The sequence below is a fragment of the Anabrus simplex genome, chromosome 1, assembly GCF_040414725.1.
Source record: "Anabrus simplex isolate iqAnaSimp1 chromosome 1, ASM4041472v1, whole genome shotgun sequence".
In the NCBI taxonomy this organism is placed as follows: domain Eukaryota; kingdom Metazoa; phylum Arthropoda; class Insecta; order Orthoptera; family Tettigoniidae; genus Anabrus; species Anabrus simplex.
Genome location: NC_090265.1, coordinates 1,252,944,226 through 1,253,232,583, shown reverse-complemented (window position 1 = coordinate 1,253,232,583; position 288,358 = coordinate 1,252,944,226). Strand labels below are relative to the sequence as shown.

The window sequence follows — 288,358 nt, the reverse complement described above, 5'->3', positions numbered from 1 at the left end:
ACCACAAAGGCTATTTATAGACATTAGAAAAACCTTCTTGAAAAGGAAAGAGTTTGTTTTTGCCAATTATTCTTATGGTGAAAATTAATTCGAATAATTTGTCAAGAACATGATTTTGTTGCTCCATACAATTCCCATAGGCACATTTTAAGCTGTTTGTACCACACACGTGGACAAGGGAGTTTAGGACGTCAAATCCATTATTAATCGTGATCACAGTCTCTCCTACATAGCTGAGCTCTGGGAAGTAATGGCATATTGCTTTACCCACAGTCAGTGATAACAGTTCAGCGGCTTTCCGTACATTTTTCCTCTCCGTTCCAGTCACAAGCATATGCTTCATTGAAAGCTTGTGCGCATATTGCAGGTCTTCGCCCTCACTTTGCATTTCAATTAATTTTTTAAATGCTTCTTTTGTAACAAATTGCCCACTTTCCAGTTGATATCCTTCATCAAGAAGATGATTCCGCAGTGCATGAGGCGCATCACAAAAGATAACATGTTTATGTTACGTTCTTTACTTGATGGGTTTTCCAGCGACGGTTTTTTCCACGAAATATTCAGATCAGTCATATATTTCCTATTTGAAGGTCCCATGTTACATGCAACTGCTCTAACTATAAATCTGGTGCTTTCTACTACATGAATTACTTCTACTAACAGTTCTCTTGACATCGCTGTATCAAAGTTGTAGTGGACAGGTTGCATCCACTTTTGAACTAAACTCCTTATTACAATGACTTGGACATTATCGTGGGGTTCTCTAATCATTTCTTCATTTTGATCAAAGAACAAGTCCTTGTTAACCTTCATTTCATCAAAACTGAGAACATCATCTCTTTCAAAAATTTGTAAAAAGACTTGATTGTGTTTTTAAGATATTAATGCTCAACATAATGGATCCAGGATAAATAGAAAACTGTCTTAGCCGTCGTTTGATTGTAACTTCACTAGGAAGAGGAAAATTAATCACGTCTCTAACAAAACACAATGCTTTATATGATACAGATCGTAAGGTTACCGCCTTAGCAATGTCCTCAGATGACCAGCTTGAGCATCTGCCTTTTACTAAAGCTATTGACTTTTAGTAAACGTACCCTCAAAAACGTGAACATTATTTTTTAATTTTATTATCTCGGTATTAGCTGCACTAAGACGGTCCTGAAGATCCTTATTTTTCTGTTTTAAGTCACAATTTTCTAGTCTAATTAACTCCAATTATACAGTCACGTCAGTATTTTTCTCATTACAGAAACACTGATGTTTACTTTTGTCATCTAATTCTTTCCTCAAGATTGCATTATTAATATTTTCTGCTCCAATTGGCGCCTGCGATTGTAAAATTTGCCGTATATCTTACGATGATTTCGCTTTTGTGCCCTTATTTCACGATCTTTACAAGACTGAATCGCTAAATCATTACTACTCAGTGGCAAATTTAAATGTGGTACTGCGTCAGGCCTTAAATCACGTCTAATTGGAAGGTTTAACAACTCACCCTTCAAGTCCCTATGTAGTCCGAGTTGTCGAAGTGTACATAGCACACGCGAGCATTCTCAACAGTAAACGAGTCAGCCCGTTTACAGGCATTATTCCACTTTAATTTAATGTCACTGTTCTTTGAAAAAAGTTTGAAATTTAATGTCTAAATCCTTCTGGTGTCTATCGTGGTTAGAACAACCAGCGACAGCACAACACACCATGGCACAGCACAGCACAGGACAGGACAGCACAGCACAGCACAGCACAGAAAAAATAAACTCTTACACTATTGACAAGGTAAACACCATCACTAGACTAATGGCGCTCTGCTTCGTTTAGCGAACATGGGGACCGATGGGGACCGTGCGACGTCAGGAGGCGTGGCTTGCTACTGCGCATCCAACTGATGACCCCTACCGTCTAGTCTGGTAACCGTGCCGCTGGCTGCGCAGAAGCGCGTGACTGGGGAAGGTATGTCTATGCGCGGATCGCCATGTTGTGGGCGCTCCTCAGCTTGGCGAGGAGATCGTACTATGGAATTCATGCATTAACTTACACTTCGCACATACGAAAATACCCGTCCTAGTAAATTAATAACAACCTACACCGACTACTGTGTACACACGCAATAAATATACATACTATCAAGACTGTGGTAATATCAAAAGATAATTTTGTATAAAAACTGAATACATTTTGCATTGTACTGAACAATCTACACAAATCCTTTGGATAATCATGAAAAAAGGACTTAAGCAGACTGAATAAGAAGACTGAACAATATACTACTATAAAAAATGTATATAAACACATATTTGAAATTCAGTCCCCGAAAACGGAAAAAAGCTGTATATAGGCCTTGCGGTACCTCAAAAATGATCATGTAGCTCACTTTTATATAAGAGTCATGTTTGTAACTGATATGTTTGAGCATTCGGAACAGATACATGTAATTGAAACCTAGGATCTACACTTTAGCTTTATTGAAAATACGGAGACACGTTCAAATGACAGCAGTCTACAACTTAAGTATGATTACAGATCGTGAAATAAAAGTACCTATCAGCGAACTGGAGAACACAATAATTAATTAAATATTTATGAACTCCTGTACCGATAGAAAGAATTTTCAATATCAATAAAGAGAAAAACTGTTAAATAAAATCTTTCTATGACTTATCACTCCTCTCTGATAAGTTATTAGAACAAATTTTACTCAATTCTGTTTAAAAATTGCATGACTGCAGAAATATTTCTAAAACATCTGATATATTTTTTATAACTTTATGGATATGAAATTCCGGCCCCGCAGTGTATGGGTAGCGTGTCTGCCTCTTATCCGGAGGCTCCGGGTTCAATCCCCGGCTAAGTCAGATATTTTTACCTGGATCTGAGGGCTGTTTCGAGGTCCACTCAGCGTACGTGATTACAATATTGCGGAGCAATCTGTCGGCGAGATAACTCCCGAGAGGATTCGTCATACTGACCACATGACACCTCGTAATCTGCAGGCCTTCAGGCTGAGCAGCGGTCGCTTGATAGGCCATGGCCTTTCGGACCTGTTGTGCCATGTGGTTTGGTTTCGTTTGGTTTGGATATGAAATAACGTAATTGGATGAGTAGAACTTAAACGATCATTTCTCTGTGATTTGGACTTAGGTAAATGCTACCTGACATTCATTACACTGGTGTAGTCTGCCTCTATTGTGTATTTCGTAAAATGAAATGAATATGTAGGGTTAGTTTGATTTTCTCTGAGTGGTTTAGGCTTTTTAGGCTTAAGTAATAAGTAATAATGTTATAATTTAAGGTGTAAAATCCTGCTTATAATATTGTCTTCTTAAATATTACTGATTTTACAAACTCAAACTGAATTAACATTATCTGAGCACACATAAAAATTGAAAGTGCGTTCTATTTTTTTCTCTAATACGAGCACCATGATTTAGACCAGAAAGAAAATAAATGAAGTTGAATGTAAAGCACTTGCAAAAAGATTAATATTATAGTTAAACAGTTATTTTGATTAGCATTTTCTAGGATTTACAAGGTTGTAGTGAGTTTTATTCGTACTTTATATTGTCAGATTTTTCTGGAATAGAGTATTAACAATTGCATTCTTTTTTATAAAGCAAGTGGGAACAAAATCGAGAACATAAGACGTACGATACAAATAAATCATTTTTCCAGATACCAGTAATTGATAATAATTTGATGATGATGTTATTTGCTTCAAGTTCCACTAACAACTTTTACGGCTTTCGGAGCTGATAATAATTCTAAGCAATAACTTATCCTAAGATTAAAAGGGTTTTATCAAGCTTTATCATTAATATCTAACGGATTCTAGGCCCAGGTTTATCAAATTTGTAATACCGGCACACAGTCTGCGTGAAAAATATTTTACGGATTCTAGGCCCAGGTTTATCCAATTTGTAATACCGGCACACAGTCTGCGTGAAAAATATGTATGCTTATTCAGCACAGCTGTTTATTTCTAAACAACTATCTGCAATTAATTGAAAAATGGCAAAGAAGAAGAAGAAAAGGAGGAAGAAGAAATTTAAACATTCTAAATTTCGTATCCATACGTTCTTTGAATCAACCACCCTACAACCTATCTAGTTCTCGATTAAGGAAATTAAGTCATTTTATAACAGTTAAATTTCTACTCACATTGAAAAGAAATACCAGATCCCTTCTGATAGAAATCTGTACAAGTAAAGGCTGCACACGAATTCACCCTCATGAATATCTTTCCGTTCCGAACGTAAGGCCTAAACTTACTTCCCTTTAATATTGCCGATCAATGTATCTACTGTAATGTACAAACTCCCACATTCCTTGAAAATATTTCACAATATATTATCACTCCGTCGCATATAATAAATACTACATCATATTCATTAAAATATATTATTTAATTCAAAAACAAGCACGGAACTGTAAACATTACCACGTGCTAGCCATGCATTCGAAGCTGAAGCTCCCACAACATGGCGATGCGCGATCCGCATAGCATCAGCGCGCTCTGTGTTTCTAGATAAGTAATATTAAAGCAAGACCGACTACAATATATCAGACCTTAATGCTACTATCGATTGGGGGTAAAATTGCGCCTCCGTGGGTGAACGTTTGAGAAATGTGGCTGGTTCATATCTATGTTTACGTTGTGTTAAAAAGTGTTATTTTGATCGAGTCATTGAAGCATAAAGTACGGTATATATTCAGTGAAATAGTAATCTATAACGGTTTATTAGTTTGGTGTGTTGTTAGGAGTGTACATGATGGTATTTTTAGTGTATAATAGTGTTTATATTGCCGTGCCGTAACATTTCACAAACTGGGTCGTTCCTGCTGCGTTCGTGGTTGTAGATCGAATTATACCGTTGCGGATACTTCAGCTTAAAAATTCTATAAAGATGGATCTTTACGGGAGAAATGGATAAGGGATATTCATCGGGAAAATTTGTAAGTCAAAGACCAAACTGTTAGATGTGTAAAACCAAAATTTGTCGTTAAGGAAGATCTCTTTCCGACTGCTAATTGTGAGCCTATTCGTTTGTTTTTTTATTCAGTCGGTGTAATTTCATTAAAGTTGACGATAAATACCTTAGTTTCTTTGTAGAATATAAGTGTGCGAGAGTATTTGTATGATTCAGTGGACACTTAGGATCCCTAATTATACGCAGTAATGTGAGAATGTGTTTTGATCGTGTTGTGAACCGGATTTAAGTCGAACTACGGCAATGCCTCTCATACAACTATGCGTAAGTTTTCTAAGGAACAAAACATTAAGAGAGAAGTGGATTAGGAATATACATCGTGAATATTTCGACAAAACAGTAGTGTGCATATATCATCTGAGAATAAGTCTGAGTTAGGGAATACTTTTTTTTTTCGAATTCTAAATGGTGAACCTATTCGTATACTTCAAGATAACAATTCGTTTTGATAGATGATAATTGTTATGGTGATGTTCCGTCAGAGTCTCTGTGCTTCTAAGTGGCACATGATTTAGATGTAATTGTATTTTGCAAAAAATCTATGCTTGCCTGCGGAAAAGTTTGGCTTGATCTTTGAGTATAACAAAACTTTTAGTGTGACAGATGGAGAAATCTGTACACTGTTACACAGAAGAAATAGTGACTTGCAGGGATTAGTTTCGTTTGTAATTGAAGCTCGTCCATGCAGGTTAAAGACATCAATGTTTAGAATCAATAGAGTTTTTATACTCATATGTCAACATATGCTTTAAGAGTTTCCTGTAAGGAAGGCTTAATATCACCAGAGCGGTTTATTGGGCTGGCACAATCATTTCGGGTGTACTTCCCTTTCAGTGAATGCTGAACATTAGAAATTGTCCACCACTTTGAAACTAAGGCAAGACGTTATGTTTCATAGTTCTCATGAGTGTGAATACATTATTGAGGAATTTCGAACCTTAAATTCTTTTTAACCATTCAAAATGATGTTATAAATATTATTTTAACAGTTTTATCATGTGTTTACATCTATCCAGCGAAGTGAAATCTAAGAGAAAAATAAGTTTGACTAAGTGAAATTTCTAAATAATCAGATTGTTGTTCTCTTTTGTTGTGAGGCTGTCCATCCACTGTAGCAGAATATATGTGATTCTAGTTGATTATATGTGATGAGTAGTGGTTCGCGAACGGTTTACATAGTTGCAACAGTGATTTATCATGTTAAATTACCGCCGTTTGCAAAATATGTACGTGATATTTTCGTAATTTCTGGTGGATTGAACTAGATATTGTGTAGCGCTTTCATTGTTATCAACGAAAGTAATTTAATGTGACGCCAGGCTGAGCTGCTCAGGCGATTGAAGCTCTGGCCTTCTGACCCCAACTTGGCGGGTTTGATCCCGGCTCAGGCCAGTGGTATTTGAAGATGCTCAAATACGTCAGCGCCATGTCGGTAGACTTACTGACAGGTAAAAGAACTCCTGCGGGACTAAATTTCGGAATTTCCGAAAACCGTGAACAGTAGTTAGTGAGTGGGACGTAAAAACACTATTATTATTATTCGACGGTTTATAGTCGAAATGAAGTTATTACGTGCTACCCTAACCTTCATCAGTCGCCTGCTACTGAGCCCACCACGTCCACTATTTTGGTTTCGATATTATGGCCTGATATATAAATTGTAGTTGGACTTGATTAAAGCCTTAGGGAATAGCTGCTAACTTAACGAACTGTTAACTATTGGCTCGTTGATCAAGTTTTGTCAATACACACTAGATGCCACCCCTTACACTGGTTTGTTTTGGCGCATTAGATGTGTTCCCTATACTGGCAGACGTACCGGTATGCGCACAAGTAATGCATCGCATTTGAGCTTACCATGCATCTCTTATTATTTCCTCTTTGTCATACAGCGAGAAATTAGCATTCGACTAGTTCTTGCAGACGTGGGTGTCAGTTTCGTAGTGTTTAAGGACAGTCAGAAGAATTGACATTGTTTGAGGATTTCTAATTGAATATGCGCACCAGCAACACATGTCGCGCGCGATCCAGTTTGCTCTGAGCCTTATAAATATACCGTATCTATTCCCTGTTATTCCGAAACATAAACATTATTTGACCACAATATAACGATACATATCGGGTAATTAACATAATTACATAACCTGTTAGTTCCTTGTGCCAACGGCCGTAGCCGTGTTGAAACACCGGATCCCGTGAGATCTCCGGAGTTAAGCAACATTGGGCGTGGTCAGGAGTTGGATGGGTTGCCACGCGCTGTTGATGCGGGGTAGGGGAATGGAGGAGCGGAAAGGAACTGGCCACCCTGCCGCACGTAAACTCCGGCTCAGGAACACCTCTGCGGAGGTTCGGACCTGCCTTCGGGCAGAATAACCCTTACCTTACCTTAGTTCCTTGTAATGTAATATCGTTAATTAAAAACAATCCCACGACAGGAGTATATGCTCACTGCCAATGCAAGTAGGCCTGCAGTAAGCCTGCTACGATAATTGTGTAATTATCTCTTATAGTCAGTTACTGGTACGGGTGCTTTTATGGACACGAATGCAGTCACAGATACAATTATGATAAGACTCAGTAGTATTAGGGTATCGTACTTAATTATCATCACAGGACAATGGAAAATGATTTGTCACAGGACGCAAATTATCGCCTATAATCTCAACCAAACGTATGGCAGTGTATTTGTTTAGCCTGAATCTGTCTTTGAATTCACTTTCACTATACTTCATTAGAACATTTGGCCGACGATGACAAAATCGTTTTCGTTCTAGGATGTTGACAATTTCTACAATTTCTTCGTCAGAAGAAGATTAGAAAGTCATAGAAAATTTTGATAAACACAAATAGTAGCCGATACTGAAGTACTGCGCACGCGCCCACCAAGTTAACAAATAGATATCTCCTGCTCAGGGCTCTCTAATAAAGTTTGCAGGTGATTTATCGAACCGATACTTGTATCTTACGTTCATGCAACGCCAACACACAAGTTAATCATTCGATACCGCTATAGGTTCGATATCTCACGTTCCAGAAACCAGGCATGAATGTAACATAATCTTAGAACAATGGCGTTACTGCATTTTGCGGGAGCTCCGTAAGGAAACACCTAAGAGACTCTCTCACATTTTTTTCGCTAGGCAACATAATATTATAAATACATTTTGCTACATCTTCCAATTGCATGCAAACACAAATACTGTACATAAATAGACAAGTTGGTTACATAATTATTTACACAGTAAAATATAATTTGGACCACGGTATAGGTCCCGCAAGAAGAGCTTGCCGAGACTCAAACGTACGTAGACTAATATCTGTTGGCGAAGTTAAAGCTCGTTGTGGGGCTCCTGTGTGTCGCCGGAATGCTGATTACCGGGCTCATTGTTACTTCAACCGCTCACTGAGAGGCACAATGTACAGCTCTTTATCAAGCGTGTGTTGAAAAGAAATAAGAAGCGTGTGCGCGAATTATATATATTTTATTTATATTTCTTAGCTGAAAGTGATTTGTTGTTGTATGATATTCAGTGTACGTAGCGATGCCCCCGTTTCGTTCTAAATTAGTAAGTGCTAAAACTTTACACATTCAAACTAGAGAAGTTATTTATAATGTGTATAAATTCATGAAAAACGAAACACACTCCACTGGAAACTTATGTGCTATTCAAAAGAAAGTGGCCAAAGCAACGGGTGTGTCAGAAAGGTCCGTGCGGAATGTAATACGAGACGCAAAGAAGATCGGAAGGGGTGGAGTGGATTCATTTTCAACGCCTGGAAAGAGAAGACTGAAGTCTGTCAAGAAGTGTGAATTAGAAGATTTTGAGAAAGTCAGGCGTACGATTCACAATTTTCACAATACCGAAGGCGAGAGACCAACGCTTGAAAATATCCGTAAGAAAATAGTTGAGAATATACAGTTAAAAGGTTGCGTAAGAACACTAAGCAAGATAGTTCGAGGCCTAGGTTTTCGATGGAGGAAGACAGAAGACATGCGTAGAATACTTATGGAGAAGCTTGACATAAGGCTCCTACGTGTGCAGTACATACAAAGCATAAAGTGGTACCGACAAGAGGGTAGGCCTACTGTTTACACTGATGAGACATATTTGCATAGTTCGCACACCAAGTCAAGTGCTTGGAGTGACAGTACTCTTCATGGACTGAAGTCACCTATCTCGAAAAGGCAACGATTAATAGTGGTACATGCCGGTTCAGATACAGGTTTCGTTCAAAATGCTTTCTTGGTTTTCAAATCCAACCAAACAACAGGGGATTATCACGATGAGATGAACTATAGAAACTACGAGAAATATCTGACAGAGAAAATTCCCAATTTGCCACCCAACTCTATAGTCGTGATTGATAATGCCTCGTACCATAATGTCCAATGTGAGCGTGCACCCACATCATCATCCCGAAAAACAGTTATGCAGGATGGTTGACTAATAACAGAGATGATAAAACCCCGACTGTACGCTTTGATGAAATCCCATAAATCACGCCATAAGGCATGTCAAATCGACTGACTACTTGCTACATATGGGCATACGATTTTGCGTCTACCGCCATACCATCCAGACTTGAACCCAATCGAAATCATTTGGGCTCAAGTTAAAAATTATGTAGCACAAAAGAATGTTACTTTCAGACTTGATGATGCAAGAACATTGCTGATGGAAGGGATTGCGTCAATTGGGGCAGAAGAATGGTCGAGTCGATGTAGGCACGTAATCGACACTGAGAATTACATTGCGAGCGATCACAAGCGAGTATCAGACAACATAATCATCAATATGGAGGACGATAGAGACAGTGACGGAGAGAACGTTACTGATAGCGCGGATGAGAAGATGCGGACTAGATCAAGCCATTAGATAAGTTAATTGCTATTTTACGATCACATAACTTTTAATCTCTTTGTTTGTTATTGCTATTATTGTTATTTAATTCAATGTTTTTGATTCTGCATGTCCAACAATATCATTTTGCTATGGGTTAATGTGTCCTGTCTTTGATTATAACTACAATAAGGCATTAATACAAGCGCTGAGATTTCACTCGAACGCCGGTCGCAGTTCAGGAGGCCAGACCGCCAGCGGAGACGGTTCATTTAAGAACTGCTGGCAGTAAGGCGATTTAGCGAACTGAGCGGGGCGTGCAGTGCCACTATTGAGCCCACCCGAACACTGCCGATGTTCTGCACAGCTTTATTTGGCAAGCTCTTCTTGCGGGACCTATAGCTAGAGTAGAGACGATAGGTGTCACGAGACGGATGCGCAGTAGACTGCCGTGGCAGCTTGTAGGTACGGCACGAGTAACAGATACACTAAGCTACAAACATTAGTCGTGATAAACAGTGCGAGCTCTCTGAAAGAGATGCATGTTCAGCTGTTCATTATGCAGTACCCCCTGTGGGTGGGGGACGCAGACGAAGAACACACCCACAGTATCCCCTACCTGCCGTAAGAGGCTACTAAAAGGAGCGACGAAGGGATGATTGTATTAGAACCATGAAACTCCTTGTGATTAGTACCACCACGCGGGGAACACCATGGGTCGCTTTTACTTGCGCACAGTACCACTATGTTAGGTACCAAGTAGGTTTGTGATTAGTAGTCAAAGAGTGCGTTGCCGGCTTAGTACCACTATAGGAGCGACATCATGGGATGAGCGACACCATGGGATGAGCGACACCATGGTTCTGGCTTGCCTATGATTAGTACAAACTATACGAGGAACACCACGGCATAGAGCGAGTGCCTGTGGTTAGTACACTTATATGATGAACACCATAGGTTTGCGTTGCCTGTAATTGGCGCCGCAATGTGCGAAACACCATAGGTCTGTATTCCATGGGCGAATTTCATTACCTGTGAGTAGTACCATACTGTGTGGAATACCGCGAGTCTACGCTACTTTTGATTAATACCGCAACATGACAAATACCATTGTTCTACTTCCTAGTGATAAGTACCATCATGAGAGGCCGATGATTTGGATTTTGGACCCTTTAGACTGCAAGCATCATCGATTCAGTATCGTGCTATAAAAGCAGTCCCTTGGTCAGTAATACTATTGTTTTACGCCAGCTTCTGTGCATGTGAGGCACTGTGGGTCGGTTCCACTGATTGTTTTAAATTCATATCCATCCATCGATTCATTCTTCGTGCTCACGTTCTAAATTCTGGTCAGTGGAGAATTTGTCATTTCATTTCGACTGATTTCGTACCATTATGGGCTGATGACCCAGCTGTTAGGCCCCTTTATAAACAAATATCATCATCATCATCATCATCATTATGCAGTACTTACAGTAAATGTGTAACTAAAGCGCAATTGATCTACTAGTTTCAAACTTCACAGCAGCACCTTAGTTCACAAAAATCACCGCGGACGGAACCGATGTTTATTGTCAGGCCTTGAGACTTGAGATTGCCGCATGCGCAGCGGCCATGCTTACCCTCCGCACCTCTTACCGCGCATGCCCACGACTTCTTGTCAGACGACCAGAGTGCAAACCATCCCATAACGCAAAGAATCGTAAGTTGTCATTTTTATAGATTCCCAAAAGACCCAACTCTGCACAAACATTGGGTACATTTTTGTAAAAGAACTCTAAAATCGCACGTATATGTTCTGAACACTTTCTGTCCTCTGATTTTGAAAGAGATTTACAATCTGAACTGTTGAAAAGCGCTTGTTGAAAAAAGAACAGTTCCTTCCCAAAATATTCCCAAGTTTTCTGCATCAACAGATAATTCAGAGAGAAATACACGCACCGGAAGGCGGGATTGTACAAAATTTCTAGAATCGCTAATAAGCAAATCTGTAGAGAAATCAAGTGACTTCGATTACTTTTCTCAGGAAGGACAAATTAACGAACAGTTACGCCAAAATAAAGACAACTTCCCCTTGAAGTGTGAAATAGTTGTTGTGTAGGTCGAAAATGATGAATTAAAATAAAGAATCAAACAACTTACTGTTGCGACGTAAAGCAAATAGCAAAAAAAGATTACAAGTTGTAGGTTAGGATTGCGTGAAAAAAGAAATATCATTGTTATAAAATATTATTCAAATATCAGTAGATTTGTTGATAGAATACTTACAAAGACGGGATATTAAAAAGAGTTGTAACTTCCGCAGTGGTTATATTAGTGCAGGGAATAGACAGGCAATTTCAAATAGCAGTTCAACTGTTCCACCCATCACGAAGGTAATAATTTCTTTAAATAAGGCGATACTGTTGTAAATGATGTTTACAGAAAATAGTTCAACATAATATACAGTATTTTTACTGGCGAAATAGTTAACAGTCGGTGTATTGTTATCGATTATTGTAGCTCTTCATACTCAAATACTGTACTGCATTGTTGGATACAGTCGTGAACAAAGGGTATAGTGTAGTCAAGAAAATGTAAATCAGCTGATTCCTGTATCCCGATCATTTGTAGTTCTGAGTAGCTAGTTCAAGTGTCCGTAATTTATACTTCGCACCCTTGACTTTTCAGTAATCAAGAGCGGTTAGCTAATGATGATCAAATTCCTATATCCCAATAACTGCAATTCAAGTCCCCATCGTAGTTATGACAGAAGGTTTTTTTTTTTTTTTTTGAGAAATTCGTGTAGACAACCTCTTATGTTTCAGATTTTAAGGACACTTTTATTCTCCGTCCAGCCGAATAGCAATCCACCAACTGTTATAATCACATAACCACATTTCAGTTGAGAATTGTAGTTTAGATACGGTATATTAGATAGAATCTTGCCTGTTGTATTCGTGTGTATCTTTGTGTACGGTAACTCTTTCGATACTTCAGCATTTAACCAAACGACAATTTTCATTTCCATTAGAGCATAGTAGAATAAAATAATAATAATAATAATAATAATAATAATAATAATAATAATAATAATAATAATCTATCTACGCATTTTCCTTTGTTGGCATGCCTTGAGTAGTTGTTGCGAATTTCAATCTTTAATTGCAATTTTCATTTCTGTTTGTGCTTAGTAATAACCTCTTGTAATTAAGATACGTCAAAACGTAGTTTAAAATTATTGTAGTGTATTGTAGTATCTTATTAGAAATTAACTTGCTTATTCTATTATTGTGAAATATTTGTGTAATAGAAGTATGCCCTAACTGTAGAAACTCTCGTACTAGAATTATGTTGTTGTAATTAGAATAGTCTTAACTGCAGTTTAGAATTGTGTAATTCTCGTGCATTCCGTTTAGTATTCAGAAATTAACGTCAGTTGTCATCCTGTTAGGGTGTTGTGGGATAAATATATAATACAACTAAGTATTATTGCAGTGTTGTAGTATATTAATTACCTTATTGTCGTGCGATGTTTGTGTACTTACATACACAATATTCCTTTCCTTTCCTTTTTTGTGCACAGAATAAGTTATTAAATTTTTATTTTATTTTCATTATTCCGTAAAGAAGGGCTAAGGTGTGTAAGTGTAGGCAATTTGGGTGTGGCCAGGCATTAAGGAGCATGGGGGAGGAGTTGGAGAGTTTGAGGGAGATAATTGGGTTTCTCTCAGAGGTCAGGAAGAAAAGTAGGCCTCCTTCAAACAATGTACGGGATACAGTAGGTGTAAAATGGGGATGGTGGTCTGATGTTATAAGGAGAAGGACATTGCAAGATTAGAATTTAGGTCAGGTGTCTGTGAGAAATTGGTACTGCACGTAGAACAACAGAGGGAAGATGAGGAACAGAGAACTGTTGCTGAGAAGTGTGGAGGTAGGGGGAAAGTAAAAGATAGGGAAGGGAAATATAGATTAGAAGATAAGAAAAGACAGGTGGAGCAGAGTCACGGGAGGAGGAAGCAGCTTCTGCAGCTGTCAGGAAAGATAGGGATGATCAGAAGGGGAGGGACACAAATGAGGTAGGTAGGGTTGATGCTCTGGTCATGAGGGTTTCCATTGTTATACATGTTGGCAAAATGTGTGGAGGAAAGGGAACCAGGGTAGTGTGTTATCCAGGAATTAAGTTAAGGCAGATATTCAGGAAAATGGAAGAGGAGGAGGTGGGAAAGGAGAAGGTGTTTCACGTTGGTATAAGTACCAACATAGTTGGGGATGTGTGGGATCTGGTAAATGCAGCCCGGGTGAAGTTTAAGGAAGCGGAGATTGTTATCAGCGGAATAATGTGTAGGAGGGATACTGACTGGAAGGTGATAGGGGATTTAAATGATACTGTGGAGTGGTTATGTGGGAAACTGGGATTGATATATCTAGATCCTAATGGGTGGGTAGGAGAAAGGGATCTGCACTCAGATGGCCTAATTACATACAGTGATTCCCATAAGGTACATTCACACCATCAACACAGCCGTCAAAATTGAGAAGATGTTTCCTCTTGGTGAAACTTACAACCTGAGTTTTAATCCCGTTTACCACCATACCATGTTTTGATGTCAATCTCACTCTGTCGAGGTATTTTTGTAGTCGCTCACAATCCTGTAATTTATTTACTAATATGTGCAGTATAATATCAACTGCAAAAAGCCTTATATGTGATTCCAGTTCTTTATATCGTATCATTTATATTCATAAGAAAACATAAGGTCAAGTAATACTACTACCCTGTGGAAATCCCTTTTAATTGTTAAAGGATCAGATAATGCTTCACCTACTGTAATTCTCTATTTTATAGAAATTTAGCCACCCATTCAGTAACTCTGTTGTCTAGTCCAATAACCCTCAATCACGTGAGAAGTCTAGAATGATCTACCCAATCAAAAGACTTCGATAGGTCAATAGTGATAAAATCCATTTAACCTCCTGAATCCAAGTCATCTGTTAACTTACTGGAATACTATAAGTTGAGCTACACTGGAATTACCTTTCCGAAACCCGAACTGCCCTATAAAAAACTTTTAGGAATTTCTAAAACGTATCTAATATAATCATAAATAATGCTTTCCCAAAGCTTAGAAGCAACACATGTCAAGCCGAATGGTCTCTATTTAGCGGATTTATATTAATCAATCTTCACTTTGTACTCAGGGGCTAATATAGCAACTCTACCTTGATTTGGTGTATAACTCCTTAATGAAATGTACTTCAGAAATGGTGGTATATCCTAACCAATTGGCTTTAATATCTCCAGAAATGTCATCAATTCCAACAGCTTTTCTAGTTTTCAAATGTTGTATCTTATTGTAAATATTTTTGTTATCATAGATAAAGTTTATTTCGATTGTACCGGTAACCTCCTTTATCTGGACATTATTCTTGTAACCAACAATCTTTGCAATACCCCTGACTGAATACTTCTGCCTTCTGTAAATCCTCACATATACACTCCGCTTGTTCATTAGTGATTCCTGGAATGTTCTTCTTGGAACCTGTTTCTATCTTAAAGTACCTATACATACCCTTCTATTTATCAATAAAATTCGTAGAACTGCCAGTTATGCTTGTCATCATGTTATCCTCAGCTGACTTGTTCACTAGATTCAATTTCTTAGTAAATTCCTTCAATTTCTCCTTACTCCTCTACAACCATTCCTATCTTCTTCCAACATGCACCTTCTTCTTGGTCTCTTTACTTCTTTGTTATAATATAACGGGTATTTACAATTCCTTAACACCTTTAAAGGTACATACCTATTTTCACATTCCTCAACAATTCCTTTAAAACCAACCCCCCGACTATATACATTTACTATTTTCTATCGATCATAAATGCTTTTTTAAAAACTCCCTTATGCTTGTCTCATCAATCATGTGGTACTAACCACTAATCCCACATTAAAACTTCTACCGCATTCATTTTTAATTATGACGAAAGCAGATTTATGTTCACTTATACTACCCGTCAGTTTAGGTTCAGTATACAGCTCACCTGGTTTTACAAGCACCAATTCCAGAACATTATTATTCCCTCAAGTTGATTCCATCACTTTCTGATGGAAATATCCTACCCAGATTAACTTATTTACCACTTATTGGACGTGCTTCCTGTTATTCGCATTTCCTTCTTATTCATATTTGGTAAAGTGAGATCACCCGCTACAATCACGTACCTTTCTCTGTCGTTCCCCACATAGCTTACTTTTTAACAAATAATTCTGCACCACCCTTTTCACGTCTCTATACCCCACCCAAAACATCAAGTTAACTATTATCTTGATAATAATGTTATTGGCTTTACGTTCCACTAACTACTTTTTACGGTTTTAGGAAACGCGGAGGTGCCGGAATTCAGTCTCGCAGGAGTTTTCTCTTACGTGTTAGTAATCTACCGACACGAGGGTGACGTATCTGAGCACCTTCAAATACACCCGCACTGAGCCAGGATCAAACCTGTCAAGTTGGGGTCAAGAGGCTAGCGCCTCAACAATCTGAGCCACACAGCCCGTAGCTATTATCTTCACAATGAGCCTTACGCTTAGAATGTCATGTTTATGACCTTTAGCTTTCTTCGTAGCTTAAATTTTTTTCTTTTACCAGTATGAATACTGCCCTTTTCTCCCTCCATGACTCTGTTCCACTTACCTTATCCTATCATCTACTCCATATTTCCGTTTCCTACCTTTTGCTTTCCTTTCACCTCTCCCCTCTGTTACTTTCTTAAGTCGCTGACTAATTTTACAAACATACTGTATATAAAACTGCATTTAACTTGAAAAATATGAAATATCTGCATTTAAAATGGAAAATCTGAAAATTAATATTCATTAAATAAAATTCACACTCGTCGGACCTTATACTCACACTTACTTGTTACCTGCTTACTTACACATACGTTATTTGAAGGGCGCCAGCTGCCACTCAGTGCAGCAATAATAGAATGAGACTCTTGACTATCTCTAGGGTGTAGGGTAATAAGCTTACTTTTGACAACATACCATACAAGTTCTGGGAAAAGGAGATTGGCGTTCGGTTTCCCCATTAATTTTGAGGTTACGATATTTTACTGTCATTGAAATAAAACTATGAATTCGTTTGATAGAACAAAATATATTCTTTAAATAATATATAAAAAATAGTGAGTCTTGTTGCGATAAAACAGATGAGAATATGAAATTATGACATTGCAACTGAAAGAAACTAGGCATGAATTTGAATTCTTCTTGACCGGACATTTAATAATATATACGAAATATTTCCCTCACTGATTCACTTGACTGTACCTTCAACACTTTTAGTGTAATTACGACGTATTCCTTTGATCTGGTGTTTACTGTAGATGTGTCACGCCTAACTTGGTGATACATCCTTGTGACTGCTTCTTCTCCATATCATCTGACTTCTTTGTAAGTCAATATGGTATTACCTCATGGCAGGTCCAGGGTTGCCCTCTCTGACTCCATGGTAAGCCCTTGTGTCCGTGTCTTCAACTAAGTGACCGACCAACCTTTGGCCTCACTCTCTCAATGACCAATAATTAATGACTCACTGAGTCTTCTCCATCTCTCGTTCACACTCGTTGACTGACCGACTGGGGCCTCTTCATCTATTAGACTTCTTCACTGTTCAGCTTCCGTTTAAATAATGACTGTTCACTTATCCATTTTGGCTTCTTCACTGTACTGCTTCCGTTTAAATAATGACTGACGCTACAATATGCATCCACCTTTTATAGACGTTGGTTGACACAGCTACGTAATCTCCAGAAATAACAATGACATACTCCCACAACGCCTCAAACCGTTGCATGTAATGGTGAAATCCCCCGGGGCGGCTGAGTCTCTGAGCGAATTGCTAAAAGCTCACGATGACGTAGCCATGACGTGGCGATGACTTGGCAGAATCGCCAGCATTATTGCACAATGTAACGATGCCATATCCAACATCTGACATATCGAAACTCTCACTGTACAGGTATTTAATGTTAATCTACATATACGTATATATGCATACACTCAATTACAAATACGCAAGCGACAAGCATTGTATAATGGAATTGAATAATAATTATAACAAAATAATAGTAATCTCACAGATAAAATAATAATAATACGGACATAATAATAATAATAATAATAATAATAATAATAATAATAATAATAATAATAATAATAATAATAATAATATCACAGATGCAATAATAATAATAATAAAATACAGATATTATCTTGTAACGGGATTTGAACCGTTACACCTCGTCAGCAAGAGTTTCCTGTTCCCTGTCTTTGCGATAAACATTCCAGTATCGCGAGAACATTTCCGCATCAATATTGTCGCGTCTCAGCCATAATTCAACACCGATTACAATATCTGGTATGTATATACTGTATATATATAACTTGATTCCTTTATTTACGATACTTCAACAGTTTAACATTAACATATTATACCCTACAGGACATAAACAACAATGCATAATCGAACTTACCTGCTTACCTGTTACTAACTAAATGCACCAGCCTAGCTGCAGTCGGCAGTCGGTCGATTAGTGGGTTCTCGTGACGAGAGTATGGGGTTAGGAAAATATACTATATTTCTTTTTAATTACGAAATGAGGAACTCAGTTGCATTTTAAATATATAATTTTACAAAGCATAAGTTTCTGTGTTCATAATCAGTTTTTCTTTACAATAGATAGCACTCGTAGTGCAAGAAAAAAATGCCATAAAGGCTTACATCTATAATTTCCAAAAACAACATAAAATAGCGTGATGATTCTGCGCGGAGGCGTAGATCAGTGAACCCAAAGAAAAAAAGGAACGTGTCCCCTACATGGAACAGCACCAATAGACCTATAAAATGAAAAGACATGATGGTAAGATCAGGACTGTCTCGCAGAAATAAAGCCATTGGAAAAGGGTCCCCGCACATATTGGGGAGTACACACACAAATAGCAAGTTCGCATCTACTACTACTGGCATATCTCTCCCTATCCCGCATAGAAATATATATATGGATGCCAACTCAGGTCCAATAAGCGATCATTATATTTACAAGATATACAAATACAACTAATTCCTTATAGTCAAGATGTCCTATGTATAATTCATGACAATATTAACACGTAACCGGAGAGAGAAAAGAAAAAAGACAAATCAAAGAAACATCACTGTCAAATGCTTCTCTGCCTGAACGGGAATGCCTTACCATACAAATAAACATACACACGGATGCCAACAATAGACATCAAATTAATCTTCTGGAATAAAAAAACACAAGAGAAGCAGAACAAAATTAACAATTCGCATGCAGACATACAAGACGAAAACTCCCCTTTAAACGGGTGCGGGTCGTGTCTTTGATCTGCTGAGTGGGGTAAGGATCTCTCCCTGGCTAGCAGCAAAAAAAAAAACAGTACACAAACACACCTCCTCGACCCAGTTCCTCTCAGCTGATGCGAACTTGACGTGACAAGGACTCTCATTCTTCCACTCTTACAAGCGGGCATATCGGCTTCTTGGGCCATTCCCAACACATGGGATCATTTACTTTCACAAATACAAAAAAAGGCTCAATCGCCTGGCTGCATCTAGGGCCTATCTCATTAAATCAGGGTACTCTAACATACCAGCTCATATTGAACGCTAGGGCGCATCGTTCATACCGCACAACATCTCTTCCTTGAGTCTCAGGTTCAAGTCAAGTGCACAGTGAAAAACTCTGTCGGAAATTCAGATAATCTTACTGTTACGACGTTGCTACAGGTCATATGCCGCCTCACCCAAATCACTGGAAACCATGCAATAACCACATGCAAATCCCGACACAAATTTAACTAACATTTTATTCCTACCTAGACTCCGTATTAAATTATCAGAACTTTCCTTTGACGACACTTACGTTGCGCAGATCCCTCTATCCTACCCAATAGAGAGAAACGATAAACTACACTGAGTAACTCTCATTTACAAGAAAATTTTATACAGATCCTAAGGAATGTACTAATCGAATGTACGCAAACAAACTCCCGTAATACTAGGCACTCTTCTTCCTATCATGTAACCTAATTTCAACCATTGTTGCTGCATAAAAATATATATATGCTTTACACATTAATATTATAAAATCATCTTAACGAATGGCCTGATAGGCGATAATCACATCATCTACCAATTATTTATAAATTTAACTACTGTATTTCTGCGCAACAACCACCGATCTTAACACATGCTTACTGTAAGTATGGTTCACTTATCTATCATTCTGGAGACCGCTTCCTCTCCTTTCGGGTTGAATCGCCTGCTTAAGCCATCATGGTAGTAGTATGGTCCTGGGTCGATCCTCTAGGTCCAGTCTCCATGTGTAGCTCGTTCATGACGTCTTCTTCTGTAAGGACGGCTCGTCGGTCGTCTTCTTGGGGTTGTGGCCGGAAGGTCGTAACACTCGTCTCTGGCACACGGCGCAGGTCTTTACTAGAATGAAATATCTACTTTATTCACAGCACGCCATCTCCCGATATATTTTATTCCCTTTTGACATGGGAATCAGTACCGGCTATCTGTAACCTCAAAAGTGAAACCAACACTGAGTCATTCGTGGCAATTTCCTATTTCCTGCTCCTCTGGTCTAGTCTTCTAAGTCTAACAGGAATAATACCGATTCCTCTAGCTTATTATTATTGGTACTTCCTTTGCACTTCGCCAACTTCACCCTCACCGCTTCATAATGAAGTCTATAAATATGGCATTCTTTAGCGTCAATTAATTAGGCACTCGTGATATCACTGCAAAGCGTCTAAATGTTATCGTACACTTGAATTACTACTGGAAATTTTATAAATCTCCGATCCACTGAATCTAAGTTATCGCCACTACACTTAGTATGCACAGTCTTTGTCCTAAACAAAGGTTTCTGGCGTAAATACAAGCAGACGCGCGACACGCACGGACAGCAGTCTTATCGTCGAATGAATCCCCTCCTTCCACATCTTTCAGCTCTTATAGGAGACAGGAACCCACGCGACGCCCTGGAAAGCCCCTGGAAACAACTTGAGGTTGGTATGCAGCCACTAAACAGTTTCCCACGGTCGGCGGCTGGCCACGTAGTTATTAATCTGATTATTTATTAACAGCATTACACGTATCGTTGGCTTCGTAAAATTCTAGAGATAGTTTCTATCCTTTTATTATCCTGGAAAACCTTCAGATAGAGGAGATGTCGCTCAATTCCCGTGATGTGGTGAACCTGACTGCTCCCGCTTAAGATTGTTGTTAGGTTGGCATGGTACTTCCCCAAACAAATCCTTATCTCTCTTTCTCCCTTCCACATATTCTGTCACACTCATGCATCGCCTAGGAAAATCACCTTCTGAGTTCCCGCGTTCTATATGGCATCACGCCCTTCCAGTTGGCGTCATGTTGTGCAATATTATGTTTGCGTTAAATATCGTTTGTTAATGACTGAACAGAATGGTACAATATGTATGTCATCATTACATGACTACAGCTGCCTGTACTGTTTCACCGCACCCTAGACCAGCCCGTCTCCCTCAGTGTACCTCTCTATAACCCTTGTAAAGAAACTACTGATATACACACCGCTACAGTTCAAGTGAAGTTCATCTGAGCGTAGATCTGTGCCTCCCATTCACCCATTAGGATATACAAATCTTAATCCCCTGTTCCTACATACCCATTCCATATTCTCATTTAAACACCTAATCACATTTCTGTCAGTATCTCTCCTACACAATATTCTACTGATAACAATCTCCACTCCCTTAAACTTCTCGTGTGCTGCATTAACCTGATCCCACACAACCCTTGCTATATCTGCTTCTCTTACATTGTCGGTATCGACGTGAAAAGCTGTCACCTTCTCCTTATCCTCCTCCTTCCCTTCTACTTTCCTCAATATATGCCTTAACCTAAGTGGTGGATAACAGTCTACCCAGGTTTTATTTCCTCCACACACTTTCCCCGCATGCCTAATAATCGAGTCCCCCATGACAAGAACTTCAGACTCGCCTCATTTTATCCCTTCCCCTATCTTTCCTGACGGCTGCAGAACCTACTTCCTCTTCCCTTTTCTCCCTCCCATGACCCTGTTCCAATTCCCTTGTCCTACCCTCTACACCATATTTCCCTTACCTACCTTTTGTTTTCCTCCCACCTCTCCCAGGTCTGCAAGAGTTCCCTGTTCCTCATCAACCGTCTGTTGTTCTTTCTATAGTGACTCATATCGATTTCTCACCAATATCTGTCCTGAATTCTGTCGTTCAACAGAGTCATTTGTCTGCAATTTCCTTCCACTTAAAACATTAGCCCGCCTGTCTTATTATTTACTCTTTTTTTGGAAAAATGAAAATCAGCATAAACAATATAAAATGTCCTGTGAATTACAAACAATCAAAGAAAAGAAATACTGTCTAGTCTATTACACAAGGATCTCACGACAATAAAGTAAGCAATATACTAGCTAATAAAATAAATGCATTACAATACTCCTTATGCGTATAAAAGAATAATAATAATAATAATACATGATAACAGACATACATGTATACATACATCATCATTATAGACAGTTATGCCTTTCAGCGTTCAGTCTGCAAACCTCTGTGAATTTACAGTACTAAAGTCACCACAATCCTCTATTTGCAACTAGTGCTGTGGCCTCATTTTGGTCGACACTTCTTATCTTTAAATCGTCAGAAACTGAGTCTAACCATCCTCGTCTTGGTCTCCCTCTACTTCTCTTACCCTCCATAACAGAGTCAATTATTCTCCTAGGTAATCTATCCTCCTCCATTCGCCTCACATGACCCCACCACCAAAGCCGGTTTATGCCTACAGCTTCATCCATCGAGTTCATTCCTAAATTAGCCTTTATATCCTCATTCCGAGTACCCTCCTGCCATTGTTCCCACATGTTTATACCAGCAATCGTTTTCGCTACTTTCATGTCTGTTACTTCTAACTTATGAATAAGATATCCTGAGTCAACCCAGCTTTCGCTTCCGTAAAGCATAATGGTCTGAAAACAGACCGATGTAAAGATAGTTTCGTCCGGGAGCTGACTTCCATCGTACACAATACTGTTGATAGCGAGTGCGAGCTCACTGCATTAGCTTTACTGCACCTTGATTCAATCTCACTTACTATATTACCATCCTGGGAGAACACACATCCTAAATACTTGAATTTATCTACTTGTTCCAACTTTGTATTACCAATCTGACAGTCAGTTCTGTTGGATTTCTTACCTACTGACATCAATTTAGTCTTCGAAGGGCTAATTTTCATACCATATTCATTGCACCCATTTTCATGTTCCAAGATATTAGACTGCATGATGTCGGCACAATATGCCATTAAGACCAAGTCGTCAGCATAGGCCAGACTGGTTACTACATTTCCACCTAACTGAATCCCACCCTGCCACTTTATGCCTTTCAACAGATGATCCATGTAAACTATGAACTTCAAATGTGAAATATTACAGGCTTGTCTAACCGCTATAGGTACCCTGAACCAAGAACTCATTTTGCCATCAATTCTCACTGCAGCCAAATTGTCAACATAAATGCCTTTGGTTGATTTTAATAATCTACCCTGATCTCGTAGTCTCCCAGTAGGGCGAACATATTTTCCCTTGGTACCCTGTCATATGCTTTCTCTAGATTTACGAAACATAAACACAAGTAATAGGGCAAGGCCGGTTCTAAAAAACCGTGTCAGCATTTTTTGTGCTGAGTCAGCACCTGAGGTCATTGACTTCTGGTAGAAGGTCATTGTACGTTTTCAGCTGAGGTCATTGACACCGAGTTGAGTAGTAGAGCAATGTACGTTCGCGGATTATGCGTATGAGAGCAAGCCTAACCTCACAGTCGCCATCTTGGAGGGGCCTCATCTCACTTTTACGGCGAGATGCCCTTCTCAACGTCATATTTTGCGTATGAGAGCAAGCCTAACATCACAGTCGCCATCTTGGAAGGGCCTAACCTCACTTTTACGGCTAGATGCCCTTCCCGACGCTATGTTGAGTAGTAGGGCAATGGGGATTCTCGCGACGCCATCTTGAGTAGTTGGGCAATGTGGATTCGCGTAGGAGAGAAAGCCTAACCTCATGGAGGGGCCTTACCTCACTTTTACGGCCAGATGACCTTCCCGACACCATCTTGTGTAGTAGGCCAATGGGGATTCGCAGATTTTGCTGACGCCATCTTGAGTAGTAGGGCAATGGGGATTCGTATAAGAGAGTATGCCTAATCTCATGGAGGGGCCTAACTACACAGGGCCTACTTTTCCGGTCAGAGACCCTTCCCGGCGACATTTTGGAGAGGTCTAACTACACAGAGCTCAGTTTTACGGTCAGATGACTTTCCTGTCGCCATTTTGATTCTCCCACCGGAGAGGGCACATATGGTCTAACCTAGTTTTACGGCCAGATGCCCTTCCCGACGTCATCTTGGCGAGGCCTACCTACACAGGGCCAAGTTTTACGGTTAGATAGCCTTCCCTTCGCCATTTTGGAAGCGCCTAACTGCAAAGGGCTCAGTTTTACGGTCATATGACATTCCCGTCGCCATTTTGATTCTCCTACCAGAGGGGCACATACGGCCTAACCTAGTTTTACGGCCACATGCCCTTCCCGACGTCATTTTGGAGGACCTAACTACACAGGGGCCCCAGTTTTACGGTCAGATGCCCTTCTCGTCGCCATTTTGGAGGGGCCTAACTACACAGTCGCCATCTTGGGCCCAGTTTTACGGTCAGATAGCCTTCCCGTCATCATTTTGGAGATGCCTAACCACACAGTCGCCATCTTGGGGTCTAGTTTTACGGTCAGATGTCCTTCCGCAGGCCTTCTCCTGACAGAGATGTGACGACAGAGCTTGAGTGATTTGAAATGCGGACTGATGGCTAAGGGTGCATGACGTGTGTCTAATCCTTGTCTCGTTTCTCTACAGTGTCTGTTTTTTTTTTTTTTTTTTTTTTTTTTTTTTTTTTTGAATGAGGTGAATCTGTTAAGATCGATTGCCGGATGCCCTTCTTGACTTCAGAGAAGATAAGTTGTCCGTTTCAGGTGTAATAATACATCTGCATATTTTTTAGCTTTGGTGTCTGTTTGTTTTCCAGTTTGTTTGTATATTGTCCTGTTTGTTTGTCTGAGGTGAGTTCTTATAATTTGCAAACTAATGTATATATTTCTAGCAAACTTGATATTTAAAATGCATCTGCCCTTGTGTAGGTTTTAGGGACAATATTCTTTCTAAATCCCTGAATTGACTGGGGGTTTAACGAAACCGGAACCGTGATTTTGCACTCCCACAAAATATAGGCCTACACATCCCAACTTAATGGAAATCGACCTGCCTTAATGGAAATCAATTTCTAAAACTTTTTCTCATGTGCATCAATTAGATACTAGGATTAATAAAGGAAATATAATTTACGGACCTTTTTTCAGTCTACGTTCAAGCGGTCTTAGCCTAAAAACGGATGTGTGTAAAGCATATTTCTTATAACTGCAAAACTACTGGATATATTTTAACCAAATTTCATATTTCATATCCCCGTGTCCAAAGGTAGGTTTTAAAGGCTATATAATTTCAAAATCACGGAGTGGTCTAGGGGTTTATAAGAAACCGAAACAATGATTTTACTCTCCCACAAAATATGCCAGACCAACCTGGATGGAAAATCCATTTCTAAAACGTTTTTCACAAGTACACATTTTCGTTAGGATTATTAATAAGGGAAATATCATTAACGGACGGTTTTACAGGCTAAGTCCAGTGGACATAACCCAGAAGGTGTTGTACGTGGAGCAGTTTCGTTATCTCTATAAATAAAGTCGTAGGTAACGATTGTGTGTCTGCACATTGAATATTTTGGAGAAATTTTCGTTCAGTTATCCGTTTCAGGTTTAATAATGACCATCTGTATATTTTTTGTCGTTCGTGTCTGTTCGTTGATTTGCCTGTTTGTCCGTTTGTTGAGTTCTTATAACTGGAAAACCACTGGATATATTTCCACCAAACTTTATATTTAGAATTCACCTGTCGTTGGGTACGTTTTAGGGCCAATATTATTTCTAAATCCAGGATTGGTTTAGGGGCTTATAGGAAGTCGAAACAGTGATTTCACCCTCGCACAAAATATATATGACCAACTTTAATGGAGAACCACCGGCCTTAATGGAAGTAGATTTCTAAAAACCTTTTCTCATGTGCACCTTTTCTATAGGAGGAAAACAAAGGAGATATCATTAACGGACTGTTTTACAGGCTGTCATGTCATTTCAAGGTTGGTTAAAGTGTTTAACTAAAGAGCCATTTTACTCTTTTCGATAGAACAGATTGGTTTCATGAGTCTTCAGCCTCACTTTCTGTTTCAGATGAACAACAATAAACAAGAATATGTAACCCAGAAGTATGGAGAATTACGCACAACTTCATTTTTTTTTTTTTTGCTAGTTGTTTTACGTAGCACCGACACAGGTCTTATGGTGACGATGGGACAGGGAAGGGCTAGGAGTGGGAAAGAAGCGGCCGTGGCCTTAATTAAGGCACAGTCCCAGCATTTACCTGGTGTGAAAATGGGAAACTACGGAAAACTATTTTCAGGGCTGCCGACAGTGGGGTTCGAACCTACTATCTCCCGAATACTGGATACTGGCCGCACTTAAGCGACTGCAGCTATCGAGCTCGGTACGCACAACTTCAGACCAGGAACTGTACCGTTCAATAGACTCTGTGATCGTCCCCATTCTGTCTCCACTTTGTTCAGCTTTATCGTACTTCACGTTAGACTACTTCCACGTGCTTTCGTAGAAGAATATCAGTTTAACATACCGGTACCATATTAAACGTTTGAATACAGGCATGTAACTTCGCATAAATCCATGTAGGAATCGTGAAATCGGTTACCAATACCCGTGCGTTAGTAATAATTGTTACGGAGTTTTCCGTGGTAGGTAGAGGTGAAAGAAGGTGCGGGTGTGAATAGGTCTCCAGCTACGAAAGCAAAATTAATTTAAAATTTAACAAGGTTATATTTTCTTTTCAAAAACAAAGAAATAACAAGCATGGCAGGTACAAAGTAGCAAATCAAAAAGGGTAGTTACAATATTTACAGGAATTGGGCTTCGCGCCCTGATTTTACACTGCTTAGGCAATCAGCTCAGTTTTACCCCAAACACGAGTTTTAACAGAGGGGCAGAAAACCCCATTCATACCTAGGAGCCCTTGCTCCAAATTACACAGAAAAGCCTCCACGAGGCATACAACACTCAATTTTCAAAAGAGCCACTCGCTCTCAAAATTTAAGCCTCTCCCAGGCCACACCAAACTCCACCTTCAAGTTGTCCTCACTGGACATAGACACAGGGGTAAAATACCCAACCTACTGAGGTCTATTAAATAAAAATGGGCAATTACATGACCTCTAAAATAACAATTTGAGAGGAGGCGATCTTGCACTCCTAATACACTTGTTTTTTAAAAACCTAATCTGGCTCTAGGCCACTAATGCAAGGGCTAATCCCATACTACCGAGGTGACTTTAGAAAAGAGCAATTTGTTTTACATTAACGAAGAATAGGTTGAGAAAATAAGTTCACCTCAAGACAATGTGAGTGGGAGCTCGAGAGGGATAGCACTCTCTATCCCAATAAGCAGCTTAAAAGAGAATAGAAGAAAAGATCGTTACATTTTAGGAAAAGGTTACATGGAGGAACGCTTCGCACCCGCCCCGAGAGTTAAACTGCTGAGCTAGCAAAGAAAGAATTTATTAATCGGCCATTACCTTATTGATGACCGCTGCCGAGGAAAGAGGCGCTTCCCGCCTCCTGCTATGTACTTTATACACTGAAAGATGGAACAGAAGTGGCCCGGAGACCCTAAAATCAGCAGTTTAAATACTCTCGCAGAAGGTTCTAGGCGTTAGGGGAATGAAAACACCCTCCCGCGATGATTTTATTGGTAGATCAATAAACCCCCTACACAATACTAAGAAGAAACACATAATTGGTGGAAAATTAATTCAAGAAATTCGGGATAGGCTAGATTTAAACAAGGGGAAAGAAGGGGTTAATATTGCCAACTTAACCAAAGACTGAAAAAAATTTAGCAAGGAACAAACATTTGAAATAAAAATTTCTCCAACAAAATAGTTCTTTGACTCCGCACTAGGTTGCACTATTGTTGATCTTCAGTAGTGTCCTCTAGAAGAGAAAGTTCACACTTCTTACTTCAAGCGAAACAAAACCACATCAAAAATGACACAGTTCAAAAACTCAAAATTTTCCACGTGGTGACATCTTCTGAGAAAGTAGAGAATTAATAGCGTAGATAAAGTTCAGACTTCCTCCAGCAGAGGAGTTTCAACTGGCGCACATTTTAAATTAGCGGAGTGGAGGTGTACCGCCCGGTACAGACCTCCCCCCCCCCCAAAGTTCCTCCCGGGGTGACACATGAAATTGTTTGAAAACAAGGTCCAAGTTTTGATGTAGATATGGAGATTAATTGCCAAAAAAAAATTATAAGATTTTCTTAATTTGGTTTGATTTAGTTTCAAAATTTGTTGTTGCCGATGAAGAATAGTTTTTAAGTTTGTAGAAGTAGAATTCTGAGGATAAACTTTTAATACTTAAAAGTGATGAAAAATTTTGCAATGTCCACCAAATATTGCTGTTGAATTCCCGAGTGTAGTCATTGCTTATCGTAACTGTCCATGTAGTTGAGGTTGATGAAGTTGGATGGCCAGACCGGCCGTTGCAGCTTGCGTCCAAAGGAGGCCGCTCGGACCCCTCAAGTACCCTGAGATACCGCTCGCCCGCACTATGAGGGGAGCAGAGGTGTTGAAACACGCCGCGCCCGCGGTGAACATATACAGGCTGCGGGCAAGTAGCAGGTCGTGCGCCGCACATCAGCCTTGGCCGGGAGGAGAGCTCCGGCTCGCCGTGCACATGTCGTCCTCGCTGGGGCCGAGGGGGCCCTTCCTCAAACCCAGTTGCGGCGCGGCGCGGCGCGGCTGCGGGGGCACTGAAACATTAAAGCTAGGCGGCAGAATTGTGTTGGACCATCATGTTTCTTTTGAGGGCACAGGCATGTAGAGAGATTGAGGGGCCAGCGGCGTGCAGATATCCATGGCATTTCATCTAAGCCAGCCACTGTGTGTAGTGGAGCAGGAGACGGGAGCGTGGTAATGGCCGTGGCAAGGACAGGATGGCAGTTTAACAAATCGGGGGAGGTTTCACAGAAATGCTTACATATAAAATAAAATAGAAGGAGCAGAATGCCTTAAGAGTGGAACTCAAAAAAAATATAACCTTCATATTCCTATCAAATTATATGAAGCAAGTTGACACAAAATTTACACCGGTTTCACCTGGGACAGGTGAACCCTAAATATCCTCTCGGTGGCTGGATTGCTTACTAACAATGTAACCGGAGTAAGAAAATCGAGAATGATGCATGGCCCATGAAATCTGGGGGCAAGCTTGCCCGCGGGAACAAAATTCTTGACCATCACCTGGTCACCTACCTTCAAAGTGGTGGGTCTCCGTCCACGATCATACTTTTCCCTAACCTTTTCATGAGATACCTTAAGATTGGCTTTAGCCTTCTTCCAAAGATCTTTAATATTATCCGGATCTATTGTCTCGGGTAGAATGTCACTCAGAGACCAAAGGTTAGAGAGCGGCGTGTTGGGGACAAACTTGAACATCAAGGAAGCTGGAGTGAACTTATGAGATTCATGAACCGCCGAATTCAAAGCAAAAGCTAACCAATGCAGGGACATGTCCCACCTGGAATGATCTTCATGATGATAGGCAATAAGTGCGGACCTGAGATTACGATTAACCCGTTCAGCCAGAGATGGTTGAGGGTAATAAGCAGAAGTAGTTACATGAGAGATGGATAAGTCAAAACAGAATTTACGAAATAAGTTAGATGTAAAAGCCTTAGCATTATCAGATACAATATATTGGCACGGACCAAAAGAAGCAAAAATAGAATTTAAGCAAGTAATGGTAGACTGAGCGGTAGCCAGCTTAGTCGGAAATAACCAAGAAAATCTGGTAAAACCATCTACACACACAAGGATGAACTTGTTGGCATTACCCTTTGACTGGGGGAATGGTCCTACATAATCAATATACAGGCGTTCCATGGGGCGCGACGCTTGCTGAGAAGACAAGAGGCCTACCTTGGTGGACATGGTCGGTTTACTAAGCAAACAGGATTTACAAGCCTTTACTAGTTCACGGATTTCACCGTCCATACCTTTCCAGATGAACATTTCACGAATCTTTTCACGAGTTTTAAAGATACCAAGATGCCCTCCTAATGGGGTCTCATGATAATACTTGAAGATCATAGGTACAAGAACCGCTGGAACAACAACTTTCATCATCTTATCATGCCTCGAAGGGCAACATAGAACACCATTCCTCAGAACATAAGGGACAACATGTTCCCCAGAAGAAAGGGTTTCCATTATCGGAGCCAGCGTCGGATCTTCACGTTGGTATTTCTCGATATCCCTAAAGAGCATGGGAGCATCTGTTAGGATGGCATTAACCTTAGATAGTATGGACTCGGAAGGTGATGAACTGTCGACCGGTTCGTGGGTCTCGACGTCGTTAGAAAACATACGGCTGAGTCCATCAGCAACAACATTTTCGGTACCTCTGATATGTCTAACATCAAACTGGAAGGCAGAAATACGGATGGCCCAGCGGGCTATACGACCAGTACGACGCGGCCTACCTAAGACCCAGCTTAAGGCTTGATTATCTGTCTCCAGGTCGAATTTGACATGTTCCAGATAGAGACGGAACTTCTCTAAGGCGAATAAGACTGCCAAACCTTCGAGCTCATAGATGGAATACTTGGCTTCTTGAGCCGACAATATCCTAGACGCATAGACGATGGGGCGCCTCCCTAGTTCAGTCTCTTGAAGAAGGACTGCAGCTACCGCTGACGACGATGCGTCGGTTTGGACAATGAATTTCTTCGAGAAATCAGGCATAGCAAGTACAGGGGCATTACAAAGAGCTAATTTAAGGTCTTCAAAAGCGGCTTGTTGAGAAGGTCCCCACTCGAATTTGATGCCTTTCCTACGAAGAAGGTTTAAGGGCGCCGCTCTATTAGCGAAGTTAGGAATAAACTTCCTGAAGAAATTCACCATACCAATGAACCTGGCGATACCTTTAATGTCCTTGGGAGGTTTAAAATCACGGATGGCCTGTGTTCTAGAATCATCGACTGCTACACCATCCGGTGACACAATATGCCCTAGGAAAGACATAGAGGGCTTAGCAAAGGCAACCTTGGACAACTTAACAGTTAACCCAGCCTTACGAAGGCGATCGAGAACTTCTCGCAGATGATCTAGATGTTCTTCAAAAGTCTCTGAAAATACGACGACATCGTCCAAGTAGTGATATAAGTACTCAAATTTGATGTCGGAGAAGACCCTATCTAGTAGCCTAGTGAGTACAGCTGCTCCCGTGGGGAGCCCGAAAGGCACGCGGTTGTATTCGTATAAATTCCAGTCCGTGGCAAACGCTGTAAGATGTTTAGACTCTTCGGCCAGGGGAATTTGATTATAGGCCTGATTCAAGTCCAAGATAGTAAAGAACTTGGCCTTACGAAACCATGAAAAACAAGAATGAAGGTCGGGAAGGGGCACAGATTGTAACACCACCTTCCGATTGAGAGCCCTGTAATCAATGACAGGCCTGAAGCCTCCTTGGAGTTTCGGGACTAAAAAAATAGGCGAAGAATACGCTGACTTAGAGGGCCTAATAATACCGTCCTTCAACATCTGATCGATGATTTCTTTTAGAGCCTTCATTTTAGGTGGAGATAGCCTATAAGGTGGAAAACGGACAGGAATCGAATCCGTGACCTCAATTTTGTATTCAATAAGGTCAGTAACACCAAGAGTATCAGAGAACACCTCGGGAAACGACTGACACAATTTGCGAATACTATCAGCCTGCTCCTCAGGTAGATGTCTAAGGTCTAACAACATCTCATCCTGGGTAGGCGAAATAGAAGAACATGATGCAGAATTACACTTTAATAGAGGGATATTACAATTAGAGGCAAATTTGAAAGTGCAAGACCTACTCTGAAGATCGAGCACAAGACCAGTGTGAGAAATAAAGTCCGCTCCCAATATAATGGGGCAAGACAAATGCTTGGCCACAAACAATTTAACTTTCCATGTGAATTGAAAAATACGAATTTTGACATATAAGGAACCGAGAATTTCTAATGGAGAGGAATTAGCCGAAACGTATTGGATCGCCGACCAACAATAGTTAGGAAGCTTACAAACAGATTTCAATTTTGAATACCAATCAGCCGAAATAATAGAACAAACACTACCTGAATCTAAGAGAGCTGTTATAGGCTCGTTATTTAACTCAATTTTGAGAAAGGGGACCGGTGCGGGGGAATCCGCCGCAATCCTAAGACACTCTTTGGGACCTTCAAAAGATGAATTTGAAAATTGCTCGTTCCCTGAATTTACAACCTGTTTACCCGGGGCTGAGTCTCGGGAAGATGGATTAGTCGACTCAGCCGAAGCCACTAGTCACTTTTTATTATTGGCATAGGTGGAATTTGCACCAGAAGTTGAGCAGGAGGGGGTGCTATTCGAATTGGGACAATTCTTGGCGATATGTGAGAAAGCCCCACATTTAAAACAGCCTTGTGATGACCCGGCTCCATTCCTTGTCCCACTTGTCTTGATCAGTGGACACTTGTTGCGCAGATGGTCAGGCGACCCGCAAGCATAACATTTACGGGGATTGACTGGTCGGCGAGGTGGAGGCCGAGTATTACTAAAGGAAGGCGGGGGTTCTTTCGCGACACGCAAAGAATCGGCGTATCTAACTCCTTCCGCTGAGACGGCCAATGCTTCAAGTTCAGAGAAAGTTTGCGGGCACGCCGCGAAACACAAATATGACCTGTAGGGTGGTGAAATCCCTTCCACAATAACTTGTACAATCTGATCCTCAGGGAAATGAAGAGCAAACACCCTAGTATAAAACTTAATGTCCTGTATGAAATCAGCCAAGTTTTCATCCAAGCGTTGTACACGGTAATAGTACTTCTGAATAAGGGAGGACCTGGCCCTAGCCGGGATGAAGTTAGCTAGCAAATGGGCATGGAAATCCTCAATAGATGATTGCTCGGCAATGGCTCTTACGATTTTATCTGAGAGAATACCAATAGCATACGGATAGATAATTTGCAAAATTTGACATGGAGAAAGAGAAAACACAAGGGCATGATCCTGAAATTCAACTAGAAATCTTAAAAAAGAAATTACATCACTGGTGGTATTAACGGAAAACTTAGAGATACCTCTGAGCAACATTGCCAATGGATGAGGCAAGCTGCTAAACCCGGGTGACATAGTAGGTAAAGGTTTCAATGGCAAGGAAGTTAATTCAGAACGGATGTTACTCAATGATGCACGACGTTCAGATTCGTTGTCCAATGGGGCAGGGATAGTTTGAGCAGCAACGGTTATCCTATTAACTTCTCCCTTGGGAGGCGCTTCCTCACTACCTGCATTCACTGTGGTGGGTAGATCGCTTTTGGGAGGAACCTCCCCTGTTAACAATTGAGTGACCTTGCTAGATAATTCAGACATATTTTCAAGCAGCGTACTAGCTTCCTTCTTCTGAACGTCATTCAACTTTAGAGACAACAGATCGTTAACCCTATTCGAAAAATGATATAGCCTAGCTTGCACACGCTTAATTTGATTAGGAGAAGGATCATTTTCATCAAAAAAACTAACTACAGAAGCTAGCCCAGTAATATTCTCCGTGATCGTGGAAAGAGAGTCGTCAATTTCTTTCTCTCCCAAATTGGGGATGGAAATGGGCAAATCTAGGGACTCTCTAAGCTTGTTTGTGTCTACTGCAACCGTGCCTCCAGATTGTACATTTCTAATAGTCAATTCATAGATCAACTCCTCCTTGCGCAAATAGTTAAAATGGAGAACATCGCGAGGGCCGGGCATGGTTACAGAACAATTTTGAAAAACTCAAAAAATTCCAGCAACTGGGAAAATAGTTAGAGTTCGGAACAAACAATGTTTAGCCGTCAAAAGGGGCTAAATTGAGACCCATTCAACCACGCTCTGCTACCACTTGTTACGGAGTTTTCCGTGGTAGGTAGAGGTGAAAGAAGGTGCGGGTGTGAATAGGTCTCCAGCTACGAAAGCAAAATTAATTTAAAATTTAACAAGGTTATATTTTCTTTTCAAAAACAAAGAAATAACAAGCATGGCAGGTACAAAGTAGCAAATCAAGAAGGGTAGTTACAATATTTACAGGAATTGGGCTTCGCGCCCTGATTTTACACTGCTTAGGCAATCAGCTCAGTTTTACCCCAAACACGAGTTTTAACAGAGGGGCAGAAAACCCCATTCATACCTAGGAGCCCTTGCTCCAAATTACACAGAAAAGCCTCCACGAGGCATACAACACTCAATTTTCAAAAGAGCCACTCGCTCTCAAAATTTAAGCCTCTCCCAGGCCACACCAAACTCCACCTTCAAGTTGTCCTCACTGGACATAGACACAGGGGTAAAATACCCAACCTACTGAGGTCTATTAAATAAAAATGGGCAATTACATGACCTCTAAAATAACAATTTGAGAGGAGGCGATCTTGCACTCCTAATACACTTGTTTTTAAAAAACCTAATCTGGCTCTAGGCCACTAATGCAAGGGCTAATCCCATACTACCGAGGTGACTTTAGAAAAGAGCAATTTGTTTTACATTAACGAAGAATAGGTTGAGAAAATAAGTTCACCTCAAGACAATGTGAGTGGGAGCTCGAGAGGGATAGCACTCTCTATCCCAATAAGCAGCTTAAAAGAGAATAGAAGAAAAGATCGTTACATTTTAGGAAAAGGTTACATGGAGGAACGCTTCGCACCCGCCCCGAGAGTTAAACTGCTGAGCTAGCAAAGAAAGAATTTATTAATCGGCCATTACCTTATTGATGACCGCTGCCGAGGAAAGAGGCGCTTCCCGCCTCCTGCTATGTACTTTATACACTGAAAGATGGAACAGAAGTGGCCCGGAGACCCTAAAATCAGCAGTTTAAATACTCTCGCAGAAGGTTCTAGGCGTTAGGGGAATGAAAACACCCTCCCGCGATGATTTTATTGGTAGATCAATAAACCCCCTACACAATACTAAGAAGAAACACATAATTGGTGGAAAATTAATTCAAGAAATTCGGGATAGGCTAGATTTAAACAAGGGGAAAGAAGGGGTTAATATTGCCAACTTAACCAAAGACTGAAAAAAATTTAGCAAGGAACAAACATTTGAAATAAAAATTTCTCCAACAAAATAGTTCTTTGACTCCGCACTAGGTTGCACTATTGTTGATCTTCAGTAGTGTCCTCTAGAAGAGAAAGTTCACACTTCTTACTTCAAGCGAAACAAAACCACATCAAAAATGACACAGTTCAAAAACTCAAAATTTTCCACGTGGTGACATCTTCTGAGAAAGTAGAGAATTAATAGCGTAGATAAAGTTCAGACTTCCTCCAGCAGAGGAGTTTCAACTGGCGCACATTTTAAATTAGCGGAGTGGAGGTGTACCGCCCGGTACAATAATAATAATAATAATAATAATAATAATAATAATAATAATAATAATAATAATAATAATAATAATAAGCGAATTGGCCATGCGGTTACGGTCGCGCACCTGTGAGCTTGCATGCGGGAGATATTGGGTTCGAAACCCTCTGTTATGAGCCCTGAAGATGGTTTCCCGTGGTGTCCCGTTTTCACACCTGGCTAACGCTGGGGCTGTACCTTAATTAAGGCCACGGCCGCTTCCTTCCCACTCATATTCCTTTCCTTATTCTATCGTCGCCAAAAAAACCTATCTGTGTCGGTGCGACGTAAAGCAAAATTGTAATATAATAATAATAATAATAATAATAATAATAATAATAATAATAATAATAATAATAATAATAATAATAATAACAGAACTGAAAACTGCCGTTAATTAGTGAACATCATGCACAACAATTACACAATCGTTAAGCAAGCAAGAACTATCTAAAATTCTAAACTGCACTTAAGAGTACCCTAATTTAATCAAGTTAACGGGAATATGAAAATGTGGTTAATACTAAATTCGTAGAGGGATTATCTCAGCTGGTAGATTATTGTTATATTTCCTACTGCGTGTGACGGAAATTAAAACTGTTCTTAACCCTTTCAGTACCAAATTATTTATAATTATCAAAAAAAATGGATTAAAACTTGTCATTTGGACATAAAATTGTGAGAAAATGTCAGATTTTGAAAAAGTTCATGTACAGGGTTATTCACTTAAGATGTTCCACGGACATAACGTCTAAGCCGTTAAAGATATCGGTATTCTGTTTTCACATTCGTAAATACCCAGGGCTAGTTAAATAATGTGCTACTTATTCTCATGGGGTGATTAATAACCGAGATATTGATACTAACTCCATATTTTTAAATGGAACGGCACGAATACACACAGCTGACCTAAAATTTCAACTGTAAGTATTTTCAAAATCGGGCAGTTACTTCTTGAGATATCAATAAAAACCGCATTTGGGCTTTTGCGTTCCGCATCAGCGTGCGGTAGCCCAAGGATATGCTGGCACGCAAGATGTTTCTTGGCATTGATTCCAGCCACAGAACGGATATCAGGCATGTACTGTAAACTATCGTACACATAATGTAATGTACCGTAACATACCCTGGGTTTGGAATGTTATTTAATGACTGGCGAACACACAACGGGGAAGGGAGATTAAAGTTTTTTGTTTTGTTTTGTTTTGTTTTGTTTTGTTTTGTTTTGTTTTGTTTTGTTTTGTTTTGTTTTGTTTTGTTTTGTTTTGTTTTGTTTTGTTTTGTTTTGTTTTGAAATCCATGTGTAACAGGTTGCATTCAGTTTGGCGTCTTTCCCCAAGGATGAGAGTGGGAAAGATTTGGAAAGGACGTCGGCCGTGGCCTATCTCATAGGTACCAATCCGGCATTTGCCTCGTGCTGAACATGGGACACCATGAAAAGCACTTTCAGTTCGCACCGAGTCAGGACTGGAACCTGCGCTCTCCCAAATGCACGCTACTACAGTCGCTCTTGAGCTCCGCGGAGATGAATGCGTGTAAAATAAATAAATAAATAAATAAATAAATAAATAAATAAATAAATAATAGTGTTGCTGCCATCTCACCACTATCAGCTCTGAACATCCCACATTATAAGTCGAGCTGTTTATCTCCTAATGTCTAACCTATCCAAACACACACCCTTAGGATCATTTCCAATGAAGTCTACCTCGGATATTATTCATTTGCATTTCTAGAGGAAACTCTTGAGATGTCCTATGTTTATTTCTCAATTCGTACAGTAGCATGTACTGTACGCTCAAATCTATGACAATTATAGCTTTCGTTATGTTCCTTTGAAATCAATGTAATTATTTTATTCCTTTTAAAAATATCAACCCTCCATATCCTGTCATGAGTTCGCCTGTCTTACACACTTTGCAAAGCCATCACATGTGTACGATATGCTTACATGCCTCGTATCCAGTGGCGGTTCGTGACATTTTACTCTGGCAGGGCTGTGCCCCCCCCCCCCCCCCCAACGGCTCAGTTTTCACTGATCAGCACCACGATAATTGTGGATGAAATGTAATAATAATAATAATAATAATAATAATAATAATAATAATAATAATAATAATAATAATAATAATAATAGTCGCCTCTGTGGTGTAGTGGTTAGCGTGATTAGCTGCCACCCCCGGAGGTCCGGGTTCGATTCCCGGCTCTGCCACGAAATTTGAAAAGTGGTACGAGGGCTGGAACGGGGTCCACTCAGCCTCGGGAGGTCAACTGAGTAGAGGTGGGTTCGATTCCTACCTCAGCCATCCTGGAAGTGGTTTTCCGTGGTTTCCCACTTCTCCTCCAGGCAAATGCCGGGATGGTACCTCACTTAAGGCCACGGCCGCTTCCTTTCCTCTTCCTTGCCTGTCCCATCCAATCTCCCCATCCCTCTACAAGGCCCTGTTCAGCATAGCAGGTGAGGCCGCCTGGGCGAGGTACTGGTAGTTCTCCCCAGTTGTATCCCCCGACCCATCTGAAGCTCCTGGACACTGCCCTTGAGGCGGTAGAGGTGGGATCCCTCACTGAGTCCGAGGTAAAAGCCAACCCTGGAGGGTAAACAGATTAAGATAAGATAAGAGATAATAATAATAATAATAATAATAATAATAATAATAATAATAATAATAATAATAATAATAATAATAATAATAATAATAATAATAATAATAATAATAATCTGATGACACTGGCTAAATAGTATCTTCTTCCGAGCTAGAACGATCACGTAGCGAAAATCAGATAATGTTGCGAAGCGGAAAAACAAGTAGAAAGTTAAAGCATTGCAAATCCAGAAGCATTACAATCTACATACCCTTAAAACATCGACAGAAAACATATGTTCACAAAACCATCAAATTCATGACTCGATATACTTTTCAGATAAAGGTTAAAAAAACATTACATGTAGGGAAGTGAAGTGAAGTGAAGTGTGAAGACAGCAGAACGAACACCACTAACAAGAAAACTCAACAACTGAATCCGGAAAACAATTCTAGTAAATTACGAAATGTCAGTCAATTGTTATTATGAGTATAAAGTTCGTACTTTGATTATGATGATGATGACGATAATGATGATAATGACGGGATGAAGATACACATGAAAATAATACGAAAAAGTAGGTAACGATACCTTAGCTGACTTGCTTGTATACAAAATCCATTCTCCTCTCCTTCTGCTCCGCGAAGTGGTTGAAGACACGTTCGTTGAAGTTAGGGACTGCCAACAGCTGTTTCTCGATGGAGCATTTAAGTCGGTCTTCCTCCGTGGTATTCCTAGTGAACGACTTAATCCTTTTCAGCGTAGAGAAGCACCTTTAATTTTCAGACGTTGTCATCGGAATTGTACAAATAATTCGTAATAACTTAATTGACTCGGGAAGAAGTACTTCCAAGTTGTTATCACAAATACATGTCAGAAGAGTTAGGGCACCTGAAGCGTTAGCAAAATTACTTCTACCGTATAAAACTGACAGTTCATGCCTTAGTTCAATTTGGTTAACAGGCAATAATCTAGTAGCAGTTTCAAATTCAGTATGCGGGAACAGTATCCTATACCTCGGAAATAAACTAGGCTGGAAGAGTTTGGCAACAGACAGATGGTCACTGAACAAAAAAAGGTCCTCTATCCCGGATAAAATAACATCGCACACCTCTCTCGCAACAATCTTTCTATTATCTTCAAACCGTGCGCGCTTCTGACTTGAGCCTGTTGGATTTCCATGGGTGGGGTCTGTGCCATTAAGCCAGTGATGGTCGTAATCGAGAGAGTTTCTGACTCATTGCACCGATAACTTGAAATCAGATATGCTTTTTTGAGCTTTTATACTATCAATTTCGCGGTGCTGAAGCTCGCTGAATAGAAAGTCACAGTGAGGCATAACTTTAAAGAATAGCTCATTTTTTTTTTTTTTTTGCTAGGGGCTTTACGTCGCACCGACACAGATAGGTCTTATGGCGACGATGGGATAGGAAAGGCCTAGGAGTTGGAAGGAAGCGGCCGTGGCCTTAATTAAGGTACAGTCCCAGCATTTGCCTGGTGTGAAAATGGGAAACCACGGAAAACCATCTTCAGGGCTGCCGATAGTGGGATTCGAACAAGAATAGCTCTAGCCAGAATAGAAAATCGGGATCCTTCAGAAGATTCCCTAGGCCTACGGCTTTTCTCACTGTCGAGTAGTCATTCTTGTCATCGGTGAGCTTCTCGAGACACTCCGATATTTCATTTCTGTACATAAAAACTGTACTTACATATCGTGCTTTGAAGTTCCACCTTGTGGCAGCATTTCTTGGGATGCGCTTTTTACCACTTCGTCCAAAACAGCAGTTCGTTTCACAGATTTTGAAAAAAATTATGAAAAACCCTTCTAAATTACTAAAAAAGATCCTGACCTGCTTATTCTGAGTAGCACATCGCTCAACAATTAAATTTAATTGATGCACGTAGCAGTGCACAAAATGAGCGTTTTTGTAAACGACCTTGACCCTTGCTTCTGCCTTCCTCTCATTACTGAATGGCCGTCGTACGTCTGCGCAATGACTTTGTCCGGAGTTTTTGGTCCAACTTAAGTTTTTCCAAATCCTGGAATACTGCAGAGGTGATTATCAGGCAACACAAAACTTATGAATCATTCATTTATTTTGCTACCCACCTCGTACCGTACAACAAAAACGAGTTGAGATAAGGTGGAATAATCGGTGGTTTCATCAACCTGAATTGCCACAAAATTTGTTTGAGAGATTTCTTCCGAAACCATTTGATGGCACACGGCATAGATTGAATTCAGAAGCTCGTTCTGTATGGTATTAGATAACCCCCAAAATACTCTGTTATTTGCCCTTTCGATATGTTCTTTCTGTGTGCTGTCTAGCTCTGACATTAAATCGACTAAACCTCGAAAAACACTTCGGTTATCAGAAGTGTATGTCTCATCGTGGCCCGTGAACGCTAGTTCAAACTCCCATAGAACTTAATAGCATCAATTAATTTACTAAGAATGTATCGATTCTTCGAAACCTGTTCATTTGATTGTTTAATTTTAAGTCTGTATGCACTGTCTAATTGGCATCGAATATCTAGTCTACCAAGCATAGCATATTCAATACCAGCGTTTGTATGTTTCTCGCTCATTTTATACTTTTAACTTTTTCACCTAGGTGTTTTATGTCTGATAACCCGACCGATGCCCATGGAGCGTCAACGACATTCATTGCTAAACAAGAGTAACAGAAGAACGCATTCTTTATCTCACATCCGCACAGCCAGTCAGCCTGCTTATAAAGAGACGGACTGAATTTCCTAGTGTATGCATTTCTTTCTTGTAACTCTTCTGTTCTTGTGCAATATTTAAATCGGTCGAGAAGGCCCTAATTTCTGTAATTCTATCCTATGTTCAAAACTTAAAATTCCCACCACTACTTAAAATACTATTTACAGAATTCATCTTCCTTGTCTTCCTAAATTGACTGTAACATTTAGTTTTCAAATGGGCAGATAAGTACTAAACACAGGAATGAAGATATTTTTTTTTTTTTGCTAGGGGCTTTACGTCGCACCGACACAGATAGGTCTTATGGCGACGATGGGATAGGAAATGCCTAGGAGTTGGAAGGAAGCGGCCGTGGCCTTAATTAAGGTACAGCCCCAGCATTTGCCTGGTGTGAAAATGGGAAACCACGGAAAACCATTTTCAGGGCTGCCGATAGTGGGATTCGAACCTACTATCTCCCGGATGCAAGCTCACAGCCGCGCGCCTCTATGCGCACGGCCAACTCGCCCGGTAATGAAGATATTAACACGACACTTAAAACGGAAGGTAGAATTTACAATGTTATTTAAACTATTATGGTACCGTAGTTTTATCTACTGAATACTTGCACAACAACACTACACTACAATGGCATTTACACACACACACACACACACACATTAGCCGGCTAACAGCTACTGCAATCACGGCTACTATGGCACTCAACTGTTTCACTGATCGCAAACGACAACGACATTCACGAGAACAAATAAACAGTGTACGCCCGAATTCCTTTCGCCTTCCTCAAATCTCAAACCAATGTGACCGACGTACAAATAGTGCCGTCACCTTATGATTAGATTTTAAATATTTATTTTAGCTTATTTTTAGAAATGAATTGTTTAAATAGTCGGTCTAATGGAATCCATTATTTTGTAAACAGTTTTGGAATTAACCTCTAACAACAGTTAATGTAAGACGTGGGGGAAAGGGCCTAGGTACAGTGTAAATTGGTTGGCGACGTTGCTACGGTCTCTGCCAGACAGACCATATATCCTTCAAGTATTAAATGCTCTAAGCATACACCCCGCCTGCACTCTTCCTTCCCCTGAGAAGCCCATATCGACTTCCAAGACTCCTCCCGTATCCCTCACACTTGTTAAACTCGGGAACTTGCCAGCGACCGACCGCCTAATGACTAAAGAGAAAAACATTGTGCTAGACTAAAGAGAAAACATCGTGCTTGCTGAACGGATGCCACGCTCAGACAGCATTTGCCATGTCTTTGAAAATAGTTTTGCTATTTGCTTTACGTCGCACCGACACAGATATGTCTTATGGCGACGATGGGATAGGAAAGGCCTAGGAATTGGAAGGAATCGGCCGTGGCCTTAATTAAGGTACAGCCCCGGCATTTGCCTGGTGTGAAAATGAGAAACCACGGAAAACCATCTTCAGGGCTGCCGACAGTGGGGCTCGAACCCACTATCTCCCGATTATTGGATACTGGCCGCACTTAAGCGACTACATATCGAGCTCGGTTCTTTGAAAATAGAAAAGCGAAACGTTTACAGTCAAAACAATAAAGATAACATTGTATAACTGAATAACACACCACCATAAGTTAGACTTTGCTACATTTGTCCATCTCTTTACATGATTAGCTACAGAATGAAATTATGTTACGTGTTTTAGTAAAGGAGGCGGGGCGGCGCTCAAAAGCCCTTAATGCATGAACCACCACTATTCGTATCCATTCTGTGGCTGGAATCACACCCAGGAAACTGCTTGCGCGTCAATATATCTTTACCCGACTGCACGCTTTCTGATGCGGCATGCAAAACGGGCATGCTGTTCTTATTGATATCCCAAAAATTATCTGTCCGAATTTGAAAATATTCACATATTTGAATTTGCACGCAGTTTAACTTTTAGGCTGGCTGTATGAATTTGTGCCATCCCATTTAAAAATATGGAGTTAGTATCAATATCTCTGTTATTAATCACCCCTTGAGAATAAGTAGCACATTATTTTCCAAGCCCCTGAGTATCATTTACGAATATGAAAACAAAATACCATTATCGTTAATGGTTTAGACGTTATTTCTGTGTAACGTCTGAGGTGAATAACCCTGTGTACAGGGTGGTCGGAAAGAACGTGAAACATATACAGTATATGAGCGTTAGTGGGTTGGTTATGCTGATAAATAATTTGAAAGAAATAATTCGATATCTCGCACCGTTGTCATTTTATCAGCTACTGAAGTTAGCCAATCAAATTGCTTCGCGAGCGAATTCAAATGGGCTTTGCGCAGCACTACACGTGACTTAAGAACGGCTTGAGAGCCACGCTGAGAAATCAGCATCAAGCGAAGCGATCTGATTGACTAATTTCAGCACTAGATAAAATGATAACTGTGCGATATATCGAATTATTTCTTTCAAATTATATACCAGCATGACCAACCCTCTAACGCTGATATACCTGGTTCACGTTCTTTCCAACCACCCTATATTGTTCTTGAAAGATATGATGAATACAAATGTACACTTTCGGACTGGGAGGTGAGGGGGTGGGGTTAAATATTCAGCGTGATTATTATCTAATACCTTTCCACAGACAAGGTATGTTGCCCCACATTAAAATACCATAACTTACGTATTCTGAACCTGGAAACATGCATCTATAATTTCAGATACAAGGCCACCGACGTTTATTTTAATGATAATATGTGCAATTTCTTATCTATACATACCGTACGTCACAATAATTTCTAAATATATTTCAATTTATATTTCATTATGTGAGTGAGAATGTAGCAAACGTATCAATACATTATAGATATTTAAAAAGTGACAAATCATTAGCGACGGATATCGCAAAAACAGTTCCTGTCTTACGTTGCACTTTGAGTACATCCACTTACCTTTTCCTTTGCAGCCACGATTCTAACATCTTCCTGTAAGTTCCTTCGTTGAAGGTCCCGCTCCGAAATCGTGCGTTTCTCCCATATAGATCGCTTTGGAGTAGGTTTTGGCTCTTCCTCCAGAATCTCGTTTGATGGTCGACCTAGGTTCTTCTTCCTTACAGGTTTCTCAGCTTTTATGAGAGATTCTCAGAATGCTGGCCAAAATAAAGCAAGTTCAATATTTGTTTCGAATTCACAATATTCTTCTTGCAATATCTCTTTAATTCTAACCACGAATTCGTGATCGCTAACTCTACACAGTGAAATGTCATGCGTAGGGTCCACTTACGTGAACTAAAAAATTCCTGCACAGAGATAACAGGAAATCTATAAGATTCACTCCTCCCATTGATGTATTATACTCAACTACCATATCTAGCTTCGGTACATCGACGTACGTTTTCGAGGTTCTGTCCCATCTTCGAACTGAGTCAGTGGTACTAGTTCCGCAATGTTGGACGCTAGGACAACCGTGCGGTTATCGAGCCATTTTACGAGAACAATTTCTCCATTATTTGAGCAAATTTCTTCACTTCAGCCTCATGACAACATCATCATGTATTTGTAGGATGTGAATGGAGCATTTACAAACCGGCTAATGCGTGTATTTCCAGTTCCTCCAAACAAGTTCTTCCTCAACACTTACATAATGTGAATAAATTGTCAAAGAAAACTGTATGTTTACAAGTTGTCAATCTTTATGTCAAATGTAATACAATTTGTAGCCCGATGACAAAAACTTTTCAGAAATTTCGGTGGTAATTTAGTACTCTGACCCTAATCAATTATGAAATCGTATGAAAGTCCACTCCTCCCACAGAGCATGAAAAACTTTATGCAGTGGCGAAGCCATCAGTTAATTAATGGGTAGGCAGGAAATCTTACCTTAAAGTTTCTTGTTGAGGAGTTCCTTAAGTCGAGTTTTCTTGGTTGTAAAATGGTCAATCACACGGCCCTTCAGTACTTGATCACTCATCAATTCCTTCACAAGCATTTTCTCGATAGAAATGGTACTAAGACTGCTGAGTCTTTCAATGTTCATTGTATTACGCAAAAATGTTTTTATCCTCTTCAGAGTGATCATACTCCTTACAGAGGAAGCCGTGGTCACAGGAAATGTTTTTCTGCTAGCGGCTTTACGTCGCACTGACACAGATAGGTCTTATGGCGACGATGGGATAGGAAAGGCCTAGGAGTTGGAAGGAAGCGGCCGTAGCCTTAATTAAGGTACAGCCCCAGCATTTGCCTGGTGTGAAAATGGGAAACCACGGAAAACCACCTTCAGGGCTGCCGAGATTGGGATTCGAACCCACTACTCCCGGATGCAAGCGCAAGGCGCGCTCGCCTAACCGCACGGCCAACTCGCCCGGTAGAGGAAATGTTAATATTAAATGAATCATTTTTGACACTTCCTCATACACTGGTTCGAGGTCATTGAGGACAATATAATGTAAATTTTTGAGGAGACAAATGTTTTTCTATATCGGAATAAATGTTAATCAATTCATTTTCCAATAATTCCCTATTAAAAAGGGATAAATGTTCATAAGACTGTTCAGTTTAATAGCAAGGAAGCTCTCTTTGTAAACTATGAACTGATTTGGATCCAACAACTCAACAAACCGGATGCTTTCAACATCGCCAAACCGTATTTCCATTTGCATAATTAAGGTGTCACCACCAAACAAAACACACGTATAACAAAAAAGGTCTTTGCTTTCGGAACAGGCTGTTAACCACGATTATGTGCATACCAAGAAAATTGAAATTTTCTCGCTACTTTACCGTCAAAATACTTAATAACCAAATTAGGCATACATCTTTTGTATTTGACTTCACTCTTCTCTTCGTAAGTCCAAGGTTTACGTTTTAAAGAGTTCAAAAGACTCGTTAAGTTCCCGAAGGGGCCTACATCACATATCATTTCAACGCGATTTTCAACCGGATGATGTCAGTCTCGTTTTACGCAACTAACAATCCATGTCTGAATTGTTACAAATAAAGCCAATCACGCAATGCACGGATTTCCCACAAATTCCAAAGAAAAATACACACTTAACAATAGCGTACAGCTACTTCATTGTCACCTTCGCTCTGGGAGTTACTACGCTCTCAAATACCACAGGAGGCTTGCCTCTCTGGGGTCTAGACCTTTGGAGAGAGGAGTGCGGGCGGTAAACCTATCTTCCCTCCACCGCCCCGCGCCAGTCATCAAGCTGACTGAAGGGAAACAAAACAAAAAGTCCCGGGTGAGACAACTTACAGACTACCTCCCTGTCAGAGCAAGTAGTCTGCTGTCGCCATCTAGCGGGGCGATCAGCGAAGCACATCATCTGCTGTCATCATGTAGCACATATCAAAGAGAGATTATTGTTGATTTAATAACAACAGCAGATACATTTGTTACGATATATATGTTTAATCGTATTTCTTAGGGTAGGCATTGCCTCAAATGACTCCAAGTAGTTTCGCCACTGACTTTATGCCCCATGGGTGGGGCTTGCCCCTAACATATTGTTTTATCGACTCTTGTGCTTTGAAATGTACAATTCCTGACTCCCTCATCCGCTTTAGAACTGAATCATACAGAGGACGTACGTTCACACATCCTATTAATAGTTCCTTCTCTCAGGGCCAGGTTGTCCACACACTGTAAATATATTCGCAGTTTGAAGCCTGTTCGGGGTAATGGTTTCACGAAAAATGTTCACCTTCAAGGAAGTATCCCAGTATATTCGAACTCTCGGCAATTACAGGTCACCAGTTACGGAATGTAGTCCAAAGAATGACTTAATTTCTTTAGCACTGTTGTAGAAAACGCTCATCACCTTTCTGAAGGGCAAACATTGTTGTGGACTCCGCCATTTTATCAAACATTTCGTTAGGAATATATTTAATAAAATATTGTACAGGCTGAAGTACAGTTGGTATTTCAGTATAAGAATCATTTCTCTCGTATAACGGTAGGTTTATGGGCACGAATGTAAAATGCGTCCTTCATGTGATGCTACTTTTCACGATAATTGGGATATTAGCAAGAGAATCTGTTGAATCACTCAAAGGTAAATCGTTCGAAGTATATTCCGTGCCATCTGTATCCAATTCTTCACCTGCAACTATAGGCGAGTCTTCCTCTAGGCCATTCGCCATTATAATGCCTCCCTCGGATATATCATGAAAGGTCATTTCAAGGGGGTTTGGATCAGGACCACCTATACTTCTGCTTTGGTTCTGGTAGTAATCAGACACACTTTCATCTTCCAAATCATTGTATTTATTTATTTATGTATTTATTTATTTAGTTAGTTATTTATTTAATTAATTTATTTATTTATTTATTTAATCAATTTATTTATTTAGCGTATATGCTAATATCAAATTACAACGATCGAACAGAAAAGGGCAATATTAATTAAGGGCAAAAGGAAGTAAAGAAATGAGTTCCTTAACTTGTACTATAGACAACCATGAAATATTCCCAATATTATAGATAACCATCAAAAGGAAAAGAAAACACATTTCTCAGCTAATAGTAGAGATTTACAATGAAGCTCATTTTGTACAGGAAGTGGTCACGGGCTAATGTCTAAATTTTTAATGTAGACAGTTGCTCTCGTAGTTGCCAACAAGAGCGCAGCTGGTCACCAGGAAAAGATCTGAGAAGGCATTCTTCAGCTATGTGCCGATTGTTTGTTTTTCTGTTCCACAACTGCAGCTTGAAGAGGATCTTCTGATCCATTTATATAATGAGTCGGCACAATATCCACAGGTCCAGAGATCAGGTCCTACGATGTAAATCAAATCCTGGGGGTTTGGCCATGTTACAGAGCATTTTAAGCTGCGCGGATGTAGCATCTAAATCTATATACTATATAAATTTGACACATCTTTTTTGCTCAATGGCATCCAAACTGTCATCTGTAAGTTGTAGAGCTGCAGAACCACCAGAATGAAAGGTATACAGCGATGAACGATCCCATCCTTCATACTGTGTGTTGTTATCCAGGCAAACTGGTGATCTGGCAAACTTGCTTGGATCTGCTAACTAACAGCTCATTAGGACAAATGCATGGGAGCACACTTAGTCGTCTATCGGAGAAAGCTGTACATAAAAAGCCTCCCATAAGGTTCTGTACGATCTGCACTCCTTGCTACACGGCAAGCCTGTCCGTGTGTATTGCAGGAGCTGTGTCGCTGGGACATCCCAATTTTCGGAATCGTTGACACTTCCTACCCAAGCGGGGCTCAAACTCACACCCTCTTCTCTCTTGGACTATCACCATCTTTGTCTTTCTTGATGCGAAAGGAAAGAAAAGCCCTTGAACCTGACTTGACGATTTGTGTTGAAATGCCATTGCTCCGGGTTGACATCTTGTTATAATGTATGTGTGTATGTATGTATGTATGTATGTATGTATGTATGTACTGTGCCCTTCAAATTTTGTAATATTTTATTCAGAAGGAATACTTTATTTATCAGTGAGTTGGAACATTATTTCTACAGCCAGGGCGGGGAATTTCATCACTTCCGTGTCGGCGAGAGCGAGCTACCTAGGGCTGGATTTTCCAGTTCGGCAGACAAGCGAGGAGCGAGCTGGGGAATTTTCTTTGGTTGGCTAGATGTCCTTCAGTCAGCTGAGTGCCACGTGACCCACAGAGCAGAGCTAGAGATGAGCCGATCGATGAATTCAAGGCCGATTGACGTTTGACAATATCAGCCAATAAAATGATAATATACGTCTGAATGTAAGAGAGTAACCAATCAAGATGGATTGAGAAGACACACCTCTGTCTCAAGATGATTAAAGTGTGGTATTACCAAAGGGAAATCTTACTTCCTGAATTTTGATTCTGGATGATCACTCTGACTGCGACTACTGCTGCGTTTAGACGTGTTAACTTCGCTGGAGAACTTCACTTTGCAAACTTCATTAAATATTGGATCTTCGGCAGTTCAGATATATAATAAAATCAACCTACAAATATTTGAAGAGTTTATAAAAGTTACGCATTCCAACTAACTCATATATGATCGAGCGTGTGTCTTGAACACATTCTAAGGCTTTTTTGTCAGTTTCAGCTTTTCTTTCACGGAAGAAACAGAAGAGGAAGACCATTGGAGTTCGGAGATATTTCAAGATGCCAGTCTATCTGCCTGCTGAATTCCACTGCTATTTCCTGTCCGTCCTCACGTCTTCAATGAACTTCTAAGATTTAAGGAAACTTTAGACATGGGAGGAGGCGTCGTTCGATGGTGGGTGACTTGACCATGCCATAGGTTATCTGCCAAAATACAGCATTCAACATTCACTTGAGTACCCTTTATAAATATTTTTTGTATCAATCTTTGTACATTTACTGTAAACATTGCTTTTCCTTATTCATTTGAAGTAACTTCTAGTAGTATTTCTATAGTTAGATTTTTCACTCCTTCTTTCCTTGGTGAAAGGTAGCTTGTGATGCTGTATGAAAGTGTACTGGATTCTATTAGTTAGTTAATGGAATGAATGTCTTCGAGACTAATTTCTACTGTCCTAATTCAGCGTAACAGGAATATTAAAAGTAATTTGACCTCTCCGATAATCTTGGTTGAATTTAAAATATAATTTATGTGAGATCAGATGGGACAGTGTGTTAGTGCGTTTCATTACGTCAGATTTCTCTCAATGGTATTGCGATGTTTTTAATGGATTTGAGATACGCTAGGATCATCTATGAAATTTTATCGTACAGTAGCCTACGTGAATGTGACCATGCGCGGTCAATAATAATAATAATAATAATAATAATAATAATAATAATAATAATAATAATAATAATAATAATAATAATAATAATAAAAATAAGTCAAATTCATTACGGGTTAAAAATACAAATAAGGCCATGAGTGTAATATTATTTAATCTTGTATGAGATTAATGTGTGCTCAGTTTACGTAAATGTGGGCCTGGATTATGGCTGTATCTTGACGGATCATTCATAACATTTACTGCGCTGTGATATTGTTTTGGACTTGGGAATGGATTTAATATTTGAGAGTTATTTGTGAATCCATTAATTGAGTCTTATGGGAAGAGAGTATGTTGCCTAACATAATTTCTTCAGATTGAGCACGGATTAATTGAGAACCACAATATTAGGAGAGTAAAAATAGAGCCGCAACTCATGGACCGCAAGCGCGTATATTTAAATTTGACCTGTGTTATAGGCATTTTTGGAAGATAATTTTTCTGATGATTTCTATTTATAACATTCTCTTGAACATCGTTGTAATCTTAATTTCTTCACTGAAGTGATAATCCTGACTCTATCACCTCCCAACTTGTCGTAATAATTTTACCCGATATCGTCATCATGAAATTTTCCCTTGACTTAGACTAAAAAATATAAAATAATAATTAAGGGCTAGTATTCGTGTAAATAATTGCTTAAATATTACCGTGTGTCCTAGTGTGAATGTGTGTGTGAGTTTTATCCATATTTTGTGTGTTGTAATATTTTTCTTGTCGACATTTGTCATGATATCATACCCGCTGCGCGCGTAATTTTTGGTCGATTTTGCGTCGTTTGTTGTGCTCATAATTTATTTAAATATGAACCTTTAGTGAATTTTATTGGTAACTAAGGTAGAATAGGATCTTACTTATTAGAAAAAAATGAATAAGTAAAGGCCATGTCCGTGGATGGGAATCACGAGATGGAATTTGTAGACCTTACACAACCATTAAATCTGAGTCAATGAGTAACATGTAGATTGACGCGACGTCACATTTATATAAATAATCAGGAAAATATTTATTGAATAATTGTAAAAATCTATCAGTTGATAAATTTTAAAGTAAATGGAAGAGGATTTGAAGATAATTTCATGAGCGAAAATTTTATTTTGATTTTTCAATTATTGAGGAAAGAGTCAACTCAATCATTAATAATAGATGAAATCTAGAGGAGATAAATTTTAATTTTTCAAAATAATTTTATTTTAATCAGAGAAAGGTATTCTCAAATATTACTTTGATTATTTTACCTAATAAATGTAGGCTAACACATGTTTATATAATTGCAGATTCTCGCATCTGCCGATTTCAATGAAGAAAATCCCATGTTAATGATAACCCGAGGAGAAGAGAAAACAATTCAAATTCCGAGATTTTGTAAATTATTTATTTATTTATGAAGAGTGTTCGTTATAATAAATGTTAAAACCTATTTTTTGGTGTTCCTTCCATTTGTCGTTAGTCCTTAAGTTATCCCTGCCCTTAAAAATTTTCTGCACAGCCATAAGCGAACGGTCTACCTCTGAGACTCTCGCTCACCGGCTGAGCTGCCCGGCAAAATGGGGGCAGTACGTACGTATGTATGTATGTATGTATGTATGTATGTATGTATGTATGTTACAGGGCATTTTAAGCTGGGCGGGTGTAGCATCTAAATCTATATACTGTATAAATTTGACACATCTTTATGCTCAAATCAAGATATCTTGTTATTAGATCACGATGTGGCGATGTATTATTTTAAGCGTTTAAACTGACATTCTATCGACTAAAGGTTCAGAAGGTAGTGTTTCACTCTTCATAATGCAGCTGGCAAGATGAGAAAAGCCGTAAACGTAATTACGGCAACACCCGAATGAACACTCTGCAAGCAATCATGAAGATGTTTTTTTCCGCAATTTCCTTATTTATTTTATGCCTTTCTATCCGGCAACGTTAGGGCTTATAGCCCTTAACACATAATGGTGCAAATGAACGTGAATTATTCTCCAAAATTTGAGATTCATGAAAATGAAAATAAGTACGTTATTATCACAAGGGAAAATCGCTGTATTGTGCACCAAGAAAGCCGGCTCCGAAAGTTGTATACAGGTCTCAGAACTTCTGTAAATGTGAGTATGTCGATACTAGATCGAGATTATTTTCGAATTTTAGATAAGGAGAAGAAGTGATTTATTGCTTGTATCTTTTTAACAGTTTTCATCTAAAAGTCCGTTGTTGATATAGTCGAAGGATTGACCCAGGCTTAAATGGCATGTTCACGAATGTGACGTTTCTAATATACAAATGGCTTCTTACGGCCTCTATTCCAATGACTTATGTATTTCTGGCAATGTACTAGAGAGGGCAGCACCCTCAGTTTTAAACCCAGAAGGTCGTTCGTTTTACGAGAGGAGTTGTATTATCTCTTTGAAGCGACTCTTTGCCTTGTTTATGTGAGAGGTAATATCAATGGAGGGCGCGCGGATCGAAGTAGCCTTTCTATGTTTTAAATGGGTTTTTAATATATTCAAACTTAGCCCATACTTGCATGTTACCTTTTATTTTGACCATTGATATTACAGGTATGTTGATCTTTGTTTTCGTTTTCTGGTATTGTGATGATTCATAACTTTCCATTCATAGCAGATTGACATGCATCTTTTCTGCTCCGCTGCATGGAAGTGTCGTGTGTGTGTGGTTGTTATTGTGATCATGAAATGTATGTAACTGGGTCTCAGATTGATTCTATTTGTGTGCACTGCGTTCTATGGTACTTCACCATCAGATGTGTTTATGCCCTCCGTCTCGGCTTAAAGTTACATTCTTGTCGTACGCAGCGCGTGACCTGATGGATTTGAGCACGGGTGACTCTCAATCCCGTTGTGAAATTGTTTGCGTGGTGTACGCTGCTGCTTGGTGTGTGCGAGACCTGTTGTGTGTGGCCATGCGAGTCGCACTATATAAATTTATTTTGATATTTGTAACTGGAACGTCCGTTCATATTGCTTCCCGATACCTTCATATGCGTGAATGCTTGGATGTGTGGTGCTGAGCGAGGGGAGAGGAAAGATGGTATGTCAATCGGTCTTATTTGCATTTTTTAGTCTGGTGTCTGTACCTTATGTTTGTTCTTGGTACAGTTTTATTTATTCTTGCCATGTCTCTGACTTGGGCGTTTGCTAGCCCGGGAGACCGCCATGTTTTCTTATATTCAGGCTATACCAATGCCTGTGATACCCTTTGATTTTATTATTGCTCGCTTGGTGCAGAGATGTTTCTCTCTGTCCCATCCCGATTTCTGCTTTGATTTTTACCTGCTCGTTTTTATCCTCTGTGACGCGTGGGTCTTTTGATTGCTATGGGTATTGTTGAGTTGATAATCGAATGAGAAGAGTCGTGTTATGAATGAGACGGATGTCGTAAAAAGGACGACCTAAATTGGGCCGTGATTATGATAATAAAACTGGAATATGATGTAATGAAGGTAATTCTGAGACGGTGAGCTTGTAATTATATCTGTTTGGGTCCTGAAATAATAGTAATGCAACTCACACGCGTCGATGTGATGACATTCATTCGGGAAGGTACGTTTATGTAAATATCCACTTGGAATTTTTTCCTTAATTATTGGCTTCCTTTTTCTTGTTTACTGTTTTTTCTTTATCTTATCAATAAACCCTCATTTAATTTATTCTGCATTTCATTGATTGTAGTATTTGGTTCATATCCTTGTTCAGCAACAATGAGGGTCATTTCCAGCTCAAGGCTGTATTCTCTTGGCTTTTCATAATCGCGGTTCACGCCTCATTTTTCCCTGTATGTGTGTTACGTTTGGTGTTATTTAATACATTATCGGCGAGGGAGTTGGGGTTTGGCACAGGATTGAAGGATGGATGCACACGAGCTCAGTTGGTACTTGCCGTACTCAATATGAATTTAAATTTTTCTATTACACTTACTGCAATCGAATGGGAGTCACAGTACAGGACCAGTAACATAATTCAGTACAAGCCGCCACTGATCTGTTGACATATTTTGAAGACTGCATATTAGTAGGGAAGCAAAGGAAATTCTAAGTCGCCGAGTCAGCACCTTTTCTACAGCGTCAGCACCTGAGGTCATTGACCGTGGATGAGCACGTGCTCTTGTTTGTAAACAAATCCACGTGCTGTTGCTTCTAAACAAAGCCACGTGCTTTCTTGACAGCTGACAGACGCCATCTTTAAACAAGAGAGCATCGCTAACTTCAGTGCTGGCATCTTGACAGGGCTAAAACAACATAGCTGCCACCGTATGCACGTGATGGCGGGCAATTTGAAATCCACGTGCTTTTTTTACAACTGTCAAGTTGACAGCTGCCACCTTTAAACAAGAGAGTTTCGCTAACTTCATTGCTGGCATCTAGACGGGGATAAAACCTCAGAGCTGCCACCTTATGCACGTGGTGGCGGGCAATTTGAAATCCACATGCTTTTTTGACAGCTATCATCCTTTAACCACGTGGGTATGGTAGGCTAACCTGTGTAAATGGTTATGCTTTATTGAATTCGGAGGAGTAGGAGGTGCTTAAAGGGTAGTCCTCTTTTCCCTGTCTCCCCGTCCAAAAACAAGGGATGGAGAGATGTGCTCTCTCCGTATAGGTCTACCGCTTTGGTAGTGTTCTACTAAAAACGTATTGCCCGGCTAAGCAGCTAGGCACGGCCACCTCTCTCTTCCGAGAGAGTGGCAAAGAATTGGCACTGTGCACTGCCGTTGCCTACGAGATATACAAGGCCGGGACATAGCTACGGTTTGGCCGCCAAATGTCAGGTTTCTGTTCTGCTCTTCACGGATTTTAATTGTGACGTACGGAGTAATTGTTATGTTGTGTTGATTTTATGGAATTGATTGCGCGTATTATTTCTGTCGGTGAGTGTCCGTAAGGTTGAAAAGGTGCATTGTTGTGTAGCCTTATGTACTTCGGATATCGCTAAAAAGCAAGAAAATGTGACGTTCTATAATTTTCCATCGGATTGCGGTTTAAGAGAGAAATGCAGGCAAGCTATTTCGAGGCACTAGTATGTAACTTACATTTCAACATATCAGATCTCAGTGTAAGCATATCAATCAAGCGAATTCTCCCCAACTAATTTTCTTCTGTTTTTTGTTTGCTAGTTGCTTTACGTCGCACTGACACAGATAGGTCTTATGGCGACGATAGGACAGGAAAGGCCAAGGAATGGGAAGGAAGCGGTCGTGGCCTTAATTAAGGTACAGCCCCAGCATTTGCCTGGTTTGAAAATGCGAAACCACGGAAACCCATCTTCAGGGCTGCCGACAGTGGGGTTCGAACCCACTATCTTCCGGATGCGATCTCACAGCTGCTCGCTCCTAACCGCATGGCCAACTCGCCCGGTCCTTCTGTTTTTAGTGTATATCCTGTTCATAATAGAAAAGTGTCAAACGCAGGAAGGCTCCAGCCCTAAGAAATGACGCATTGCCATCAAAATTTAGTAAAATTTCTGATTCAGATAACAGTGAACATACCATATCTTCAGCATATAACAGATCTACGTCACCCACAAACAGAAAAGAAGTACCTACAAGTCTCGTTTCTAGGTCAAGGAAAGGCTACGAGTATCTATGTTAAATCTAAATATATATTGATGAGATTTCAAATGCCAGGTTACGGAAAACAGTCTTTACATTGACAAGTAGGACAATAATGAAATCAGAAAAATGATTTAAGGTATCTGAACTTGACCAAAATGTAAACTAAATTCAAAATGATGGTACAAATGCTCATTTAGGAGCTTTATTCCCGATAGAACAACCTGAATCTTAGGGGAAGAAAAAGTGAAATACGGAGAAAGGACGCTAAAAATTTGCGTCCTCTAGCATAGGAAAGCACCTACCGACTACAGATTTGAGATCCTTGCACAGCCTAACTGTACCACATCAGAAGACGCCAAAAATTATATAGGATTTTTTTCTATTGGCTTAACGTCGCACCGACACAGATAGGTCTTATGGCAACGATGGGACAGGAAAGGGCTAGGACTGGGAAGGAAGCGGCCGTGGCCTTAAATAAGGTACAGCCCCAGCATTTACCTGGTGTGAAAATGGGAAACCACGGAAAAACATCTTCAGGGATGCCGACAGTGGGGTTCGAACCCACTATCTCCCGAATACTGGATACTGGCCGCACTTCAGCGACTACAGCTATCGAGATCTGTATATATAGGATTTTATAATTGCGAAACGGGCATAACATGGCTCTCCAAACAGCGGATTCAATACGAATGTCGCAACACCAGATGTGTGGAGGAAAAGGTAGGATAGCTGATAATTTATAAGATGGTGATTAAACCCAAAGTTATTTATGACCGCAGTCTCGATCAGTTTATCGGTTACACTGAGGCAGAATTAGAGAAAACGAGAGGAAGTGACAAATTCGCTAGTAGGGTTCTCTGCTTGTTGTGATTTACTTATTTCGCTTAAGAAAAATGTAAGAAATACGTTGCAGAAAGTAAGTCATACAACTGCTCTTGGTCTATTTTTATCTCACATCTGTTTAGTGTCTTCTGAAATAGCTAGTTTTAAGGAATGTTTATAGGTTTTCGTACAGGAACATGTTGTAATTAGCGGGTGAGACAGCTAAGTACAGAGTACTCTAGCGGCGCTTGTCGGAAGTATATCGAGGCCGAGTCTAGTGTGCTCAAGACCGACTCCAATCCTCAGACCTTATTGCAACTCTCGATCGTTCAAGGATGGCGAATCGAGTAGCCGGAAATGTTGGAAATGTGAGTTTGTTTTGGTTTGTTGTTATCGTATGTAATCGGTGTAATTTCATGAACGTTGACGAAAAATGTTAGTTTCCTTGTAGAATATAAGTGTGTGACTGTATTTATATGAGTCAGTGGACATTTAGGATCTGTAATTATACGCATAAATGTGAGAATATGCTTGTTTTGATCGTGTTGTGGACCAAGTTTTAGTCTAACTATGGCAATGCCCCTCACACAACTATTCTTAAGTTTCCTACGGAATAAAACATTAAGAGAGAAATGGATTAGGAAAATGCATCGTGATTATTTTGAAGTCGATGACAAAACTGTAGTGTGCATACATCATTTTCAAAATAAGTCTGAGGTTGGGGAACACTTTTCTCTAATTCCAAACAGTGAACCTATTCGTTTTCCTCGAAAAATATTAATGTAGATAGAATATAATTGATATTGTGATATTCCATCAGTATCTATGTGCTTCAAAGTGTCGAGTGATTTAGATACCTACAAGTGTATTTTAAAATAATACGGTATATGCTTTGCCTGCAAAAATGTTTCGCTGGATCTTGGAGTATAACAAAAGTGTGACAGATGGAGCAATCTGTATACTGTTACACAGAAGAAATAGTGAGTTGGAGGGATTAGCTGGGTTTGTAACGCAGGGTTTTATACTACCAACACCTTCCGATTCATGCTGTGGTTATCTGTTTTCAGACTTTCTATATTGAACTAAAGCTCGTCTATGTGGTTAAATATTAATGTTTAGAGTCAAGAGAGCTTTTGCACTCATATATAATATGTAAAAACGATGATATCATTAGTGTCTGAACGTTTCATTGCTAAGGTTACCATTATTGTGTGAGGAGCTCTTATGCCGTATGTCAACATTATGTTAGTATTACCAGGGCTGTTCATTGGGTTAACGTAATCATTTTGGGTGTACTTTTACTGAGTGGCTCAGACGTTTAAGGCGCTGGTCTTCTGACCCTAAGTTGGAAGATTCTATCCTGACCCAGTCCGGTGGTATTTGAAGATGCTAAAAGACATCAGCCTCTTGTCGGTACATTTACTGGCACGTAAAAGAACTACTGCAGGAGTAAATTCCGGCATTTCGACGTCTCCAAAACCGTAAAAATTTAGTTAGTGGGACGTAAAGCCAATAACATTATTACTTCGAGTGTACTTCCCTTTCATTGGGTGCTGAATATAATAAATTGTCCACCACTTCAAAACTAAGGCAGCAAATTACGTTCCATAGTTGTCATGAGAGCAATAAATTGAGGAATTTCGCACTTTAATTTATTTTGAAACATTCAAAATGATGTACGTAATAAATATCATTTTAACAGTTTTATCATGTACGGTACTTTCATCTATCCAGCGAAGTGAAATCTAAGATAAAACGTTATTTAACTAATTGAAATTTCGAAATAATCAGCTTTTTGTTCTCTTTTCTCGTAGAATATATGTAATTCTGGTTGATTATAAGTGATGCGTACTTGTTGGCGAAGAGTTTTCATACGTGAAAAAAGTGATTTTCCCAATGATGTTACATTTATTATGTTAAATTACCGCCGTTTATATAATATATGTACGTAATATTTTCATGTGAGCCAATACCAGCAATCCGGCTACTTCAGCCACCATGTTATTTTTATATTACGGTATGAGGATTGGAGTCGGTCTTGGTGTGCTGTATTTCCCGGCCTTATGTATCTCGTAGGCAACGGCACTGCCTTTTTATTGCATCGGTAAGCGAGTGGGGAGATGCGCAGATCGATGAGCAGTGGATAGGGGAGGTGCGCGCGCACTCTCTGGTGGAAGAAGCAAGACCGACTCCAATCCTCAGACCGTAATATTAAAAAAACATGGCGGCCAAAGTAGCCGGATTGCTGGCATTGGCTAACACGAAAATATCACGTACATATTATATAAACGGCGGTAATTTAACATGTTAAATGTAACATGATACGGAAAATCACTTTCTTCACGTACGAAAACGCTTTGCCAACAAGTACGCACCACATATAACCAACTGGAACCGCATATATTCTACTAGAAAAGAGAAAAACAACCTTATTATTTATAAATAACAATTAGGAAAATAACGGTTTCTCTTAGATTTCACTCCACTGGATAGAAGAATATACATGATAAGACTGTTAAAATAATATTTAGCCCGTCATTTTTAATGTCTCAATATAAATTAAGGTGCTAAATCCCTCAATTTATTCGCTCTGATGAGAAGTATGCCTTAGTTTTGAAGTGATGGACAATTTCTTATTTTCAGCACCCAATGAAAGGAAAGTATACCCGAAAGAATAACGCTTTTGGCTTTACGTCCCACTAACTACTTTTTACGGTTCTCGGAGACGTCGAAGTGCAGTAATTTAGTTCTTCAGTAGTTCTTTTACGTGCCAGTAAGTCTACCGACACTAGGCTGACGTATTTGAGTACCTTCAAATTTCACCGGACTGAGCCAGGATCGAACCTGCCAACTTGGGATCAGAAGGCGGGCGCCTTAAACGTTTGAGCCACTCAGCCCAAGTACGCCCGAGATGATTATATTAGCCCAATGAACGGCCTGGTAATGTTAACAATATGTTGGCATATGACATAGCAGCACTTCGCAGAATTATGGTAACCTTAGTAATGCAACGTTCAAGCAATAAAGGTATAATCGGTTTTTACCCATTAAAGAACATGAGTGCAAAAAACTCTATTGACTCTAAACATTGATATTTAACCAGATGGACGAGCTCCAGTTCAGTGTAGTCTGCTTAAACAGATGACCACAAGCAAGAATCGGAAGGTGTTGGTAGTTAAAAACCCCATTACAAACCCATCTAATCCCTCCAAGTCAACTTTTCTTCTGTTAAACAGTATATAGATCGCTCCATCTGTCACACTTAGGCCAATAAGTTTTGTTAAACTTCAAGATCCAGCCAAACATTTTCGCAGGCAAGCACAGATTATTGTAAAATACACATTCAACTAAATCACTCGACACTCTGAAGCACATAGATACTGACAGAATATCACAATATCAATTATATTCTATCTAAATTAATATTTTTCGAGGAACATAAATAGTTTGGAATTGGAAAGAAAGTCTTCCCTAACCTCAGACTTATACTCAAAATGATGTATGCACACTACAGTTTTGTCATCGACTTAAAAAAATCACGATTTATATTCCTAAACCATTTCTCTTTTAATGTGTTATTCCGTAGGAAACTTAAGAATGGTTGAAGGGGCATTGCCACAGTTAGACTAAAAACCTGGTCTGCAACACGATCAAAACAAGCACATTCTCACATTACTGCGTATAATTACAGACCCTATGTGTCCACTGACTCATACAAACACATTCTCATACTTATATTCTACAAAGAAACTAATATGTATTGTCAAATTTCATGAAATTACACCGACTGCATACGATAACAACAAACCAAAACAAACCCACACTTGCAACATTTATGGCTACTCGATTCGATATTTTTGAAAGATCGAGAATAGTATTAAGGTCTAAGGATTGGAGTCGGTCTTGGAAGAAGTTTACTACGATAGTCGATGTGTATGCAAATCGACAGACGATTCATGTGCACTCTAGTAGAAAAAGTTTAGTACGATAGGCGATGCATGCATAATGTGATGTGTGCACACTCTGGCGGTAGAAAATAAAAAACTCTGGTCGAAGAAGTTTAGTACGATAATGGATGTGTATACATAACGAAAGACGATTGATGCGCACTCTAGTGGAAAAACGTTTAGTATAATAGTCGATGCATGCATAATAGATAGACGATGTGTGCACACTCTAGCAGTAGAAAATTAAAGAAAAACTTACTGCTGCTATGTTTGCGTGAATTTTAACGTGGCTTTCCTGCTATATTACGAGGTGTCGTGAAGCGAAGGCCTGCAGATTATGAGGTGCTGTGTAGTTAGCACGACAAATCCTTTCTAGACCGGGGCTGTTAAATACCCCCTGAGTAGACCTATTAACATTAAGATCTACGTAAAAATACCTGACCTGGAAAGGAGTAGACTGCATGTCTACGTAAAAAATGCCTGACTTTGCCCGGCACCAACTTAGCTTACTAAGCGACACGCTGCTCAGCTCGAAGGCCTGTAGATTATGAGGTGTCGTGTAGTTAGCACGACAAACGTTTCTAGACCGGGACCGTTAAATACCTCCTGAATAGACCTTGTACTAACTGTAATGTCTACGTAAAAATCCGTGACGTAAGAATAGACTACAGGTCTACGTAAAAATCCCTGAATTTGCCGGCAATCGAACATGGAGCTTCTGCGAAAGAGCCTGGCATAAACAGAATTTTAATATCGTAGACCTCGAACCAATCTTTTGGTCTACGTAAAAATCTATATCTTGGCTGGGAATCGAACGTAGAGCTTCCGAGAAAGAGGCATGAACAGAATTTTAATATACAGAATATTTCTCTGTACAGAGCGAGCGGCGAGTTACCATACACATGGATAAGGAATAGTTGCGTTATCAGAAATACTATACCACGTTTCCTTTCTTACACAGTGTGACCTTATGTGCAGGCACGTAAGCAGACAGCTCTGTCTAAGCAAGCTAGAAACTTTTGCTGGACAAAGCGGCAGATCTTTCTGAGCAAGCTGGAAATTTTTTTATTGACAAAATACATTTGCAGATATTAAGAATATAAATTACTAGAATAGAACAGTTCTACCGCCCATTTACCGCTAGATACGTCGGTTTAAATCCTGGTTATTTTATCTTAGATTTGTGCTGGACAAAGCAGAGGCAAGGCTGTGCAGTAGTAGTTCATGTGAATATCTATCTTTGAATAGCATTGTGAGGTTAGCACGTCCCTATCCGACAAACCCTAGTATTACTTCTTCTGCGAAAAAATTAATCTGTTGCCTCTTGTATGTTCAGTACACATTGACAGTAAACCGGATATAAGATAAAAAGACAAATAACCGTGTTAGCGTACACTTCCCAGCATTTGCATAGAAAAAACAGGCCTTTTGAACTGTTAACAGTGAGGTAGCGTGCAGCACTCGAATGACCGAGAAAAATCACATACTGCTCTAACCGTACAGCTAACTCGCTGCTCGTTAACAGACGTAAAAATCTCGGACTTCGCCGGGAATTGAACCCGAAATACCTCTTTATTAAGCTAAGTAGACTTTTAAGTGTATGTAAATATCTCTGAACTCAAACAGACTGTTAGGTGTACTTAAAAGAATCCCTGGCCTGGCAAGGATTCAAACTCGGAGCTTTCGGATAAGACGTAAAATTTATTAATCCCTGTCTTGGCGAAGAATCGATAAGCTGGAGCTTATAGATAGCGCATTTTAGATGTTAGGCAAGATACCATGTGTGTTTATATGTTGGCCAGGAATAGGCTGCTAATAGTCTCGTGCGCTGTTGTCTGAGCTACAGGGAGAGTGTACTTTTAAGAGCGCCTTTTAGTCGCCTCTTACATCAGGCAGAGGATACACTAAGTGCAGACCTCATAGATTTTAGTTACCTCTTACGTCGGGCAAGGGATACCGTAGAGCCTAGTGCACTGTCGCCTCAGCTACAGGGAAGGTGTACTTTGAAGTTAAGAGCGCCTTTTAGTCGCCTCTTACAACAGGCAGACGATAGTGTAAGTGCAGAGCTCATATATTGTAGTTACTTCTTACGTCAGGCAAGGGATACCGTCGAGCCTAGTGTGTTGTCGCCTGAGCTACAAGGAAGGTGTACTTTGAAGTTAAGAGCGCCTTTTAGTCGCCTCTTACAACACGCAAAAGATACTGTAAGTGCAGAGCTCGTAGATTTTAGTTACCTCTTACGTCAGGCAAGGGATACCGTGGAGCCTAGTGCGTTGTCGCCTAAGCACTTTTTAATAATACACTACTGTTCTAGGATATAGTGCTTTTAGTACATGTAGAATTCTACACTTAAGTAGAATTAAACGTGCTTGCACGTTATCTGGCTAAACAGCGATATTTTTGTAAGACTCCTTCAAAATATATTTTTTAGTTCGTTGAGAGCACGGCTGCATACTGTGTATCTTCTCACTAGCAAACATAGCATGTGTATTGTCAACGATTCTGGTCAGCGCTTATGCTAACCTTGGAGCGAGAACGAAGGTTGATGCTTGTCGAACTGTACAAAGAATATATATACACGCAGCTGCCGAAGCCTGTCGCACTCCTCTAGAGGGCAATAATAAAATGTTAATAGAGAGTGTTTCCGGAATAAAAATGACAGGGAAAACCGGAGTGCATGGAAAGAAACCTGTCCCGCCTGCGCTTTGTCCACTACAAGTAACCGGGATTTGAACGCGGTATCTAGCGGTAAAAGGCTGGCGCGATGCTGCCTGAGCTACAGTGACCGGGATTTGAACCACAGTATCGAGCGAGGCCGGCGCGCTGCTGCCTGAGCCACGGACGCTGCACTTACTATTTGTGCTGCTACAATAGGACACTAAAACTTCCTTGTCCACGACAAATCTCACATACAGTAACCGGATTTGAACTACGGTATCTAGAGGGGCCGACGCGCTGTTGCCTGAGCCACGTCGCACAAATCTCACATCGAGTAACCGGGATTAGAACAACGGTATCTAGCGGAAATGGGAAGGCGGGCTGCTGCCTGAGCTACAGTGACAGGGATTTGAACCACAGTACCAAGCGAGGCTGGCGTGCTGCTGCCTCAGCCACGGAAGCTGCACAATCAAATGTTAATAGAGAGTGTTGCTGGAATAAAGGATGACAGAGAAAACCGGAGCGCTCGAAGAGAAACCTGTCCTGCCTCCGCTTTGTCCGGCACAAATCTCACTTTAAGTAACCGGGATTTGAACTGTGATATTTAGTGGCAAGTGGCCGGCGCGCTGCTGTTACGAAAATTAACAGCAGAGTGCTTCTATACGCAATACCGTAGGAGTCTGAAAAGAACAAGAGTTGAGCAAGGGAGGTAAGATAGGATAGATAGTGCAATACAGTTTCCTTCTAACCGTGTAGCTAATTCCCCGAATAATAATTAAGACGATAAAGTAGCTAAGATAAATTTACGTATAGTAACTTCTGTTAAGAGGAAGAAAAATTCCAACACACTACTGTTAACAACAATAGAGATTGAATAATTTAGTTTCTATTATGTGGTATTCAAATGAGTAAACATTTTGTTACGACTGTACACATCGAAGTTGTGTGTGCATGTGCTGACGTATACACATACTGCTCTTTCTACACGCTTTTGTTTGCATAGCAACATCGTGACCAAACACTGAGCTCGAAGTAGTCTTTGTCCGGTACAAGTTCTGTTGAGACGTGCATCGTAAATCTTAATATTTGATTTGTGCGTGTAGTAGATCTAAATAGTCATACCAGGCAAACGTTTATCGTAAAACATAACATTGGATTTGTGTCTGTAGTAAAGGCAAGGCAAAAAACCAGAAGACAGTGAACGTAGTGGCAGTTTAGTGAGTGTTAATCATAAAATGTGCTGACGGTTATTAATTGTTGATCGATCCGTGTATATAAACGAATAAGCAATTCTACCTATTCTCTCAATTTCATCGAAGCTGTTTTCAATTAAGGCAGGTATACGTGCATGTGTACTGTTTTAAAGAAACATTCTATAAAAATTAAGCGTATATGTACATATACATTTACGTTTTTTCTTTCTTTTTATAAAATTAACATCAGCGTGAGTAATATCTGGCGTCTACTTTATCCGAGTGCCATCTGCTAAAAAAAAGTAAGTTCGATTTTTATATTATTATTATATTTTAATTTTGGATTTTTTGTTTCTTAACAGAACAGCAACAACTGTTTGCGTAGAAGATTATCATTGATATTTGCCGTCTACTTTATCTTTGTGAGATCTGCTAAACAAGTAAGTTTGATTTGTACGTTGTTAAACAATCTATAAAAATATTTAGCGTACATTACGATTTCTTTTTCTTTCTTTTTAGGAAATTATCATCGTCATTGATATCTGGCTCTACTTTATCTCAGTGCCATCTGCTAAAAAGTAAGTTTAATTTTTGAAAATTATTATTATTATTATTATTATTATTATTATTATTATTATTATTATTATTATATTTTAATTTTTTGTTCTTAACAGAAGAGCAACAACTGTTTGTGACGAGGATTGTCATCGTCATTGAAATTTGCCGTTTATTTCATCCGAGCCGCAGTAATTGATATCTGCTGTCTACGCACACATTAGAGCAGGAAGGTATATCTACATTCAACGCGCACATCTTTTTAAGGATATGTTTCCATCATTTTTATTAAACTAACATATATATTGTTTTTAATTCTAAAAATAGTATTTCGCTTTCTTGTAGAAAAATGGAACGTATTAACCAGCTAGGACACATTTCAGGTCCTACAACCAGGCGGCTTAGCGATCTTCCACTAAATGAGCCATTTAAAGTAATTTCGCTTCGGAAACTTAAAACAAAATTAGGTGAAAGAATTTGGTGCGTCTATCAGGACTTCCAAGTATTTTTACCCAATAGATTTAGTTTATATTTGAATTTTTTATTATTCTTAACAGAAGAGCAACAACTGTTTGTGACGAGCATTGTCATCGTTTACTTCATCCGAGCCGCAGTAATTGATATCTGCTGTCTACGCACGCATTAGAGCAGGAAGGTATATCTACATTCAACGCGCACATCTTTTTAAAGGTATGTTTCCATCATTTTTATTAAACTATAATGTATAAATTGTTTGTAATTCTAAAGATAGTATTTCGCTTTTTTGTAGAAAAATGGAACGTATTAACCAGCTAGGTCACATTTCAGGTCCTACAACCAGGCGGTTCAGCAATCTTCCACTAAATGAGCCATTTAAAGTAATTTCGCTTCGGAAACTAAAAACAAAATTTGGTGAAAGAATGTTTTCTGCGTCTATCAGGACTTTCAAGTATTTTTACCCAATAGATTTAGTGTGTTAACAGATTTAGAATTAGAACAACTAAATCAACGATCTATTAGTATTGTATACAGTGGAATAGAGAACAAATCTTGTATCATTAGTTTCGTTGATATGTAATTATGGCAACGAATTGGGAGACTGTACATATATATCTTTCATCGCGTATACTAAGCTGTATTATACGAAATTCATTAAATGTTTTAGATCCAAATTCTTTTTTACTTTCTTGCTATAATGTATTCGAAGAAAGAGTCACTTCTTTGCTCAGTACGCATACGGCGCTTAAACTAAACGCTAGCCTTGCTTCTCCCTTTATTCTTTTTAAAGATAATCAGGAAATTAATGAAAACATTTTACATTTCATATAAAATGACAAAACTCTTATGTTCGAACAATGTTTCGGAATGGTTTAACGAACACATTGTCGACGAATTGCTCGCTAAATTTCAAAAGTTTGAAGGGGGTGCGAGCAATAAAGCACTCGAAAGTATTTCACATCTTCAGATTAATGTGTGTAAATTCGATCCCTTAAATTCAGGTAGGCAATTTATTAAACTTCCTCAAGCAACTGTAAATAAGCGACCAGTGATCAATATAGAGAATAACGATGACTATTTTTTTAATGGCGTATCGCAATGGCGTTAAAACCAGTAACAACACATAATCCATCAAGAACTAATGAGTATAAGGATATGTTTATTCAGTTGCAACAGTCATTACATTTTGAAGGTGTTTTTTCCTATGGATTTAACAAACATTTCTGTTTGAGAAAACAATCCGAATTTTTCCTTTTCTGTGTGCGGTGTCGAGGGCAACAGTATTGTAGGACCACTTTACACAGCTTCTTCTCCGAAACAACACCATCTTCATCTTTTATATGTTTGCAATGTAAACGCAAGCCACTACTGACTTATAACTAGCTTTTCGCGCTTGTTACGTTCACAACTTTCATTGCACAGAGGCAAAGTTTATATTTGACAGGTGTTTGCAATACTTTTTACAGAGAGCATGTTATCTACACACGTAATTGATTGTGCAACACATCCAGCCGTAAAACTTGTTCTGGCAAACAGAGAAAATGCGGAAATGAAGTTTGAGGATTATTATCAAGAACCTGTCCCTATACTGTTTATGCAGATTTCAAATGTTTTACTGAACCTTTTCGTCGTTGGCAACCAGACTTGAGCGAACCCTACACCGATTACCTGCAAAGACATACACCGTTTTTAGTAGCATATACGTTTGTTTGTTCATACGATGCATCTCTATCCTTTTTTAAGATGTATCGGGGAGAAAACTGTACTGCATGGCTATTAAAGGGATTAGAAGAGTTAGCACATCGCGTTCATAGTCTTATTTCGCAACCAATGCCAATTCAAATGACGTTGGGTCAGATGATTTTGCATGATGAAACCGATGAGTGTCATATCTGTACACAGCCCACTACATTCCCAGTGATTAAGGTTAGAGATCACTGCCACTTTACTGGAAAATATCGTGGACCTGCACATGATTCTTGCAGCCTTTTATAACGTGTTCCTAAACTTATTCCACACTTTTTCTATAACATGCCAGGCTACCGCAGTCACTTCATTGTTCGTGAGTTTACACAATTAAATTGTACAAAGTTCACTGTTATTGCGCACAATCATAAACTCTTTATTTCATTCAGTTATCGTCTAAGCGATATTCACATTCGCTTTCTAGATTCCTATAAATTTATTAACTTTTCACTTGATACACTTGTAAATGGTCTTTCAAGCGATGACTTCAAATAAATTCAAGAGCATTTTTCCACATCCTTAGCAGAGCTTTCAAACTTTGCAAGAAACAAAATTACCTCGTCGGTCTGCATTTACAAATGTGTTAAATACATGTAGTACACCGTCACTAAGCTCATCCTCATACGATACGCATACGGTAACGATTTCAAATAAAGACTATTTGCATGCTTGTTAGGTGTGGTCAACTTTTCATCTACAAACATTAGGTGAATATGCAGACTTGTATTTGAAGGTAGATACACTTTTACTCCGTGATGTGTTTGAAAAGTTCCGTAAAATGTGTTTATCTCTTTATGGATTAGACCCTTGCTATTACTACACTACACCCGGTCTTTCGTTGGATGCTATGCTGAAGTTTACCGGTGTTCACCTTGATCTTCTTACGGATGTCGACATGCTTTTGTTTTTTGAATGCGGCATCCGCTGCGGACTAGTTTCTCTTGTTAACCGGCATGCGATCGCGAATAATCCCTACCTCGAGAATTATAATTCAGAGAAAGAAGATTCTTTTCTGATGTATTTCTATGTCAATAATCTGAATGGGTGGGTCATGTCACAGCCATTACCATGTAAAGATTTTGTATGGCTAACAGATACTGAAATTCAACATTTTGATGTTTTTCATGCTGCAAAAGATCCTAATCGCGGCTACGTGTTAGAGGCTTCTCTTGCATATCCTTCTCATCTGCATGATTCACATCCCGACCTTCCATTTGCGTTGAAAAAATGATTCCACCTAATCACATATCAAAGCATAGTAAACTGGTAGCGACTCTTTTTCCGAAAAAGCCCTATGTTATCCACATACGGCTTACAGTTAGAGTGTATTCATCGTATTCTTGCGTTTAAGCAGGAAGCATGGCTTAAACCATACATGGATTTGAACGCTCAACATCGTCAACGTGCTACAACAACATTTGAGAATACGTTTTTCAAACTGATGAATAATTCTATCTATGGAAAAAGCATGGAAGATGTACGCAAACATCGCGACATTCATTTAATTAATCAATGGGATGGCCGGTATGGGGCACGCAAGTACGTTTCAAAACCAAATTTCAAAGCCTATCATATTATTGATCGTGACCTTATTTATGTTGAAATGAAAAAACCGAGGTCGTCTATGCAAAGCCAATTTATTTGGGAATGGCTTATGAAAGATGAATGTGGCATGAATATTATGACTAAGTTTAGCACCAAAAATGTATGCCTATGACACTCAAAATTCACAATCTGTTAAAAAAGCAAAAGGTGTACGTTCAAGCGTCGTTGACCGTTTACACGTTCAACACTATCGCGATGTACTATCATCTAGAAATGCTGCTTTCTGTACGCAAAAAAATAATCCAATCCCGCAAACATCATGTATATACTATCGACCAAATAAATGCTTATTGCTTCCTTTTGATGATAAACGTGTACGGGATAGTGATTCTCTTACAAGTGTTCCATGGGGGCACAGCAACATGTAGTTGTGTACAATTACAAGATGCATAATGCTATAATTAACTTGTAAGAAAGGGGTGTGCAGCAACATGTAGTTGTGTAAAAATAACATTAGCATTCAAGATGCACGAAAAACTACTAATGCTATAATTAACTTGTACGTATATTATCTGTAATAAGGGGAATTACATTATCATTGAAGATGTACAAATATTATAATTGACTGTAAAAAGGGGATACATTAGCATGTGTGAAGGTAAAATTACATTATCATTCAAGATGCAGAAAATTACTAATGCTATAAATAAGTTGTACATATAAGAAGGGGAAATTATATTATCATTTAAGACACACAAAATCACTAATTCTCTAAGAAGGGGATACAGCAACATGTCGCAAGTTATATTATCATTCAAAATGCAGAAAAAATTACTGATGCTATAATTAACTTGTACATACATTATCATTCAAGATGCATAAAATCAGTAATGTTGTAAATATTATTCATAATAATAAATAATGTACAATTGGCTTATTCTTTTATTTTTAGATTATCTGTTCCTTTGTCTACATGTTTATCAATAGAAGTATTACTTTCTCCATACCACATCCTCCTCCTTTATGTTTATTCAGTAAAAAAGTATTATCGTCGCTTACCGCTCCCTGCTCTTCTTCGCTATGACCTGTCAAATAAGGTCACGATCCTTTGCATAAATTCTACGTCTGCACATCAAGGAAGTAAAAGAAGAGAAAGAGAAGGAAGAGGCAGTTACAGTTATTTAAAAAGTCCATAAACACCGTAGTTAAGATAACTTAAGATAAGTTACGTTAAGTTCTGAGAGTGTTCAGAAGAGAAGCTGCTTTAAATATATGTTCTCTAAGATGTACGTATGTCAAAAACAGAAGCTTAGTTTACGATGGTAAGTATGCCAAGAAAGAAAGTCTTAGAGTGTTCAGAACAGCAGCGTGCTTTAACTCTATGTTCTCTAAGATGTACGTATGTCAAAAACAGCAGCTTGGTTTAAGATGGTAAGTATGTCGAAAAAAGAGGTCTTAAAGTTTTTAAAACAGCAGCTTGCTTTAAATCAATGTTCTCTAAGATGTACGTATGTCAAAAACAGCGACTTGGTTTAAGATAGTAAGTATGCCGAAAAAAGTAGCTTGCTTTTCAAAAACTATGTTCTCTAAGATAATAGTATGTTGAAAAGGGCAGTCCGCTATAAGATGGTAAGTATGTCAAAAATAGCACCTTGCAATAAGATAGTGGTATGTTAAAAAGAGGAGCTTGCTTTGTAACTATTACCTCTAACATGGTATTATGTTGAGAAGGGCAGCTTGCTTGTAGTTAGACCTCCCTACCTATGTCCTCAAAAAATTCTGCGGCGTAGCTAAGTCCCGTCACGATCAATTTAAATTCCGCGCCATAAGGTAGTCGCAATGAGGTTTGTCTCTTTCGAGATAGAAACACTCAAGTAAGTCATATTCAAAACAAGTGCATGTGTTTAAAGATGGTGGCTGTTATCTTGACAGATGTCAAAAAAGCATGTGGTTTTTTTAATTGCCTCCCACACCACATGTATAAAGTATCAGCAGTAAAGGTTTAGGTTTGTTAGCAGCACTGAAGTTAGCTATGTTTACTGGTTTAAAGTCCACGCCCACGTAGTTAAACAATGACAGCTCTCAAAAAACACGTGGATTTTCAAATTACCCGCCACCACGTGCATAAAGTGGCTGCTATGAGGTTTTAGCCCCGTCAAGATGCCAGCACTGAAGTTAGCGATGCTCTTTTGTGTAAAGATGGCAGCCGTCGGCTTGACGGCTGTCAAAAAGCACGTGAATTTCAAATTGCCTGCCATCACGTGCATACGGTGGCAGCTATGATGTTTTAGCCCTGTCAAGATGCCAGCATTGTAGTTAGCGATGCTCTCTTGTTTAAAGATGCTGGATGTCAGCTGTCAAAAAGCACGTAGCTTTGTTTACAAGCAAGAGCACCTGCTCACCCAGCGTTAATGACCTCAGGTGCTTACGCTGCAGAAAAAGTGTTGACTCAGCGATTTAGAACTTTCTTTGCTCCCCTACTCATATTTCATTAAAATCTGTAGCGGTGGTGGTGAATATTGTTTTAAGAGGAAGAACATCAGGGCAAACATCCTCTATGTGGATAGAACAAATCATACGAGGACTATAAATAAAGTATTGGCAATCACTAGTTCAGACACTCGCAGGAGATCGGGCATGAGTAAATAGGACATGGGAGCGGTCAGGTTGCGCTGTTGTTGATATGTAGTGTGTATTTGACGGGCATCCGGTTGGGAGTGTTGTTGCTGTGTGGCTTTGAAGGGAAGAGTGCCGATTTAACCGCTCTAAAGCAAGGTTTCAAAAAGTGATCAGCATTCGTGAATTATAATCGAAGTTGCCCATCGCAAAAATGCATAAGAATGTATTACGTGAAGCCTGTGGCGAGAATGCATTGACCGTGTCGGACGGTTGCATGATGGGTCAAGGTGTTTTGTGCGGGTCAGAATGATGTCTTGGAACACCCTCCGTACTCACATGACATAAGTCCTTGTGACTTCGACCTGTTCCTGAAGTTGAAGGAACACCTCCGGGGCTGCCGAATTTTTGATGTGGCATCTGTACTCCGCGCCGTAGGGCACTCCGTCGCTGTCATCAACAGAGAGCGCCTTACCAACGGCTTCCCGACTTTTAGAAAAAGGTAATATACTTTGCGAGTGACTACATTGAAGGAATAATGCAGTTGTACTTGTCAGTTCATCAAAAATATTAATATTGCCACTCTAGTTTATTGTTTTACAGCCCTCGTATGATCAATGAGACACCGCGAATGTAAACATATAAAATTGTACCACTGTTTTCATCTTCAAAATATTATTATTGTTTTTATAGCTAACATTTACCCCTGCACACACTCGAAAACTGAAAATTGCTAGTCTGTCCGGTTTAACTACTGTAGCTATTACTCTGTGCAAGGTAGTTCTTATTTAGCCTCCCTTCGGTACAATGGCTTCAATGTAATAAGATGACCGCTGAGGAAAAGCATTACAGTAAAAGAGGGCCTCCCACTGCCTTAAGTCGAGTTGCATACTGTCATTTAGAAATAAAGTACCACTTCGTATCTCAGACAACGAATGAATTGCGTTGGAATAAATACACAGTCAAATATATAAAAAATTATAAAAATTGAAGGGTCCAGGGAAGAACTTTATAACCATTTACAAATTTTACAAGAGATGAAAACCAAACTTCGAAACGCTATGGCATTTAGATATAGTGACGTAAATCCTTTTTGAACTACTAATTTAATAGACTGACATGTTGGCTACATGTTTTCAAAGGATTCTTATGATATGTAATAATACGAAATTTGTAATAACTGTAAAAACAACTTGAGTACATAATCTGCAGTGAAGAAACATGTTAACTCCAAGACATAACAAGGTCTTCCATTGAAATCTATATTACCCGTATTTTCGAGGAAGTTTTTTTTACGAATAACTTGCTCCATTTTTTATTCTGAGTCGTTGATGCCATAATTATGGCTGTTGATTACAGGGGAAGGATGATGTTCCACCGGAATTCGAACCCAGAAGCTCTCAATTTCCTGTCGAGTGCTCTGACCACTGAAGTGTGAAATCAGGACACTTTCCCTGCTTGGATCAGGTACTTGTTACAGTGACAACAATGCCTTCGGGGGTTCAAGTCCCAGTGGGGTTGGGTTTTCCCTCTGTGGTAGGCATCTTTAAGGCACCTGCTAGACATGGAATAGGGGGTGGCGTAGGTTATTTTTACAACGTCGTCCACTGTAGATCAAAGTTAATGGTAAGACAAATTTTCTCCCATGCGCACTGACAGGGTATCGGAGAATGTTCGCAGAGGTAAGAATTCACTTAATTATCTCGTCCCAAAAAGTTAATTGTTACCACTGTAGGCACATTATAAAACTCAATAATAGTATTTCTCACATTGTCGTCACATCTTAATGTGGAAGTTTTGTGAAATACTCAGTTGCTTGGAGGTCGCAGTGGTCTTTCAGGCCCGGTTTCATCAACGTTGGTTAAATATACCCTAGCCCTGGGTTTGTTAAATTAGGGTTAATATTTTAACTTACTCTTACAACTCGCGCATTTCACTGAGCTATTTCGGAGAGAGTTAACTAACACCAAATACACTACAGATAATACTGAACACTTCCGTATTCTCATGCAATAAACTGAGAGGTAGGTTTACAATTGCGCACCTGGCGGCTCGACCTTAAACACCAGGTGGAAAGATTGAAACTACAAAAGTTACATCTTAAAATAAAATTGATAGAAAAAATGAAACTAAAGAATTATTTACCCTTTGTTCCACTACGGAAGTTGAATGTTTATACGGATAGAAATAATGAAACCCAATAACGATTTCGTTTTGTCCGAATCCTTCGCTGAATCTTCAGCGTTGAGGCCTTCGGTTCAAAACGTCCCGCATCCGATTCCCGGAGAGATCGGGTTTTTTAAAATGAGTATAATTAATTATTCTGGCTTGAGATCTGGCTGCTTGAGTTTGTTCCAACACTTTTCTCTTCATATTCAGACAACACACTAAACTTCCAACCACCACAGAAACATATAAAAGTGATTACTAGACCTCGGGTTTTAAGGTGTTAAATTGTTTTTTAGCTGATTAAAATAGACTCTCAAATAGATTCTAAATATTTTAAGCAGTTTCAATTCAAGGTATTTTAACAGGCATCAATTAAAGTATGATGTTTAATTTGCTGAACTGATAATAACTCTTTAGGGGTAAAATAAATCATGTTTCACTCACCTCTTTACTACAAACGTCTCAGAATTTTACCATCCGATGTGAAATGGAGATACTCCAGTAACCTCTTTTTAATTAAAGATATCTTGGAACTTGACACTTTCTGCATAATTCACACACTGAACAAACGGGAATACCGAACAGTTCTCACAGAATGAAATAATGGAGGTTTTTCCAGCAGGTCAATGGACCTGGTGACATACTACGGGAGTGTACGTTGCGGGAGGTTCTTAAGGCTTTCTGGGGAGTGTGGTAATTACAGCTTTCCGATGTTAATATTTTGTTTAAGATACTGAAAACGAGTCAGCAAATATTTTATCGGAACATATTAAAATCATTTTAACGGATTTAGGGATAAAAATACGAATTACAGGAATGTAGGCAAATATAGGTTCTAACGTCAATTCAGGCATTGTTATTCACTATCGGACCACAGTTTCTAACCTGATAAGTACCACATGAAATGTGTCAATACGACTTCATTTTAAGTTATCTCTCCAAGAAAAAATAGGTCTTTTCCAAAAATCCAAGGTCTAGTGATTATTTCCCTCCATGTATGGTTGCGTCAGGAAGGGCATCCGCTCGTAAAATAAGGCCAAATCTACATGTGTGACATAACTTGCACACGCGACCCCATAGCTGTCGGAAAGGCGGTAGACATAGTAGAAGAATATTTTTTTTAAATATTTTGTTTATTGTTCTTCATGTAATTAATATGAGAAAAGAATACTTGTAGTTACCTGAATAAATGTTAAATCCAATGTGATGTGTACACTAAAGTTTTACAATATTCGAATTTACTTACACTGTTTCGTCTCGTGGAAAGCGGAAGGAAGGTTTCGATAGCTGAACAAGTTCAAAGTTTTTGCAGCCAAAAACAGCACAAACCTTACGAAAAAAGGTTCAATACTTGTATGGTTGTAATTCCAAAACCTTTTGTCACCGTAAAAATTAAATTTTCACTGGAATCTTCTTCTTAACGCAAATCCAAGAACAAAATTTCACACATCAGCTGATCGGTATTATTCCTACGCACAATTTCAGGACCGTCCCGCTAGGTGCGCTGGCAATCAATGACTTGCGATATCTCGCAAAATGTCACGTATTCTCTATAGTGTATTTGCTAACACCGTATTAAACTCCTTCAAAAGTTACTACCGAAAAAACTGTCCCTATTCATCCCATTTTACGGTATATTAAGGTCCGATATATTGTAGTCGGTCTTGTGCAAACGGAAACAATTGGTTGTAACGGTAGTTGGCGACTATCGCGCAATTCGGTACTTTTTTTTCTGTCACTACGTCGACCTGCTTTGGCGGAGAGAGGCAACTGATCACCCGTTGCAAATTTGACAAGAAAACTAAACGCAATTCCAACCTGCAAAAACTTGCGGAATGTGGACGGTACTTCTGGGCCTCCGAAATACTAACACTATAACAACACAGTTATTAAATCATAATACATATTTGGCCTATATGACATCGTTAAAATGTTACATGTGAAATATTATTTCAGGAATATTTTTGTTTTGGCGATTTGTCCAATCGCACACCCAACACGACTACATTGTAGTAGCTACCATACCAACTTAATACATCTTCTACGTTTCTGTTTCGTATAATGTTCACGTCTGAAAATTTCCGCAATATCAATCTGCGTTCACATTAATCTTCTATTCTATTCGATTTGGGGTTAGGAACAGTGGAACGAGGGTACCAGAAGTTAGGAAGTTATGGCTAAGCTAAGTAGGTTATGAACTCGGCGTGTGGATGTGTACAAATTAAACGGCTCAGGAGTTGCTGTCATGTGAAGCGAATGGATGAGAGAAATTCACTTAGGAGATTATATAACGGGTCCGTGCAAGATAGGAGAAAAAATAGAGATAAATGCAGCGGTGGCTGGACACAGTTTTCGATTGTATAAAATAAGGGGTGTGAAGCTAAATGAGGCAACATGGTTACCTCGAAATATGGGACTGTGGAAACGATTACCGTATTCAGTTAAAGCCGACTTCAATAAGTTTTGATGGATTTGATTGTCATAAACAACTCGTTCTCTCGCGCCTTCCATGTCAACGCCCCGTTTGTACTTCACTGTCATTAAATAATAACAATAAGAAGGTACGCTCAGTTGAGCATCTTAATCCTCACTGTAGTCTGTGATCGACTTCGTTCTTTTCGTGCACTTTAGTGTGTGGTATGTGTCACAATTTTTGCCGCACAGCACACACACACACACACACGCAAACTACGTCTGGTTTATAAAATCGCTTGTTAATGCACAGCTTGTAGTGAAAGCCGTGTACTAAAAGTGTGGCTATCACATGTCTTTGCTTCTGGTTTTCTCTGGTCCAGGATTTCTCCACCACAGCAGGCGAGCAGTAGAATTCCAGCTGTATTTCTTCTCTCTTCTTATTTCGGTTCCTTAGTAGCTCTTGATAGGGTCTTCTTGATGGTAGGTGGTGTTGGATCCTGATGTCCTCTATGAAGTAGGTTTCTTCCACCATCTCGTATAGAAGTCGTGAGGGGACTGTCTTCCCTACTCCCATTGCTCTTTTCATTACATCGCCTTCACCTTTTCAATTTTGGTTAATTCACCTATTTTTAACTTTTCCCAGACGATCTGTATGCCGTAGTTGAGGATCGGTGCTATTGCACTTCTAAATAGTGCCATCGCCGTGCTGATAGACAGGTTCCTGATATTCTTTATGTAGTATATTGCCCAGATTGCTGCCGCTGTCCTTCCTTCTATGTGAAGACCGTATGATGATGCTGTTGTTTGCCGTGTAACCCCTAGGTATTTGAATTTGTTAACTCTCTCTATTGGATTGCTTGAAAACACAATTTTGTGAGTCGCTGCTGCTTTTCCACCCTTTCTAAAAGTCAACTGTACAGTTTACTCTTGGATTATAGTGACATCGTTTTAAGTGGCCCAATTCTCCAGCTTGTTAATTGCTTCTTGTACTTCTGTCCTTATAGGAGACCCGATCACCATGTCATCTGCATATAGAATTATAGTTGCATTCGTGTTCACCTTAATGAGTTTCATTATGTCTGCTGTATGTATATTAAATAGATATTAATACTCCATTTGTTTGAATAATCCGTTTTGATGTTTCCACGTTGTTATTTATACATATGTAGTTATACTTTAAGAGATCTTCTGTCATCCTTGCAATTGGGTGGTCCTTTCCAGTCATTCCTTTTAAGTTTCTCGATAAGCTTCTTCCTGTTTACCAGGTCGAACGCTTTGCTGTAGTCTACAAATACACCATAATACTTCCTCCCGGGTAGGGTTACCAACTGAAAATTTCCAAATGCAGTGCATTGCTTAGCAAAAAGCAGGACATTTAAGAAAAATGCCTGACAATTTCAATCGATAACAAAATTATGCATATTATACACACAACTTTTTACAAAAGGAAATACCTTACTTAATGAGCAGTCCTTGCTGCAGTTCATTTCCTTGAAGCTGTATTTTTCCACAGAACCTACTTTTGAAAGAAGACGCGAGTTATTTTCTTGAAGTACATATTTACAAAATTCTTCACACGAAACATCTTTGAAATTGAACTTCACAAGTAACATTCCTTTCACTGACTCTACCAACAAACGGTTCCTTTCTTTGTCCATTGAGCATTTATGAATGAAAACACACGTTCAATGGAGGCATTGCTGCCTGGTATGGCAAAGAAAAACTGGCAAATGTTCAAAAGTTCAGAAAATACCTCAATGTTCTGGCACTTATTAAGAAAACAGACCATTGTTGGTCTAGTGTTGTATCTTTATCCAAAGTTGAAGTTTTAGAATAAGCCCTTACATCAATCAATACTGATCTGCATTTAGGGCAGTCGCCCAGGTGGCAGATTCCCTATCTGTTGCTTTCCTAGCCTTTTCCGAAAAGATTTCAAAGAAATTGGAAATTTATTGAACATCTCCCTTGGTAAGTTATTCCAATCCCTAACTCCCCTTCCTATAAATGAATATTTTCCCCAGTTTGTCCTCTTGAATTCCAACTGTATCTTCATATCGTGATCTTTCCTACTTTTATAAACGCCATTCAAACCTATTCGTCTACTAATGTCATTCCACGCCATCTCTCCGCTGACAGCTCGGAACATACCACTTAGTCGAGCAGCTCTTCTTCTTTCTCTCAATTCTTCCCAACCCAAACATTGCAACATTTTTGTAACGCTACTCTTTTGTCGGAAATCACCCAGAACAAATCGAGCTGCTTTTCCTTGGATTTTTTCCAGTTCTTGAACCAGGTAATCCTGGTGAGGGTCCCATACACTGGAACCATACTCTAGTTGGGGTCTTACCAGAGACTTATATGCACTCTCCTTTACATCCTTACTACAACCCCTAAACACCCTCATAACCATGTGTAGAGATCGGTACCCTTTATTTACAATCCCATTTATGTGATTACCCCAATGAAGATATTTCCTTATATTAACACCTAGATACTTACAATGATCCCCAAAAGGAACTTTCACCCCATCAACGCAGTAATTAAAACTGAGAGGACTTTTCCTATTTGTGAAACTCACAACCTGACTTTTAGCCCCGTTTATCAACATACCATTGCCTGCTGTCCATCTCACAACATTTTCGAGGTCACGTTGCAGTTCCTCACAATCTTGTAACTTATTTATCACTCTATAGAGAATAACATCATCCGCAAAAAGCCTTACCTCCGATTCCACTCCTTTACTCATATCATTTATATATATAAGAAAACATAAAGGTCCGATAACACTGCCCTGAGGAACTCCCCTCTCAACTATTATAGGGTCAGACAAAGCTTCACCTTCTCTAACTCTCTGAGATCTATTTTCTAGAAATATAGCAACCCATTCAGTCACTCTTTTGTCTAGTCCAATTGCACTCATTTTTGCCAGTAGTCTCCCATGATCCACCCTATCAAATGCTTTAGACATGTCAATCGCGATACAGTCCATTTGACCTCCAGAATCCAAGATATCTGCTATATCTTGCTGGAATCCTACAAGTTGAGCTTCGGTGGAATAACCTTTCCTAAAACCGAATTGCCTTCTATCGAACCAGTTATTAATTTCACAAACATGTCTAATATAATCAGAAAGAATGCCTTCCCAAAGCTTACATACAATGCATGTCAAACTTACTGGCCTGTAATTTTCAGCTTTATGTCTATCACCCTTTCCTTTATACACAGGGGCTTCTATAGCAACTCTCCATTCATCTGGTATAGCTCCTTTGACCAAACAATAATCAAATAAGTACTTCAGATATGGTACTACATCCCAACCCATTGTCTTTAGTATATCCCCAGAAATCTGATCAATTCCAGCCGCTTTACGTTGCAGAACTGGTCGAATAACTTTGAATCATCTATTTCTACACCTTTTGACTGTAAGTACTGAGTACATGGCACAATATCGTCTAAGCTGAGTTCTTTAATGTTTTGAAGTTTCAACCATTTGAAACACTCGAATTCCTCTATAGGAAGCATCCATTTATCCATGTACTTAGTGCAGGTTTCATAGAAACAAGATACATTCTCCATAAACACTTTGCATTCTTTATCCAAACCATCTTCTGAAAATGTATTTAACATCCGTCTGACTTTAAGGGGAATGAATTGACCTTCAAGTCTGCCTTTCAATGAAGATTGGACAGATTCTAATAGTTCAAGCACTTCTACAACTGAAATGTTCTTTCTCAAGTGTGCACCAAACACATCCCTCGCTAAAGATATAGAACGGAATACATAATACACGATGCGAGATTCGAGGGCGTGGATCCCGGTCAGGAATGGCAGATAACGGCCCTGAACTAGAGATGTTCCTCATTAATAATGCATGACAAGGAAGTAACAAACTAATAGCAATGAAATTCCAATGAAATTGAAATGAGGGTTTATTTATATAAACATATCAGAAGAAGAAAAAAATAAAAAAATAAAACGAAAGCCACCAATGAAAATTAAATAATGAAACATTGTAAGATTACATACATTGTCCTTCAGCTTAATGGAAGCTAGAATCATAAGTCTTCCGAGCAGGACACACCTCAAACATCGGGATAAACACTACGTTACGACGTGCTCACCACTTGAATGAATTTTTTCACAACATATTGAAACATCTTAAAAGGAAAACAATCTTTACGGATTTATTTTGGTCTTTCCTTTCCGCGAAGTAATTCGCTTAATATTTACCGAGCATTAATCAAGGCTCCACCATCATTACAGCCACAACAACAATGACTATTACGAGGACAAAAGATCACAAAACATCACGGAGCAGAGCAAAATAAAAAGTAGATATGAAGATATGCAGGTATCGGAATGGCCGGGGATGGAACATCTCCGTACCAAAGAGTAACACGAAAGGCAAAGAAAACAAACGGGCGTGCGCATCACCCGAGTTAAAATCAAACAATAATGGCAGCCACATGAACAAGCAAAACGGTCATAACATAGACCAAGATAAAATAATAAACCCCGAACTCGAAGTCAAAACCAAGTACGCAGGGATTAAAGAAAAGGAATGTAAATTAACTGACCGAGTTGACATTTTTAAGCCCCTCGCTCGCTCCCACACATACACACAAACATTCAGGCAATGTCGATATCGGGTAACAATAGGGTCAATAACCTCATTTCAAAACACGTTCCAAACACACGGTGTATGACTCACCTGGCCATACGTAAGCTCCCAGACACGACGTAGTATTGTGCACAACGCAAATATATCATAAACAGGACGATATGGACTCATGGCCCGCGTACGAGTCCACCAACTCATGCACTGGGTACGGCTCGAACCCATCTCCGTGCCGACACCCAGAGCATAGTTACTTTTGGTGGCAAAAATAATAACACAAAACCGTGCACATAGTCAGAATTCTCGCAGAGACCCAGTTACCTCATCACCACCACCATAATAATGCCCTTAAGCACACATCCCATTAATTTCAAGGGACAAAGACGTATACCAATCAGTCGCGGTTACAAGACACTTGAAATAGCCACAAGATAAGCATAAAATAAGAACGAAAACACAGCTCACATTACCTGCAGTTAAAGCTGATAAATTAAAAGAGGGAATATGAGTACAGGCAGAGTTTAAACCTCATAAACGTCCAGCGGTAATTAAGAAAAGTTACCCCGATCAGAGGCGACTCCATCTTTCTTTTTCCTCTGGTCACAACCACAACCGTTGCCTACGAGATATACGAGGCCGGGAAATGGGCCGATAGAAATGCGGGTCGCAGGTAGTTTTACGAACGTCCGCTAGAGGTCTCGACATCGTGCTATGCTGCTCGCGCGAAATACATTCACTTAATAGTACCTGTTGGTTTTTGAAGACGTAAAAATCTACAAATAATGAAGTTAGGACCACCTAAATGTGATTTCGAGTGATCGGATGTAAAGTAAAGCACATTCAAGTGGTATTTGGAATTATTTTAGGCGAAGTCAAGTGCAATAAATAATAAAAGTAATACATTAAAAATGTCTTACCATTATCACTGCTCGTATCACTCACATTTTTAAGATCTTCCAACTTAAAGGCTTTGTCCTGAAGTTCTTTTCCAAGTCATGAGCATCTGTAATTGTATGAGCTTCATTGTCGAGTATTGCTTTTAAAAGTTTTCTAATGAGAGTTGCAGTCAGTACTCTGTGATCACACTCGTCACATTTGAATGCCTCAAATGAACTTTGGAACAACAAAAATGTTAAGTTTTAAAACTAAATTCGTACTTCCCAGATAACGTAATGAGTGACCCGTAAGATTCAACATATTTTGCAGGAAGTAAACAATTTTTTTGAGGGGTAGCGTAATACTCCACGATCTTTCATCCTAATGAGGCACATCAATGGACTGTCAGTAGTGGCCGAGGATATCTGTCCCAAGCACGATTCACAGCTGGAATTTTCTTCCACAACTCGAACAAGATAACCACATATCATGGCCAAGGAAGACAACTCCAGAGTGACAGGTTTTTCTGAAAAGGCATGGTGTCATTCTTAATATCAATAGCATCTAAGATAATGTAAAACTACCGCGCGAGTTGGCCGTGCGGTTAGGAGCGTGCAGCTGTGACCTTGATCCGGGAGATAGTGGGTTCGATTCCCACTGTCGGCAGCCCTGAAGATGGTTTTCAGTGGTTTCCCATTTTCACACCAGGAAAATGCTGGGGCTGTACCTTAATTAAGGCCACGGCCGCTTCCTTCCCACCTAGCCCTTTCCTATCCCATCTGTGTCGGTGGGACGTAAAACCAATATCAAAAATTTTCAGATATTTTAGGCCTATTAAAAATAGTACATATGAAAGAAAATACAATAATCGTGAATTTATTAGCTAGCTTACCTTCGAGCGTCTCAACAAGTAGGCAGGCCTATTTCCAGAACTGTTGCTGATCAGTTACGATTACAGTGTACTCTGGGCTTGATAGCCATTTCATCTATGATAAGGGATCCTAACGTTTCCTCCGCGCATGTCAAATTCATGGCTTTGTAATTAAGGTTTTCTTTAATGAGGTGGTGATTATTGTTTTAAGAGGAAGTAGGCAACCATCCCCTGAAAAATGAAAACCTACAACCTGTTTTCCAGTCATTTGCCGGGTCAGGGATGTAATGAATGAATCGTATATTGGCTATTAGTACGATGGGGTTGCCACTCCCAAAGTGATTTATATTGATAGATGCTATGAATGAGAATGGAGAGCGTTGCTGGAATTAATGATGACAGGAAAAACCGGAGTACCCGGAAGAAAAACCTGTCCCGCCTCCGCTTTGTCCAGCACAAATCTCACATGGAGCGCCCGGGATTTGAAACACGGTATCCAGCGGTGAGAGGCCGACGCGCTGCCGTCTGAGCCACGGAGACTCTGCAACCATCCTCTATAAAACACTAATCTGAGGAGAAAAATGAACAGATCCGATACTTCAAAAAATGAACATATCGGCGAAAGGAAGACAAGGGCCACGTGAAAATGAGACTCCCTAGTCCTGGGGAACCTAATACCGTCGGGGTCGGAAAAAACAAGAGTTGACCAAGAGAAGTCGGATAGGTTAGATATAAGTGAGGAGCCTAGCACAAGTGGAAGCAATGCCAGACTCAGCCTCAGGGCGCCGTGATCGCTAACCAACGCTCCAAAGTTCAGAGCCCCTGGGGCCCCTTTTATTCGCCTCTTACGACAGGCTGGCGATACCGTGGGTGTTATTCTACCGCCCCCACCCACAGGGGGGTCTTTAATGAGGGATGTTATTCTAGTTTTCTTCCATTCGAAAAGCCAACATAGGCCTAATTCTTAAGTGTCTTTTGATGCGGTAGTCGGAGGCAGTGAAGTGAAGTCTTAATATTTAAAAATGTAAATTACAGACTCTGGATGACGTCCCAGGCAACCAAAGCGAACCTAATTCCCCCCCCCCCTCTGTATGGATGTAGCAATTATCCACTTCTCCCTTAAAACTGGATCGGCTGGAAATGAGTGAAAACTCAGATTGTTCTCCTTTTTTGGACGAATTGGACTTACAGTACGATATACTATATTTTATAGTGTATATGAAATTTACTTGGAGTTCATTTGAACACTAACAGTAAGTGAAATCTATAAGTAAACGTATTAAAAACAATTTTCTCCGTATGTTAATACACTAAAGCACGTGCAAACTATAGCAAGATGTCGAGTCATCTGGCGGCGGAACTGCGAACCTGGTTGGGACAGTTTTTATGCTCAGAACTAGCGTACACTTCCCGGCCTTGTATATCTCGTAGGCACCGCCACAACAAACACATCAAGTCAAGGAGATGCAGTCAAAGAATCGCGGAAAGAAGGACCATCCGTTTTCAAAGCAGGGGTGCAACCCTCTGCGGTACAGTTTGGGAAATACTCAAATGAAGTCAAACAATAGTTGAATAAAACTCTTAGCAATCACAGAAAAACTTAAGTGTTATGAACGTTGCCTACGCTATAATACAAGGCCTTGAAATGCACTCATGGAAACGGGTGGCATCCTAGTTCACCATTCAGCCGCTAGGATAGCGTCCTTTCCCCCTTGTATTCGCATGGCTGCATATGTCGATAAGTAAATTATATCCTGAATAAAAAGAACTGAATGTTTTTGCAAGTATTGACAGTACTTTATTTATAGAGCAGTGCTGCACGGGCTTGGATATGTCATTGAAGTTTCAAAACTTTCCTTTTGAGGGGCTTCTTATCAAGTAGCAAAACTTTCTCTCTTCTACTTGAGTGGCTCAAAGCAATGTTGTCACATAGTCTCTCAGAAATTTTCAGAGTAGAAAAAGAGGTGGTTTGTCGTCTTTACACTTTCTACACTTAATTTCACTGATGAACATTTCTTTCGAAAAAAAACTATTCTCCTTTTAGTAACTCCCTTCGGGGCGAGTACTGCGTAGCGGAGATGACAAATTCCGTAGTTCACTGCAGAAGTGCCACAGACGATGATTTTCGGTATTTGAGAGCTTCTCTATCTTGAAAACGAATAAGACACAATGTTGGACTTTGAGTAGCTGGAGAAGAGATATGTTCTAAACAGCCTTTACAGTCTGTTTGTTCTTTTGCCACACGAACCATAATGTCATTTTATTCCGCTTGGCATCTTAGGTAGCTGAAGAGCTCGATGTCATCGCTTGTTAGGTTCCTCGTCAATGCATAATGCAAATGTATACTTATGAGTTATTTTACGCAGGCCACAATGGATTGGGTAGTCAAGATCTATGCCTGATACATTTCCCCCATGAATTTTTTTACTTTCCCTGAATGCTTTTGAATTTTCTTAATATATGACAGGAAATCATTAACTAAATGAGGCGTTCATCTTCAGTACTAAAAGATGCTCCGTTTGTTAACATTCCTGGAATATGTCCCATGTGAAATGTTGCAGACGTCATACGCATCGAACAATTTCATAAAATGCTCCATAAAACAAATGGTTTATTTCAAACTGTATTTAATGCTCTCGGGACAAACCACCTCCACAATTTTCAAACCAGAGATTGTTTCAGGGGAAAATACAATATTTTTAGCTCTTGCTACATTCATTTACTCCAAATTTGTTGGGCGAACTATTTTTCTACTTGGTTTCCTAATTTAAGATTTCTGAGTTTGAAGAAGCCTCTCAAATGATCGCCGGTCACGTAGCATTGTTTACAAAAAAAGTCCAGTGACAAATTTTGGGATCGCCCGATTCTTATGACATGCCGGTAACTCGGATCAAAACTTAGGAACAGAGGCCTAATTTCATCAGCTTGAAGTCGTATCTCATGCGTAATACTTCCTCTGCTTAATGTTTCGAACATTGAACATTCACTGGAAACTTGTGAAACGAAATTCCACTACCATTAATTTTTCGTGAATAAGCCACGACTGGAACTGCGAATGCTTAACATCAGACGAATACATAATACATTCAGAACCAACTCAGTTAATAAACTCTTTTAAGGCACGAACCTGGTAGACAGGGGGCAAGAAAGCGATCCTAATTGCCCGACATTGAACTTCAGTGTGACCACTTCGATAGCGTTTTACAGGCTCTATTTCCAGGCCTTGTATTATAACGTAGGCAACGAGGCAACGATACTAACCGTTGCCTACGTTATAATACAAGGCCTGGAAATAGAGCCTGTAAAACGCTATCGAAGTGGTCACACTGAAGTTCAATGTCGGGCCGCTAGGATCGCTTTCTTGCCCCCTGTCTACCAGGTTCGCGTCTTTAAACGTGTTCATTAACTGAGTTGCTTGTGAATGTATTATGTAATCGTCTGATGTTAAGCAATCGCAGTTCCAGTCATGCTTTATTCACGAGAAATTAAAGGTAGTGGAATTTCGTTTCGCAAGTTTCCAGTGTATGTTCAATGTTCGAATCATTATACAGAGGAAGTACGCATGAGATACGAATTCAAGCTGATCGAAGTAGGCCTCTGTTCCTAAGTTTTGATCCGAGTTACCGGCATGTCATAAGAATCGGGCGATCCCAAAATTTGTCACTGGACATTTTGTACAGAATGCTACCGTGACCGGCAATTATTTGAGAGGCATCTTCAAGCTCAGAAATCTTAAATTAAGAAACCAACGAGGAAAATAATTTGCCCAACAAATTTGGCAAAAATGAGTGTAGCAAGAGCTAAAAACATTGTATTTTCCCCTGAAACAATCTCTGGTTTGAAAAGTATGGAGGTGGTTTGTCCCGAGAGCAATTAAATGCAGTTTAAAATAAGCCATTTGTTCTATGGAGCATTTATGAAATTGTTCGATGCGCATGACGTCTACATCACCTCACATGGGACATATTCCAGGAACGAGAACAAACGAGCATCTTTTAACCGGGCGAGTTGGTCGTACGGTTATGGACGCGCGGCTGTGAGCTTGCATCCGGGAGATAGTGGGTTCGAATCCCACTGTCGGCAGCCCTGAAGATGGTTTTCCGACACTAGGCAAATACTTGTGCTGTACCTTAATTAAGGCCACGGCCGATTCCTTCCAACTTCTAGGCCTTTCCTATCCCATCGTCGCCATAATACCTATCTCTGTCGGTGCGACGTAAAGCCACCAGCAAAAAAAAAAAAAAAAAAAAAAGCATCTTTTAGTACCTACTGAAGAGGAACGCCTCAGTTGGTTAATTAATGATTTCCTGTAATATATTAACAAACTTCAAATGCATTCAGAGAAAGTAAAAAAGATTCATGAGAGAAATGTAACAGGCATAGATCTTGACTACCCAATCCACTGTGGGCTGCGTAAAATACCTCATAAGTATATATTTGCATTATGCATTGACGAGGAACCTAACGAGCTATGACATCGAACACTTCTTCAGCTACCTAAGACGTCAAGCGGAATATAATGACATTATGGTTCGTGTGGCAAAAGAAAAAAAGACTGTAAAGGCTGTTTAGAACATATCTCTTCTCCAGATACCGAAAATCGTCTGTGGCACTTCTGCACTGAACGACGGAATTTGTCACCTCCGCTATAATACAAGGCCTTGAAATGCACTCGTGGAAACGGGTTGCTTCCTAGTTCACCATTCGGCCGCTAGGATCGCGTTCTTTCCCCCTTGTATTCGCATGGCCGTATATGTCAATAAGTAAATTATATTCTAAATAAAAAGAACTGAATGCTTTTGCGAGTATTGACAGTGCTTTAATTATAGAGCGGTGATGCATTGGCTTGGATATGTGATTGAAGTTTCAAAACTTTCCTTTTGAGAGGCTTCTTATCAAGTTTCAAAACTTTCTGTCTTCTGCTTGAGTGGCTTGAAGCAATGTTGTCTAATAGAGGTATCACAAATTTTCATAAGTGGTTTCTCGTCTTTACATTTTGTACGCTTAATTTCACTGTTGAACATGTCCTTCGAAAAAAAACACCTTTTAGTAACTCTCTTCGGGCCAAGTACTGCGTAGCGGAGGTGACAAATTCCGTCGATCACTGCAGAAGTGATATAGACGATGATTTTTCGGTATCTGAAGGCTCCTCGATCTTAAAAACGAATAAGATACAATAATCATAATTTCGTGTGGCTATTTCCAGCCGAGTGCAACCCTTGTAAGGCAGACCCTCCGATGATGGTGGGCGGCATCTTCCATTTGTAGGTAACTGCGTGTTGTTGTGGTGGAGGATAGTGTTATGTGTGGTGTGTGAGCTGCAGAGATGTTGGGGACAGCACAAACACCCAGCCTCCGGACCCGGCCGGGAATCGAACCCGGGACCCTCTGACCCGAAGGCTAGTATGCTGACCATTCAGCCAACGAGTCGGACATAAGACACAATATTGGAATTTGAGTAGCTGGAGAAGAGATATGTTCTAAACAGTCTTTACAGTCTGTTTGTTCTTTTGCCACACGAACCATAATGGCATGTTTCCGCTTGGCGTCTTCGGTAGCTTAAGAAGAGCTCAGTTTCATCGCTTGTTAGGTTCCTCGTCAATGCATAATGCAAATGTATACTTATGACGTATTTTACGCAGGCCACAGTGGATTGGGTAGACAAGATCTATGCCTGATACATTTCCCCCATGAATCTTTTTTACTGAATGCTTTTGAATTTTCTTAATATATGATAGGAAATCATTCATTAACCAACTGAGGCGTTCATCTTCAGGACTAAAAGATGCTCGTTTGTTCTCATTTCTGGAGTATGTCCCATGTGAGGTGTTGCAGACGTCATGCGCATCGAACAATTTTATAAAATGCCCCATAAAACAAATAGTCTATTTTAAACTGTATTTAATGCTCTCGGGACCAACCACCTCCATACTTTTCAAACCAGATATTATTTCAGGGGAAAATACAATATTTTTGACTCTTGCTACATTCATTTTCTCAAAATTTGTTGGGCGAACTATTTTTCTAGTTAGTTTCCTAATTTAAGTTTTCTGAGTTTGAAGAAGCCTCTGAAATGATCGCCGGTCACAGTAGCATTGTTTATAAAAAAAGTCCAGTGATACATTTTGGGATCGCCCGATTCTTATGACATGCCGGTAACTCGGATCAAAACCTAGGAACTGAGGCCTAATATCTTCAGCTTGAAGTCGTATCGCATGCGTAATACTTCCTCTGTATAATGTTTCGAACATTGAACAATCACTGGAAACTTGTGAAACGAAATTCCACTACCATTAATTTCTCGTGAATAAGCCACAACTGGAACTGCGAATGCTTAACATCAGACGAATACATAATACATTCACAACCAACTCTGTTAATAAACTCTCTTAAGGCGCGAACCTGGTAGACAGGGGGCAAGAAAGCGATCCTAGCTCCCCGACATTGAACTTCAGTGTGACCACTTCGATAGCGTTTTACAAGCTCTATTTCCAGGCCTTGTATTATAACGTAGGCAACGGTTATGAACATGCTAAACGAGCATGTTTGAAGTGACAAAATTTTATAGTGAAAAATGTTCATGGTTGAGGAAAGAAGCAAAAGATAGAGCTCTGAAAAGTCATTTTCAAGGAAATTTCTAATGGATGAAGGCACTGACTTTCTACCTGAGAAAGAAAGTAGGATTTCAGAGTTGGGAACAATTGCAGGATTCTTTCAGCTGCTGGATACAATGTTAACCACCTAGTCTTAGAATGATTTAAAAGCTGCCGATAATTTACATCAACAAATTCACAAAAGTCTTTCAGTTCCTGAGTGCGCACTGCATATATATGAAAGAAGTTGAAAATTTTCATCACCATAGACTCAACATCAACAGGACGAGCATCAGCTCCATGTTGCAAAAAGTTATGTAGAATGTGAGCAGGACATCCAACACCTACTATGTTTTCATTCAAGTCTTTTTTGAGAGCAGAGAATACATTCTTCCCTTCCCTGCGTGCAAGGCCTCCAAAATTAACATTGGCATTCTCTGCAGAAAATGCAATGCATCTAGAAGTAATTTTATGCTTTTTGAGAGTATCTGAAATATAGGAGGAAATACATTCAGAACTTTCATTTGGACATGCTTGTAAATCAATAACTTTTATCTGAATGCCATTATTTTTGTAATAAGATAATTGGATGACAATTGGAAACAACTTTAGTGCACCATGATTGCTTGCATCTGTTCCTAGGCCAAAAATGGAACTTTATTGTTAAGAGTTTCAATTATAATATCTGTCGAGTGAGGAGCAATAACATGATTTAATATGGCTTCTGTTTTAGTTCTTGCACAGGTCAGTTTTTGTGCTACTTCAGAACTTAAGAACATACTCTTATTCAATTTAGCTGTGCAGTCCATTGATTTGTACGACTGGTGATGGAAAACTGTATGAAATGACATTGTAGCTTCTGAGGCTTGAACTTTTTTATCATCTGGTGAATATTTGGGAGTGACAAATGATAACATTGAACATGATAATGACCTAGTTCTCACCGTCTTTTTGTGTTTTTCACTATTAACGTGTCTTTCCAAGTCACCAACACCTTTGTATCCGACATTAACATAACTATCACACACTGCACATATCGCATCACTTTCACTGCGTCCGTGAGTAAAGCAAGGATACTTATGTTTTAGTTTATCCGTAAATGTACACTGTCTTTTTTTAGATTCACTCCTTTCAGGTTGCAAAGATGACATACCGGTACGTAATAGGATGCAATGAGATTAATATTTCACTCCGCTCGCTGCATACTCGCACTATAATTTACGGCGACAACAAGATAACCAAACACGATAGCTGCAAATCATATGGTAAGCACATGCAAACTGTAGCTCTTAACACTTCTGGTTTCTCTCAATATAAACGTGGAAATGAAGCGCGTTGATTGGTCGATCGATGCCTGGACTTCGAGTTCAATAGATCAAATATTAGTATTACTTATTTCCACCCTCGGAAGTAGCGCCCTGAGCACATGAAGTTGATGTACGATAAAATAACATGCTGTCTTCAGCCTAAAACCTAAGCGAGCAATCTGTAACGAAAAATGCCGGACAGGTCGATAAATTAGAAATGCCGGCCGGACAAAACCAAAATGATTGAAAAGCAGGACATGTCCGGCAAAAGCCGGACGGTTGGTAACCATACCCCCGGGGTGTCCAAGGGAGCTTCTGTTTGCTCTAATAAGTAGGAAATTGCTTGTAATGTACTCCTGCCTTTCCTGAATCCAAATTGACATTCAGGTATTTGATTGTCGATAATTTCCAGTAGTCTTTCATTTAGAACTTACGTGAACATCTTGAACGTAGCACTTTCCAATACCACTCCCCTGTATGAGTCCGGGCTTGTAGTACTTCATTTCCCTTTATAGAGCATTGTTGCTGTTCTCCAGCTTTCGGGTATCTGTCCTAATTCCATGTATTTGTTCATTAGATCTACCCATAGATCTCGCATAATAGCCATAGATTCCTTCAGGTGCTCGATGTAGATATTGTCTGGTCCCGCTGCCTCTTTATTTTTTCCCTCCTTAATCGCCCGCCTTACTTTCTCCTTCATTATTGGATCATATGCGTGCACCTGTTGTATTATTGGTTCATATACTTGACCTTTCTGTTGCTGGTTTAGAATTTTTCTGAAGTGGTTTTCCCATGCCTCTATTGGTACTTCTCCTGTAGTGGGTGAGTTCCTCTTCCTTAGGGTCAGCCCTCACGTCCTCTGCCTGTTTCCTTGCTTCTCTCTCCATATGGTCGGCTCTTTTCTGTTGTAGTAGACGTTTGTATTCTCTTCTTCTCTCAGCGTAGAATGTTAGGTCCGCCTGCTGTTTAGATGTTTGGCTCTGAATAGTGTTCTTACTGTTTCCTTTCTCTTTCTGTGGCACTCCTGGTCGAACCATATTTGTGCTCGCCTTGTCCTCCTTTCCATGGTGGCTATTTGCATTTTTTGGATTTTTCTAAAGGCTTCATCTAATTTTCCCTTTTTGATAAGGTCCCTTGCCTTCTTTATTTCTCCCGTGCTATTATTCAGCATTTCGAGATCCAGTTTCCTCGAGTATTTGAATCCCTCCTTGTCTTTGTTTGTTTAGTTTCCATTTGAAACAGTGTTATAATTGGGATATGCTTCCTTATGGGTGCCTCTGAGGAGGTCCACAGTCCTTCCTGCTTCTTTAATTGTAGCCTGTTCCCTCTGTAGAAGACAAGGTCGATTGTGCTAGTTCCATTTGGGGCTATGTATGTAGGTACATGTTTGTTGTTTGCCATTTTAAAACCTTACTCTTCTAAAGCTTCCATAAGGAGGTCTGTCTTACTGCAGGTTTTGTCAGTTCTGCAGTTGAAATCCCCAGTGATAATTACATTTTCCTCGTTTCTTGTTTGTTCTGTTACCTTGGATACCGTTTCTATGATGTTTCCCGTTGGTTCGCCCGGTGGGATGTATATTCCTATGAGTGACTATTGTAGTCCTAATTATTACCATATTCTCTTCTTTAGAAGTACCCTCGAGGTTTCCCAAATTGCCTTTATAGTAGCATGTGACTCCTCCTGCTGGCCTCCCAGCTGTCGGTGTTGCCAATGCGTGCACTGCGTAGAATGACTGCAGATTCAGTGGTTCTGTAAGATATGTCTCGGTCAGTATCGCTCCGTCCATGTCCTTTAATGTACTTTCCTGTATGTATGGCAATGCATTCCTTAATCCTTCGATGTTCCAAAGAAGTATTTTTTATGGGTTTATTCAAGTGATCCTCCCTTTTCCTCATCTCTTCGTGGGTGTCCCCTCCGAAACTGAAATCTCCTCACAAATACTCCCTTCGGCCAGAAACCCGGATTCTCCACGTCAGCATGATTCTTGAATGGTATTCCCACATTAAACCCTTTGTAGTTCCCCTTGGTATTGAGATCCTCACACGATGTACCCTCTGTGGTTGCATTTTATTAAGGAAGTGCATAAGAGATTCACTGGTGGTACTCTTCTTCAGTCGTCCCATATATAACCAAGTAGTCCTTTCTCCTGCTTGTAGGTCTTCGTCCTCTTTCGTCCCTACTATTATTGTTGGTCGTGGTGAGATCGGTTCTTTTCCCTTCCTTTTCACCTTTTGCGTCAATTGACTCGTATTTCCTTTTCCCTCTGCATCTTCTTCCTTCATCCGTTTGTCTGCTACTCGTTCTTCTGTCCTATTCTCGTATGCATTCGGTTTAGTCATCCTATTACCTTCTGTTCCTCCTCCGTTGTTATCCTTTGTTTCTACTGGTTTAGCTTTTGGGATTCCTTGCGTCACTTGTGGTCTTTGCTTATTCAGTGTTTTTCCTATTTTTTCTATCGATGCTCCTAGCTGGTTTTGCAGGAAATCCATAATTGAGTCCACTTTCTGAGACAGCTCCTCCATCTTCTTTTCTTCTTTGTCCCTTTTCTTGATTAGCTGGCGCTTTCATGTCTCGCACATCCACAACAGTTTGCTGTTTTTTCGTCTCAATATGTCAAACTCCCCTATAGTCATGCCTGCGCACTCTTTGTGGTGCCATTTCTCACATATACCGTCACAATAGATATATCGTCATCTCCGACCTTCTTATCGCATGTTGCACATGGAACCTGGTTTCCTTTTGCACCTGTCATTTCGTTTCTTGAAGTTCTAACTACTTTGTAGTTCCAATGTGGCTTTTTGTTATCTAGTAAGCCATGATTTCAAAGTTTCAAATTTTAACAGTCACTGTCGATTGTTGACGGTTCCCCTACGCGTCTTACTGCGCCCTCCGCTCCTCCCAGCGCAATGAATCTAAATCTATGTAAGCGAAGTACGGTATGTTGTCTATCACCACATGGCACACTTTAGGTGATACTTACTCAAGTGATCATTTTCCCATTGTTATTTCATATGGTGTAGACCGAGCTATTTCCTCACCTTCGCATTTATTTGACAATAACGTTGTTCGTCCGTAACGGAGATTTAAACCGCAGTTATAAACGGCATATCTTGAGGATAATTTACGACGAATACCTGACAACTTTTTCTCTTATCAATCGTTACTTCAGATTCTAAAAGGTTATATTATTCTCCATCACCCCATAATAGCAACCCCCACTCCAACTTATAGGCGCCCTCCGAAAGTTAAATGGTAGGACGAGGAATGCCATTTACTGATACAAACTCGTAAGCGTTTGTTCTACCAATATAGGCAACACTCCGCACCTCAAAATTATTTCCGGCTCAAGCATCATATAGCACACACTCGAAAGGTTTTGCACACAAAACGTCGTCTAGCTTGGCGAGAGTTTATGTCTTCCCTTACTCGTCAAGTTTCTATCACAACTTTGTGGAATGCTATCTGGGCGATTATGCAGTTGTAATTAGACAATCAGCGCGTAATGAATGGCAAGATGAATGGAGACAGACTGCACAAGTCAAAGGTACCTTTTATTATCATCTACAAACATCTATACCGGTAAAACCATGGTTTATGAGAGGATTATATTCCAAAAGACATATCACTGACATCATTAGGTTACGTTTTAATCATGCCCTTACACTCCTATATGAATTTCGGTTCCATTTAACGCAGGATTCAAACTGTTCGTGTGGTACAAGTAATGGAGATGCGAATCATCTACTTTTTCAGTGTCCTCTATATGCCAATCCGCGTAGGAAATTTATTAGTAGTCTCATGCGACTCAAGCAGGTTTTTCCAACCAGTGTTTCTTGTTTGCTATGTAACCCTTCTGTTGAGATCATTAGAGTCATAAATACGTTTTTGGATGAAGCAAATATAGTGTTATAAATTTCTATGTAGTGTATGGCGGATCATATTCATACGCTTCTAGTTCCATTGGGGTGATTCATCATATTTGTGGAGTATCCAGTGAGAGTGATATAGTGGAATACAGTAGAGTGTGTCCCTTTCAAAGAAGCGGTTTTTTCATGGATTGAAGCGTTCATTTGTACCAGTGTTATTTAGCAAGTAAGGGATTATAGACTGGGTGAAATATCTTCGAAAAAAGCCCAAACAGCACCACCACCACCACCAACAACAACAACAACAACTATCGATTGTTCACCCTGTTCACATCAACAATGGCTCGCAACGGCTAATGGACAGCGCAACACTACTATACAACACTACTGAGATGCTGTCACTGTCATTCAGTCTCAGAGCTCCAAGGCGAAGATGATAAAGGTAGCTCACTGTATTCTTTACTCCCGTGTTTGTCTACAATTTTACCAAGTTGTCTTTGACTTATTTTTTAATTCAGTTCAGATTTATCGGACATTGGTTCATTGATGTGGGTTAAATGGCTGCATTGGAATAGTCATTTTTTGTAGTAGCGTTTGGTAGTGTACAGCCATTTGAGTACGGTCAAATACAGTAGAGATAATACGCGACACTTCCGGATTTCGCCTTGCTAAAATGGGAGAAATATCGACGGTGGCGGTCCTAGTGACTTGACCTGAACAAATCGCGCTAAATTCAAATATCAATGGAAATATATATACGGAAATGGATAAATAAATTACGTCTAGAAAGAAAGTGTTATTGAGATATTAACTTCGAAGTTGCTAAAGCAATTCTGGATAAATGAATGAAGAATTATTTAAAAGGTTATTATTCAAAGACTAAAATTAGACATATAAACAAGAAGTGAAATGGACTGGTGTGAAATGGCTTGATCCTTCATTTATGCATTACTTTTTTAGCTTTAACATTCCTGCCTGAACTCTTACGATTGGTTTTGTCTTTTTTCTCATTTAAAAACATTGTATCATCACATTAAGACACTTGTCAATAAAAATATCGGCACATTCCTTACACATATGATGCAATGAATTAACATTTAATAGCTGGAGAATTTTCCTCTTAACATGAAGCCTGCTAACAGAAAGATATTCCTTACACCTATGATGCAATGAATTAACATTTAATAATAATAATAATGTTTTTTGTTTTACGTCACACTAACTACTCTTTTACGGTTTTCGGAGACGCCGAGGTGCTGGAATTTAGTCCCGCAGGAGTTCTTTTACGTGCCAATAAATCTACCGACACGAGGCTGACGTATTTGAGCACCTCCAAATACCACCGGACTGAGCCAGGATCGAACCTGCCAAGTTGGAGTCAGAAGGCCAGCGCCTTAACCGTCTGAGCCACTCAGCCCGGCGAATTAACATTTAATAGCTGGACAATTTTCCTCCTAACATGAAGCCTACTAACAGAAAGATAATCTATAAAATCCCGGCTTTAATCTGAGAAGAGGGATAAAGAAGGAAAAGTATGAAAATGTTGTCGATAGTAATGCATAAAGGAATATTTACGTACAATTAGAGCAAAAATGTAACATACCCTTGGCTGTATTGTCGAGGATTTCTAAAAGTCGCTGGCCTGGAAATGATCTGAACAGATCTTATAATTCTTATATAAGCGTAACGTCCCTTCTTTCTTGTACACCTTATCCAAATCGCTTCTGTGACATTTCAAAACCCACAGATCACACCTGCAACAACACATCGGCATTGAAGATTAACTGCTGCACTATAGAATAAAATATGCGTATTACATTTTATGCCAGTTAAAATATGGGTCGAGCAGGTCAGAAGATTATGAAGTACTATAAAAATCTCTGTCACTGGAAGAATATATATGCAAACACATTATTACTTACATGTTCTTGTCACGAGGGAACCTGAAGAACCACCGCGCATTTTTCTCTACTTCGTAATTACTGTAGCCAAACAAAGCACATATCTTTCCCCTCATGTTGAGAGGAGATATCAAGAAATGACACACACTACTATTTATTTATGTCAACTCACTGAAAACGCATAAATAATACCATAAACTTCACACAAAAATACACGTGCTCTTATGAGAGAATCAGTACTGTTCAGGTCTATCCGCTAGAGTGAGCTCCGGCAGCTGTCCCTCGATATCTCGCTCAGTGTCGCGTATTCACTCTACTGTATTTGGTACGGTCGAGATATCTCGCAGGTAACGGTACTGTGCGAAATTGAATTAGAAGCAGTGGAAGAGGAAGTGGAGGACGAAGAAAATTACATCAAAAATCAAATGATAGAAATAAAAACGAATAAGTAATAATATCTTTAGCTTTCTTTAAATATGAAAAATGGGATTTTGTCACACTGAATTTGGTAGCGGTAAAAATGATGGCAATTGGGAGTAAAATTCGTATTCCTTGAACTTGCCCGTGTCACCTCCAAAGAATAATTAATAGCTACCAACAGTACCAACGCCCCAAATCAGGCGTTCAAATAGGATCGGGGGCACGGTGGTCTCGTTGTGCCGTGTGATAAAAATGACAGTTGTATATTTTGAACACGAATAAGAAATAATGCGAATATGTACAGCGAAATCCTATCTGGACATGCGACTAGAGTGTAGTGAAACAATAGTTAAGTGTTGACGAACGTGTGTGTGTGTGTAAATGTGAGGATACCTGGCATCTGGCATGTGTGTTGATTCAGTAATCAAATTTCTCTGTAATTATTGGACTCGAGGATGTCATCGGTTTATGGAGTAAAAGGATATCCAGATGGAGCACCAAATCAGAAAAACAGTGGTATGTAGTCTTGTTCGGGCTGTTACATATTGCGAGTTTTTATGACTATAAAATCATTTCTGCCTTCCTTTCTAATATATTAGATACTGTATAGAAGCATGTGAAGGATCTCTTCATTCCAGTTAAAGAAAACAATTCTGCCCGTTCAAATTTCGTGACATAGCCGTACTTTTCTGTGAGATTTGTACCGAACCTAACCTAACCTAACCTGACGGACTGTAACCTGTTAGTTGTACTTGTCCACGTTGTAACTTACCTCATGAGGGTGTAATTCACAACCTTGCATGTAATATGATTTACATTAATGCAGAATTGACGACCATTGGTTTTTCCGAAACTGTCAGCACACATGTTTCCTAACCTGTAAGTAATGTTATCCAGGTCTGTGGCTGAATAACAGCATGCTGGCCTTGTTTGGAAGGTCTCAGGTTTAATGCCAGGTAGGGCTCCATGATTTAATTGCGGTGTTGGTAAGTGGTTCGCACCTTGGCATCATAGAAAAATAATGTTTTATGATAGGCCTTCGTGAAATGACTTAGGGGAGAGATCCTTCCTTGATGATTGCCAGTGACCCATAACCCGCCCCTCCAAAAATATTCTTACCTATTTATATAGAAGAATTAAAACTGAACAGCATGAAAGTACAAAATGCATCCCCCTCTTTTTGTTTCTTTTGGTCAGCTGTCCAGCTGTGATTAGCTGTCATGAAGCCAGTGTTGATATTGTCTCTGATAGGGCTCACATGGTGTGTGGCCATAGGTTTACCACATTTGGTAAAAATAAAAAATTGAAGAATCCCTGAGGTATCCGAGAGGAAAGCTCCATGTGACTTTCGTGGACTATACCAAGGCATTTGACTTCATAAGCAGGTCCATGATAATAGAAAAACTTGAAGGGTACATAGGGGAAAACTACATCGCAAAATTATTAGGAATATACTTGGACATAACCTGGTACAGATAGACGACAGTGTTGACCAATCCAGACTACTAGAACAGAAAAATGGCTTTAAAAGGAGATCCACTTAGCCCGCTATCTATATAGCCTACGGTATATAAAGTAAGAGTTTTGTCTGTACATTGCTCAGAATTTGAAAAGAATGGTATTTCTGTATTGGTCATATCCAAAGTAACAAGGAAATGCACTTTTTACTTTTCCGTAATTTCTGTCTGTCTGTCTGTCTGTATGTATATACACGCATCACGAGAAAACGGCTGAAGAGAATTTCATGAAAATAAGTAGTAAATTCGGCGGATGAGCCACTACAATCTAGGCTATAAATCATTTTACTCACACTGAGTGAAATGGTAGTTTAGGGGAAGGCCTAAAATTTAATTCTCAAATATTTACATTATTAGTGGTCCTGTCAGTAAATACTACATAACTGAAGTTATATAGAATTAAATTTCCGATCATTTATGTCTTATACATTTTTACCTACCGGCTATGAACACAGATATTCATTAATTTGTACGTTTGTTGCCAAGTCCAATTCAACGGCAAGCCACGAGATAATGGGCTTACAGAATTTAATAAAAATCGGTATATAGAGTCGGGGAATAAGAAACTACAGTCTAAGCTATAAACAATTTTATTCACCCTGGATGAAATTGCAGTTTAGCGGAAGGCGCCTAAAATTTAATTTTTAAATATCTATGTTATTGGTCCTATCGAAAGGTACTACATAACAAAAGTTATAGAGAATACAATTTCTGATCATTTAAGCTTTATGAGTTTTACCATACCGACTATGATGAGTGGTATTTCAGAATCGGAAGAAAACTAAATGTGAAAGGCTAATATATCGAAAGCGCATAAGATTTAGCAACAATGACATTACATTGACCATTGTTTGTTGTGATGTTGTTTGTCTCTTATGCTGCCACTCAACTACGATAGATGGGATTACTGCTGCGTACCGAGTATAACAACCTGACTGAATATTGGCGGCAAATAGCTGGGGAGTGAGAAAACTTTCTTCTTTAGCATGCCATTCCTCTGGTTCATACATTTTCTGATACTGCTGGTACATAACACTCTGGTTCATCATAGTATTCCAGCTATTTGATCCCTACTCTGACACGCTTTTTTGAATGAGCAGTATGCTTACTTAAGGCAGTGGCTCAGTGGTCTAGAATTACAATTTAGGCCTATTCCAAATTATAGTACCACAATTCACTAATAAACTCAAAATTCAACTTTGAAAAGAGCCGTTTCTTAAGACGGGCTTCTTCCTCTTCATTTTTGTTAAATTCTACATTCATTTCATTCCAAATTAGCAGTGAAGAGGGGGTTTCTCCTCTGGATTGGAGGAAAAATTTTTACGCCACCAGTGTAGTGAATTAAGATTTCACGACTCATCAGGTACTCCTAGGAAAGAGGTTAGTAAAAGGGCATAGGTTTTGCCTTGGGACTCTCCACTATTCGACACTCCCCCCCCCCAAAGAAAGACGGAGAGTGTTCACGTATCTCGGCTGTGTGCGGGTTGGTCATTCCAGCTCTGGAACTTTGGACTGTTAGATCGGCAGCATAGTACTGTTCGTTAAAAGTGAGAAAATGTGTGGTTTTTCATTTGATCGAGTATTTCATATGAAGCATTGCTTTTAATCACGCCATTCCTACTGACGTTATTGTACTGACCTATGTTTATTTCAGTTGGGAAAATCACTAAGACCGTCTTTCTGAGGATGTCAAAGGCAGGTGGACAGCGCGTGTCTGCCATTATAATAAAAAATCCCCAACCTGATTGTGGCTGATGGTAGGGAGGCAGGCCTACCATTACAATGAAAATTCCCTAACCCAGTTTTCATATGAGAAAAGACGTTTGGTGACTTCCCCATCGCGTTTCTAGGGTAACGTTGAGAGCTATGCAATTTAATACAATCTTGCTCACAACTTGTACACTACCTAACCTAGAATTCTGTATACAATGTAGAATTCCGTAGTGAAGCACGGGTACATCAGCTAGTTATTCAATATAGCCACATCAGATGTCACCAAATACATCAAAGCGGGCGTTAAAATACTGGCCTACGACATGGTTCTTATGTCACCTGACATAACAAAACTTCAAGAAGGCCTTGACCAACTGGAAAAGTGGGCCACCAGAAATGAACTGCAACTTAACGAAAAGAAAATCGTGACAATGACGTTCAGGAAAGGAGGCAGATCAGCAGCCAGTGACAAGATCACATACAAGAATGAGCCATTAGCAATCGTCCCACACTTTAAATATCTAGGGATCACCTTGCAGACTTATGGAACTTTTTTCACGATGCATGTCAAAGAAAGAATAACAGTCGCAACCTTAGCCATGACTACTGTAGAAAATTACCAATGTTCTTGCTGGGCAACCGTAGTGGAAATATTTAAATTGAAAATTACCCCCCCTAATAACATATGCCGTGGCATTAATTTGGGAGCATCTTACCAAAAGCAATCTGGTAGATATAGAAAAAGTGAAAGCCAAATTCTAAAAAAAAAATTGTATATCAAAGTACACCCGATTGCGCGTGGTATATTTGCTGGCAAGGGAAAATTTTTTCATAAAAGATCCCTGCCTACAACTGAAACTACCCTCTACATCGGCATATCAGAATTTGCTCATAGACCTTCAGAGAAAAAGGGAAGAAATATGGTTGGAGTTCTACTCTACAGACGCTATGTTAAAAAGCGAATGAAAAAAGCCCGGATATGAACTTAGACACGTAATCACACGATTTGCTGTTCACGGATTTCACCACCGGATACGCAGCAGAGCCAACTACCATGAACCAAACGAATTACACTGTTTAACATGCAAATTGTATGGGAAAAGCTGTGAGAGGTACCATGCAATGTCATGCAGGAAAAGATTAGTGTCACTGACTAAATTCTGTCTCGATGAAAATGAGAGCTAAAATTTTCTTTGCGCATTGTGCGAATCTTTTCTCTATTATTAATAAAAGGAGCACAGATTTGGTGGCTCCACCATTTTGTACTTGCAGCCAGCACATTTTAGACCTGTTTGGTGCATTAATAAACGTAAGCCATTGATCATTAATTCACATTTGGTCCAGTGTTCTTGCTAATCTCTTGTTGTGAAACATTGGCTCCTTAAGCGTCAAATTCCTTTCGTAAGGCTTTTGTCTACAGCTGCGGCACATACGGTCCAAATGGCAGGAAAAAAAAGAGGTCCTTTAGTTCCTGTAACCTACCTAAATGTTTGCCACAGGTTAATTTCTGTCTTGAAACAGTGGCCCATTTGGGGCCACACTCCCTTTGAGGGACCCTTTTTTATGGTTGCGATGTATACTGTCTGCATGGCAAGAAAAAAGTAATTTAGTAGCTCTAACCTGTCATTCGTGTTTGTCACAGGCCAGTGTGTAATGTGCTGAAATTGGCTGCGAGGTCGTTGTAGCATCCACCATATTGGATCTGTAACCTATGTCTTGCAAACTGGCAACTATTTACCTTAAATCAAATGTAGTTTATTCGTATGGTTCGCAGACTCAGATGATGCGACTGCTCGTACATTTCTCTTGCATAACTTGCATATACCCCGTTCTTCCATTACACTTCAGAACCTTGTATGGCGGATGCCACCCAACTTCCACAAAGCCCTGCCTTAGAAAGCCTGCATCTTGCTATCATAGTCAAAAAGATTTGTCTACTTCCTGGCCTTATCTCATTTACTTGGGGCCAAAACTGTGCGTTGATAAAGTCCAGTTTATGCATGGATGCCTTTCCTGATGATAACCCAATGTGGAGAGATGTCTTCACTATTGCCTGTTTCTGGGGTTGCTTTGTAGTGTGATGTATGCGAATGAAAACTTGTATTAAGATGAACACAAACATCTAGTCCCCGTGTCAGAGGAATTAACCAGATTTGACTGGGCAAGTTGGCCGTGTGGTTAGGGCTGCGCAGCTGTAAGCTTGCATCCAGGAGATAGTGGGTCGGCGGCCCTGAAGATGTTTTCCCGTGGTTTCCCTTTTTTACACCAGGCAAATGTTGGGGCTTTACCTTAATTAAGGTCATGGCCGCTTCTTTCCCAATCCTACACCTTTCCTATCCCATCGTTGCCATAAGACCTACAGTATCTGTGTCTGTGTGATGTAAAGCAAATTGTAAAAAAAAAAAACAAGAAAAAACCAACATACTTGTTTAAAATCTCCAGCTCAGCTGGGAATTGAACCGAAGGCCACTCCGTTGACCATTCAGCCAAAGAGCTGTACAGCCATATAGATTATTATTATTAATGTTAACATATTACAGTCGAACCTCTCTCCTGTGTGAACACCATCGGTTCCATGAAAAAAAGTCTGTTACAAGATGTGTCCACTGAAACAAAGTTGTACCTTAAGTATAAAAGTACATCCCTATATTTATTATTCTAAATCATTTCTAAATATTTGCCTGGGAGATATTAAAAGGGATTTTAAAGCCTTTACAAACATAACAGCTTTGGGAAGTAATCATTCGGCTGTGTCTGTGAATTTTGTACATTTTTTGTTATCGGTACTACAATATTCACAAAAAGGGAATTGATATGGTTAAATAGTTCCATTGTTTTATTCCCATACTCATGATCCAGTTTGACATACAAATTCATTCATTCAGATTATTTGCAATTTCTCATGCATTTTCTTTTTGTAACATTGGCTCACTCGCTGTGTTTCTTTGCTCGAACATACTTCAACAACTTCTTCTTCTTCACCAAAACTGGGTACTCTTTGAGGGCTGGACAAGAAGTTATACAGTGAAACTTTCAGAATAGTAGACTATCAATTAATAGGATTCTCATTTATTAGCAGTAAATCCCTTGGTCATTTATCTGCCACCCAGTTATATGGTTTTCTACGGTTTCCCATTTCAACTCACTAGTAATTTATTACCAATGCCCAAATGTACTGCACAAATTTTGTTATAACATATTCTATAGATGAACATATTACAATGCTATTATTATTAAAATCAAACAGTTGTACCGGCTCACAAGTGTTCAGATCAAGACTGGTTTTTGGACACTGAGGTCCATCAACGTTCACTTATGCGAAAATTGAGTCCTACTTTCTTTTCACTCCTCAATTCCTGTTGCCCTCTCACTCACTTAAAATTTCATTTTTATTCTTCATAGTTGTGTTTTGAGTTTTCCCACATTTAAATTTTTCAACAAGCTTTCACACTGAAAGCCCCTTTGCACTGTCTGATAAATACATTTTTTCTTGTCTCGAAATCTAAACATGTTTGCCCTTGTGGTTGAAATGCTTCAGTAGTTCTGTCTCAAAAATTAGTGCATGTAAGTTAAGTCTCTTAACCACACCCAGGAAACTGGAGTTGGGAAATGTTGATGATGATGAAGTTAAGTCTCTTCCTTTTCAAGTGTAATCGATCTTACCAGTGACAGTCTGAGTCATGAATAAACCTGGATTTGTAGATACTAAAGTTTTTATTATAGTTGCCTAAAATAGGTTCCTTCTAAATGTGAAAAGAATATTTTCTAAAAATATATTTTAGGCAGCTTCAATTTTACGTATTTTATTAGGCATTTATCAATTAAAGTGTAACTTCCGGTTAGGGTCGTGCAGCTGTGAGCTTGCATCCGGGAGATAGTGGGTTCAAACCCCACTGTCGGCAGCCCTGAAGATGTTTTTCCGTGGTTTCTCATTTTCACACCAGGCAGATGCCGGGGGTGTTCCTTAATTAAGGCCACGGCTGCTTCCTTCCCACTCTTAGGCCTTTCCTGTCCCATCGTCGCCATAAGACCTATCTGTGTCGGTGTGACATAAAACAAATAGAAAAAAAAAAAACAATTCATATTGCTAAATTGATTAGGCCCTATCACTCTTTATAGTCCTAAAACAAATTTCATCACCTCTTTGCTACAAAAGTCACAGAATATAATTTTACTCTCATATGTGAAGTTGGTAAACTTCTGTTACAACCATTTAATTAAAGACTGAGATAGTGGGCTCGAACCCCACTGTCTGCAGTCCTGAAGATGTTTTTCTCTGTGGTTTCCCATCTTCACACCAGGCAAATCTTGGGGCCTTAATTAGGGCCCTGGCCGCTTCCTTCCCACTCTTAGGCCTTTCCTATCCCATCGTCGCCAAAAGGCCTATCTATGTCGGTGCAACGTAAAGAAAATTCTCAAAAAAAAATTCTAATGAAAGATGACTTGGAAGATGACAGTTTCTTGTTTTCAGCAGGTCATTGGACACTAGTGATACAGACTAGGCAGATGTTCTGCGAAAGGTCCTTAAGAACTTCTGGAACGTATGGTTTACAGCTTCCTGATTTTAAAAATTTGTTTGAAAAGTATTTCAAGACTGTACTGTTCAAGATTTTAAGAATTTGTTTGAAAAGTACTTCAAGAATGTACTGTTCAAGATACTTGATACAAGTCTGCAAATATTTTAGTTTCTCAGAATAAATTAAAAGTATTTTAAAATCAAAGAGGAATTATAGGAATATAGGCAAATATAGGTTCTAACATCAATTTAAGCATTTTTAGGCACTATAGGACCACCATTTTTAACTTTATAAATACATGAAACGTATAAATACAACTTCATTTTAAGTTATCTCTTCAGGAACAAAATACGTTTTTACCTAAAATCAAAGTTCTAATCATGAATATAATGATGAAAGCTAGGCTGTAAAATGCAAACTCGTGTCCTCATCCCGAGGTGGTGCAGCTCTTTTCAGGCACACCCCCATTGGAGGTGAGCTGCATGTACCATTTCAACCACATACCAGCCCTCCTGCCATTCTTAAATTTGTGGCAGTACCGGGAATCGAACCCGGCCCCCGTGGACGGCAGCTAATAACACTAACCGTTACGCTACGGAAGCGGACAGCTAGGCTGTAAAATGCCTCGATAACTTGTGAGTAAACAGTCACCGGCAATATTCCCAGGCAGCTAAAATTCTCAGACTGTAAGGTTTGATTTTGGTGCTCCAATGTGGGTTGAAACATTGTAAATAAATTGTGATGAGTTGGTGGGGTATTAAGATAAATTTTTCTCTCTCTTAGTTTCTCACTTGTTCTAACACTGCAGATTACTCTTACAAGCTAAACAGCTACGTCGCAAAGTCACTCACACTTGCACCCTAGGGCAGTGTACACTGTATTTCAAAAGCGGCTGCACACTACACAGTTCGCGCGTGCCTACACAGTTTTATATTCACATAAAATGTCCCACATCGCACGGCTACATGTTTTCTCCTTCGCAGTCACTGTGGTACGCTTGGCAGTCACGGCAGTTCACGCACTTCACAACACTGGCAGTCACTCACTGACTGAGCTCACGACTGAACTACTCTAACCCAGGCAAGTCAATCCTGTCTTATATATCTGCGCAAGTCCTTCCAGAACAGTCCGGATGGTGGGTGTATCCAGGAATCTCGAGAGATGGAAGACTCCAGTTTAATCGTCTCTTAATTTCCATAATCCTATGCTGTGCTACCACAGGCGGAAGTGAGAGGGGGCCAGTTTGACACTTACAGTAAGCTTTGTTCGTGACTGGTGTGGTCGAAGAGTAAGCAGTTGGGCCGACACGGTGACGTCACCAGCCCATAGCAAGTTGGCATGGCGGGCGCTATAACCATTACACTGCCCCCTCTTTAAGGCTGCTCCACGATGTGCCAGGCGATTCAGGTGAACAACCACCATCTTCCCTGGGGGAGGCCGCCGTATCTGGTAGACGACATCTTTGATCATGGTGACAATTGTGTAGGGGCCTTCCCATAGCGGCTGCAGTTTCGGTGACTTCCCTTTTGTCCGCACCGGACGGTACAGCCTCACTCTGTCACCTTCCTGGAAACTCGCCGAGTTCATCAGTATGTCGTAGCGCGCATTCATCCAGTCGCTTGTAAACTTTAGATGATGTCGGGCATAATCGTGGATGTCGTTGAGCCGATCCGCCAACTCCCGCACATAGTCCGTTGCTGGCTGCTGCTGGTCCGGTGCCAACCCGAACGTTAGATCGCATGGCAGGTGGAGCTCCCTTCCGAAGACCATGTTGGCAGGTGTCATGCCTATCATCTCGTGGGTGGACGCTCGATAGGCCATGAAGAAGAATGGGACTCTCTCATCCCAGTCTCTCTGGTGCGCTGAAACTACCGTCCTGAGGTTCTCCTCGACGGTTTTCACAAAACGCTCTTACCATGCCATCTGACTGAGGATGGAGAGGCGTCGCACGGGTCTTTCGCACTCCTAAGCGCTGCAGAACCTCTTGCATCAGCCTCGACTCAAAGTTTCTGCCTTGGTCGCTATGCAGTTCCCTCGGGACACCGGATTGGCAGAAGAATGTATAATATAACTATTTATAATAGTTTATTTAAATCCGCCTTGATCAATACACTCATTAAATGAAAGAAACACTATTTATTAAACCATACATGTTTCGGGAAGTCTCAACCATTCCCTTCATCAGTGGTTAGATCAAAGAATAACTCAATTTGACACAATCTTTTGTTTTACAATTTGAAGGAGTATAGTGTCCCAATACATCATATCAAAGAGTAAAGAGAACTTATGAAATATTATAAAAATGATCAATACATACAATTTTGGTTGAACTGAATGAGAATACTATATAAATACATTCAGACCAGTCAATACGGACCAAACACAATATTAACCTATCATGGTTAAGTTTATTAACAGTTGGCAGAAGAAGTTCTTGACCAAGACGTCGGCCACTATTGATGCCTCTTGGTTCAGGATGGCGTTGACCTCCGGCCACTTGGTGAAGTAGTCTCTTGCCAGGAGTAGGTAACGGTTTCTAGCGTTGAATTTGGAAAATGGTCCAGCAACATCAATGGCGATCCTTTCAAAAGGTGCTTCAATGTTGTACTGCATCATCTGGCCCCTACTCTTGGTACGTGGGCCCCGGCTCGCCACGCAGGTGTCACCACATCCCCTCAACATCGTTCTTCAGTTGCACCCAGTAGTAACACAACTCATTTATTTATTTCATATGCACGGCAATCTTCCTGTCAACACAGACTAATATCTCTCCGTTCTGATTAACTCCATATGTTCCTCTCAAAAATCATCTTCCATATAACTGAGATCCCCTGAGGCTATAATATCAATTATTCATGATCATACAACGCTTTCGGTACACAATATTTTTCTCACACTTCACATGTCTACTGGTGCAATTCTTACCAGGATTCGTCATAACATCTCGAGAAACACTTTACTTCATTTGCTGGCACTATATTCAAATATCTCGTTCCATAATATCACTGGTTCGTTACCTGCTACTAGCGTTCGTATGTTAAAGGTCTTACTTCCAAGCTAATCTCAACTAAATCACAAAAATGAATTATATGGCAGAATATCTATTCCTTTACAGCACATTTTCATTTACTGGTCAAATGCATGTTACGTATTGATGAAACGGACTCTGAATATCCACTGTAATGTGCATGACTGGTCACTGGTTCATATCTTCTTGATGTCAATGAACTTTCTCTTGACGATTAAAATTATCCATGCAGCATGCCACAAACTATCACTAGCCTATCCCAATGACTATAAACACATACTGATTGCCATCTGTTCTAATTAACATATTGCCGGGCTGAGTGGCTCAGACGGTTAAGATGCTGGCCTTCTGACCCCAGCTTGGCAGGTTCGATCCTGGCTTAGTCCGGTGGTATTTGAAGGTGCTCAAATACATCAGCCTCATGTCGGTAGATTTACTGGCACGTAAAAGAACTCCTGCGGGATTAAATTCCGGCACCTCGGCATCTCCGAAAACTGTAAAGGAGTAGTTAGTGGGACGTAAAACAAATAACATTATTATTATTAATTAACATATTTACACACACGAATATCATGTTAGAAGATGACGTGTTATAGAAGATCATATCTCAACACACCTTTCTTATCCTACACATATTTGCTCCCCCAAGGCATCAGTATTGAAATTTACTCCCTATATCTAGCTAACCCTTGCTACATTGAAAAATAAAAATTGAACTTAATCATTTCATGCAAGGAAAATTATTTAGGCCTACAAGTTTAACTACAGCTTATCATACATTAATATGAATCAGGAGGTACTTATTGAATCCGGCGTTGTTCCATGGTCAGCCGTACAGCATTTTTGGCCCTCAGGAAGGCCCCATTATTTGATTCACACCATCATAACTGTAGCGTTAATGTGTGCATAAATGCCTTCCTCGACATCCATTTTCTTCACTCCTGTTTGGTACAACATTGCACACATCACCACTCGCATTTTTACACTAAAATACACACAGAAAAATGTGCATGAATTACACACAAGTACACATTACACTCTTGTCACAATTTAGTAAATGCTCCGTCTCTGCAAACTTCGCGATTTCCGACACGTGGCACTGCAAAGCGACCGCGACTTTATACCACTTCGGTCCTTACAAACAGGTTTATAACGTGAGACATTATACTTCAAAATTCTTGGTCATTTATACTCCCAATTCTCTAATAAAAATAAATCCTGCGGATTCAGTTATGCATTCTCAATATAGTATGTATTAGGCTGAGAAATGCTCAAAATTCCGTTCCACGCCGAACACCACACATCTCCGTCCGAGCCGTTCCGAACCAAAAAGCAGAGTGAGCCTCCTGGACAGCGCGTGGGTTCCTGTCATGCGCTTGCCTCGTGGCGTCGAGCGTAGAGAATCCCCTGATCAGTTGCATAACATCCTGCCTTTAATAGCTACATTCATGAATGACAATAATTTACTAGGATATATCATCTTAATTTTTCAACTACGTAGAAGTCTAAATCTTCTTCTATGCTATCTCCCAGCAGATTTTTGCCAATATAGTGGGGATTTCATGTTGGCGTCCATAATTTTTTCTTACTCAGCCTCGAGCGCACTGTGCTTTGATTCACTGTTCAGAAATCCTACCAACTTAAATTCTGAGTAGCTCTGTCACGCTTTTTCTCTCTGTAGCGTGGAAGATTCCATTGCTTTTCTCTTGTGCAATCAAATGACCATGACGTGTGTACTATCTGACTACTGACTTGAGCAAGCGAGATTACAACATATATCCAGCTTCTCGTGTAACTCCACTTCATTATTCCCGTAACTTTATACCATTTTTAATATTATAGACCAATGATATGAACAATTTGGGGCCGATGACCTTCGATGTTAGGCCTCTTTAAACAACAAGTATCATCATCATCATCATAATTAAAATCAATCAAAGGCAATGTTAACAATTGGGCTGTAGTGAGAATTGGTGGAAGAATTAGTTCTTGATTCAAGGTACTTACAGGGGTTAGACAAGGTTGTAATCTTTCATCTTTGTTGTTCATAGTTTACATGGATCATCTGCTGAAAGGTATATAGTGGCAGTGAAGGATTCAGTTAGGTAGAAATGTATTAAGCAGTCTGGCCTATGCTGAGGACTTGGTGTTAATGGCAGATTTTGCCAGAAGCCTGCAGTCTAATATCTTGGAACTTGAAAATAGGTGCAATGAGTCTGGTATGAAAATTAGCCTTTCCAAGAGTCAACTGATGTCAGTTGCAATCAGCAGTATTCTATAAAATGGATGTCAGCTCCCAAACGAAACTATCTTTATGTCGGTGTGCTTTCAGACCAACTTTGCTGTACGGGAGTGAAAGCTGGGTGGACCCAGGATCTTATTCATAAGTTAGAAGTAACAGGCATGAAAGTAGCGAGAATGATTGCTGGTACAAATAGGCATGAACAGTGGCAGGAGGGTACTCGGAATGAGGAGATAAAGGCTAAGTTAGGAATGAACTCAATGGATGAAGCTGCATGCCTAAACCGGCTTTGGTGGTGGGATCATGTGAGGTGAATGGAGGAGTATAAGTTACCCAGGAGAATAATAGACACTTTTATGGAGGATAAGAGGAGTAGAGAAAGACCAACGGCAGTGGTTAGGCTCAGTTTATAACGATTTAAAGATGTATAGAATTAAAGAAGACTACAGAACTAGTTACAAAGTGAGGATTGTAGCAGCATTTAGTAAATTCATAGAGGCTTTCAGATTGAACGCTGAAAGGCGTATGATGTATGTATATTATTATTATTATTGTTGTTGTTTGAGTCATCAGTCCATAGACTGGTTTGATGCAGCTCTCCATGCCACCCTATCCTGTGCTAACCTTTTCATTTCTACGTAGCTATTGCATCCTACATCTGCTCTAATCTGTTTGTCATATTCATACCTTGGTCTACCCCTACCGTTCTTGCCACCTACACTTCCTTCAATTATTATTATTATTATTATTATTATTATTATTATTATTATTATGGTAGCACTTTACTAGTCCAGGTGCATGATTAGGAGGAAGAAAATCATATAAAAATGTTGTTAAAAAGTATTCTTATATATAGTAAAATAAAAACCGAGACTACTGTTATTGTGTGAAATACGACCATTTTATATATTCCTCCTCTTCTTCTTCTTCCTGATATGTTTCTGCTTATGTAGGTTGTTCACAGAGCCTCTTCCAATCTTCTCTTTTATTCCCACAGTCTATCGTTTGGGCTGGGAAGACCTGGGAGGAAGGAGACGAGTTGCTTAACTAAGCGGTATTTTCCAAGCTATCAAATTGAGAGATGGCGTGGAATGACATTAGTTGATGAATAAGTTTGAGTAGTATTTTTAAAAGTAGGAAAGATCACAATATGAAGATAATATTGGATTTCAAGAAGACAGATTGGGGAAAATATTTGTTTATAGGATGAGGAGTTAGGGACTGTGATAATTTACCAAGGGAGATGTTTGGTAAATTTCCACATTATTTGAAATTGCTGGTATTTAAAGAAGTCTGTGTAAGCAACTGATAGGGAATCTGCCATGTGGGTGACTGTCCTAAATGCAGATCAATGATGTTAAAGCTTATTAAACTGAATTGTGAAAATTTACACCCACTTCTACAGACCACACAATAAGTTGTTCAAATCTGTGAGGTGGTAATTGGAAACATCCCTAGTCTGTGAAATAGACCATCAACTTCAAACTTGTTCACGTTGTTTTTGACATATGTATGTGCTTTACAAAGGCAAAATTAAGTGTAAAGTGAAAACCATCAATACAGAATTATTCTAATATCTTGTAATGTGTATGTGTGTAAAAATATGAAAGAAGCACTGAGCGAGGTGGCTGTGCAGTTAGGGGCGCACAGATAGTGGGTTCGAACCCCATTGTCGGCAGCCCTGAAGTTGGTTTCCCATTTTCACGTCAGGCAAATGCTGGGGATGTAGCTTAATTAAGGTCATGGACTCTTCCTTCCCACTCGTAGCCCTTTCGTATTCCATCATCGCAGTAAGACGTATTTTTGTTGGTACGACATGAAGCGATTTGAAAAAAAATGAAAGAAGCGTGCCTGATGGCCATGATGATCAATACATCAAGTCTGTATGGTCTGACACCATAGTTAGCTGGTTCTAGTACCACTGGGGGAGATAGTTTTCACTTCAGGATGTTAACCGGCAATGTAGGAGAGTTGATGGTATACAATATACAACTTGTAACTACTAGATTGCATGCCAAAAGCCTGGATTCATTTCCAAACCACTCTGCAGTGTTTATATGAAATGAGGGCATATGGCACTGTTGATGGAGATTGTCCATCAGACAGGGATGTTAATCTTTGAGCAGACCTCCTGGTGTTATTTGACGGGAGTGAGCTAGGTGCCAAAACCGGGTGTCGCCGTCTTCTTACCTCATCATAATAATCATCTCACGCCCTTATGCATAGGTCACCCATGGTTGTCAGCAAGACCTTCATCAGGGGAGCCAGACATGTCCTCGGACATTCCCGTCAGTAAAAGCCAATGGCTAAATAAATACATAAACTTATATACATACATCTTCTTCTTTCAGTTTTATTATGGCCACATAAGATCACTTTAGTCAGTCCATTATCCAAGCCTCTTTGAAGGGAGTTTTCATGTGTTCCAAACTTCGTGCCCTTTCTGGTGTTGATAATATTCATGTTTTGAGTGTGAAGTGGATATTTGTGTCCTTACATCTTCATTATAAACTATTATGCCTTTCAGTTTGCAAGCCTCTGTGAATATATTAAATGCTGCTACAATCCTTTATTTGTAACTAGCTATATGGCCTCGTTTAGTTCTATATCACTTATCTTTAAATCATTAGAAACTGAGTCTAACAATCATCATCATCATCATCATCATCTTGCTTCTCTTACCCTCCATGGCTGAGTCCATTATTCTCCCAGGTAATATATTCTACTGCATTCACCTCATATTACCCCACCACTAAGCCAATTTGTGCATACAGCTTCATCAATTAAGTTCATTCCTAACAGCCTTTCTCTCCTTCTGAATACCCTCCTGCCATTGTTCCTACCTGTTTGTATCAGCGATCATTCTCACTACTTTCATGTCTGTAACTTCTAACTTATGAATTAGATATCCTGAGTCCACCCAGCTATCACTCTTTTGTGAAGCGATGGTGGTTTGAAAACTGACCAGTGTAAAGATAGTTTTTTCCGGTAACTGACTTTGTTGATCGCAACTGCGAGCTTACTGCATTAGCTTTGCTGGACCTTGATTCTGTCACTTAACGTACTATACTATCATCCTGGGAGAATACACGTCCTAAATATTAGAAATGATCCATCACTTCCATCTTTGTATTCCCAACCTCACATTCACTTCTTTTAGGTTTCGTACATACTGATAACACTTTAGTCTTGGAAAAGCTCATTGTAATATTGCACCTATTTTCAAATTCCATATTAGACTTCCTTAAACACAATCTGTCACTAAGACCAAATAGTCTTCATAGGCCAAATTGCTTACTTCATTTCCACCTAACTTAATCCTTCCCTGCCACTCTGATTCCATTCTAATATTTTAATTCTATGGAGTTATTTTATCCCTGTTTTCCTACTATATTTCACCATTTCAGGTCTAATTTCATCTCTTCCTGCTGCTGTATGACAATGGCATTTATTTACCATCCTTTCCATTTCCTCAAGTGTAATTTCACCAACATCATTGTCTTCCTTTCCATGAGCTCAGTTGTTCACGGAGTCACCAGAAAGATTTACTTTTAGAAGTTTTTCAAAATATTCCTTCGACCTGCCCAGTGATTCTTGGGATCTATAAACAAACAAATTAGTTAAATTAATTTCATTTTGATTAAAGATTTGAGGAGTTTGTTTCTTCCATCATCATGCGAGGAGTATTTTACAAAGGTAAGATTTCATTTTTATTCTGTGTAGATTATTCCTGTTGGTGTGTTCTGATAGCATAGTCTTATCTGTGGTTTCTACCATGTTTTCATATTGTGTTGGCAGTTCTGCAGGAGTTTTACCATTGTAGTAAGTTTTCTACAAACGTAATTTTGGCATCATTGTTCTTCCCTTGTGCTCAGTTGTTAACAATGTCGCCAGAAAGATTTTTTTTTTTGTGTTGAGAAGATTTTCAAAATATTTCCTCCACATGCCCTTGAACTCTTACAGGCTCTATTTCAATATTTCTTTGTTATGGCTAAACATAACCAGCATTATGTAATACTCCTGCTGGTTCTTCAATTTGAGATGATTGTTGTTTGAAATCCAAATATATTTATAAAATCATTTTTTTTTTAAAGAAAGAAAGGAAAATAAATAAGGAATGAAAACCATAGAGATTGAACAAACGAGGTAAAAATATTTTTTTAAACTGGTCACAGAATTATCCTCCTGCCTCGACATGTACAGATACACACTCAAGTGTTGATGTTTGTGTGAGTGCGTGCATGTGATCGCCTCAAGACAGTTTCATCGGAGGGGAGTGGAGAAGAGGGGGGGAATCGTCTTAACGGGAACATCGTGCTTGTGATGTAAGTTGTTCAGGCTAGACAGTCAAGTTATGAACACTGTAGTCTTGGTAGCTATTAAGGAGGGCCAATGACGTTAAAACAACAAGCATCATCATTATCATCAGCTATTAAGGATTCTGTTGCTATTTTGAGGAATTGTTTGTATAACTGTTATCACTAACTTATAGAAATCTCATTTACCATCTGATTAGTATAACTCGTGTTGCTGTTGCTGATAATAATAATAATAAAAAATATTTTCCATCTTGTGCATAACTTTATCAAATTATGGTGGTTCTTATCAATGCAATTTAGTACAAACTTTAATTTAAGAATACCAACAAGTGATCCATTACTTGATTACATGATTTAGCTTTTACTGGGAGATTACATGTCTTTTGATTCATACTGACTTTCTCATTTTCAGGTCCAGGTCAAAATGTGGATAAAACCAAAGAATGGCAAATGGAGCTGCTTATGGAGAAACTTCGTTCCAAGGCAGGACAGTTCAAGTCTTTTGTGGAAAGTGCCAAAGCTCTCAGGATGTCACTTCTGGTATGTAGTTTGATTAGCTCTTCCTGAGAATCAGTAATCTGAGATTCTGTTAGACTACTTGAATGTAGGCTGCTCTTTCAGTAAATAGTCTTTTGTTGATGAGTAATGGAGATGTAGGCTATGCTAATTCCAGTGTGAAGGAAGAGCTGTATCGTGAAGAATCCACTTATTGCTGTATCTCAGTTCACAAAATCAATCAGTTTGATAGCCAAATGAAGGGAAAATATGAACAGTAGGTTCATAATGGGCAAGAGAAACATAGAAAGAAAAAGTTACTTCCCTAAACAACAATGCTTGTTCTTAGATTAAAATCTTCTCCCTGGTTGTATGTGGGTTCCCAAGTATCACTCAGGGTTAGCTCTTCTGATCTATTGAGTATTTCTTCCACTTTTGTTTCTGGGCCACAGCGATGTCCTTCCTCCTCAAGGTGGTTTCACCTGTTTGCCACCATGTTGCTCATTAGCATCCTCGGCCTCTTCTTGGTTCTGCGATGGCAAGATCTTTCTCTACAGGATGATCTTTAGCATGCCGTTCGACATGCCCCTATCAGCAAAGTTGTATCTCCTCCAGTTTTTCACCAATAGTAGTGACTCTGAAGGATCCTTGATTGTGCTCATTGTGCACTTGGTCAGAGACACACCCGCTCACCACTGCAGCATTTGGATCTCTGTGATGTGCATATGCTGATTGTACTTCTTCTGCCTTGCCCAGTATTCAAAGCCATACATGGGGGCTGGTATAATTATCCTCTTTTTAGTTTTAGTTTAACATATGCCTTTCAGCGCAGGGAGTGTCTGGCGACGTGTTCGGCTTGCCCGGTGCAGGTCTTTCTATTTGTTTCCCATGGGCGAGCTGCATGTCTGGGTATGAAATTGAGATGATGATGATGACAATGGAGGGAGATGGTGAAACCTGGTGTTGTCAGATAGCTTCTTCCTGTCAAATAACACCAAGGGTTTTGCTCAAAGATTACCTTCGCCATCTGACAGATGAATCACCATCAACAGCTTCATATGTCCTCCCTCCTTATGAACGCTGCAGAGAGGTTTGGAATTGAATCCAGGCTTTTGGCATGCAATCTAGTGATTACGAATTGTATACCACCATCTCTGATATCCTGTTGGCCAACATTTTGATGGTGATAATTTTTTCCACCAATGGGACTCGAACCAGTTAACACATTGCTGTCCGGCCCATTTGACGTATAACTGGCCCCTGTGGTCGGAAGGTTTTGACAGATACAGGGAGTTATTGCAGGTTATCATAATTTAATCATTTTGGGTTTATTCAGAGTTATATCTGTCCACTTTAAAGTTTTTGGTGATATTTTATATTTTGGTTCATTCTGGTAATGATATCTGTTTGATTCCTCCACCACATCCTCCAACAAATCATTACAAATGAACAATGTGACATCACAACTTATATTTTCAGGTTCACTCGGCGAAATTTTAATGCCAGGCGTTCCCTAGAAAGACTCCAAAAACGGTATAATATCCTGTTTAGACCACTCACTGCCAGAAATGAGGAGAATATTATTAACAGTATTTACATATACACCATCTTTTCTATCTGAAGCAACAGGTCATTGCTCGTATGGTGCAATATACGTGTCATGCACCGCATCACTTCCATATAAATGCATGACACTAGCACTAGAATTATCATTAGACAATTCATCTTCACTCTCCTCACAATAATTGGAAACATATGACAAATTATCAGCGTATAATTCACGTATAATATCACCAGGAGTCAATCCACTGTTTACCGGTGCTGCCATTTTTGTTTACTAGCATTGATCGATACACGGGAGGTATTCGGGGGCAAAAACTAATGCCATTGACGCACTAAAACGGGCAAAACCAGTACTAAAAGAAGCGTAGATTTTCTACGATTTAGGTGCATCAACGATAATCTCCAAATAGTTCCTCATTAACCGTTAGATGGCATCAGAAGACAGAGCTGCAGCAACACATATTCATACGTGATCAGCTGCAGAGCACCGTGCTTGGAAACACGTATTGATACGTGAGTGGACAGCATTGTGTTAACAATGTCAGCCCATAAGAAACTTGATGCCTAAACAATCATCGTGACCATCTTGTGAACTTTAACCCCTTGGTGCCGACCTCCATACGTCATATAGACCTCCTTTTCTTCACGTGCTGCTGATGTCCATGCATGGTATATAGACCGATGTAGGCGTAAATTAATTCTGTTCTAGCTTGTAAAGTTTTAAAGTTGTTGAGATGGAAGTGGTATATCTTTGAAGATGAAGATCTCTCCCTTCCTTGTATATATGGATCAGCCCAAGTCAATGTTACTTTTTTTCTTTCTAAAGTGTTTGAAATAGTCTGACATCTTTCCGCTTGAGAGCACATAGTCTTAAATTTCTGCTGCATTCTAGTGGATGTATGTTCCATTACATGATGTTTCCTTATGTAGATTGATAGTACAGGGTGATTAATTTGAAAGTTCAGAGCGGAGTGCCAAGGATTAGGTGCGCTGGGAAGCGGAGACAGCGAGCGCAGTGCCCGCCATGACAAGCAGGCATAGTCGGCTCAAAGAAGCGGCATGATTACGCCTATAGAAATTAAACTAAACTGAACTCACCGGCTACATAGATGCTCTGGACAAATAAGTAAATGAATAAACAAATAAATAAATCAACTAGGAAATCAAACAACTCGCCAGTAATAAATAAATAAATATATAAACAAATAAATAAACTAGGAAATTAAACTGAACTCACCAGTATTTACAGACGATGCTGAAAGTGATCTCCTTCAGCTGCAATGCAAGCTTCACATCTTGTAATGAGATTTCGAAACACACTTTGTAGTTCATGGACACTGATAAAACGCACAATGTTCCTAATTTCAGTTTTTAATTCTTCTGCAGTTCGAGGATTATTGCTGTAAACTTTTCCTTTAAGATTTCCCCATAGATAAAAATCACATGTGCTTGAATCAGGCGAACGAGGGGGCCATAAGCCTTTACTGATGATCTGATCATCATCGAACATTTCCCGTAATCGTTGCATGGAGCTACGCGCCGTATGGGCTGTTGCACTATCCTGCTGGAAATAGCTGTACCTTTTCTCTTCTTCAGTCCGTTCAGCAAAAAATGGTTCCAGAATGTTGTGAATATAACGGGTCAGAAGTAATTGTGTCCTGAAGAAATATCGGACCGATAATTCGTCGGGCACTGATAGCGCACCACCCACCTATCTTCACATCGTGCAGAGGTCTCGGCTGTAAAATGTGCGGGTTGTCTGTATCCCAGATTCTATTGTCCTGTGAATTGATATATCCACTCAAATGAAACCAGGCTTCGTCACTCATAAAAAGAAAGTTCGGATCCACAATACCGTCGTCGACACTATTAATTAGTCAATTGCAAAATCGTATTCTTTCATTGAAATCTGTAGGCAGTATGTTATGGACTGAATGAGTCCTATAAGATCGTAAATGTAACAATTTTGTTGCATTACATGCTGAAGAAGGTGAAATACCACTTTCCTGAGCTACTCTCCAAAGCGACTTATGTGGACTGACCTGGAGTCTTTTCTGTATATCTTCTAACCTTTCCCGTGTGAGAGCTGTTCTCCTTCGCTTCTTTTTCTTATTGCTTATGGAACCAGTACTACGCCACTTGTAAATGAGCTGATGCACGTAACGTTTTGATGGTACTGTTGCACCAGGAAATTGTCTACGGAATTTTCGAAGGCACCTTTTAACTGGTTTCTTCTTCTTGTGCAAATAACACTCGACCAAAAATATTCTTTTTTCTATAGTGTATTTAACCATCGTGATAATAACCTCATAACACACCTTAAAAGTCCAATAGTTTCTAGTGAACTGAGGGACAGAGTGCTAAACAGCTGTGCGCTGGCACTGAACATTTCTTATCTCGCCAGTGTTGACAGAAGCCATATAGCGCTCGCTCGGGACTTCCCACGGCATGCGAGCAGAAGTCTGAACACTTAATTATTCTCCCTATAAAAAACGCCATCTCTTCACTGATATGAATGTTGACATCATCTGGTGAGAATTCCTATTACTCTTTCAATGCCTTGAAACCTCTTATGACTCGTAATTACTTGACCCGCTGTCACGTTGAAATATGATATTGTGTGGCACAGAAGCATGGCATGGTGCAGTTTGAATGAAAGAGAAGTAATTAAGTTTTAATAAATAAGGTGATAACAGCACTACATTAGACTGACTTGAGCAACATAAGGAATGGGAGGGCATTATGTGCGTGGCCAAGTAATGGATGGCAAAACATGCCAGAGTATATGCCCTCTTTCCCATGGACTAATTGCCCCATTAACCTGGATTTGTGTTTTTGTCCACTCGTCCCAAGGCAACGATTATCCTAGTTTTCATTGCATTTTGAAACAACAAAGGCAAAAACAAGAACGTCCATTCCATACAAATGGTGGGAGGTCTCTTCTCCATTTCTACACTACAAGGTAAATATAAAGTTAATGAATGTACACTACATTCTTTTGAGTCTCTACTGTAAACATTTGAAAACAATCTGAACTAAACAGTTGTAACAGTGAATTTTTAAAGAAATTGCTGCATTTTCTTAGTACTCACATCTTAATCACCTCTGTCCGCTGGGTAAAGCGGCACTAAGATGTTCCCGTTTCTGAGGGGTTAAGCTTTATGAGCATTGGTTTGTTGAATAAAACACTTATCACTAGTCGCCATTTCATCCACCCGGCATTGATGCAATGCTTGACATATTGTAGATTGCGGCATCTGTGGTGATGACAGAGTCGAGATACGAATGCCAAAGTAGATTAGTTATACTTGAATGTGTCAAGTCATCAGGACAGTGTGGTGTGAGCCAAACAACTTTGGTTCTGCAAAGTTGCGGAGCATGTATTCGGTCTTCTTATGGCCGATCTGAAGTCTGTTTCTCTCCAGTGATGCTAATCGTTGTTCTAAAGGATGCCTCGATCTCTTTACACATTTCACCGACCAGAATATCATCATCCGCTTATAGCATAGTCCATGATCTTCTGGCATCTGCTGCTCTGTCGACTAGTTCATGACAGTGTTGAACAGAATTGGATTCAGTGCTGATCCCTGAAAATTTCAGACACACCTGAACTAGCTTTCACTTTGGTAGAGGGACAAACATGTGTTCTGAATCAGCCTCATGTACCCCTAAGGTATATTTGATGTTGCAGTGCTACTTAATCTCTCTTGGAATGACAAAAAAATTCAATTTTAGTCAAGGAAAAAAGAAGTGTAATGAATGAGGTAGTAATCAAGACTGGTTGCAACTGCTCTGAAAACAAGAGGGTTGGAATCCGGAACAGATGGGAGTGTATTGCTGGATGGATGTATTGAGAGAGGTGGCCAAGATAGTTTTCACAACAGATGAAGATAAATAACAGTGTTTAACAGGGGGCTAGGGAATGACTTTGACTTGATTATGAATTAATGTGCAGTCTCTGAGACCCTCACTGTCACCTATGATAAAAATAATCATCGTATATCCTCACCTACAGAGTTGCTGATCTTCTGAAGTTGTGTCATTTGGGCAGTCTGCATATCAATTTCAACATTCTGGTTATGCTGCTGTCTAGTGACTAAAGTAGAATTCTTCTAGATAGTTCCTGTGGCTAAATTAAACTTAATTTATTGAGCAAACTGAATACATCCTAGAGATCTTTAACATGCCACGATAACATGAGTGCCAAGATTTTTGACTGCCCTTCAAAAACTAACTACTCTGATCCACCTAGACAGCTTTGGTGCCAGCAGGTGAAGACATCTGTTTTATTGATAATTCTAACAGAGAAATATTTGGGAGTAGGTATGTGTGAAAATGAATAGGTAGTTATTGTGTTCTCGTGGGGCTTTCTGATTCATCTTTGGTGTTGGTGGAGAGAGATGGAAGAATGTTCTGTGAATGTTTTTTACTTTTAGATTAACCTTGACATAACAAAACAGGGTTGAGCTTTAGTATCCCTCTACCTGAAGAATGACCATTATATAAATGAATAAAATTAATAATGCAGCCTCATTATTCTGCTGCATGCTCTCTTGTTTTCGAACCAAAGCATTTCTGACCATGTTCTTCCTGTGGCCATTTCTGATGATTTCCTTTCATCTAACTGGATGTTCCATCCTTATTTTACTATTTTTTTTTTTTTTTCAGTTTTTTTAAATCATTTTTTGGAATTGATTTAATCTGCAAACTGCAGACACCTGGAAATGATTATCTAATATTTCCATTTAAAACAATCACTACCATTGCCAACATGAGCGGTCATAACAATGAACCTCATTAGAACTGTTTTCTGGTTTGTTTGCTTCTCATCTTCTGCAAGGCAGTTATGCCAAAGAACTTGTTATCTCTGTGATCCTATGAGAATGGTGTCACCCCTCCTAAATGTTTACATGAGGCCTTAATCTCTGAGGAAGATCAACATAAATGGCAGATCAATAATTGTACATAAATTGGCAAGTTGAAACATTAAACCATTCTTGCTATTAACATTTTCCTTAATTGCCTCCATTGGCAAAGTTTCATTCCTTAGTGTGTAGCATATGATTATTCTCTTCGAGCAATGGTACAAATTCACCTGAAGAATATAGCTTTTAATACTTTAGTGTCTATTAATACTTTCAACACTGCTCATTTTAGTTGTGCATGGTATGAGGATATTGGAGTGTCTTTTTTTTTTTTTTTTTTTCTTTCCTATCTTCAGGGTTTTCCACCCATATGGAAAACCTGGGAAACAGGGAAATGTCAGGGAATTTGATAAATAATGGGAAAACCTGGAAATGTCAGGGAATTCAGGAAAAATTCTGGAAATTCATTCTTCTGCCAGATCCATGTAATATAAACACATTTTTCAGTTTTTATAACATTACTCTAGGGCATGTCTTTTATGCCAGGAATAAATCGTAATGAAAAGTTAATAAAGTGTGATCTCGAATGTGAAGTAACCAATAATATCAATAGCTATATGATAGATTGATCTAATTTTCAATGTTTTGATCTGCTTACTGTTGAATATTCTGTGTTGTTGAGAAATGGTGAGCTTGATGAATTTGGTCTATATTGCGTTCTCAGTTTTTCTAATCGCTTAAATGCATGGCTTCCACAACAATATATGCATATAGACAAAATTCCACAACCCAACGGATGACTGTGTTTGTTTACTACGTAATGACTTGTGCGATAGTTACTACCTCGTAAAATGTAAAAACAGACACAAAACACTGACTGAATGCAGAAAAGTGTGATATTCTCTTAAATTTAATACTCATTTGAGTGCTCATGATCATTATTATTATTATTATTATTAAATGCGCTGACGTAGGTAAGCCTTATGTAAATGTGTAGTGTATCGCAACACTATTTGGGCTGTGCCACGTTGAGTTTCCAACCTATCTTTCGTGTGAGGGGTTCAGAAGTTTTGAGGCACGACTAGTAGCTTGTAATATTGTGTGTAATTATGTGAATACAGAACAAGATTTAAAATAGTGACATCACATTGTGAGATGAAGGTTACCGGGCGAGTTGGCCGTGTGGTTAGGAGCGCGCAGCTGTGAGCTCGCATTCAGGAGATAGTGGGTTTGAATCCCACTGTCGGCAGCCCTGAAGATGGTTTTCCGTGGTTTCTCATTTTCACTCGAGGCAAATGTGGGGGCTGTACCTTAATTAAGACCACACCCGCTTACTTCCCATTCCTAGGACTTTCCTGTCCCATCGTCGCCATAAGACCTATCTGTGTCGGGGCGACGTAAAAAAAAAGGATGAAGGTTGTTTGTTTGTTAAAAGATTTTGAGTTTGTGAAGTATGTTTGGATGTATTCGGTCTTGATCCAGCCAATCCCAAGCTGCCATTCATATCGATTTATATCGGTTGAGTGCAATTTTGAAACCTGGCTGACAATTGTATTGTCTACATCACCATGTGGTTAAGCTACCTCACTCTGTGTGTGTGGTATAGGTTTAATAGTGTTCAATGTAGATGGAATTGTATTTACATCCGTGTGTTGGTTAGTATAGAGTTAGTCTGTGTATCATACCTCAGTATAGTTCATGAAAGACAAGTGGCAAGAATGTGACTCAGCAAAAATTGGCTCCGTGGTCTCGATCAGCCATATAACATCCTTCCTATGCCAGTCATTAGTCGCGAATAATTTATTTCTTTTATTCTTATTAATAATGTACCTATTCTTGTTTGTGTCAGATATTGTTAGGAAGTGCATGCACTATCTTAGAAGGATTTGCGAATTTGTTTTCACTTGTGATTCGCGTGTGATTTTTGTAGTATGGTATTACATTTTACGAGGGCTGTGTGCCGCAGTTATATTGCATCAGCTGTTATTGAAGCAGTAGAGTGCTGGCAGCATAGATAAAGCAATGCTCACAGGTTTTACGAACTGTCAATTTAGAAGAAAGCTGTTCAGAATTTAGGACTATTTAAAAGATTTTTACAATATCCTTATCTTTCTTCTTTTTTCAGCTAACAATATCTTCATCAAAGCCAAAGAAAACTTTGTTTAATGAAAGGTGGCTGCTTGATGGTACTTTCAGAACATGGTTGAAACCCATGCCTCAAGACAAATTTTCAGCACATTGCATAATATTGTAATCTGCATAATATGTAAAACATCATTTACTGTTAGCAACATGGGGAAGCAGGCATTAAAACGTCACATGGGAGGAAAGGTCATGCCAGTAGTGTCAAGTTTAGCCAGTTCTCATCATCCCTTTGAAGTTATTTTAAAAAGGAACATTCGAATAGTGAAGTAACAAGAGACTTAAACTCAGTAGATAATACCTGGCCGCGCACAAGTTGCCCTCTGCCTGCCACAGCTACAACAACGAACTTTATCACATATGACTCCACTTCTTCTTCCATTAAAGAAGGTTCACCAGAGACGAGATGTCTACAGAATTATCTTTCAAGAGAGCAAGTAACCAAAGCTGAGATTATATGGTGCATGCATACTGTCATGCAACACCATTCTTTACGTGCCAGTGAAGCTGGTGTACGTTTGTTTCCAGTAATGTTTCCAGACTCTGAAACAACTTTGAAAGTTCAACTGCACAGAACAAAAGTTGCGTATAGAATCACTCGTGGTTTAGCTCTCTATTTCCATAAACAAGTTCTTGAGTAAGTGCACACATTTCACCGTTGGGTTTGACGAGTCACGGAATAAAGTTTCTCAGATGGACCAAATAGATCGTTTAGTTCATAGTTTCAATCCTGATACTTATGAAGTATGCACTTCTTATTTTGATTCCATGTTTCTTGGTCACTCTACCTCCTCAAATTTGTTAAATTGTTTTTTTTTTTGCAAGCACAGCAAGGACTCTATCTAAAAAAAACTGTTTATAAAAAAATGTTTATAAAAAGTTCCTTCAGAATTTTGATAATTTATTAAATGATGATCTAGATACTCCTATTTTGTTGAACATTGGATCTTGTGGCTTCCATACTGTGCACAATTCATATAAAATGGCAGTAAAAGAAATCCTAAAAGTTTCAGACAGATCATCCATTTGCATCACTCCTTTATGAATCTTTTATTGATGATAAATGTCATGACAAGGTTTGTTAAGTCTGAGTTGGTGCAGTCTTCAGAAAATGTCCTAAAACAAATTTAGACAGTAAAGAAAATCTTCTGCCTGCATCTAAAATTGACATAGGTTCTGCTAAAAGCACTTCATGGCATTCCTGGATTAAATGATAGAGATATGTTAGTGTTTCGCACAGATTGTCTAAGAGGAATAGTAGCTTAATGCCAGAAGTTACTGGAAAGGTAACCGCTGGCATATCATAGTCATCATCATCTGCAGTTTTCAGCTGTTGGCTGGGTCTGCTCACCGCTGGCATATAAACTAAATTAATTTCTTGTTTCGATCTAAGTGTAGCCAAGTAGCTTGTAAGCAGCAGGCTGCTAAGGATAGCTTTAAATGCCTTTGTTGAAAACAAATGGATCTCGGGTAATGAAGCCGATCATGTACATAGGGGGTTCACTTCTGTTTGTAAGAATGACACTTTGAAAGAAGTGAATTCTTTGACTTCTAAAGACGAGAGGTTAGATCACTTTTGACTTCGCACCGTTTCTCCAACAGTAAATTTGAAAACAGTAAAGTGGGCTTCATTTCTCAAAATGATACTAATATTGTTTCATGGAAATGCTTCACTTGAACGTGGTTTTCCTTTTAATAAAGAAATTATAGTCGAGAACATGCTACAAGTATCCCTTGTAGCACAAAGAATAATATATGATGCTATCCCAAACCCTGGTGGAATTGAAAAGGTCTCAATTAATAAGAACATGCTCCATGCTGTAAGGAGTGCTCATGCTTTGTATGTTCAAAATCTAAAAGAGAAACGTGAAGCATTGGAAGTAGAAGATTCTTTGCAAAAATAAATAAATAAATAAATAAATAAATAAATAAATAAATAAATAAATAAATAAATAAATAATAATAATAATAATAATAATATGAGAAAGGCTGCTCTATTGCTGAAAGAATTAGAAGAAAAGAAGCGGAGGGTGAAGGCAGAAGCTCGACAGTCGTTGGTGGCTATGAAGAAATTTCTTCGCGGAAGCAGTAATGGTAGTATATTAAAAAAAAAACTTAAAGTGAATTTAATTAGACTAAATTAAACTTCCAAGTTTTGAAATTTAATATGCACATTAATTGCTTTTTTAAAAATGTATTTTAATATTACTGATACTTCCTTTATAATTTTGTTTTTTGTAATTTTGTGTCAGGGAAAAAACTCGTTTTTTATGTCTGGAAAACAGGGAAATGTCAGGGAATTTTAAAATCTGGATTTGGTGGACACCCTGAAAGATTTTCAAAATAATCCCTACCAGGGTGCTTCTGTTTATGTTAATGAATCATTCTTTTCCTCTTTCCTATGAGGTATTTTATCTTTAAATATAATATTACAAACTTCCTCAAATAATTTTGAAAAAATTTATTTCCAAAATGGGGTAAATGGGACTCTCTAACTGTGGTGAAGGTAACCCGTCTATGAGTAGGATGCTCCAAAATCAATGTCTCCAGCCAATGAACAGGGTTGAGTGTGAGGTTAACAGCCTCACCTTGTAAGGAAGCATTGTTCAGAAGCCTTCTACGGGGAAACCTGATGGAAATCAAGGACGACTAAGGCATAGGAAAAGGATACAAGTAAGGAAAATGCATATAAATATGCCAGTGTGGAATGTAAGAATAATGTGAAAACCAGAAAAAATGCAAGAAATAGTGTGACCTAGTAGTGATTTGTGAAATACTGTACGACGGAAAGGGCAAGGATGTATTGAAAATAAAGATTATAGCCTCTTTTCATTGGGCCGGAAGAAAGTACAGGACAATTCTGTATGGGATTTATAGTACCAGTATATAGAAAAATGAAGAAGAGTAATAGGATTTGAGCCTATTTCAGAGAGAATATGTAAGCTTCGGATTAAGCGGAAGTTTAGGAACATAACTGTCATATCAACACGTGCGCCAAATGAAGATGGAGATGAGGAAAGGAAGGGACAGTTTTATCATGAGTGAGTACAAAAAACTGAAGAAGTGCCAAGGCATGACACGATTGTTATTTTAGGAGACTTTCATGATAAAGTGGGAAAAGAAGAACTTATGAGGCCAATAGTGGGAAAATATGCATGAAGAATCAGATGAAAAATGAAATGGTGTATGGCTTTTAGTGCTGGAGATCTCAGGATGGGTTGATTTGACTCCCGTAGGCGACCTGTGTCGTGATGAGGATGAAGTTATGATGATACATCCAGCCCCCATGCCAGGGAAATTAACCAACGATGGTTAAAATTCCCGACCCTGCCGGGTATCGAACCCGGGACCCCTGTGACCAAAGGCCAGCATGCTAACCATTTAGCCATGGAGCCAGACAAGAATCAGATGAGAATGGTTTGCATCTGGGACTGTTCTCAACTGCCCTTATAATTTTAAAGTACTTTCTTCGATCATAAGAAAATACATAACCTCTAGCATCCTGAGCTACATCTGATCGGCAAAAATAACTTTTTTTGTCTCTATGGATGTTCAGTAGGACTATAAATTTGACAAAAAATAATTTCATCCCTTAAAGTCAGGAGGGTATGCATCACCAGTGATACATCAGGACGCTATGGAGACAAAATATCCTGAACTGAATGGTAAATAAATTTTCACTAGAATGTTTTATTTTTATATTTTAGGATTATTAGACCTTTTCTTAATACTAAAAAGCTATATAAAATGTTAATAAGGATTTTTTAAATATTATTTATTACATTGGAATTTTAAAATTAAAAAAAACCCCTCAAAGTTAGCAGTCTTGTTTGAATGAACACATGTTTACAAAAATAAAATTGAATTCACTGAGAATGCTAAGAAGGAATATCAAATTGTCTGGGAAAATCCCATGTTCTGTACCGGTACTGTTCTATCTCTTGTGGAAAGCAAGAAAGCAATTCCTGCCCAGGGATAAACACAAAAAATCATTGCACTGTGTACAACGGGCCCAAGTTAATGCATTGCAGCCGGGAAGTCTACATCTGGACCTGTTCTTCTGTTTGTCCCTCATCATTTCCAGCATATGCAGAGCATTTTCAAACCTGTTGCGCGGTGGAGGTAATAACTGGAGTGTTCTTGGCCTTTTACGTTTTCCATGTTCATTGGCATCATCTTCATTGTCTTTGATCTCTTCTTCATCCCCTACGTTGTCCTTGTAAAAGTAAATAAGTTTTTCTGCAACGTCCAGTTTGAAATCGAAGTAAGTCAGAATGTCTTTCATCTTAAAACCACTTCGTAGACTATCTTGTCTATATTCTATCCATGCTGCTGCCAAGGCAAAATCCATGAAATGGTGGATCACTCGTATTGTCCATTTGTTTGTTCGGCTTGTCATAGCATATTTTCCCTGTACTCTATCCAACAAGTCAACTTCCCCCATGTGCTGATTGTACTGTTTCACACCGTGGGGTCTTAGGACTTGAATGTAACGTGCATCCTTTTTTGACCAGCGCTTACATTCATCAACTGGCTGAGCTCCAAACTCAGATGAGGCGATGTAAACAGGCTTGTTGTCAAACCACTTGGTCACGACTAACTTCTCATCTCTCCTGACAACTTGATCAAAGGTGCCTCTTCCTTCCTTTCTCATGTCTAGGTCCTGTTTGAACTGGACACCTTTGGGTAGGCGGCTGACCATTATGGTCCCAGTTGCCAATATGGATCTATGGGTAAGGAGGCTCTCAAGAAGTACCAGTGCAGTAAAATACCTGTCCATGAAAACTGATGAGCCAGGAGGTAGTGAATCACAGAGTTTTAGCACTACCCTACCACCTAAATCAATTTTGTCAGGGAGGGGTATTTTCTCAGAGATTATTTCCCCTCCTTTTCCCTGGTACATCAGGAGATCAAGAGGCAGACCACTTGGTGTGGCCATGACAAAATTTTTCAATCCAACAGGATTGGGCTTACCTTGGATGTACTGTCGCATTTTCACTTGGCCATGAAAGGGTATAATTTGTTCGTCAATGGACACTTCTTTAGGCCGAGGATTTTTTAGGCATCCCTCCATAATTGTGTCCAGGAGTGGCCAAACTTTCCCAAAACTGTCCTGCTGTTTAGCCTCGTTAGACACTGCATTGTCATCAACTATTTTCAGTGCATTTCTAATTAAATAAAATCTGTCCCTTGAGATATTATCTGCAATTAAGGGGTAATGAGTCCTCGCTCCCAGCACATCCTTATCCGCGGAAAACCCAACAAAGATGCTACAATTGCAGAACCCCAGTATATGCAGATTTCTTCCCCAGTGCAGCCCAGTGATTTTCCAGTTACTGCCACCTGCCTGATGTTCATGTACTCAGACATATCTTCAAACAGTGATGGCTGAACATATTTGGTGAAATATTCGAAAGGTTTTTTAGGATGTTGTTCATCTGGGTAGTCTGGTGGTGCCTGAGGATTTCGAATAGGGGGTGGTTCAGAACTAAAAAAATAAAAAAATAAAGAAAACTTATTTAACCACTCAGATTACTAGATACGTGAATAAATTGAAGAATGGAATATAAATTTAACTTACGCAGTTTTATGTAACCATCCTGAACCTCTGAAATGAGTACTTCCTATAGGAGTTTCAGGCTCATCCTCCGAGTCCGAGGGAGAACTAGCATCACTATCATCGTTCACTGTACTCAGTAAACAACCCAAGAACTCATCATCAACACCATCGTCATCTGGTCCTTGCTCTGCGTCTGACGAATTGGGGTCAATTTGATCTACGAGCTCCAATATCTCACTATCTTTCAATCCTGCAGCAAAAATTTGTAAAATAATTTTAAAGAAATTTATTTTTGGTGAAAATTACTATACCAAATCATACTTTTAAAAGATAAACTTTCTACATAACATGGAAAATAATTTCTATAACGCTTTGACTCGAAATATGCCCCAGTATGGATCTTAACTAGAAAATATTTCAACCCCTCTGTTCATTACTGCATTGCCGATTTGTATTGGTAGCTGCCTGATGTATCATACATGATACATCGAAAACAGTCATGATTTTCAAATTCCCCTGATCACATATGGCAATGAAAATAATTTCACACGAAAACATGCACTTTTGCAATTGTAGTGAACATAATAAAAACGAAAATTAAATCCAGTATGATTATAAATACCTCTTATTGTGCTAGCCATGATGGACACCTCTTCCACGATTGTAGTTAAAGACCTCCTGCCAACACTGCGTTCAACAAAGCAACTTCAAACAGTGGATATCTCGCAGCGCATGCCTTGCTCCACGTGATACAGCCGGTGTTCCGTCAAGAACAGGCACTGTTGCGGAGAAAAAGATTAACAATCGAATGTATCATATATGATACATCATGACGCTAGAGGATAAGGGAATGTAGAAGATCAGTAGTAAATCAAATAGATCATGTCTTAGCGACAGTAAGGCATGCAGCATCCATTATTGATGTAAAGACATACAGAAGGCCAAACTGTGATTTTGATCATTATTTAGTAAAAGTAGTAGTGAGAGAGAAACTGGCACTAGGACAGAGGAGACAACCTGCTGAAAGGAGGAAATGGAATCTGGAAAAACAACCACAACCAGAGGAAAAGCAAAAATTCCAATCAAAAATGATCAATACTTTGCAGGTGATTGGACATGCATCTGGAATAGAGGAAAGGTGATCAAAATTACAAAGGTCTATACAAAGAAACCCTGGATATAGTGATAAAGAAAAGAAATAATTGGTTTGATGCAGAGTGTGAGAATGTGATTTGAAGGAAGAATATGGCAAGAGCAAAAATGCTACAGAGAGAAACAAGGTCAAGTAGGGAAAAGTATGAGAAATGTAGACAAGAAGTTAATAAGAGGAAGAAAAAAGAAATGCTCAAGAAAAAACTAGAGTGTATAGAGACTCTGAGGTTACAGAAGAGGACAGCAAAATTCTATAATGAAAATTTCTTCAGGAAAAGGTATAAACCAAGATTGTGTGGCTGTAATAATAAAGAAGGTAAATTATTACAGAGTGAAGAAGAAATAAGTGAAAGGTGGACCTAATATTTCCAAGAACTCCTTAATGAGGGAAAGGAAGATCTGGAAGAAAGTGAAAGGCAGATTAGGCCAGAACACTTTATAAATGACCCCAAATTCAAAGATGTAGAAAATATCACAAAATTATATAACCATAAAGCAGCAGAAGATGATAGAATAACAAGTGAACTGATTAAAAACCACAGTAAATAAGTACTGCAAGAAATATATGAGCTGATTATTAGGATATGAAGTAGGAACAGATACCTGATGATGGACCATAGGAATAAGTTTGCCAGTATTCAAGATTGGAAATACCTAAGTATGAATGCATTAATTATTGGGAATTACGTTTCTGAATATTATCTACAAAGTATTTTCAATTGTTCTACTGCAATATTTGATCCACATGCTGAGGCGATACTGGACGAAGCGCAATGCGGCTTCAGGCAGAATAGGAGCACGTTAGAGCAAATATTTGTTGGAAAAATGTTATGAGCATAATGTAGATCTTCGTGTGTTTGTAGATTTTAGACAAGCTTTTGATAGTATAGATACAAGGATAGACCATTTGAATATATGGATGTAATAGGAGTACCACAGAAACTGATTATGAAGGTTTTTAAGTCAGCGCAAAGGTGATGGTGGATGGAAGAATTAGAAATGAATTTGCTCTTAATAGAGGAGTCAGATAAGGTGATGCACTTTCAGCCACTCTGTTTAATCTGGCAATTAATTCCTTCAAAAAATTATGGATACCGGAAATATTGTGTATAAATCTAAATAGAGAGAGATAGATTTCTGAAAGAAAGAAATCGTCTGTTCTCTAATGCATATGCAGATGATGTACCAGTAGTGTTAATGGCTAGGAATGATAGATATCTGAAGGAAGTGTTTCTTAAAATGGAGAAAGCAGGAAAACGGATGGGGTTAGAGGTAAACTATAAAAAAATCAAAGTACATTCATATGATGGCTATAGAGGGTAGAAGAATTAAAAATAACCTTATGATAAATGCTTATAATTTTGAGAATGTATGAAGTTTTGAATATGTGGGAAACATTTTGACTAAAAGTAGTAGAATAATGGCTGGAAATAGAGATTATTGTGCAAATCTTACATTATTTAAGTCTTGCTTATTTTCTAGATGTACAAAACTTAAAATATATAAGACCCTTATGAGATCTGTGTAGTGACATATGGCTCAGAACTTCTTACAAAATTGTACAAAACTATTTTAATCCTCCTAGTCAATACTGTATATTTTTACATCCAAACGAAACTTCACACATAAATAGACATGTTTTGACCTGGCATTGGGTCATCCTCAGTAAGGCATCTATGATGCATTAAAAACATAGGAAACACACAAAATGAAATGTTAGTTAAAAAAGTTTTTTAAAAGCATGATGGAAGTTAAAAAACTGTGAGATGTTGATTGTTAAAACAGTCTTGAGCTGGAAGTCTTTCTGTTTCATTGCTTTTTATTGTCCTTTGGTGTGGTTCAACTGGTATCTGTATACTGTTGGCTTAGTTTTTGTGTTCCGGCCTGGGCTGATATACATAAGAATTATTGAAGTTGAACCGATATAAAGAGCGAAAATTAACTTACGTTACGTAGCCCACTTGTACCACCTGTGTTCTCTGGTTATGGAGTCCAGTTCTTGACTGACTTGTTCCTACCAGCACAAAATTTGTAAATAAGCTAATCATTAAACACACAAAAAAGCCCACAACTACTTTAACGAAAGAGTCAAAAACTAAAGAAAAATATGCCACATTCACATTTAGCAATAATAATATACACATAATCACCAACGTCCTAAGAAAACAGAACAGAACCTAAAAATTGCTTTCAAAACCAGCAACACTAATGAAAGAATATTATTTAACTCCCACACAGTAAATACTAGAAATATACACAAATTCTGGGATGTATATAAACTAGAATGTCAAGGACGCAGGTCAAGTTACGTCGGACAAACTGGTAGGCACTTCTTCATAAGATATACAGAACATCGCAACGCTGGGCGGTGCATAAAAAATAACATATTTTACACAACTATTATAATGTAGCCTAATCGTTTCTCTGCCATGAGTAACCATCACAGACTATAATCACAATTATACTACAATATATCAAGATCTAAAAATTCTACAACACGAACAAAAAGGTCCACAACTCAGCACTTTAGAGAATTTTTACATCAATATGGATCAATATAGGTACCCAGCCTTCAACTTAAATGAGACATATGAAAACAAAACAAAAAAGAATGTAATATGGGAAACTTTTATTCCAATCATTTGTAGTAAAGAACAGGAACATAAGAACTCACAATTATTACACTCTGTTTCAGTCATCGCCCCCATTATTCCGCAAACTCCCATTCTCCCACAAGCCCCGCCCCACTCCACTTCCATGCAGCAACACGTCTTGCGTCTCAACTGCGGGAGCAAGTCAGTCGAGATCTGGACTCCATAATCAGAGAACATGGGTGATACAAGCGAGCCACGTAATGTAAGATAATTTGTGTTTTTCATAACTTAATCTAAATGTTGTTCCTGTTAGTCACCACTTTTCAACCATAATTTGATTTGTATTATCCATTTTACAGACTAAAATCAGACAGTTCAACTTCAATAATGCGTATGTATGTCAGCCCAGGTCGGAACACAAAAACTAAGCCAACAGTATACAAATACCAGTTGAACCACACCAAAGGACAACAAAAAGCATTGAGACAGAAAGACTTCCAGCTCAGGACTGTTTTAAAGATCAACATCTCACAGTTTTTTAACTTTCATCATGCTTTTTTAAAAACCTTGTTAACTAACATTTCATTTTGTGTGTTTCCTATGTTTTTAATGCATCATACTTGTCTTACTGAGGATGACCCAATGCCGGCTCGAAACATATCTATTTATGTGTGAATTTCGTCTTAATCAGACGTAAAAATATACAGTATTGACTAGGAGAATTAAAATAGTTTTGTACAATTTTGTAAGAAGTTCAACCATCAATACGTATTCAACAATGAGATTCATGGTCTGTAATATGGCTCAGAAGCCTGGGAATCTTTTAATTGATGATGCAAACAAATTAAAAATATTTGAAAGAAAGATTATTAAACTAATATATGGCCCAGTTCAAGGCCAGAATGCTTTGAGGGTAAGAATGAATGCTGAAATACAAAATATACTAGATCGGGAGGATATAGTTAGATTTATTAAGGCACAGATTAGATGGATTGGACACGTGGAAAGGTTGGAAGAAAATCATCATCATCATCGGTTTGCCCTTCCAGCGAGCCGGGTAGGGTGTTTGAAAACGAGCGTCTTCCAAAGTTGCCTATTTAAAAACATTTCGTTGTCCAAGACAGATTCCCAATTCCATCCTCTTCTCTCCACGTCTTCCCTCAGTTGGTCCATCCATCTTCTTCTTGGTCTTCCAGCTGGTCTTCTACCTGTTATTCTCTTTTCCAAATAAGCACATGGTAACCTTGTGCTATTCATTCGTTTAACATGCCCAAACCATTTAAGTCTAGATGACCTAAGTCTTTCCTCCATCGATTCATTTAGACCTAGGTTAGATCGGATCTCATCATTTTTCACATGATCAAGTCGGGTCTTTTGGAGGGCAGTTCTAAGAAATTTCATTTCACAGGCTTGAATCCTACTATAATCCTTTGATGTTAGTGTGCAGGTTTCCAGAGAATATGTAAGGATAGGAATGAAATATGACTTGTACAGGGTCATTTTTGTTCTTTGTGGGACTTTCTGATCCCATAGTACGTGTCTAACGATGCTGTAAAAGTTAGAGCCTTTGGTTACTCTGTTTGTTATTTCTCTCTCAGCTCTGTTATTACTAGCGATTACGCTTCCTAAATAACTGAATTGGTGTACTACTTCAACTTGGTGGTCCTGTATTTTTATGTTGCATTCTGTATAATGTCTGCTGATTTTTAATGCTACTGTTTTTGATGGGTTCAATTTCATTCCATAGTCATCAAACTTCTTACACCATGCATTCAGATTATTTTGCACTCCCTCCTCTGTTTCATCCCATATTGCCACATCGTCTGCAAACACCAGAGCCTGAAGATCTTTATTACCTTTTCCTTTTAGTTCCTTTAAAATGGTATCCATAACTGCTATGAATAGAAGTGGTGACAAGGCACTTCCCTGTTGTACTCCTTTGGTTGTATTGAACCATTCAGAGTGACCATCTCCAATTCTGACACAACTTTTACAATTACTATATAGCATTTGGATCTTCCTAATAAGGTACTCTGGTACACCAAGTTTTCTAAGACTTTTCCAAATAGTTGATCTTGGAAGAAAATCATATGCCAAAAATAGTAGCTAAATCCTGAATAGATAAAAGATGGGGACAGGGAAGACCCCACAGCAGATGGATTGATGAAGTTGAAGCTGACGTGAGGGTAATGAGCATCTGTCCCTGGAGACCAGTCACTCAGTATCGAAGTAGATGGTGGAATATTGTAGAAGAGACGAAGGCTCATACAGGGCTGTGGAGCCATATGAGTAAGAAAAGTGAAACCTCATAAGTGCGTTCCTCATTAAGATATTTTCTCGCTTAGCATGTCATGAATTTGACGTCCTGATTCACATCGTATTAAATGTATATAAAGAAATCCCTTGCTTATTGGATCACAGATTTTCGCTATTACTGCTTAGTACGATTACATTTTTCCTAGCCCTGAAAATGTTCTTTGTCATCCTTTGTGAAGACCACAAACCTACTATGCTGGCGTAGCAGGGAGAGAGGTGATACTCCCATGTGGCGCGTCCTAGGTGGTGGATAGGGGGTCTTAACCGGCTTGCTGGTGGACTTGAGGGAAATAAAATACCTCCTGCGGACCAAACACAACCCCCTGTGGGTGGGGGACGCAGATGAAGAATACACCCACGGTATCCCCTGCCTGTCGTAAGAGGCGACTAAAAGTGGCGACCAAGGAATTATCAAATTAGAACCATGATACTACTCGTAATTAGTACCACCACGCAGAGAACACCATGGGTCACTTTTACTTGCGCGTAGTACCACTATGTTAGGTACACAATAGGTTTGTGATTAGTAGCGACAGTGTGTGCTCAGGATGCATTTTACAGTACTTGTGATTCGTACCACTCTGTGAGCGACACCATAGTTCTGCCTTGCCTATGATTAGTACCCACTATGTGAGGAACACCACGGGATAGTGCGAGTCCCTGTGGTTAGTCCGTTTATGAGAAGAACACCCTAGGTTTGCGTTGCTTGTAAATTACATAAAATCAGCTTCATGGTCCGTATCGCACTTCAATAGATTCACAATTAAGTATTTATTTATTTTCCACCTAGTCGATACAATGATTGCTTAAGGCAACTTTTAATGGTCAAAAGTGGTACATGTTTCGTATATTATCAACATCTTCAGCCACATAACACTGTTTAGAAGAAAAATATATAAAATTGACAAAGTAATGCTTTAGATGAAGTGTTCTTAAAATTAACATAAGATTGACAAGATTAAAACAAACAAATAACTCAAGAGAAAATATATAAATTATTTCTACAATAGAAAGCAGTCGTCAAGGAAACACTTGTACAATATTCCATAGGGAAATTGTCCTAATAAATATTCTTTCCTTAATAATTCATGAAAAAAGATCAATTTATAAATTAAAAATTATACAATTTATAAGTAATTATCGAAATGAAGAAATCCTGATATCACAGTGCGGCTCTTATTATTAATGTAGATGAAAATATAACTAATTCCTAGTTGTCAAATTTTATTAAGCCTGCTTTCCTTTGGAACAGTAACTCCTGTCATTCTTTCACAGTTTTGCGCCGGGTGTAATATTGATGATGCGTTCTTCCTTGCTCTTGCACCTGAGGAGGTGGAGGAGCGGGGCATATAGGTGTGTCAAGAACTTCCTTGCTGTCACCTATTGCTTCAACTGAGGAGGAATAAGTTGTAGGGCTATCTGTAGGTGGAGAAATTCCAATTCTTTTTTCGTGATCCTTCTCAAGCATTTTCAAATATACTAGAATTTGATAATATAATGGATTCTTATATTCTACAGCCTCATTAAGGTTATCCTTTTTCTTTACAAGTTGGTCTAGATGAATGTACAGGTCTTCATAAGTGTTCATTAAGCTGCCCTTTTTTAACTTTTTTATGATGGTCAGGTCTTGTTCTATGTTGGTAAATTTATGACCTGTGGCAGTCATGTGTGATCCCATTGCTGAGAATCTTCTATGTTTTTCAGCATTCACATGTTCCAAATATCTAACTTTAAAATTGCAGCCAGATTGTCCTATGTATGTATTTTTACATTCAAAGCATGTGAGTTTATATATTCCGGAATCAAAAAATTTATCTTTTCCCGAGAGATTTATTGTATCATGGTTGAAAATACTATGTTTCATGTTGTTATTGGTGGAAAATGCAATTTTGAAATTTTTTCTCTTAAATAAATTTGTTATTACATGAATGTTTGGATTATTATATGTGAACTTGATATATTTTTCAGTTTTACTAGGTTCGACTGCTAATTTAGATTGTTGCTTCTCCGAAAATTTATTAATTATTTTATCAATCATGTTATTGTTGAAACCATTCAAGAGGGCTTGTTGTCGGATAAACAACAGTTCTTTATTCCTTTCAGATTTGGATAAAGGAATACTAAACGCTCTGTTAACGTAACTATAATATGCTGATCTTTTCTGTGCCTCAGGGTGTAACGAGTTGTTCTTGATAGTGGTCAGTGTGAAAGTGGATTTTCTGTGTATTTTGAAAGAAAATCCTTTTTCTTCTCTTGTTGTGACTATGTCCAGAAAATTCAGTGATTTTTCAACTTCTTCTTCTAAAGTGAATTTTATATTGGAATCCAAATTATTCAATATATTTAAAACTTTATTGCTATCGGTGAGTCTGTTATCTATTATAGCGTAAACATCGTCCACATAACGTGTCCAAAAATCCAAACCCTCTATTTGATTAATAATTTTCGTGTGTTCCAAATAGTCTAAGTATATATTAGCCAATATTCCTGATGCTGGGGCTCCCATTGAGAGTCCTTTTTGTTGGTAAATTTTATTATTAAACGTAAAATAATTTTGATTTAACACGAATTTTAAAACATTAATAAAATCTTCAATTTCTGGTATGCTTACTAATTTGTTCTTCGTTAAATTCTTCTTAATGATTCTGATAGTGTCTTCTATTGGAATGTTTGTATACATGTTGGTTATGTCAAACGAACATGTCGTGTGAGATGATCCAAGTTTAAAATCTTTAACTAGATTGCAAAAAACATATCAATGAAAAAATGGAGAACACACTTAAAATGAAACAAGAAATTTTGGATAATAAATTATTTAAGTTGAAAAATTTAGCATCTAATAGAGAAGAAAGAATGTTAGTTCCTAATGTTACGTTTGATGATAGTGTTTATCCACCTCCAATTAAAAACTTGTCTGAGATAGAATTTAATGAAGAAGAAACCTCTATTTTAAGTCAAGGCCCTAATTTCAATTGGCCAAGTTCAAACAAAAGTTATGATTTAATCACCACATTAGCTGAAACAGAAACAGCAATACAGAATCTACCTGTAGACTTACAGAATGACATAAGGTATGAAGCTAAGAAGAAAATTCCTATTTTAGTAAAAGGTTTACAATCACTTCGAGGCACCAACAAGGCGGTTAATAACTTGAAACAAAAAATCAAACTAAATAACTTAATTATCACAAAAGCAGATAAAGGAGGAACAGTTGTAGCCCTAGATAGAAATGTTTATATTGAAAAAACAGAAACATTTTTTAATAACAATTCGTTTAGTACAGTTGATAAAGACCCGACATCACGTATTCAGAGGGATCTTAAAAAACTATTAAAAAGCACGTCTTTCTTGTTTAATGAACATGATGTGCAAACATTAATTAATATGAACCCTAGACTCCCGACTGCGAGAGCACTACCGAAATTACATAAACAGGGAGAACCGATTAGACCTATCATAAATTTCAAAAATAGCCCCATTTATAAAACTTCTAGATTTATACATAATTTCTTATCAAGTAAATACGTATTTCATTGTAAAACACCTATCAAAAACTCAGTGGATTTTTGCAATCTAGTTAAAGATTTTAAACTTGGATCATCTCACACGACATGTTCGTTTGACATAACCAACATGTATACAAACATTCCAATAGAAGACACTATCAGAATCATTAAGAAGAATTTAACGAAGAACAAATTAGTAAGCATACCAGAAATTGAAGATTTTATTAATGTTTTAAAATTCGTGTTAAATCAAAATTATTTTACGTTTAATAATAAAATTTACCAACAAAAAGGACTCTCAATGGGAGCCCCAGCATCAGGAATATTGGCTAATATATACTTAGACTATTTGGAACACACGAAAATTATTAATCAAATAGAGGGTTTGGATTTTTGGACACGTTATGTGGACGATGTTTACGCTATAATAGATAACAGACTCACCGATAGCAATAAAGTTTTAAATATATTGAATAATTTGGATTCCAATATAAAATTCACTTTAGAAGAAGAAGTTGAAAAATCACTGAATTTTCTGGACATAGTCACAACAAGAGAAGAAAAAGGATTTTCTTTCAAAATACACAGAAAATCCACTTTCACACTGACCACTATCAAGAACAACTCGTTACACCCTGAGGCACAGAAAAGATCAGCATATTATAGTTACGTTAACAGAGTGTTTAGTATTCCTTTATCCAAATCTGAAAGGAATAAAGAACTGTTGTTTATCCGACAACAAGCCCTCTTGAATGGTTTCAACAATAACATGATTGATAAAATAATTAATAAATTTTCGGAGAAGCAACAATCTAAATTAGCAGTCGAACCTAGTAAAACTGAAAAATATATCAAGTTCACATATAATAATCCAAACATTCATGTAATAACAAATTTATTTAAGAGAAAAAATTTCAAAATTGCATTTTCCACCAATAACAACATGAAACATAGTATTTTCAACCATGATACAATAAATCTCTCGGGAAAAGATAAATTTTTTGATTCCGGAATATATAAACTCACATGCTTTGAATGTAAAAATACATACATAGGACAATCTGGCTGCAATTTTAAAGTTAGATATTTGGAACATGTGAATGCTGAAAAACATAGAAGATTCTCAGCAATGGGATCACACATGACTGCCACAGGTCATAAATTTACCAACATAGAACAAGACCTGACCATCATAAAAAAGTTAAAAAAGGGCAGCTTAATGAACACTTATGAAGACCTGTACATTCATCTAGACCAACTTGTAAAGAAAAAGGATAACCTTAATGAGGCTGTAGAATATAAGAATCCATTATATTATCAAATTCTAGTATATTTGAAAATGCTTGAGAAGGATCACGAAAAAAGAATTGGAATTTCTCCACCTACAGATAGCCCTACAACTTATTCCTCCTCAGTTGAAGCAATAGGTGACAGCAAGGAAGTTCTTGACACACCTATATCCCCCGCTCCTCCACCTCCTCAGGTGCAAGAGCAAGGAAGAACGCATCATCAATATTACACCCGGCGCAAAACTGTGAAAGAATGACAGGAGTTACTGTTCCAAAGGAAAGCAGGCTTAATAAAATTTGACAACTAGGAATTAGTTATATTTTCATCTACATTAATAATAAGAGCCGCACTGTGATATCAGGATTTCTTCATTTCGATAATTACTTATAAATTGTATAATTTTTAATTTATAAATTGATCTTTTTTCATGAATTATTAAGGAAAGAATATTTATTAGGACAATTTCCCTATGGAATATTGTACAAGTGTTTCCTTGACGACTGCTTTCTATTGTAGAAATAATTTATATATTTTCTCTTGAGTTATTTGTTTGTTTTAATCTTGTCAATCTTATGTTAATTTTAAGAACACTTCATCTAAAGCATTACTTTGTCAATTTTATATATTTTTCATCTAAACAGTGTTATGTGGCTGAAGATGTTGATAATATACGAAACATGTACCACTTTTGACCATTAAAAGTTGCCTTAAGCAATCATTGTATCGACTAGGTGGAAAATAAATAAATACTTAATTGTGAATCTTGCTTGTAAATAGCGACACTGTGCGAAACACCACATGTCTGTGTTACATGTGCACATTACATTCCCTGTGAGTAGTACCATAATGTGTGGAATACCGCGAGTCTATGCTGCTTTTGATTAGTGCCGCAACATGGCAAATACCATGGTTGTACTTTCCTAGTGATAAGTACCATTATGAGGGGCCGATGACCTGGATTTTGTACCTGTTTAGACTACAAGTATCATTGATTCAGTATTGTACTATTGTTTAACGCTAGTTTCTGGCAATGTGGGACATTGCGGGTCGGAGCCACTGATTTTTTAACTTCATATCCATCCGTTCATTCTTCGTCCTCACGTTTTGAATTCTCGTCAGTGGAGGATTATGGATTTTTAATTGTCCTTACATTTTGTGTCAGTGACCTAGATGTTAGGCCCCTTTAAACAACAAGCAACATCATCATCAACCTTTGTGAAAAAACTTGAATTTCAATGCAGGTAAGAAGCCCTCGCCACATTAGGCAGGTCGGGGAAAGTTGCAAGAGAAACAGGAAAAGGCCTTGAATTCCTGAACTTTACGGGGTAAATTAACCTTTCGGGGAGCAAGCCGTTAGCCTCAAGGAATTATAAGCTATAAATTTCATTTTTGTTCTGTTCTGAAGTGCAAGTATAAGAATAAATTGACAATTATAATTAAACAGATTATGTGATAACTAAAACATATGTATAACAAACACGATGTTGCAGGAATAATTATAACATTAAATTACATATAATAACAAAATTTACGGTTATGATCTTCTTGTCATGATATGACAATGCCAGAAGATAAACAAGAAGAAATTATATTTGAAGTTAAAAAGAAACTGAATAATATCTTCAACTCTATATCTAACAGAAACCCTTCCATCTCAATAATCAATGCCAGTAGTAGTAATAATATATGCCAAACTAAACTCTCAACACAAAAACAAGTATTAGATTTTAAGAAGAAAATCACTGACAGTGATCTTATCATAACAAAAGCCAATAAAGTCAACTCCACTGTTGTTATAAGTCAGATTACATAGCAAAAATCTAAACAATTCTTCACAACAGCTCATTTTCTATAATCGAAAAAGACCCTACACTAAAAATTCAGTATCAGCTTAAACAAACACTAAACAATGCATCATGACTATTAACAGGCAAAGAAAGAAAGAAAAAGAAATTAATTAATATGAATCCAGGCCTGCCAACTACCAAAGCACTTCCCAAAATACATAAAACTAATGTTCCTATCCGACCCATCATTAATTACAGACCCAGTCCTTTATATAAAATTTCACAGTTCATTCAACATTTCCTCAAAAGAAATTACCATTTTTTATCTGGTAATTCCATTAAGAACACTAATGAATTGGTTGAAAAACTAAATCATGTTGTTATTCATCCCAACTATTCTCCATTCCTTCGATATTGTTAACATGTACCCAAGCATCCCGATTTCAAAAAATTGTTCCATTATTCACAACAGTTTAAATAAATACAGTTGTCTGAGCCCACTAGAAATTCAAGATTTCATCTCTATTCTGAAAATGGTTTTGAATAACAATTATTTCTCATTTGACAATACCATTTATCAGCAAAATGGTTTAGCTATGGGATCGCCGGCATCAGGCATCCTTGCTGAAATCTATCTGGATCATTTAGAACACACCAAAATTAATAATAACTATCAATCAATCAATACTGATCTGCATTTAGGGCAGTCGCCCAGGTGGCAGATTCCCTATCTGTTGCTTTCCTAACCTTTTCCTAAATGATTTCAAAGAAATTGGAAATTTATTGAACGTCTCCCTTGGGAAGTTATTCCAATCCCTAACTCCCCTTCCTATAAATGAATATTTGCCCCAGTTTGTCCTCTTGAATTCCAACTTTATCTTCATATTGTGATCTTTCCTACTTTTATAAACGCCATTCAAACTTATTAGTTTACTAATGTCATTCCACACCATCTCTCCGCTGACAGCTCGGAACATACCACTTAGTCGAGCAGCTCTTCTTCTTTCTCTCAATTCTTCCCAACCCAAACTTTGCAACATTTTTGTAACGCTACTCTTTTGTCGGAAATCACCCAGAACAAATCGAGCTGCTTTTCTTTGGATTTTTTCCAGTTCCTGGATCAGGTAATGCTGGTGAGGGTCCCGTACACTGGAACCATACTCTATTTGGGGTCTTACCAGAGACTTATATTCCCTCTCCTTGCATCTTTAGTAATTTTTTTTAGGCAAGATATGTGGATGACACATTTGTGATCATAAACGAAAGTGCAGCTGACGTCATCACCTCTCTATCCAACCTTAATCACATTGACCCACATATCAAGTTAACCCTAGAATCAGAGAACAATAAAAAACTCAATTATTAAGATGCAACGGGCATCAGACAACCTGGTTCATTGAGCTATAAGAGTTTTTAAAAAACAATACAAACCGCTAACACAATCCATCAAGATTCCATACACCCATAAATGTGCAGTATGCCATAGTATGGTACACCACGCTTTTAGCATCCCACTGTCTAAAAAACTTAAAAACATCACAGTATAGCTAAATTTAATGGACCCTACAACCGCTCCTTTATAGAGAAAATCATTAATAAACATAAACACCAACCTTCAACCACCTTAACAAAAGAAAAAATTCACAGCAATTTTTGATCTACTTTAATGTGTAATAATAAACAAGTCTACCAGATCACAAACATATTTAAAAAGCAAGATGTCAAAATAGCCTTCAAAACTTGTGAAAGAAACACACATATTTTACACAATACCAGTTCTATTAATCATAGCAATAAGTTCATCAAATCAGGTGTGTATAGACTCAATTGTAATAATTGTAACACATCTTATGTCGGTCAAACAGGTAGGAGTTTCCATACAAGATACTTAGAGCATGTAAATGCCCTGAAATATAACCGATTTTTGGCCATGGGTCAGCACACTAACAATAATTTTACTAATATCGACCAAGACATGAAAATTCTCAAAGGTATGCAAAAAGGCCCCCTGGTCAATATTACAGAAGATTGTTTTTATCCATCTGGTACAGTTTTTCAATCCTAACTTCAGTCTAAATGAAATTTCAGAGAAGTCAAACATTTTATTTGACCTTTTAATTCCTGTCTTTAGTAATCATGTCTCAGATAAATATAATTCTTTCTTTTATAATCTCTTTAAATTGCCCTCTCAGCAGCAGTCTTTCTTTCCACATCCTTCAGCCCCACCTAGACACTCCTTCTCCCTTCCCTCCTTCCCCTCCCGTCCTCTCCCTGCCTACTCCTTTGTTAACATTGCCTGCTTCCTACAACAAGTCAGTGCTTGTTCCCTACCCACTCCTTTGTTACATGGCCTTCCTGTTTTCTTTTGCAAGTCAGTGCTTGTTCTCCATCAGACATTAGAAGCAAGTCTCATAAATAATTTTTCTCCTCTTAAATTTCTTTTCTGTATGTTTATTCATTCCTAATTCTGGCTATCGTTTCCAGATTTACTTCTTTGCCTGAGGTCCTAAATGAACTTTAAGACATCATATCATGACAAGAAGGCCATAACCATAAATTTTGTTATTATATGTAATTTAATGTTATAATTATTCCTGCAACATTGTCTTTTTTATAATATGTTTTAGTTATCACATAATCTATTTAATTTAATTTGGCTGAAGATGGCCACTAAGTAGCTGAAACTAGTCCTAAGACTTATGTAATATCATTTACTTGATATATTGTATTGAAAAGTTCAGATTTGCTTGCTAGTTTTCAGTGAAATTGCTTAATAACGAAGTTAGCCTCTTCATTCTTTTATTTCGTATTTTGTTCAGAAGTTAAAAATTAATTCTGAATTGAGTGAAGGATAGCTAATATTTGTCGTACGATAGTCAACCTACGCATGTTGTTGTTTGAGTCATCAGTCCATAGACTGATTTGATGCAGCACTCCATGCCACCCTATCCTGTGCTAACCTTTTCATTTCTACGTAACTATTGCATCCTACATCTGCTCTAATCTGCTTGTCATATTCATACCTTGGTCTACCCCTACCGTTCTTACCACCTACACTTCCTCAAAAACCAACTGAACAAGTCCTGGGTATCTTAAGATGTGTCCTATCATTCTATCTCTTCTTCTCATCAAATTTAGCCAAATCGATCTCCTCTCACCAATTCGATTCAGTATCTCTTCATTCGTGATTCGATCTATCCATCTCACCTTCAGCATTCTTCTGTAACACCACATTTCAAAAGCTTCTATTCTCTTTCTTTCTGAGCTAGTTATCGTCCATGTTTCACTTCCATACAATGCCACGCTCCACACGAAAGTCTTCAAAAACATCTTTCTAATTCCGATATCAATGTTTGAAGTGAGCAAAATTCTTTTCTTAAGAAAGCTCTTCCTTGTTTGTGCTAGTCTGCATTTGATGTCCTTCTTACTTCTGCCATCGTTAGTTATTTTACTACCCAAGTAACAATATTCATGTACTTCCTTTAAGATTTCATTTCCTAATCTAATATTTCCTACATCACCTGCCTTCGTTCGACTGCACTCCATTACTTTTGTTTTGGACTTATTTATTTTCATCTTGTACTCCTTACCCAAGACTTCATCCATACCATTCAGCAACTTCCCGAGATCTTCTGCAGTTGCAGATAAAATAACAATATCATCAGCAAATCTCAAGGTTTTGATTTCCTCTCCTTGGACTGTGATTCCCTTTCCAAATTTCTCTTTGATTTCCTTTACTGCCTGTTCTATATAAACACTGAAAAGGAGAGGGGACAAACTGCAGCCTTGCCTCACTCCTTTCTGGATTGCTGCTTCTTTTTCAAAGCCCTCAATTCTTATAACTGCAGACTGATTTTTATACAGATTGTAGATAATTCTTCGTTCTCAGTATCTGATCCCTATCATCTTCAGAATCGTAAATAGCTTGGTCCAATCAACATTATCGAATGCCTTTTCTAGATCTATGAATGCCATGTACATGGGCTTGTCCTTCTTGATTCGATCCTCTAAGATCAGACGTAAAGTCAGGATTGCTTCACGTGTTCCTACATTTCTTCTGAAGCCAAATTGATCTTCTCCCAACTCAGCTTCAACTTGTTTTTCCATTCTTCTGTAAATAATATGTGTTAAAATTTTGCAGGCATGAGATACTAAACTAATGGTGTGGTAGTTTTCACACCTGTCAGCACCGGCTTTCTTGGGAATAGGTATAACAACATTCTTCCAAAAATGTGGATGGGACTTCTCCTGTCTCATACATTTTGCACACTAAATGAAATAACCTTGCCATGCTGGTTTCTCCTAAGGCAGTCAGTAATTCAGAAGGAATGTCATCAATTCCAGGTGCCTTGTTCCGATTGAGGTTACTCACAGCTCTGTCAAACTCTGACCTCAAAATTGGGTCTCCCATTTCATCAGCATCAACAGCCTCTTCTTGTTCCAGAACCAAATTATCTACATCTTTACCTTGATACAACTGTTGAATATGCTCCTGCCATCTTTATGCTTTTTCTTCTTTCCCTAGAAGTGGCTTTCCATCTGAGCTCTTAATATTCATACACCTAAATTTCCTTTCTCCAAAGGTTTCCTTGATTTTCCTGTATGCAGCCTTTGACATCCTTGCACTTCTCCTTCAGCCATTCTTCCTTAGCTACCTTGCACTTTCTATCCACTTGATTCTTTAATCGCCTGTATTCTTTTCTGCCCTCTTCATTTCTAGCATTCTTGTATTTTCGTCGTTCATCAGGTCAAGTATCTCCTGAGTTATCCACTGATTCTTAGTTTATCTTTTCTTCCTTCCTAACATTTCTTCAGTAGCCCTACTGACTTCATTTTTCATGACTCTCCACTCTTCCTCTATAGTGTTTCCTTCAGCCTTTTCATTTAGTCCTTGTGCAACATGTTCCTTGAAACAACCCCTCACACTCTTTTATTTCAACTTTTCAGCATTTTTTCCTTTCTTCAATTTCTTCAACTTCAGATGGCATTTCATGACCAACAAGTTGTGGTCAGAGTCCACGTCTGCTCCTGGGAAAGTTTTGCAATCCAACACCTGGTTTCTGAATCTCTGCCTAATCATAATGAAGTCTATTTGATATCTTCCAGTGTCTCCAGGTCTCGTCCACGTATACAGCTGTCGTTTGTGGTGTTTGAATCAAGTATTGGCAAGGACTAAATTATGATCAGTGCAGAATTCAACCAGCCGACTTCCTCTTTCGTTCCTTTGTCCCAATCCAAATTCTCCTACTGTACTACCTTCTCTTCCTTGGTCTACCACTGCATTCCAGTCTCCCATCACAATTAGATTCTCGTCACCTTTTACATATTGTATTAAATCTTCTATCTCCTCGTATATTCTTTCGATTTCTTCATCATCCGCTGAACTAGTAGGCATATAGACCTGCACTATTGTGGTGGGCATTGGTTTGGTGTCTATCTTGATGACAATAATTCTTTCACTATGCTGGTCGTAGTAGCTTACCCGCTGCCCTATTTTCTTATTCATTATTAAACCAACTCCTGCATTTCCCCTGTTTGATTTTGTGTTGATAATTCGGTAGTCGCCTGACCAAAAATCTTGTTCTTCCTGCCAACATACTTCACTTATACCAACTACATGTAACTTTAGCCTATCCATCTCCGACTCGCAGAATGTCAGTATCCATCTTCCTGATGATCGCCCCCTCTCGTGTAGTCCCCACCCGGAGATCCGAATGGGGGACTAGTTTACCTCCGGAATATTTTACCCGGGAGGAAGCCATCATCAGTACATCGTTCACACAGAGAGAGCTGCATGTCCTCGGGAGTTAGTTACGGCTGTAGTTTCCCGTTGCTTTCAGCCGTGTAGCAGTATCAACACAGCTAAGCCATGTTGAGTATTATTACAAGGCCATATCCGTCAATCATCTAGACTGCTGCCCTTGCAACTACCGAAAGGCTGCTACCCCCCTTTTGATGAACCATTCGTTAGTCTGGTGTCTCAACAGATACCCATCCGATATGGTTGCACCTGCGGCTCGGCTATCTGCATCATTGGACACGCAAGCCTCCCCACCACGGCAAGGTCACATGGTTCGCAGGGGAGGTAGATAGCCTATTCTTTCATTGTACATACACAACATAAAATGCATGAATGTCGAAAAACCTATCAAGTGTTTGCATATCTCTGTAGGATAGTTTTTAATTCAGTAGTACGTTTTCTTCCTTAGCACGTTCTCTTTCCTTGCACAACAAGGTTTTACTGTATTTCCAAAATTATAAAAATGTTCATATTGCATGAATAGGAAAATTCATAACACAAATGAGGAATAGGAATATTACATGGTTACAGTATACCATAGGTATGAAGAGAGTCTGAAAAATTCAAGTACAGTGTCAGAATTGATCAAAATCTCTACAGTGTCATTGCTGGGCAATTTGCTGGCAGCCATTTACTGACTGAGGTCTGCCTGACAGCGATCTCTTACTACATATGGTTATGGGCAATGAAAGTAGTTTCCAATATGTGCTGTGACCCATATCGTTCTCTATATGCGATTTTTTATTTTACGAAATAAAAATATCACACAAGAACACGTTTACGTATTTCTAAACAACTTTATTATCACTACGAAACTTCAAATCAAATCAAAATCTCTTTATTTGCAAATGAGGTGTCTACCTCGGTGGCAAATGGTACACTAAAATACATTATTGTCAAGCACTAAATATTAAATTAACAAGAGAAGAAAATTTTTCCTATAATACAATATTATACAATTTACGCTAACAATGTTTTCTATTAAACACACAGCTCGTCCTTAATAAATTTATATTGTTTACAAAATTCTACTTATAATATCTCCTGTACTACTTACAAATATAGTCAACTGATATACAGTATGTGGAATTACTTCTTCAAATGATACTATACAACTGGTATAAGATTAATATTTACATTACATTTAATTATTTACTTTTTTTTTTTTTTTTTTTTACCCGTTCTGGATCCTAGTCTCGTCAATCTCTCTTTTTAAACACCACAGTGCTAACTTTATTTCTTTCCTGCCAGAAGAAAACAATCCCTCGAGAGAAAACAATCGCTCTCTAAAACAATCTACATAGAATATATACATGTTTCACATCAGAGACCTAATGGTGCTGTTTCTTGACGCCATATTGAAAGTCTGTGTGTCCGTACGTCCGTTGCTATGTTAACCAGGATAAGCATATGTACGTTATACGTCCATGGACACGAAACATAAATATATTAACATAATACTTTCGGCTCATCGTAAAACTTCAAAATACTAATATTGAAGGTTTTACCATAATTAGGATATCTGTCCTACGACAATTATCCCCCCTAAAACCTTCAATACTCATCCCGGACCTTCCCTTCTCCAGGTCCCAAATTACATCTAGGCATCTTGATATCTATGTCTTCAGCTATTCCATCCTCCAGGACAGGCATCGGTGCATGTTGATCCTCTCCGAAGTCCGAACTCCTCCGGGACCCCCCAGAGAGTGCCCACTCTCCTTTCCCTCCGCTCTCCTGTAGGGGCCGAGATAACATCATCTCCTTGAGAAACCTCACTGCCATTTCAGTCTTTTTTCTTTTTCTGGGAAGATTCATCTGTTGTATCTTCTGAGCTTTTCTCACCATCCTTCTAGCTTTTTTTCTTATTTTCAGCTGTTTTACTATCTGATTGATCCTTCTCTCCAGATGCCTTTTCGGCCCTTGCTTCTTTTTCAGCCTTTTTCTTGCCAACTTTTTCTGATGAAGTCTCTCAGCCTCTTTTCTAAGAAATCTATCTTCACGATAACGTACATATCGCTGTAAGTGTGCCCTTGAGTGATAATGGATGGTTAGAACTCTCTCTTGTTCTTCATACCATGACAAGTAGGTACGACACAAATCATAGTAATACACCCCCATCTTCCGGGCATATTCAACACCTATGGTTTCAGTTTTGGCTTTAGATTTGGGTTTGATTTCATTCTCTTCTTCTCCCCTGGCTTTCTTTTCAGCTTTTTCATCTCCTCCACTTTCTCCTTCCTCACCATCAACAGAACCTACTGAATCAAGAATCTTAAAGTTGACAAGGTTGAGCTCCTTTTTATCATCCTTTCCACCACTCTCTTCATCGTCACTCTTGGATTTGTCAGCCAAGAGAGCCTTGAACTTGATGTGATCCAAGGAACACAGATGATGTTCATAAGACATTAGTGTATTGAATCTTTGTTTACACACCCGGCAATATGGATTCAAGAATTTCACCATATTCTCATGATCCTCAGAAGTCATGTGTGTTGATTTGGGCTGCTTGTAATTGAGCTTACAAATGGCACAGAACTTCGTTGTATCGGACAGTGTATGCCGGAACTCTTCAGTTTCCTCTAGCATGCGTTGCTTTTGACGTTGATTCATACGCATTCGCTGCAAAGTCTGCTTATATAATAATGATTGTTTCCTCATGGCATTTATGTGTTTAGGTGAATAGAGGTGCATTTTGTATTCCTGTACTGTGTCACATTGTATTAAGCAATGAGGACAGGACAGATCATACACAGGTTTCTTTTGTTGACCTTCTTCAGTTGTAGAATGAGCTTCAAAATCTTGATCTTTTGCATTGTTAGCCTCTGAAATGGTTTTCTCTTCACCTTTCTTCTTCTTGACTTCGTTTTCCAAGGTGTTCATATCACTTACTACTTTATCTACCAGTACATCTAATTCTACGCTGTTACCGGGCGAGTTGGCCGTGCGCGTAGAGGCGTGCGGCTGTGAGCTTGCATCCGGGAGATAGTAGGTTTGAATTCCACTATCGGCAGCCCTGAAAATGGTTTCCCATTTTCACACCAGGCAAATGCTGGGGCTGTACCTTAATTAAGGCCACGGCCGCTTCCTTCCAACTCCTAGGCCTTTCCTATCCCATCGTCGCCATAAGACCTATCTGTGTCGGTGCGACGTAAAGCCCTTAGCAAAAAAAAAAATTCTACGCTGTTGCTTTTGTCATAAATTTTTGAAATATCCTCTTTCAGATCTCTTACCAAGGAATTGATTCGGCCTTTTATCTCTTGAGCCTGGGCCTTGATTTTCCCTTCGAGTTTTCCAGATCGTGTCCCAATCAAAGTAGTTAGTTGCGTAAGCATAATGCTTACCCGGTCGTTGGCTTCCTTCTCCGAGACGACTTCAAAATCGAAACTGCCTGGGTCTTCCTCATTTTCTATCAGATCCTGGCCTAGTCTCTCTTGTAGTTCCGTCTTGCTCCCAGCCGTTGGTAAACCTCGGGATATCAGCACCTTTCGTAAAATCACTACGGTCATTTGATCAATTTTCACCGTTAAGTTTCGGAAGTCCTGTAATAAAAATATCACACGAGAACACGTTTACGTATTTCTAAACAACTTTATTATCACTACGAAACTTATCCTAGTCTCGTCAATCTCTCTTTTTAAACACCACAGTGCTAACTTTATTTCTTTCCTGCCAGAAGAAAACAATCCCTCGAGAGAAAACAATCGCTCTCTAAAACAATCTACATAGAATATATGCATGTTTCACATCAGAGACCTAATGGTGCTGTTTCTTGACGCCATATTGAAAGTCTGTGTGTCCGTACGTCCGTTGCTATGTTAACCAGGATAAGCATATGTACGTTATACGTCCAAGGACACGAAACATAAATATATTAACGTAATACTTTCGGCTCATCGTAAAACTTCAAAATACTATTATTGAAGGTTTTATCATAATTAGGATATCTGTCCTACGACACCCATTGTATTTTATTTATAAGTACTTGAAACCCTATGCCTCAGGATGGATGGATGGATGGATGAATGGTGTTCATTTAAACTAAAAACCTGCCATAACCCCTTAAGCGGGGAGCTCGGTACACACTAGCTCACTCTCGGGTGGGGAGCGATTTCCCTGATTAAAGAAAATATTTAATTACTTGATTAAAAACAATCTTAGACTAAAATGAACTATTGAAGGGCAACAGAGAAATATTTACTTGAATATAATGTAGGCCTATTTAATTGTTGAAAAATTCAATTATTTTAATTTTTCAATACTTCGTGCAAAAACGTACTAAATGTTTTCACACTGTGATATCGAGATTGCTTCTTCCTAACAGCAAAGCTCTGGTTTGTTGTTATACAGTAACTTTCACCTGAATATTTTAGGCGGTTTACTATCAATCTCTGCCTGGAAATAAATGATTCTGCATATGTAAATTGTAAATTTACAAAGTTTACATGTACTTAAAAGATGTACAAAGGAATAAATTATAATATTGACGAATCTTTTGTTATGTTGGTTAGAGCTTTCGAGGGATCAAGTTTATATCGCCTCCCTACAATTACTAAGTGACAGAAACGGACCATATTACACTACAATACAGGTAATATTTACAGTCTTCACAGTGTTGTGTCTTTTACAGCTGTTCATTATGATGCACACGGAAGCAGGTCATGTTATAGAACCTGTCTCGCCTTTGCATCATTTATATAATTCCATTCCGAAAAGTGATCATTTTCTTGTTATGTAAACTTTCCACCCTAGCCACCCTTTCCATAGCAAGAGGTTCTCATCAATTGACATTTTGCCATCAGGGGTATATGCTTCCGAAAATTTTGCTAACAGGTGGTCAAATACTGGATTTATCTCGTATATGTTTTGGAGGAAGTTGTGCATTATTCACCTCATTGTCAGAGATATGTATAAAGCTGTGGAGGAAAATCTAATAATAATAATAATAATAATAATAATAATAATAATATTGGCTTCACGTCCCACTAACTACTTTTACAGTTTTCGGAGACACTAAGGTGCCGGAATTTAGTCCCACAGGAGTTCTTTTGCATGCCAGTAAATCTACTTACAAGAGGTCGACATATTTGAGCACCTTCAAATACCACCGGTCTGAACCAGAATCGAACCTGCCAAATTAGGGTCAGGAGACCGACCAGGCCACTCAATCTGGCGAGAAAAAAATCTCTTCTGTGTCATCAGCTCATAGAAAATAGGCGTAGTGAACAAGCGATTGCGAGAAATAGCGTCCTAATTTAGGTTTCTGTACAATACCCTGCGGCAACAGTATGGCCATAAGAAGTTTCATTTCGTCCTTATTTGCCTGGACATGGTCTTGATCTCGATTCCTTCCTTTCGTCTTACTAAACTGGGTTTTGTGTGCGATTTCCTGCTCAGCATCTTTTGTCTGTTCAGCTATGTTCTGGCATATCTCGTCATAAAAAGTAATTAAAATATTTCGCTCAGTTTTGTTTTCCCTAAAAACACTCCTTACATCATGATGGAAATTTGGATCAAAGCGCGAATATCTTTGTCCATTTTCTGTATAAGTTGACGAAGAACTTGCAATGATTGGATTGTAATCAGTATTATGGTCACAACTGTCACTGTCATGATCGCTACTTGAACTGGAATCGAACATGTGTTGTCTCTTTTGCGACTGCTGAATATTCGCATCAGCTACGCCCAAACCCTGTATATTCGAGCCTGCAGTACTTATTCCAGGTAATTTTTTGTCATTTGCGAATTCCCCTTCGGTAGAACTTACTTCACTGATATCACAATTCTCCCAACTAAATTCCAACATTTCGTTTATCATGACCCATAAATCATCTTCCTCTAACAGCGGGGGCCGGTAATTCGTTACAGATATTTTAGCGGGAAAAAGATGTAAGAAAAAGGATCGAATAGAACCCTAGTCTCAGCAGTTTGGACGGAAATCATAAAATATGACTGTATTGCGGATGCGTACGATAATAAAATGTTGTGTAACTCGCGATACACACACACACACTCCAATCGTGAAGGAAGAACTCAAGACTGGGGTTATTAAATCAGGTCACAGTTCTAAAATGTCATCAGAGATGTCTATTCAGTGTCATAATCTCTAGAAATCCCTTCTACAGTAATATTATTACATCCAAGGGACGATTAGGCGATCTGAAGCTTCAGCGCGGAGCTATTAGGCCTTATGTCGTTCTTACCCGGACTCAGCTGCGTTCCTTATGTTTTAATTCATGGATGACACATTGGTACTTGGAGAACTTAGTTGAAAAAATTCACATCAGAGGGCAGACTCATCCGGAATACGCTGCTGAAAAGGAAATATACCTCTGCAGGCAGGTAACTGAGAAAAAAAATAATTTTGAATCGGCGGATATATCCACGTTCCCCACCGAGCAAGCGACTAGTAGCCGCGGATCTCGCCGCATCGCCCACCGAACGGGTTAAAATGGTGTTCATTTAAACTAAAAACCTGCCATAATACAAACAGTTAAATGTGAAAACGAACGGTGCCCAGGCTTCATATGCACATGAATGTTAGCTGACCCAAGTGGTGTTCGGGTATAGAGAGGGAAAGTGTCTTCAGACTAGAGGCAGTTTGGATCCTTAGATAGCACCTCCAAAGGTTATTCAGTTACAGGAAAACTGCAAACACTGATTGTGGTGCCGTAATGAGGTGTACAAGGCATAATGAAGAGTGGCTTAGCTGTGTATTATTGGCCATCTGAAATGTTATCTGTTATTCTTTCATCCAAAGCATTTTCAATTTCCTCAGAAATAATAAGCATTATTTTATGCCACCAATAAAACACAGCTATGCCACTCCACATTATGCCTTGTCAGAGGTGCCAACTATTACGGATCGTCCGTAAATGTTACGGATTTCACCTCACGATTACAGCATTATGGTGAAAGGTAAAATTATTATGGAAATGCCACAAAAAAAATTCTACAGAGGAAGAAGAAAGAAGGAAAAATGTTCAGTTGTTTCCAGCATGACTAACCTTGTCAATTTAATGCTCGTGAGTTGGTGATGATACTTATTTGATCGTCAGTTCCTTTTGCTACCTGTGAGCATTAGGAATTCATTGTGAATGAAGGAACTCTACTCGGCTCTTCTCCACTATAAAACCTTAAGCAATGTTGTATTTGAAATATTAAGTGTACCTGACAATAACTCTTCCCCAGAAAGAGTTTTCAGTATTAATAGGAAAAATTAGACAGAATTCAGGCCTTCATTAAAACCATCTACACTGGTTCAGAAGACGGAAACATCATCGCAGCAGGAAGCATGCTTCGAGAAAACTTACAGTGAAGAGCAGCTGCTGGTTGCAAAACAAACTACAAGGAATTTTTTATCACAGAACTAGCTGGTAGTGTGCAAATGTTATTGTGTAAGTTACTTTAGAATAGATTGCTGTCGAGAAGGGCAAAGGGGCTGTCATTATCGAGAAGGGTGGAGCATGCTTTGGATTTGACTCAAATTTTCTGAGAGGTGTCGGTGCCGGGGTGAGTATTATTACGGATAACCGTACACCTCATTACAGTGCCGGGATCAGTTTTTGCAGTGCAGCTCAACTGGCCCTATGAACAGCATCTTTTGCAACATCCTGGTGCACTGGTTGCCTTCCAAAGAAAGAGATTGTTAGGCTTTGTTTTTATCCTTTTCTGTATTCTTGTTTATCCTTATCTCTGCTGTCTGTTGCTGCCTCTACCTGCACTGATCTGTCATTGTGCATATCTTTTGCTTGTATGTATATTTCTTGTATTGATGTTCCAGGAGAAACGATATCCTGTGGATAATGTGGAGCGCAGTCAGCTTCAGAAGTGTCTTGACACTCTACAGCATTCCATTAAGGTGACATCTCTCCAGGGGATGGTGGAGCGTTTAGAGAGTGTATCTCGACAGTTGGGGTGAGTCTTATCTATAGTACGCGAACCTTTTCTTGAGCCCTGAGCTCCATACTGCAGAATGGGAACTAGGGCTCAAGAAAAGATTTGCGTACTATACTTATATTTCGTTAGTGATGTGTTGTGGGTTTTATTTTCCCCCGAATTAATCTGCACTGTTTGCCATTATTTCTGTTGTGAATAAACTATTCTTCAAGGTTGTGAGCTCATTGTGATACTTTTTTTTATTTTTTATTTAGGCTGAAATTTGTGGCTGGCCCAACAGGATTGGATTGGTTCATATCATCAGATATGTTTTATCTGGAAGTAGTGTTAGAAGCATCAGGAGGTGTTAAAGATGTAAAGATACATCATGATGGAAAGGTGGAGCAGCAGGTAGTGTTTTATTATTTTAAAAATCTAATACCGTATTTCATCACATAATGGGTGCACCCTTATTTATAGACATACTGATAAAGACTTCAAAATTTCACTGCATAATCATCGTATGGATATTTTTGTTTATCATGCTCAAGAATTATTAAAAATCTGAGGTAGATCAATACATTTCTGAAGCAGGTTTGTTTATAATACTTGTAAGCAACCATAGAGCTAAAAAATGTCCCCTTCTCCACTGTTGCTGCATCAGTCATGTCGCCATCATATTTTCATCATCTGAAATGTTATCTTTTACTCCTTCATCCAAATCATTCTTATTTTCTTCAGAGATAATAAGCATTATTTTACTCCTCCAATAATACACAGAGGAAGCCACGTTCATACTTTTGTAGCTTGTAAACAATATCTAAAAGTTCAATTTTATTATAATATAAAAAATGGTATAATTATTTTACACTATCAAAACTAAAGTACATAAATTGATCAATGAAAGCTTTATTTGATCAATATGGTAAATTTCCCTGCATTTGGATGTCATAAATGGGAAATATAAGTGATATTTGAACCAGTGTCCTAAACTTATATAGATATGCTTGGCAGTTATTCATGCACTCTCCCATTACATGGAAACTGATCACTGAAAGTTAGCATGACTAATTGTTACCATTTTAATTTATTCGTCACAACTTGATGGTCGCACTGATTTTCACTCACTGAAAGAAAGGCATTATACATGCGACGATCGTGTGATGAAATACAATATTCTCCCTCAGTCTAGAGAAAATACCAAGACCTGAACAGGTTATATGGTGAAGGCCTTCGGGGCATGTAAAAGGGAGAAGTTTGTGGATAACAGCTGTACTTTCTTTTAACAAAGTCTTGCATATTGGATTTTAATGTTTTGTTTTTTTTAATGAGAAAAAATGACAGACAAATGATTTCTGTTTTTCTTTGTGAGAAGTGACTAGAAACTGTAACTTAAGTTAATTGCAAGTAATGGGAGTGATACAGAAGAATATTTAATGTGTTGCAAGGCTGTAAACGTACATTGAGAGGTATTAATGCAGGTATTTAAAACTGTTGTGATGTATTAAAGGGAGGCAAGTATATTCAGCTTATGACTTCATTGATTTAGCATTTAGCAGAATTAGATCGTCATATACGGAAAGATTCTTGGTTTCATGGTCAGATCAGAAGCAATCCTACTGCTGTATGTGACAGTAGACGGTACTACCTGTGACTGTCTGGCTGAGTTCCAGGCAACCAGTACCAAACCTGACAAATTAAGGGAGAACCAATGGCTAAGGGTGGAGTAGTTCTTTGTGCATCGCCTTTGTGTAGGAAATGACCCATAAATTCATCGAAGTGCTGCTGCCGTGTAGATGTGGCAGGGAACTCCCAAAGGCTAAGGTGAGATTACTCCAACAGAAAAACCATCTATAGTGTTATGCTTAGCAAGCCAACTGCAGCGAGGAAAATGAATGTTACCGGTACTTCAAAACTAAAACAAGTCTCTGATATAAAAGTGTTAAAATTACCGGATGTGACAGCTCTTTACGCAGCTCACAAAATTATGACAGCCAGCAACTGGAAGCTCGTCAGAGGTAAGACAAACATTAATTATCGAAGTAATAGCTCAGAATTGGAGCCCTCAACATTCTCATTCTTGCTAACGTGTGAAGAACTTGCAGATCTTATGGACAGGCACAAGCTTCAGATATTGGGATTGACTGAGACTAAGTGAAGAGGCTGTGGAAAGAAATCCCTGAGGAATGGGCATATGTTATATTGGAGTGAGAACACGAGTGAATCAACAAACGGAGTTTGTCTCCTCCTTCACAAAGGTATGTACAAACAGATGTCAACTATGTGAATGATAGTGTCATCCAAATAAGATTACACACTTTATTCCATCTGTATGCACGTAAAGCAGGATGTACCACGGATGAGAAAGAACTCTTCCTTACCGAACTTGAACTGTTTTAATAGCTGATCTTGGATATATATGTCCCCAAAGCTATGTGCAAGATATGCCAAAGATTAAGACCTGGTTGTTGAAGGATTGAGAGATGAAAAATAAATACCAAGCAAGAATAATGGCAAAATTACACAGGAGTGAGATTAGAGGAGTAGAAGAAACCTTGCTCAAAGAAACTGTTGTAAATGAAGTTTAGGAATCTGTGGGAAAACAAGTGTGAAATTGATTGATAAGGAAATGCTGCAGTGGAATGACCAGGTGAAACACCAGTAAAAAACGAAATATGCTGGAAAGAAAATTGGATCAAATAAGACAAATGGAGATGGAGACCCACCACCAACAACTGTGGAATAGATGAAATCCAGAAAAACCAACCCCCATTAACATGGCTTAACGGCACTAAAGAACATACGAAATGGAAAGTTCTCGGACTTTGATTATCTCACCTCAGATATCATAAAAGCAGCTGGAATACCAGGTTTAAATTGATTGTATAGAGTGCTCTTGGTAATCTGGGAAGAAAGCAAAATCCTGCAAGACAGGAGACAAGGACTTATTCCATTGTTTAAAAAGGCCACCAGATGGAAGTATGGAAACTACAGGGGCATAATGCTGTTGTCACACCCTAAAGCTAATGGAAAAAATCGTTGAAATGAGGAAGATGGTGAAACCTTTGCACGAGGAAGAACAACACAAATTCAAGAAAGATTAAAGTACTGGTAGTATGTATCTTATTTTTGCTGTAAGAATGCTTACAGAAAAGTTCTGGGAGCATGGAAAGAATCTTGTGATTACATTTTTCGACGTTGAACAGGCCTATGACAGTGTCCTTTGGAGCAAGATGTGAGAATGTCTGGAAGACCTCAAGGTGCCAAAATACCTGATTGACAAAGTAAAGATGCTATACCAGAAATATTGCTACAGCTGTGTTCATATAGGCTGTGGATAATCAAAATGGTTTAAGAAAGTGCCCTATCACTACTGTTGTTCATAATGGTAATGGACAAGATCATAAAATCTATCAAAAAAAGTAGACAATAGACCAACTGCCCTGGTATTGGCTGCTAATTGGCCATTATAGGGAGAAGTACAGGAAAAAACTGACTAAATGGAACAATTATGTTTATTAACTTTGAGCTGAAGATGAGTAAAACATTGTAGAAATAACCACCGACAGGAAAGGAACAAACTCAAACCTCTTTTTGGAAGGAACCAAATTAGAATCAGTTTCTCACCTCAAATATCTTTGAAAAACAACCTTGAAAGACAATACTGTCAAGTGGGAAATACTTAGCAGGACACAGAAAGTATCAAAATTATACAATCAAGTAGGAAACATACTCTGGGACTGCAAACGGCCACAAAAAGCAAAAATACTCTGTACCACACCTACCGTATAATTCCAAATACCACTCGCCCCTGAATGAGACCCGCACCCTATATTTGAACCTGTTGACGAGTACACCTAAGGACAATCAATACAGTGCGCACGACATTTGCCATTTGGTCCCACCTGAGGGAGCACGGCATTTGTCGTTTTAGGCTAGTACTATGAACTTAATTGCGTACTGATGTAATATGACGTCTGGCGGCGTTTTTTGGAACTTTTTCAGTTATTCGAATAGTGTCGCTGTACAAATCCTAGTTCCGTATGTTGGTGGTCTCAGGCGGAAATGCATATACTCCCTACAGTATAAGAATTTGGTGCGCCGCTAGCCTACAGGTTACAGCAGTGTTACGATTGCCACTGATGTGGATAGATGTTTGTGCTCTTCGTAGCTATAAATATTTTTGGTTTTCGTAAATATAACTGAATGTTACAAGTGATGCTATGGAGTTTGTGTGCACAAGTGATGATGATATAGATGAACTAAATAGCGATATTAGTGAAGATGATATATTAAAAATGTTTTGAAATGACAGTGCTTTTTCGATCTAAAATGTCTTTTCATGTGTCTCAAAGTCTCTCAAAGTTGTGATAAATAAGTTTATTGTATTTGTATTTTAAAAACTGTCTTAGTCCCCGTTGTTTACCGGTCAAATACGTACTCTGATGCGGCTGGCATTATTGCACGGCATGTGCTGTGTGCGCTAATCAAAATGATAAAGGACAAAATTTAAAAGACAGTTTTACTCAAATTTACAGTATTTGCTACAGAACAATGTCATTTCACTACATATGTTTCACGAATTTAAAATAGTTTCAGACAGTTTTTAAGTGTCCTTGAAATAATACCCAATAAATTACAGTATTTAAAACACAGAGAAAAAGTTATCAATCACTTCATTCATCACCAGAAGTACAACTTCCGAGCTTTCATTATCACTTTCCCACACGTTGTTTTCGCTTCCATCCATAGCATTAGAAATACAGTATTACCCCTCTTTTACATTTTTCAAGGGACCAAGGAATACTGGTGTAAAAGGGGAGAAAGTTTAAATGGTGGGAAACAACTTGTACAGGTATATATAAAAATGCTGGAAAAGGAGGTAAATGTTACACAAATGCATATTATTAATTTATAGAGTATTTCAATCTCAATCGATTTGCTGTACTTACCTCAAATAAAGGTCCATGGAAGTTAATTACTGTACAGTATTAACTGTTGACTACACTGCCTTTGTAATTCTGCTCATCCTTTGGCCAGGAGAAGGTTGTTGGTAGGTGGTTAAAAATTTGTGTAATATATTCTTTTAATATACAGTAGTTACTTTCGTACAATGGCTGTAGAATTATCTAAGATGCAATATTTTCTCTGAATGAAACATTTTAATTGCTACTATTGTACCTGTATTTACAACACTAACACAAATTTATTCCAGATGGAAAACACAATCACTGCTTCCTACCAAAATAGTCCAGAATCGATCCCTGTTTACACTTCTTATTTCTTACGACCTCCGTTTGGTTTTCAAGCTCATAAAGGTTATGAAAATGATTTTCACCCCCCTTTACAGATGACAGATATCTGCGTAAAACATCCACTGCTGCACTTGCATCAGCACTGGTAGGCATCACTTCACTGTCTTCCTCTGCTTCATCACTGTCTCTGGTGGGAGACTCGGCTGCTGCTTGCTCAGCAACCAACTCCTCCACACTTCTTTCCTCTTCAGTGTTCACAGAATAATCTACGCAAAGAAAATCTTCAGTAGTGCAGTCTGACTGCAACATTCTCCATACATCAGGTAGCAGGCCTTCTTCTTCTTCTTCTTCTTCTTATTCTTCTTCTGGCAGCTGAGATTCGCGATGATTCTTGAAAAATTCTGCTTTCAAGAAGCAATTTGAGATGGTAGTCTCCTTCATGGCTTTCCAAGACTTTGCAATGAAGTGAAGCACATCCTGGATTGAAACCTTAAATGATGATGGATCCTTTCCAGCATTCATAAGGAATAAAATTTGCTGCACCAGGTTCTTCCCATAAAGTGACTTAAAGGAGTGAATAACCCCGAAATCCATAGGTTGTAGCTTGCTTGTGCAGTTAGCAGGGAGAAATTCTAACTGCACATTCCTCAAATTAACATCCATGGGATGTGCAGGACAACAGTCGATGAAAAGAAGGATATTCCTATTTTTCACACCCATTTTGGAATCCAGAGCAGTTAACTGCTGTCGGAAAAGATCTGAGGTGATCCAAGCTTTATGGTTGGCATCGTAGGCAGTAGGTTATGATCACACATTCTTGAAGTAATGAGGCTTTTTAGATTTCCCTATCACATAGGGATGGAGCTTCTCAGAGCCATCAGCATTGACTCCCAACATCACTGTGAACCTCATCTTGTGTTTCCCACCATGGCATTTATCTGCTTTGAATGCCAAAGTCTTGCTGGGCAACACACTGAAAAACTGTCCAGTTTCATCTTAAAAATGTTCCTGGGTTTGTAATCCTTGGTCAGCTCCTGCAGTCTTCTATCGATCCATTCTTCCACAGTTTCATCACTAACTGCATTAGATTCCCCACAAACAGTTTTATAGGTTAGGTTATACCTTTTCCTAAATCGATCCAGTCATTGGACGCGCTGAAATTTTCAATGCCAAGAATGTTTGCCACTTTAAACACCTTTTCCCTTAAGAGCACCCCATCAGTTGGAATGCCTGTGGCTCTTGAAGTTTCAAACCAACTTTTTACAATTTTTTTCAATTTTCTCGTATTTGTAGTATGACGCATACATCCTTTTTTTGGAGTTTGGTCCGTATTCTGAAGCACTTGATGTAATGCTTCTTCTGTTTTTCAGTTATATTCAGCGTAGATACAGGAAACTGCAGTTTGCGTGCCAATGAAACACGTGTTCTGCGGTACGAGACAACCTTTCCTAATATTCAAACTTTTTATCCATAGTGAAAATTTTTCCTTCCTTCCTTTTTTCTTCATTATTAGCAGGAAAACAATGAAGCAGTAACAAAGACAAGTGTCTGATCTGCATTTCGTCACTGCCAGGACACAACATCCTGTGTGAAATGTTTTATCTTAGAACTTTGGCCGGTAAGGTTCTGTCATCTAAGGTGCAATATTGTGTGAATTTTGTCAAGGCATTCTCGCTCTTCATAATGTATGTTCTGCGGGCTAGTATATCTCCAAAAATGTTATCACATAGGAGGTTTTGTCCTGGCAACGACGATTTCCAATTTGGGAAAGCAGATACAAATTTTTCTTTTGCAACCGAATTATATGATGCTGGAAGGAAAACAGTTTTTCTTCATAGACAGTAGGAACACGCTGTGAAATTGTAGTATGCCTTCAAATGCTCAGTCCATTCCTCGTGTAGAAATTTCTGATCCACCCTCAGCTTGCGTTAAACTCTGGCATAGAAAGTTCTTTTGCGATTTCTGATGCTTTTAATTGACACATTTTGGTAGATACGTCGTATCCCAATTCCGGCCTCTCTGTTATGTATTTGTACAGAATCCTTTCAATTACAGGAAACTGTGCACTGTGCCCATGGAAAGCTCTACGATCACCACTGCTGTTGAAAAGAAAATCTTTCTTCTTTCTCCAATCTCAAAAACAAGATTTATCTATATCGTATTTCTGATAATTTGAGTTTCCTTTATAATTATAAGTTTTTCACTTACAGTTAAAGCCTGCAAATGCCTTGTTGAATTCATGTTTACACGTGGCACTCGAAGAAAGTGAGACTGTAGGCTGACTGCCGCCAAGCGCTTACAGGCCAATTCCAGGCGTCGCTTGTTTACATTTGTACATTTCTTTTTAACATATATATCACTTACCATCTAAACAAATTTCATTGTTGTAAACCTGATGTATGTGATGTTTTGAAATTTTAAACGTAGTGATTGGTGTTTACATGGAACGGACTTTTGTTTTTGCATATTTTCAAGGTTTTTCTAAATTCTACGAATTGTGGCAACTTTTATTGATATATTTTGTTGTCTTTGTATAATTTGTCCTAGGCTGATGATGACATACAATTTTGTCGAAACCGGTACCAAAAGTTTATAAACACGATGATTTAACAGAAATGTATGGGTTACTGTAGTCACGTCCTAGTTCGTGAACCATGGGCAATGACTGAGTGGCCTAGTAAGTAGTCCTGAGAGTCGGGATACCAGTTGCTGTGGAATGGGAGTGGGCATCTCGGACATATTCTGAGTCATGGCCCTCCTTGTGCTCAGGCGGCTAGGACTATACAATTCACCGGTGGTCCATAACCCGTTAGAGGAGAGATCCTCACATGGACTATGTGCAAGTAGGGTAGCATCCTGCTTCATGAATTTACCAAGCTCAGAACATTTTAAGCAAGCCTCGGACCTATGGGAGTAATGGAGTCCCACTCCCATTTGACAGGCGAGGGACTCCTTGGAAACAACTTGGTGAACAAAATGGAATTCGATGGGGAGCTATCAATATTAATGGGGCTTATGGAAGAAAGAAGGTAGAACTGGCTGAGTCAGCAAAGAGGATGGATCTGGATGTGCTAGGAGTAAGTGATATTCGGGTAAGAGGAGATAATGAGGAAGGAGATTATAAAGTGTACTTGACAGGTGTTAGAAAGGGAAGGGCAGAGTCTGGGGTAGGGCTTTTTATCAGGAATACCGTTGCACGCAACATAGTTTGTGTTAGGCACATAAATGAGCGAATGATGTGGGTAGATTTGTCAGTTGGAGGAATTAGGACTAGAATTGTGTCCGTGTATTCACCATGTGAGGGTGCAGATGAGGATGAAGTTGACAAGTTTTATGAAGCATTGAGTGACATCGTGGTCAGGGTCAACAGCAAGGATAGAATAGTGCTAATGGGCGATTTCAATGCGAGAGTTGGAAATAGAACTGAAGGATACGAAAGGTTGATTGGTAAATGTGGGGAAGATATGGAAGCTAATGGGAATGGGTAGCGTTTGCTGGACTTCTGTGCTAGTATGGGTTTAGCTGTTACGAATACATTCTTCAAGCATAAGGCTATTCACCGCTACACTTGGGAGGCTAGGGTTACCAGATCCATAATAGACTATATCTTAACAGACTTTGAATTCAGGAAATCTGTTAGGAATGTACGAATTTTCCGCGGATTTCTTGATGATACAGACCACTATCTGATCTGTAGTGAACTAAGTATCTCTAGGCCTAGGGTAGATAAAGTGAAGTCTGTCTGCAAACGAATAAGGGTAGAAAATCTGCAGGACGAGGAAATTAGAAGTACATGGATATGATTAGTGAGAAGTTTTGAACAGTAGACAGTAAGCAGGTTCAGGGTATAGAAAGTGAATGGGTGGCATACAGGGATGCTGTAGTAGAAACAGCAAGGGAATGCCTAGGAACAACTGTGTGTAAAGATGGGAAAAGGCAAACATCTTGGTGGAATGATGAAGTGAGAGCAGCCTGTAAACGTAAAAAGAAGGCTTATCAGAAATGACTCCAAACAAGGGCCGAGGCAGACATGGATTTGTACGTAGACAAAAGAAACAGAGCGAAACAAATAGTTGTTGAATCCAAAAAGAAGTCATGGGAAGATTTTGATGATAACCTGGAAAGGCTAGGTCAAGCAGCAGGGAAATTCTCTGGACAGTAATAAAGAATCTTAGGAAGGGAGGGAAAAAGGAAATGAACAGTGTTTTGAGTAATTCAGGTGAACTCATAATAGATCCCAGGGAATCACTGGAGATGTAGAGGGAATATTTTGATCATCTTCTCAATGTAAAAGGAAATCATCCTGGTGGTGTTGCAAACAGCCAAGCTCATGGGGAGGAGGAAAATTATGTTGGTGAAATTATGCTTGAGGAAGTGGAGAGGATGGTAAAAAAACTCCATTGTCATAAGGCAGCAGGAATAGATGAAATTAGACCTGAAATGGTGAAGTGTAGTGGGAAGGCAGGAATGAAATGGCTTCATAGAGTAGTAAAATTTGCGTGGAGTGTTGGTAAGGTACCTTCAGATTGGACAAAAGCAGTAATTGCACCTATCTATAAGCAAGGGAACAGGAAGGATTGCAACAACTATCGAGGTATTTCATTGATTAGTATACCAGGCAAAGTATTCACTGGCATCTTGGAAGGCAGGGTGTGATCAGTCGTTGGGAGGAAGTTGGATGAAAACCAGTGTGGTTTCAGACCACAGAGAGGCTGTCAGGATCAGATTTTCAGTATGCGCCAAGTAATTGAAAAATGCTACGAGAGGAATAGGACGTTGTGTTTATGTTTTGTAGATCTAGAGAAAGCATATAACAGGGTACCGAGGGAAAAGATGTTCGCCATACTGGGGGACTATGGCATTAAAGGTAGATTATTAAAATCAATCAAAGGCATTTATGTTGACAATTGGGCTTCAGCGAGAATTGATGGTAGAATGAGTTCTTGGTTCAGGGTACTTACAGGCGTTGACAAGGCTGCAATCTTTCACCTTTGCTGTTCGTAGTTTACATGGATCATCTGCTGAAAGGTATAAAATGGCAGGGAGGGATTCACTTAGGTGGAAATGTAGTAAGCCGTTTGGCCTATGCTGACGACTTGGTCTTAATGGCAGACTGTGCCGAAAGCCTGCAGTGTAATATCTTGGAACTTGAAAATAGGTGCAATGAGTATGGTATGAAAATTAGCCCCTCGAAGACTAAATTGATGTCAGTAGGCAAGAAATTCAACAGAATTGACTGTCAGATTGGTGATACAAAGTTGGAACAGGTAGATAAATTCAAGTATTTAGGATGTGCGTTCTCCCAGGATGGTAATATAGTAAGTGAGATTGAATCAAGGTGCAGTAAAGCTAATGCAGTGAGCTCGCACTCGCTATCAACAGTATTGTGTACGATGGAAGTCAGCTCCCGGACGAAACTATCTTTACATCGGTCTGTTTTCAGACCATTATGCTTTACGGAAGCGAGCAATGAGTATGGTATGAAAATTACCCCCTCGAAGACTAAATTGATGTCAGTAGGCAAGAAATTCAACAGAATTGAATGTCAGATTGGTGATACAAAGCTAGAACAGGTCGATAATTTCAAGTATTTAGGTTGTATGTTCTCCCAGGATGGTAATATAGTAAGTGAGATTGAATCAAGGTGTAGGTAACGCAGTGAGCTCGCAGTTGCGATCAACAGTATTTTGTAAGGAGTAAGTCAGCTCCCAGGCAAAACTATCTTTACATCGGTCTGTTTTCAGACCAGCTTTGCTTTATGGGAGCGAAAGCTGGGTGGACTTAGGATATCTTATTCATAAGTTAGAAGTAACAGGCATGAAAGCAGCAAGAATGATTCCTGGTACAAACAGGTGGGAACAATGGCAGGAGGGTGCTCAGAATGAGGAGATAAAGGCTAATTTAGGAATGAACTCTATGGATGAAGCTGTACGCATAAACCAGCTTCGGTGGCGGGGTCATGTGAGGCGAATGGAGGAGGATAGGTTACCTAGGAGAATAATGGACTCTGTTATGGAGGGTAAGAGAAGTAGAGGGAGACCAAGACGACGATGGTTAGGCTCGGTTTCTAACAATTTAAAGATAAGAGGTATAGAACTAAATGGGGCCACAACACTAGTTGCAAATCGAAGATTGTGGTGACGTTTAGTAAATTCTCAGAGGCTTGCAGACTGAACGCTGAAAGGCAGAACAGTCTATAATGGTAATGTATGTGTGTAGAAATTTCCTCGTAATATATAGTATTGAAAAGGGTTTATCTTATTATTTTCTTTGTTCACTGTGACTACAATGGCATCCAGATATAAAAATTAAAGCCAGTTTTGGTGTTACAAGAAGTGTGTTTCTGAAATTTAAACTTCTTGTGTTCAACTGTGGCCTCCGATTTGAAACTCATTTGATGTCATGTGTTGTGTGTTACCGATGCTGCTTTTCGTATCAAATCGTGCAGAGTAGAGGTTTCGTCAATGAACTGTCTGCAAGTCTTTGTATGGATGTTTTGTAGAATGTTCAAGATTTCATGCATAGACCATGTCAGCAATGAAGAGGTTCTCGCCTAGCCTGGGAAATCGTCTGAAGTCTTTAACACTTGCAAAATACAGGAAAGTTTCCTTTTTTAGTCACATCTTCCAAAATTTCACATACAGTTTGATACAAGCAATCATAGCAAACAAGATAGAAGGGAAACAGTGTCACGGGTGTAGAAGATTATCTTGGATGCAGAATCTCTGACAGTGGTTGACATCCATGATACAGCTACTCTGATAGAGGAAACACACAATAGGAAAAAATTACTCTCATTTTGGTGGCCAACCTTCTGTGAGGAGACAGTACCAGAAGAATAAGTTTCTGTGTGATACAAAATAAATTGTTTAGGGAGAGTTTCCATGTATTCAATACTTCATTTCATTACTTTCAATTTTATTTGATTGGGGGTCAGTACGGATTCAGATACAAAGTTTATAAAGTGATACAAAATAGATTACGTACTTATTAGGTGTAGAAAGTTTTAGCATTATATGATACACCGTTGATGATGATTATTATTATCATCATCATCATCATCGATATAATAGATTTTCACATTTCATTTGTGGCTTCCTGTATTGAAATTAATATTTGGCTGGTGTGTCATTATAATGAGCAATGTTTCATTGTAATTTTAAAAGTAAGAATTACATTTTATAAAGCTAACACAGACAATATGATGTACAGTAGGTAATTTTCTGAGGGATATCTGAAATGTTAGGTGTTAGTTTGCAGTTTACCCCATTATACCATCTTTAATAATGAACAAATTATTGTCCAAATAAACCTTAGCTGAACCAGCCATGCTTTTTGAATATTGCTTTGTGAACTTCTATTTGATTGAGCTGTAATGGCCATTTTCTGTCATTATTTTAGTAATGTCTAGGACAGGTAAGTCGGTGATGGGATAACCTTATTGAACACATTCAAAAAAAACATTTAGTGCATCTCTAACATATCCTGGAATTTATATATATAATGTTAAAGAGTTGAAGTATGTTCCATGTACTTACTTTTCTAAATACTGTAACATAACTGATATTTTCTTTTACTAACTTCTTCACTATATCTGTTTAACAGAGCTGTGAAGAGTTAGTGGCATGTCTTTCCCGAGGTGATTTTGCTGACTTTACTGCCCAGTTAGAGGGACTGGCATCCATTTATCAGTTAAATGCTGAGAAGAAAGTGAAATGCAAAGCATTCAGTGCTCTTCAGAGTCTGGAAACTGACTTAGGTACCTTAGCTCAACTGCAGACATTCATCAAAGAACCGTTCAATTTGGTTCACAAATCACCTGTTGGCATTCTGGAGAAACGTCGTGGAGGTAAGCATTTTTGAGTCATACTACTTTCAGATTGTACTAGCAAATAGATAGTACAGATGTGAACTTCTATTATCATCAGATTTTTTCTTTTGTCTTTGAAAAAAGTTATCCATTTTCTCTATGAATCTCTCTACATATATACCAGTTAGGCAATTTGCAAAGTCACTTCAGAAAATATTCCTGAACTGATCTTGTAAATAGTTCATTATGAACCTTGGACATTATTAGCCTTGTATCACCTTTACCTTCTTTTTAGGCTAGTAATCTGAATGCAGTGGTGTTGCATTGATCAGAAACATTCCAGGAAGTCATTTTATTGCTGTGTGTTCAAAACAAACTGCTATTTGGTTTTAATTCCCTTCATCACCTAAAATTTTCACACTTCAGCTGCCTTTTCAGTTTTGTGAATGGGAAGAAGACACTAGCTTCAAGATTGGGTGAATAATTGAGATGTGACCGAGCTCGATAGCTGCAGTCGCTTAAGTGCGGCCAGTATCCAGTATTCGGGAGATAGTAGGTTTGAACCCCACTGTTGGCAGCCCTGAAAATGGTTTTCCGTGGTTTCCCATTTTCACACCAGGCAAATGCTGGGGCTGTACCTTAATTAAGGCCACGGCCGCTTCCTTCCCACTCCTAGCCCTTTCCTGTCCCATCGTCGCCATAAGACCTATCTGTGTCGGTGCGACGTAAAGCAACTAGCAAAAAAAGTTGAGATGTGCGTGTGCGGTCTTGAGCTCAGACTGAATTGCTTCTTTGCTGTGCAAGTTTTTCCAGTTCAGCTCACTGTAGCTCAGGCACTGAAAGACAAAGTCTGCTTAAATTATGGTCAAGGGTTAATGCTCCTCTATGACCTAATTAAAGAAAACATGGAAATTAATGAATATAAATGGACAAGTACAAATTGTTGTACTATGTTTTGATAAAAAAAGGTACTGCTAAGTACCATAAAGTATATTTCTGTTGTTTTTGTAATTCAGTAGCACATACATTAACAATCTCAAAGTGAAATACAAACATTTGAATCGAAGGAATAAATGCAAATGTTGCATAAGGTACAATTTTGTAAATAATGTGAAAAGGAATACTTTTTTATTTGGTCATCCACGGTTATGGTGTGTCTTTCTCTTAAAAAATACACAGTAACTTGCAAAGGTCAACAGAGAGAGGTATTTACGCAGAAGTCTTTATGGATATCTGGATCCGCTATACACACTGATGGTCATTCACTAGGGAAAAACAAAAACAAAAAAAAAAAAGCCATTGTAATGCTCTTGTGAATTGAACTCATTAAATGCTCTTTCATTTGAAGCACTTGTGGCTGGTACACAACAGTTTTATTGCTAATTTAATAGATTGGGATAGTCTTGTTCATGACTCTTCCACCAATGTAAAAGGTCATTTTTGTCACTGGGGTCTCTTTGTACTGTAGTGATCTGCAGCATCACTTCATCTACATGTGTGCACCTTGAAAGAGTTTTCCACTGATCAAATCTACTACTTTTTCTTCTCTATTTTGGTGGGCTCAGCTAGTTTTCCGGAGCTGTACCCATTCCTAAACATATAGAACCGCATCACAAGCAAGTATCTATAAAAGCGTAGCTGCCTGCACCAACTTATGTGGACAAGTGTCGCACCTCGCAATATACTTCATACCTTTCAGCATCGAAAACATCGTCAGTCCTTGAAAACCTTATGAGAGAAATGTCATCATCTTGTGGTACATATGCAATTGTGATTTTTCTTATATAAATGTAGAACATCTCCCCTAGACCTTGGATTGTAGGCAAAAATCTGTATTGTTCCTGAAGAGTTGTATTTACACATTTCATGGATTTATAAAGTTAAAAACGGTGGTCCTGTAGGGCCTAGAAATCTCTAAATTGACGTTAGAACCTATATTTGCATATATTCCTATAATTCCTGTATTTTATTCCCTAAATCGATTAAAAATTAAAAATTATTTTAATTTATTCCAAGAAACTAAAATATTTGTCGACTCTTCTCCATATCTTGGAACAGTATATTCCTGAAATACTTTTCAGAAAATTTTTAAAGCGAGAAGGTGTAAACCACACTCCCCTGAAGTCCTCGAGAACCTTCCACAGTAAACATGCTCGTAGTCCGTGTCATGAGGTGGGAGACAGTGTCCATTGACCTGTTGGAAACAAAATGTTTCATTCTGTGAGAACATTTCAGTGTGTCCAATTATTCAGAGTATGCATTACGCCGAAGTGTTGGCTTCCAAGTCTTTTTTAATTAAGCAGTGTTTACAGGAGTTTCCTCCATTTCACATCGGACGGTCAAATTATATTCTGTTACGTTTGCAAAGAGGTGAGTGGAATAAGTTTTCTGTTTCTACCTAAAGACTTATTATTACTTTAGCAATATAAAAATGATAGTTAGATATTCTGTTACGTTTGCAAAGAGGTGAGTGGAATAAGTTTTCTGTTTCTACCTAAAGAGTTATTATTACTTTAGCAATATAAAAATGATAGTTTAATTGATAAATGCTTTTTAAATTATGTAAAATTGAAGCTGCCTAAAACGTATTTTAGAGCCTATTTTTTCTTATTTGGGAGTTTATTTTCTGCGCCTAAAACATCATTTTTAGCACCTAAAAATCTGAGGTCTAATCATCACCATGAATTCCTTGTCACCAGGATTCTGCTCATAGTGGATTTTAAGACTGTGAAATCATGGCAGTACATTCTGGATGGTCACCTTTCTTACAGTCTTTCCGAGTCATCTGTGGCATCATTGAAACAGTTGCAAGAAATCTGTTAAAATCTTTCATAATATCTTTGTCCACATTGTCTCCATTTTAATTTTTACTTCATTTTTTGCCAGTGGCTTTACGTCGCACCGACACAGATAGGTCTTACGGCGACGATGGGACAGGGAAGGGCTAGGAGTGGGAAGGAAGCGGCCGTGGCCTTAATTAAGGTACAGCCCCAGCATTTGCCTGGTGTGAGAATAGGAAACCACGGAAAACCATTTTCAGGGCTGCCGACAGTGGGGTTCAAACCTAGCCCATAGCAAAAAAAAATATATATATATATTTGATTTTTTTTTTTTTAATATGTCTTCTCAGTTTGCATTTTATAAGGCTAGTCTGTTTGTTTATCCTCGTCATTAATTATGAAATTAAATCTTTCCCATACTTTGCTTTTTCACCTTATTATCCTCTACACCATACTGCTTGTCATTTAGCTTTTCTGTTATTTCATGTACAATCTCCATGTCTGAGGGATGAGAAGGTAAACTAAAGACTCAACAGCTGCATATTATTTACCACTGCCAGTAGTATGTCTTATCAGTCCAGCTCCTTGGCTAAATGGTCAGCATAGAGGCCTTGGCACAAGTCAGGTTATGTGTGTAAAACTGAAAATGATCCTTCATATATTTGGGTTTAATCATGTTGTACATAGCTCATGTATTATAAGTTAGGCTATGTTTTCAGCTTGTAAATAATCTTTGATGTGTTCTAAGTCATTCAGAAAACTTCTGAAAGTATGTTAAGTTAGTTAGGTTAAGGTTAAATTATATTTATCACTGTTTATCACATCATATTTTCAAGTTCAGGACAATTTGCCCTTGGTTTTACCCAGACTGCCCCCACTTTTACATCCTGGGGTATACGAAATTGCCTGTACTTGTGGTAAGGTATACATTGGCCAAACATGCCGGTCCATTGGTATTCGTATCAAGGAACATGAACATAATTTTCGTCTAAACCAGCCAGACCAATCAGCAATAGCTGAGCACACACTATCGTCGGGTCATGCTGTCATGTTCCAAGATGCTCGAGCTCTTACCCTTACTAGACACTACAGACCCAGGATTATATGAGAAGCTGTGGAAGTACATAGAAATCTTAACAGTTTCAACAGGGACACTGGCTATCAATTAAGTAATACCTGGTTGCCAGCCATTAAGGATTTACATAGGTTGTTCGCTTCCCTGCCCCTTCACTATTGTTATTTCGTTTCGGTATTTTCCAAATTCGTACATTCCTCATCGCCATATGTTTCTTTCCGGGCTTGTGGCAATGTCATACCTTCATATGTGCGTACACCTGTTGTGTTAAAATATATGGCCCTCTCAGACTGATTCTGATGGTTCCGTCAGCTTCCGCTTCGAATGCTAGCGCTGTACCGCATCTGGGCAGCCATCTGGTTACGAATGAACGTACCATTTCCACTTCTATTATAACATTTAAATTCAAACCTCACTGTTTGAGAAGCCTTTCTCGTGGACAGTCGAGATATTCTTCTGATGACGCAGTGCAAAGTTCTCTGTGAAACGAAAAGAATTTCACCTGATTTTCTTGACACGGTGTATGCCCAAAAGCTTAGTCTATAAGTACAGGCCGTGAAAGCATCAATGGCAACGTGTTGTCCACTGTTGCCAATCATTGGAAAAATTATGAAAATAATACCTCTTGTTCCGATTAATTCCCGCGGTACTCTATATGCTAGAAGATGATAGAATAGAATTTATTTATTTATCACCTACAGGATGTCCCAATTACAGATGATGTAATAGAAAAATTAAATAAAAAATTAAATTAAAAAAATAACTTGAATAATATACATACAAATATACATATATATACAAGCAGATATAAATTTTCACATGTTATATACAGATTATTCACATAATTTACAAAATTATCACGTTCCTACCTTGAGAAGAACTTTACGAATTGCAGTGGAAGGGTGGTGAAAAATGTCGAGTGACCATTCTAGCTGATTTATTGTCCTAAGGGCTTGCATGAGCCAAGAATTTTCATGCGCAACCGTCCTACATTTGGGCAGGTGGAATGTACATTTCTGCCTTGTTCGTCTGCTTGGAACATGAAGTGGGATCAACCCCAGTATAGCCGGACTGTCCACTTTACTCTTCAAGCAATTAATCGCTAACATTGCGTTCGCACACTTTCGGCGCGTTGCCAGCGTATTCTTACCAAGAATGTTTACAAACTCTTCATACCTGCTTGAAGAGAGTGGCATTCCCAGGAATACAAAATTAATCCACTTCATGAACCTTATCTGTACTCTTTCGAGATGGTGTATGTGGCCTTTCTGATATGGGAGCCACACCTCACAACCATACTCGAGACAGGGTCTCACCAGGGAAAAAAAACAGTGTTTTGACACATGAAATATTACTGAAATCTTTACAATTCCTCTTGACAAACCCCAGGAGTCTGAAAGATTTCTTTATAATACCATCGATGTGTTTCTCGAAGGATAAGCCATTCCTGTTACTAAGAATTACACCTAGATCATTAAACTCCTCCACATGATTTAAACTTTCTCCACTGATTTTATACCTGTAAAATACAGGTGTTAATTTCCGAGTAAATGACATGACACCACACTTGAATTTATTCACTTTAAGGTACCCCTTATCACACCACTCGCATATTTTCTTCAGATCCTCTTCTAGATAATCGCCATCGCTGTCTTCTTCTATGACTTTATATAGTTTCAAGTCATCAGCGTACAAGAGACATTCACTGCTCTGAACGACTGTACTAATATCATTTAGGAACAAAACAAATAGAAGAGGCCCTAACAGTGATCCCTGTGGGATGCCAGATGAAGGTTGATAGGAGTTAGAGATTAAACCCTCGGACTTACAAAACATATTCGTTTTGTCAAATAGCTCTTTAGCCACTCGAAAATACTCCCGGACACTCCATACGCAGACAACTTTCTCAATAAGGCTTCGTGTTGTAAAGAGTCGAAGGCTTTGGAGAAATCAGTATATATCACATCAACGTGTTTACCTTTGTCCAATGCATCTGAAATTGAAGATAAATAAACTGCCAGATTGGTAACAGTTGACCTGCCTTTAACAAATCCGTGCTGTGATGGGTCTATGTACTGGCTAAAAAAATCATACAGGCGATTATATATGACTTTCTCCGCCACCTTCGATAAAAGTGAGAGCACCACTACTGGTCTATAATTATCGAACAACACCTTATCACCTTTCTTAAAGATAGGGATTACGTAACACTTTTTCCACTCAGCTGGAAAACACCCACACTTAAATGATTTATTTATAATTTCACATAGTGGAATTGCCAGTTCGGAAGCACATTCACGGAGGACGATGCCAGGTATCTCATCAGGCCCACATGATTTGTTGATATCCATCGATGACAGGATCCGTCTCACTTCTACCACAGAAGTTTGAATAGACACTGGATCTATTGAAAATGGGGGAGAAAAAGTTGAATTGCAGGGCTTGGAAGGAGAATGGTACTTCGCGAAAGTTTGCGCAAATGTGTTTAGAATTTTATCTTTATCGTGGATTTCAGTTCCGTTTATGAGCATAGTGGGAGGCAGACGGGAAGATTTTCTTTTATTATTAATGAAATTCCAAAAGCGCTTAGGGCGTGTGATGATGTCATCTTCTACCGACCTAACGTAGTCCCTGTACTTAGCACGCTGCAGTTTTTTACATTCACTTCGTTATGTGGAAAACTGCACATAGTCGCATTCTTGGCCTGATCGTTTGTATTTTCTTCTCGCCCTTTCTTTTTCCTTCAGTTTCTGGATTAGTTCTGAGTTGTACCAAGAAGGATATTTTCTGATGTTATTTTTTCGAAATGGTACGCTGTCTTTTATGACCGCATATAGTAAGTCATAAAAAGTGCTCACAGCTTCATCCACAGAGTGAGACTCTTTAATCATATCCCAGGGGCACAGGGATAAAAGGTCCCTCATTAAAGAAAAATCAGCTTTCTTCCATGCAAATATGACTTTGTTTTGCGCTTTGAAGCGAAATGTCCTTGGCATAGGCAGGAAGATTTTGATGGCTTGGTGATCTGAGTGAATTACGTTTTCAGTTTTGACGCACTCTCCACTCCGAAGTAATTCATTTGAGACTAAAATTAAGTCTAGAAAATTATCATTCCTAGTAGGGAAATCACAAATCTGACTGAGATCGAATTCATTAATAATTTCTAGAAATAAAAATACCTCCTCGCTTCTCTGTTTGATAATGTGTTGTACTTTCGACGACTCATCAGTTTTCCAAGCTAATTGGCTCAAGTTAAAATCACCGCACACAATAACAGTGTCCCGTGAGTTGAGAACAGATGTAATGTTTCTCAATGTTTGGCGTAGGTCGCTAAGCCGGTCGTTCACTTCATCTGGAGGCAGGTAGCAGCACACAATGAAGACAGCACGATCGGGTTGAGGGTTGACTTTCACTACTTGACACTCCCAATTCCCAGCAAGCTCAGGCTTCGACACTGGTCCAAGGTCAGGCTTCACAGCTAGTAAAACACCTCCACCATCCTGTTTTGCAGTGTTCACGGAATGTCTGTCCTTACGAAATACAATGTAACTGTCCGTTAATATTTCAGTATCAACTACAGTTTCGTTAAGCCAACTTTCGCTGATACAAATACAGTCATACTTCCCTTCACTTACTCCAGCATTAAAGTCAGCAAGCGAGTTACGCATACTCCTCACATTTTGATAGAAAAATGTCATACCTTGATTGCTTTGGTTGGGACCTGGGTTCAGTTGTACATCTCCGGAAAGTGCTAGCATTAGGACGGCTAGTACATAGCTGGATACCTGTGGACGAGCCGGCCTCCCCTGGCCGCGGGCACACCTTTCACTTCGGTGTGGTGACACCAAGTACCTCGAGCCGTTGAGAGAGGCCAGGAGGCCAGATAAACTGCATTTATTAATCACTAGGACTCTTTAGGTATTTTATCATTACATTCTTGATTCTTTTAATGTGGTGGTGGAGGAAATATGGTTGCAGTTTAATTATGTCATTTAGCTAATATCCATTATATAAAAAGTGTTCTGAAAGAGCCTCTCTGGATAAAGTCTTGCTGAAATTGCCTACTCCTGCAGTGTAGGCGTGTAGGAATAGCGTGCCTGCTGTTACCCAATTCCCGAATTTGATTCCTGGCCAGTTCAGGGATTTTTACCTGGATCTGAGGCCTGGTTTGAGGTCCACTCATCCTACGTGATTAACATGATTACAATTGAGGAACTGTCTGAGGGGGGAGATAAGCAGCCCTGGTCTAGAAAGCCAAGAATAATGGCCGAGAAGATTCATCCTGCCAACTATACGATACCTCATTATCTGCAGGCCTTCCAGCTGAACAGCGTCACTTGGTAGGCCATGGCCCTTTGGTGCTACTGTGCCATGGAGTTCAGCTTTTGGAATTGCTACTGCACATACTTCTTCATCTGAGTTAGTCGTTACTCAGTGGGATTGATTGAAGTCATATTCTTTTACTAACATCATTTCAGTAAAGTGATAGTTGCTGTTGATGGTAGTACTATTTAGCAGGTGAGACATTTTCAATAATGAAATAGTTCAAATGGATGTAGTAGTCTTAAGGACATGCTTCAGAATTGTACTAGAGTGAAATAAGAAGCTAGATACCCATTGCTTGTGCTTCAGTGTTTCACTGAAGATAGTGGAGGCAGCGTCTCTAGAAATCTTGAATTCTACCTGCTGATGAAACTGTCTTACATCCTAAACAGAAATCCAGGCACTCTAAACAAGATTGCTACCCCTACATAGGTTTACTAATCACACAAGGAAATATAAAATTTCCTCAAAAGTCACACACATGGAAATAAGTGAACTTTTAACCTAAAACAATCATCACACAGATTAATTACCAGTGAATAACAGTGCAGGAGTAGGCAATTCCAGTAAGCCTGTATCCAGAAATGCTCTTTGAGAACACTTTCTTTATATTGGTTTTTAGCTAGTTAACATAATTAATGCTAATAGTGTGCATCTACCAGAATGTATAGCACTAAAACATTCCCCAAAATTCAAATTACATTGAGACAAACTCAGGATGTGGAAGGGAAGGACAAAGAGAAGCAAAGTTTTACACAGGTGGTAGAAGACAGGATAAACAGGAGGATGAAAAGAACCCTATAGAGCCTATTATGCAATATATTCTTATGGAAAGTATTGTGTTTGATGTGAATCATAAATCTGACAGTTCTTGCAAGGAATAAACATTCTGAGACAGAAAGCATGAAATTATGGTGGGAATACGCACAAAGAATAATGAAGTTATGACTAGTCATTGCAGGCCAAGGAAGCAATTGAAAAGAGATTTATGGACAAACTTTGCTACTTGACACTTTGCCAGCCTTAAAGAATAGTTTATCGCCTTGTGAATTACAGTTACTCTCCTAGTCTTCCACCACCAATTAATAGAGGAAGCTATTTCTGACAGGCCTTCTGACTTGATGTGGAAGGCCTTCTCTGTGTGGATTCCCATTGTACTTTCATGTTTCTTGTCTCAGGATGTTTATTCTTTTCAAGAAATTAAGTTGTCCATCATGTGATTGTAGACAGCATTAATACATAAATAAACAATAACTCTCTGTTTTAGGACATGCCATGAAACTTACCTATCTTGTTCCTCCATATGAGCTGCTTGATCAGAAGAGCAAAACTCTTCTCCCTCTGTCAGTTGAAGAAGTGACATCAAAAAACTTGGGGTACAGTGTGATGGTGTGCATGGAAGGATCCACGGCTCACAAGCTGCAGACTGCTCCCATCATGACTGTAAATCGTAGTCCCAATGGAAAGAGGTAATAATAAAAGTGTTAAATTTTTTGTTATGAAACATGTTATTTTTCTTCTCCTGTCTTGTGTCTTTGACTTTGCTTATAAAAGGAAGACCTGTCTTGGTCTTGAATTATAAGCTAATATTTTCTGGTAAAAGATTAATTGAATAATAATTTTCATCTATGCATCCTTGAGCCAGAATACTACAATAGTTATAGTATTTGTGAGGCATTCTTTCATGTTTTGATACAAACTTTAAGTTTTTATCTCTGTAATGACTTGTACATGATTCTCTCTAATAACCAAGACCTTGGTAATGATCCAGGTCTGAACTAATGTCATCATTATACATTTAATTTATTTTAGCTCGTAGTTTAACGTCACACTAACACATTAAATGTTTTTGGCCGTGCAAGAATGAGAAAAAGCTAGGATTGGGAAGGTAGAAGCCATGTCCTTAATTGAGATACAGCCCCAGCATTTGCCTGTTGTGAAAATAGGAAACCATGGAAAACAATTTTCAGAGCTGCCAATGATGGGATATGAACCCACCATCTCCTGAATGCAAGCTCACAGCTATGTGACCCTGATTGCTCGGCCAACTCGCTTAGTGCATTTAATTACATTATTGCCATTACTGACCAAACACAGTAGCAGCTCTAAGAAGCTCGGTTGTCCTCCCCCCCACCCTGCAATAATTGAAAATGGGCTCCTCGTTTCCTGATAAGGAAGTTACAGGTTTATTTCTTAGTACAGGGTTGTATATTATTACAGTGAACAGCAACGATGATGATGATGATTATGATGATAATAATAATAATCATTATTATGACATAATTTAGTTTTAAAACCCAAAATAATGAAAATAATACACTTATGTGGCACGAACACACACACACACACACACACACACACACACACACACACACACACACAAGAAATGCATATTCCAATTATAGTAACAAAAACACACTGACCATCACAATATTAAGAAATAATCTCGTTCCTAGGACCAGATAATTTAGAAATTGACCATCCATCGTAGGCCTACTTAGCTACACTGACTGCCGAGAGTTATAAACAGGCTCAAAACTTCAGTTAAGGATATCTTTGTTATCACATCTTCACTGACTACTCGGTTCTCAGAACTGGCTAATTACTTCAAGAGCCTTGTTGATTGTTGTGAGTGGCAGCAAGGGATGGTTATTTATTGGAACAGATTGGGAAGTCCACATTCTTTCAGAAATAACTACCATACTCCTATTGATGAGACAGTCTAATTTCAAAAGCTAAGGTGCTTTACGAGAAAACTAAGAAGCTATGTACAAGTCGGGTCTGGACTGTCAGACTGGTTTGAGACAAAAAGTGGAGTACAATAAGCTTGCTTTGTCGCTCCTATTATTTATCATTTTAATGGATACCATAATAAAGACGCTAAGAGAATAGGGGCAACAAGACTTAAAAGCATTTGCATTTGCAGATGTTGTAGTAATTTGGGGTAACTCGGAGAAAGATGTGGAATAGTGACTGCAGGGGTGGAGTCAGGAGTTTGAGAGATATGGATTAAACATCAACAAGGCTAAAACGGTGGTGTTGAAGGTACAGAAGGGTAGCAATCAGCCAGAAATCATGCTAAATGGCACTAAGCTGGACAGTGTCACAGAATTTAAGTACTTGGGTAGTAAAACGTCCAAGAATAACTTAGCTAAACAGGTTCGATCCTGGCTCAGTCTGGTGGTATTTGAAGGTGCTCAAACACATCAGCCTCATGTCAGTCGATTTACTGGCACGTAAAAGAACTTCTGCGGGACAAAATTCTGGAACCTCGGCGTCTCCGAAAACCGTAAAAGAAGTTAGTGGGATGTAAAGCAAAATAACATTATTATTAAGACAGCTACTATGGGATAAACAAGTACCACTCAAAACCAAGATGACACTGTATAAATCATACTACAACCCTATCCTCACATACAGCCTGGAAACTGCTACATTAACAAGAAAGGACAACTCGAAACTTCAAGCAGCAAAATGAAGTTCCTATGCACAATGATCCAGAAGACTAGGAGGGATAAAATCAGGAATTAAAAAGTCAGAGAAGACGTAGGACTAGAAGACTCCTTACTCCAGAAGATCCAAAAGGCAAGACTGAAGTGGTTTGGTCATGTGAAAAGAATGAGTGCCAATAGGTCTGCAAGACAGGAGTATGAAAGAGAAATAAGGGGAAGGAGACCAGTGGGCAGACCTAGGGAAAAATGGACAGACTTAGTAAAGAAGGATGTAGAGGAGAGAGGTCAGGATTGGGACCGGATTGTGAACAAAGAATGGTTCATGGACCAAACAAAATGGAAGGGGCTCGTATACCTCACCTGGGAAACTGGAGTTGGTCAACGATGATGATGACTCCTATTGATGAAAGAAGCTCTGCACTACAATGGCCTTAGTTTGGAATACTAATAATACTGTGTTGTGTGCTGTAGCTTTATCAATATGTAAAATCACTCCTCAGCTACTGAATTAAGAAACAGTCATGGGCCCCTCACAAGTCATGCCCCCGCCCCCATCGGGTCTGCGGGGTCCTTATTGCTGCCACTGACCAGACACCCATAGGCACTGGCTTAACTGGAGCTCCTATGGAGTCGGCATGATGTACCCCTACCCTTTGCTGCTATCACCAACCTCCGTCTTCTAGAAAGACTTTCCACTAAGTTCTTGTAGATATCTGTAGATAATTTTTTCCATTCCTCCTGAAATATTGCAAACATTTCTGTAGCTGTTTGGAGCGGTCTGGTCTTGACTATCAACAGGCTCTATAACTCATCCCAGAGATGCTCATTAGGGAGTAATCGGGGCTTCGGGCTGACCATTCAGTTTCATTCACTCTCATTTCATCGAAATACTTCATGAACGGGTGCATTGTCATGTTGAAAATGAAAAGGGCCCGTTCAAATTGTTGCCACAAGGTGGGTATCATGGATTTGTCTAGTATGTCTTGATAGGCTTGGGCACTCATGGTTTGGGGAACCAGTAGACCACGACCAAACCACTAGAAATAGGTCCAACTATAATGCTTCCTCCTCCAAATTTCATACTCTGGTATAGGTCCTGCAAGATGAGCTTGCCGAAACTCAAACGTGCGCAGAGACCAATATCTGTTGGCGAAGTTTAAGCTCGTTGCGGGGCTCCTGTGTGTCGCCCGAATGCTGATTCCCGGGCACATTGTTACTCAACCGCTCACTGAGAAGCACAGTGTACAGCTCTTTATCAAGTGTGTATTGAAAAGAAACAAGAAGCGTGTGCGTGTATTATTAATATTTTATATATATTTCGTAGCTGAAAGTGAATTTGTTGTAGTATGATATTCAGTGTACGTAGCGATGCCCCCGTTTCGTTCTAAATTAGGGAGTGCTAAAACTTTAAACAGTCAAACTAGAGAAGTTATTTATAATATGTATAAATTCATGAAAAATGAAACATGCTCCGCTGGAAACTTATGTGCTATTCAAAAGAAAGTGGCCGAAGCAACGGGCGTGTCAGAAAGGTCCGTGTGGAATGTAATACGAGACGCAAAGAAGATCGAAAGGGGTGAAGTGAATCATTTTCAATGCCTGGAAAGAGAAGACCAAATTAGACGATTTAGAGAAATGCGCGGTCAGGCGCACGATTCACAATTTTTACAATACCGAAGGCGAGAGACCAACCCTTGAAAAGATCCGTAAGAAACTGGTTGAGGATATACTGTTTAAAGGTTGCGTAAGAACACCAAGCAAGATAGTTTGAGGCCTAGGTTTTCGGTGGAGGAAGACAGAAGACATGCATAGAATACTTATGGAGAAGCCTGACATAAGGCTCCTGTGTGTGCAGTACATACAAAGCATAAAGCGGTACCGACAAGAGGGCCTATTGTTTACACTGATGAGACATATTTGCATAGTTCGCACACCAAGTCAAGTGCTTGGAGTGACAGTACCCTTCATGGACTGAAGTCACCTATCTCGAAAGGACAACGATTAATAGTGATACATGCCGGTTCAGATGCAGGTTTTATTCCAAATGCTTTGTTGGTTTTCAAATCCAACCAAACAACAGGGGATTATCACAATGAGATGAACTATAGAAACTACGAGAAATATCTGACAGAGAAATTAATTTGCCACCCAACTCTGTAGTCGTGATTGATAATGCCTCGTACCATAATGTCCAGTGTGAGCGTGCACCCACATCATCATCCCGAAAACGAGTTATGCAAGATTGGTTGACTGATAAGGGTATTCCATTTTCTACAGAGATGATAAAATCCCAACTGTATGCTTTGATTAAATCCCATAAATCACGATATAAGACATATCAAATCGACAGACTACTTGCTACATATGGGCATACGATTTTGCGTCTACCACCATACCATCCAGACTTGAACCCAATTGAAATGATTTGGGCTCAAGTTAAAGATTATGTAGCACAAAAGAATGTTACTTTCAGACTCGATAATGCAAGAACATTGCTGATGGAAGGAATTGCGTCAATTGGGGCAGAAGAATGGTCGAGTCGATGTAGGCACGTAATCGACACTGAGAATAAGTACACTGTGAGCGATCACATAATGGATGAAGTATCACACAGCATAATCATTAATCTGGAGGACGATATTGACAGTGACGGAGAGAGCGTAGTGATAGCGCGGATGACAGTGAAGGCGATATGAGCAGCTTTCAACCTCTTTCAGAAGATGCGGACTAGAACAAGCCATTAGGTCACTTAACTGCTATTTTAGATCACATAATTCTTAATCTCTTTGTTATTATTGTTATTTCATTCAATGTTTCTGATTCTGCATGTCCAACAATATTATGATATAGGGTAATGTGTCCTGGCTCTGGTTATATTTCACTCGAACGCTGGTCACAGTTCAGCTGGCCAGACCGCTGGCAGTAACGCGATTTAGCGAAGTGAGGGGGGTGTGCAGTGCTACTACCGAGCCCACCCGAACACTGCCGATGTTCTGTGCAGCTTTCTTTGGCAAGCTCTTCTTGCGGGACCTGTAACTGTGTAACACTCACCTGGCATCATGTATGAATTTCTGATTCTGTATTGATGGTATGGAACTTGTATTGGTTAGGAGGAACACCTTCAGTATTATATTTACTCGCCTGATCTATACATGTCCATTAAGACTTCCACACAATGACCCGCCTGGTGGCCATGATTGTTAAAGCATCAAGTCTCTATTGTGGTGGGAAAAAAAATTTTGACTGACAGGGTAGGAGAGATGGTGGTGTTCCATTTTTAACCCTTTGAGAGTCAGGTTTCTTAGTCCACTGCACACCCCAAAATTTAGGTTATTGCACATGTTTGCAAAACAACCCTCAGGAGGCATTATATTTTAATGAAATGAATGAATTTAACATAGTATGTTAACAAGACATCAAACAACTAGTTTGAGCACAAAAATTGTGAAACATCATTTTTGGTAATGTTTTTTGGTATGATATTCCTCAAAACAAGGTACAGGGAACAATTTTTTACTTGCTTACTTAATCTGCTTACCCTCCAGGGTTGGTTTTTCCCTCGGACTCAGCGAGGGACCCCATCTCTACCACCTCAAGGGCAGTGTCCTGAAGCGTGAGACATTGGGTCGGGGGATACAACTGGGGAGAATGACCAGTACCTCACCCAGGAGGCCTCGCCTGCTATGCTGAGCAGGGGCCTTGGTGGGGGATGGGAAGATTGGAAAGGATAGGCAAGGAAGAGGGAAGGAAGCGGCCGTGGTCTTAAGTTAGGTACCATTCCGGCATTTACCTGGAGGAGAAGTGGTAAACCACGGAAAATCACTTCCAGGATGGCTGAGGTGGGAATCGAACCCACCTCTACTCATTTGACCTACCGAGGCTGAGTGGACCCCGTTCCAGCCCTCGTACCACTTTTCAAATTTCGTGGCAGTGCCGGGAATCGAACCCGGGCCTCTAGGGGTGGCAGCTAATCACACTAACCACTACACCACAGAGGCGGAGAACAATTTTTTGAAAATGTCAATTTCTGAAGAATTTTTCGTCAGTGAAACATTCTGAATTCCTGACTTACTGCCATCGAAGCTAAAGCGGTTGGCGTGAATTGGTTAGTTATAGTCTCGTCTTCCCAAACTCTGTGATTACTAGGCACTTTATTTACGTTCGTTCGCTTCGGACGTGGCGGCTGTAAGACCTCAACCTCACTTTCATTTACGTCTTCGCCACTTGAATTATTTCCAGATATACCTCCTACATCGTCTTCATCACTATCTTCAAATACTGAACAGTCACTTTCAGTATTCATAAGAATTTCACGAACTGTATCGTCGCCTGTAAGCAAGTCAGCTCGACTTCGCGCAGCCATGTTCAACTGTTTGCAATTGACTCGCTAAAGCTGAAGACATCCGCTAAAAAACATTTCATTCCCAGCGCTCCCCGTGGTGATAACAATAACCTAACGACTTCAAAATATAGCCAACAGATGTAGGGAGTTCCATTTTTCAATCGTTGTCCAAGGACATACAATTACGAAGATATATCACTTCAAATTCCAACACGCAATATATTGCGCCGTAACCACAGTGGCACTTACCGCTACACACAATTTATTGCGCCGTGACCTTCAAAGGGTTAAACACTAGATTGCTTGCAAACATCCTGGGTTCAGTTCCAAACCTCTCCACAGTGTTCATATGCAGAGAGGGTAAAAGATTTTGTTAATGGTGATTTGTCTGTCAGATGAGGACGTTAAGCCTTGAGAAGGCCCCTTGATGTTATTTGACAGGAGTAGGCTATGTGCCGATGCTGAGTCATATCCTCTTCCTGTGTCATTACCATCACCACACAGTTGGATACCAGGTCACCCATGGTCGTCAACTAGAAGGGCCTCCATCTGGCCTCTTCGGAGGCCTCACATCATCACTGCTATAGTGTGTAACATAACTAGACACTTCACAAGAGGCTCTTCCATTGTTCTAGAGTCCACCAGTGACATGTTTTGCACCATTGTAATTGAGGGCAATTGTTCAGTTTAGTGATCCTTGGTCTGTGTATTGCATGTTGCCTATGGAATCCAAGTGCAAATGCCTCCTGATGAATTATATGATTAGTAGTGTTACTTCCAGATGTAAGTTGAAAGTCTGTAGGAACGGTTTCTAATGTAGCTGACTGGTTTGTTAACTGTTTTGGTTTCGCTGGTCGAGGTGGGTTTTTTCTAACTCCCTGATGTTTCCATTTCACCACTCTATCACTCACTGTTGAATGTGGTATCTGGTACTTAACAGAAATCTAATGGTTTGAATGACCGAGTTGGTGGGAACCGATAATTATGCCCCTTTCAGTCTGAGCTCTATTCGTATGTCCATTTTGATCGCTGTAGCTAGTAAATATTTCTTCTGAGCGCTGACGGCCTTATATTGGCTCATGATGTGCTTGTGTGACGTATCGATCATCCTACTTTCCTTTCAGGTAATAGCAACATACCGTATAATGAAGAGGCAGCCTCATGTCTTCTCTGTGGCTCATTACAGTCCAGCAACTTCATCTAAAGCTCTGAGAATATGTGAAACTGGAGGCCTTCCCTTGCCTCTTAAACTCTCTTGTTACAAGATGCACTGCTATTTGTTCCTGTGAATGATGTGTTTTATAGACCACTGCACACCAACTAGAATGTAATACATAGAATGGCTATCACACTGCCATCTTTGAAGAAAGTTGAATTGGTTTCCGCCATGTCTTAAAATGTACCTCAGTAGATGGAGCGCGGAATAGAGCAGGATAACACAGATCATATTCATTAGGTATTAAATAGTTACATATTATCTGAGCTGATGATGAAAATATCTGAACACTGCTTGCATGGAAAGCGTTAACTATTTAATGCTTGTAAGTTTTCCTTAAGCAGAGTTTCCTTACAAAATCATAGTGTAGACCAACAAGCACATCACTGGTAACCTTTTAACTTAGAAGAAAACAAGATACATAAGTTTATTTTTATTTGAGGCAATACACCAATGAAAATGTTTAGAGTAGTTAGTATTGAATTAATCTCGCTCATTTTGGACTTAGGATGTAGATCTTTTAGTTTTAGTCTATATTAAGTAAGGAAACGTATGTACTGTATAATCCCAAATACCACCCACCACTGAATGAGACCTGCACGCTTGAATTTCTAATGACAGAATTTGGAAAAAAATAAATCAAATATTTACTTAACCACTTTTTTTTTAATATCTGCAAATGCGTCACAAAATTCCTAATTTAAAACACTTTAAAAGCAATAGAAACACTAAAAACACCACAGTGAGAAATAAAACTAGTTCATTGTACAAACCGGTCACGATTCAATGTCATCAAAACTACCACCGTTGGAACTTTGGTCACTATAAACTTCCCATAAGTAGTCATCTTCCATAGAATTTGAAATTCCACATTTCTTGAAACTTTTTCTCACCAAGTTGTTGGAGATGCAATGCCATGCAGTCTTCATTCATTTGCATAGAAATTCCACTTCAGGTTGTTTCACTTGTCCAGTGGTGTCAGCACGTGATTGCTGGCAGATGTCGCCCACTTAGTGGAGAGCTGTTTCAATGCGGCTTTGAAAGGCCAGTTCACACAGACATCAAATGGCTGTAGTGCAGAGGTCAGCCCTCCTAGAATTATTCCCAGATCCATTTTTCCTTTACTTATCAATTGTTTTCATAGGTAATAAATTTCATATTAATCCGTATTGAGGAGCAATATAGTGTAAAACAAAAGCTAAAGGTTTCCACCTATTCAGTACTATTTGTTGTAACCTTAAAAAGTTACATATATTTGTTTTTAACTAGTTTTAACTAGAGACCATCATCAGTCAAAATCAAACTAAAGACAAGACATAAATAAATAAATAAATAAATAAATAAATAAATAAATAAAAAATAAATAAGTAAATAAATATATTAAGCAAGCATGAAATTCAAGACAGGTAAAGATTTTAAAAACACTCATCGTAATCACATGTCCTGTGCAAGCTCTCAGCTTTCCTCCAATTGGAAGACTGCACCTCACAGAAGACCAGGTGAAACACTAAAATATCAGCACTAGAGGAATCTTCTGGAACTCAGCTCAGCTGAAACAAGTGTGAACACAATGATGTTGATGGGAAAGTGTTGAGATGTTCATTTGTTTCCAATATGGTTCATTGAAGAAGCACTTAAAATTCCAGCACTTGAAGAATCTTCTAGAACTCAACTCTGCTGAAACAAGTATGAACAGAATGTTGATGGCAAAGAGTTGAGATGTTCATTTGTTTCCAACAAGGTGGAAACAAACATGGAGGAAAAAATAATAACAGAAACAAAAAATAAATAACTGAGGGATGTGGAATGGTGGGTGATTGCTGGAGGGAAAGAAGGGGTTTTAGAGTACTTAATTTCTTTTTATTGAAAATAGGAATTAATAGATCAAATAAAGGGTTTGTTTTCTTCCAGATATTTCATTAAGGTTGAAATTGGGATTAAGATTTGATCCAGGTGGATGAAACAATTCTCAAAGATATTGACCAGAGAGCCCTTATTAACCATTTTTAAGAATTTTAGATCGTGATCAATATTCTTGAATTTATCAATTGTTTTACGGTGTCTGTAGTATGCCCACGATAACTGTCCAGCGCAAGCAGGCCCTTCTTTTGCAATAAAGCCCCCGAGCGACGTTGCCAAACACACTTCACCCAGTCCTCAGTAAGCTCACTGTCCATCCATCCTGATTATTGGGTTTGAACAAAAATACCAGACGGCAAATTTCCTGTTGGAATGGTTTTTCTTTTCAGAACCACATATGGAGGTAGTTTGATTCCGTCTGCTAACATGCATAACATTACCGTGCAGCATTGATTTTTACAACCACCTGTCCTGATAGTAATGCTTTTAGAGCCCTTAATGTGAACCGTATTGTCCAGTGGCATTTCGAAATAAACAGGCATGTGATGAACATTCTTAATTTGAGAAACAAATAGGAATTTTTTTTCTGCAATGAAAGGCTGTCAAGTTTTCTTCATAGGTAACAGGGAGGCGTTGTGAAATAGATGTATGTTTTCACATACACATTTAGTTTCTTTGATATAAGTTCCTTATCCACCAACAGCTTGCAGTAAAACCCTCCTTTTGAAGTTCCCTTGCATCTCTATAATGTTTTTCATACGATATAAACTTCATCATGATCCGTATTGACAAACGTTCACATACATACACATCCCATGTCGTTCCGTCTTAAGCGATGGGTCGGCAAACGAGGCTTCTCCACCAGTTGCGGTCCGTGAACTTCTCTCCTTCTTCAATGCTTTCCAAAGTATGTCTTCTCTGTTGAATGTCAATCTTCACCCTGTCCTTGTACCCGAGTCTTGGTCGCCCTCTTGGTCTTTTGTCTTCAAGTTTTAGATCGTACATTTTTTTTTGGTAATCTGTTATCACCCATGCGTCGCATATGTCCATACCATCTCAGTCGCTGCACTGTTATTTTGTCCGTCAGTCTTACAACTTGAGCCTGCTTGCGAATTTCCTCATTACGGACTCTGTCTCTCTGTGTTTTGCCGATCATGCTACGGACAAATTTCATTTCTACTGCCTGGATTCTACTAACATCTTTGTTTCTCATGGTCCATGTTTCGCAACCATAGGTCAAGATTGGTATGTAATAAGTTTCATATATGATTCTCTTACATTTTGTTGGTATTTTCTTGTTCCATATTATGTCTTTAACTATTTTGTAAAAGTTGCTACCTGCCTGAATTCTGTGGGAAATTTCCTTATCTATAGAACCAGTATCAGAGATACCACTTCCAAGATATTTGAATTGATGGTTCATCTGTAGCTGTTTCCCCTCCATTTCAATGTGTCCCATTGGTTGCCCGTATTTCTTCATGACCATAACCTCACTTTTCTCTTGGCTGAAGATGAGTCCATATTCTTTAGCAGATTCTGCCCAGGAGTTTATTTGTCCTTGAAGATCTTCTGTAGAGTCTCCGCACAAGCATATATCATCCGCGAACAATATAACTTTCATTTTCTTACCTCCAATGGTTTGGTGAACTTTTCTCTGAATCTCGTTCATCACAGTGATGAAAAGAAGAGGAGACAGAACACCACCCTGTCTTAACCCAGATTTTATATCAAAGGTTTCAGTCATTCCTACAGGTGTTTTGACTTTACTTTGACTATCTTCATATAAATTCTTGATCCGGTGTATCATGTCGTCCTGTATTCCAATTTTCTTCAGTGCTTCCCACACCTTCTCTCTATTCACTGCATCAAATGCTTTCTTGATATCCAGAAAGGCTAACCACAAATCTCTGTTGTGTTCATAGTATTTTTTCCATTAACTGACGGACTGTAAAGATTAAATCAGTTGTTGATCTCCCCTTCCTGAATCCATACTGTTCTTCGAAGAGGTTCTCTTCAATAAGGGGTCTGATTTTACGCTCTATAATTCTTTCATAAAGTTTACCAACTTGAGATGTTAAAGTGATGCCTCTATAGTTGGAACATTTCTTTCTGTCTCCTTTCTTGAAGATTGGGATTATGATTCCTGTTTTCCAATCGACTGGTATGTCTCCTCCTTTCCAGATCTTACGAAAGAGTCTGTAGATCCAATGTTTTCCAGAAATGCCCATTGCCTTGATCATTTCTCCATTAATTTCATCAGCCTCTGCTGATTTTCCAGTTTTGATGTATTTCCAGGCGTATTCTTACATCATTCCTTGTTTCTAACCTGTTGTCAGAGGCAGACTTGCAGGAGGTAGTACCGGTACTGTCTTTTTGTGTAGGCTGCATGCAATTCATATTTAGTAATTCATCAAAATAAGTCCTCCCAAGTCTCTTTGATCTTCTCATCTTCAGTGATCAAATTTTCATTATCATCTCTTAGGTATTTGGAGTGTTCTTTATCTCTTTTTCTATTTTTCATCATCCCATATAACATTTTCTTATTACCATTAACATCCTCTTTCAATTCATCACTCCACTTGTTCAACCACTTCTCTCGTTCTTCTGTAACAACTTTGTTTGCTTGTTTTTTAGCAACCCCGTATAGTTCCTTATTATGATCAGTCCGGTTCTTGAAATATTTTCTGAACATGTTGTTCTTGTTCAGGACAGCAGTTCTTGTTCTGTCATTCCACCATGGAGTTTCCTTCCTTCTTCTTGTGCCACTGGTTCATCCACAAACCTTCTCAGTTATCATTACTAGATTTTCTTTCAGATCCTTCCATTCCTCCTCAACTGTTCTTTTCATCTGTCTTTGGTATCACTGTTTTGATGTTTTCTTGGAACTCTAATATTCTATCATTGTCCTTCAGCTTCCAGGTCTTGAGTTTCTTTACCTGTGTGGTTCTTACTTCTTTTAACTTAAACTTTAAGTATCCAATGAGGAGTCTATGATCACTTTCCAGGTAGACACTAGGAATCACTTTTACATCTAACAGTCTATTTTGTAGTTGTTTCTCGATCAAAAAGTAATGTATAAGAGATTCACTTTTTCCATCCCATCCATATCTTGTGACCTGGTGGCTTTTTTGTTTTTGATACCATGAGTTCCCTATTATAAGGTTGTTCCTCAGGCAGAGGTCAAGTAGTCTAGTTCCTTCTGGGTTTCGTGGACCCCTTCCACGTGCTCCTAGAATACTTTCATATCCATCTCTCACAGTTCCTGCTTGAGCATTCATATCCCCTATGATAATTGTTCTTATTCTTTCCTCTATGTCTTCTTCAAAATGTTCTTTTTCTTCATCTTCACAACCAGTCTGTGGTGCATAGCACTGAATGATGTTGATGTTCTGGGAAGAATCCAATTTCAGCATTATGTAAAGAATCCGATCAGAAACATATTTTACTTCTACTACATGATCTTTCATTTGATGATCCATAACAACACCAACTCCATTTTTTTGCTTGGTCTCCACCTGACCAAAAGAGATGGTATCCCTCTCTGAGTTCCTTTGATCCTTTTCCCTTCCACTTGGTTTCACTGAGTCCCAGTATGTTTATGTTCCTTGTTTTCATTAAGTCTACACATTCCTCAATTTTCACATTAATAAGAAATGAAAATAAAGGTCCACCTATTGAATACCATTTAATATGATGTCAAATCACTTATACAGTGGGATCAGTTTATTATCTTCACCCATGGACTAAAATTGGCAATGTATAGCGCAAATACAATCAAATTAACACTTCAAAAATATTATGTACATTACACATTATTTTATAAAAGAGTCAAAAATCTCTCAGTCTATAATACTATAATTAGTGATGATGATTATTATTATTATTATTATTATTATTATTATTATTATTATTATTATTATTATTATTATTATTATTATTATTATTAATAATAATATTATTATTCAGGGTCTCTCGTATAAACCCAGACCGTCCAGTGGCGTTTATGCTCCGAGCCGCAAGGAGCATGCATGTGTTCGACCTAGCATCAATGGCCAGTCTGAATCTCAGCTGTTAACATTGCAACACATTTTTTTCTTATGTAAAAGTTATTTTAAGTACGAGTCAGCTTGACGGGTACGCGATACATTTGTTCAGCAATTTCCAGGTGAAGTGCTGCCTTCATGAGCACAGATTCATGTAATTGTAAATAATTTTGTAACTACTGGCTCAGTGCTCAACAAAAAAACGTGCTCACACGAACAGTTTTAACAGAGGAAAAGCTAAATGACATTGGTGCAAATCTTGGAAGGGTCACCGAATAAATCGCTCACCAAATTAGCACAAGAAGTAGGGGTTTAGGTTTCTTCTGAACACAGAGCTACAAAGCTGTTATACATCAAACCATACAAGTTTACATGGGCCCGTTATTTAAAACCTGCTGATCCAGCCACAAGAGTGAGATATTGTGAGTGGTATCTTGCATCATTGAATCATCATTTTTTCGACTCACAGCTTTTGTTCTTTTCGGATGAGGCCTGGTTTCATCTTAAAGGTCATGTGAACAGTTATAACTCTCACTATTGATGTGCAGAAAATCCTAATGATGTTTATGAAATCCCTCATTATGAAGGATGGCACTTGTAAGATTTCATATAAGATTGTATACATGCTTAAAGCATGGCTGCTGCACTTGATGTAAGTTGGTGTGAGGCATCTGCTGTAGCGCAACGTACAAACACCATGTGCTCGGTCTGGGTTTATAAGAGAGACCCTGTAGTATTATAGAGTGAGAGATTTTTTAAAGTGTTAATTTGATTGTACTTGCTCTATATATTGTCACTTTTGGTCCATGACTGAAGATGACCCATAATGGGGCCAAAACTGATCCCATTGTAGAAGTGATTTGACATCATATTAAATGGTATTGAGTAGGTAGACCTTCATTTTAATTTCTCTAATGATTATAATTGACACCTTTCAGTCAATACACCATAACCTGGTTCACATCTTTCAGTCATGTATATATAAAACTGGAAACTGTGCACTCTACTAACGGAAAGTTTTACAATCACCCTTACTTTTTAATAACATTTTCTTATTCTTCCTTCAGTCGCGAATGTGTGGTTTTCTGGAATTGAGCAACAAAGTGAGATTTCAGCTGTTGCCAAGTCGCGTGACATGAAACCCCTGTCGCCGCATCCTTGGAACAATGTATTATGAGACCACTATCCAAAAAGCTTAAATATGACCCACATCTCAATTTAAGGAACAAAATTTCTGTCAAAACAAAAAATTGGTTGGTATTCAGGATTATACGATATTCTGTATCGAGGCTGCATAATGTGGTTAAGTGAGGACCAAGAGCCCTAACAACTTTGCCATAAATCAATTATTGTTTTATTGCAAAGATGTGAAGATAGCTATACTGTACATCTCCAATTTATTAATGTACAGAACAGTGTAGCACAACCATACAAGATTATGGATTAGGATGCGTATCTAAACAGCGAAGAAAATTAAAAACACTATATTAAATTATCAAACATTTCAAAGGCAACCTTTCTATGAAAACATTTTTATAACATAAATTGGAAATTAAATTTACAACAAGCAGTACCAGTATACATTTTATATTGATCTATTAATAGTCGCATTTGTTGATTCGAAACAGATCACTCATTCATATAATCTTTAATTGGCTTAAAACGCTATTATCAAAACGTATTTAAAATTCAGTAAGCTAACAATTAGCCAGCCCCATGGTGTAGGGGTAGCGTGCCTGGCTCTTACCTGGAGGCCCCGGGTTCGATTCCCGGCCAGGTCAGGGATTTTTACCTGGATCTGCGGGCTGGTTTGAGGTCCACTCAGCCTAAGTGATTAAAATTGAGGAGCTGTCTGACAGTGAGATAGCGACCCCGGTCTAAAAAGCCAAGAATAACGGCCGAGAGGATTCGTTGTGCTGACCACACGACACCTCGTAATCTGCAGGCCTTCGGACTGAGCAGCGGTTGCTTGGTAGGCCAAGGCCCTTCAAGGGCTGTAGGGCCATGGGGTTGGGGTTTAAACTAACAGTTAAAAATTGTAAATAATTTAGAAAAGATGACTAAATTACAACTAACATTAAAGGCATTCTAAAGATTTCATAACCTATAAGTTTCAATTCCGTATTGATTATATTCACAAATATGAAGTTTTGAAGCTTCCACCTAATCAATACATATATTTATATATTATTGTTCTACAGTACTGGTTTTGACCTTGTGAAGGTCATCTTCAGCTGACAATCATAACATACAATTAAAACATCACAATAAGAATGTCACATGATATGGATAAAACATTGTCATTAGAAATGTTCTAGTTTAAATAACCATCTACATTAACTGATATAATAATTAAAACTTAACATTACTGTATGTACATGAATGATGTAGTCTATGTTAAAATACATTTTTCTTCCATTATAAAGGTGTCACATAGTATGGGTAAAAACTTTATCAATTTGCAAATGTTTTTCGTCTTATCTTCGTCTCCGTTAATCGGCAATACTATTATGTGTGCAGGTGATATAGGTTGAATGTACAATTTTCTTAAATTGTGAAGTGTCCACTGTTCCACATTAAAACTTATGACTAGATGAATAAAACATTTTGAAGTACAAATTAGTTCTTGCGGTGTGTTGTATATGCGACTATGTTATGATATATAATCAGCCGTGTTCGTCTACTGGTGATATAATAGTATGAGTTTCTTGAAGTAATATGAACACTTATGCTGAAATCAGGTAGTTGTCCGGTGTTTAGTGCGGGACTTCGTCGATATATATATACAAAGCTTATAGTTTATGTTAAGACTGGTTGACCATTGAAATTTGATAGAATACGGTATATAAATGTAGATAAGTTGTTGTTTTAGTGACGTGCTTCCCTTAGTCTTTGTTATTTGATTTTGTCGAATGTCAATATGTATTACTTGATTTCAACATATCTTGTGTTTTTTGGTTAGCGTGAAAGCTTCTTTCTTCACTTTGTGTTGTAGGGCGTATTTTGTATCTGTAAATAGAAATAAAATGTAAGAAATGTTGCGTCTGCCAAGTTGGAATGTTTGTGTGAAGTTGAAATGGATGTGTGTGTACTTACTGTAGATGTTGACACTTTGATGTGTGCGCTATTCGGTAGCATGTCGAGCACTGTTCCGTGTTTGTTTGAAGTTGCTGCTTGTAGCTGCGGAGGGGAAGTTCGGAGGGGTAGGGGGGGCGGCTGTTGAGGAAGTAGGACTGGAGCGGGGGGTGTCTTCTGGCGGTTCATTTGTGTGTATTGGGTCTTGTTTTTTATTCTTTTTAGGTAATTGTGTTTTAGGAAGGGGATGACTGCATTGAAAAGAATGTTAACTTTATCTGTAATTTCATTTAAATTAAAGTTTGGATTGGCGTATTGATCTAGGTCTATATAGAATATCAAGTAATACATATTGATATTTGACAAAATCAAATAACATAAAGACTAAGGGAAGCACGTTGCTAAAACAACAACTTACCTACTTTTATATACCGTATTCTATCAAATTTTAATGGTCAACCAGTCTTAACATAAACTATAAACTTTGTGTATATATCGACGAAGTCCCGCACTAAACACCGGACAACTACCTGATTTCAGCGTAAGTGTTCATATTACTTCAAGAAACTCATACTATTATACCACCAGTAGACAAATACAGTTTACAGTTCTCTGATCTATGTTACCTTCACAAAATAATCAATGGCTACACCAAATGTAATACTCTTCCGGCGTACTTCCCTATACACGTTCCTCCCCGCCCTACACACAACCGGCACACTCATCATGTGTCCCATCCGTTCCTAACTTTACAACAATGCTTTTATCTTCCACCGTCTCCCTACTCTTGGTAACTCACTGGCCGATATTGACATATTCACACCTTTCGCATCCTTCAAACAAAAAATTAGAAGATTCCTCTAAGTCCTCTCCAGGTTTTCACTTTCTTCCGTCCCTCCAACCCCGACCTTTCTTCTTCCTAATTTCAGTAACCAATACTTGCCAGTTACCGTTGTCATTGTTGTTACATTGTTACTGTTAAAATTGTTAATTTATTGTTGTTACTTAATATTGTTGTTTATACCTTTGTTATCTTTTATACGTATTTAAACTTCTTCTTCTTCTTCTTCTTCTTCTTCTTCTTCTTCTTCTTCTTCTTCTTCTTCTTAGTGTAAAATGGCCCTCCATAGGCTGTATCTAATAATTAATTAAATAAATAAATAAAGAACACAGTCGCATACAACACGCCGCAAGAACTAATTTGTACTTCAAAATGTTTTATTCATAGTCATAAGTTTTAATGTGGAACAGTGGACACTTCACAATTTAAGAAAATTGTACATTCAACATATATCACCTGCGCACATAATAGTATTGTCGATTAACGTAGACGAAGATAAGACGAAAAACATTTGCAAATTGATAAAGTTTTTACCCATACTATGTGACACCTTTATAATTTAAGAAAAATGTATTTTTAACATAGACTACATCATTCATGTACATATAGTACTGTTAACTTTCAATTATTATATCAGTTAATGTAGATGATTATTTAAACTAGAACATTTCTAATGACAATGTTTTTATCCATATCATGTGACATTCTTATTGTGATGTTTTAATTGTATGTTATGATTGTCAGCTGAAGATGACCTTCACAAGGTTGAAACCGGTTCTGTAGAACAATAATATATAAATATATGTATTAATTAGGTGAAAGCTTCAAAAATTCATATTCTAAAGGTTTACCATGAAATTTCTTTACAAAGTTAAAAATGGAATCCAAGATTTCCTTATACATTTGGCAAGTCCTGTTCTACAAGAGTGAACAAACAATATACATAATTATTTCAAAATACGACTACGTAGTTAATAGGAAATCCTGTGGTGGAATCTAAAATTCCTTGTTGCAGTGGGCTACTCCTCATACTACTGGAAAAAGGTAAACAACGAATAAAATCAACATTATGTTTACAAGCGTTATACAGTAAGGTTTGCCTGATCCAAACAAAATGCATAGTGTATTACTGGATGGTAAGACATCGATGTATTTGTTATAAATGAGGATGTGGGACCGCCCTGTGGAATTCTTACATGATATCAAGGTTACATTAAAACAAGAAACTTACTTTATCCCACGTCCATTGCCAGTGCTCCCTGTGGAGCAAAAGCTCGATGGTAAGGCAACCGTCCAGAAAGAAGCCCAAGTAAAGAATGACCCATGCTAACAGAGCATCCAAGAGGGCATCCTCCAGCTTGCACGCAGCAAACTTCCAGAACAATAGAATGCATCAATCAGTTGGCATGCATGTTTTCAATACGAGCAGCCTTGCATCCAATGACTTGAGAGTGATAGTTTCCACACTCTACTAACACATTCCAGAAACAAAAGTTCCTTCTGTCGCCAGAAAGTCGGGAGGGAGGAAGGAATCACTTGGCTTCACATGGGATATTCCCACAGTCCCCTTCACCCAGTAAGATGGACACTTATGAAAAACAAAGCCGAAATTTTACAGTTGGCACATTAACAAACAACTATTTTTTTCCATGCTGCACTTTTGCACTTGGTATGCTTACAGATATCTTCTTGCTGAACTGCTTAGTTGCTGTTGCTGCTGCTTCAGCTTGGTCTGTTAGCTGGTCTTAAAAAATTTTGCTTGCTGAGCTGCTCTTTACATTACGATTTGCTTCTGTATATTCTAAACTCAGTCTGGCTCTCTCTTCTGGTGGTAGACTTGTGGTGTCGAGCCTTCTCTTCAAATCTCTCGTCCTTTCAACCTCCTGCCAGATGTCTGCTGATTCTTCAAGGTTCTGTATCCCTGAATTCAGATTCACATGTGTCAATGATGGTCTTCATAACTGTAGCCTAGTTTTAATTTAGATCTTGTTACTCTGTTATTGCTAGAGCTTCAAAGCGATTGTTGAACGAGATCTTAAAGGGACCTTTGCTTCAGTCAGTTTTTTAACTGCTTCTTATATCTGTATCCCTCTTCAGAGCTGTAACTTTCAGCTTAAGGGTAAACAAGTCAAGGTGGTGTCGCTGCCTACATCAGCACCTCTTTTGTTTCTGACGTCTACCAAGGATCCTCTCCATTTTCTGCTCATAACAATATGGTTGATTTGGTTCTATGTTCCAAGTAACCTTGTGACATTATTTATAACGAAGTTCCTCCAACTACTAGGTCAAAATTTTTGCAGACGTGAATGAGTCATTCAACATTATTTCTCCCTGACGATGCTTTCCAAGAAACCTCCCAACCCCTACATTGTTGCCTCCAACCTGTACATTCAGATCTCCAATGAGCATGATGATGTCCTTTTATCTTCCTCAGAGTGGATATCAGATTGGCATAGAAATTATCTTTGCTTCATCAGCTACCTCATTTAGTGAATAACATTGGACCACGGTGACAGAATGTACTCTGGTCTTGAATTTTGTGGTTGTAATGTGTTTTGATACTGGCTACCATTACACTCCTTGACTAAAATCCCAACTTCCTCACCGTATTTCTTGTCCTCATCTCTACCTGAGTAAATGGTCTCCTCTCCTTGAACTCTTATCTCCCCAAACGCAGACCATCGAATTTTGTTCACCCCCAGGATATCAATCTTATACCTCATCTCTATGAATTCTTGTAGTTTACTGGCTCCCACATAATGTTCACATTCCGTCATCCAATTCAAATGACCTTTTTCATAGCAGAAGCTGTCAACAGTGAAAAAGAAAAATCTCAGAGGTACGAGTTATTGGCACATAGTCTCCTAAGTTTACTGAAGTGCTGTCCTTTTTCTGTGCCTAAACTAGCATGATTTTCTGTCAGGTTTTACTCCCTTAGACTGTGGGTTCATTCCCCAACTGCAAGGCAGCAGTTTTTCATATTTTAACACCTGAGTACTGGGTTGCCTCTTCCACCATCTCCAACAAATTGAACTTCTCCTATGCTGTTGATGCCATGGAGGTCTTCACTACTTAACGTTGAGTGAGCTCTCAGTTGTTATGACTCTGGAAGGAAGTAGGCCTAAAGTAAAATGGAACATTGACATTGATGAGCAAGCAGCCAAAGCCAGTTAGTGTCAAATTAACCCATTCAAGTCATAATAAATGGCCACATTATTGGCTGCAGAATCAGATTTAATTTGCCTGCCATTAGCTTGAGCGTACCTGTCACACATAAACATGTATAAAATACTAACTAATGAAGGTAATTCACTCAAATTCATGCCATTGAAAGTTATGACTTACCCATTCTTCGTTCCTTGAATGACTGCTGGCTGCAGTACAAACGTTTCAGTTGAAATAATTTCAAAAGACCGGATCCGTATATGCTAAAAAACATCGCAAGTTCGGACGGTGGACAGACTGAAGTTTTAGTAAGTATTTCTGAAACACCGCTGTATCAGTGAAATGGATATATATCAGGATTATTGTCTTTATTCTTTAACTTCCTATCACTAAGGTTCTTCTGTGTCACCTGCCATGTGCATTTCGAAGAACCTGGTGCGACACTTTCGCGTTCTTCAATGCTCTGTGCACTCAAGTAACTTTCACTGTTGCTATGGCTACTCTCGAACTCTGATTCATTTTCCAAAACATCATTATTGCCGAAATTGCCATCTAAAACACTGTCTACAAGTGCTTGTCGTCATTGCCACAATGCCGGTTCTACTGCATAATGAACACTGAATACCGACTAAAATAAACTGTTCAACAATTCCAGTGTCGCACAGAAATACAGACAATAGGTCATGGCTCTAGTTCCTCACAGTGCATATTGTGAGAAATTATATTGCAAGGGGAACCTAATATATGAAGATAAACGAGACACTGTGTCATTGCGAGCTGAGCTCGTCCTTTGATTCATGCGCCAAAACACTGCATGTGATCACAGCTCGTCAAGTGACACAAATGGGTTAAAATGCTTGCACGTGGTAGCTGAGGTCATATGCTTGTTGTTGTTAATAATAACAATAATAATAATAAAAGTAGCTGTGATAGCTGTTTCTGGTCAAAGCATGTGTACCTTATAGTATTAACAATTACAGTTATTTTGTAATATTACCAACAGTGTTCTTTTGCATTCATTTGCTGTCGGTCTGTTACCAGCATTTATATGTAACCTACTTTTACAGTTCTCCATCATATGCTGCACTTACTGCATCCAACAGTGCCACCTTGCCAGCATGCTTTGTGTTAAGATTGAACCATCCTCTACCCATGTGCCTGGCATTGGTACGGCGCATTCAGCAGGTTACCGAGATTGAATGTGGAGATTTATCATCACCCCATCCACTGTTGAGCCTTATAACGCAGCATGCCTCAGCTGGACAGTTAGACTGTGCCAATAATAGAGGGCTGTTTGTGGTATGTGACTCCTATGTTTAGTTCTTGGAATGCTGTAGTATCTTACTCTTGTTTATGTGTTATATGTTGTATGAGTTGCTGGTGATGATGTAATATGCATTATTAGTTTCTGTAATTTTCTTCTTTTTTTTCTTTTCTTTTTTTTTCTTCTTTTCCTTTATTGGTCAGTTTTTCTGTACGTATAGATATATAGCTTTACTAATGTATATAGGGTCATACAAAGATTGGTGGTACTTTTTTTGGTGAAAAGTGGGATTATTTTTCCCTAAAGGCTACTTTTTTTTTTTCAACTTACTTAACTTTTCAGTATAAGTCGCAAATATTAAAAGAACTCGCTAGTAGCATTACTGTTAAAACAATGACGCAGAGGAAAAATACTCTTTTTAAGAACCTTGTTTATCCGGACTAGATGGGATCGAAGATGATCCAGATGAATGAAAATCTGAATAATCGAGGAAATAAATTTTTATATATATATATATATATATATATACAAAAAATACAGGGCAGATCACAAGAACCAAACAATACAGCCTTCAAAGATAATGTGAACGTGGAATGATTCAAGTGGTTCAATGTGGCTGAGAAAAGTTAATAATAATAATAATAATAATAATAATAATAATAATACCGTAATAAAAATAAAATAGAAACAAGCTACAAAATCTATACAAACCTTTAAGACAATTAAAAACTAAAGCAACACATTTTAGGCTCTAAACTCATTAATGGGCTCATTTTTATTTACTGAAATATGTGCAAGTTTCTTTAGTTTCAAATTTGCATGGTGTTTGAGCGCAGCACGATCGTGTATGCATTTCATCAACATCAGTTCGGCTGGAGTTGTTTCCATCTGACGTTCTAAGTAAACCATTAGTTCATCCAGCGGTGCCGTTGCCTTAGCAAGGCTCATTACTACGAGGCGTGTTTTTTAAGTAAGGTCCGTTTGAAAATAAGTACACAACAAAAGGTTATTTCAAAAAAGTAAAGTTATTTTCAGAAACTACATACTTCACTCTATTTTTCGACATAGTTGCCAAATTTGTTCAAACACTTATCACACCTCGTAACCAATTTTTAAATGCCCTCTTCCTAGAAACTTGCCGCTTGCTCCGATAACCAAGAGTTCACTGCTGTTTTCACGTCGTCATCATTGTAATGGTTGCCACTGAGGTGATGTTTGAGGTGGAGGAACAGATGGTAATCGCTCGATGCAAGATCAGGACTGTAGTGTGGGTGGTCTAAAACTTCCCAGCCAAAACTGTCCAAGAAATCGTGGGTCTGACCTGCAGTGTGAGGTCTTGCATTGTTATGGAGAAGGACAGTTCCCTTTGTCAGCATGCCGCGTCTTTTGTTTTAAATCGCTCTGCGTAGCTTTCTCGGGGTTTGGCAGTATGCTTCTGCATTGATAGTGGTTCCTCGTTGCATGAAGTCGACCAACAAAACACCATGCCTATCCCAAAACACCGACGCCATGATTTTGCGCTGGGACAGAGTCTGTTTGGCCTTCACCTTTACAGGCGAGTGTGTGTGTCTCCATTCCATGCTCTGTTGCTTTGATTCGGGCGTGATATACGAAACCCATGTTTCGACTCCAGTTACCATCTGACTCAAGAAGCTGTCACCTTCTTCGTCATAACGAGTCAAGAACTTCATCCTACACACAAATCTTTGGTTTTTATGGTCCTCTGTTAGGAGTTTCGGGACCCAACGGGAGCACAGTTTCCTAAACTTTAGGTGTTCAGAAACAATGTTGTAATGCACTGATCTCGACACATCACGAAATTCGTTTGAGAGACCTGTTATTGTGAAGCGCCTGTTCTCACGAATCTTCGCTTCAACTGAAGCCACCAAATCGTCTGTAATCAAAGAAGGGCGGCCGGAGCGGTCCTCATCATGGACGTTGTCACGGCCATCTTTGAATTGTCGTACCCACTTACGCACTTTGCTTTCACTCATAACAGTATCACCGTACACTTCGCAAATTTGTCGATGAATTTCTGCAGCAGACAAGGTTCCTTGCTGACAAAAACCGTATCACTGACCGAACCTCACACACGGCAGGCGAGTTGATAGTCTTAAACATTTTGAAAGCACAGAACAGAACCGTACAGGTTAGCTACAGAGCTGAAACTGAGCACAGTCGTTCCCGAGGCATGCCGGTACACGATGCATGCACTCGTTGCGATATGAGCACGAACTACTAGTGTCTACAACAAAATGGACCTTACTTTTTAAAAACGCTTCGTATTTCTGCTTAAGTGCCAGTTTTGTTTTCCTGTTACTATCTCTGTCATCATTACATGTAGAACAGGCAGCAATTATTTTGTCATCTGACATCATACCGTAGCCAACAATCAGTTATTTTTCAACCAGACATTTATATCGGTCTTATCTACATACAAGCGACAAAGAATGTTTGCAAATGTTTCAAGAAACTCTGAGCTAGATCATATTATTACAGTAGACAACTTTGAGATAAGTCATCGTATTACAGTTGGCAACTTCACAAACTTCATCAGTAGAATTCCAAATAAGAACACAACCGTTTCATATCTATTATTCAAAGGATGCACATATCTTTATGTTGGAAAGAAACCCTGTGTGGATAAACCAGAAATCTAGGTTAATGAGGGCCGGATAAATGCGTTTCTTCTGTAATCTGTAAAAATATCCAAGCTATTTTACATTGTGATACAATTTTTCAGTTTACAAGTGAAAAGAATTGCCATTGTGGGAAGTTGCTGTCCATGAAGTTTGTTGTATAGTCAGTCAGAACTATTGTATGATGTGGGAAATCTTACCTACTCTGCATTGGCACATTGTAACTATATTGTTTCAAAGCACCCTGCAGAAAACTCTGAATATAATAACTTTATAGCCTTCAAGGCTTTTACCATGTTTGCAGAACAGTCTGACCAGGTTTTACTGCCTCTGTCAACTGCTAAAATCCTTCACTAACTTTTTCTACACACAAATGTTGAAGATTATTGATTTTCATCAGTTTTTCTATCAGTTCTGAATTGATTTCTTGGAGTGCGACTGTAGTGTGTTCAAAAGATGCCTCTTCAAATCTTGCTCTGCTAGCCTCAAAAGAAATCAGCCTTTCAGAAGCTCTCAAAGCAACCTGCTGAAATGCCAATTTTGCTACTGCTGCATTTGTAGCATTTAGAGATAAAGACAGCTTAGTTGTAAAATATACACTATTTTGGATGTTGTCAAGGCTGTTCTTACAGTTCTCAATGTTTTCATACAAGGTATGTGAGTTGGTAAAAATTGATTTCTCCAATTTTATTATAAAATGAACCAAGAGCTGTTCATGATCTTTGATCAACACAGCTTTGCAGTGCAATACTTGGGCATACGAGATAGTCAAAGTGGTAAAGTGAACTATGCCAGCATTCCCTGTATCTCTTGGCTCTTCCGTCTTGCAAAGAGTAACAATGTCCATATAGTACTCAGCTATACACCAGATCTGTGAATTCCACCTAGTTTTTACAGACATGAGTAATGGACTTTTTTTTATTTCTTCATTCCTCAAGAAACACAACATACTATGTTCCTATTTTGAGCGTGTAAAAATACACTTTTTGTCATGCTAGCAACTTCATTCAGTTGTGGCATCTTTTGTATCCGCGCATTAGAAACTAGATTGACGTTGTGTGCCTAATACTGAATATGGATCAGATGGTCACCAAGAACTAATTTTAATCCTTCCACACTCTTTGTCATGTAGCAGGCAGAGTCTGTGACAACAAATTTTGCTTGTTCATAATCAAGAGACTAATGCTGAGAGGAATCTAACTGGCATGGTTACGGTGTGTGGCACTTGTATTCTGCAGTAAATGTTCACCTGCCTCAAAAATTTGAGAATCATAGAATTAATTCAACATTCTAAACAGGACAACAAAGACACAGTGTCCCGTTTTGTTCATTTGTTCATTTTGTTTAACCGATGAGAATGTAGTAGAGCATACAGTGCGTGAAGGATGAGATCTGTATGATATACCGGTGTACACAGAGAGTGTGTTTGTGAAATATTTTGTTCTTAGGAAGGAATCATTTACGTTCCTTCTGAATCTCCTTGGAGATCATTTACAACAAAATTCAGACAGGAATTCAAATGTATCCCCCAAATTAAAGTTGTGTGCTCTGCAAGTGTTTTGTAATGGAATATTTTAGTTAGTTGCAGGTGATCTTGTAAACGTTCACTACATGACTACTGGCCATACCATATCTTTCATCGCATGGTTAGAACACTAGTGAGGTTAAGAGAAAGGTACACAAAAATGCCTGAAAATAATGATGAATGTTTTGTTTAGAAAATAATAGGAAATTCGTTGGTTGGTTTCCCACACATCGTGAGTGCAATTAACTGCATGCTTATTTCTATTTTATGCTCTTGTGGTGACAGTGGTGAACTTTTCAGAAATTAGAAGGGGTATTTTTCTATTACCATGCAGGTTATTTGTGATGCTGTATGAATATCATGAATATTGTTTGCCAAGGGCTTGGTTCTATGCATGATGCACGAATTTGGGACAGTAGTGCTGTTGCAGCATGGTGTGTACAATGTCAGTGGAAGATAAGGTTTGTATCTGTACAGCATTCCTCATGACTCCAATCCTAGAAACAAATACACTAGATAACCATCAGTACACCACTGCTTGTGCAAACACATGCAATGTTGTGGAACAAACTTTTTGAGTGGAAAAGGAAAAGTCCAAGTCCATAAAAAGGAAATAAACTTTACACCTACAGCATGCAACAATGCAGTTGTAGCTATGGCAGCCCTCCACAACTTTGCTCTGGATGTAGGCAATTTGTATGAAGAAAGAGACTTGTTCAAAAACAAACAAAACATTTGATTTGTCAGTCATGAAGAAAATATAGCAGGAAATGCCATTTGATGAGCTATAATAATTACTTTTCATGAATGTGAAAACCAGTTAGTGTACTTTTCTGTGATCTTGTATAAAACTTAGGTTGTATATGAAGACATGGTTATGAGAAATTACTGAAATCTTTATTCTAAATTAAACTAAATAAAATGTAATCCAAATTAAGGAGGAAAGATAGGGCCCAAACAATCTCTTCAAAGAGACCTGAACGATGGACTAACTAAAGTGATCCTATGCAGTCATAAAAAAGAAGCAGAAATTGCTGACAAACAGTGAAAATAGCTACACATTAATGTTCGAAAGTTCAGTCTGTCGTTGAGACACAATTTCACACATCTCACTCATGTGATCAAGTCATAAAGTTCACTGCATTTTCTCTGGGCATCGAGCATATTTTATTCTTCAATATTTGTAACATGTTCATTCTAGTAGCGTGTACTTCCTCTTGCATCTCTGTCTCTCTCTTTCTTTTCATAATTGTTCTCTTGTTCTCTATGCGAAGGAAGTCCAGACACATCTGATATAGCTGTTCATGGCAATTAGAACACATGACGCTCCCTTCTCAGAAACGGTAGTGTTCCTTGGCATGTCAGAGTACATAGGGGTTTGTTCAGCATTTCTGATCTGTGAGAGGAGATAAAATTCTGCTGCCTTAATCTGATCACATGCCTGTGAAACTCTGTAACTTTATTGGAGCAATCATTAGGCAGTTTTTGGCACAAAGAAGTTTCCTGCCGCAGTGACAGGTTGTTATGCTTTACATGTAACAAGCTTTAACAGCTTCATTTCTAATAATAATAATCCCGAAGACATACGATCACAATTCTACCTACAATCAACGGAAGCAAGCAGGGCACTAAAGAAAAGTGAAATCGACCTCGACTTCTACGCCTCACCAGCGATGACGGACGATAGATGGACTAGAGAGTGCAACACACAACGCCACGTGATAACACGACTCTCCATACATGGGTTTCACCACAAGATATGCGTAAACCAGAAGTTCCATGAGCCAGACGAAGATTGTAAGTGCATTTTGTGTGGACAGAAATGTAGTAGATATCGCATCATAACATGCACAAAAAGAACCAGGACAATTACAGACTATAGCAAAGACTGAAATGTGAAATTTATTTAATGCTCAAACTTGAGTGTACATTTTTCTGTTAATTAATTATATATCAAATAGAGATATTTAAGATAAACTTAAATATTATAAACAAGTGGTCTGCCTATTCAATACAATTTACAATTTATTATATTAATACGTGTGCCTTTGCTGGCAGGACCTAGTGTTTACAGTGCACTATGTCTTCTGGTATGGGCTAGAGCAATTTTGTTACTTTCATTGACCTGTCTCAGCTTTATCCTTAGCTTTGACAAAATGAAAGTGACTGAGGTATGAGTAATGCTAGTAATGCCATTCCTTCTGCAGCCAGTCCCTGCTATGAATGGTGTGAAAATATTGCTCATAGGGTCAGTTGGTGCATGCATTTCAGTGGGCTTGGCAGACTGATGTGTAATAGCAACTTGTGGCTCGGTGAGGAAAGCAACGGGAAACTACCTCACTCCTCATTTCCCTAGTACGCCTCTTCAGTGATGCCTAGGCCATCTATGACAGCTGATGGCGGAACTGTTGAGGATCCAACCAGCCTTCGGGCTGAGGACTAAACATACAACATACATATTAATACGTGTTTCGTCCCCTAAGGGACATCATCAGCTATAATAAATTAACATTAATATATCAGAATACAAAATAGATATTATTAAAATTAACAAGATATATTAAAAACATTGATGTATGATACAACATTTAAAAATACAATCTTAGCAAATTTTGTTAAAGTTATAAGTTGAATTGTCCATTAAACTCTTGATAATATTCTTGGGAATAACAGTTGTGCTTTATAAAATCTTAAATTATCACTGTTGTGAATAGCACTCTTGATTTAAAGTATTTCTTGATGAAAGATTGTTAGGTGTTTGATTTGCATTTCTTGAATACTATATACTGTACATTGAATGCTTCAGAAATTTATGGTCAACTCGGGGCCATAGTGGTAAAGCTCTTAGTAATGAATATAATTTTGTCTGAAATTAAAATAAAAAACTAATGAATTAATATAATATAATCGTATTACTTACTCATTATTGGCCCCGATGTGTAGAGGAGGACTCGCTTCTACTGAGGTAAGTGTGTATCTGATTCAAAATAAGTACTGGTAGTTTCTACGCTGAGCGAGGGAAGTGGAGGGAAAGTGGGAGGGTGTGTCCTAGGGTAAACGACCTGAGTGTCATCGAGCGTGTGACGTGTTAGAGTCTGACATTTTTTCCTAACTCTCGCTTTTATTAGTTCTTCATATAAGATGTTACACTTCTCAGAAAGCTCATTGATATTACTTGTTGGATTGTACCTTTGGTCCAGATAAATGTAAATTTCTTCATATATGTTCAATAAATGGCCTTTATTTACAGTTTTTGGGATTTTAAGGTCATTGTCTATGTTTGTAAACATCTCTCTCTGTTTTCTATCTATCTCTATTTTCGAAAATAGATGAAATTACACACAACGTTTTCTCTCCAACTCAACTTTACATTAACCAATTTAACATTAATAAAAAAACTTTAAACCAAATTTCCCTTTGGACTCTACACAAGAAGCTACAGTCGCTCCTTCCAGCTAATATTTAACACAGCTGTTTACCATTCAGCACTCTTCTTCACTTGTGCTGTACGAAGATTGCAGATTTATCTCTTCATACGAGATTTACAACAATTTAACCACTTTATATGTTATTATAAACCCCACTTAAAAGTATCAACCATTTCCCTTGCCCGTACAGCATAATTTGAGTGAGCGGCAGAAACGTTTCATTACTAGCTTTAAAATGTATTTAAACTCCACTTGGAGTAATCAGCAACATTCTTAATCATTATTCTGACGTTTGAACTGTTTAGGATCCAAACTTTTCTCTAATGCCCTCAATAGCAATTTGCGTTCTTATAGAACTACCAATATGCAACTTGTTACCACATTTTTAGACAAGGACATTCAAGAAAGTGTATAAATTACGTCTATTTGTTAGTAAGACTTTATTAAGACTTTATTTTTAAGAATATCTTAACTATTTCCTACATCATCCTCACATTCATTTGTAATTTTTTTTTAAATCAACCACAATTAAGAACAATCAGGATCCTGATTTTTTATCTTTCAGTTTGAGATTTAGGCTGAAGATGCCCTTAAATAAAGGGTGAAACATGTCCCTATAATTTCAAATCACTTTTTATATATTGAATAGGTGGAATAAATAAACATTAATATTTCTTTGACTTTACATACCACTTAGTCAAGCAGCTCTTCTTCTTTCAATTCTTCCCAGCCCAAACTTTGCAACATTTTTGTAACGCTACTCTTTTGTCGGAAATCACCCAGAAGAAATCGAGCTGCTTTTTTTTGGATTTTTTTCAGTTCCTGAATCAGGTAATCCTGGTGAGGGTCCCATACACTGGAACCATACTCTAGTTGGGATCTTACCAGAGACTTATATGCCCTCTCCTTTACATCCTTACTACAACCCCTAAACACCCTCATAACCATGTGCAGAGATCTGTACCCTTTATTTACAATCCCATTTATGTGATTACCCCAATGAAGATCTTTCCTTATATTAACACCTAGATACTTACAGTGATCCCCAAAAGGAACTTTCACCCCATCAACGCAGTAATTAAAACTGAGAGGACTTTTCCTATTTGTGAAACTCACAACCTGACTTTTAACCCCGTTTATCAACATACCATTGCCTGCTGTCCATCTCATAACATTTTCGAGGTCACGTTGCAGTTGCTCACAGTCTTGTAACTTAACTCGATAAAGAATAACATCATCCGCAAAATAACTTACCTCTGATTCCACTCCTTTACTCATATCTATATATATAAAATAAGAGTATTGTCTGTACATTGCTCAGAAATGGAAAAGAATGGTATTTCTGGTTCGGTCATGTCTACAGTAACAAGGAAATGCACTTTTTACTTTTCCGTAATTTCTATCTGTATGTATGTATGTATGTACACGCTTCACGAGAAAACGGCTGAAGAGAATTTAATGAAAATTGGTATGTGAAGTCGGGGGATGAGCCGCTACAATCTAGGCTATAAATCATTTTATTCATTGCTGAGTGAAATGGTAGTTAAGGGGAAGGCCTAAAATTTTACTCTCAAATATTTATATTAGTGGTCCTATTGATAAATATAGCATAACTTAAGTTATACAGAATTAAATTTCCGATCATTTATGTCGTACATTGTTACCGTGCCGGCTATGATAGCACAGATATTTATGAATTTGTATTTTTGTTGCTAAGTCCATATCAACGCCGAACCACGAGAAAATTGGTTAACAGAATTTAATGAAAGTCGGTATATAGAGTCGGGGAATAAGAAACTACAGTTTAAGTTATAAACAATTTTATTCACCCTGGATAAAATTGTAGTTTCGGGGAAAGTGTCTAAAATTTAATTTTAAATACCTATTTTATTGGTCCCATCGAAAAGTACTACATAACAAAAGTTATAGAGAATACAATTTCCGATCATTTATGTTTTATTCACTTTTACCATACCGACTATGATAAGAGTGGTATTTCAGAGTCGGAAGGAAACTAAATGTGATGGCCTACAATATCGAAAGCGCATAACATTGATCAACGATAACATTACTCTGACCATTGTTTGTTGTGATGTTCTTTGTCTCTTATGCTGCCGCTCAACTCCGATAAATGGGATTACTGCTGCGTACCAAGTATAACAGCCTGACTGAATATTGGCGTGAAATAGCTGGGGAGTTAGAAAAGTTCCTTCTTTAGCTTGACATTCCTCTGGTTCATACATTTTTTGAAACTGCTGGTATGTAACACGCTGGTTCATCATAGTATTCCAGCTATTCGATCCCTACCCTGACACGCTGTTTTGAATGAGCAGTGTGCACGCTTAAGGCAGGGGCTCACTTAGTAGTAGTAGTAGTAGTAGTAGTAGTATGACGCGGTCTATAATTACAATTTAGGCCTATTCCAAATGATAGCACCACAATTCACTAAATAACTCAAAATTCAACCTTGAAAGAGCTGTTTCTTAAGAAGAGCTTCTTCCTCTTAACTTTTATTAACCCGTCAACACCCGTTGCTTGGCTAGGAGGTACGGTAATTTTTGCTGATTTTCATAACTTAAGGTCCTTTTCCTGTCTAATGAAGGAATCTAAAGTCAAACTTCCAAATTCGGTAACAGAAATGATAGAAATGAGGTGTCACCTACAAGTGACACTGGGCATTGCAGATGCTGTTAACAGAACACACACATTTTAGAACAATGGCTTTATTATTGTTATTAGAAATAAAATGATTAAAACATAAGAAAAACAAGATAAATTTGATCAAATATTCACTTTTATTATAATAGCAAATAGAAAAAATTACTAATATATTATAATAGCAAACAGAAAATAAATACTAATACAGTGAATTCACTTTCAATATCATGTCCCGCTTGGTACGAGAGGCTATAGTCCTACTGACTGCTTGTGTGAAAGCTGTACCAGCACTGAATATGAAGTCCTACTTGGCACGTCTTGCACATAATTCTCGTTCTTTTGTGGCAGAGGCCACTTCTTCTTTGGGAACATTGAGTTCTTTCATGCTGCCCAGCATCAGGATTCAATCTGACTTCATGTGGAACTCTAATATTTGTAGGAGCTCCACAGACGTAGGTTTTCTCTGGTGGTTTTCCATGAAGCCTACAGTATGCCTGGACAATAATTCAGAATCAGAATCAGGACCTACTTCTGACGTTACGTTCGTCTCAACAATTGCTGTCAACATACGGCCACCTAAATGATTCATATCCGTATCTGCCTCGTCACCACTTTCTTCTTCCGTCTGTCGTCCGTCATCGGGAGGAATTAGTGTAAAGTAATACTGTCCAGTTCGTCTAAAGCCTCTATAATCTCGTGAACCTCCAACCTAGAGAAGAAACAAACAATGTGCCGTAACTCTAATAATGCCACAAAGAATCATATATAGAAAGTATAATGCCTGGTGTCACCTGTAGGTGACACACTGATTTCGAACATACCCCACCCCTCTAAAACCAATTCTACCACAAGAAAATGTAAACAAATACTCAAAGGTTTAGACTCACCGTTTCTTCCAGTTTTTTGACGAAGAATGAGAAGTGGTAGGTTCTCCATCACAAGTACTTGTAGACATCATAGAAAACTAATCCTCACAACCAATTCCAACGTTCAATAAAATAACATTCACACAGATTATCTTGTGTAAGTTTCAACAATAACTCATGAGCAGAAACAAGCTCAATAATACCTTTCATTTTGTGACTGTTGCCTTTTAAATGCAGTGCACCTGTAGGTGACACTGGGCGTTGACGAGTTAAATTCTACATTCATTTTATTCCAAATTAGCAGTGAAGAGGGCATTTCTCCTCTGGCTTGGAGGAAAAATTTGCCCCCAAGTCAGATTTTTCCGCCGCCAATGTAGTGAATTGAGATTTTCTGACTCATTGGGTACTCACAGGAAACCGATTAGTAAAAGGGCATAGTTACCCTGGGACTCTCCACTATTCGACCCCCCCCCCCGAAAAAAGATGAAGAGTATTCACGGATCACAGCTGTCTGCGGCCTGATCATTCCAGCTCTGGAACTTTGGACTTAGATCAGCAGCGTAGTACTGTTCGTTAAAAGTGAGAAAATGTGTGGTTTTTCATTTGATCAAGTATTTCATGTGAAAGCATTGCTTTTACTCGCGCCATTCCTACTGACATCATTGTAATGACCTATGTTCATTTCAGTTGGGAGAACCACTAAGACATTCTTTCTGAGGATGTAAACATGCAGGTGGGGAGTTAGTGTCTGCCATTATAATGAAATTCCCCTACCCAGTCTTCACATGAGAAAAGACGTTTGGTGATTTCCCCATCGCGTTTCTAGGGTAACGTTAAGAGCTATACAATTTAATACAGTCTTGCTCACAACGTGTATACTACCTAACGCGGAATTCTGTATACAATGTAAAATCCCGTAGCGAAGCACGGGTACATCAGCTAGTCATTTATATATATAAGAAAACATAAAGGTCCGATAATACTGCCTTGAGGAATTCCCCTCTTAATTATTACAAGGTCAGATAAAGCTTCACCTACTCTAATTCTCTGAGATCTATTTTCTAGAAATATAGCAATCCGTTCAGTCACTCTTTTGTCTAGTCCAATTGCACTCATTTTTGCCAGTAGTCTCCCATGATATACCCTATCAAATGCTTTAGACAGGTCAATCGCGATACAGTCCATTTGACCTCCTGAATCCAAGATATCTGCTATATCTTGCTGGAATTCTACAAGTTGAGCTTCAGTGGAATAACCTTTCCTAAAACCGAACTGCCTTCTATCGAACCAGTTATTAATTTCACAAACATGTCTAATATAATCAGAAAGAATGCCTTCCCAAAGCTTACATACAATGCATGTCAAACTTACTGGCCTGTAATTTTCAGCTTTATGTCTATCACCCTTTCCTTTATACACAGGGGCTACTATAGCAACTCTCCATTCATCTGGTATAGCTCCTCCAACCAAACAATGATCAAATAAGTACTCCAGATATGGTACTATATCCCAACCCATTGTCTTTAGTATATCCCCAGAAATCTTATCAATTCCAGCCGCTTTTCTAGTTTTCAACTTTTGTATCTTATTGTAAATGTCATTGTTATCATATGTAAATTTTAATACTTATTTAGCCTTAGTCTGAACCTCTGATGACGCAGAGCAAAGTTCTTTGCGAAAAGTAAAGTATTTCACCTTATTTTCTTGACACGGCATAAGCCCAAAAGCTTATATCATCTCTATCTGTATTTCTGTTTGACAATAACAGTAAAATACCAGTATTACACAATTTTGGGGACCTCAGAAATTAATTTGTTGTAATGAAATTTTATTATACAGAAATTAGTCAATTCTGAAGCACTGACCTGTTGTTATATCTGTGGCAGGATCTACGTTACTTCAGCATGAATTTACAGATTTTAAAAAGGCTTAATATTTACTAGATGATAGAAAAATTTGGATATACAAGGTGCGTTCATAAATAATGCGACCAAATTCATAAAAGATCATTTATTGATTATATTCGTACAAATAATAAAAAATCTTCAAAATAGCACCCTCTTGCATCGATACACTTCTGAAGGCGGTGTTTCCATGCCTGGAAGGCCTTTTCCCTAATGTCCATTAGAGCCGATGTAACATGTGCCTGGATTCTTTCAATCGTGTCCCAATGTTTTCCTTTCATGACTCCTTTTAACCGAGGAAACAAAAAAAAGTCAGCGGGAGCCAGGTCAGAACTGTAGGGAGGCTGGGGAATCAATGGGGTGTTGGTCCTGGCCAGGAAGTCGTTGACAGTGAAGGCGCTGTGACTCGGCACGTTGTCGTGATGAACTTTCCACGTGTCGTTGATGTCGCTTCGGCAGTGCGAGACCCTCCTTTTCAGTCACAATGCGGAAAACGTTTGTTTTTGCCATGTTTAGAGTTTGTGTTATCAATTAAAGGCTCAGCCGTCTGTCAGAGTTCAAACAACCGCGCACACGCGTCATATTTACGTCAACTCGTGAGGTTCGTTGGTGATCTCCTCTCGGCCCTCCACGAACGACTTGTGCCATCGGAAAACTTGTGATTTGGACAAGCAATCAGTCCCAAAGGCCTGCTGAAGTAATGGAAACGTTTCGGTGGCAGACTTCCCAAGTTTAACGCAAAATTTGATAGCGTACCGTTGCTCTACAGAACGATCCATTGTGCCGTGTTACATGAACTCAAAACGGGCTTGACGGAAATGTACGTCCTGACTCTCCGGCAGCTCGCTGCCGAATGAGATAAAGAGCGTTTGAAGCTAAGACCCCCCTCCACCTAGCCCAGCAGGTTATAACACGCTGCGGTGTACAGTTGCGTCAGAAAAAAAATTGGTCGAATTACTTATGGAACGCACGTTGTATGTACACGAAGTAATGATACACAGTAATAGGAAGAGGTTTTCTGTTAATTTTCAGCCTATCAAATTTTGCATCATTCTGGTACAGTATGTTCTATACTTTTTTTTTTTTTTTTTTTAGTCTGATTTTCTTCTGAACACTCCCAGACACAAAAGAACGTTCTAGGTAGTCACCAATCACTCCACATAGAGATTCTGGCACGTCACTTTGTGACGAGAAAATCTTGAAGAGTACATAACCATGTTGACTGCCAGCACAAGAGTCGAACTCTGTCAAACACTTTGAGACACATTGTTCTCTTCCTCCTCATCATCACATGGATTTCCATCACTAATAATGTCTGCAACATTCATACTTAATGGCACATCCAACTTCTCACACAAAATCTTTGTTTTCCTCTGCATCATCCTACACTTTACTTTCTGTGACTTCATCCTCTGCATAAACCTCTCCTGGTTTTATAATGCAGTATGCAATGATTTCTTCTTTCAGTGATCTCCTTGCAGCACTGAGCATCAGCATTGCTTCCAATATCTTGATATTAATGTGTGTCTCAGAGGCAGTACTAGATAGGAAATTGGTTTTAATTTGTGTTTTATTTAAAAGAAATTAATGCTACATAGTATTGTACCCCATAACTGAGTAAAATACATTTGAATATAACTTAAAAACTTTTCAGTCTGTTGAACACACAAGTTGAGAATAAATATTACACTATAACATACCTGTAAAAAAACAAACTATTAAACAAGAAATAAAAATACGCACTATTTTATTCCTTTATACTGAACTTGTTCGTTCAACATACTGAAAAGCCTTTAAGTCACATTTAATTGAGTTGACACTGGAAAGTATGGCTTCTTTCTCAACAAAATAAAATACATTTTGTTTTAAGGAACTCCTCATATTCAGATGCTGTTGGGTAGGCAACCTGCTGATCATAAATGTTACATGGTTTGCTTACCTTCCCTTGATATTTGTAATCTGCTGGTTTTGCCAGTGTTTTGTAATGAATGGGCTGTATGGTGCATACGAATGTGTTGTGTGAAATGCCCGGCAATTAAAACAGGATGAAATTCAATTATTTCTTTTTTAAAGTTAAATGTGGGCAAAAGGGCTAACTATTAATTCATTAGAATGAAAATTTGAAATTTGTTAAAATGAAATGTTTTAACATGCATTAAATAGAGAAAAGGGAAGGGTCCAAAAAATAATTTTTCAGTTTTCAACATTTCATTGTATTAGCGTTTGTTGCAATGAAATTTTATAGTACTTTGTAATAACTGTCAACCTTAAAGCCAGAGCTGATTTTAAGATAAGTACAGAAATCTTTCTCAAATTTGTTGCTAGTCAATAACATACTTCTGCGTTCATATAATTTATCACACTTGTTCATAATATCACCTATTCACAATCATTGGCCAGTTTATGTAACATAAACAATATTGTACATATATACGCATGGTTAAAAGTGACTGATACAATTGGAGGATGTTCTTGTAGAACAAAACATGTCTTTCTGTTTACTAATATGTCTTTTTACAGGTATATGATAGTGTTTTAAGCCTTTGCCGTTCCCCATTTAAAGGCGGATGCCCGGCTGGAATTACCGTGTTTTCTGACAAGAGTCCTTTAAATCCGAATAGGCACAGCATCATAAATACCACGCTTCAGTAGAAAATAACTAGAAGTCATACGAATAAAGATATAAATGTAATTTCTTTTGCATTTTGTTTCTAAATGATTAATGCATATAAATGTGTACTCACCCTAATTTTGAATATCCACATTTTGCTCCTGATGGTATTCCCGTCCTTCACAGTGGGAGATCGCACTGCTTACATTTGAATGTTGTTGGTTTGCTTCTCCCAGAAGTTGCCCTATTTTTAATTTGTAAACACAAAGTACACACTTTGGCACGAACGGTTATCTTCACAAGAGAATGAAGTAATTTAGGGGATGGACAGCCGGTGGGTAAACTTCTTTTCCTTCCCGTACATTTGCGAGACGTGAAGTTCCCAATCAGCTGTTGCACCAAGTTGCGCCGGAAGTTCAGCTGTCTGTTTCCATGAGCTGTGAGATGTGGTCGGTTACTCATATCATAAAGAATGAATCTGTTCACAATGCACAAATTGATACAAAATGAAAAATAAATTTCCACTTTGTTTTTAGACGATCGCTCAACCCCGTAGTTTTTTCCCTGATCACTGATGTCCACGCCACCCACATGTTTTGTGTAATTTATGACAGCCCGAGGACACGCAATTTCTATTTCTTCATTGCCTTTACTGGTTTTTCGTTTCACTGTACCATCGTTCACAGGATCTGAATTTGTTGACAACATAAGAACCTTTCGACACAACTTTGCGATTAGACGACATGGTGTGAACTTGAACAAGAATAACCTCTAATTGAAGACTATGTTTATAAAATAGGTCTGCTTAGGAAATATACACAGGAAATGCTGTCAAGAAGGTCCTGATAGCTTACTGAGTAAAGGGAATACAGTATGATTTCACAAGACCCTTCAGTATTTCTGTCAACACACTTCTAGTGAACGTGAGTAGGACAAGCTCTTTGGAGCGTTCAACACAGCAGATGGGTGATAATATTTGAGCGTTCTGAAGAGTTAGGGACGGCAAAGAGTTAAGTGTTATATTTCAGGTTCTGACAGACTGGAGAAACCGAAAAGTTACATTAACTGAGTCGACATTGAAAAAGAATGGCTTCCTTTTTAACAAAAGAAATATATTTTGTTTTTGCTATAAATCATGGTTTTGTATGATTCATGAGGCTGTATAATTATTTTTTGCAGCTAACCATGCCACCCTATCCTCCTCTGATCTGCCACAGCCTATTCTATACTGATATTTGTCTTAGCCTGTACTTCCATGCAAAACTAACTGAACAAATCCTGATGTCCTATCAATGTGTATCTTTTTCTAGACAGATTAAATCGAATTGTTCTCCTCTCACCAATTTGATTCTCTCTTTGTTTATAATCCAACATATCCTTCTCATCTTCAACATTCTGTAACACCATATATCAATGGCTTCTATTGTTTTAAATTTTTGTACCTGCTACTCTCCACACGAAAGTCTTCAGAAAAGCATTTCCGATATTTATTTCTATGCTTGAGGTGAGCATATCTCTCTAAAGAAAGAACTTCCCTACTTGGGCTAATCTGCATTGTGTTATGCTTCTAGTATCCCTACCTTCTGAAATGTAGCAGTGAACAGCCTTAGGTTGAAGAATGAATTACTAAGTGCTAATCCTGTACTAGCCACCCGCATGGTCTAAGAGTAGCATGTCTGCCTCCTATCTGAAGATCCCAGGTTTGATTTCTGACCTGACTGGGGCTTTTCACCTGGATCTTATGGCTGGTTCAAGTTCCACTCAGCCTACTTGAGAACAATTGAGGAGCTATCAGATGGTGAGATAGCAAACCCGGTCTAGAAAGCCAAGAAGAACAGAGATGTTTATAATATGACTAAACATCACTTCATAATCTGCAGGTTTTTGGTCTGAGCAGTGGTTCCTTGGTATGCCAAGGCCCATTCTGGCTGTAGTACCATGGGGTTTGGTTTTTCTTTAAATCCCATACTAACACAGAAATCTAGTTTACATTTCCTGTTCCTGTATATTCCTGTATATTTTGCACATTTACCCATTACCTTCTCATACCTTTCTGTTATATTTTTAATTCTCATATTGAAATCACCCACTAATACTGTACTATCTTGCTGTTGACTCTATTAGATCTCTCAGTGCCTCATAAAACTTGTCTACCTCATCTTCATCTGATCTGTTACAGCTTCTGTTATCTATATAAAAATATACTGCTTTTGTACAAGGAAAAAATTGTGTTAGGCATAAAATGTAGGTCCATATGTTTTCGGTTAGCCTCTTTTGTAGTTCTTGAAGCAGCTACTAAAGAGTTCAAACATAGTTTGGTTGCCATATTTCTCTCTCTTGAAAATTACCCCAGGATATATTAGTTTGTAAGTTTGGTTGGTGCCTGCAGGGCCCCTAGATGAGTCCAGCATTTCTTTCACTTGCTTGTGCCAGGCACCTAACTTCCTTCTTTTCTCTCCAACCTCCTGTGGTTAATTCTTATTTTCTTCTGTTAACTTCTAAAAAAAAATATTGTTTCTTTGTTATAAATTTTTGAAACTTGTTTTATTGATAACTATTCACATTATTGAAAATTATATTACATGTGTTTTTTTTTAAATTATTGTTTACAGTCTTTGCCTGACCAGCAGCACTGCTACTTCATGACAGAGAGCAAAAATCTTGAAGGGATCTTGGTAACAAACATACCTTTTTCTCATCCTGCTCATGTGCCTCAGATATTATTATTCTTGCGGCAACAGGCACTGTTCAATGTACTAGTTGCTAGTTGCATTCGACCTGCCAGTAAGCAAGGTATTGTATGCCTTTTCTTTCTTCTAGATTTTCCTCTCTTCCCACATATCTGCCATGTTCATCCTTGTATGCTCCTATCCTCTTTCTTAGGTTTTTATGATTTTATCATTTATTTGCTCCTTTGCATCACTACCTGTGTGTGTTGTTGAGCTTTTAAAGTATTTTTTGACTTAAAAGTTACATAGAAGAAACAAAATTAAAATACAGTGGACTCTTTCATTTAAACTCCAAGGGGAATCAGAAAAAATTTGAATTCTCCAAAATTTGAATCGACCAAGAATGACTATTTTAATGAAGGTATAGTACAGTATTGTATAAATACATAAAATAAATTCATTGCAATGAATGATTATTATAGTATTATGCATTCTACCGTACCTTAACAGCTGCTGTGTTGTCCTGTACTGTAGATGAATGTTTTCACACGAAAATATACTGTATAAACACTAATAAAACAATACCATTTACAGTATTTACACACAGTTTAGCACATGTAACAATACACTAATTCCATTGCTCACTTAGAAAAGTGGTCAGTTTAATATGAGTTTGTTAAATTTTACACGATGAACAAAATCTTCAATTTCATTTAAAGCTTGAAACGTGTCATCATAAACATTTGACTAAGCTTCAACAAATCTTCTTAAACTTCCTACCATTTTAAAAGCTTCAGATATGGTCGGTACGGGCTCTTCTATGACGTCATGAAGCTCTCCTCTTCATAATCGGATGGATTGGAATTTGTAGCACTTCTTTCAGAATCTTGTCTTCTGTCATATCTCAACATACTGCAACTTCAGTATCAACAGCTAAATACACATCATAACTGACATCAGTCACGACTTCTTCCCATCACTCAGGTTCCACGTGCATTTCTAGTTCTTCTGGAACAATTTCTATGTTGGTTTCTTTATTTTTAAAACCTGCTTTATGGAAGAAGTTTGCAGTTGTTTGCTCTGTGATCTGCTTTTTGCTTAACATTCGAGTAGCATCTAACAGATCAATTTTAGTTCGTTTTGTGTCATTGTCTAGGATTTTAATAAGCTGCCATTGATTAAAAAGTTTTAAATTCTGTCATATTGGGAGGAAAGTAGACTATCCTAATACTCTTGAGTTATTGAGTCTTGTTATAACCTGTGCAGTTATCAATAAAGAGCAAAATTTTCTTGCTGCTATATGTTGAAAATGTCACTTTTGATGTTCTTGTTGTTATTGAGGGCAAAAATGAATGATGGTACGGCCTTGGTTGTATTACACAGTAGTCACAAAAGGTGAATGTTCCCTTACTCCTCGCTCTCGTTACTCTGATGCTAGGAAAGATGGAGACAGCAGCTTACAAAACAATGAAGGATGTTCCCCCAACTCCTCGGCAAATTGTCTTAACTGCAAATTGCTTCGACATCGGCACTTTACAAGATCGTCAATTTTGATACATGTTTTTTATTCTTCATCGACGATTCGACTACGAATATACGAACATTCTTAACATATGTTTTTATATCCATAGTAACAAATAAGAACTTCTTAGTAATTCTCAACTTCTAGTTTTTATATGTTATCTTAAAACTCTCCTCAACATTGTACAAATACACTGCAATTATCTGTGACCTGGATCCCTGGACGTTCCTTAAATTTTAATGTGTTTTTATGTCATATAACCCATGTCAACCACTTTAAGTGTGTTTGAAGGCAGTTTTCATGTTAGTTATGTTAAGATCCTTTTGATTTACTGTATTTATTTACTGAGAACTAATGTTGATTCCAAGGGAATCGAAACCGGTTTTCATTTAATGAATGTTATATATTTTATAAAGTGTTGAATGGTGGAATATCCCTCGATTGATTCCTATGATATAAGATTTAGGCTGTCAGATGACAAATATTTGCTACTGTTCACTGCACCACTCAACACAAAATAAATTTCTAATTTCTGAACAGAATGTGAATACAAGCACAAACAGGCTCACTGGGTTATTCAGAAATCTCGCTGCTAACCGGCAAGCAAGACTGAACATTCCTGAGGCTAACGGCTTGCTCCCCTAAGGTGCAACTTGTCCTGTGAAGTTCAGGAATTTAAGGCCTTTCCCCATAATCACGCAACTGTGGCGAGGGCTCTTTTTACGTCAGTTGGAAATCGCGTTCCTTTTGCAAGGGCTGACAAATAACATTTTCTAGGCTAGGAAAAATGTGATCGTGTCGTACTAAGCGGTAATAGCGAAAATTCGTGACGCGATAAGTGAGATACTTTTATATAGATTTAATGCGATGAGAATCGGGACTTCGAATTTACGACATGCTAAGCAGGAAAACTTGTTAATGAGGAACTTACTAACGAGGTTTCACTTTACTAATTTTATATTGTATTGATTTGGTGAATTACCTCATTTGTCTATAATAACTAAATTAACTTACGATAAAATCCTGACTTTGAAATATCCAGATTTCAGCCTCGAAAATTTGAATTAAATACAATTATTTTTGCATGGATAAGAATAGGAATTTCAAGAACAATAAACTGTTATTTGAATTACCCAATTTTTGAATTAACTAGAGTTCACAGTACTACTGTAGAAGCTCTCCCTTGATCTAGTTGGAATCTACAACGTACCGGCCATGCGGTTAGGGGTGCACAGCTGTGAGCTTGCATTCAGAAGATAGTGGATTTGTACCCCACTGTTGGCAGCCCTGGAGATAGTTTTCAGTGCTTTCCCATTTTAAAATGTAGAGGACAGGATGTACTTCAGTTAAGGCCACGACTGCTTCCTTTCCACTCCTAGCCTTTTCCTATCCCATCGTCGTCATAAGACTTATCTGTGTCGGTGCGATGTAAAGCCACTTGTAAAAAGAAAAAAACAATGTACCCAAACTAAATAGTTCCTAGCATATTTTCTCTCATGTAACATTTATCTTGCTCATGCCCAGTGAAATACTACATTCAGTTCTTTTATGGAGATTATGTTCAAGATGTTTACAGATGACTTCTTATTTATGATGATCATATCCAAGTAATCTCAAATGTTGAAAGTGCTCCAGTATGAAGCAGCCACAATAACTTCATCACTGAGTGTAATGAAATCATAATCATCATAAAAATTAAAAACCATTGCAGACTGCGCTGTTTTTGATGCACTTCTTAAAATTGAAAACGGTCTATATCAGCACATGGTTCATGCTGTGGGTTACTGTAGTCACGTCCTAGTTCGTGAACCATAGGCAATGGCTGAGTGACCTAGTAAGTGGTCCTGAGAGTCGGGATACCAGTTGTTATGGAATGGGAGTGGGCATCTCAGACATATCCTGAGTCATGGCCCTCCTTGTGCTCAGGCGGCTAGGACTATACAATCCATCGGTGGTCCATAACCCGTTACAGGAGAAATCCTCACTTGGACTATGTGTAAGTAGGGTAGCATCCTGCTTCATGAATTTACTGAGCTCAGAACATTTTGAGCAAGCCTCGGACCTATGGGAAAAACGGAGTCCCACTCCCATTTGACAGGCGAGGGACTCCTTGGAAACAATTTGGCAAACGAAATGGAATTTGATAGGGAGCTATCGATATTAATGCGGCTTATGGAAGAAAGAAAGTAGAACTGGCTGAGTCAGCAAAGAGGATGCATCTGGATGTGCTAGGAGTAAGTGATATTCGGGTAAGGGGAGATAATGAGGAAGAGATAGGAGATTATAAAGTGTACTTGACGGATGTTAGCATTGCTGTACGGTTGAGTCAGAACAGAAAGCATTAGCTTGGATATCCTATCATACTTAGGAACACCATCAGCTCCACAAATAGTCATCAAACGAGCCCATGTGGTGTCATCTGTCAGATTCTTACTCTCAACAGTAGCACAGTCATCACTCTGAAGAGCTACAAATTGGTTCTGAAGCACATTTATTGCATCATGAATTGACTCACTGTCCTTCCTCGGCAGTAATAATGGAAATCTTTCTGAAAACTGGGCATCTTCAATATTCGAAACATCTGCAACCTTTCAGTGTTTCAGTACTTCATCATTGAGAAGGAACTTGTTAATAATATAAACACACGCTGTGCAGAAGTAACCCCTGGCAGATGAAAAGAATGCTGATAACAAGCTACTTGTGTAGCAAGTGCTAAGTTCCAATTTGCTTGGAATGTTCGAGTAAGATGTGTCCGTAATGCGTGTAATGTGACGCTGAATATGGTCAATTTGAGTAGTGCAGATTTTTTCTATGTAATTTGCTTTAGATAACACTAATCAGTTTTAACTTTATTGAGTCCTGTGTAACATTAAATTACACTATTCAAGTTTTCAGGAAGGAAATACCTTCAGTTATTTTGATTTGTGTCCATGTGTGCAAATTTTGAGTGTAACATGAATAAATTACTTTCACAACAGTGAAACTACATTTTGTAAACCTGATGCATTTTTTGGTTTATTAAGGAATAAATATGTAGTAGAACATGTAAAAAAATCATGTTGGAAGGTGATTTTTACGTATTTTACCCACCCTCCAAACGCGGTCTTCTGGACCGCACAACTGTAGTTGTGTGTGAACTATTAACAACTGTGGTTGAGGGTTAGTGTATCCCCAGAAGTAGTAGTCCATTGGAATGATATCAGGGCTTCTCGGCGGCTGGGGAATAGGGCTACCTCTAACCATACCAACCGTTAGGAAACTAAGCATTCTGTGCATTGTGCACGTTTGCTTAGAAATGCAGCAGTGCACTTTCAACTGAGGTGCTGTTTATCATCTGATGTATCAAGCTCATTTCAATTGTCTTATTTCTCCTTTGCTTACAACAGTCGATTATCACCAACAGGGAGAGTCTTTAGTATTATGGACACCGATTTATGTCGAGATGACATGGACACCATTTTCTCTTTTGATTTGTTCTATCTGAGGGAAAATAAGGCACACACTGAGCTTTTTGCTGGGCGGTCCACATCATACTGGCCTGGCTAAACATCACATGTGCAGACATGCTACACGTAGCAAGAATTGCATCACCCATTCAGAGTCAGGCAACTACTAACAGCGGTGGGGGAAAAAACCACATTTGTCTTTCCTCTTCAGTTCGAGGAGACCATAATTGCCTCCACATGTCCGTCCAACTGGAAGCAGCCTTTTTAAAAAATATTATATTCTTTCTCAATGACACTGTGTATGTATGTAAGCATGTAAAAGACATAATCATAAACAATGGCAGGGAACAATAATAACTTTGAATTTTAATAAGATTAACGAGACACAGTTCAGTTGAAACTCAAACCTGTACACTTTCTACTTTGGAGCAAGGGCCTTGACCACTCTACTACGAGAACACTTTCTGAGACGTTGGCTTACATTATAGCTTGTAACTGGTGTATGTCCACCTCCATTGTCTTAACGGTTAGTGCTATTAGCTGCCATCCTCACGAGCAAGGATTCGATTCCTGGTACTGCAGAAATGTAAGAATGGCAGGAGGACTGATTTGTGGTTAAAGTAATGTGTGCATTTCATCTTTATTGATAGTGTGTGCCTGAAAAGAGATGTACCACCTGGGGATGAGGGTACAAATTTACTTATGTATGAAAATTTGAACATTAAATCTTGAGATTTTAAGCCTAAATAGGTATTGATTTTGATCCCACATAGTGTTAAAAAAGGAAGCCTTTTTTTTTTTCCAGCGTTGATACAGTTAATAGAATAGCTTATAAGTTCTATTCTACCCACATAGATTAACCTCATGAGAGCTTAACATAAATCGGTGTCCATAATACTAAAGACTCTCCCTGTTGGTGATGATCGACTGTTGTAAGCACAGGAGAAATAAGACAATTGAAATGAGCTTCATACATCTGATGATAAACACCACCTCAGTTGAAAGTGAGAAGTTACAAAAAATCAGTCTAGCCACCTTGTATATCAGTGTTCAGCTCTAGGTAGCTACCTAGCACTTACACAGAGGTAGTAACATGCAAGCCAAAGTACCAGGTGATTTATGCCTCGAGCCCCACTGTCAGCAGCCCTGAAGATGGTTTTCTGTGGTTTTCTGTGGTTTTCCATTTTCACACCAGACAAATGCTGGGGCTGTACCTTAATTAAAGTCACAAGCGATTCCTTCCCACTCCTAGACCTTTCCTATCCCATTGTTGCCATAAGACCTATCTGTGTCGGTGTGCGACGTAAAGCAAGTTGTAAAAAAAGAATTATACCTCCTGATAGTTAACCTCCCAGCAGTTTACCAGCAGATGTGTAAACCAGCTCTTAAAAGATCTTGTGGAGAGAGTGAGAAGAGTGGCCCGAAGAGCAAAAACCTGCATTCTCCATTAATATGAAGAATCGAGGAAGGCTGACAAGTGTTAACTATGGTCCAAAGAGGCTGAAACGATATGTTAAAACCTAACATAAGTGTAATAAACGAGACGCAAAATTTCATGGAAGATACAAAAAACTGATGAAAAGCATTCAAGAAATACAAGGAAGTGATAAATTGAGGCAGGAATTATTTTCTTGTTGTTTATACTCATATTCATTGCTCTGGTTTTTATTTTTCATGAAATATTCCCTTTTTTTAAAAACAGTTTTGTTAATCTCATGGCCTTGTTATTTCCTATTGATGTCCCATTCAGCCAGCCCGGTCATCTGGGGGTAGCAAGTTCTCCTCTTAAGCAGGTTCGATTCCTGGCCAGGTCAGATTTTTACCTGTGTATAAGGGCTTGTTCGAGGTGCATGTGAGAACAGTTGAGGATCTATCTTATTTTGACATATAGTGGTCCCGGTCTGGAAAGCCAAGAATAACAGTAGAGAGGATTTGTTGTAATGATCACTCATCACCTCGTAATCTGCTGGCTCTTGGGGTGAGCAATGGTCACTTGGTAAACCAAGGCCTATTAGGGTTGTAGTGCCATGGGGTTTGTTTGGTCTCCTTTTTTTTAAAACTCATTCTACAGTATTCTCATAACTCACTGCCAAATAAACATCATACTTTAATGCAGATATGGCAGCATGAACTTCTACTTTGTATTTTGAGAGCCATCTGGTGATGAAAGGGGGGTTATCTTCTGTCATTGGAGTAATAGTGAAACTTAATTCAAGCCAGCAAATTACCCATTAGTCTATTTTGATTCACATGGCATAAATCCTCAAGATTATCATGTCTAGTATTCCAGGCCATGAAAGCGTAAGTTAAGACATTAATTAGAACGGTTTGTGATTAATAGGGAAACTCAAAAGAATGCAAATTGTGTAATGCTTGTTCTTCATAGAAACTTCTGTCTGTACCTTTGTTTTGTTTTTGTTTTAGATTTAGAGAACATGATAATGTTTGAAGTCACAGCACTTTCATGGCAACATCTGTCAGTTTCATTTGAACATCCTCTGGAAGAAACTATGACCACTGCTGAACTTGACCTCACTGACATTGCAAATGTAAAATGTAAAGTATATGGAAGTACTTGTGAGAATAGTTCGCTTCAAGAACACACCAGCAAAGTTCTTCAGCGGTAAGTGTCATATAATCAAAATGGGCATGTATCTGCAGGGGTATATTTCTTTTGAGTTCAACTGTACCTTGCAAGGGAATTGTCAGCATATTGAAAATCAGCCTTTTCTCTTTTTAGGCTCTTAAAGTACAGTAGAGTCCATTATAGCAAGAATTCAAAATGACAAAAAAGAGAACTCGCTGTAGTTGACCAGCAGTTGCTTATGGGCTTTCCCATAATGTCATGTTGTTCATTAATGTCGCCACTGATGTACTCGCAAAGTTACGAGGTAATGAAACAGTACACATGAACCGTTCTGGTAGTAGAATGTAATGTTACATCAACAAATATTTCAAAATACATCACAAATATAAATTACATTTGCTTTTCTGCAGTTCGGTAACTTTTTGAACTTATTGCAAATTACTGATATTGATTTGTTAACTTTGCAAACTTTTTCTAACCATCAAATCTTTGAACAAGTGTCATATGATAAACAGTATTATGTGTCACTCTGTAAGGAGCATAATGTATAAAATTCTCGAGTTTCATAAAAACTGAACAAAAAATAGTTCACACATTTGCTTTTTCTCTTGTAAATCTGTTGAAAACACTTTTTCGTAACCCAAACATCAAAAGAGGTACTGTAATTGAATATTTTTGTTTGGTGTCTCATTAAAAATTGATTGTTTGCTTCCCCTTACAACATAGAGTTCAAATTTGAATTTTGCAATATAACTACCTGTATGGCCTGTCCGATTGTCTTATGCACTTTGGTGTACGTTTTGGTAATGATCAGTAGAGTCGTGTAGATCTGATAGAAAATCAGACAAATGTAGCAGCAGAAATTGGTGTGGTGATGTTCTTTCCTCAATTGACATAAGTGAGTAGACAGGTGACACCTTCAAAGAAGTCGTTATGTCCCACAACCAAATACCGGTAAGCTGAATTTTTGTTGCACTGTAGTTATGATCTCACTTAATGATGAAGTTAAGATGAAAGATTCAACGCAGACCTTCAGTTGCTGCTGTCTGTGACTGAAACAAAGTCTGTACAGGTTAAAATGAACAGAGTAGAAAAAAGAAAAAAAAAAAAACATAATAAAGGCATCATTTTAGAATTAAGAAGAAAGAAAGAGGAATGCAAAACTATGGTATATATGATTGATGCGGTTATGTAACGCATACCTATCTTTGAAATGTTACTGTAATATTTGTCCCAAATAGAACATAATTCCTTTTACAGAAATGAAGTGAAAAATCTGTGGTAAATTAAGAAATACCGTCGTTACTAGAGAAATTTGTATGTGTACTTAGGGATGTAGACAGGACTCCCTTATGTTGTATTCTGGTGCTCGTGACGTCTTTTGTTTCTTTCTTGAGGTCCAGGGCTAGCGCCGACGATGGGAGTGCTATGTCTCTGAATTCTCATTATTTTTGTCCATATGACTAGCGCGGGCAGTTCAAATAGCAAAATAGCATTATCCCTGGACCAATAAATATATCATTTAATGAATGAGTTAGGGCACAAAACGAATGAGCAACATGAAGAAAAGACACCTAATTAATGCAAACAACTTCAGTGAACAAAGACATCACACACGAACACGTTGCACAAACAGAACACATATGGAAGCGCTGCGACATAGCAGAAAAAAAAATAGTTATAAGGTAGTAAAGTATGTATCCATATTCTCTGCAAGTAAAATATTTTTTACCATTTCTTAATATACCACAGATTTTCGACTTTATTTGTGTAAAAGGAATTATTATGTTCCATTTGGGACAAATATTACAGTGACATTTCGTAGATAGGTATGCACTACGTAACTGATTTATGCAAGTAATCTGCACCTGAAGCAATAATTCCATACTCATTCATTAATCTATGGTTAATTTTCTAGAGAATTTTAGTAGATTAGGAAGCAAATTTAGTTTATGCATGTACTTGTTTGTTGTACAGCAGCTGCAGCAAGAGTGGTATAATTTTATTGTTGATTAAATAAATAGTGATTTAGCTCACAAATACTTGCTTTAATAACATAAAAACAGCTATTGTTTACATGGGTATGAAGTATGCTGTACGCCTGCTCATGTAATGCAGGTCAAGGGTTAAGAAGTCACATTTTCTTGCTTCACTGACCCAATAAATTATATACTAACTAATCAAAAGTATCTGACTTGCAAGTTAGCTATGCAAATCGGGTCACGTAGCTGTGTGCTTCCATTCGGGAAATGATGGTTTCAAATCCCACCAATGGCAGCCTTGAAGATGGTTTTCTATGGTTTCCCATTTTCACACCAGGTGAATTCTGGGGCGGTACCGTAATTAAGGCCACGGCTACTATCTTCTTAGTCCTAGGCCTTTCTCATTTGTGCATCACTAAAAACCTGCAATAAAAATAAAATTTTAAAAAACATCCTTTTATCTCCTTACACTAGAGTTTAGGTGTCAATATAACCACCACTGCTGCTATAAAAGGCGGCTGAGGGCTGGATGTTGTTCAGTGTTGCGAGATACCCTGAGAATGCCTGGAACAGCTGAACTTAAAATGGTTATTGATTGCCTCACCTATAACCAAACAGTCAGAGCCATTTATACCCATCTCAATTTGCCTAAGTTTACAGTCTGGGATCTAATTTTAAAGTGAAAGAAGGAAGACATGACCACAACAAAACCATGGCTGGATAGGCGAATAACACTAACTACGAAACATTGAAGAAGAATGTATGGAAAAATTTCATGACATTGTATGATACTATCACCCAATAAATTCTATAGTGCCTCTAATTGAATGGATAGCCCCATCGAAAACATGATTCAAATACGACGAGAAATCTATACTGGCTCCCCTGTACAAGTGCTTTATTCATTGGATTACTCTCCTGTATGCATTTTAGGTGCCTTGTGCTTGCACGGAATGTACCCGATGCCCTTAAAACATCGCAGCTTATCGAACTTTCCTATGACGAGGGGAGAAAGTCTTTCGCTTCCGTCCACATTACAACAACAGTACAGTGACTATACAATTTCCCGCCATGGCACTTTTTAAGACCCATTAATGCATGCAATCACCTTGATTCTCAGTTTAAATCTTTCAAATGCCATGGAAAACACTATTTCAGAAATTTATCCAACAAGGTGCATTTACATTATTCAAATAATGCTCTTCTATAAAACAATGACAAACATAACTTCACGCAACGAAAGGAAGAAAAGCACGATTCAAAGACGAGGAAAAATTATGCTGGCTCCCCTGTGCAAATGCTTTATCTTTTGGATTACTGTACTGTCTGCATTTTTAGACGCCTTGTACTGGCATGGAAAGTGCCCGACGCCCTTAAAACATCATGGCTTTTCAAACTTTCTTATGATAGGGGAAGGAAGTCTCTCGCTTCTGTGATCAGTGTGCACTGCATAGCAACACAGTACATATGCCGGCTGGCAATTCTCTCCTTCAACCCTAGACCGGGAGCTGGTTGTTTTTGTCAACCAGCACGCTATTTTATGCCATAATTCCTAGAACTGTCAGTCTTTCACCACCTCGCAACTAATACCTTTGTTCTCACTCTTGAGTCTTGACCTTCAGTTCAGTCGAGTTTCGACAACAGTGGAAGCGATACATGTGTAATTATTTCGAGCGAACTCTTGGAACCCGAAGCTGGTTGACAAAGTCAACCACACGCCTGGTTGTAATTAAAATGTATTTCTTAAAATTTCTTTTCCTCTGTACTTTTCGGGTAATTAGGCAAAGTAAGGCGTAATTACACGTAGTATATTTCTAATTTAGGTCTCGTTTTGTCAATGATGAAGACATACCTGACATTTTGAGTCAGTTGTCCGTTGAAATAGAGGACTCTGCCTCGGATTTGTTGGATAGGGAGAAGAAAATTATAAACGTATTGGATCAGGATCATAAGAGTGATACGGAGCAGGAGGCCAATTCGGACAGTGAGATCTATGAAGACGATAACAAAAGGGTATTTATCTACAGGAGAGATGGAGGACCAATGTGGTCCACAACTGACTTTTCGAAACTTACTTAGAGGGTAAAAACCAGGAATATTGTAAAAATACTGCCAGGACCGGAAGGGGAGGTGAGGAAGGTATCAACAGAAATTGTTTCATGCAGTTGATAAACGCTGAGATGGTCGATGAACTATTATCCTGTACTAATTTTTACATTTCTAGGAAGCGGGAGGAAGTGAATTACAGCCGTGAGTGCGATGCTAAATTTGTGAACCGCAGTGAAATTATGGCATTGTTCGGGGGATAAGGTGTGAGAGATTTCTTGGACATGGCAAAAAGGTTTCTTTTCCATCTAGTCCTTTTTTGCTATTATATCTGATCATTTCATTGTATAATTGTGCAAATATTAAAATATGATCATTATTTTAATTTAATTATCTACTGCTTAACTCATTTTAAATAGGCGCAGTATTCATGTCCCTATCACAATTAGTTCACGTGTTCATGATTATCCATTTTAAGTACATTCATATAAATCACTAATACAAGTTTTTAATTTTATTTGAAGAATAACATTGAAACAAAAGATAAAACGCCATTAAATGTAATGTTTATGCGATTGGAAGCGTGTAAACGACTGAAAACGTAACTGGTTGACAAAGTCAACCATGCGCCCAGTAGTGTGACAGAAATTAGCGCACCCTGTCTAGGGTTAAAACCTTAAGTCCGTTTGGCCTCAGCATTGAAAAGAAAAGAAAAAAAAAAAAAAAGAAAAAAAACCAATGCAGTTTCATCGGCATTGACAATATTATTTGGTGCGTACGAATTGATCATAGGCTGTAAGCCACGCTTTTTCGCCAACTGTCTGCATCGCCAGTGTTCGCGGATTCTACCTCTCCGCACACTGCCTGCTATGTGATATTGTGAATTGTGGCGTTCCTAAAAACGCCGAATACAAAATAATTACAATTCCGCTCGAACATAGCAGATATGAAGCACACTGTATACACGCTGAAGTAGGTGAAAGTGCGCAAAGTTACCCCCTTCACGTTCCAGAAGACGGGTTCTTTCATGACGTGGAGAAATTTTGAATTTAAATTACTCTGTAAAATAATTTATTTTTTTTTCCTTTCAAAATGTAAAGGCAGTTTTTAATTAAAAGTCTGAATTTCAGTAACAGTACTGACATTGTTCTTCAAATTACGAATTATCCTTATTTCGAATTAAACTATTTAAATAACATGCAAAACCATACTTCATGTTTCCGGGAACGAGAGCTGCTTCGAATTAGGTGAGATTTTGAATTAACCGATTTCGAATAATCGAGGTTCTACTGTATATACAGTAGTAGTAATGTTTCAGTAGAATATTCTATATTCATTATCTATTCTCAATAAATTTAAGTGATTTTCAGTCAAATGGAGGGTTTGGATGTGACAAATGCCAGACAAACGATTGGCATTCTGTATAGTGCACACAGTAAAATCTGGGGGAGGTGCAGTGAGAGTGTGGGGGTGTTTTTCATGGAACGAACTTCGTACTCTCATAATACTACAGAGCATGTTCAAAGCAGAAGGATACAGGGTATTTTTGACCAGCTGCCTGCTGTTTGTTCGATATGATCATGTATGTTTCAGCAAGATAATACTCCCTGCCACAAAGCGGGGTCTGTCCACAAGTGGTTTGTGGACAATAAAGTGTAGACAATGATGACTTCACTCCAAACTTCAGTAACCAGTGTCACTAATTACGCTCGCTACTGCATGAAGAATGGTTTCCATTCCACCGGAGAAGTTCTGACACCTGGCAGACAGTCTCCTCCACAGAGTGTGAGCTGTAATAAAGGCCTCCACTATTTATTTATGCCCACTACTGAGTAGTATATCTGAGGAACACTTAAGAGGCCTGTTTTGAGTAGGTGGCTTGATACTTTTGATCAGATAGAGTAGTTATTCAAAATTTTCTGAAATCCAATTTCTCTGCAATTTTTGGAGGGGAATTCTTAGAGAATGCCAATCGTATTTATATATGCTCTTAGTGAATGTCATGCCCTATTATAGACAATCAAGACTGAATAAATGAAATGCAAATTGTGTTCATCTACACTCCAAGCATTATTAAGTAACCCTAGATATTCATCTGCATTTTGGTGCTGAAACTCAGAACGTTTGTAGAGGACCAGTGTGTGAACATCACCTGGATGTGACACTTCTGGTATGGACAGGAATGGTGATTTTGTTCCAAACTTCATTGACCAAAGTCACTAACTATGCTTGTATTTTCTTTTAGTAATCACTTGAATTAGAAGACATTTTGTTTGCATCAGAACCAAGAAGAAACCATGGCATCAATATCGATTTACTGTGCACAAGATAACTACAGATTATCATTAAATTAATTAACAGCTTGCATTTTATGTACGAAGGCAAACACTGCAAAGATTGCAGGGGTAATATGCAAAAGAACGCATCGTAAGCTTAAAGTTATGTCTCCACTCTTGACTACAATTACATCAGCCATAACCAAAGAATATAACTTGAGGTTATGAACATGTCCATGTAACGTTAGAATACCTAACCTGTATTATGTTACGTCATATCTCTACTAAGGTACCATTAACGATTATACTTGGGTTGGTGTCTTGAACTCTTTCACTATGGCTTGTGAATTATCGAATTTGAAGTAGAAATGCTCTACTTTACGGTCACACGCCACATTTTTATCTTGGCTATAAATAATGTTACATACATCACCTCATGAGAAGACTTGGAATATTACAAAGAAAGACTACAGGACACATTACAGCATCTTTCCACCTTAGATGACACCATCCATAATTTGCTAGATGCTCATGAATACATGGCAGACACAGGCAAATGCCAGGACTACACGAGAAACTCAAAACGAGCCATCCAGAAAGTTTAACGAACAATCGACCTCAGTCTCGCAAATTTTTTATGTAATGTAGCCCTTACACCATCAGAACCCATTAGGCCTATAATTCCTCCACTATTGCCAGCTACAGTTTAACTACCCACAATCAAGCTAGATCCCTTCATGGGTAGTAGTGAACAATGGTGTCTCTTTTGGGAGCAATTTTAATCCTCAATTGACAAAAATTCATCCATCTCACAGATCAGTAAACATGAATCTATCTCTCAGAGGTTATGTAGAAAGAGAACTCAAATGTTACAGCTGATACGTATGAGGAAACTAAACGCATCCTCCTCTCCAGTTTGGTGATAAAATAGTATCATCCATTCTCACCTAGACTACCCAGAAAATTTGAAACTGCATCACACTACCAATCCAGACTCGTTCTACAACACCTATGTCGAATGCAACTGCCAAATTCAGGTTCTTCATGCACTAGACGGAAACATCGACAGTCACGAGTACATACATACATGATATAGATGTTAATTCCCATAGGGAATCTGAAATATTTGTTCCGAATGAGTAAATTTATAATACCAATATAAATGGTCCGTTATTGGACATTTTAACTCATTCCTGGTTGCCAGCGTTTCGCCCTCGTGTGCTAGGCTGGGCTCATCAGTTGGTACCTAGCACACCTACCAAGACGTTGGCTAGTGCATACTGTGGAGGCCACTGCGTAGGCTAATTGTAGCCACCGGCAGTGCCAATGCACTATGAGACACTTCGTCTCATTATCAAAAATTGATGCTTGCTTGGCCATCAGATGATATAGATGTTGATTCCCATAGGGAATCTGAAAAGTCCAATAACGGACCATTTATATTGGTATTACATACATACATACATACATACATACATACATACATACATACATACATACATACATACATACATACATCATTATAGACTGTTATGCCTTTCAGCGTTTAGTCTGCAAGCCTCTGTGAATTTACTAAACGTTGCCACAATACTCTATTTGCAACAAGTGTTGTGGCCTCATTTATTTCTATATCTCTTATCTTTATATCGTTAAAAACTGAGTCTAACCATCGTCATCTTGGTCTATCTCTACTTCTCTTACCCTCCATAACAGAGTCCATTATTCTCCTAGGTAACCTATCCTCCTCCATTCGCCTCACATGACCCCACCACCGAAACCTGTTAATGCGTACAGCTTCATCCATCGAGTTCATTCCTAAATTAGCCTTTATCTCCTCATTCCGAATACCAAATTGCCATTGTTCCCACCTATTTGTACCAGCAATCATTCTCACTACTTTCATGTCTGTTACTTCTAACTTATGAATAAGATAACCTGAGTTCACCCAGCTTCCACTCCCGTAGAGCAAAGTTGGTCTGAAAACAGACCGATGTAAAGATAGTTTCGTCTGGGAGCTGACTTCCTTCTTACAGAATACTGCTGATCGCAACTGCAAGCTCACTGCATTAGCTTTACTACACCTTGATTCAATCTCACTTATTATATTACCATCCTGGGAGAATACACAACCTAAATACTTGAAATTATTGACCTGTTCTAGCTTTGTATCACCAATCTGACATTCAATTCTGTTGAATTTCTTACCTACCGACATCAATTTAGTCTTCGAGAGGCTAATTTTCATACCATACTCATTGCACCTATTTTAAGTTCCAAGATATTAGACTGCAGGCTTGCGGCACAATCTGCCATTAAGACCAAGTCGTCAGCATAGGCCGGACTGCTTATTACATTTCCACCTAAGTGAATCCCTCCCTGCCATTTTATACCTTTCAGCAGATGATCCGTGTAAACTACGAACAGCAAAGGTGAAAGATTACAGCCTTGTCTAACCCCCGTAAGTACCCTGAACCAAGAACTCATTCTACCATCAATTCTCACTGAAGCCCAATTGTTAACATAAATACCTTTGATTGATTTTAATAATCTACCTTTAATTCCATAGTCGCCCAGTAGGGCAAACATCTTTTCCCTCGGTACCCTGTCATATGCTTTCTCTAGATCTACGAAACATAAACACAACTGCCTATTCCTCTCGTAGCATTTTTCAATTACCTGGCGCATACTGAAAATCTGATCCTGACAGCCCCTCTGTGGTCTGAAACCACACTGGGTTTCATCCAACTTCCTCTCAACGACTGATCGCACCTTCCTTCCAAGATGCCAGTGAATACTTTGCCTGGTATACTAATCAATGAGATACCTCGATAGTTGTTGCAATCCTTCCTGTTCCCTTGCTTATAGATAGGTGCAATTACTGCTTTTGTCCAATCTGAAGGTACCTTACCAACACTCCATGCTAATCTTACTACTCTATGAAGCCATTTCATCCCTGCCGTCCCACTATACTTCACCATTTCAGGTCTAATTTCATCTATTCCTGCTGCTTTATGACAATGGAGTTTATTTACCATCCTTTCCACTTCCTCAAGTATAATTTCACCAACATCATTTTCCTTCTCCCCATGAGCTTGGCTGTTCGCAACACCACCAGGATGATTTCCTTTTACATTGAGAAGATGTTCAAAATATTCTCTCCACCTCTATAGTGATTCCCTGGGATCTATTATGAGTTCACCTGAATTACTCAAAACACTGTTCATTTCCTTTTTCCCTCCCTTCCTAAGATTCTTTATTACTGCCCAGAAAGGTTTTCCTGCTGCTTGACCTAGCCTTTCCAAGTTGTTACCAAAATCTCCCCACGACTTCTTTTTGGATTCAACAACTATTTGTTTTGCTCTGTTTCTTTCATCTACGTACAAATCCCTGTCTGCCTCGGCCCTTGTTTGGAGCCATTTCTGATAAGCATTCTTTTTACGTTTACAGACTGCTCTCACTTCATCATTCCACCAAGATGTTCGCCTTTTCCCATCTTTACACACAGTTGTTCCTAGGCAATCCCTTGCTGTTTCTACTACAGTACCCCTGTATGCCACCCATTCACTTTCTATATCCTGAACCTGCTTACTGTCTATTGTTCGAAACCTCTCACTATCATATCCATGTACTTCTGTCTAATTTCCTTGTCCTGGAGATTTTCTACCCTTATTCGTTTGCAGACAGACTTCACTTTATATACCGTAGGCCTAGAGATACTTAGTTCACTACAGATCAGATAGTGGTCTGTATCATCGAAAAATCCGCGAAAAACTCGTACATTCCTAACAGATTTCCTGAATTCGAAGTCTGTTAAGATATAGTCTATTATGGATCTGGTACCCCGAGCCTCCCATATGTAGCGGTGAATAGCCTTATGCTTGAAGAATGTATTCGTAACAGCTAAACCCATACTAGCACAGAAGTCCAGCAAACGCTTCCCATTCCCATTAGCTTCCATATCTTCCCCACATTTACCAATCACCCTTTCGTATCCTACAGTTCTTTCCCAACTCTCGCATTGAAATCGCCCATTAGCACCATTCTATCCTTGCTGTTGACCCTGACCACGATGTCACTCAATGCTTCATAAAACTTGTCAACTTCATCCTCATCTGCACCTTCACATGGTGAATACACGGACACAATTCTTGTTCTAATTCCTCCAACTGACAAATCTACCCACATCATTCGCTCATTTATGTGCCTAACAGAAACTATGTTGCGTGCAATGGTATTCCTGATGAAGATCCCTACCCCAGACTCTGCCCTTCCCTTTCTAACATCCGTCAAGTACACTTTATAATCTCCTATCTCTTCCTCATTATCTCCCTTTACCCGAATGTCACTTATTCCTAGCACATCCAGATGCATCCTCTTTGCTGACTCAGCCAGTTCTACCTTCTTTCTTCCATAAGCCCCATTAATATTGATAGCTCCCCATCGAATTCCATTTCGTTCGCCAAGTTGTTTCCAAGGAGTCCCTCGCCTGTCAAATGGGAGTGGGACTCCATTACTCCCATAGGTCCGAGGCTTGCTTAAAATGTTATGAGCTCGGTAAATTCATGAAGCAGGATGCTACCCTACTTGCACATAGTCCAAGTGAGGATCTGTCCTCTAACGGGTTATGGACCACCTGTGAATTGTATAGTCCTAGCTGCCTGAGTACAAGGAGGGTCATGACTCAGAATATGTCCGAGATGCCCACTCCCATTCCATAGCAACTGGTATCCCGACTCTCAGGACCACTTACTAGGCCACTCAGCCGTTGCACATAGTTCACGAACTAGGAGTTTTAAGATAGTGCATAAATAAAATAATGGACAATAACAATACATATTCAAATAAAACTTGCATACCTCTGGTACATATAGTAGGCTACAGAAATTGCATCTTATTATAACCATTAGGTGCAACTTATGCCTATGTGGTAAAAATGCAGGGTGTGATTTTGGGGTTATTACTTCAGTAAAAGGGGTAGTAAGGAGTACACAAGACGAAAAATGTTGGGAACAGCTGTTGTTAAGGTATGTGGCCAAGCTTTATCAGCCATGTTCTAGGTTTTGCAAGCTATTGCAAAGTGCTACATTTCCCATCTGGTGCCTTGTTCGTATGGTTATACACCCTAATAAGTTTGATGTTGGTTGATACGGGAAGATGCAGTAGCTTCCCTCGTAAGGTAATTTGGACCAGGAGAGCTTTATATTGACTTGCAATCGTAGAAAGTAGAAAAGAACTATAGAGTTCTTGTCATTTAATAATTTCTTTTATTGGTATATTTTATAAATATTTTTATCTGGAACGTACTCAAAATCTGGCAAGAATTTTAGTTTATTATATTTATCCTTGGCAGTTATAAAGATTCATAAATATTTGGAATGACTGTCGTTTTTTACTGTTATGATTCTTTTTTGTGTTTCAGATGTTTGTCAATTCCTGTTACTATGCGGTCATTAATACACACCTGGCAGCATCAGAAATTACAGTCCAATGGTTTGAACAATGGAAATAGTCTTGGTATGCCTCCCGGAAATGATCCTGGAAGACACGGTGGTACTAGTGAACATTCAGTGCCTGACTTTGATGTAGGACGAGTGAAGAGTGAGCCTGATGGTGGTGGTCTACCCCATGGCCAGTCATTGGGTTCTGGACGTCCAGGATTTGGCCCAGAATTAGCAGACACAACATTGGCTGGATTTCAAAGCCCTTTGCAACCTACAGATAGCTCTTTAGGGATCTCAAGTCCTTTTCAGTTGGGAGCATTGCTTTCTGGACCAGGACCTGGTAAAGGTTCTGGTATTTTGAATATTCTGGGTGACCAAGCAACCTCAACTACAACTACAACCTCAGCAAAAAAACGTAAACGTAAAGGTGATGGAACTTGGCGTAGTCCAAAACGAAAGCAAAATGATGACTGTGAAATTGTTCTTGAGAGCTCTGGTAGTGACTCAACCCCTTTAGGAACTCCAACATCAAGAGATACTCCAATGGATGGAGGTATGGATTGTGAAGGAGAGAAGGATGGATCTGATTTTGAAGATGAAGAAATCATGGAATTGGAAGATGATGTTGAAGATATGTTGAAAGTTAGGAAACCAAAGAAAGAGAAAAAGACTTCATCAACTATTATTTTAGATTTAGCTGACAATAAAAATATGGTAGCACCCTCTGTTAGCATAACACCAATTACAACTTCAACATCTTCAGGTTTTAATTCAGTTCTGACTGGTATGGGTCTAGAACGTCGACCAGGAATTGAAATTATACCTATTGTTTCTGCTCCAGCAACCTCATTACCTAGTTCTATTACTATTACACCTATTTCTTCTAAATCATTAAGTGAGGATAGAAGCAGAGAGAGAAAAAGTGGAAAAAGTAAGACTGATGACAAATCAAGATTAGAAAAGAAACGTAAACGCAAGAGAGAGGATAGCCCAAGTAGTATACCAATGGGTCCGCCAGATAAACTGCCTCTAAAACAGGACCCTTTATCAAAGCCGGTATCAGTGAGTATAAAGCCAACAGAATCTCCTCCAATGTCTTCAGCAAGACCAGGGTCCCCTGCAAGCACTCTTCGGAAAATAACATCCTCTCCTACTCACATGAATCTGTCTGTAACAAAGTCTAGTTCTAGTAAATCATCATCATCATCCTCCTCTTCCACAGCTCCTTCATCCTCTTCATCTTCTTCGCATCAAAGTCCAAAACATTCTCCAGGATATAATACAAGCAGTCCTAAACACCATGGTACTTCATCTCCAAAGCATCAATCATCTGGAGGATCTGGTAAACCAAGTATGTCTGCATTGAAGTCTGCTGCAAGTTCTCCTTCTTCTGCTGGGAAGAGTGGTTCGGGAGATGTGACGAAAGTGAAATCATCATCGTCGTCTTCTAACAAGGAGAAGGATCGTAAAGTGTCATCAAGCTCTTTCAGTGGTGGGAGTTCAGGTTCGGGTTCGAGTCCCAAGTTGAAGTCCTCTAGTGTGAAGTTGAAACAGTTAGATCTGTCGAGTGCAGCTGCTGAAGGAGTTTCTGGAACTTCAGGTGGGGGTGCTACTCCTCCCTCCGGTAATCCTGTTGGTAGCAAGACTTCATCAGTACCTCAAGCTAGGAATAGAAAAGGCTCACTTTCTGCTGTGATAGACAAGTTAACTGCTCAACACAGTGGTCCAGAACCTGGGGAACTTGTTAAAGAAGGTAGAGGTGGGGGAAACAGCACTGGAAATAAAGCTCCAGGAGATATTAGCAAGAATCCTGGGGAATATATGGTGAAACCAAGTTCAGATGGTATGAAAATCACTATCAACAAAACACGAACTAAAGAGTCTTCCAAATCTGGAGTAGCGAAGACATCCTCTTCTAGTAGTGGTTCAGGTTCACCCAAAACTCACACGGGTCTAAAACCTGGAGTTAATAGTGGCCCGGCTTCTAAAAAGCCCCATCAGCTACTGCAACAAAAGTCTACTACCAGCAATGCCAGTGTTTCAAGTTCAGCTAGTGGCAAAACAAGTGGTGGTGGTAGTAGTAGTAATAATAGTAGTTCTACTGCTAGTGGTAACAGTGGTAGTAATAATAGTAGTAGTGCCAATTCATCAAAAATTTCAGTTGCTAAAGGTAGTTCTCCTGTTAGTGGAATTTTATCAAAATCTGGCTCCTCAAAATCAGCAGGTTCACCCAAAATGAGTGGATCGTCTGATGTGAGTAGACGAGAAAACAAGCCTAGACCTACCAAAAGTAGTGGAGATAGGGATAAATCTGTGTTCCCTAGTTCTAAGGGATCAGATGCCCGGAAGTCCAGTCCTGTGGGACTTAGAGATGATGATACCTTCAAACTACAAGGAAAAGCTGAACCTTCCTTACTCCCACAATTGGTAGAAGGGCTAATAAAAACTTTAGATACAAATTTTCAGATCCCAAAGCTTTCAGCCAGAAATAACCCCCCAGAAGGGGATAATAAGAAATCAAGTAGTGATAAATCTTTAGGTGAATCCAGCCGGACTGATAATTCTGTAAAGCCTATTGACTTGGCTGGGAAGGGGGAAAGTGGAGTTAGTTCTGCAAAGTTCCCTAATGCCAAAGCAACTGATGAAAGTAAGAACCTTAAATCATCTTCAATGGTAAGTAATGTTCCGTCAAATCTTTCCATGCCTTCAAATCAGATTGTAGGTTTGTCATCTACGAGTCTGAAGTCATCAACCCCTTCCCTTTCACTGTCATTGGATGCAGTGAATTTTGACGGCAGTTCCCAGAGTTCTGTTGCAGTAGTCCCTGCTCTGCTGAACTTAACACCATCTTCAGAAATTTCAGCTGAAGCATCCGATTTAGTTAGTAGTAATGGGAGGGGCAAGACAGACCAAAATCGAATTCAGCAAGTCTCTGGTGGTAAAGATGATGTTCAAAACAGTATTAAATTAGATTCTAAGGGCTTTGCTGGCAGTGAACCTGCACCTTTACCATTGACGGGTACTTCCCAATCCAAGTTTCCTGTGGTAAATCTTCAAAAACCACCAAAAGACACAGAAAAGCTTTCTGGTATTTCAGCTGACATTATGAACAAAGCAGTACCAAACAAACTGAATCCAACTCCCCCAACTCCTCAGGAAGCTGCTGAAATATTATTGGACTTCTCATCCTCATCATCACTGCCAGCAAAATCAGTGACCACAGAACATTCTGTTGGTAAATTGACTACAGTGCCAGAACGTGTGCTAGCTGCTTCTGCTCCCAGTCGTAGAAATACTCCTCCTCCCTTACCTCTTCCACCTCCAGCTTTTCCCAATTCTCCTTCCGTATCAGTCCACATTGTACAGTCACCTGCTCCTTCTCCTCTTGTTACGCCTTCACCCCATTCAGCTTCACCGTGTATTACTGATGATGAATTAATGGATGAAGCTCTTGTAGGTATAGGAAAATGAAATTGTGTTTTATATTTAAACGTGGAATGTAATTATCAGAAGTTTATGAAAATGTATATAGGTAAATAATTGTTCATAAAATATGTATAAACTAAAAATGTATTATTGCCGGTATTTTGTAATTTTATTGTACCTGTAATATTTATGAAAATTTGTTTTTATATATACGAATGTAACGGCAATGCATACCAAATATAAAAATGAATATATTTCATAATTTATGTACTTTGACAGCGTAATGAATGTTTCTTATTCCATACTATTCTTCGTACCGTTGTCTATGAGATATACAAGGCCGGGACATAGTTACTAATTTGCCACCGAAAAGATGGCCTTACCGGGTTCACAGTTTGGCCTCTAGATGTCAGGTTTCTGTTCTGTTCTTGGTGGACTTTTAACATTGAGATGTGCAGAGTAATTGCGATGCTGTGTTGATTTTGTGCAATTTATTGTGGGTATTGATTCTTTTGGTGAGTGTCTGTGAGGTTGAGAAGATGGTGAACTGTTGTGTACCTCTGTGTAGTTCAGATACTGCTAAAAAGCAAGAAAACATGACGTTTCATAGTTTCCCTTCAGAGTGCGGTTTTAAAGAGAAATGGAGGCAAGGTGATGAAGTAGGATCCCTACGGCTACCTAGCAATTCTTCCCAAGTGTATAGCTTGCATTTTAAGACACCAGATTTCAGTGTAAGCACATCAATCAAACGAATTCTTCCCAACAAAGTTCTTTCTGTTTTTAGTGTGTATCCTGTTCACAAACAGAAAAGTGTCAAATGCAGGAAGGATCCAGCTCCCAGAAATGATGTATTGCATCAAAATTTACTAAAATTTCTGATTTGGATAAAGATGAGCATGCCATATATTCAGCAAATAACTGTTCTACTTCAGCCACAAATGAAAAAGAAGTAAAAGTCCCATTTCTGTATCAAGGAAAGGCTACGAGTAGCTCTGTTAAATATAAATTGATGAGAAAATCAAATACCAGATAAGGAAAACAATCTTTAAATTGAGAAGTAGGATACGGGTCATGAAATCAGAAAAAGAAGTTTTAGGGTATCTGTCAGGATGTCTTCAAGAATTTCAGAACAAAACTTCTGAGCCCGAAGTGTTGAAATTGTGATAACTTCCTGAAGTTTAGGCAACCTAATGTTGTGTATCGGTATGTCATAAAAGATAGGTAATATTTCTGAGATGAAATGATGTGGTCCTTGTGAACATTCGAACGTTAATGCTGCTGATATATTTGTCTTAATTTATCAGAAAGTTGTCGTGAATTACTTATTTTGTTTTAGCAAACTGTAAGAAATGCGTTGTAGAAAGTAAGTCGTACAATTGCTCTTGGTCTCTCTTTTATCTGAGCTTTGTTTGGTGTCTTCTGAAATTACTACCGTAGTTTAATGAATTTTTAAAGTTTTCCATATATGAAAGTGTTGCAGTGAGCAGGCGAGACAGCTCAGTAAAGAGAAATCTAGTGGCGGTAGTCGGAAGTATTTCGAGGCTGAGTCTAATGCGCTGTATTTCCCGGTCTTGAATGTCTCGTAGGCAACGGTCGTACCAAGACCATCTACAATAGTATTAGACCTTAATACAAAATCAACATGGCCAATGCATCAGTTAAATGTAAACAAGCCTGTGATACCTAAACATAATCTTCTGATTATCATATGGAATTGCTAAGTTGTCAATAATAACAGAATACTTTACTTTAGGTAATAGACCAATACTATTCAGAAATAGCCTATATTTAGATAAGCAATATGTGGAAGATTCAAAATATAAGTCTTTTCTATGAACTAGTATGGTCCAGAAAGTAGGTAATATAGGATTGAATTCTAAAATAACAGTCTTGGGGGAATATCTGATGTGTTTCAAATTGTGGCAGTTTCAATTCAGTTAATACATAAAATCATTCAATCAGTCACCAATGAACTTAATTTAGGGCTGTCGTCCAAGTGGCAGATTACATATCAGTTGTTTACCTAGTCTTTTCTTAAATGATTTCAAAGAAGTTTGAAATTTGTCATATTGGTGTAGATATACTAGGGGTCACCCTTGGTAAATTATTCTAGTCCATAATTCTTCCTATAAATCAATACTTGTATTAGAAATACATTTATTTGAATGATATTTCTATTATCATACGCTTTTAAATTTAACAGCCCACCTTGTTGAAGAAATTTATCAGAAACCTAACCTTTTCACGAATTTCAATTCTCTCATAACTGATTCTGATAATGATTCACCAAACTATTATTTTACATCTGTTTACCTTCAGATAATCAATAGGTGAATCTATTTGAGGTTCTCTGATAGCATAAAGCACTTTAACACCCAAATCACCGAGCACGCAGCTATGAGCTTGCATCCAGGAGATTGTGGGTTCGAACCCCACTGTCGGCAGTCCCTGAAATTGGCTCTCTGTGGTTTCCTATTTTCACACCAGGCAAATGCTGGGGCTGTACCTTAAAAAAGGCCACAGCCGCTTCCTTCCCACTCCTGGGCCTTGTCTATCGTTGCCTTAAGACCTATCTGTGTCGGTGCGACGTAAAGCAAATCATAAAGCACCGAAATCGTTGGCAACATAAATATGTACTGTAAGTGACAGTATATCAGTGGATACCTTGTCCTCTAATTTAACAAAGAGAATATAATCTTCGTTCATAGATAAAATAAATAGCTTTATCACTTTTTAGAAACTCACCTTTAAAAACCTCAAAAGGTGTTGTAATTGAGAAGTGTACTAGGATAAGCACCAACACAGAGTTATGCCCTTATCCGGGAAAGGTAGCTCATCAAATACATAGGAAACATCCTATCGACAGATTTATCCTCGAATGTTTTAATGCTCCCTAATAAATTATTGTAACTATAAAATCATTACGATGCCTTAAGCACACTTGATCTGAATGTGAGTGCATCTGCTGTAATATGAATTACATTCAGGCACACAATACGATCGACACATCCTAATATACTTGTAGGATGCTAATTAAGCATCCTATACAAGTATACCTCTCTGAAGATCCAGAGAAACTGAAAAAAGCCATTATGGTCTCAGTTCCAATGACTGTGAAATCCTGACATTCACCTCCCCGCGGTAGAGAGGGGGCAACGACTGTTTAGGACAATTTTGTTATTTGCAGGCGGCTAACGAATGAAGGGACCGAGTATCTTCCGGTATAAGAAGATCCCCTCTACTAAGTGCCAACAGTCTTCTTGAGGGTGGATGAGCGGGTAGAGGTTAGGGCACTCTATTGTCCTTGGGACAGGAAATGGTCCCAAAAGGCGGAAGAACCTACAACTGGTCAATGGCATTAGGATGCAGAAGGCAACGGGAAACCACTGCATTAAAGATCCTGAAGGATATCCCTTTAAGTTCATATAGCATAGCTCTGTTTAACGTGCAGTTATTATCCAGAGTTTCTATTCCCCCATTCGGAACACCGGGGGGGGAAATGCTTTGAAAACTGATATGACTAGAAAGCCCGGCAGTTTTGGAAAAGATTACGACAACGAAGTTCGAATTGAAGGACATACATAAACAACTACACTTCAGAAGATGCTTTCCATGCTGCTACATCATGTTTGGAGCTGGCTATGTGGACCGCCAACCTCCACTAGAAGAAGGCGCCTTAAGAAGAAGATACAAGTATAGTATCTTCAATACGGAATCATAATGATATTTATCACTTGCAACGTCCTAATATATCAAAACAGTTTTAAAACCAAATTTCAATAAATGCATCACTACACTAACAAACCTTTCCTAAACGAATAAAACCAACAGAAAGAAGTAAAGTGATGCTTCGCACATGCTCGTGTTTACATTTGAACAAATCTATTGCGGTGCCATTTTAGCTAATATCGATAGCTGCGAAAATAATGCCGGTTCTAAGACTTCTCGTCCAAGACTACAATGCAGAAAAAACATGGCTGTCGTACCGGGCCAAAGCTGACATGGCGACGAATAACCTAATAATAGTCATGAGAAATTTGTAGTACAAAAATGTTTATCCGTGGTTATCAAACACGCAATATTTGAAACATAAAATAACAGTGGTAATTTAAATTGCGCTTTATCTATGAGTGTGTCACATAGAGCAGACTTTAAAAGCTTTACAACAAACATCAAATTATAAGTACGACTTCATTTAAATGGAAACACATATTCAAGAAAATTACAGATGAGGCTAAGTAACATAACACCAACAAAAAAAAATCAGTTTTCCTTCTCATAACACTAGCACAACATACCCATTAGCTCATTATTCACTCTTCACTGGGGCAGATGACCTAGATGTTAGGCCCCTGTAAACAACAAGCATCATCATCATCCATTCACCCTTTGCCAAAATATTGCAGTCGAACAAAACTAGCACTGTGCATATCCAACAAACAATTTTAAAGAAAGTTTCTACATGAGAAAATAAACATTAGTTAATGACTCAAAATTAATTAATTTATTACCTTAAAGTTACTTGCTGCTGAGTTTCAACTCTTTCCTAATGTGCTGTTTCTGCCCGAGAGTTGTTTGGCAATTTCTTGGGAGATTTCCTTTTCATTTAAGACCTATGTGTAATTGTTAATAAAAATATTGGCCAGAATTTTCACACACTACTTCATAATTCTGATCAAAGGAACACCACACTAGCATACATCACTCGCATTATCAACAGTACTTTCAAAGGCTTCAACTCCTAAAACAACTAATGCATCCCTTTGGTTTCCTAATTTTGAAAATTCTGCTTCATAAGCACTACTTATGAGGACCTGAAAGAGCATGAATATTTTACACACATAGAAACCATGATCGGTGATGGGTACTTCAAGCCACCTCTATTTAACTGCCTAAACTGTGAAAGCATTTGGTCAACATCACAATGTATCAGCATTTCTTCTTCAGACTATAGCATTTCAACACAATCAGCACAGTTGTTACACTTCTTAAGCTTCTGAATGACCTCCATACAATACAAATGGGAATCCTCTGTGAGTGGAGTGGAATTGTTACACTCTCTGTGTCACCTAATGCTACTGTAGCTCTATCTTGTCTAAATTCTGAACTTGTTTCTTCTGGACAATGTGTAGTTCAGTTGAAAAATCATCAAGTGTGAATTCACTAAGTTTTCAAGATTGCATTTTTAGTACGCTCAGCACTTTCAATTTTCTCTCCGACTTGAGAATCTGTTCAACTGAAACATTATAAGCACACTCACTTAACCTTCTATAGGCTCCAGACCTTCCTTCCAAACTATCAGTCTGTAACTTTGCTGTAAGTACATATGACTAGTTAAAATTACTAAAAATGTACCTACACAATTGAACTAATGCTGTCAAAGTATAGGTCAAAGCAAGGTAACTTTCATTATTCAGTTTCCCTGCAGCATGCGACATGTGCCAAACGTCATTGTAAACTTTCAAACTTTCTCGGAAAGTAAGTTTAGGATCGTCGGGACCAGTAGTGGAATTGGAGTCATCATTTTTGGTATATTTCCCCTTCATTGGATGCTGAACATTGGATATTGCCCACCACCTACCAATCATCTTCAAGAACTGAATTGTGCCAATAGAAATATCAACACCATCACTCCCCAAGACTTCTAGAGATGCAATATTCTTTACATCAAAAATATTTACTGCCAAGGAAACATTCTGTCATTCCACTGAAGTAGGAAAAAGTGCTTTTCTTGATAAATTTGGTGCCATTTTCGAAAGCATGTCTTTTTCTGAGTAAAACACATCTTTCAAGTCTGAAAACCTAGCTTCAACTGTAGAATACTGACATGTAGTAGTACCATCTGGAATAGTGAGCATACATACTAATTACTGGAAAAGTCTCTTCAACATTTGGAATAGTGAATGTTTGATAAGACCTATTGAGCCACTTATTTCTGATACACTTGAGTATGCGAACGCTATCAAAAAGAAGATAAATTACACTCAATGAATTAAATGGATTTGGAATACAAGGTTTTAGAGAACCACCACACAACAATTCAAACATTCTTCTGTTTGTACTATGATTGGCGGAAACTTCATACCCTAATTCATTCATAAGTTTTAGAATCTGCACTGTGAGTTTCAAAAGTGTTTCTGTGTTTAGTTTTGTTACCGGGAAGAGACCAATAACATCAGAAAAACATGATATGAAAACCTGAATGGCGGTAGCTGGCTCCAGCTCAGAACTATTTTCTGCCACTCCTAAAATCTTTCCAGCTTTATATGTCAGTTTAGAACTGACAAAGATGTTTGCCAACATCAATGTCACAACTTTATCATTGTGTCGGAGAAGTTTAGTCTTCTTCAAAAATGCTTTTTGAGAAGGCCCGATACCAGTGCTATTTGGACCTATTTTTGTCAAAAAGTGTCATACAGAATGTGGTAAAGTTATCGCGTGTATTCCTCAACATGTGATAAGTCCCAGGTACAGTAGTAAAAAGTTGCTGCCCATATTAGCAACTCGGAGTATATCTCACTTGCTTCAGTAAACTAAGTTCCAACTGCTCTACTGCAAAATTAATTTTATTGTGTTTCAGTTTTTCTTTTTCACAATCTAAAACAAGGGCTTTTTTCAGAAAGTTCACGCCGGGCTGAGAGGCTCAGACGGTTGAGGCGCTGGCCTTCTGACCCCAACTTTGCAGGTTCGATCCTGGTTCAGTCCAGTGGTATTTGAAGGTGCTCAAATACGTCAGCCTCGTGTCGGTAGATTTACTGACACGTAAAAGAACTCCTGCAGGACAAAATTCCGGCACCTCAGCGTCTCCGAAAACTGTAAAAGAGTAGTTAGTGGGACGTACAGCAAATAACATTATTATCAGAAAGTTCACCAAAATAAGTACTCTTTATCACTCAGTTCAATACTACTTTCTTCATAATTACCAAGATGACTTACCAGAGTTTCAAATTTGCTTCATCTGTCACACTTCGGGCCATCCTGTCCTTCACATCCTAATATTATTAAGGAAAGAGCGCACAAACATGCATAAAATTAGTATACACTGATCAAATAGATACAAAATACGTTTATTCTTTGCTATATTCATTTAGAGCCGGCCCCGTGGTGTAGGGGTAGCGTGCCTGCCTCTCACCCGGAGGCCCCGGGTTCGATTCCCGGCCAGGTCAGGGATTTTTACCTGGACCTGAGGGCTGGTTCGAGGTCCACTCAGCCTACGTGATTAGAACTGAGGAGCTATCTGACGGTGAGATAGCGGCCCCGGTCTAGAAAGCCAAGAATAACGGCCGAGAGGATTCGTCGCGCTGACCAGACGACACCTCGTAATCTGCAGGCCTTCAGGCTGAGCAGCGGTCGCTTGGTAGGCCAAGGCCTTCAAGGGCTGTAGTGCCACGGAGTTTGGTTTTAGTTTTTTTATATTCATTTAGAGTCTTGTGTCTCTTTGCACAAATTGTAAAGTGATATTGTTCACACACTTTGTTGCATAGTTCGCATAAGCAGTCTTCACTTGGGGCATGGCAGTATGTTTTCATGCACAATTTATGATGAAATGCGTGTACAGGTAGTTTTCTGATGGCACTTCGCAAAACCTGGTTTGGTCCACTCCATCTTCGGTCTAGCATGGCCTCTGTTGTGAAAAATTCTGGCCATATTTCTTCTTGTTTTTGTCTTCTTTTCCTAAGGACTTCTTCTGCTTGTGGTCTAGATGGTAGCTGTAGGATGTACCTCAAATCTTCTACGAAAAAGCATTCTTTTGCAAGCATATACGCTAGTCTTGAAGGCACTGTTTTTGCTATCCGCAGTATTCTTTTCAGGAATCTACCTTTTACTCTTTCTAGGTTTCTAAGACAGTCATAGTAAGGTTGTCCCAAATGAGATGAATACCATAGGTGAGAGTAGGAGAATTTTCGTGCGGAAGAGAAGTATTGCTGTTTCTAGCGAGATCATGTTGGGGTTTTCTATGTCATAGATCCCTCGTATAGCTGCTGCTGTTCTTTCTCTAACGTGTATTCTGTAAGAGGTTCCATTAGATTGAAGAGTGATGCCACGGTATCGGAAATTTCCAACTCTTTTCAAGGTCTGTCCTGAAAACGTGATTGTGTCTTGTGCCGCAACTCTTTCTCGTTTTCGAAATGTCATTTCAACAGTTTTGTCTTTATTTAACTGTAGGTCATTTTCGTCAGCCCAGATCTGTAACTTGTCCATTGCTTCCTGGAGGACCTCCCTGTTTCTGGAGCCCAGTATCATGTTGTCAGCATAGGCGTATAACACAACTGGAGAGTTCTGTATTATCTTTGTTACATCTGGTGTGGCGGTATTGAATAAGATTGGGCTTATTGGATCACCCTGGAGAACCCCATTTGTCTGTGTGATGGGAGATGAGGTTGTTATACCGTCTTCGATTTCAACGAAGTTGAATGCCAGGAAATTATTTATTGCAGTGGCCAGAGGGTTATTTTGTCCAATCATGTGTTATAGCTTCTTTATTAACTTGGCTCTATTTAGGAAGTCGAAGGCTTTAGTATAGTCAATGGAGACAATGTGGAATTTTTTTCATCTGTTGCCTTAGTGCCTCGTGTATGTTGTTTAGTAGATTGCATGCAGGGTCCCTCTACCTTTCCTGAATCCAAATTGCTCCTCCAGAATGTGGATTTCAATTTTCCTCTCAAGTTGCCAGGTAAGAATTCTTGTATAAACCTTGAAGGAGTTGCTCTCTAACGCTATTCCTCTGTATGAGTTTTCATCATCAGTTTCTCCTCCTTTATAGAGGATTTTTATATGTGATTGCCTCCAACTCTCTCGGATAAAGCCAGTTGCAAGGCATCTGTTGAAGAGCTTTCTCCATACGGAACCTAGTATTTCTAAGGAGTCTTGTAGATTTTCAGTATATATCCCGTCGGGTCCTGAAGCCTTCCACTTTTTCATGGTAAATACAGTCTCTCCTACTTCTGTAAGGGTTATTGCAGATATGTTGTATTGTTCTGTTCTCTGATGTCGAGAGCCCAGGTTCCTTTTTTTTTTTTTTTTTGAGAATTGTTGTGAAGTGGTTTTCCTAAGATTCGATTGTTATATGATTTGATTGATTTTGTACTTTTTTCTTCAAGGCTATGTAGGGGTCTTTCAGAACTTCCTTAGCTTGCGTCTGGATGGTCTTCAATATACGCTGATTTCTTGAGAGCTAACAGATGCTTGTAGAGTTTTTTTTGATGGGCGTACATTTGAAGGTTTGATTTGTTCGTTTGTTGTCTGGCTTGGTGCAGTAGTTGAAGTGTTATCCTTCGTTCTTCGTAACACTCGTGATCAAACCAAATTTTGGGCGTCCATTCTGTTTTGGGTATCACGGCATTTCTAATGTAGTGGTTGATAATTTCTAGAGCAGAATCTGTTTGGCCTGCTTCAATGAGCTGTGATGCTATTTCTACCTTCATTTGGTTTGCCTGTAGTTTATAAACGTCTAGTTTTCTTGATCCTGTTTGTGATTGTTTTTCTTTGTGTTGGCAGTTCTTTCTTATTCTGAAAGTCTCATAGATTGGTAAATGTTTTTTTGAGTACTGAGATGATTTGTCGTTTTGCTACTTGGTGATCCATAAAGGTGATACCTTTACCTCGGAAGATGATGAGATCGATAGTGCTTGTCCCATTCGGTGCAATGTATGTAGCTTCCTCTTTTTTATTGATCAGATTGTATCCTTCCGCTGCTAAGATTTTCAAGAAGAGATCCGTTTTGCTGTTGTTCGGTTTGTCGAGCCTGCAGTTCAGGTCGCCAGTCATTATAACATTTTCTTCCCTTGTTTCATATGTTATTGCCCTAATTATTTGTTCCATCGCGTCATCCATTGTTTTTGCAGGGCTGATATAAATTCCTACGAAAGATATGCTTGCTGTTTTCACAACAGTTGTATTTTCTTCAGTGTTGACTTCTTTTATTACTCCTATTTTATCCTTATAGAAGCAGGATACGCCTCTTTCTGGTCTTCCCCGGCTCTTTTGCGTTGCTAGTGCATGTTTGCTGTAGTAGTCAGGTATGTCTAAATTTTCTGTGGTAATTATTACATCGAGTCCATTCCATAAGTCATCAGGTGTTGTTTTGATTAGTTTTCATAAGCCTTCTACGTTCCATAGCATGATGTTTATTTCAAGTAGACTCATGTCCTTAGCCTTGGCTGGTTCATCTTCTGCACTGATCGACATGTCAAAGTTCGACCCCAACCCGCCTTTCTCGGCGAAAATTGAACTTTCTGACTATTACTCCTTTTGGCCAGAAACCTGGTGACTTTGTCGAGTTCTCCCAAGGAGAGGCCAAGTTTAAACGACTTATTTATCCCTTTTGTTTCCAGCCTTTCACATTGAATGTCGCTAGTTATCCCATTTTTCCTCAGAAATTTAAGTCCTCGTCGGTTCTGGTCCCTCTGATGACTGATCCATCTCTTTGTTGTCTGGTTCCTTCTCTTTTGTGTTTGTCTTCAGGTGTTTCAGTTCTTTCAGATTCCTTCATTTGTATTGGGTTCTGAGTTACTGTTGGATGTGTGCTCGTTATGTCTTTGCCTGTTGTTGAAGTTTGAGAGACTGCTCTGGCATAGTTTAGCCATTTCCTGTTGCTTTAAAAATAGTCCACTTGTTGGAGCTGTGCTTCTAGGACGAGTGTCATTTTTGTCATGAGCATGTTTCCCATCTCGTCGATCCTTTTCTTCAGCTCCTCATGTGACTTCTTATTTACTGAGATAGCTTCTTTTATTTCTTCGTTAGTTTCCCTTTCCTGTGACGGTGAGTACCAGTTTACATTTCTCATATAGCCAAAGGGGTTTCGTTTTTCTGTTTTGAAATCTCAGATTCTCCCGTTGTCAATCCGGCACAGTCCTTGTGGTGCCATCTGTTGCACATGCCGTCGCACTGAATCGATATATGATCATCTCTAACTTCTTGGTAACAGGCACAGCAGAATGAAGCTTTATTATTCCTTGGTGTGTCTGTATTGTTTTGCTTCGGCATCCTCTTTTTTCAAGATGTCTTCCTCTTATGTCTGGAGACGCTACTGTCTAGACCACTCGTCAGTAAGTTTCCTTGCGAATAATACTTCTACACGTTCTTTGTATGATTTAAGTGTATGTAATAAGTTTCTAAGTAATTTTACCTCTGTATTATATCTTCTGTCTGGACAAACTTGACAGCTCTCTGACTTACGACTTCATATCACTTCCACAGAATTTATATATAAAATATATTTATTTATTTTATATTTATATATTTATATTATATTGTATTTATATTATTATTTATATGTGTTTATATATAAAATATAATATAAACCTTAATTTTTCTGCAGGTAAAGGAATGTTTGTAAAATGCGCTATCACTTCTAGGTCACTCATCACTATTGATGGAATATCTTGGTCTTGAAGTTTTGAGAATAGAACACTATCATCTTTTACAATCACATTAAATGGGCTCACATTTCTCTTCTTCACTTCTGTCGTGAAAACCTGAAAATTATATATCTTGCCCTCTTCACACCAACGTTTAAATGCTTCTTCGTCTCTCTGTAGCGGTTGCTCTTTATGCTCTTCAGGGTCCTTTCTTTCTCGAGGCAAACTTATTTATTATACAAAGGCTGATTGTCAGATATGGTTGGATAAGCATCAGGTGCAAATTTAGGATTCTTCCTAGGGATGCAAATCGGTTCACCATTCTCAACGCGAAAAACATCTTCATGCACAATAAACTTGGGGTCAAACTGTTTGATGCAGACAGCAGTCTTATTATTTACAGTGAAATTTTCACGATGAATGCAACAAATCCATTTCTCTCGTAAGACTTTGCCCTTCGGAAATGTGAAGGCAGAAATTCCCAAAGAATTGCCTAGACTAATGGAGAGATACGCAACACAATCGACCCATGTTAATCTAAAATATGTATATTACATTCTAAAACAACACTTAACAATAACTCATGAACACAAAGATTTTTTTTTAAATATTTTAATTTATTTACGCAAGAAAGGGCACCTGATCCGAGGCTCTTACGGCGCAATACAGATTAAATATTGGCAGAGTTTACAAAATATTTACAATACAATAATAGCTTATTTCTAAATATGTTACAGTCTTAGAGAAGAGGACACCCTTACAAATATATAATACCACTGTACATTACTTTGTTTGTAAGATTTACTGCTCATTTTCTATTGTCCATTGACTTTATTTTTTGTTTAAATTTTGAAATTGTTGTTGCATGTTGTATATGTTTCAGGAGATCATTGTACACCTTCACAGAGTAGTGCCATAAGGAGTTATAACCATACTTACTAGTTTTTACAAATTCGGTATGGACTCTCTTTCCTCTTAAAGTGTTGTATGAGTGTGTGTCAGAATTTATAATACAGATAGTGTTTGTGTGAACCAAATTATGCTTAATTTTATAAACCACCATAGCTGAAGCTCTATCACAAACACATAACCTATACGTGACCACGTGTAAACAGGAGATACCGTAACTTATGCTTAGTATATTAAACTTCCAGGAAAAAAATTACCAGGCGACTCCTATACTTCCTTGTCACTTATTGAAAGCTATAAAAAGCACCCGAAATACCGGTACTTCAGTCGCAATGATTACTTTAAACTTGCATTCACTATCACACCGAATTCATTCGTGGCCCGCGTTCACCATCATTTTGCCACTAATCGAAACCTGCCTTGAAATCACACACAGACTTATAAATTTAGACTGGCAATGAGCAGCATGATTCTGAAGCCGGAAGCGTGCAACCGCCGCCATCTTACGTCACTACACTACCCCGATATATTAAAGTAAATTAGTAGCCAAAACGGGGATATTGGACAGGAAGTAATTAATGCACATCAAAATAATAACCATGTTTGTCCAACCCCTGTCCCGTTTCCTTACGGGGTCGAGTATGAGGCGAGATGAATCTGTCGTGGCGGGTTTTTTTTTTTTTATGACCGGATGTCCTTCCTGACGTCAACCTCATCAGAGGAGTTAATGAGATGACATGAATGACGTGATATATGACAGTAGGGAGAGGGTGAAACCCCGTGTCAGCACATAGCCTACTCCTGTCGAATAGCACCAATGCGTCTGCTCAAGACTTAACGTCTCCATCCAACGGACGAATCACCATCAACAGCGGCATATGCCTTCACTCCATATGAGCACTGCAGGGAGGTTGGAATTTAATCCCGGCTTTTGGCACGCAATCTAGTGATTAGAAATTGTATACGACCACCTCCCCTACCCTGCCGGCCAAAATTCTGATGGTGAAAATGTTTTCGGCCAACGGGACTCGAACCGGCTAACCTCGGTGTCAGACCGTTTACACTTCAGTGCCTTAACGATCATGGCCACCCGGCGGGCTATTGAAATAATAACCATAACATTGATTAATTAGACCTATTAGGTCCTTTATTTTACTGATAAAAAAAGAAAAATTTACCAATGCTTAAAAATAACCAACCTGTTTTAGACCGATTTTTGGTCAAATCTGTTTCCATTCAACTCTCTTAAGGGCCCCATAGACGGTCGGTCTTACCTGCGCAGTTCTAAGACGACAGGTAAGACAGACCGTGTGTGGTAGAATTTTTATCCCTGTACCGTCTTAGGCTTGGCTTGAAGTGAATCTGGCAGCGCCTGATTTTTCTGTGCATGTACAGGTAAGTCGGTGAGCAAGTTGGAGCGTGTGTGGGTCAGTTTTAACCAATTGCTCCTACAGTGCAGTTCGCTCGTAAGACATAATGTCGGATTTAAGAATCATGCCTCGAGCGTTTCTAATGGAATTCATACCGCTATACCGTTGTAATCCGTGCTTGTGGAAAATCAAAAGTAAAGGGTATAGGGTCATTTTTTCGTTTTCCATCAACCGCACCCAGCCAATTTGGAAAATTCCATTTTCTTTCAAACTGCTGTCCAGTACATATCAATTCATCTTCTTTTGTTGGAAACTGAAACAAAATAAAATAAAAATTAGAGAGAGAGATTTATTAAAGAAATAAATCATCCGTCCTCCAATGAGGGTGACCATTTGGATCCGGAATACATTTTCAATTTCAATGGTTTAAAAATATCAAAAGATGAACATTTAAACGTTAATGCTGTTATCTTCTTTTTTACCACGGTTAGTGGGGGAGGAATGTAACTCACGTTCTCAGGTATAGGTGGAAATGAATGATTTGCAGCGAGTCCCTCAGTATCTGTATTACTATTTTTTCTAACTCGCAGAATGGAACTTTCAAATTTTGTAGGAAGTTCGATGTCTGACTAGGGAGGGTGCCTCTTGCTCCGAAAAGCAGGCCTGTGACAATCCACCGATCAATAGGTATTTTATACTTAGATGAAAGGTAAGGCAAGCACGGAACATAAATAGCTTGCTTTTCTAGGTCCACATCCCGAGCCTGATTAAGGTCTCTTTCAAAGCGAATGGTGGGATCTAAGACCATCGCTTTCATGTCCTCTCTGTTGATGGCTACGATGTCCGCCCTCCGATTAGAGTCATCAGTAGAGATGCAGTGAACCTCCTCGTGCACCTCCCATCCACGCTGTCTCAAGCCTCGAGCAATCGACGTTCTTACACGATGGTGGCGATGGTTGCGCATTAGCTCAGTACTCCGGCAGAATCCCAACACATGTCCAAGGGTTCCTGTCTCGTTGCAGCCATTTTGGCGGCAACGGGTTGTGTTGAATGACCTACCGGGAACCGACCTGACTGCGGTGAGGTTGCATGTCATCTTGACTGCGTTTATGTATTCAGAAGAGGACAGAGGTGATTTACGAGTCATCCAGGAGTTTGCTTTCGGGCAGTCTGAATATAATACTACTCCTTTTCCTTTATGTGGTAGCTGGCACCACGACTGAAAGGATCGATTTCTCATAATTTCACGTAGTTTTCTTCCGTCAGTCTTTGAAGGAAGACTTTCTTTTTTTTATGTCAAGTCTGTGGAGTGCCATATCTTGTTCTTCAGGTAACTTCCTTACGTATGGTAGATGTACGTCCTGAACATGGAGTAAGCGATTACATATATTGTAATGCTGTATATTGGCTTCCCATTCTGCGCAAATTAATCCCATCCCTCTGACCTTCCTTGCACTATACAGCATCGAATTTGGAGTATCATCTGGCAGCATCATTATTTCTTTTACGGAACTTCTTATAATTTTGTCCAGAACTTTAAGAAAAGTGTTTGATAGTTGTGTCAGAGGGGCACATTGTAGAGGATAGATCAAACCCGGCCAAACAAACTCGTTAATAATCTTGATCTTTTGCTCTGGTTTTAGAAGCTTTGTTTTTACCAGATTATTTAAGTCAGAAGTTATTGTGCTTATTAGTTTATGTTTGTCAAGAGAAATTTCACTGTTGAAGTCAATTCCTAAATACTTGATTCGTTCATTGTGTGTTTTTATCGATGGGATTGTTGATCCCTCAAGTGTAGTGACGTTTCCTTCAGTTAATTTTCCTTTCTTCAGGATTATAGACTTGCTTTTATGAGGATGGATATGTAAACCAATTTCTGCAAAGCTGCTTTCAGCTAAATTTAACACGGTAGTAGCATCATTTTCAGTTTTGCTGAGTATGACTAGGTCATCTGCGAAAGCAAATGAGGATAACGGCGGTAGATCATCAGATAAAGTATAGCCATAACGTTGGCATATGTCATGGTCGGTGAGATTTTGTATTACAGTATTGATTGCTAAATTGAACAGCAGTGGTGAGATAGGGGACCCTTGAGCTACGCCACACTTAATTTCGATGGGTTTTGATTTCTTTTTATCAGCTTCTACTTGAATTGTGTTCTTTGTAAGAAATGCTTCAATTAATCTACATAAGTTAGGAGGAATTTCAGATTGTCGAAGAGATCGTTTGATATGTTCATGTCCGATAGAGTCAAATGCTTTTGTGACATCTAAAAAAATGATGCAACAATCCTTTTTGTTGAGTTTCGCATCTTGGAGGCGTTGACATGAGTTCCAGGTAATGGCACGAAGCCACGCTGGTGAGGACTTAGTGTGACATATGAACGCAGTCTCATATCTAGTACTCGTTCAGTTATTCTCCTAATCACCGAATATATGGTTATAGGTCTCCATTCTTTAATATCATTTATGTCTCCACCCTTATGTATTAAAATTGTTCTGGCCATTTTGAGTTTTGTAGGTACGTAGGAAAAATGAAGCATCGTGTTGATGAGTAACGTCAGAAATTTTGTAGCCTTGAGGTGCCTTAATACACGAACTGTAATATGATCTGGGCCTGGTGAGGTGTCAACTTTAATGTTGTATAATGCTTTATGGACATCATCTACTGAAATATTAATATCAGCAGGTAAGTCATTGCTTTTTTCCATAATAAAAAGAGGAGAATTGTTATTTTCGGTACCAAAAGTCTTTTCAAAATGATCCGAAATCGTAGTTATTGGGATTTTACAAGAATGGGCCTTATTAGTTTTGTTCAAAATTTTGCGAGCAATTTTCCGCCTCTGATTATAGAAATGATATTGGGCTACCTCGTAGGCATAACGCTCTCTGTTTTTCTCTCGTTGCCTTTTAGACCTCCGCTGTGGGTTACTAGAGGTTTTATGGTCATATTTACGATTATTTTGTAATTTTCTACTTTCGTAAAATCTAACAGCAGGATGTTGAGGGCCAGGTAATTCATTTACCTGATCAGCAAAGAACTGCATAACCTCAGAAGTAAAAGATTCCAGCTGATTAGCATCACCGTTTTGCATAATGTTTGAAATCCTATCCTCCCAATTTTTCATAGGATTAATATTTTCATTTTCATGATCAGCGACCACTGGGGTGTCTTCTGTCAACAGTAAGCTTTCCTCAACATTCATGTTACCGGTATTAGCATATTGTGTTGAGAGTTTATTTCTCCTTTTCTCAGGGTGAGCTTTTCCTATGTGAATATTTACTCCTAACGTAGACTTACAACATTTATTACAGATAGGACATGGAATTTCGTCACCAGACTGTGAATCAACGTTGGGCATTTTAATTCATTATATTTATTTGAACGTGGCAAGAGATGAATATTATTTGTTTTTCATAGAGTTATTAAGGTAGATATCGGAGCTGTAAGTATTCTCAGCGCTGGATCAATGATAATTTTGAGAATATAAGATAGATTGGACGTGCTAATATTGAAAAGAAAATCATTGTAAATATAATGTATACGAGGTACGTAGAATATACAAACGGGTAGATATACCCACTCCATATGATGATGTCAGATGTAACTAATGCGAATTCCGCCAGATGGTAGTGCGTTATAACTTCCAAGATTTGGTAACGTTTATGTTAGTCTGCCTCGAGAAGAACAATGTGTAATCAATGCCAAGCAATAAAATAAAGATGGCTGTTGACCTTGGCACTAATTTAACTTAACAATTAAATGAAGAATCTCTTAACAGGAAGATCGCACAAGACAGACAACACTACTACTTACGTAGAACATATTCTTGCACCCTAATTTTGATTGAATGGCATTACGGAAGTCATAATTTTCGTGATCAGCATTATTAAACACCACGTATGATATCAAGTAAGATCGTTGTTCATGCAACTGAAATATAATTTAACTTATTTAACCCAATGTAATTAATTATACTTTTTTTGTTTTTAGGTTGGTTGGGCTAAGACTGTTAATTTTCACACTCCGTTATATAATATAATTCTTTCTTATTGTACTCTAAGCATACATTATACCTTGTTTTATATTAAATTAACATGAAATACATTTCCATTTACCTTGTACAAGAAATTTATAAATACATTTTACTTACTTTGAGATATTGTTTCTTGAGCACCTTATATATTGCAGCGCAAGTGTCAGGAACAATTACTCCCAAAGACTGGGCTGAAATTGCAGCAGAAAATTTCAGATCTTCGTAACTTCTTCCGGTTGCTAGGAAACGAAGTGTAACGTTGAGTCGTTCATGCGGTGTTGTTGCCCGTCTCGTTGCACTGTCGCTCTTTCTGATATGGGGCGCTACCAAGTGAAGAAGGTGTAAATAAGTTTCACTGTCCATCCTCAAATAATTGTACCAGTCACCTGGTTCAAGAGTTAAATCTTTCATTAGATTTATATGCGACAGTGTATCTCGTTTAAGTAACCAAGCTTTTGCCCATTTTGATCAAGCCCTTTTCTTTTTAGATTTTGATTTGATTTCGGAGCGGTGTAAATTAGTTCCTCTAACATGTTACCCGTGCACGACTAGCGAAAACTGATCGCAAGTCTGACAGCAAAACGGAGCGTCTGTGTCCTGTTCCGTGTTCCGTCTTACCTCTCATCTTAGAACTGCGCAAGCAAGACGGACCGTCTATGGGGCCCTTTACAGCATGATTCACACGTATTGTCAGCTTTGTTTGTTTGTTTGTTTGTTTGTTTGTTTGTTTGTTTGTCCAATCATTGTTCTGTTTCTCTACGGGATCAGGTATGAGGTGAGATTAATCTGCCGTGGCGAGTTTTTATGACTGGATCCCCTTCCTGACGTCAACCTCATCAGAGGAGTTAATGAGACGAAATGAATCACGTGATATATGATACTACGAAGGGAGAGGGTGAAACCCGGTGCCGGTACATAGCCTGCTCCTGTCGAATAGCACAATGGATCTGCTCGTCCGACGGAAGAATCACCATCAACGACGCCGTATGCCCTCACTCCATATGAGTACTGCAGAGAAGTTTGGAATTTAATCCAGGCTTTTGTCAGGCAATATAGTGATTTGAAATTCTATACCACCACCTGTCTTATCCTACCGGCCAACATTCTGATGGTAACATTTTTTTGACCCACAGGACTCGAACCGTCTAACCACGGTGTCGGACCATTTAGACTTCAACGCCCTGTCGATCATGTCTACCAGGCCTAAACCATTACACTCTCCGAAATACATCTCAGTAAGTTTGTACACATGAACATCATCATTCGTAGGAACATACCGATTACCTCTATTCTGGAAAGAAATGAATGGATAAGGAATTTCTAATAATAATATTTAATGTTATTTATTTTTTGTCCCACTAACTACTTTTACGGTTTTCGGAGACGCGGAGGTGCTGGAATGTTGTTCCGCAGGAGTTTTACGTATCACTAAATGTACCGACACGAGGCTGATATATATGAATACCGGTACCTTTAAATACCACGGAACTGACCCAGGATCGAACCTGTCGAGATGGGGTCAAAGGCCAGCGCCTCAATCGTCTGAGGCACTCAGCCCGGCTAAGGATTTTCTTTTTGTACAACAGCTTCCTTACAAGTATCACATTGTAGAAAATTGGCTAATATCTTTACCACAAATCCTGAGACATATTCAATAATAGACTGTGATAATAAACCTAACAGTATTTCGATTGATGCAAGCTTATCAATCTTTCCGCTCTAATTTTAATTGTAATTTTGACATCCTTATATATTTAAAGATTAGATAAGGCCGAGACCGGTATTATTCAATTACCAACACCAGCAAAACAAAAGCTTAACTTGTAACCAAATGTCGTAATAAAATTATTATTATTATTAGGCCCTATGCCGCACTCCATCACAAGGGGGCTAACGTCAATAAATATACGCCGGAAGAAAGTGAATTAAGCATCTTTAATCGTAAATTTAAATACGTTCATAAGTAGGCAACGAGTGTACGCGAGTACAAGTACGCCATTTAGCGGTGTATTGAAACTCCTATTCCTTCCATATTCTTTCTTCATGAATAGGAAAAACCACACCCAAACACTACACAGGTATTCATCATTCTGCCACATACGGTACTAGTTTTCCGAAAAATGAATGTGAAATGTACATAAAAACAGCATAAAATAGAACTGCACGTAACACAGCAACATGCATGTTTACAGTGAATCTGTACTGACGTAAGATGACAGCGGTCGCAACTTTCCGGCTTTACTGGCACCAATACTACGAGATACGTCGCTGCCTGTCTATTTACTATCGGTATATGTCTGTGCTTGAGATCTGAGTATTGGAGTTGGTCTTGCTCTTGCTTTCCACATGCTCATGTTTACATTTGAACAAACTGATCGCGGCGCCATTTTTTATCAATCAATCCATACTGATCTGCATTTAGGGCAGTCGCCCAGGCGGCAGATTCTCTATCTGTTGTCTTCCTAGCCTTTTCTTAAATTATTTCAAAGAAATTGGAAATTTATTGAACATCGCCCTTGGCAAGTTATTCCAACCCCTAACACCCCTTCCTATAAATGAATATTTGCCCCAACTTGTCCTCTTGAATTCCAACTTTATCTTTATGGTGTGATCTTTCCTACTTTTAAAGACGCCACTCAAACTTATTCGTCTACTAATGTCATTCCACGCCATCTCTCCGCTGACATCTTGGAACATACCACTTATTACATGTGATAAAATTCTTTTTGCGTCCGTATTTAAAGTATTTGTATTAAATAACACTAGCACGTTTTTATTGTTCACCCACCTATTCAATACTATACAATCTTAAAAGTTAGGACTTTGTCCTTATCAAAACATTAACATAAAATTAATACATTGGATGGTCATGTTTCGCCTATCAATAGTAGGCATCATCAGTCATTTTTTACCTTAGGAATAGATCAGGTACCTGATTGGGAATGGCTTATGAATTCTGTTAAAAACTATGTCTTGTAAAATGGATTAGAGATCGTTAAACAACTATAACAATATAAAATGTAGTACGTTATACTATTACTTAACAATATTTGTGTTTATATTTGAGTCTAAAAACATGACAATTATTTGAGGGTTATAACATAGGTGGTTGGTTCTTGATATTGAAAGATATTACAATAAAGATAAAAATCAGAAAGCACATTCCATTTAATTGTCAAATTACGTGTTGTTAAAAACTTCAGCAAAGTTGAGCATTGGTAATGGTCATTGATTCTTGAAGTTAATAAGTATTATTTTCATTTATATGCTTATAAATGTTGAAGAATTTTCATGTGATCTGGTTCTTTTTAAGATAATATTAGTTGGAATGCTGGTGCCGTAGGCTATATTGAAGTTTGTGTAGACGTCATTAGGCCATCTTCTTTGATGTAGTATTTGTAGGAAGAGTTTGTGATAGGTGTGGCTCTTGTTGTCGGCGTGTTGAGGTGAGCATACTAGTCGAAAGGGAACGTTGTCAATCGGTGGGTTGCCAAGTGTGTGATGAAATTCTGTAATTAAAGAGTTATTTTGAAAATTTAATGAAGGACCGTAGTTGGAATTAAGGAGCTGAATAGTGGAAGTTAAATGAAAAATGTTGACACTTACCCCTTTGACCGCTGAGATGTTAACTTATGTTGAGAGCTTTAGAGCAACTGGCAGTCACCGAGCTCTTACTTCGCGTGTTGTATTTGTGAAGTCTTGGTGGAGGGGGTTGAGCTTGAGAAGGCGTGGCTAAGGGCCCATTCGCTGCGCAAGAGGTGGAGTTGCCGGCAGCGGGAGAAGGGGAGGGTGTGGGTGTGTGTGTGTGTTAGATTGGTGGGAGTGTTTACTGATTTGATGGGAAATATTTTATAAAAATTACTATTCAGAAGGAATGGCTTTTTTAATAGAATTGGAATCTGTTCGTAGAGAGGACTTTTGTTATCTATTACGTCATTTAAGTTTTTGTCTTTGTTAAATTGTTGATCTAGGAAGATGTATAACTTTTCATATTCCGCCATGAGCTTACCTTTTTCAATTCTTTTTAAGATTTGTAAATCCTGATCTATTGAAGTAAATTAGTGACATGTTTCCTTCACGTGGTTACTCATAGCAGAGAAATTATGTTTTTGGGCGTTATAATGTTCTGCATATCTAGTTGAGAATCAGCGGCCAGTTTGGCCAACATAAGAAAAATTATATACTGTGCATCTGAGTATATACCTGAGCTTGAATATTTATTATTAGTTGAATTGACTGAGTTATGATTTTTTAAATTCGATTTGTATTCTGCGTTGTGTGAGCTATTTTTACCTCGTGTTTTTTTTAAAGGATTAGTAATTTGATGGATTTTTAGGTTGGTAAATGTGAACTTAGCGAATTTTGGTTTGTTGGGTTTTATTGGAGAAAGTTTTGTGGTTAATTTTAGTCTAACTTTATTAATGATTTTGTTGACCATATCTAGATTGAACCCGTTGAATCTGCTATTTCCTTTATAAAATCTTATTCATTTTTTAGATTATTCGGTGAAAGGGGGATTTTTAATGCCCTGTATAACAAAAGTCCTCTTTACGAACAGATTCCGATTCTATTAATAAAACCATTCCCTCTGAATAGTATAAAATATTTCGCCCCAAATCAGTAAACACTCCCACCAATATAACACAAACACCACCGCCCTCCCCTTCTCCCGCTGCCAGCAACTCCACCTCACGCGCGGCGAATGGGCCCTTAGCCATGCATTCTCAAGCTCAACCCCCTCCACCATGACTTCACAAATACAACACGCGAAGTAAGAGCTGGGTGACTGCCAGTTGCTCTACAGCCCTCAACATAAGTTAACATCTCAGCGGTCAAAGGGGTAAGTGTCAACACTTTTCATTTAACTTCCACTATTCAGCTCCTTAATTTAAATTATGGTCCTTCATTAAATTTTCAAAATAACTCTTTAATTACAGAATTTCATCACACACTTGGCAACCCACCGATTGACAACAACGTTCCCTTTCGACTAGTACGCCCACCTCAACACGCCTGCAACAAAGAGCAACTCTTCCCACAAATACTACATCAAAGAAGATGGCCTAATGACGTCTACACAAACTTCAATATAGCCTACGACACCAGCATTCCAACTAATATTATCTTAAAAAGAACCAGGCCATATGAAAATCCTTCAACATTTATAAGCATATAAATGAAAATCATTACTTATTAACTTCAAGAACCAACGACCATTACCAATGCTCAACGTTCCTATAGTTTTTAACAACACGTAATTTGACAATTAAATGGAATGTGCTTTCTGATTTTTATCTTTATTGTAATATCTTTTAATAACAAGAACCAGCCACCTATGTTATAATCCTCAAATACAAAGGGCACTAGGAAAGTTTTGCAATACGCAAAAACGGTTGGCTAGACACCCCTGTTATGTCGAGGGATGAAAAGAGGGGTGAAAACCAGTTTAGAAGACAGCAAGGTACGACCTTCACTCCAGTTGTTTCCATGCGGTGGGACTGAAAGCAAGTTAAGATGTCAGTGTGGTCTAAAGGTGAATATCGCGCAATTATCCGCAACAATTTTGCTCGTGGATTAACTGTTGACCAGTGCCTGGAGGAAATGACTCATGTGCTGGGGAAAGACTCTCCACATCGGACAACAATTTTCCGCTGGTACAAAGAGTTCCAGAGGGGAAATTAAGGGGTTAAAGACGAACCTCGTTCTGGGCGACCGTCTGAATCAGTGACTGAGGAAAACATTGAAGCTGTGAGGAAAATGTTACAGCAAGAGAGGCGGTTGACATATCGGCGGGTAGAAGAGACCCTCCAGATCCCTGCACCGGCTATTCATCCAATTTTACACGACCATCTCCATGTTAGAAAGGTTTGTTCCCTTTGGGTGCCCCATTCACTTTCAGAGGAACAAAGGGCTTATCGAGTGAAAAGGTGCCGAAAAATGCTAAAATAGTTTGAAAATGGGACTTCGCGTAACGTCAATAGCATCCTTACAAGTGACGAAACTTGGCTTTATTATTACAATGCCCCAACAAACTCCCAGAACAAGGTGTGGCTGTTGGAAGATGAGGGTACTCCTGTGACTGTGCGAAAGTGTAAGTCAGCGAATAAATTGGTTGATTGCAGAATTCTTCACTAAAGGGGACATCCTGGCTCGGGTTGTGCTAGAAACACAAAGGACAGTTACTGCCAAGTGGTACAGCGAGACTTGTCTGCCTCAGGTAATCCAGGATCTCAAGCAGCTCCGTCTAAGGTCACGGCTCAATACTTGGCTCTTGCATCACAACAATGCTCCAGCAAATCGTACTAATGTAACAATGGATTTTCTTGCCAGATCCGGGTTGACTGTGCTTGATCACCCTCCATACAGTCCTGATCTTGCCCCATGTGACTTCGCACTCTTCCCAGAAGTGAAGATGAAGCTGAATGGCCGGCGTTTTGCATCCGACGAGGAGCTTCTGGCAGCATGGGATCAAGAGTGTGAAAATGTAACCAAAGGAAATTGGAAGAGTTGGTTCGGTGACTGGTTTCGACGTATGGAGAAGTGTATTGAGTGTGGTGGAAATTATTTTGAAAAAGTTTAAAGCGTTCACTCACATTGCAAAACTTTCCTAGTGCCATTTGTATTAACACAAATATTGTTCAGTAATAGTATACTACATTTTATATTGTTATAGTTGTTTAACGATCACTAATCCATTTTACAAGACATAGTTTTTAACAGTATTCATAAGTCATTCCCAATCAGGTACCTGATCTATTCCTAAGATAAAAGTGGCTGGTGATGCGTACTGTTGATAGGCGAAACATGTACCATCCAATGTATTAATTTTATGTTAACATTTTGATAAGGACAAAGTCCTAACTTTCAAGATTGTATTGTATTGAATAGGTGGGAGAACAATAAAAACATGCTAGTGTTATTTAATACAAATACTTTCAGTACTGACCCAAAAATGAATTTTATCACATGTAATATCAAAGCCAACTAGACAAACGTTAAAATGAATAAGTATTTGAACCTTAGAATAAAGATCGGTAAAATCTCAAAAGATAACTTTTCTTAAGGACTGCTTGAAACTAGGACTAATACCTAAGTTCCTTAAACCACTACAAAGGAAAAACAGTCCATACTAAAAGTCAAACGACACTCAAAACAAAGTAAACCACATATGGCTGAGAAATGAAATTAAACAAATGTACAAGAAAAAAATCATTCCTAAATTTGCAATTATACCGGACGCATTTGACCATCTCCACTTGAATGGAGTTCTTTTCTTAGGTACACCGTCTATAAACTGACTACTATAAGAGATAGAAAACAAAAGACACCAACCCACAAGCTAACTTGTTTACAAAAAGCCGAACCCAAAGCCCTCAATCAGAAAGGAAACACCAGGTTTTCTACCCGTTCGTTGACGAACATTCCCACTACAATTAACTTACCTGACACAGTTTTCTCACATAGTGAAATGGAGCTCCTCAATAAAGGCATAAAATATAACTGGCCTAATCCACAAAAGGTCAAAGATGCAATCACCACCATCGCTGAGACCGAATCTAATATTAACAAACAGATTCCCTTAGAGAGACAAAATGATGTAAAATATAAAAGAAAAAAGAAAATACCTACAATCGTCATTGATATAATAACAATTCTAACTTTTCAAAACAAAAACTAAAATTAACAGCAATAATGTCATAGTAACAAAGGCTGATAAGGGCTATACAACAGTTTTAATGAATAAACAAGACTACATCAAAAAACAGAAGATTTTTCTCAGATAAAACCTGCACAATAATCAATATCTATCTAGGTATTCTGCCTTATGGCAGGTCTTGTCATGCGATGAACCTCTTCCACTGTTGCCTGTCCTGCGCCAAGTAATAATCAATAAAGATCCCATAATAAACACAACGCAATATTAAAACACTACTGAAAATTTCATTAAACCTGCTAAATGAACAAGACTAGCAAAAATGATCACTATGAATCCGAAATTACCTACAGCAAGATCATTACCTAAAATACACACATTGCACATACCGCGTAGCCAACTCGCTCGGTAAACACTAATTTACAGAATATGAATACAGGTAACGTACAACTTCTATGATTTGCTAAGTGCGAAAATCAGAAACTGCGGAAACACATAGTGCACATACCACTTAGCCATCTCATTCGGTAAACGCTAATTTACAAAATATGAATACAGGTAACGTACATCTTCTATGATTTGGCAAGTGCGAAAATCAGGAACTGCGGAAACACATAGTGCACATGCCGCGTAGCCAACTCGCTCGGTAAACACTAATTTACAAAATATGAATACAGGTAACGTGCATCTTCTATGATTTGCTATGTGCGAAAATCAGAAACTGCGTAAACACATAGTGCACTTACTGCGTAGCCAACCCGCTCGGTAAACGCGAATTTACAAAATATGAATACAGGTAACGTACAACTTCTATGATTTGCCAAGGGCGAAAATCAGAAACTGCGGAAACACATATTGCACATACTGTACTGCTAACACGCTCAGTGATTGCAAATTTACAAAATATGAATACATCACAACACGGGTTATCGAGCAGAACACTGATATACGCATGCACATCCCTCCTCTTTTCGAAAAATATAACACGGACAAAAATGCTGTGACATAGTACTTACACACACGCTTTTTAATTTTCTCTATACACACAGATATATGAATTACCTAAGATATTTACATCTAAAAACGGGGAGGGAAAAGATCAAAACATAATTTTTTGTATGTATGCATGTACTCTGTGCCAAGTCATAAGAACAAATGAGAGCGAATACTGTAAGTTCTGCTACAGCTTGCAAAAACGTGAACGGAAGTCACATGACAACTCAGCAAAACAACACATCACCTTGTTCACGCATAGACAAGTAAGACACACACATTTAGTTAGAAATAAAATGATGGATACTGCGTTTCCAATCCCGGTGACATAATGTCGTGTTACTTGATAGACCTTAGGCGTTAGGAAGGGCATCCGGACGTAAAACACATTATTGTGTTTGTTTCCGTTCTCTGGTTCTTGATACTTAGTTTCTAGTAATTACATCTTAGCGTTGTCGTTAGGAAGGCTATCCGGCGGTAAAACAGTATCTTTGATTCTGGATAAAAGCTCATACAACAAACAGGGCACACTATGTTTGTTATTCAGCTACTATGTTATATACACACGTCTGTTAATGCCTCTTACTCGAAAGCGCCGAGTTTGATTCTACAGGACTAAGCGCCCAGCTCAGGGCCTGAGGGTCGCTAACTCACGCTCCCAAGTTGAGCTCCTGGGGCCACCCTCTTAGTCGCCTCTTACGGCAGGCAGGGGATACCGTGGGTGTTATTCTGCCGCCCCTACCGATAGAAGAATCTTCATTAAGACTAATATATGAAATGCTTTCTATTTTTGTTCTGCATTCGTTATGACTAGAGACGGGAATTTGCCTATTTAATTCCTGTGTTCAGAAACGTAGGCTTTTGAGATATAAATCCGTTTTATGGTCTTTTTAGCTATATTTTGTTGGTTTTATTGTGCCTATAAATGCCTATTTCAGGGGTTTGTGCCTATATGGAGTATAACTGCATATTTGATGCCTTTCGACTGTATTTAAAAAATGTTTTTCTTCCAGTATTGTAGCTTGTGTGCTCGACAGAATTATCTTCTCTTTTCTCAATATCCGTTTACCCCACGAACAAAAATGGGAATTCTCAGAAGTCACCAGAAATAGTTCTAGGGAAATTTCCATCAGGAGAAACAAGGAACAATTTGACCTTGAAGCCTTCAACCCCTCCAACCTCCTAAAACATAAGCGAGAACCAGTCAACGTCGAACTATGTTGCACAACCTTTATGCCCTGTACCTCCCTTTCGATGCGAACTGTTGTACGCGTACTCTTTATGTTCAGAACTTGTTGTGATTTATTGTGAAGAAGAAGTAGAAGAAGAAGAAGAAGACGTGTGTTTATGGCAATGCCCAAAGAAAAATTGTTGAAGTCCTACTGGCTGAAGCAGTGGATCACAGGGGATCCCAATTTCACTACGGATGGAAAGGTAGTCTGTCAATTTGATGTAAGAAGGTTTGTTTGTTCCTTTTATCTTTTTTGTTTGAGAACTATGACGGCGTTTCAATGTAGCATATATAGGCCTATTAATTTATGTACTACAGCAAGTTGTTTTGTTGCAATGCTGTATTAGTCGTGAACTTTCAATAATTTATATTGCTAAAATGTAAATAATCATTAAATTACTGAACGAGGAATTAGAATGCCGGTGGTCTCTTGTCACAGAATGGATGAAAATTAAATCGGTATTTTGAACTGTGATTGATTTCCTATGAAAATAGAGAGTTACAACTGAAATGCTATTTTTAAAACTCCCTTTAAAAAAATCGTGAATTCTATTACATTCCGTTAGCCTTCGCGAAACATAGGTTGCAGACCTAATGTAGCCCAGCAAGGACGATGCAACAGCGTGTTTTACGAGGTTGCCAGGAATATATTTACAAGACCAGGCCAGCGAAAAGACCATTGGTCTAGATTGGTGAGGTCCGGTTAGAAACCGTTTTGCTTGGGGGAGGAGGGGGAAGCAAAGAGAGTCTGAGGGGCGTAAGCTCCCAGGTTAACAAGCCTCTAGCATCCCCTCTAGAGTCTTGCTAAATTGTGACATAAATAAGGTTATACATGCATGTTACGATAATTTCAAATTACGCTTTTTTAATTTTCAGCGAGGGTGGTGGCCTTGTGGCCACACATGATGTAGGATGTATTGTAGGCAACAGAAAATTGTATTCTTGACAGCAGACCTGACTGACCAATGCCGGCGAATAGAAACAAAATGTTCACAAATCTGAGATTTATAGTGCCTCCGTTTTCATTCTTCTATATAAGTGGGTCCTTGGCAACCATAAAGGACGGATCTCTCCTCTACGTTACTCCGTATCATTCACGTCTTTTTTATTACATTTTTTACCCGGTGAACTCGAAACGATACTGCCAAAATATAACAAGAAAATCCTTAAGGACATATTTCCATGTAAATTACTAATTCCCTTGTTCCTACTTTAAAGTTTTGTACTTCTAGAGAGATCTTCTCTAAGTCTTTTTTAATGAAATAAATGCTTGGTATATACTAAGCATTGTTGCCAATGAGCCCAACTGTAGAAATTTAAGATATAGAGACAATGTAATTTATATCAATTTTATTATTTTTCAGATCAAATGTGAGAAAAATACCACGAAGATCAACTTAAAAATACTGCAATGCATCTTAAACGAGTACGGAGATCTGCATCAACGCAGTCTTTCTACCAATCCACTTTAGGCAGCGACCAACAACCATCTTCTTCAGACCTATTCACTACAATGTTGGGAGCTAATATGCCCCTGCATAAACTGGAGCATCTTCAAATTTTAACAAGCTGCCGGGGGCAATCACCTAGTTGGAGAAGAGTGGCATGCCGCTGGTGGAGTCATTTAGGATTGTGGAAGAAGTTAGGGGAAGTTTTGACAGAACCCCTGGGAAGGCAGCCTCTGTCAGCGAAATAAAACCAGATGAAGTGACTTTATTGAAGTTTTGTCCAATCGCTTCATGTGATGTTGAGAAAGCCCGCCTGGTGGCCATGATCGTTAAGGCGCTGAAGTTTAAACGGTATGACACCGAGGTTAGCCGGTACGAGTCCCGTTGGTCGAAAACATTTTCACCATCGGAATGTTGGCCGGCAGGGTAGAGGAGGGGGTGGTATACAATTTCTAATCATTAGATTGCGTGCCAAAAGCCTGGATTAAATTCCAAACATATCCGCAGTGCTCATATGGAGTGAGGGCATATGACGCTGTTGTTGGTGATTTGTCCGTCGGATGGGACGTTAAGCCTTGAGCAGACCCCTTGATGCTATTCGACAGGAGTAGGCTATGTGCTGGCACCGGGTTTCACCCTCTCCCCATTATCATATATCACACCATTGATTTCATCACATTAACTCCTCTGATGAGGTTGACGTCAGGAAGGGCATCCGGTCATAAAAACCTGCCACGACAGATTCATCTCACCTCATACCCGACCCCGTAGGGACAAGTGTTGGACAAAACAACAACTTCATGTGATGTTGAGAGATCTTTCTCTCAGTACAAAAACATTATGCATGAGAGGGGAACAAGATTGTTACTGGAAAACATTGAAACGTTGCTTGTAAATTCCTTTTATAGTAAATTGAGTGTGTTATTAAACAAGCATCATCATCATATATTATAACCGTCTTACTAATAAACGGTGTATAACTTTTATACAAGGTTTATACACCGTTTACGCGAAATTCGTTACTAATAAACCGTGTATAAGCCTCCTGTGTATACATCTGTTATAGTTATTCACTGAATTGCTTATACAGTCCAGGACCCTAGTATAAGCGTTGTATAGCAGCGTGTAGCGGAAAAAAAGAAACGAGCGAGCAGTTTATTTTCGTGGTATTTATTGTCGACAGTAATATAATCGTTGTAAAATATTCGACTTATCCATTTAACATTGAACACACGTTGAAAGAATGACGATAACGTTGATGATCTTCACGATATTTTAAACATAGAAGACATACGGTACCGTACACGATTCAGAGGTTATGGAAGCTAGACATCTTCGTAAAGTAAAACACTTTAAAGAGACGGAATGACAATGAATAACTATAAAAGAAATGATGGTTGGGCGTATTTTAGTGTACAAATATGTTACAGCTTAATATACCTTTGATATTGCGAGTTTTTTATACACTATCTGCCCCTACAAAGATCTTTCTTAATTGAGTACCTACCGTATACAAGAGGACATATTCCTCGAGATAAAAAGTGGCATAACTTGAAAACCATACGTAATATGATTTCCATACTTTGTAGTTGAATACGTAGAAATGTGATGTATAAATGCCTAATAGAAACTTTTTTGATCTAACCTTTCGTTTAGCTACAAAACAGGTTTTCCTTTCTCCTGAAAAGTAAGGATTTTGGAATGTGTACCCTTTTCAACTCGCCGGTTCAATTACAATTGCTTACGTTTTCCGAACTACCCCAGTTAGGAGCTTTTGATATTTTCTTAAGCTTTTCCATTTCTTTTTTAGCGTCCATTACACAAGCAAGCTGAAGAAATGTTGATATCAATATAAGTCAATTTCTAGCTGTCTCACGGAATGACAATGAATACGGTAACTATAAAAGAAATTATGGTTGGGCGTATGTTTGTGTAGTAAGGTGTTACTGCTTAATAGACTTTAAATTGCGAGTTTATTATACATTATCTGCCTCTACGAAGATCTTAGATCTTTCTCAAAGTTGAGTATAAAAAGGGACATATTCCTTGACATAAAAAATGGTATAACTTGAAAACCGTACGTAATATGATTTCCATACTTTGTAGTTGAATACGTAGAAATGTGATGTATAAATGCCTAATAGAAACTTTTTTGATCTAACCTTTCGTTTAGCTACAAAACAGGTTTTCCTTTCTCCTGAAAAGTAAGGATTTTGGAATGTGTACCCTTTTCAACTCGCCGATTCAATTGCAATTGCTTACGTTTTCCGAACTACCCCAGTTAGGAGCTTTTGATATTTTCTTAAGCTTTTCCATTTCTTTTTTAGCGTCCATTACACAAGCAAGCTGAAGAAATGTTGATATCAATATAAGTCAATTTCCAGCTGTCTCACGGAATGACAATGAATAACTATAAAAGAAATTATGGTTGGGCGTATGTTTGTGTAATAAGGAGTTACTGCTTAATAGACTTTAAATTGCGAGTTTATTATACATTATCTGCCTCTACAAAGATCTTAGATCTTTCTCAAATTTGAGTATAAAAAGGGACATATTCCTTGACATAAAAAATGGTATAACTTGAAAACCGTACGTAATATGATTTCCATACTTTGTAGTTGAATACGTAGAAATGAGATGTATAAATGCCTAATAGAAACTTTTTTGATCTAACCTTTCGTTTAGCTACAAAACAGGTTTTCCTTTCTCCTGAAAAGTAAGGATTTTGGAATGTGTACCCTTTTCAACCCGCCGATTGAATTACAATTGCTTACGTTTTCCGTACTATCCCAGTTAAGAGCTATTGATCTTTTCTTAAGCCATTCCATTTCTTTTTTTGGTGATCATTACACAAGCAAGCTGAAGAAATGTTGATATCAATATAAGCGAATTTCCAGCTGTCTCACTTAGTGTTGCCGCTGCCTTTTCGATATGCCGTGCTACTGTGCGACTTTCCGGAAAGTTTTGCTCGTAGATAACCAGTAGAAGCGATCATAAAGGCGGTGAACGTGCGAAATACGTCAGTGAACTACAGGAAGAGATTCCTACTCCTTGGAACGAGTGTATACGTGCTGTGTAGTAATACAATGCGTATACCTCGTTTATTAGTAAGAAAAATGTAAAACGCTTATACAGGGTTTATTCACTGTATAACTAAACAAGAGTTAAACAACGGTATAAGGACGTTTTATTAGTAAGACCCTAAGTAATTTTTTCATGCCTATTTTGTTGCCTATTTTACACGTTAGTGCCTGTTTAAATGCCTATTTTGGCCCATTTAAGAGCCTATACACCTGCCTATTTTAACTGTTTTTAGTGCCTATAATTCTCGTCTCTAGTTATGACATTACTTAAAATAATCATAAATTTTCCCGATACATGGTGAGTGCATAGCACGTTAGTGATGATAGTGATTATTATTTAAGAGGAAGTACGACTAGGTAACTATGCTCTATACAACACTAGTCAGAGGGAAAATAATGGAAGGGGATCAGTCACTTTGTAAAAAATTAAGATATCGACTAAAGGAAAACAAGGGCTATGAATGGTGTGAAAATGAAGGACTCCCTAGGTTTCACAACGTAATATCGTCGGAGTCGAAAAGAACAAGAGTTGATTAAGGAAGCAATGCTAGGACTCAGCTAAGGGCTTCGTGGTCGTCAACTCACGCTCTCTATTTCAAAGCCCCTTGGGTCCCCTTTTAGTAGCCCTCTTACGTCACGCAGAGGATATCGTAGGTGTTATTCCATCGCCCCTACCAACGGCACGTTTGTTTCGACACATTTTTAAAGGGAGGAACCTGCTATAAGTGAAAGCAATGCTAGGACTCAGCTAAGGGTCCCGTGGTGGCTAACTCACACTCTCCACTTCAGAGCTCTAGGAACTTCTTTTAGTGGCCACTTACGCCCTTTGCTGGAGAAGAGTCTTGGCCTATGCTATAAGTAAGTGAAAACAATGCTAGGACTCAGCTAAGTGCCCCGTGGTCACCAATTCACACTCTCAAATTCAGAGCCCTCGGGACTCCTTGTAGTGTCCTTGTACGTTAGGCAGGGAATACCGTCAGTGTTATTCTACCGCCTCTAAGAGCTCCGTAGTCGCTCTCTCTCACTCTTCAATTCAGAGCCCTGGGGGGAAAGGCTTTGGCTTACGAAGTGACTACTGCTCTGTCTGATGGCCTGCGCGAACTAGCGCTTAGGTAAAAAAATTCTGACCTTTCTGGGAATCGAACTCGGGTTATCGAAGTAAAGAGATATGCATCGCGTCTTCTATGTAGCCGCAGAAGTCCTGCATGAACCAGCGCTTAGACAAAAATCTCTGTCCTTTCTGCGAATCGAACCTGGGTTAGCTAGTAAGTGTCAGACACCGCGTCTACTGAGTAACCGCTGCTCACAACGTCATGCTGACTTGAGTAAAATTAGTTGCATCACTTCCTCCTTGGCTCGGCCTGCTTAATCGCAAAGATGATACAATTATGCATCTATGTGCTCTTATCCTGAAAGCACTTACAGTATCTTTTACTTGTAAGAAGAGACAAAAATATGCGGTTTACTTCGATAAACCGAGTTCGATTCGCAAGAAGGATAGAGGTTTTTTCTAAGCGCTAGTTCGCGCGGGCCTTCAGGCAGAGCAGTAGTCACTTCGTAGGCCAAGGGCCTTCCCCCAGGGCCCTGAACTGGAGAGTGTGAGATAGCGAGTACGAAGCTCTTAGAGGCGGTAGAATAACACCGACGGTATCCCCTGCCTAACGTAAGAGGACACTACAATGAGTCCCGAGGGCGCTGAACTTGAGAGTGTGAGTTGGTGACCGCGGGGCCCTTAGCTGAGTCCTAGCATTGCTTTCACTTATAGCATAGGCCAAGACTCTTCCCCAGCAAAGGGCGTAAGAGGCCACTAAAAGAAGTCCCTAGAGCTCTGAGGTGGAGAGTGTGAGTTAGCGACCACGGGACCCTTAGCTGAGTCCTAGCATTGCTTTGACTTATAGCAGGTTCCTCACTTTAAAAATGTGTTGAAACAAACGTGGTGTCGGTAGAGGCGGTAGAATAACACCTACGATATAACCTGCATGACGTAAGAGGGCTACTAAAACGGGACCCAAGGGGCTTTCAAATTGAGAGTGAGTTGACGACCACGAAGCCCTTAGCTGAGTCCTAGTATTGCTTCCTCCCTTAGTCAATTGTTCTTTTCGACTCCGAAGATATTAGGTTGTGAAACCTAGGGAGTCCTTCATTTTCACGCCCTTCGTAGCAATTGTCTTCCTTTAGTCGATATCTTCATTTTTTCAAAGTGACTGATCCCCTTCTGTTTTTTCTCTCTGACTAGTGCTGTATAGAGGATTGTTGCCTAGTTGTACTTCCTCTTAAATCAATAATCACTACTATAATCACTAACGTGCTATGCAATCACCATGTATCAGGAAAATAAATAATTACTTTAAGTAATTTCATAACGAATGCAGAGCAAAGACAAAAAGCATTTTATATATTAGTCTTAATGAAGATCCCTCTAACGGTACGTGCGGTAGAATAACACCTACTGTATCCGCTGCCTGCCGTAAGAAGCGACAAAGAGAGGATCCAGGGGCTCTTAACAACACCTACGTTTTCCCATGCCTGATAGACTTAGTTTCTAGTAATTACATCTTAGCGTTGTCGTCAGGAAGGCTATCCGGCGGCAAAACGGTATCTTTGATTCTGGATAAAAGCTCATACAACAAACAGGGCACACTATGTTTGTTATTCAACTACTATGTTATATACAAACGTCTGTTAATGCCTCTTATTCGAAAGCGCCGAGTTTGAATCTACAGGAATAAGCGCCCAGCTCAGGGCCCGAGGGTCGCTAACTCACGCTACCAAGTTGAGCTCCTGGGGGCCACCTCTTAGTTGCCTCTTACGGCAGGCAGGGGACGCCGTAAGTGTTATTCTACCGCCCCTACCTACAGGGGAGTATGTCTGTGTTGGAAAGGAACAAGAGCTGACCAAGGGAGGTCGGATTAAGTTAGATGAAAGTGAGGAGCCTGCTACAAGTAAATAGAAGCAATGTCAGGGCCCAGCTCAGGGCCCTAGGGTCGCTAACTTACACTCCCAAGTTAAGAGCCCCTGGATAGGTCTGAAGAAGATGGTTGTTGGTCGCTGCCTAAAGTGGATTGGTAGAAAGGCTGCGTTGATACAGATTTCCGTACTCGTATCAGATGCATTGCAGTATTTCTAAGTTGATCTTTGTGGTATTTTTCTCACATTTGATCTGAAAAATAATAAAATTTATAAAAATTACATTGTCTCTATATCTTAAATTTCTACAGTTGGGCTAATTGGCAACAATGCTTAGTATATACCAAGCATTTATTTCATTAAAAAAGGACTTAGAGAAGATCTTTCTAGAAGTACAAACTTTAAAGTAGGAACAAGGGAATTAGTAATTTACATGGAAATATGTCCTTAAGGATTTTCTTGTTATATTTTGGCAGTATCGTTTCGAGTTCACCGGGTAAAAAATATAATAAAAAGACGTGAAAGATACGGAGTAACGTAGAGGAGAGATCCGTCCTTTGTGATTGCCAAGGACCCACTTATATAGAAGAATGAAAACGGAGACACTATAAATCTCTGATTTGTGACTTCTTATGACTTGGCACAGAGTACATGCTACATACAGAAAAATACGATTTCATCTTTTTTCCTCCCCTTTTTTACATGTAAGTATCTTAGGTAATTCATATATCTGTGTATATAGAGTAAATTAAAAATCGTGTGTGTAAGTACTATGTCGCAGCATTTTTTGTCCGTGTGTTATATTTTTCGAAAAAAGGAGTGATGTGTATGCGTATATCAGTGTTCTGCTCGATAACACGTGTTGTGAGGTATTCATATTTTGTAAATTTGCCATCACTGAGCGTGTTAGCTGTGCAGTATGTGCAATATGTGTTTCCGCAGTTTCGGATTTCGCACTTAGCAAATCATAGAAGGTGTACGTTACCTGAATTCATATTTTGTAATTTGGCGTTTACCGAGCGAGTTGGCTACGCGGTATGTGTACTATGTATTTGTGCGGTTTCTGATTTTTGCACTAGGCAAATGATAGAAGTTGTATGTTTGCTGTATTCATATTTTGTAAATGATTGCTTACCGAGCGAGTTGGCTACGCGGTATGTACATTACGTGTTTCCGCATTTTTTTGAATTTCGCACTTAGCAAATCATAGAAGTTGTACGTTACCTGTATTCATATTTTGTCGATTACCGTATACCGAGCGAGTTGGCTACGCGGTATGTGCACTATGTGTTTCCGCAGTTTCTGATTTTCGCACTTGGCAAATCATATAATTTGTACGTTTGGTGTATTCATATTTTGGAATTAGCTTTTACAGAGCGAGTTGGCTTCGCGATTTGTGCGATATGTGTTTCTGCGTTTTCTAATTTTCGCACTAGGGAAATTAAGAAGATGTACTTTACCTGTATTCATATTTTGTATATTAGCGTTTGCGTTCATAACGATCAAGTCTAAACATGCTTAACTATGATGACGTCATCGCTGCAGGTTATAAACAAATTATCATGTGCTCACTCTAGCCTTATGCATAAGATCGCATCGATATAGTAATGCATGTTGAAACTTAACCGATTGAGGCATAAACCTATGCCTTGACAGAGCGGAAGGGGAGGAGGAGGAGGAGGAGAAGGTTATTACAGCCTATGTATAGCCGCTATTGCGCAAGCTGTTCAGAATTCTAGTCTTGTTACCATTGCAGTACGCGATATATTTTTTCTCTGTTCGAATCCATCTTCTTAGGACGGGGGTATCTCCTGCTAAGCAGTAAACATGTCCTGAACACAACAATCAGTGTTCTCAACACCTGTAACGGAAACGACTGCTTCGATTAAGATAGTAAATATGTGAACAAGTCTTAGAGTTTTGAAAAGAGCAGCTTGGTTTAAAAATTAGGTTCTCTAAGAGAATAGTATGTTGAGAAGGGCATCTTGCTATAAGATGGTAGTAAGTTGAGAAGGGCAGCTTGCTTGCTTGCGGCGTGGCTAAGTCCCGTCAAGGTGAATTTAAATTCCGCGCTATGAAGTTTACTTCCGTTAAGATAGCAGCGCGCAAGTAAGCCTGTGCATGTAGTTAAATATGGCGGCTGTTATCATGACAGATGTCAAAAAGAAACATGTAGAATATAAATTACCCGCTACCACATGCAAAAGGTAGCAACCATGTAGATTCAGCCTCGTCAAGATATCAGCACTGAAGTTTGCGATAGTCTGTTGTTTATAGGTGGTAGCTTGACAGCTGTCAGAAAGCACGTGGAATTTTAAAATTTTGCGCGTCCACGTGAAAAGGGTAGCAGCTATGAAGTTTTAGCCCCGTCAAGATGCCAGCACTGATGTTAGCGATGCGCTCTCTAAAGATAACAGCTAGCAGCTGTCAAAAAAAGCACGTGAAATTTCAAATTGACCGCCACCACATGCCTAAGGTAGCAGGTATGAGGTTTAGTGACGTAAAGATGGCAACACTGGTGTTAGCGATGCTCAAGATGTCAACTTGACAGCTGTCAAAAAAGCACGTGTCGTTGTTTACATACAAGAGCACGTGCCTTTGTCTACAAATTCAAACTTCGCGCGTGCCGAATTCAGATTTCCCGCGCTGATGACGTGAGCAGTCAAGTGACCCGCTTCGCGGCCCCTGATTGGCTCGCGGGTGGGAGCCCCACTGCTCCAGTTCTCTAATAAATACTTCTGGTCGCTCTTCTCATCTTCTCCCCCACCCCAACCCTCCCCAATCTTTCAAACGATGCTTCCCTGCTCACTGTATCGAACGCCTTCTGGAAGTCAATTGTAGCAAAAAACACTTTAGCGCCTTCTTTTATCAAATTTTTATCAATTATTCTTACAGTCATTAAATCATCTGCCGCCATCCTCCCTTTTCTGAAACCATTTAGAAAAATCGATAGAATTGAGTTATCGTCTGCCCACTTCCTCAACCTGTTTGCTAAAATACCCGTGTATACCTTACTCAGGGAGTCCAGCAGCGTTATGCCTCAATAATTACTGGGATTTGTCCTCTCCCTTTGTTTGTATAAACAGGACATATGATACACTTCTGCCGTTCTTTAGGGAATTTCGCCCCCTCGGATATCTTGTGTCGAAATGTTACCAACCTCTCTATCATCTGTCTATTTTTTGCTGCTTCCTTCCAATAAACACCCGCAGTCCTGCTCTTCAATTTACCTATCACTCCCATCACCTCCTCACCTGTTATTTCCTTATCCAACTCCTGACAGCCCCTCTCTAACCCCCTTTCAACTGTATAGCCTCATTCTACACTTACCCACCCTTCCTGCTCACCTAGTAGTTCCTGGAAGTACTCTACCCATATTCCATACTAAATTTTATGTTTTGTCACTCTGCTCATCCCCCTATTAATTTTATTAACCCTTGCCTACACCTTATCTCCTTTCCTGTCTTTACACTCCCTGTTTAAAGCTTCCGTTTGAGCCTCCTGCCATGCCTTTTTCCTCTCTCCTAGCATTTTCATAAATTCCTTTCTCAACCTGCAAAATTGTTCCCTTAACCCCCTCCCACCATGTTTCTTGAACTCAGCCAGTGCTCTCATCACCGCCTTCCTTTTCGCTTTATATTCCTTATCAATCCAACCCTTCCCCACCTCTCTGGTCTTATTCCTGTATGATTTTCCTCCGTTACTCTCCTGCCCGGATATTCCAGTAGCTCTAAAGCCCTATTAATATTATTGCCACCGGGCGAGTTGGCTGTGCGGTTAGGAGCGCGCAGCTGTGAGCATGAATCCGGGAGATAGTGGGTTCGAACCCCACTGTCGGCAGCCCTGAAGATGGTTTTCCGTGATTTTCCATTTTCCCACCAGGCAATGTTGGGGCTGTACCTTAATTAAGGCCATGGCCGCTTCCTTCCTATTCCTAGGCCTTTCCTATCCCATCGTCGCCATAAGACCTATCTGTGTCGGTGCGACGTAGAGCAAGTTGTAAAAATAAACACTTCTGGTATGTACTAGATAACATGTGTTACTTTCATTGACCTGTCTCAGTCTGATCCTTGGCTTTGCCGCACCAGGTCACAGCAGGACTTGACTCGTACTCAACAGACCAGCATGTCAGACAACGATAACGACGACACAACCGGCAACCCGGTGGCTCCACCTAACATCGATTGGCAGGCGCTCCTCCAGACGGTGCGACGCCTTGAGCAACACGTCCTTCAGCCTCCTCGACATGCAGAGGATCGTCCGCCGGAGACCGAGGACGATGACGACGATGATGCATCACCAGAATCACTGCCAGAACTTCGAGCCACCAGCCCTTCTCGATGGCAGGCTCTCGTCCCTGCAGAATATCCGAAGGCGCTTCCAGTCCCGGATGATGATCGTGTTTTCCGACTAGCAGAAGCGCTACGTCAACGCATCCCAGCGGATCCCCAGGGGCGAGACCAGCACGAAGGACATGCCCTCTTGTGGGCCCTCTCCGCCTGGCCGTCCTACGATGCAGGCCAGCGCCAGTTTATATACACCCGCGCCTCACTAGTGTATGTGGCTCTCACCTAAGGCTGGAACTACGCGATACAATTGGACAGCGCGATGGGGTTGAGATCATCATGCTGCCGCGCGGGTTCCAGTTCCAGACTCCCACCAGGCGCCGACGGTCCGTCGCGGTACGTCTCGTCGCGGCAGGGGCCGCGGCACTCGTGGAGCCTCGGTGGCGCCAGCAGGAGGAACGACCTAGCACATCCTCTCAGCCTGAGCCTGCCCGGTTGACAGAGGATCGTCAATCATATGTCTCTTTCTTTTGCATTGTTTTCTTGTTCATAGCTTGTTTTATTATGACTTTGTTCTTGTTTTCTGTGTTATGTTGATTCAGTGCTTGTCATGGTTTATTGGTCCATTTGTGAGCCCCCTCCCAGCTCTCCTGGGAGGTAGACAATGTCCCTTATGTATATTTCTTTGAGTAATAAAGCAGCACAGAGGTCAGCATTCGCCCCCTGGAGGCTCTCCTCGCCGACTCCCTCGGCCGCTGCGGCTGTCGCCTGTGTTTCCCTAACACACAGCGCCCGGAGCCGGGTGCGGGAGCCGGCGACCCGTCGTCAGCGGGCGAGGGAGAGGCCTTCTTGATCTTCCTTCTGTTCTGTACCAAGTTCACTCACTACCTTATAAACTAGTGCCACCTTATCTTCTTTCGCAGCTTCTTCAACACCGTATATAAAATATTTTTCCTCCTTCGTTCCTGGTTCCCATCCACCACTTCTCTCTTGGGTTTCTTCACCTCCCTCTCCAGCATCTGGACCTTCTTTCGCATTTCCTCCATCTCCGACTAATTTCTCCCCACTTTTACCTTCATCTCATCCGCCTCATTTTAACGCACTGTCTTAAATCTTTTAACTCCTTGGAATGATCTCTTATCATCTTTAATTGGTCTATCTGACACGCCTCCTTCACTACTTCTTTTAGCGTCTCTATCTCTTCCCACACTAGGGCACCAATTGGGCCTGGCCCTGGGTTTATCTCTACTCCACCTATTATGAGCAGCGCTGTCAGCACCACCTCCACCAACATCCCTGCCATCTTCTCTACTTCCTCACCCTTCATCCTCATACTCGATTCTCCTGCACTGCCAACTTCCAATCCTCACTTGATAAAGTTCTAGCGCTATCCCCATACTTCAGCACACACTCAGCCCATCCGCTCACACTGCTTACACAATTGAAACTGGATCTTCAGATATAAGAATCAAGTAAAGTAAAGTAAAGTAAAGTGGTATAAAATACATAAACTATATAAAATTACATTTACCTGGCTCACACATTTCTCTCACCACCTCACTCCATAACAACTTCTGAATATCCCGCATGTAGTAATTAGACTCTCGCTGGTCCCTCAAATACTTACAATCATGTGCTGGAAGTATCAGATTTTCAGCATTGATGATAAAACTCGGCTCTTCGGCCGAAAAATCCAAACCAATCTGGATAGTTCAAAGGTGTTCGTGCGTTCATTGACGAACAACGCCTGTTCCAATGGACGCAGTCTCACTTGAATTCAGCGGTTTGGTTTATTCGGCCGTGTTCGTACGAATTCGTCATCGCAGCTTTTCGCAGGTCTCCGCTACCAATGGACGAGAGCCATAACATACGGAATGGAACTTACATGGGACCATTTAAAAATAAGCGACCTAGAAACCCTAGAGAAAGTGAAGGCATCAGTCTTCAAGAGGACACTCCGTGTATCAAAATTCACCCGATCAAAACTTATATACGTACTAACTAAAAACTACTTCTAATACAAGAGATCAGAAATAAAATCCTTCTGCCATCAACGGACGCCTTTCAGCAAACATTAAAAAGACGAGAACAAAAAAAGTATTGATATTTGGTGAGAATTTTACAGCACTGACGCGATGACGAAAAGGGACTGGACCCAGTCAAACTACGAGTTGAGACATGTGGTCACCAGGTTTGCATGTCATGCAGTCTGCATCAATAAGAGGTTCCATGAACCGTGTGATTCGCGTGTATGTGAACTGTGTGGTGAGAGTTGAGGAAGATACCACTTGCAGTTTTGCAAAAAGAGATCAAAATCATTGTGTGATAATGCTAAACAAACGGAGTGCACATTGTGCGCATTTCTTAATTATTATAGGTCTGATCAGGACGAGTGGTCCGGTCTGATATATTGTAGTTGGTCTTGGTCATAGTGACGAATTGTTCGATAGTCATCAACTACCGTTACAACAATAGCCGACTACAGTTACAAGTCGTAGTCATGTAAGTTTGGCAACGTCCACTTGAGGCCAAGATGAAAGCGCGGGATCTATCCGTGTATGTTGATGTCTAGTGAACTTCGTCTCGTGTTTCGTTTAATTTTTCACGAATATATTCGAGTACCTATATAAGCATACATAGAGCCTATTATCGAAATAATGTGATGGCTAACCAGGGCTGAATAGCTTGGCTTTCTAAGCCCAGCTCAGTCCGGTGGTATTTGAAGGTGCTCAAATACTTCAGCCTCGTGCCGGTAGATTTACTGGCACGTTAAAGATCTCCTCCGGGACGAAATCCGGCATCTCGACGTCTCCCGAAAACTGTAAAAGTAGTTAGTGGGACGTTAAATGAATAACGTTATTATTTGTGATGGTGCGGACTGAATTAAGCTTATTAATAAAATGTTTCGTGTATTTGCAGATGCCCAGAAAATGTTGTGTTCCCATGTATCGTAACAACTACAGCATTTAAAAGTGTTTTGTTACCTCGTTTAGTTTTCCTTCAGAAGAAGAATTAAAACAAAAATGGATTTGTCATTTTATACGGGATAATTTTACTTTCTTTTTTTTTTGCTAGGGGGTTTACGTCGCACCGACACAGATAGGTCCTATGGCGACGATGGGATAGGAAAGGCCTAGGAGTTGGAAGGAAGCGGCCGTGGCCTTAATTAAGGTACAGCCCCAGCATTTGCCTGGTGTGAAAATGGGAAACCACGGAAAACCATCTTCAGGGCTGCCGATAGTGGGATTCGAACCTACTATCTCCCGGATGCAAGCTCACAGCCGCGCGCCTCTACGCGCACGGCCAACTCGCCCGGTGACGGGATAATTGGGACCTGGGAAGTATTCAGTTGTATGCACAAAACATGTCACACACGAAAGTTTATCAAGAGGTAATAAAATTTGTAGTAGTAAAGTCAACGTAGCTATAATACCACCTAAGCCTAATGAGCTTCTCCCTGATGCATGTCCAATTATTTTCCCAAATGTTTCAAAATATTTTCTCATCGAAAAGTGTTAAAAGAAAGGATCCTGAAGGTGGGAGCGTGGAAATGCCGAGTAGGGTAAACAAGAAGATGGATGATAGGCCAAATGTAACCCATTTACTCCAAATTCACCACGACATGAATGTCACTGTATATGTTATCAGGTGTTGGTAAAAGAAATGACATGTTTAGCAAATGGTAAAATATCAAAGTGGTCTCAACTAAATGTGTATTTATTAAATTATGTAGGAACCATTTCTTGTAGTGTTAAATGTGTACAAATAAATCTGTTATAATGCTTCACAACCTCATAGAGTATCGTGAGGTAAGCAGTGAAAGCACACTTCTTCTCTTGCCTCGTATGTTTAAGGGAACAATTCAAACTTTGCACTAAAAGGGCCGGGCTGAGTGGCTCAGACGATTGAGGCGCTGGTCTTCTGACCCCAACGTGGCAGGTTCGATCCTGGCTCAGTCCGGTAGTATTTGAAGGTGCTCAAATACGTCAGCCTCGTGTCGGTAGATTTACTGGCACGTAAAAGAACTCCTGAGGCGCTAAATTCCGGCACCTTGCCGTCTCCAAAACCCGTAAAATTAGTTAGTGGGACGTAAACAATTATTATTATTATTATTATTATTATTATTATTATTATTATTATTATTATTATTATTATTATTATTATTATTATTATTATTATTATTATTATTTGCACTAAAAGGAAAAAAGTGTTAGGTCCTACTCAAAGAGTTTCGTTGGCAACTGTGAAAGCAAATTATTTACTGTCAAGAAACTTTCAAAGTGATAACTTTTTGCTATTTGCTTTACGTGTAACCGACACAGATAGCTATTATGGCGACGATGGGATAGGAAGGGCCTAGGAATGGGAAGGAATCAGCCGTGGCCATAATTAAGGTACAGCCCCAGCATTTGCCTGGTGTTAAAGTAGGTTTAGTCAGTACTTAAATTTATTGGTTGTAACTACAATGTTACTGCAACTGAAGTCCTAGAAAGTGAGATGAAAATTAGGATCAAGGATGTTCTAGGGTTGCGGTGGTGGTGGTAATGGTATGGGAAAGTGAGGTTTAGCTGTAGCCAATTAGAAATGTCTGATTCCACCAAGGCAGATGTTATTGGGCTCAATACGGAAATAATAAACAAATTAGACTCACATTTATCTTGTGTGTGTGTGTGTGTATTTTTTTTTTTTTTTTACTTGGTGGGCATTTTGCGATGTCAGGGGTAATATGCTGTACATTTTCGGGTATGCAATATGTACAACATACAGAAGGATAAGGTGTGACACTTGTTTAGGTCTCCTGCAGAGTAAAGAAACACGTGATCCCTATTTTGAAGAACTTCAGAGAGGTGAGTTAGTGGTGTCATCATATTGTATTGTGTGTGTCTGCAGAACAGTGGTATACGAAGACCACCTGGGTTGTGAAAATTATAAAGAATTTCTGTTCTCTCTATCCTGAGCTGCTTTAGGAAGAAATGACAATCAACAGTTCTGGTTTGAACGCTGTCATTGTGGGCGTGACAATAATGATGCGATAGATTGTTTATTGTCTACATTTTCCAATGTCTTGTTAAATAAGTGCTGAAAGCTGATGAAGAACACGAGTTATGTCAACAGTGAGGATAAAAACACTAAGCAAAGGAAGCTGTCAACGCTCCACAATAATCGAGTTTGTGAGTACTGTTCTTAAAGTGTTTTGCTTTTATTCATGTAAAGTGTGTATTTCTAACTCCAGTGAATGCATTTCCTGATGTGTGTGTTTCTTAGTACCATTTTTACGAAGAGTGTGCATTTATTAGAATCATCGTGTTGGTCTAAATATAGTGAATATGGGTGAAGTCATTCAAAATCGGACACGCCCCCTTTTTCCTCGGCCTCCGCTTGACAGATGAATACAGCGTTGCCAAGCGTACCTTCCGGCTTTAACTGTAGAAGGCTCTGGTTACAACCAATTACAACCGATTGTTTCCGTTTGCATTCACTTTTTCATTCGGATCGCAAATTCCAATTCTTTCCACTAGTCAGCGCTGAAATCGGCCTCCTCTTTCGTTTTAAAGTGAAGTCAGAGTCATTTATTATAAATGAATAGATTTCTGACTCAAAGTTGTATAATGATAAATGCAATTTTATTATTGTACACTTTATCAATAGATACCCGTAATCATGTTAAGGTTTTTAAAAATAATTTTCCGTATACAGACAATGAACCTCTAATGATTGAACATTAACCTTAAATGAATGGAATTATTTTTAAATTTATATATGTATTATTACTTGGTCCAAAGAAAATTTGTTGTTTTTTCGTTTAGTTTAGGTCAAATCAAGTCAAAATACCTTATTTGCAAATTAGGTATCTACCTCGGAGGCAAGTGATACAGAAAAATACATTAACTTAAAACGTAGTTGTTTCGAATAAAGATAAAAAAGATATTTTATCCTAAAAGAGTATTATACAATTTACATTAACATTATTTTCTATTAAACACAGCTCATCCTTAATAAATTTATATTATTTACAAAATTCTACTCATAACCTCTTCTGTACTTACCTAATCAACTCATGTACAGTATGTGCAATCACTTCAAAAATACTATACAATATTGCTATAAGATTTAAATGTACATTGCCTTTTTAACAAATTTTGGTACCTAACGTGCATAACGACCTGCTGCGTCTTAACCAGAGCCCCTTTTGCCACTGCGTGTCAGAGTTGCTGAAGTGTCTTCACAGCTACCGATACCGTAGCGGTCCCAGGGCCCTCGAAGTCTCCACTGTACTTCACCCCTACAAGAAGTCCCCTACTTTAGCTGTTCAGTCTTCATAGACAAGCGGATGGAATATATTTATTCACAAAAATTCTTTATTACAATAACCTACACAGGTCGAATGCCCTCTTAACATTTCTTTTCTTTGTTGCCGTTTATTCTTTTCGTGAATATCTGTACAGATTTTGGAAAAGGATTAAACACATCCCCAGGTAAACTGTTCCACTCTTTCACGCCCTTCCCAATGAATGAATTTACCCCAATCATTTCTGCTAAAATCCCGTCTAATTTTATACTTTTGATCAGCCCTGCGGATATGATTATTTTTCAACTGAATCCTCTCACGGATTTCTCGCCATCCTTCCTCTCCTGTATAGATGATGATGCTTGTTGTTTAAAGGGGCCTAACATCGAAGGTCATCGGCCCTCTCCTGTATAGGCTCTATGTAATCCTATAAGTCTAGTTTCTCCCTTCTCTTACTTAAAGCTTCCCACCCAATTTTCTCTAACATTTCTGATACACTACTTTTCTCCTGAGTCTCCTGTTACAAATCTTGCTGCTTTCCTCTGCACACCTTCTATTTCTCTTATTAGGTATTCTTGGTGAGGATCCCAAACACTGTTTGCACGTTCCAGAATGGGCGAACCATACGTAAGTAACTTTTCTCTTTTAATTCTTTGTTGCATCCTCTTAAGTAGCCTCATTATTAATTAATTTCGTGTGGCTATTTCTAGCCGAGTGCAGCCCTTGTAAGGCAGACCCTCCGATGAGGGTGGGCGGCATTTGCCATTTGTAGGTAACTGCGTGTTATTGTGGTGGAGGATAGTGTTATGTGTGGTGTGTGAGTTGCAGGGATGTTGGGGACAGCACAAACACCCAGCCACCGGGCCATTGGAATTAACCAATTAAGGTTAAAATCCCCGACCCGGCCGGGAATCGAACCCGGGACCCTCTGAACCGAAGCCCAGTACGCTGACCATTCAGCCAACGAGTCCGACAGTAACGATCTGTATGCTTTCAAACAATGTCATCAACATGACCTTTCCAGTGCAAATTACTTTCAAATCTCACTCCTAAATATTTGCACTTGCCATCTTTTGGGACAATTACCTCATCCAAAGTATATTTAAATTCAATTTTTAAGCTCCTATTTGTAAATGTTCTGACAATTGATTTGCCTCCATTAGTCTTCATATTATTCTTTTCGACCCAATGTTGGATACTGCCAAGGTCCCTTTGTAATTCTGTACAATACTCTATGTTATTTATTTCCCTATAAACAATTATATCACCTGCAAAAATATTATTTTTGATGTTATATTGTTCCCTAGATCATTAGCATATATTAGGCATAGTAATGGGCCGATTTTACTAACCTACTTTGACTTTTTTAACCCTTGAATTTAGAAATGCTCTTATCCAACATATAACCCTATGTACAAACCTATTTCCTCCAGTTTTTAAATAATATTCCATGCTCCACTCTGTCAAATTCCTTGGAAAGGTCTATGGCTACTCAATCCAACTGGCCTCCTGAATCCAACTGATCTTATATGTCCTGCTGAAATCCCACCAGTTGTGCCTCACAAGAAAATTTCATTCTAAATCCCTACTGACTCCTCATAAACCACTTTTTACCTGCACATACCCCTCTAATATATCTTGCTATTAAACTCTCCAGTATTTTACAAACTATACTGGTCAGGCTGACTGATCTGTAGTTCTCAGGTTTCCTTGTATCACCCTTTCCCACTGATCTCTATACATGGATCGCTGATGGCAGGTCTCCGCTGCAGGAGAAAGTACGCCAAGTTGAGCGCGCGGTTCGCCATGTTGGCGTACCCAACCTAGAGCTCTCCTTATGGGGAAGCAATGATAATATAGTCAATTTTAAGTCGCAATTAATGGCGCATGGGAATAATTAAAAATATAGAGACATGTTCACTCAAAGCATAAGTACATTGGGATCACTGACACGTCATTCCGAGGTCAGTAAATCTCCGGGATAGCAATAAACATGAGTGTATAATAACGGCCGACAAATATTAACTTAGGTGCTGAATACATGCAATTAGCGATCGGTAACACAATACGAGTGAAAACCAGTTTCTGGAAACATTGCTGTAAATTGTATACATGTATGCCACGAAATTATGCATTCTTAAAATGATGTACCTACAAACGTAGCTCACTATACAGGCCTAGATTCGACATATCGTAATCGGTGCTTGATAATGAATTTCTGTTTCCTGTTTCCAAGAAATAACCCGCATATTATCAAATTAAAATATCATTGAAGCAAATGTTCCTCCTTTGTGATGTAGTGGTTAGCGTGATTAGCTGCCACCCCCGGAGGTCCGGGTTCGATTCCCAGCTCTGCCACGAAATTTGAAAAGTGGTACGAGGGCTGGAACAGGGTCCACTCAGCCTCGGGAGGTCAACTGAGTAGAGGTGGGTTCGATTCCCACCTCAGCCATCCTCGAAGTGGTTTTCTGTGGTTTCCCACTTCACCTCCAGGCGAATGCCGGGATGGTACCTAACTTAAGGCCACGGCCGCTTCCTTTCCTCATCCTTTCCAATCTTCCCATCCCCCTACAAGGCCCCTGTTCACCATAGCAGGTGAGGCCGCCTGGGCGAGGTACTGGACATACTCCCCAGTTGTATCCCCCGACCAAGAGTCTGAAGCTCCAGGACACTGCCCTTGAGGCGGTAGAGGTGGGATCCCTCGCTGAGTCTGAGGGAAAAGCCGAACCTGGAGGGTAAACAGATGATGATGATGAAGCAAATGTACACACTTATAAAACCAGCAAATATTCAAAACTTGTCAATATATCACATTACCTGCAGCTTAATTTACTATTACAGACCTCTTTAATTAAATTCAGCTAGCAAAGCGATATTGATAGTCATCATCAACACCAGTTAAAAGAATCCCAAATACCACGAATAGTATAATGGGATAGCCCCAAACACCCACCACACTTTCCCTTCTCCCACCAGTCCAGTGTCTGAAACCCATAATTATTACTGATGTAAATAAGGTCTAGAATTCCTCCAGATTTCATTTTCTTAGATTGTTGTAAGGTCACGTCAATTATTTCATCGAAACCGTCAGTTTAATTATGAGAAATTAAAAAAAATATAAGTAAATCTTTACTTGCAGTTAATGTTCAGTAAAATTGAAAACAGTTGGCTGTACATCACTTCTAAGGTGTACAGTTTGTCCATTTCTATCAAAACAGTCTTCCTCTAAGTGATCCG

The 288,358-nt window shown here is 38.9% G+C and overlaps 1 protein-coding gene across 1 annotated transcript; it reads left to right on the top strand.

The window, feature by feature from the left end:
- Window positions 1–95,937: 95,937 nt before the first annotated feature.
- On the top strand, window positions 95,938–239,832 carry MED1 (Mediator complex subunit 1). The gene is made up of 10 exons (XM_067137654.2): window positions 95,938–96,263; window positions 113,496–113,623; window positions 153,934–154,067; window positions 154,304–154,439; window positions 166,889–167,132; window positions 176,539–176,740; window positions 198,333–198,564; window positions 216,773–216,953; window positions 224,222–224,420; window positions 236,108–239,832. The coding sequence occupies exons 1-10, from the start codon at window positions 96,203–96,205 to the stop codon at window positions 239,598–239,600; spliced, it is 5,010 nt and encodes a 1,669-aa protein (XP_066993755.2). The 5' UTR covers window positions 95,938–96,202; the 3' UTR covers window positions 239,601–239,832.
- The last annotated feature ends 48,526 nt before the right edge of the window (window positions 239,833–288,358 follow it).

What these genes read in the sequence shown, in the direction of transcription:
- MED1 (XM_067137654.2), top strand. Translation starts at nt 96,203, where the DNA reads ATGTCATCGGTTTATGGAGTAAAAGGATATCCAGATGGAGCACCAAAT. An exon ending in TCTGGAGAAACGTCGTGGAG is followed by an intron (nt 167,133 to 176,538) that starts GTAAGCATTTTT and finishes TCTCTGTTTTAG; the next exon opens with GACATGCCATGAAACTTACC. An exon ending in CGTAGTCCCAATGGAAAGAG is followed by an intron (nt 176,741 to 198,332) that starts GTAATAATAAAA and finishes CTACTTTTACAG; the next exon opens with TTCTCCATCATATGCTGCAC.